The 230,940-nt window shown below is 47.3% G+C and overlaps 3 protein-coding genes across 7 annotated transcripts; all 3 read left to right on the forward strand.

Annotated features, from left to right (window-relative positions):
* The first annotated feature begins 33,031 nt into the window (after positions 1-33,031).
* Positions 33,032-83,920, forward strand: ZNF592 (zinc finger protein 592). Of its 5 annotated transcripts, none has more exons than XM_027520656.1 (11): positions 33,032-33,136; positions 46,354-46,462; positions 51,087-51,170; positions 60,198-62,460; positions 70,699-70,877; positions 77,557-77,733; positions 78,019-78,178; positions 78,289-78,576; positions 78,789-78,901; positions 79,527-79,662; positions 80,863-83,920. In XM_027520656.1, the coding sequence occupies exons 4-11, from the start codon at positions 60,217-60,219 to the stop codon at positions 81,361-81,363; spliced, it is 3,798 nt and encodes a 1,265-aa protein (XP_027376457.1). In that variant the 5' UTR covers positions 33,032-33,136; positions 46,354-46,462; positions 51,087-51,170; positions 60,198-60,216; the 3' UTR covers positions 81,364-83,920. The 5 variants fall into 5 exon arrangements, with proteins under 5 accessions (XP_027376457.1, XP_027376460.1, XP_027376456.1 ...); XM_027520659.1 differs by having other exon boundaries at positions 33,048-33,136; positions 46,354-46,517; positions 60,192-62,460; XM_027520655.1 differs by having other exon boundaries at positions 33,048-33,136; positions 46,354-46,517.
* Positions 83,921-93,799: 9,879 nt separating this feature from the next.
* Positions 93,800-151,368, forward strand: ALPK3 (alpha kinase 3). Its single transcript, XM_027521899.1, has 14 exons — positions 93,800-94,261; positions 99,092-99,130; positions 102,888-103,009; positions 114,395-114,512; positions 115,006-116,245; positions 134,060-136,142; positions 136,816-136,963; positions 137,336-137,463; positions 137,598-137,633; positions 140,674-140,954; positions 141,506-141,594; positions 142,238-142,461; positions 144,967-145,015; positions 145,615-151,368. Exons 1-14 carry the CDS (start codon positions 93,984-93,986, stop codon positions 145,958-145,960), a joined length of 5,181 nt encoding a protein of 1,726 aa, XP_027377700.1. The 5' UTR covers positions 93,800-93,983; the 3' UTR covers positions 145,961-151,368.
* Positions 151,369-158,961: 7,593 nt separating this feature from the next.
* On the forward strand, positions 158,962-221,929 carry SLC28A1 (solute carrier family 28 member 1). The gene is made up of 18 exons (XM_027521680.1): positions 158,962-160,357; positions 161,196-161,307; positions 162,701-162,789; positions 165,597-165,691; positions 170,894-171,077; positions 178,674-178,815; positions 179,436-179,549; positions 180,610-180,687; positions 196,308-196,388; positions 198,730-198,810; positions 202,714-202,839; positions 214,067-214,197; positions 215,629-215,797; positions 215,915-216,112; positions 219,573-219,654; positions 220,655-220,753; positions 220,892-221,003; positions 221,289-221,929. The coding sequence occupies exons 2-18, from the start codon at positions 161,212-161,214 to the stop codon at positions 221,359-221,361; spliced, it is 1,950 nt and encodes a 649-aa protein (XP_027377481.1). The 5' UTR covers positions 158,962-160,357; positions 161,196-161,211; the 3' UTR covers positions 221,362-221,929.
* The last annotated feature ends 9,011 nt before the right edge of the window (positions 221,930-230,940 follow it).

A 230,940-nucleotide genomic window follows, 5' to 3' on the forward strand; every position in this document is an offset into this window, starting at 1 on the left:
TCTTGCCTGGAGAATCCCAGGGACAGGGGAGCCTGGTGGGCTGCCATCTATGGGGTCGCACAGAGTCGGACACGACTGAAGTGACTTAGCAGTTACTAGCATGTGAGATGAGTGCCATTGTGCGGTAGTTTGAGCATTCTTTGGCATTGGAATGAAAACTGACCTTTTCCAGTTCTGTGGCCACTGCTGAGTTTTCCAAATTTGCTGGCATATTGAGTGCAGCGTTTTCACAGCATTATCTTTCAAGATTTGAAATAGTTCAACTGGAATTCCATCACCTCCACTAGCTTTGTTCATAGTGATGCTTTCTAAGGCCCACTTGACTTCACATTCCAGGATGTCTGTCTCTTGGTGAGTGATCACACTATCCTGATTATCTTGGTTGTGAAGCTCTTTTTTGTACAGTTCTTGTGTGTATTCTTGCCACCTCTTAATATCTTATGCTTCTGTTAGGTCCATACCATTTCTGTCCTTTATCAAGCCCATCTTTGCATGAAATATTCCCTTGGTATCTCTGATTTTCTTGAAGAGATCTCTAGTCTTTCCCATTCTGTTGTTTTCCTCTATTTCTTTCCATTGATTGCTGAGGAAGGCTTTCTTTTTCTCCTTTGCTTTTCACTTCTCGTCTTTTCACAGCTATTTGTAAGGCCTCCTCAGACAGCCATTTTTTTTTTTTTTTTTTTTTGCACTTCTTTTCCATGGGGATGATCTTGATCCCTGTCTCCTGTACAGTGTCACGAACCTCCATCCATAGTTCATCAGGCACTCTATCTATCAGATCTAGTCCCTTAAATCTATTTCTCACTTCCACTGTATAATCATAAGGGATTTGATTTAGGTCATACCTGAATGGTCTAGTGGTTTTTCCTACTTTCTTCATTTTAAGTCTGAATTCGGCAATAAAGAGTTCATGATCTGAGCCACAGTCAGCTCTCTGTCTTGTTTTTGCTGACCATATAGAACTTCTCCATCTTTGGCTGCAAAGAATATAATCAATCTGATTTTGGTGTTGACCATCTGGTGATGTCCATTTGTAGAGTCTTCTCTTGTGTTGTTGGAAGAGAGTGTTTGCTATGACCAGTGCGTTCTCTTGGCAAAACTCTATTAGCCTTTGCCCTGCTTCATTCCATACTCCATGGCCAAATTTGCCTGTTACTCCAGGTGTTTCTTGACTTCCTACTTTTGCATTCCAGTCCCCTATAATGAAAAGGACATCTTTTTTGTGTTAGTTCTAAAAGGTCTTGTAGGTCTTCATAGAACCATTCAACTTCAGCTTCTTCAGCATTACTGGTTTGGACATAGGCTTGGATTACCATGATATTGAAGGGTTTGCCTTGGAAACAAACAGAGATCATTCTGTCGTTTTTGAGATTGCATCCAAGTACTGCATTTCGGACTCTTTTGTTGACCATGATGCCTACTCCATTTCTTCTGAGGGATTCCTGCCCGCAGTAGTAGATATAATGGTCATCTGAGTTAAATTCACCCATTCCAGTCCATTTTAGTTCGCTGATTCCTAGAATGTCGACGTGCACTCTTGCCATCTCCTGTTTGACCACTTCCAATTTGCCTTGATTCATGGACCTGACATTCAGGTTCCTATGCAATATTGCTCTTTACAGCATCGACCTTGCGTCTATCACCAGTCACATCCACAACTAATATTGTTTTTGCTTTGGCTCCATCCCTTCGTTCTTTCTGGAGTTATTTCTCCACTGATCTCCAGTAGCATATTGGGCACCTACCGATCTGGGGAGTTCCTCTTTCAGTATCCTATCATTTTGCCTTTTCATACTGTTCATGGGGTTCTCAAGGCAAGAATACTGAAGTGGTTTGCCATTCCCTTCTCCAGTGGACCACATTCTGTCAGACCTCTCCACCATGACCTGCCTGTCTTAGGTGGCCCCACACGGCATGGCTTAGTTTCTTTGAGTTAGACAAGGCTGTGGTCCGTGTGATCAGATTGGCTAGTTTTCTGTGATTATGGTTTCAGTGTCTGCCCTCTGATGCTCTCTCGCAGCACCTACCGTCTTACTTGGGTTTCTCTTACCTTGGACATGGGGTATCTTTTCACGGCTGCTCCAGCAAAGCGCAGCTACTGTTCCTTACCTTGGACGAGGGGTATCTCCTCATGGCCGCCCCTCCTGACCTTGAATGTGGAGTAGCTCCTCACTGAATTGTATACTTCAAATTGGTGAGCTGTATGGTATGTGAATTATATCACAATAAAGCTGTTACAAAAAAGAAAAAAGAACCATTGACTTCTTGTTTGTTGTTAAATTTCCAGTGGCGAATGCACAAGCTGACAAACATTGGGCACCCAACAAATATTTGTTGAATTTAAAATATGTGTGTGTGTTGGGTATCTCCAGCTATTGTACATAGATAAACCACACCTATTGAGTCAAAATATGAACCCCTGATTTCTCAAAATTAGGAAGGCCTGTGGAGGAAAATAGACATAAGCTCCATGAAGGCAAGGACATTTTCTTGTCCATTCATCTCTCCCCAGCCTTCTTAACAGTACCTAACTTTCTCCATATGTGTTTGTTTTTTTTTTTAATTTATTTACTTAATGTATTTTTGGTTGCACTGTGTCTTCGTCACTGGGCACAGGCTTTGTGTAGTTGCAGCCAGCAGGGGCTACTCTAGTTTCGGAGCATGGGCTCGAGGGTACGAGGGCTCAGTAGTTGTAATATAGGGGATTATTTGTCCCATGGCATGTGGAATTTAATTCCCTGACCGGGGATCACACCTGGGCCCCCTGCATGGGGAGCATGGAGTCTTGACCATTGGACCACTGGGGAAGTACCCTACTTTATAAACTTTAAATGTCAGACTAATTATGGTTTTCTCAGACATCATGTTGCATCTCAATAGTCATTTCACTCTTTAGGTTGTGTTTGCTCTATAGTTTGTCTCAGCTAATGTTCAGTTGGTAGGATGCAGTTACTCTAATGTATTGTTTCATGATAAGTGTTTATGTGTTAAATTTGAAATTTCACTGTATTACATTTTATTTTCAACTAACAAAAACGGCTCATTAATTCAAATCAGTTAGTTGAAAGTTAATTAAATCAGGATGCTGAATATGTTCAAACTCAGAAAAAAAATTGTAAATGAAACATTGCCCAGGAATCCAGTGCAAATATATATACTGGGTGAATCTGACTGCACTGGGACTGGGTAACCCACAAGTGTAATGAATTATGATGAGCAGCTGAAAAAGAACGGTGCTAATAGACATATGATAAGCCTCTAAGAAGTATGTTTTATTAAACTGGCAGTAGAAAACAAACGTACAGTTACAAGCGGGGAAAGAAAGCAAGAGGGATAAGTTGGGAGATGCAGATTGCCATGTATACACCACTATATATAAAATAGATAACTAATAAGGACCTACTGTATAGCACAGGGAACTCTGCTTAATACTCTAATGACTTATATGGGAAAAGAATCTAAAAAAGAGTAGATACAGGTATGTTGTATATGTATAATGGGTTCACTTTGCTGTACACCTAAAACAAACACAATATTGTAAATTAACTATACTCTAATTTTTACATTTTTTAATACTCTTATGAAAATGTTTAAAAAATAAATTAGATAAGCTGGTTGTCTATTTGCCCCTGATTCCCAGTGCATCACGTGTGTTTCATTCCATAGCTTATGAGATTTGGTCAACAGTGTCAACTAAATCTGTGAGATTTTAGTCCCTTTTTTTATAATGGCCAATCTGATAACCAAAAAACCTTTTTCTAGAGGAAGAAAAACCCACAAAATAATACTAATATAACTTTGATAAAATTTCTCGCTAAAGATCAAAACTATAAAGCTATACTTTGAAGCTATGCTTTTTATAGCCAAAACAGTGACAAGTCACATTTTTGCCAAAAAGCTTTTAAAGTCAGTCACAATGTTAATGATTAATAGCTCAGTAAGAAAACTAAATAAGATTTTGGCAAAATTCCTTTATCAAAAGATATTGTTGAAAGAAACAGATACTGTTGGACATTGCATAATATCCATGGCATATAAAGTAGACAAACACATTGTCTGGAGTTGCCTAGGGCTGCTAGAGAAAGCCATCCTACTGTGGTAGGTCCTGGAAACCTAGCACACCCTTTTCCCCTCATTTTCATTGATCTGATGAATTAGTTATCTATTTCTGTATAACAAATCACCCCCAAACCTAGCAACTTAAAACAAGAAACATTATCTCTTGTTTCTGTGGGTCAGAAATTTGGGACCGCCCTCACCTACCAGAGGTTTAGGTTCAAAGTCCCTCCGAAAGTTACAGTCAAACTATCCAGAGGGGCTGCCGTCTCGTCTGAAGGCTTAACTGAGGGAGGGTCTGCTCCATGCTCACTCATGTAATTGTTGGTAGGTCTTGGTTATTCCTGGGCCATTGGATTGAAGCCTCAGTTCCTACTTGGCTGTTTCCCATAGGTCTCCTTCAGTTGCTTGCCATGTGGACCTCTCTTTAGGGCAGCTTACAACATGCCAGCTACCTTCTACCAGAGTGAATGATCCAAGAGAGAAAAGAATGAATCTAGGATAACCAACTTATCCTGATTTTCTTGGGTTTTGCACTGAAATTCATTTATTTGGCTGCACTGGGTCTTAGTTGTGGCATGTGAGATCTAGCTCCCTGACTGAGGATAGAACCAGGGCCCCCTACAATGGGAGCTTGGAGTCATAGCCCCTGAACCACCAGAGAAGTCCCCTACGTTCTTAATATCTCTCTTTGACCACTTTCTTCATTCCCACTGTCACTACCTTGATTCATGGTACTTTCACTTATCCTGATTATTGCAGTGAAGCCCTAATCTGTCTTCCGACCTACAGTCTTGCTCCAGGTCTTGCCTTACTCCAATCTACCCTCCATACTGCAGCCAGAGTGATTTATCCAAGCCATTAATTTGGTGATGTTACTTTCTTACATAAAATCTTTCAGTAGATCCTCCTGACTCACAGGATATGTCAAATTCCTTAGCATGCTACAAAAGACACTTTGTAATCTGGCCCCTTTCTCCCTCTCCCTTCCCTGAATGCCACATGCTCTCACTTTTGTGTAAGTTGCCTCCTCTGCCTGAAAAGAGATGCCTCCTCCATCTCACCCCAGCATTTTTTTTTTAAGTTTTTTTGTGTGTGTGTGGCTGTGCTGGGTCTCCTCTAGTTGCGCTGATTCGTGGTTACTCTCTAGTTGCCATAAGAGGGCTTCTTATTGCGGTGCCTTCTCTTGTTGAGGAGCATGGGCTCAAGAGCCAGAGCTCAGTGGTTGTGGCGCACGGATTTAGTTGCTCTGGGGACATGTGGGATCTTCCCAGAACAGGGATCAAACCCTGCACTAGGCAAGCAGATTCTTTAACCACTAGACCACCAGGAAAGCCCACCCAGCACTTTTTATTCCTCCTTGCCTTTCAGATTCAAGTCATTCACCACCTTCTCTGGGAAGCCTTCACTGCACTTCTGTTTGCATTCTTACCATCATTTGTGTATTGTGTAGTTGCACATTGTGTATCTGTTGCTCTCACCAGACTCTGAGTTTCCTGGGGGCAAGAGCTTTAAAGCTTATCTTTTTACTCCCAACTTCTTAGGTGAAACAAACACATAAGAAAGATTGTCAAATGAATGAATGGAGGCCCAGCCCTTCCAGAGACAGATGGATCAAGGATGACTTTAAGGATAGGATTACCCTCACTCAGATTCACAGTGTGTGCTCAAGGCTGAAAGTGGATTTATTGAAATAAAAAGCAGAAGATATAGGGAACTTCCCTGGTGGTCCAGTGGTTAAGACTCCATGCTTCTGTTTATGTGTGGCTGAATCCCTTCTCTGTGTACCTGAAACTATCACAACATTGTTTGTTAATCAGCTATATCCCAATACAAAATAAAAAGTTAAAAAAATAAAATTAAAAATGCTAAAAAAAATTGCCAAATACTCTTGTACTTCCACTTCAGGGGGCACAGATTCCATCCCTGATCAGGGAGCTAGATCCCACATGTCACATGGCATGGCCAAAAAAAACCCAGAAGATATAGCCCTCGTTCTTGAAGGGTTTTCAGTATCATTTGCAGCAGCAGAAGAAAAACGTATCTATTATGAAAGGAAACAAGCTAGATATAACTGCTAGCCTATACATGCTATTGAAACTCATAGAAGAAAGACTCTTTCAGGCATGGCCTTACTCAAAGGAAATTCTTGAGGGAAGCTGGACCACAGCTAGGTCAGCTTTGTATTGTAATAAAGGAAGCATAATGTCCAGCACAGGTTAGAAATGGGGTTAGGTGTGGGGAGATGGCTAACTCCTGGTTTTCATTCCTTGGGAGCTTACAGTTTTGAATAAAAGGGAGGCTCAGTAAGAAATAATTGGGATGAAAAGAATCCGTCAGGAAGGAAGAGGACCTGGAGAGATTAATGTAAACTGGGTGGATCTGGAAAGGCTTAATGAGGCTTCCCTGCAGTGTTAGGATAGAAACAGTACCTCTTATGAAAATAATTCAGATATTTAGGACAGGTGATACCACACTACATAAGATGTAAAGCCTCAGAAATGAACTTTTCCAAATACGGGTCTCTGACTTGCTATTTTCTCTGCTCACCGGACTGCCAATCTTTCCAAACACCTAAGTCTTCTGGACCCCATCAATCACAATGGCATGTCTGGTATTTTTCTTTACATATATTCTGCTGGCCTGCCTGAAGGAAACATAGAGTATAAGTCAGGCCCATTTAACTTTTTCTTTGCTTGGTTTTGGGGGGTTTTGTTTGTTTATTTGGCTGCATTGGATCTTAGTTGCGGCATGCAGGATCATTCGAACTCTTAGTTTCGGCAAGTGGTGTTTAGTTCCCTGACCAGAGCTCCAACCCAGGCCCCCTCCGTTGGAAGCACAGAGCCACTGGACCACCAGGAAAGTCCAAGATCCACTCGACTTTGAATCACAAATTAATCCACTCACTGGCTGTGTGATCTTGGGCCAATTAATTATTTTTATCCTCACTTTTCTGGCATGTAAAATGGGGAATAAAAATAATTTCATCATTCGAAGATTACACAAGACCGTACATGTTGCTAATGCTGTTTGCACAATGCATGACAAATGCTAAGTGGCAATAAATGCTAATAATTATTAAAAACAGGAAGTGGATTCAGCTGATATCCAAATGCTCAGGCCTAAGAAAGCCTGTCATTATATAATTGAACCTCGGTAAGTCACTTCTATACAAATCAAGGGTGTTTACCAGGAGAAGCAAAGGTGACGCCATTTTGGAAAACTCTATTCAAGAAAAAAAAAAAAAGCTATGATCTCACCCAGTTTTCCTTGACCATCCCCCAGTGAAGGAAGTGGTGGGTAGAAAGAGAAGGTCTCCCTGTGACCCTGACAGGAAAGGAAGTGGCCCCGGGCATATTGGGTAGGCTAGAGCCCAGGTCACACTGGGTGTCTAGCTCTTCCCCAGTGCCGCCTCCCAAAAGAATCTATCTGGTTTTGCTGAGGGGGGACCCATCCACCCCACCTCCCCAAGATCAGGTCAGAGGCTAAAGAAATGGGACTTTCTGCCTACCAACCCAGTGGCTACAGACATCAGAAACTTTGGTTTCAAATTGTCTGCTGGGATTCCCCTGGTGGTCCAGTGTCTAAGACTCCCTGCTTCCAATGCAAGAGCCCTGGGGTTCAATCCCTGGTCAGGCAGCTAAATCCCACATGCTGCATTTAAGACCCAGTGCAGCCAAAGAAACAATTAATAATAATAAAGTAATTGTAACTATTTAAAAAAAAAATAGTAATGAAGTAGCTCTGTATAACATGAGGCATCAGGAAGAAGTATCACTCCCCCAAATCAAAGGTGTCTTCTGTGTAGAGAGTATTACTAAGGTCACTCAAGTCTCCCTGGGTGAGTTTCAGAGAGCTCTCTTTAAAAAGTCCTGGACAGCTGCAGGGGCAGCTGGGAGAAGGAAGCTCGGCTTTCCGGACTGGTATGTGTGTGCAAGTGGTGGGGGGTGGGGGGCATCAATTTCCTGTTTGGCCATTGTGCTGTGGCTAAAAGGAGAAGGGGCCTTGCTGTTTGCTTTTTAGTTCTTAGGAGAAAGGCATGGGTTTTTTGTTTGTTTGGTTTTAATTTTTCATTATATATATAAATGTGCTTCCCAGGTGGTGCTAGTGGTAAAGAACCCCTGGGCCAACGAAATAGACATAAGAGATTTGGGTTCCATCCCTGAGTTGGGAAGATACCCTGGAGGAGGGCATGGCAACCTGCCCCAGTATCTTGCCTGACAAATACCACAGACAGAGGAGCTTGGCGGGCTGCAGTTCATTGAGTCACAGAGTCAGACATGACCGAAGTAACTTGGCACACATATATGTACATATACATATACACACACATTTAAAATATTTATTCATTTGGCTGCAAACAGTCTTAGTTGTGGCATGGAGGACCTTCAGTCTTTAGTTGCGACATGTGAACTCTTGGTTGCAGCATGTGGGATCCAGTTCCCTGACCAGGGATCAAAGCCAGGTCCCCTGCGTTGGCAGCATGGAGTCTCAGCCACTGGACCACCAAAGAAGTCCTGCCATGTTGTGAACGTGGAGGTCTTGTGTGTGAAGCGAGGAGAATAAGGGGGGCAGCCAACCGTAGCCCCTCCCCCTAACTGGGGCTTCCACCCACTCAGTTGTCACTGGTGAATTATCTCTAGAGCTTTTGCATCTTGTGGCTAATGACAGGGGTTAGCTCCTCTTGGTAGCTTAGGGATCCTGTGGGAATCTGTTGAGGCAATAAATCACTACTGGAAATGTGGTTTGTGTAAATTTGGATTTGAATATAATGTTCGCTTAATGTAACCACATGCAAAGAAATGATCATTAGCAATCATTCCTACATGCACTCAAGCATTAAAAAACATTAACCTAAAGGCTACTTTGAGTGCTGAAACTCAGTATGCTTTGGCCACTGCCTCCCTGATCTCTGATTCCTTGCCATCCTTCACCCTACAATCCAGGCCTATGAGAACACTTGCTGCCCCAGGATGTCATAGAGCACAGAAGTGAGTTCTGGACCAAACTGCTGTACCTTTTATAAACTACACGACTATAGACAAGTTATTTTAACTTCTTTGTGCCTCAGTTTCCTTATCTGTAAACAGGGATTGTGGTATTAAGGGTTTTTTTTGTTTTTTTTTTTTATGAAGATAAAGATTTCACATGCATCGGGGCAACTAAGCCTATGAGGTTGCAATGATTGAGCCCATGCACCTAGAGCCCGTGCTCTGCAACAGGGGAAGCCGCTGCAGTGAGAAGACGTCTCGACACAACCAGAGAGAGTCCAAGCTCAACAACAAAGACCCAGCACAACCCCAAAACAAGGTCAAGTGAGCTAAGAACGTAAATCACTAGAACAGTGAAAGTGTTGGTCTCTCAACGTGTCTGACTCTGCGACCTGATGGACTGTAGCCCGCAAGGCTCCTCTGTCCAGGCAAGAATACTGGAATGTGTTGCCATGCCCCTTTCCAGGCGATCTTCCCAACCCAGGGATCAAACTCAGGTCTCTGGCATTGCAGAAAGATTCTTTACCATCTGAGCCACCAGGGAAGCCCCAGAATAGTACCTGACACTTAGTAAATAATATTTATTGGGGTTTCCCTGGTGGTTCAGTAGTTGGTAGTCCACCTTGCAATGCAGGGGACACCAGTTCAATCTCTGGTCTGAATGGATTTCCCCAGGTGCCTGTGTGCCGCATCTACTAAGCCTGCAGTCTGCAACAGGAAAAAGTCACTGTAACAAGAAGCCTGTTCGTCGAAACTAGGAAAAGCCCACATGCAGCAACAAAGACCCGGTGCAGCCAAATAAATAAATTGTTGTTCAGTCACTCAATGAGTCCGCTCTTCATTGGAAGGGCTGATGCTGAAGCTGAAACTCCAGTACTTTGGCCACCTAATGCGTAGAATTGACTCATTTGAAAAGACCCTGATGCTGGGAAAGATTGAAAGCGGAAGGAGAAGGGGACGACAGAGGATGGGATGGTTGGATGGCATCACTGACTCAATGGACATGAGTTTGAGTAAGCTCCAGGAGTTGGTGATGAACAGGGAGGCCTGGCATGCTGCAGTCCATGGGGTCGCAAAGAGTCAGACACCACTGAGCGACTGAACTGAACTGAACTAAAGTCACCTTCAGCATCGGTCCTTCCAATGAATATTCAGGGTTGATTTCCTTTAAGATTGACTGGTTTGATAATAAATAATTATCATTGTTAGGATGTACTTCCACGTGGAGGCCTGAAAAGCTCCTCCTTCTTCCAGACCTTGTTTAAGTGTCATCTGCTCTGTGAAGCCTGCTTAGACCTCCCCGGGGCAGAATTAACATGCCTTCATTAGTTCCACTGCCGTATTTTATATGTCCTTTTATCTGTCCTTTGGTACACTGAACTTCAATCATGCCCAGTTATCTGAATCAAACGTATGGTTTCAAGGCCTGATATAATCCAGAAAAAGAATAGTCACTGTGGGAGAAATTCTTGCTTTTTTAAAGAAGAGATTGTTAACCCACGTGAGTCTGTAACTAGGAAAGTTGAACTGAACGGGTGGAGGAATACTTTTGGGGTAGAGTACTTCCTGGGCTGGGCCTGCCCTATTCCAGATTTGTCAACATCCTTCCTTCCAACTCCTTCCAGCTGCTAACTAGACTGCCCAGAGAAAAATGCACCATACCAGCCTTACCTCTCACCCTGGAGGCCCCAGCTGTGCCCAGCTTCTTTCAGTTCCACAAAAGGATGCCAGGCCTCCCCTACCTCTGCTGTTTCTGCCTCGAGCATTTTCGAGCCCTCTCTTCTCCCTTTTCCTAGCTGTTCTTTAGGCAATCTTTGTCCCCTCCTCCACCCCAAAGGCTTTCTCTTATCTCTCCAAGATGGCTCAAATTATTCTACCAAGTAAAGATCCCTTGGAGTCAGAAATGGCAACCCACTCCAGCATTCATGCCTGCAGAATCCCATGGACAGAGGAGCCTGGTGGGCTACAGTCCATAGGGGTGCAAAAGAGACACAACTGAGCCATTGAGAGAGAGAGGAAAGCAGCCACTCAGACCTTCATATTTCCCCTATCACAACATTTACTACATTTTATTAATATGTTAATTGTTTGCCTGGCTTTTCTGTACAGTTGTAGGTTTCACAAGCTAGGAAATATGCCTGTAAAAGTAGCCCTGGGCACAACCGACCCATAGTTGATGTTTAGTAACTGTTGTTAAGAGTAAAAAGAAAGAAACGAACAAGTGAACAGAAGGAATGAACATCTGGCAGCTGGCGCCTGCATGCATTCCCTGCCTCGTTAGCTTCCCAAGGGATTCTGTGCAGCTTGGGGCTAAGCAAACAACAAACAAACACTAAAGCCATCTCTCGGGGATAGAAAGAGAGCTGTATGTGTGTAAGTCACTCTGTCGTGTCCAACTCTTGGCAACCCCATGAACTGTAGCCTGCCAGGCTCCCCGTCCATGGAATTCTCCAGGCCAGAATACTGGAGTGGGTAGCCATTCCCTTCTCCAGGGGATCTTTCCAACTCAAGGGTGGAACCCAGGTCTCCCGCTTTGCAGGCGGATTCTTTATTGTCTGAGCCACCGGGGAAGCCACCAGGAAAGCTGAACCTAAAACATTTAAAATTTCAAACTGGAGAGTCTCAGAATATGAATTTTCACCCACTTCCTTCGTAATTCAGACCTACCTAATTTAACATGTTTTCAAGGAAAGAAAGAAAAGAAAGGAAGAAAAGAAAAATATATAGACAAAATACTTCAATGTCATAATGCTGAGTATGATTTTCTCTAAGCCAGGGCTAAGGATACAAGGTCCACGGAGCACCTGAAACGGGGTCAGTCTAAACTGAGATACACTGCAAGTAAAAAATACGTGCTAGATCTGGAAGACTCAGGATGAAAAAAAGAAATGTAAGCTATTGGTTCTCTTCGTTATAAGTTGAAATGATAACACTTTTAATATATTGAATTAAATAAAATGCATTAATTTTAATTTCACTTATTTCTTTTTACTTTTTAAGATGGCTCAGTCGTGCCCAACTTTTTGAAACCCTTTGGACTGTAGTCCACCAGGCTCCTTTGTCCAATGGATTTTTCAGGCAAGAATACTGGAGTGGGTTGCCATGCTCTTCTCCAGACCCAGGGATCGAACCCGCATGTCCTGTATCTCCTGCATTGCAGGCGGATTCTTTATCAGCTGAGCCATCGGGGAAGACCCAAGATGGCTACCAGATAATTTAAAATTGCATTTGTGTGCATGGAGAGGTTAATTCTCAAACTAGGTCAGGTGGCTACCTGTTTTCTGCTCAGATCTGCTTTTCCAGTCCTTTCCTGGTCTATGAAATGCCCTTGAACCCTGGCATTTTCTCTCCACTGCCTTTGGTGTGACCTGTGGGGCCGCGACTTTGGTGTGGCAACAGGTTCTGTGCCCTGTGTCCTGACCTTGGGGCCTATGCGCCCAGTTTGCACACCAAAGCCCTCACCCTGGCTGGAGCCTGTGACCTGACCGGGCAACTACGTAGTTACCTCTGGCGTAAGGCTTGGTTTTAGTTTAATTTGTTTTTGTTGCATGTGGGAGTTTGGCAAAAAGAAATGAAATCTGTTTTTTCTTTTTCTTTTTGTTTATTTATATGGCTTTGCTGGGTCTTAGTTGTGGCATGCAGGATCACTGGTTTTTTTGTTTTTGTTTAGTTGTGGCATTTGAGATCTAGTTCCCAGACCAGGAATCAAACCCTCATCCCCTGCATTGGAAGGGAGAGTCTTAGCCACTGCCTGGGGAAGTACTGAGATCTATTCTTTCTTTAGGAAGATATTTTGACGTCATCTCTCAGAAAACACCGATAGATGAGAAAATACACCATAAAATGCCTCACGTTGGTCATTGTCAGAAACAACTTGTCAATATGTGCAAACTGTTTTCCCCTCTACTCCCTTAAATTAAGCAACCATTTGGGTGGAGGGCTCGATGGATCAACTGGCCACTCAATTGTCCCAAGTCTTCAGTGTAACTTTTTTGACCACACCAAGAAATCCTCTTACTACAGAGCGGTCAGCTCAATTCTCTGACCTGAATTTTCTTCTATGTAAAGTGAGACTATCTCAATCATGCCAACTTTATTTCTTTGTATTGTTTTTTGTCCTTCAAACTTTTTATTTTATACTAGGGTATGGCCGATTAACAGTGTTGTGATAGTTTCAGGCGAACAGTGAAGGGACTCAGCCACACACATACATGTATCCATTCTCCCCCAAACTCCTCTCCCATTCAGGCTGCCACATAACATTGAGCAGAGTTCCCTGTGCTGTGCAATAGGAACTTGTTGGTTATCCATTTTAAATATCGCAGTGTGTAGATGTCGATCCCCAGCTCCCTAACTATGCCTTCCCCCAGCAACCATAAGTTCATTTTCTAAGTCTGTCTTTTTTTGTTTTGTAAGTTCGTTTTTAGTATTTCTTTTTGATTCCACATATAAGGGATGTCACAGGATATTTCTTCTTCTCTGTATGACTTACTCCATTCCGTATGACACTGTCTAGGTCCATCCATGTTCCTGCAAATTCAGTCATGCCAACTTTAAAAGTCCATAGGCTTACCTATGTGAGTTGGAAGGAGAGTTATTCTAAAGAAACACAAACCATCCTCCTCCCCAGAAGTGCCAACTTTTCTGCTTGTCTGTAGTATGCTGTGCTGTGCTGTGCTTAGTTGCGTCTGACTCTTTTCGACCCCATGAACTGCAGGTTCCCAGGCTCGTCTGTCCATGGGATTCTCCAGGCAAGAATACTGGAGTGGGTTGCCATGCCTTCCACCAGGGAATCTCCCCAACCCAGGGATCCGACCCAGGTCTCCTGCATTGCGGGCAGATTCTTTACCAGCTGAGCTACCAGGGAAGCTCTGTCTGTAGTATAGGGGTAGGCAAGTGTTGGTGCTTTATTATTATTTTTAAATATGCTTATTTGGCTGCATCAAGTCTTCACTGTGGCAAGTGGGATTTTTGTTGCAGCCTGTGGGATCTCTCTGTTCTTTGTGTGTGTGTGTGTGTGGTTGCAGCATATGGGATCTAGTTCCTTGACCAGGGATTGAACTCCGGCCCCCTGCATTAGGAGTGTGGAGTCTTAGCCACTGGACAGTGCTTTAGAGCCATGTTACCCTGACTCTGCCTCTTATTAGCAGTGATTTGCGGCAAGTGATTTCACTCCTCTAAGCCTCAGTTTCCTCCTCGATAAATTGGGGATAACATAGTCTAATGGAAAACACCTGGCTCAGAGGAGTTGTTTTTGACCACATTATGCTTGGTGGCTCAGACGATCAAGAATCTGCCTGCAGGCCAGGGTTTGATCCTTGGCTGGAGAGAAGGGGATGGCAACCCACTCCAGTATTCTTGCATGGAGAATCCCATGGATAGAAGAGCCCAGTGGGCTTCTGTCCTTGGAGTTGCAAAGAATTGGACATGACTGAACAGCTAATATTTTCACATTATCCTTTATCATAACCCTGCTGACCTTGGGGAGCCTTATTCCTGCCAGCATGTATGACTGTTGCCTTTGCCTTATCAAGAAATAATAATAATTAGAGACTTCCCTGGTGGTCCAGTGGTTAGGACCCCACACTTCCACTGCAGGGGGCCAGAGTTCAATCCCTTGTCGGGGAACTGAGATTCTCATAAGCCAAGTGCTGTGGCCGGTAAATCATGAATAAATTAATTAAATAATTATATATAAATAGCTTTCCCAACCTTTAGAAAGAAAAATACACGTCACTGATTTAGTTACCTTCTTATTAAGTTAAGACTTAGACTGGTTAATGTCTTACTTTGCCCTTTCATTTCACAGTCAGAGGTCTCGGCTTGCGTGTGTTCTACTGCATTGTAGTTCTTTCTCTCCTTTCTTTCTTTTCTTTTTCTTTTTACAAATATAGTTCTATTTTTTAAGTCTTTATTAAATGTTACAACACTGCTTCTGTTTTATGTTTTGATTTTTTGGCCACAAGACATGTGGGATGTTAGTTCCCCGACTACGGATTCAACCCGCACCCTCTGCATTGGAAAGCAAAGTCTTAAGCACTGAACCACCAGGGAAGTCCCTCTCCTCTCTGCTCTGACACTATAGTGACCCTCAAGACGCTGCTTCAGTCATGACCAGTCAACTGGCAAATCTCCCACCGCCCCCATTCTGCCCAACTTCACCACCGTGACACTTGGCACTTACCACTGCTTCTTTGTGGCTCAGATGGTAAAGAATCCGCCTGCAAAACAGGAGACTGGGGTTCAATCCCTGGGTCAGGAAGAGCCTCTGAAGGGAATAGCCACCCACTCCAATATTCTTGCCTGGAGAATCCCATTGGCTATCGTCCACGGGGTTGCAAAGAGTTGGACACGACTGAGCAACTAGCCGCCGCCACTGCCACCACTTCTTTGGGTGCTTCCCTCCTCCTGCGGTTCCCAGCACCACGAGAAGTTACCCACCCAGACAGGTCAGGATCCTGACACATTTCCCAGCACCTGGCAGTCTTGTCTCTTTCCTCTAGTTTCTGACCATCCCATCTTTAAATGGCATGTCACAATTTTTTCTCTCTCCTCAGACCTCCCACCAGTCACCACTGCCCCTCACCTCTCCCCCATGGGTGACATTCCTTCTCGCTTGCCTGTGGTTACTTCAAAGCCAGCACCTGCAGCCACACCACACTCCCCCAGCTCACAAGCGGAAGCGGCTTCCTATTGAAAGCAGGGCCCTCCACCTTTACCCCTCCTGCCATCTGGGTAACCTTAGAGGGAAAGAACAAGATCATCAGTGATATGCCCTCAGCCTCTCCCACTCCATTACATCCTCCCTGTCAGCATAAAAAAAAAAGAAAGAAAGAAAGAAAGAAAAATCTTCCTTGCCCTCACTTCCCCCTCTAACCTTCTCTCTCCTCCTTTATTGTAACCAAAGTTCTTAAAATCAAGCCCGTGCTGTCTGCTTCCTCTTCTTGTTCTCCACTCTGGTTTCGGCCTTAGGGCTCTGCTCAAGACTTCCTGCATGCCATGAATTCTAAGTGCTTTATACAGCTGTGGGATTCCCATCTTAATCACGAGGCTGGTGGCAGCCCTGCCTCTGTAACACCTGTAAGGTGTGGATAACTTCAGTAAATTAGCCAAGGTTCCAAACATCTGGCAGGGGTTTGCAATCAGACCGCTGGGCTCAGAGTCTACGCTCTTGACGGCCGTGCTGTATCGTACCCCTGACACCCCAACTGGACAGTGTCTGTTCTCAGTACTCAGCCTGGTGCCTTGCATGTAGGAGATGGATAAACATGTCTGAATGAGTGAACACATCCTGTCCCCACGGTTCAGGTTCTTACTCTCTCACTCTTAGAATAACCAACCCACAAACAAAGGGTACTTAAAAAGTGAATGGGTTTGGGTTTATGTCTATTTTTCTGAAAGAGACACCGTTCTCATGTTTTACATGAGCATCTAGGTTCCCCCAGAAGTTAATAACCTCTTGATTCATTCATTTTTCTTTTTTAAAAATAATTTTATTTATCTATTTATTGGGGGCCGTGCTGGGTCTTTGTTGCTGCATGGGCTCTTCTCTAGGATAGCCGGGCTACTTTCTAGTTGTGGTGCATGGTCTTCTCATTGCTGTGGCTTCTCTTGGGGAGCACAGGCTCTAGGGCTTGTGGGCTTCAGTAGTTGTGGCTCCCGGGCTCCAGAGCACAGGTTCAGTAGTTGTGGCGCATGGGTTTAGTTGTTCCGAGGCATGTGGGATCTTTCCAGATCAGGGATCGAACCCATGTCTCCTGCATTGGCAAGTGGATTGTTTACCACTGAGCCACCAGGGAAGCCCAATTCGTTCATTTTTCTGTCTTCAGTTTCATTTTCTCCAACCTCCTCCCTCTTATATCCTGTATATCATCACTAGATGACTGGATTATCAGTGTTAGATTCTCTGTTGCTGGTTTAAAAACAAAAAACAAATAACCTCCCTCCACCTGAAAATTCTTGAATGTCTTCCCGGGTGGCTGCCCCTAAGATAATCAAACACTCTGGCCCAACGGCCAAGACTTTGGGTAATCAAACCCCAACACATTTTAGCAGTGCTATCTCCCACTTTTACACAAATCCTCTGTTCCAAACTGAAGTCTTCTTGTAACTTCAAAATTTCTGTTCTAACCCAGCTTTCAGCAATTCATTCAACAATAATGTATTGTGTTCCTGCTCTAAACCAGGCACTATGCCTGGAAAGAGGATATAAAGATGAATACAACACAGTCCTTGGACTTTCCTGGCAGGCCAGTGGTTAAGAATCTGCCTTCCACTGCAGAGGACATGGGTTTGATCCCTGGTCAGGGAACTAAGATCCTGCATTCTGCGGGGCAACAAGAGAAGACCACTGGCCACAATGAAGACCTAGCATAGCCAAAATTTAAAAATAATAATAAAAAAAATAAAGAATAATTTAAAAACAAACACAGCTTTACCCTTAAGAAATTATCAATCTAATCTGGGTGAGAGATGTGACAACAAAATTCCCCCAAATATTCATGGGAATTATTCCTTCTTGGAGGTGGGATGGAGCTGATAGTAAGGAAGAATTTCTAAGTTAAACATATCTGTATGATGTGTTTCTTTAAAAATAAGCATGCATTAATTTTGTAAGCAAGAAAAAGGTAATATTCAGTGAAGATTATAGTTAATTTGGTTTTGAGCATCTAAGTTTCAAAGGAGAATAAACATAACTGCAAAAGAATTAGTAAAATTAAAGAGGAAAGAACAGTCAACCAAATAGAAAAAGGGGCAAAATATTTGAAGAGAATTTCTCAGAAGATGAAACATTTATGGTCCAAAAAATGTGAATATATGAATATACAAATATATGTTCAACCTTATTAATCAGCAAGAAGTACAAATTGAGACCACAGTGAGATTCTATTTGATATCTATCTGAGATACGAAAATTAAGAAATCTGACAAAACCAAGTGTTGAGGATTTGGAACAATAAGATCACCTATACAATGTTGTTGAAACTGTAAATTGGTAAAAACCACTTTGATTAGCAGTTTGGGATTATCTTGTAAAGCTGAAAGTTCACTTAACTTTTGACCCAACAATTTTACTCCTGTATAAATTTGTGCGACTTCCCTGGTGGTCCAGTGGTTAAGAATCTGCCTTAATGGACGTGACGTGGGTTTGATTCCTGGTTAGGGAGCTAAGATTCTACATGCCATGGAGCATTTAAGCCCTCACCACAAATACTGAGCCTGCGCACCACAACTAGAGAGTCCATGCACCAAAAGGAAAGCTCCCACGTGACTCAATGAAGATCCTGCATGCCCCAGCTAAGGCCCAACACAGCCAAGTAAGTAAATAGGCAAGAGAAATTCTTGCACTTGTGCATCAGTGGGTTTTATATGAATATTCTTAGTAGCACATTGGCAATAGCAAAAACTTGCAACAATCTGAATGCTCCTTATCAGTAAAGTGGCTGTGTTAGTTGGAGGTCCCCCAAAGCAGAGACTGGGATGAGGACTTGGGTGCAGGTTATTTATTTGGGAAGTGATCTCTGGCAGAGGAGTGAAAAAGAGGGAGAGAGCTGAGGCAAAGCAGCAGGAAAAGCCAATGTGAGGCATGTGATTCCATAGAGACCACTGAGAAATATGCAAAATGCCTCCCAGAATTGTCCATCTTAAGGAAAGGAGCCTGGGCATTTATCCCTTGGCTCACATCCCCCATTAGTTGAGGGCTAAGGCTCTTTACTTTCAGTCTCTGCTGGGAGAGGACTGGGAAGGCTCTTAGGGCTTTTGAGAAGGCGGTAGAGCAGAAATTGGAGAGGCCCCAGGCCTGGCACTTGTGGTGGGCATTGTCAGTAAGTGGGAGGTCCCATGAAACTGGCTACCACATACTTAGCTAAAACCAGATGTGGGCCAAAGGGAAGAACACAGAGCACCAAGAGTGTTTGCTGCCAGCAGCAAAGCAGTATTAGCATATTCACACATCGAAATAGTCTACAGCAGCCACAAAAACTCAGCTACATGCAACAGAGCTGAGATGGATCTTAGCAATAAAACAAGAAGAGTAAAAAAGAAGTCCCAGGACACGCTGCTATATATACAATAGATAAATGAGAAGGATTTACCATATAGCACAGGGAACTATATTCATTATCTTGTAATAACCTATAATGGAATGAGTCTGAAGTTGTATACCTGAAACTAACACAATGTTGTTAATCAACTATAGTTGAATTAAAAAAAAAGAAATCCCAGGATATTAAGTAAGGAATTATATCATTTAAATAAGCAACTATAGTTAATAATACATGTTTTAGGAATATGTGCACATGTTCATACACAAAATTATATACTTATGTCTGTATGTAAATACATTTTCATTGTTGTTCAGTTGCTAAGTCATGTCTGACTCTTTGTGTCTCCATGCATTGCAGCACACCAAGATCCCCTGTCCTTCACTATCTCATGGAGTTTACTCAAATTCATGTACATTGAGTTGGTGATGCTATCTAACCATCTTATCCTCTGCCATCCCCTTCCCCTTTTGTCTTCAATCTTTCCCGGCATCAGGGTCTTTTATACAAATTTTTGAAAATTAAAATATTTTTTCTTCTGTTTGTTTGAATTCCAACAAAAGAAAAAAATGCAAAAGATTACTAAAAGAACATATAAAGAAATCCTGAAAATTAATGAGAAAAGGACAATGTACATTCCCACCAACAGTAGAGGAGGGTTCCCTTAAAAAGCAAGACTTTTAACTTTAAATTTTTATAAAGCTGGGACAATTTTTAAAGATAATTTTTTGGGAATTGTCTAGTGGTCCAGTAGTTAGGCCTCCACAGCTTTCACTGCTGAGGGTATGGGTTCAGTCCCTGCTCAGGGAACTAAGGTCCTGCAAGTTGTGTGGTACAGTAAAAAAAAAAAAAAAATCTATATATATATATATAGATATATATAGGACTTCTCAGATGACACTTGTGGTAAAGAACCCACCTGCCAATGCAGGAGAAATAAGACAGGTGGGTTTGATCCCTGGGTTGGAAATATCCCCTAGAGAAGGGTATGGCAACCCACTCCAGTACTCTTGCCTGAAGAATCCTATGGACAGAGGAGCCTGGCAGGCTATGGTCCATGGGGTCTCAAAAGAGTTGGACATGACCGAAGTGACTTGGTACATGAGCCAGCATTGATGTATATACATATATATATATAATGAAATATTTATTTTTTATATTAATTATTTTTAAGAACAAGAATATGATAAATACAAGATTGAGCAATGTGGTGGAGATCATTCTATAATGTATGGAAATATCAAATCACCATACCAGACACCAGGAAACTAACATAATGTTGTAGGTCAATTATACTTCAAGAAGCCTCCCCCAAAACAAGCAAACAAACTCCAAGCAAAAGAGATTAGATTTGTGCTTGCCAGAGGAGGTGGTACTTGGAGGGGGATGGGGAGGGGGAATGGGATGAAGGTGGTCAAAGTTACCAGCTTTCAACATCCAGTAGCAGGGATGCAATGTACAACATGAGTCATAGAATTTAGCATATAACATACTGAGGTATGTTATATATGAAAGTTAAGGGAGAAATCTTAAGAGTTTTCAGCACAAGGAAAACAATTTTTTTCCTTTTTCTTTTGTAAGGTATCTGTAAGAGATGATGGGTGTTTACAAATCTATTGTGGTTATCATTTCATAATGTATGGAATTCAAATCATTATGCTGTCCACCTAAATGTACAGAAACTTACAGGGATTTGATTACAGAAATTTCCAGAGGACTGGGGGAAACAGACTCTTGGAGGGCACAAACAAAACTTTGTGCATACCAGAACCCAGGGGAAAGGAGCAGTGACCCCCAAAGGGGACAGAGCCAGACCTGCCTGTGAGTGTTTGAGGGTCTCCTGTAGAGGGGTGGTTCGGCAGTGACCCGCTGACTGGGACAGGGGCACTGGCAGCAGCAGTCCTGGGAGATGTGCATTGGCATAAGTTCTCTTGGAGGTCACCATTAGCCCTACCATAGAGGTTGTAGACTCCAGGACTGCGTTGCTTCAGGCCAAACACCTAACAAGGAGGGAACACATTCCCACCCATCAGCAGAAAATTGGTTTAAAGATTTACTGAGCATGGCTCTGCCCACCAGAGCAAGACCCAGTTTTCCCCACATTCAGTCCCTCCCATCAGGAAGTTTGCTCAAGCCTATTATCCTCATCCATCAGAGGGCAGACAGAAGAAGCAAGAACTACAAATCCACAGACTCCAAAATGAAAACCACAATCACAGAAAGCTAACCAAAATGATCACATGGATCATAGCCTTGTGTAACTCAGTGAAGCTATAAGCCATGCTGTGAAGGGCCACCCAAGATGGATAGGTTATGGTGGAGAGTTCTGACAAAATGTGGTTCACTGGAGAAGGGGTTGGCAAACCACTCTAGTATTCTTGCCTTGAGAATCCCATGAACAGTATGAGAAAGCAAAAAGATATGACACTGGAAGATGAGACCTCCAGGTCAGTAGATGTTCAATATGCTACTTGGGAAGAGAAGAGAAATAGCTACAGAGAGAATGAAAAGGCTGGGTCAAAGCAGAAATGATGTTCAATTGTGGATGTGTCTGGTGGTAAACAGAGAAGGCAATGGCAACCCACACCAGTACTCTTGCCTGGCAAATCCCATGGACGGAGGAGCCTGGTAGGCTGCAGTCCATGGGGTCGTGAACAGTCAGACACGACTGCGCGACTTCACTTTCACTTTTCACTTTCATATATTGGAGAAGGAAATAGCAACCCACTCCAGTGTTCTTGCCTGGAGGATCCCAGCGACAGGGGAGCCTGGTGGGCTACCGTCTCTGGGGTCGCACAGTCAGACATGACTGAAGCGACTTAGCAGCAGCAGCAGCAGCAGCTGGTGGTGAAAGTCTGATGCTGTGAAGAACAATATTGCATAGGAACCTGGAATGTTAGGTCCATGAATCAAGGTAAATTGGATGTGTCAAGCAGGAGATGGCAAGAGTTAACATCAACATTTTAGGAATCAGTGAACTAAAATGGATGGGAATGGGCAAATTTAATTCAGATGACCATTATATCTACTACTGTGGGGAAGAATACCTTAGAGAAATGGAGTAGCCCTCATAGTCAACAAGAGTCCAAAATGCAGTACTGGGTGCAATCTCAAAAATGACAAAATGATCTCAGTTTGTTTCCAGGGTAAACCATTCAACATCACAATAATCCAAGTCTATAACCCAACCACTGATGCTGAAGAAGTTGAAGCTGAACAGTTCTATGAAGACCTACAAGACCTTCTAGAACTAAAACCAGAAAAACATACTCTTTTCATCATAGGGGAGTGGAATGCAAAAGTAGGAAGTCAAAGAGATACCTGGAATAACAGGCAAGTTTGGCTTTCGAGTACAAAATGAAGCAGGGCAAAAGCTAACAGAGTTTTGCCAAGAGAACACGTTGGTCATAACAAACACCCTCTTCCAACAACCTGGGAGACAACTCTACACCTAAACTTACACAGTGCTGCATATCAGTTATATCTCAATAAAACTGAAAGAAAAAGAAAGGTTAAGCGCTGGATTTGGGGGGAGGGTATATGTAAGTTGTCAATTGTAGTTTTTAAGTGGGATAAGTAGCAAAAGATGGTCACACATGAGCAAAAGAATATAGGGTCCCTGACCCATGGATCATATTTAACCTCATCATGTACACCTGAGATCCAAGAACTAGGATTGTATGGTATGAGGTCCTAATGTACTGATAACACAAAGGTGGGAACTTGAAGACACTCCCTCACACCAGGGAAGGTCAGGGAAGCTTGACCAAAAGGTAGGAATTAATGGGCTTAGAAGAATAAGTAGGAGAAGATTGCCAACCTTGGGAGGAGGCAGGGAGTTTGGGTGAATGTTCCAAATGGAAAGAGCAGCAGGGACAATGGTACAGAAATGAGAGAAAGTGCAGCTTGGTCAATAGACTACAGACAATTAGGGAAAAGGAGAATGAAAGAGGTATATGCAAGTGATAGATTCAGAAGATAAGGTCCATTAGACGGAGGTTAGGCATTATACAACGTGATAAGCAAATAAGAGCATTGACGGGTACTTTTTTTAAGGCAAGGCACTGACAAGAACAGGGCTTCCCAGGTGACTCAGTGGTAAAAACTGCCTGCCAACACAGGAGATGAGGGTTCAATCTCCCAGTCAAGAAGGTTCCTTGGAGAAGGAAATGGCAACCGGCTCCCGTATTGTTGCCTGAAAAAAACCTATGAACAGAGGAGCCTGACTGGTTACAGTCCATGGGGTTGCAAGGATCGGACACGACTGAATGACTGAGTAGAGCACACTGATAAGATCAGAAAGATCCTCACAGCAGAGTGCAGAACTGGATGGAGTTTGCTGGAGGCTGGAAGGTCAATTAGGATAGTCTCATCATAGTACAGATCGAAGTCCTGATTTACTCAGGAGCTCTGGAGTTTTCGGGCATGTACAGACTTGTTTTGTGTGTATGTGTGTGTCGGGGGGTGGGGGTGGGGGCTTCCTTGGTGGTTCAGAAGATAAAGAATCTGCCTGCAATGCGGAAGACCTGGGTTCGATCCTTGGGCTCAGAAGATCCCCTGGAGGAGGGCATGGCAACCCACTCCAGTATTCTTGACAGGAGAATCCCATGGATAGAAGAGCCTGGTGCTATGGTCCATAGTGTTGCAAACAGGCAGACAGGACTGAATCGACTTGGTACACGTGCACACATGGGCTTTTTAAAAGAGGTAAAATGGACAGGATCTTATTTCCCTGCTCTCCTGCATTTTTTTTTTTTTATGGCACCTATCACCCCGACTTATATTTACTTATCTGTTGTCTCTCCCTGCCACCAGGATGTAAACTCCAGGAGAGCAAGGATGTTAAGTTAATTTTGTTTATTCTCAATCCTCAGGGCCTAACAGTTCCTGGCACATACTAAGTACGAAACAATTATTTGTTGAAGGCATGAAGTTTCACTGGGAAGGAGAAATACAAGGTAATAGCCAACAGGTGGAGAATTTCTGATGCGCCACTCTGATTTAGTTCTGTATCTCCTATTAATGGGGTTGGGAAGAGCCCCTGGAGGAGGGTATGGCAATCCACTCCAGTATTCTTGCCTGGAGAATCCCATGGACAGAGGAGAATGGTGGGTTATGGTCCATGGGGTTACAAAGAGCTGGACACCACTGAAGTTACTGGGCATGCACATACTCCTATTAATAAGACTCCAGAGCTCAGGCTCTAGCTCAGTATTTGACCAAACAATAAACTGTTCCTGCCTCTGGCTCTCATCCTTGTCTCAGCCTGAGGTAACAATTTTTCCTGCCCTCTCTATCCATCCTGCTGTTCTCTAACTACCTCTGCTGCTGCTGCTAAGTCGCTTCAGTCATGCCCGACCCTGTGCGACCCCATAGACGGCAGCCCACCAGGCTCTGCCGTCCCTGGGATTCTCCAGGCAAGAACACTGGAGTGGGTTGCCATTTCCTTCTCCAATGCATGAAAGTGAAAAGTGAAAGTGAAGTCGCTCAGTCGTGTCTGACTCTTAGCAACCCCATGGACTGCAGCCTACTAGGCTCCTCCACCCATGGGATTTTCCAGGCAAGAGTTCTGGAGTGGGGTGCCATTGCCTTCTCCGATAACTACCTCTACAATCCCTGATTTTCCAGGTTTCCCTTAAGGTCCTTGGCCATATGTTTAACCAGCCTCACCTTGTTATATGATCACCTATCTGCTAGATAAGCTGCCTCCAAATCCACCCCTCTCGGTCCTTCTCCAGAGGCTGACCTTGAAGGACAATGTCATCTGGGCTCATTTGTCCTTAGACTTCCTCTTGGGTTCAGCCAATGGGAGGTGCCACAGAAGTGAGAGAGAGATGGAGAGAAAGAACCGTGTTCCTAGAAGTTCCCATTGGCCCTCCATCTCAGCTGTGGCTCTCACTGAGCACTGGTTCCATCTCTTTGCCTGTTCAGGCCTATGGTTGATAATGGCTTCTCGGCAGATAACTGCCCTGGAGTACTTCATTATCCTTGGTTGGTTTCCCTCAACCCTGCCCACATCTTTGTACACTGTACCTTCATTAACTGTCTTCAGTTACACTCACTGAGCAGGCCATCTGTTTCCTGCTGATCTTGGCTGATACAAAAGTAAAACTGGAGAGTTATATCTTTTTAAAAGAAATGAATATGATTCAAAAAGTTCACCCTTTCATTATTTTTATACTTTCTTGGCTGCACCAGGATCCAACCAGAGATTGAACTAGGGCTCCAGCAGTGAAAGCCCAGAGTCTTAACCACTGAACCACTGGGGAATTTCCAAAAGTTCACCCTTTTCAAGTATCTAATTGGTAGTTCTCAGTGTAGTTGAACAAATTGTATCTTTTTCTCATTTAATACTTTTTGTTACCCCACTGGGTGCTTACTCAGTGGTAAGTTATACAATATTGCAAGCCATAAATTACTTAATCATTCACATGTTTCAAACTTTCACTATCACAAATAAGGTTACAGTAAATATTATGTACGTGGCTGTTCACTTTTGGAGAGGATTCTTTTTTTTTTTTTTTAAGGTGGACCACTTTTAAAATCTTTATTGAATTTGTTACAATATTGTTTGTTTTATGTTTTGGTTTTTTGGCCACCAGGCAGGTATGTGGGATCTTAACTCCCTGACAAGGGATTGAACCCATACCCCCTGCATTGGAAGGCGGAGTCTTACCCTCCAGACTGCCAGGGACGTCCCTGGGGAGGATTCTTTCTTTTAGTGAAAACTTTTATATTTAGAATTAGCCCGCTGGACTTAGTTTGCTGCTGCTGCTGCTAAGTCGCTTCAGTTGTGTCCGACTCTGTGCGACCCCATGGACAGCAGCCCATCAGGCTCCTCTGCCCCTGGGATTCTCCAGGCAGGAATACTGGAGTGGGTTGCCATTTCCTTCTCCAATGCATGCATGCATGCTAAGTCACTTCAGCCATGTCCGACTCTGTGCGACCCTATGGACAGCAGCCCACCAGGCTCTTCTGTCCCTGGGATTCTCCAGGCAGGAATACTGGAGTGGGTTGCCATTTCCTTCTCCATTTAGAATCCCAAACTGTTGGCAACATCCAAAGTATCATAGTAAGGAGCCAGGCAAACATATGCCTTCTCTTCATCACACCTGATCAAGGTGTTGATCTTGGCTACATCAATGTCATAGCATTTCTTCACAGCCTGTTCGATTTGATGCTTGACATCCACAATAAACACAAATGCGTTGTCTTCTATCTTCTTCATGGCTAACTTGGTGGTGAGGGGGAACTTGATAATGGCACAGTGGTCAAGCTTGCTTTCCCTAGGTGCACTCTTCTGAGGATATCTGTCTGCACTGCCCCCTGAGCTGCAGTGTTTTAGGCTGTGGCAAGGTGGGTGACATCCAAATTTTTTGTGTGTGTGTGTGGTCGTGGATGCCTTTCAACACTGCTTTCTTGGTCTTGGCTTTGGCTTTGGGAGGGGCAAGGATTTCCTTCTTTGCCTTCAGTGCCATCTTAGTGAAAAAGAGGGAAGAATTTTTCTTAAGGAAAAGTTTCTAGGAGTGGTACTGATGAGTCAAAAGAGAGTCACATCTCTATTAAGGCTCTTCAGAAGTATTGTCAAATTGTTTTTTAAGAGGATTATACAAATTCCCATTGCTACAGCTTTCTCTGAATGGGCCAATTGCATCTTCTTATTAGCAATGGAAAATACATAAGGTGTGTGTGTATACACGCACGCATGCTAAGTCATTTCAGTCGTGTCCAACTCTTTGGGACCCCCTGGACTATAACCCGCCAGGGTTATCCTATGACTGTCCATGGGATGCTCCAGGCAAGAATGCTGGAGTGGGTTGCCATGCCCTTCTCCAGGGGATCTTCCAGACCCAGGGATCGAAACTGTCTTCTGCATTTCAGGAAGATTCTTTACACCTGAGTCAGTGAGGAAGCCCTATATATATACTAGTGTAGTAGGTGTATTACTATGTGGATTTCTGTAATAGCCATACCAATCCTAAGATAGTTAAAGCTATTTTTTAGCTAAATGGGAATGGAGGGACAGTGATTTTGAGGGGACTGAGAGAGAAGGTAAAGGGATTTGCCCCTTAATATTCTTCTGTCTTTACCTTGCCTCTTCATCCTGTTTATATAACAGTTTCTTCTTCAGTGAGCTGTGCTTCTTCAGGGCCTAGTATAGTGCCTGGCACTGTCCTGAGTATCAATAAACATTTATAAAATGTACACATGATGGAAGGAGACGGTTAAGATATACGCGCCCAGAGTTGGCTATACTAGTAAAATGAGCATTCGGTAGTTTTAATGAACTAGCTGGAATCAACACTTTCCATTCCCTCCAAATAAATGTATTGACTACTTTCCATGCCTGCTGAATGCTTTGGATTAGTGAGTCTACATCTGGAATGTATATATATATGTATATACATCTTCCTACCCGTTTTGTTAGATACCTAACAAGAGTCTGTTGTAATTGGTCCCAAAACTGCTTATGACAGCTATTTGCCAGAGTATAATTGATTTAATTAAAATTACATAAACTGATAAGACATAAGCCTGAAAGAGAAGGAGCTGTTTCTATGAAATGTCAGTTGAATGCTTTGGAAATATTAGCTAAAGACCACATGAAAATTACTGGCAAACCATACGTGGGAAGCAGAAATATAAAGGATTTTTTTTTTTTTTTTTAAAGAAGGAGCCTCTATTTATATTGCTTTGGAGGAAATTTTAAGTCCTCAGTCAGTTTTATTTTTTAAATTATTCTATTTTATTTCAGCTGTGCTGAACAGCATTCTGGATCTTAGTTCCCCAACCAGGGAATGAACCCATGCTCCCTGCAGTGGTAGCGTGTAGTCCTAACCAGTGGACGCCAGGGAGGTCCCTCTCAGTCTACTTAAAAAAAAAACAAATTGGAAAGTATAGAAAATACATCATGGATATGAATTACATAAGAAAGACAACTTAAGAATTCTAACTGCCACCGTTGCTCAAATAAAAGGTTTGCCCTCACACTGAAAGATTGGCAAGTGGGTGTTCCTTACAGGTTTGAAGTGAAAATGAAATGTTAAGGTTTGTATTTGCCACTTCAATATACTTTCCCTATTAACTGACCAACTATTGGGCCAGATTGATTTGTTTGGGCAGGGACAAATACGTATGCCCTATTCGTTTAAATTTTTTTTTTCCCCATAGGAGGTCAGATAAGGGAGAATTTGTGCTGGTTATTCCAGAAGGAGTGATCTACCTAACTGCTGAATTTGGATCTACCTGCCCTTAGAGATGGGTTGGGAAGATCCCCTGGAGTAGGAAATGGCAACCTGCTCCAGTATTCTTGCCTGGGAAATCCCATGGACAGCACCTACTGGGCTACAGTTCATGGGGTTGCAGAGAGTTGGACATGACTGAGCGCAGGCGCACACGCACACACACAGGGACTTGGAGGGCAATCCTTCCTAATCATACGTGGCTAAAGCTGATAGGCCTCTGCAAAGTGGAGGTTGGAATTTGGGGGAGACTATTTTAATTCAAAGAATAGTAAAAAGCTTTTGGTCATTAACCAGGTCATTGACCAGGACATTTTTCAGCTCAGCTTTGTTGGTAATAAAGTTGATATTTTCATCTTTTCTCAGGTTCCAGTCTTCTCAGGGCTGATACTTCCTGTCACCGTAGCACTCCAACAGTGTTGAGTAAGACGGCTTCTACGTTTTGTCACAACTGAGATATATCATTTTCCCTTTTATTTTAGTTTGTGATTGTGTTCATTCAAATAAACAGTTGTCTCCAGTAATCCGCTGTCAGTAGCCCAGTCTTGTTTAAATTTCAGTCTGTATCTGAAGCTAGACAATGAGAAAGCATTTATGGTTTCTGAGAAATACTGGTATCAGGAAATATTTACTGAGAAGGGAAAAGAAACCCAAACATGGCTCCTGCCAATCCTTCTAGCCCCTCCTCCACCACATCCTGCGAGAGTGTTGCCTGTCCTGCTGATTTCTGGATGGGTAAACATGGCAAACTTCAGGTCACCTCCTGTATGGATATTTAAGTGAAAACTGCAAACATAGTAGGGAATAATAGTTTAGCCTTTTCTTAATATCCTTCAAGGCATTTTGGAGCCCTATAATGGGTCTGAAGATCAATGATCAGTATTTAAAAAGAAATAAAAATATAAAATTGAAAATATCAGAAAGAATTGCATAAAATAATGGTAATATTTCATGGAATGTTTTGTTTCAGAGGTGTGTGTGTGTGTGTGTCTGTGTGCATGGGCATATATATACTGGGTTGAGATGTAGAATATATTTCTTATGGAGGGCCACAGTCAAAAAAGAGTGCAAAGGATATTATTCAGCCATAAAAAAGAAAATCACACCATTTCTGAAAACATGGATGGATCTTGAGGACATTACACTAAGTGAAATAAATCAGAGAAACACAAACACTGTGTGATTTCACTTTTATATGGGATCTAAAAAAAAAGAGCCAATCATAGAAAGCTGAAAAAAAAATAAACTTTTCCTAAGTATTGGTTTTAAAGTGCACATTTCTTCTTTCTTTCATTTTTACTCTTTGCTAATTTGCTCTCTGAAACTGCTGCCTTCTGAATAAATTGCAGTAATGAATAACCAGAGAAGCAAGGGCCTCACTCAGAGAAGCAAGTTCTCACTCTGTGAACAGCTGGAATGCAAAAACTGTTGTCCCTACCTCTTCATTCTGAGTCAATCTGACACCCAAACAGCATTAGGGTAGAAGGGCTTTTCAGTGGAAAAGACCCTGATGCTGGGAAAGATTTAAAGCCAAAGGAGAAGGGGGTGGGACAGGATGAGAAGTTTCAGATAGCACCATTGACTCAATGAACATGGATTTGAGCAAACTCTGGGCTACAATAGAGGACACAGGAGCGTGGCATGCTGCAGGCAATGGGGTAAAGAGTCAGACATGACTTAGCAGCTGAACTAGAAGAAGGGCTAAGATCTAGAATCTCATTAAGGAAGAGGATACAGGAACATTTACTTTAAAATTTATCACCTGCACAGTTCAAGCCTCAGGATTCTTCTTCCAGCCATCAAATCACAGAGGGTTCAGCTTGGTATGCAGGATCAAAGCCCTACCTTTCCAGAATGACTCACCTATATTTCTCCCAAGTGAATCTGTGCTCCAAGCAAACTGACCTCTTGGTGTTTGCTGAACTTCTTATTTTGTATCACTGATTGTACTGTTCCTTCTGCAAAGGTCAGCCTCCTCAACTAGCCCCTCTTTGTTGCCAAAGTCCCATCTATCCCTCAAAGATCATTTCCAACTTCCTTTCCTGATTCCTAATACCGTTCTTTTTAATTCCATAAATATCTGTAAGAAATACCTTTTTATAAAAATGCACTTGAAAATATAATTTTTCCTGATTTCAAGTAAATATTAATGTACTAGTGTAAAAAGAAAATACAGAAGTCACAGAAGAAAATAAAACTCCCATTAAAAAATCTACATATGATACACATTTATGTATATTTATATATTAGAAGCTGGTATCATATCACTTTATAATGTGCTTTTTAATTATATGTTGATGCCATGACATTAATCTTTTTCTTCAACACGCTTTCTTTTTCTGGCTGTACCACAAGGCATGTGGGATCAGGAACGGAACCCCATTGGAAGGTAGAGTTTTAACCACTGGGCAGCAGGGGAATTCTGTTCAACTGGATTAAAAAAATTTTTTTTTTTTTGTATTAGAGTATAGTTGATTTACAATATTGCATTCAACATGATTTCAATGGTTATTACAAATCAACTATAATTTAACAATCATGGAACACTGGGCATTTTACTTGTTTTCAAGGTGCTGTATTTTGGGGGAATATAAATGGAATGGTATCCAGGGTATAGAGGTTTCCTTGGTTGCTCAGTTGTAAAGAATCCATCTGACAATGCAGGAGACACAGGTTTGATCCCTGGTCCCAGAAGATCTCCTGGAGAAGGAAATGGCAACCCACTCTAGTATTCTTGCCTGGAAAATCCCATGGACAGAGGAGCATGTGGGTTACAGTCCACGGGGTCGCAAGAGTCAGACATGACTTAGCAATTGAACGACAACAATAATGCAGGATATAGAGACAAATTTCCTTAAAAAGCACAGTGGATTATGTTTTGGGAAATAGGTAACTGGGGCCAGTGATAATTTGGAGAAATTGAAGTCCCCCCATGAATCTTTGGAAGTACTGACACATAAGCTGTGTTTCCCACTTTATGTCAAATTGGGTTTGAGCCAATTGCACTTAAACTTTAAAGGGCAGTGACCCCTGAAGGATTATGGTTGACTCAGGGGGTCATCCAGGCAGCTGACCCATGGAAACATGCAGGGCTGAGCATGCATGCCTCCTCACCTCAAAATATTTCTGTCTTTGTGTACTGTCTAGATCTAGTAGGAAGAGATGTGCCTCTTCTCGGATTTCTTCCTCCCTCTTCCCCAGCCCTATTTCCTTTTTCTTTTCTGAGATCACCCACTATTAATTATCCTATCTTTTATCTTTTAGTCTCCCCTCTCAGATCCTTTGAGAGTTCTTCCTCAAATTGAAAAAAAGAAAAAAAAAATCACCTCTTCTTTACCTTAAACATTTTTTTCTCCAGCTTTATTTAGGTATAGTTAACAAATACACATATTCAAAGTATGCAATATGATGATTTATATACATATGTGTACACGGAAATGATTACGACAATCAAGTTATTTAACCTATCGATCATCTCAGGTATTTACCTTTCATACACTTGCGTGTGGGGAGAACACAAGATGATTAGGAAATTTCCAGTGTTAACCACAGTTACTACCCCTGGAGCCATAGGCCCAGTCCCTTCCCCCAGCCCTCCCCCTTCCTCCCCTCCCTCCCCTCCCTCCTCCTGCCAAATTTCTGGATTCATCACCCTTTACTGCCTTCATTGCTCCACCACCACAAACTGCCTACCTAGTGCTCAACTCAGTGAAGAGCCTGGCCCAGAGCAGGCCTTGGCTGAGCTAGTTCCACCCCTCGAGTAAATTGGCGTCTCTTTCCCGGTTCTTCTGAGGGCATTTCTCCATTAGCAGTGGGTGCTCAGTGCCAGACACCGACTCCGTGCTCTCCCCTCCCCACCTGGCTGCCACCTTTAACGCCGCCCGTTCCCCGGTCCTCCGGGTTCTTGGAAGGTCCTTCCTGGCCCTCTGCCCGCCTGTTCCGAGTTCTCACCTCGCACAGTCAGAGCTTCCCCAGTAACTCGGAGGATCTCTCAGTCTACCCCTGGGAGGCAGCCGTCGCCAGGCCGCCAACTCCGTTCGCCGCGGGTCTCACGGTCATGTCACAGCGCCCCTGCACCTCCAGGCCCGCGTGCAAGTTCCCAGATGCAGCGATGACCGAGCATTTAGGGCGCACCTACTAAGCGCAGGCCCACGCCGCCTCTGCTCCCTTTCAGGTAACAGCCTCCTAGGCCCCACTACGAGCCGGATTTTGAAGGAAGAGGACGCCGTCCCGGCTCCAGAGGCGCTCCAGTCCGCAGGGGCGAGGCACCTCGTAGGCAGATCGTGACCCTCTAGTGGGGGACCTCGGCCCCAACCTCAGGCCCCCCGCCCGGGAGGCGCGTCAGAGAACCAGAGGCCCAGGTCGCAGGGGGCGGCCGCCGGACCGGAACCGCGCCGGGTGCTCGGCTGGGGCAGGCGAGGCCGAGGGTCCGGCCTTGCCCGACGCCGTCCCCGCCCCGCCCCGCCCGCCGCCACTGCCGTCGCCGCCGTTGGGTCGGTGCGGAGCAGCCTGCCTGGGGCGGGAGGCAAGAGGCGAGAGGCCAGGCCCCAAGCCGGGGCTGCCCCTCAGCCGCACGGCCCTGGGCGGGTGCCCAGGTCCAAGTCGCCTTCCGCCCGGCCGGCCACCCTCCCCCTCCCCGCCCGCGGCCCCAGCCAGGTCCCGCCGCCAGGCAGGCTCCCGCCCCCGCTCCGCCCCCGGAGCCGCAGCCCCGCCCGCCACCGCCGTCGCCATGTTGTGGCTCCCACAGCCGGCGCTGGGGACGCGCGCGGCCGAGCCCGGGGCCTGCAGCCGCCGCCGCCGCCAGGTAAGCGCCCCCCGCGGGCCGGGCCGGGCGGGGCTTGTGGGCCGGGGCCGCCGCCGAGGCCGCCCCAGCCCGAGCCCGGGCAGAGCAGAGCCGGGGCCGAGCCCGCGCCCGCGCCGCGGCCCGGCCCTGCAGCCGGGCGGACCCTGCTCGCCGCCTGAGGCGGCAGCTACTTCCCCCGACCGCCGCCTGGCGGGCCCCGGCCGCCACCCCACCCCGCCCCCGGCGGACGGGCCGCCTGCCCCTTCCGCCGTCCCGACCCGCCGCTACCTCGCCGGGCGGGCACGCTTGCTGTCTGTCCTCCCCGCGCGAGACGGGCGGTCGCCCTTGGCGTCGGCCCGCGGCCCCCCGCCCGGGCACGGATAACGGTGCCACTTTGCCCGGCTGGGGCGCCCTGTCAGCCGGACCATCCCGGCCGCCCGAGGAGCTGGCGCCGTCACGGGGCAGACACTTGGGGGATCGTCCTTTTTTGGCGCCCCTCAGTCCCTGCCCCCACCTCCGCCCAAGTTCTTGTCCCTGGGGGAGGTTTCTTCGGGAGCAGACGGGTATGCCTGCTCCAGAGTTGGGGGGCCCAGGGAGGGTGACCAGGCCTGTTGATCAGGGTGGAGATTGTCTCTCTGCAGGGACTCTTCCTGCCAACCTGGGGGGGAAGAGGCTCAATGTGACCCGAGGGCGGACGGGGAGCGTCTGCTGGACAGATGGCCTCCTGGCCTTGGATCAGCGCTTGTGAGGGGGAGGGGTCCGGACGACCTTAGGTATGCCTGCTTCCGAGAACCCTAGGATTATTGGAGCTGCTCAGGGATTTTGAACTTTTCTTTTTTGAGTAGGCCAGAGGTGGCATTAAAAATCCTGCACTGGAATAAATCCTAGGGCCCACCCAGACCAGCATGGCTGGCACCCAGGACTAGCCTAGGATAGGACTGCCAGTTAGAGAATGGGACTTGGTGGGGAGTGGGGAAAGGTTGTATTTGGCTCAGGGCTGGCCCACTTGCCTTCAACTCTGTGTTCTGCAGGGTCTGTTGGGTGCCTCTGTTGGTGTGTACAGTGTGGCTGAGGTTACAGAAAGTGGACAGACAGATGTCTGGCCTGGAAGGTGCATGGTGGGTTTTCAGGGGTCTGTTGCCTCACCCCAAGTACATTATGCAGTGAAAGAGAAGAGGAAGCAAGGTGCTAGCACACAGATTTTGACCGCTTTCCAGTTGTTTCACTGGTCATGGCTTCGATTCATTCAGTAAAATTTTACTGAGCACTTATTATGTGCCAGCCACTGCACTAGGTGCTGGGAGTATAGGGGTAAACCAGAAAGACATGTTTTGCCTTGAGTTCATAGACTCAATAATAAACAAATAATCTTGAAACATCACTCAGCAACAGGTATTTGTCAACAAATACCTGCTGGGCATTGTTTTAGATGATGTGAAGAAAACAAAGCAAAAATAACTGCCTTTGTGGAGCTTTAATGGGGGGGCGTTGCACAGACAATAAAATAAAATATAAAATAAAAATATATGCTGTTAATAAGTGCTAATGAGAAAAAGAAAACAGGTTATTGGGTTATTGGGTAGAGACTGAATTTATATTTGAGTGGTCTGGAAAGGGCTCCTGAGAAGTTGTCTTTTGAATAAAACGTTGAAGGAAGTGGTGAACTAATCATTTCAAACTGTCATGAGTACAAGGGGAGAAAGGTGAAGAGCGTGGTGAGAGATAATGGGCCTTGATTTGGGTTGGGGGCTCAGGGAAAGCGTCCCTTGAGGAAGTGACATTTAGGCCGAGACCTGAAGGAGGGGTGAGAGTTAACCATGTGTGGAGCAGCACAGAGCTTGGTAAGTTGGAGGAAGTGAAAGAGGCCTGTGACTGGAGAGGAGATAAGTTTCTAGAGAGGTGTGTCAGTTCACTGGGGGCCTCCGGGACAGAATGCCTTTCCCTCCAGAGTTTGGATTTACCCCCAGTGTAATTAGGAGCTTTTGCAGGGTTTTAAGTGAGTGACATGATGATATTTACATTTTAAAAGGACTCTGGTATGGACAAATAAGCAGGTAAGGTAAGGCAAGGCTTAATGTATGGAGTGGCCTCACTACTTGGTCTGCTTTGAAAAGCCTCAAGCAGTCTGGGGGAGGAGGATCTTTTCTCTCAGAGAGACTATTTTGCCCAGCTTTTAGGAAGGGAAAGAAAAATGAATTAACATTTATGGAGTGCCTGTTAGGTGGCAAAATCAATTTTAGAGACTTTTACAAACATTATCATATTTAACTTAGTCTTCTCTGCACTCTAAGAGGAGTAGTCCTGCCGCCTTTACATTTACAAGCTCAGAGGAGTTAGATGACTTATCCAAAGCTACATTTGTAACATAATCTGTATTCAAACCCAGGTCTTCCTGATTCCGGAGCCCTCTGGCTCTGGAGCCAGACTACTGAGTTTGTGTCTTGCTTCTGCCACTTACTAACTGAATGATTTTGAGTTATTTAACCCTTCTGGTGCCTCAGTTTCCTATCTGGAAAAGCCTCAAGCTTTTCTTAGCTTCAATGCAGGTAAAAGTCCCTACTTCCTAGGGTTTTTGTACTGATTAAATTAACTTTTAGTACAACATGTTAGTTTCTTTTATTAAAATTTTAAAACATCCACACTGCCTCCCAGCCCTGTTGTCATTTTGGATGAGATTAACTGTAGGGACAATTCAGTTCTTGAATATTGTGAGACTCTGTTTTCCTTTAAATAACTTAATGCCAATGTTCCATGTGCTCAGTCCTTCAACACTGATTTCTTGTTTCAGTCTTGACACTGTACTGGGACTTCTAGATACAATGTGAGTTCCTTCCCTCAAGCTCAGTGTATCTAGGGGAGGTCAGATAATTAAAATGAGCTACAATGTACTTAACAAATTCTCAAAACCCCCTGTATTTAGAGAGCTACAGTTAAGAGGGTAAGAACTAAATGCCTGGGGAAATAGGGAAGGCTTTGGGGCCAGGGTGACTTCTGAACTGGGCTTTGGAGGAAGAACAGTGTTACCACCATGTAAGACTGGGCAAAGGACATTCTATGTAGAGGGAGTTATACGTGAAAGCACAGAGCTGTGAGAGGCTTGGTTTGTCCAGGGATGAGGCTGGTAAGCTGAGCTGGGCTTGTGAAAGGCAGGTCAGGTTTGGATTTAATTCCGTAAGGCACAGGGACCTATCAGAGACTACTGGATACATCAGATCCATACCGTGATGGGTGCTGCTGATAGAGAGGATACAGTTGTCATCCTGGGAGGTGACTTTATTTTGGTGGGATCTCAGGGCTTCAGTGTATGAAGTTTCAGAAACCTGAAACTCAGGTGGTTTTGTTTGTTTGTTTTTAATATAATTTTTATTTAGTTATTGGCTGTGTTGCATCTTTGTTGCTGCTCAGGCTTTTATCTCGTGGCGAGTGGGGGCTAACTCTCTAGTTGTGGTGTGCGGGCTTCTCATGGCAGTGGCTTCTCTTGTTGCTGAGCTTGGGCTCTAGGGTGTGCGGGCTTCAGTAATTGCAGCACATGGGCTCAGTAAATGTGGCTCCTGGCCTTGAGAGCACAGGTTCAATAGTTGTGGCACACGGACTTTAGTTACACCGCATCCACAGCATGTGGGCTCTTACGGGACCAGGGATCAAACCTGTTGTCTCCTGCATTGGCAGGTGGGTTCTTCACTACTGAGCCACCAGGGAAGCCTTGAAATTCAGTTGTGTAGGCCACGTGGAGCTGGTTCAGATCCAGGGAGAGTGACTAACCAAACTTGGAAGAGACTGATGCAAAAAATCAGGGTATTAACTAGCCTTGAGAACTGAAACTGCAGAATGACAGATATCTCTGTCCTCTGGTCATGGCCCTCCCCACCCCCAGCCCCTAACTTCTGGGCAGGACTCGGACATACTAGCAAACTCTTGCTCCTCAATTCCCACTTGTTTTTCTCAGGCTCCATGAATACTAACCCTTTTTTGTTAACATAACCTTGCCCTAAAGCTCTATACAGTGTAGTTAACAATGTTTATTAATTGATGGAATGAATAATTCTGTATCATTTGAATGGGATCCTGTGTTTGTGAAACTTAAGGAAAAGGAGGAATAACTTTTTTAGAAATAAAGTATTGCAAAAGGGGCTCCCTAGGATTGGGTTACTGGGGAAGGTATGCAGATACCAAATGGTGTGGGTAATTTTGTGGCCAAGGGGTGGCTATGGACAGGTACATTGGAAGTTGCTCCGAGAACAGAGGTCTGTGAACTCTTGAAAGAGGTGGGGTGGGGGTGGGTTGGGGTTGCACCTGAAGAAGAGTTTGGTTTAGGATTTTTATCTTGCCTACACATGGGGGACAGAAGAGGAGGTACTAATTCTTGCCCTCTACTCAGCCTGGTCGTGGCGAACTTTCCTATTGCATGGGAACCTTCATGCGGTTTGAGCTTCGTCTTAACACTTCTGCTTCTGCAGAACTGGAAAGAGTGGTGAACCCCCTAGAGCTCTGAATCTGTATTTTTCTACACTGGAAACCAAAATCCAAATAGACCAACCTAGATTATGGATTAATTATTTTTCTTTTAAAACTCTAAAGGACATTATTCATGTGGAAAATTTAGGCAATACAGATGGGTATACAAATGAAATAAAAATGATAAACTCTATAACCTAGATCTACTGTTAGCATTTTAATATTTAGTGTTTTTATTAGATCTTTTTCCCCAGCTCTATCTTTCTAGGCAAGTTGGTTTTAACTTTTTTCTTTTCCTACAAAAATAGGAGCATCGCGAATAGAAGAGCGTTCCAAGTGTCGATGTCTGTGAGGTGGAGTAGTGGTGTATGCCCGCAGTCTGTGTGTGTCTCCGTCTGTGGGCATCTGGTCCAGTGTGCCCACAGTCTGTGTGTGTCTCTGTCTGTGGGCATCTGGTCGTGTGCTCACAGTCTGTGTGTGTCTCCGTCTGTGGGCATCTGGTCGTGTGCCCGCAGTCTGTGTGTGTCTCCGTCTGTGGGCATCTGGTCGTGTGCTCACAGTCTGTGTGTGTCTCCGTCTGTGGGCATCTGGTCGTGTGCCCACAGTCTGTGTGTGTCTCTGTCTGTGGGCATCTGGTCCAATGTGCCTGCAGTCTGTGTGTGTCTCCGTCTGTGGGCATCTGGTCCAGTGTGCCCGCAGTCTGTGTGTGTCTCTGTCTGTGGGCATCTGGTCCAGTGTGCCCGCAGTCTGTGTATGTTTCCGTCTGTGGGCATCTGGTCATGTGCCCACAGTCTGAGTGTGTCTCCGTCTGTGGGCATCTGGTCGTGTGCCCACAGTCTGTGTGTGTCTCTGTGGGCATCTGGTCCAGTGTGCCCGCAGTCTGTGTGTGTTTCCGTCTGTGGGCATCTGGTCCAGTATTCTCCCGCTTCATGCTTTAGAAGTGGAGGAGGGGGTGTCCATTAGTTTTTTTTTTAATTCTGAGAAGTGTTTTTAGGGATAAAAGTGCTACTTCAGCCAACCATTCATTTTTATTTGACAGTGGGAAGTGTTTATGTGTGTGTTGAAATGACACATCTGATCCTTTTTATGACTAAAAGAAAAGTTAATGAGCACCTTCTGAGTTTGGTGTCACCTCAGAGTCATTCCTCAAATGCATCAGTGCTTAGAGAACAGCTGTCCTCTGTTGGCTGGGTGACTCTGGGAAAGTCACATTTACCCAGATTCTCCATTTCAGATTCTGAAGGTGCTGTATCAAGAGGTACAGTGTCTGTCCCCTTTCCTGTCATTGACATGCTCCAGGAGATGTGCTGGAGCTCTGCATACATGCTCTATTTACATGATCGATTGTAGAAAGACTGCTGCCATGTTGAGTGAAAAAAGGGGTATGTCTGCTGAACAGATGACCTTCTGGCCTCGAGTCAGTATGTATGTGGGACAGGGGGGGTCTGTATGACTTTGTTATGTCCATTCGTGAGCTCCAGAAATATTGGAGACCCATGAAATTTTTTCCAGTATTGCAGGGGTAGCATTAATGGTCTTCTGCAAAAATGAAATCCGCAGGCTTATCCAGAAAGGCAAGAGTAACACCCTAGGTTTAACTCAGAATGGGTTCACTTCTCTGCAGAACAGAGCTTACTCTAAGATTTTACCACTGAGTGGTGGGATTGGAGTGGTTTTTACTCTTTTCTTTATATTTTTGCCTATCATTTGAATTTTCTATGAGCTTGTATGTCATCTTTACAAAAAGAAAACAACCAGTAAATCTGTTTTTAATTTTAGAGACAGACATTGAATGCCCTAAAGCAAAAACGCTTAACTGCTCAGAACTGCGTTCCTCTAGAAGAGGTGTGGGAGAAGGCAATGGAGCCCCACTCCAGTACTCTTGCCTGGAAAATCCCATGGACGGAGGAGCCTGGTGGGCTGCAGTCCATGGGGTCGCTAAGAGTCGGACAGGACTGAGCGACTTCATTTTCACTTTTCACTTTCGTGCATTGGAGGAGGAAATGGCAACCCACTCCAGTGTTCTTGCCTGGAGAATCCCAGGGACGGCGGGGCCTGGTGGGCTGCCGTCTATGGGGTCGCACAGAGTTGGACACGACTGAAGTGACTTAGCAGCAGCAGCAGCAGCAGAAGAGGTATGGTGTTGAACCAGGCCACCCCTCGCTGCCTTTGTTAGATGTGCAGTAAAGATACATTCTCCCCAGTAGTGAATTAGGCTAGGACCTCTGATGGTAATGGTTCCTTAATTCAGGGAGCCAGGGCTGCACGCATCTGGGTGGAGCTGACAAGTAGAATGAATTTTTTGGAGGAGAAAGGAGTCCAGGGTGGGTAATGAGCAGCTGTTCAGATTCTTCTGGGGCTTGGCCCAGCTGAGGCTCGTGTCTGTGGACAGGGGCTGCTCTCTGCCTTTGCCTTTGTTAGACAGACTCCAGACCTGAACTGAACTGGCTGAGGTTGTAAAAACTACTTCACTGCCCAAGACTTCATTAAAGCTATAAATCTTCAGGCCCTTAAAAATATTAGGTGTATGATTAATACTACTGTTGTCCTTGGTTAGAATGCTTGCTTGTATTTAAAATCCTTTGGAGCCTTTTTGCCACTGGGCCATCATTGATCAGTTATCTACAGTTGCTTTTGTAAGGCCCACCCTGGGCCCAGCCCAGAGAGAACTGGATGCTCCGTGGAGCATGAAAGTATCATGTGAGATGAACTTCGCCCTCAAGGAGTTTCCCCACTGAAAGCAATTAGAGAACAATTTGCTTCCAGGCCAGACGTGTCTTAAGAGGGATTTTGTTTCTGAGGATGGTGGTTACTTTCATACCAGTCACCCCAGAGATGTCTGGGGTTACCTCTGGGGAACATTCCCTGGTACCCAAAATGGATTCAATGGCTGTTTGGGAGGAGGGAGGCGGTGGCAGTGATGTAATCTCATTTTTCATTACCCCACTTGTCTCCCTTTGACATTGCTTTTCTAAGCACCTATACCCTTAGAAGGCAGCCACCTACCCATATCCCCAGTGAGCCCCAGTGCTTAACGTTCCACCATTCCCCTGAGTCTGAAGACGTTTGCATTTCCCCTTAGAGTCCCCTTTTAAAATATTTACACCCTGTGAGAGAGGTCAGTCTCTTGGCAGTTCATCACTAAACAGTAGCTTTAATTACCAGGAGTTAATTAAGTCAATGGGGAGAGAGACTGGGACCCAGGCAGGGACTTGGGGGCAAGAGTGTCCAAAGGGACATGTTCCGCACGACAGGAGAGGCATGTGGGCAGCACAAGAAACTTCCATGAACATTAGTTGCTGTGGGCATGTGCTGCTAATGCTGGGCCACCCTAGTGGTCCTGCTGCCCTGGGCGTAGGGTGTAGCACGGCCTTGCACTGGTACAGGGGACTTTGAGGTGGAGGTGGAATTTGGGCTCAGTCTTAAAGGACTTCGCTGATGGATGGCTCAGCAGGTTAAGGATCCGCCTGCAGTGCAGGAAATGCAGGAGACACAGGAGACACTGGTTCCATCCCTGGGTTGAGACGATCCCCTGGAGAAGAAAATGGCAACCCACTCCAGTATTCTTGCCTGGGAAATCCCATGGACAGAGGAGCCTGGCGGGCTACAGTCCAGTGGGTCACAAAGAGTCGGGCATGACTTGAGTGACTAAGCAGCAAGCAGCTTAAAGGATTAGAAGGTTTTCCTTCATTTAAAAAATATGTTATGGTTACCAGAGGGTTACGGGGGAGGGATAATTTGGGAAATTGGGATTGATGTATACACATTACCATATATAAAATAGGGTTTCCTCGGTTGCTCGCTGGTAAGGAATTTGCCTGCCAATGCAGGTTGCTCCCCTCCCCCATGTCCCCGCCAGCCTTCCATCTGAAAGTGAACATCAGTCCTTGCAGTGGCCCTCCAGTACCTGCTTCCCATCTCCGTCTCTTGTCACAGCCTCCACTCTGGTTCAGGTTCTTTGCTTGCACCAAACACTTCGCTGCTTCAGGGCTTTCTACTTGCTCTTTGCTCTGCTTAAAACCTCTTCGCTGTATTCACGTGGCTTGCTCTCTCACTTGCTTCAGAATTGAGAATATAGTCATTCCAGTTTCTGACTTCAGTTGAACTCCTGTTGAGAAAGGCTGTATGACTACCTGACATATGAATTTGCTTGTTTCTAGTGGAATGTCATCACTGCATGGGGAGGGACTTTGTTCTGTGGTGTCCACAGTGGCTAGAATAAGGCCTGGCATGTAGTGGGTGCTCAGCTAGCGTTATTGAGTGAATGAATGAGCACAGATGCATGCGTCTAGTGTGTGTGTGTTGTGGAAGTCAAGTGGGAAAGGGCAGTGGGACTAGAGGCTAGGAGGAGGGGGGAAATTCCCCGGTGGGCCAATGGTTAGGACTCTGCTTTCACTGCTGAGGGCCAAGGTTCAGTATCTGGTTGGGGAATTAAGATCCCACAAGCTGTGTAGCAAGGCCAAAAATATCCAAATAACAAACAAACAACATAATAGAAGCTGGGGTGGGGGAATGGGTGTGGGTGGTGTGGACAGTGAGGACGCTTTTGGCAGGAATGGAAGTTGGAGACATGGTCTGTTCCAGTCTCTGCAATCTGGTCTCTTACCAGTGCTGTTGAAGGTGAAGGCAGTGATTTGGTGCTTTGAGGCAGGTGAAGAAGCAGCTCTTGAAATGCAAAGTCAGGAGACTTGGTCAATGCCTAGGTTAGGTTACGGAGGTTCTCAAAAGCCTGGCATTGGGGTTGCAGCTGATGTGATGGGCCACGGGAAACTATTGTAGATTTTTGAGCAGAGTGGATGACTGATAAAAGTGGTGTTTGGGGGAAGATTGGTCTTAAAGAGACACATAGGAGGACTGTGGGGAGAGACCAGAGGTGGCGAGGAGAGAGGTCAGCAAGGACCAGGACGGAGGTGGGAAGCAGCACCGAGGATCTCAGTGAGACCTAGTAACGGCGGGCTTCTCCCCAGCTGCTGTGAGGCCTTGACAAAAGCTTCTGCGCTCCCAGCCTGGTAGAGCTTATTGTTCGTGTTTCAGATGAGTTTTGGAAGCAGGTGGGGATAAGTGGGCGCAGGGAAAGAGATGGGTCCCCCTCAGGTGTGTTCGTCTGATGGCTCATTCTGTGGGGAGCAGGCGGTTGTAGCCTGCACTGGGCCTGCATATTGCCAACTCACCCTGGGTGGGAGCCTGCCTGTCCTCTCTGGTCTGCTGGAGACTTCCTGATGGGAAAAGGGCTGGGAGTGTACTCAGGTTTTCTTCTGAACCTGCACAGATACCAGGGCAGTATCTGAAATCCATCTGTCCGATTAACTTCTTTCAACTGTATTTTCTGTCTCCATAGTTTCATCTGTTCCTCAGAACAAGTTGTCATTGACTCACAGACCCATTTGGACTGGGTTAATTGACTGAAAATCCTTATTTCTAAATAGTCTCTGTTTCATGAGGTTTATTAGCCTGTTTTTAAAAAGCCTTTGGCCAAGATGAGATGAGTGGAGAAGTGATTTTGGCATAATCAGCTCCTTGATGATCTTTTGGTACAAATCATGTTTTGAGATTGGTGTTTCTAAGGTATTAATTCCTAGAATCAATATTTGGGTGTCTGTTCTGTGCCAGGCACTATAGGTACTGGGATGATAACACGGAAGAAAATAAACAAAAGTCTTACTTTCATGGAGCTCGTGATCTTGTGTGTGAAGGCTTACAGGTAATAAGGAAAAAAAGTTTGAGAGCTTGTGAAAAGTATTATGGAGAAAAACAAAGCAGGGACGGAGGACAGAGAGGTTTGGTGGGGAGGCCTCAGGTTTTCTGCTTGAAGTAGGGACATCTCTGTGATAAAGGACATTTGAGCAGAGCTCTGAAGGAGCGAGATAGGGAGCTGTGAGGGAGGAGCAGTTAGTGGAGAGGAAAAACTGGAGAGAGGGGGGGGAAGGTGCAGGAGAGGGGGCCAGGGTGGCCCCACTGGGCTTGTAGATCCTTGTGGGGGCCTGCGCCTTAGCTCTGGGTGAGATGGGAGGCCCGGGTTGGCCGTGCAGAGCCGTGCTAGACTCTGCCGTCCTTTCTGAAAGGTTCACTGCAGCTGCTGGGGATTGATGCCGTGGGGCGTCTGCAGGGGCTCTCAGCTTAGAGAGGGAACCAAAGTTTAAATCATCCAGGAGCCTTTGCCAGGCCAGCTGCTGGGGCCATCCCGGACCACAGGGTCGGCTGGAGCACGGGTGTGATTTCCAGGACTCACTCGGTGCCAGCGCTGTGGTTCTCTGGTCAGCCTCGGATTACTGGGATGCTCTTCTCTCACTTGGAGTCAGTCTCCAGGTGGACCAGAAGTCTGCATTATTAACAAGATTTCAGGGTGATTTTTGAGGCCAGAGGTCCCCGGACTATACTTTGGTCTAAAGACCATGGTTCACAACCCCAGACATATCAGTCCTTTGCATTGTTTTCTAAAAAATGCTTGGCCCAACTCTTAAAGAGTCTGATTTAGTTGGTCTGTGGTGGGGTTAGGTATTAATAGTGCTTCCTGGGTGTTTCTCATGTGCTTCCAGGACCAGATTCACTGGTCTAAGGGTTAATAAGCTTAATGCTGGGTGTTTGATGGAAAGATTTGCATGGTAACTGAGTTGGAGACTTCAGGCCCTCTGGGAAGCTTAGGCAGGGCCAGTGGCTTTGCTAGGAATAAGAGGAATCTTCCACGGTAATAAAACTCTTTTTCAGTTAATGTCTTTTATCTCATTTGATTACCTCACCTCTCTGGGCCTTCATTTTCTTGCTTGTAGAGTTAGCAGCTTAAATTTAATGGCTTCCTAGAATCTCCTGGGCTCTGACAGTTCTTAATCTTTCTGGTGTTGGAAGAACTTCTAATCTAGAACAGTATTCTAGATTTCTAACCTCAGTCTCACAACACCCGAAGGTGTGTCATAATTATGGCAACGACTGCAGTGAGTATCTCAATACCAGTTGAAGGAAAACATGTGCCGTATACAGTAGCACCCTGGGAAGACAAGGAGGTTGGGTACCTGCAGCGTAAAGTCAGGCCTCTTGGTTCACAGTCCCTGGGGGGAAGGGCACTCTGGTCCTTGGAGGCACCTAGGAGCCTGAGCTTGAGTCTTGATTTCCGCCACTTAGCTGGCGAGTTAGTTCCCTGTGATGTGGCAGTAGTGTTTTATAAGTGGTGAAGCTCCTATCAATCCACGTGTGTAGAATGTAGGGGCCCGAGAGAGCCAGCCAGGCTGGGCCAGTGGTGCCTGGCGCTCAAGCTTGCTACTGCTCTGTGCAGCTGGGCTGTGTTACTGGCCGCAGAGATGGTCTGAACAACCCGGGGGCTCCAGTGTCGGCAGGACTGAGGGCACCCCGGGATAAGGAATCAGTCACGCTCGTTGGCGCACCTTGGAACTACCTCATTTTGGGTATCAGATCTAAGACATCACTTACCCCATCCCCTGGCCTTGGACTGTATCCTCATGTGGGAGCATGTTTTCTGATTGTTTATGTTTTGAAAACATAAGGTCCAAATAAGAAAAGGAAAAACAAGTTTTCTGTGTTTCCCTTCTATAGAATTGGGATAATGGGTTTCCTTCCATTCCCTTATAAATTTTTCTACTAACATTGTCTACATCTCTATTTAGAATCCAATCAAATGCTAGTCTATCAAAGACAAAAATGAAGCCAAATGAGGGAATGTGGACTTAGAGTGAGAGTGAGCAGAATTAGAAATGAGACTTTTTGTTCTGTCGCTTGTGTGCGTGCACCTGAGGGTTTCTCCACATGGGCCTGTTACAGTGGAATCTTTGGGGGGCTGTGGCCATTTCCAGGGTTCCCGAGTTGGTTCCATTCAGGTATAGTTGAGGACCGCTTGTTAAAACAAAGAAGAAGGGTCTGGCCGCTTCCCCACCTCTTCCCTCTTGCCTCACCCCCTGCTTGGTGCTTGTCCCTTCCCTGTCTCTCCCGTACCTGTGACTCTTCCCAGCCTGCCTGCCCCCAGGCGCCTCGAATGCTTCTTGGCCCTCTGCTTCTGTGCCCTCCTGAGCCCTGGAGGGCGAGCTGTGATGAGGGGTAAGCAGCCTTCATGTGTCCTGTCTCTGTCTCCTGTGCGTGTCTCCAGTAAGCCTGGTGTTTAGGGATCCAGTTGTCTGCAGGGGCACTCTGAAAAATTATGAGGTGAAGCTTGCTGGCCACTGAGGTTGGTGGCAAAATACCTAACAAACACGTGCATTTGATGTGTGTAAGGCAGGGTAAGAGATTACCTCATTTAACTCCTGTAATCCTGTTTTACATACGGGAAAACTGAGACACAGAGGTGAGAAAACCTGCCCAAGGCAGTAAGCAGCAGAACTGGATTTGAACCCAGGTGGTCTGGATTCTGAACCACCACACTGTGATAAGCAAAAAGGAGAGGATCTGGGACTGTTGTTGCTGTTGTTTAGTTGCTCGATCATGTCTGATTCTGAGAGTCCTGTGGACTGTTGCCCTGAAGGCTCCTCTGTCCATGGTATTTCCTAGGCAAAAATACTGGAGTGGGTTGTCTTCTCCAGGGGAGTCATCCCACTCCAGGGGTTGAACCTGCATCTCCTTTGTCTCCTGCATTGGCAGGTGGATTCTTTATCACTGAGCTACCTGTGAAACCCTTCTGGGACTGGGGAAGGTTTTATCTTGGATTACATTTGAAGCCTGCTTTGAATTACATTTGGAGATTTTTCTCAGGGTCTGACCTACACTTTATTATTATTATTAACTTACTTTAATGTTTGCCCTTCAGCTCTATTAAAAGACATTTTCTTTTTCTTCTTTCCTAGGTGGTATTTGGAAACTAGACCATGTGCCTAGGTAGAAGCTGTTCCTTTCTCCATAGCTCTGCACCCCCAGCGACACCTGCCACGCCCTTGTGTTGAGAGCCTCACTGAGGTATGATGTCTGGGTTCACCTGAGCAGGCCTTGAAGAGCTGAAAGTCTGGACACGGTGATTTTTTTTTTTTTTTAATGTTCCTTGGTAGCTGTTATTATTTTTAAAAATTGTGGTAAAATATACATAAGAAAATTGACCATTTTAACCACTTTTAAAGGGGATCCTAGAATTTTTTGAGTGTTTTCATTATTATTTTTATTGAAATATAGTTGACTTAAACCATTTTAACCATTTAAAAATGTACGTTCAGTGGCATTAAGGACATCTACATAACCATCATCACCATCCACCTCTAGAACCTATCCATCATCCCAAACTGTAGCTCTGTACCATTAGATAATGATCCCTGATACTTTCTCCCCTTATCCCCTGATAACCACTGTTCTACTTTTTCTTCTATGAATCTGGCTAATCTAGGTGCTTCCTATTAAGTGGAATCATGCCGTGTTTGTCCTTTTGTATCTGGCTAATTTCATTTAGCGTATTGTCTTTAAGGTTCATCCATGTTTTAGCCTGATCAGAATTCCAATCCTTTTTATGACTGAATAATACTCCCTTTTATATTTATATCACATTTTGTTTACCCATTCATCCACTGATGGATCCTTGGGTTGTTTTGTTCTTTCCCACCTTTTGGACATTGTGAATCATGCTCAAATACTTCTTTGAGGTCCCTTTCAGCTCTTTTGGCTGTGTGCCTAGAAGTAGAAGTGTTAGGTCCACTGTGTTTGTATAATTGTAGCCACTATGGAAAACAGTGCATTCCCACCAGCAATTCAGAAGGACCCTAATTCTCCACCACATTCTCAGCAACGCTTGCGGTTTTCTGTTTTTGTTTTGTTTGTTTTTTGATAACAGCCATCCTAATGGGTATGACCTTTGAGGTTGGCTAGTTGCACCTGTAGAGTTCACTCTCCAAGAGTCTGGTCCCTAGTATGCTGAAATGTGCATACACGGAGAAAATAACATAATAACCCCCCATGCATTCCTCACAGCAGATCTAACAGTTATCAGTTCATGGCCGATCTTGCCTCATTATCTGTGTCCCCTCCCTCTTCCTCCTGCCCTGTGTTTGTTTTGAGGCAAATCCCAAATATCACATCATTTTATTTGTGAACATTTTACAGATAATATCTTTAAAAAATAAGCACTTTTAATATTCCATTTTGTCTGATGGTGGAAGGGCACATAGAGATGTCCTCTTGAGCACGTTATTCCCTGTCATTCCCATGGCTCACCAGAGACATATGTAGTGGGCACACGTGTGGACACCTGGATGTCAGGTCCATTGCCACGCCAAGCTGTTGCTGAAAAGCTGCCTTGTCTGGGGCCCTGTGTTCCTGCAGGAGATTAGCTGCCTGGGATCTGAGCAGCCATGTGGAAGAGCCCACCCAGATCTCTTTTAGGAGAAGGAGAGAAGAGAGCAGAGGAAGGGGGTAATGAAGAAAGTGTGAGGGAGAGAGGAGGGGAAGAGAGAAGGGGATGGAGGGATGGAGAGGGGCGTGGAGGAGGGAGAGAGGAGGGGAAGAGAGGAGGGAACAGAGGGATGGAGAGGGCATGGAGGAGGGAGAGAGGAGGGGATGGAGGGATGGAGAGGGCATGGAGGAGGGAGAGAGGAGGGGATGGAGGGATGGAGAGGGGCGTGGAGTAGGGAGAGAGGAGGGGAAGAGAGGAGGGGACAGAGGGATGGAGGGGGTAGAGAGGAGGGAAAGAGAGGAGGGGACGGAGGGGTGGAGGAGGGAGAGAGGAGGGGAAGAGAGGAGGGAATGGAAGGGGGTGTGGAGGAGGGAGAGAGGAGGGGAAGAGAGGAGGGGACGGAGGGATGGAGGGGGCGAGGAGGAGGGAGAGAGGAGGGATGGAGAGGGCATGGAGGAGGGAGTCGGGGATGAGAGGGAGGGGAAGGAGAAGAGTATATGTTTATGTGTGGAGCTGTGAGGAGAAGAAATGGGGAGTGAGAACAGAGCAGCTGGGAGAGGCGGCCTTGACCAGGCCTTTGACTCTCTGACTCCCGAACTCTGTAGTGAGCTAGGGAGCTGCAGAGACACCCCAAGACTAACAGCACATTTGCCCCTCACCCCAACCCTTAAATTTCCAGAACTCTGGTTTACTTGTGGTAGATGAGATTGGTGACACACGCAAAGCCACCGTAGGTACCAGAGGGGACCTTTTGATCTGGGAGTGAATGCTTGGTTCCCAGTAGGTCTGAGGCTTCTTGCCCAAGTTTGGGGGGCTCTGCTACCAAGAGATGATGCTTTTACAAAGTTCAGTGGGTGGGGACTCCTCAGGATGGTGTGTGGACAGCAGGAGCCCTGTCTTCCCTTTAAAGTACTCAGCCCCTGGGTCCCATTCCCTTTTAACCAAGTGGCTTCTCGCAGTACTTGCTCCTGCTGGGATCTGTCTCAGTAATGGAAGGAAGGGGGTACTGGTCACAACGGATCTGTTTTCATCTTGGTCCTTCTGCTTCAATTTTGTTGCCTACACCTAGTTTCCATTGCATCATTGCTGGCAGCTGTATAGTCCTTTATAACCTTGCTTCCTTTCAGTTCTATCCTCCTTCCTTTCTGTCTTTTCTAAGAATCTAACAGCTTTATGGAGGTGTAATTCACATGACATACAATTCCCCCATGTAAAGTGCATGAATTCAGTGATTTTTGGTATAGTCACTGAGTTGTATCCTCTTTTCTTAAGATTCCAGACCACCCCATGTCCTCATCATCTCAGAGCTAGTCTTCCCCCTCCGCTGGCATCACACTGATCCCATCCTCAAGACAGATGACCTTATTGTGGGGACAGTGGCCAGTAGGCACTTTCCACCAATAAAATATTTAACTTAAACAGTCCCACAGAGGCCTCAAATTCATAGACAAGTGCTGCTTCAGACCCTTCCCCCTGGCAAGGCCCCATCACCACTCAGTCTCTCTACTTATAATAGATTTTTAAAAGCTAAACACAAATAACACAGCAAATTTACCAGCTGCTTGACTTGTAATAAATCTGCTTAGGAATCTGTACTATCCTTGAACAATCTTAGTTCTGGACAGATAAGACTGTCGCATCGTTCCCGCTTTCTAACCAGGGTTACCGTCTAGCAAACGAAGTGGAGCCTATAAATGGACAACAAATAGATGGGCAATTATATAATGTGTCAGATGGTTTAAGAGCCATGAAGAAAAAGCAGACTGAAGGGACAGAAATTGATGGTGAGGTTGCGGATTGGTAGCTTATGCATAGTGGTCACAGAAGGCTCCTCACAAAGTGCTGTTTGAATAAAGACCTGAAGGGAGTGAAGAGTGAGCCCACAGAAATCTGAGGGGAAGAACATCCCAAGCAGAGGAATAGTAAATGCAGAGACTCAGAGCAGGAGTTTGCCCTGCATGGTTGAAGAACTGTTAGATTATCCTGGGCATGTAGGCTAGGGTAAAGACTGGACTTTACTCTGCATGAAATGGGACAATCTGGAAGGGTTTTGAGGAGAGGAGGAACATGATCTAGTGGGTGTTTTAAAAGCAGCACTCTGGCTGCTGTGTTGAAAATGAGTAGTAGAGGCAAGGGGGCTTCCCTGGTGGCTCTGTGGTAAAGAATCCACCTGCCAATGCAAGAGACATGGGTTTGATCCCTGGGCTGGGAAGATCCCCTGGAGAAGGGCATGGCAACCCACTCCAGCATTCTTGCCTGGAGAATCCCATGGATAGAGGAGCCTGGCAGGCTGCAGTCCATGGGGTTGCAAAGAGTTGGACATGACTTATGGCTAAACAACAACAGTAGAGTCAAAGAGACCAGGCAAGCAGGCTTTTGTGGGAATCCAGGAAAGAGGAGAAGATGATTGGAGGTGCTGAGAAATGGTTGGATTTTTGAAGGTAGAGTTGATGGGATTTGCTTATGGATTTAGATGAAGGTTATGAGGGGAAAGAGAGGATTTGAGGATGCAGAGGTTTGGCCTAAGCATCTGGAAGGCTTGAGTTGGCATTTACTGAGTGAGAAAGAAGGTAGGAGGAAATCAAGAGTTAGATTTTGGCCACATTAGGTTGGAGATGCCTCTCCAGGTAGAAAGCTAAGTCTTGAATCGAGGGATACCGATTAATTAATGATGTAGTGAATGCCTACTGAGGGGCTTATGAAGAAGCAGAAGAGAGAACATGTTACTGAAGTAACTGAAATAAAGGTAGGCAGTTATCCCATAAGTGAAACAAACAGGAGCACGAGGGAGGGTGGGGTGACTTCTGACAGGGACAGTCAGAGAGCGTCCTCCTCCCTTGCCTAGGAGGCCCGTGTCCCCTTGATGAGCATTTGGGGGGGGCGCCCACAGGTGTGTGGCTGTGCGGTGTTTTCAGTGGGTTGTAGCGGGGACAGCGATCAGCAACAGGGTCTGGGCCTTCCCTTTGTGTCCTCGGTGCCCACAGAAGTCTTGGCATTGGATCATTATGAGATGGGTGAACCTGTTCTTTCTGAGCCTCAGTTCTTCATGAATAAAATGAATAGGTCGTACTAGTCCAGAGCCCTGGAATCAACTGGGAAGCTTTAAAAACCAATGCAGAGATCTGTCCCAGGCCCATTGAATCAGAGTTGCTACAGTGGAACCTGGGATTCTGTTGTAAAGTCACTCCTTGTGTTATTCTTTTGCAGCAGGTCCATCAGCGGTCTGCAGACAGGTATTCTGAAGTCCCTGGACCAGGTCATTCCTGAGGTCCACTTCAGCTCCAACATCCTGTGAGTCTTGTCAGAATGCTTGCACTGCAGTTCTCTTCCTGGGAAATGTAATTTTTGGTTGGAAGGGCCTAGAGAGGGAGAAAGTAGGGACACCTTGGGCAGGGCAGGCAGGGACAGGTGTGTCGGCCAGGGTTTGAAGGGCCTCAGGAAAAGGTTCTGGGAGGGGTGGGGGCAGTGACAGCCCACATGCCATTGGGTGTCAGGTGTGGTAGGTGTGTTCGAGGCAAAGGCCACGATCCCAACCCCCCTGGGCAGCAACCACAGAGCAAGAGAAAGGCAGACTCTTTGGAGAAGGCGTCCAGGAGGAGGGCGCCTGGAGCATGATCTCTGGGGGCAGGGGGCAGGTTTATACTGGGGGCCAGTGAGGAGGACAGCTTGAGCTCTGACCTACAGGCACAAGAAAGTTGGGGAGAACCACTAGTAACTGAAAGGTACCCTGGGCAGCGGCTGGAGAGGTGGACACAGAGCAGATGGGAATGGATTCTGCCTGCTGGGGAAGAGTTTGAGCTCTGTTCTGAAGGTGATGGGATTTTGAGACGGGATCAGATAAGCATTTTATAGCAATCATTCTGGCAAAGACCAGACAAAGAGACAAATGGAACTTTTTCTTGTTTTTGTGTGGGTCCTTTGGGGCACAGTTTTCTTGTATACAGCTGAGACTCTCTCTGGCTGTTTTTTGCTAATGATTAGAATACCAGGGGGAGAAGGCAATGACACCCCACTCTAGTACTCTTGCCTGGAAAATCCCATGGATGGAGGAGCCTGGTAGGCTGCTGTCCATGGGGTCGCTAAGAGTCGGAAACGACTGAGCGACTTCACTTTCACTTTTCACTTTTCACTTTCATGCATTGGAGAAGGAAATGGCAACCCACTCCAGTGTTCTTGCCTTGAGAATCCCAGGGATGGGGGAGCCTGGTGGGCTGCCATCTGTGGAGTCGCACAGAGTCAGACACGACTGAAGCAACTTAGCAGCAGCAGTAGCAGTAGAATACCAGGTGCCTCATGAAATGAAGCGCTGGCCACTGACCAACTCAGAATGGCCATGACTTGGGGTCAGTTAGATCTGTAAGGAGGCCTCAGGTGTGTATTGAGGAGGGCAGTAGTATATATGTGGTAGACAGTCTGCTTGTCTTCTTTAGGATTCAAGTTTTACATAGAAATCCGATAGTTTTAATTTGTAGCCTAGCCTGTTCAGTTTCTCAGAGGTCCTTCAAGTTAGCTTAATTTTACATATTAAGCCAAGACTTGCCCAAGATCCTCACACAGTTAATTGGTGAAGGATAGTTCTTCCTGTTTCCTTTGATTCAGCTAAAGTTTCACTGAGCTACCATCTCTAGCCCCATAGTAGCAATGTCTTTTTCTGACGTTTCTGAACGTCCGGACTGACATTCCTGCAGGTCATGGGAGTAGCAGCTTGCTCACTCATTCTCTCTTTTGTCCAGCTTCCATCTTGGTTCAGAAGTTCTCCCACCTGGGAACCAACCCAAGTGCTTTCTTAGTATCTGCTAAGTAATCTTTCTCTTTCTCTCTCTGTGCTTTCATACAGATTGAGTAATTTTTTGCTTTCTTATCCCCTGGGATGCTCCTTCCAAAATAAAAAGCTGAGGGTAACTTCTATTTATTCACTTTTAAACCTTTAACTGTTAATAACAATAATTGAACATGGATGATGTCAGTATTTACACCACATTTGATCATGTGGGGCAGCAGCGTAAAGAGGTCACCTGCAGGTTGTAAAACACACATATCTTCTTCCTTCCCTGTAGTCTTCATCCAGCAAGCAGTGGCAGATGCAGAGAAACTTGTCTTTGTGGTCTCACGGCCCAGTGTTTCCTGAATCATGTGGTCTTTCATTTCCATTGTTCTATAAATCTTCGATGTTATTTGTTGCCTTGTCTCATTAGACAGATTGTACTGAATAGAGACAGACTTTTCTTAGATTTGGAGGGCATCTCCCCCACTTAATGTCCTGTTTTTGAACTCTCATTAATCTGTTGTTTCTGAACTTAACGCTGTTAAGAAAAACAGGCCACCAAGTTTTCAGTTTCTCAGAGCCATTAAAATTTTTTTTTCTAAATTTCAGTAAATGTGGATGTTACCACGTTTGTGTATTTTTCCTTTAACAATTTCAGTATATTTTCTGACTAATGGATTACGTTGTTGTGGACCTATATGTTCATTTACTTCAGACTGCAAAAATGCAGCCTTCTACTCTCCAGTGTTTGAGGTTTGGTGAATAAACCTATACTTCAGTTATGCTCCGCCTTGCCCCTAAACCATCATCTCTAGAATAAAATAGAGCTCTGATTTTTAGGCTCTTATTAGAAAGCTTTTCCATCTACTCAATCTCATTTTTTGAGACATTTTCCAATTCTGGTACATCTTTCTTAAGATAGGGAGCCAAAACTGCACAGCACATCTTGCTGTGGACACGGAGTGGTTCTGAATAAGGGTGGGATCACGAGTTTTATTTTGTTTCCACTGTCCTTTCTGATACTGCCCAGTATTTTCTGGGCTTTCTGTGATGAGACATGCAACACAATGTCTTAAGGGAACAGTCTAAGTTGATGCTTCTTTATTGAACAGTTTAGCTCAGAACCCATTATTCTAAAAGTGTAATTGGAATTGCTTTTCCCTAAGTGTTCCTTCACGTTTGCCTTCACTAAGGCTTCTTTGCCATAATTTTGCCTATTCATACAGCCTCCTGAGAACTTGTCTTTTAATTTTGCATTTTGATTTCTGGAACAGCTTTTAGGCCATTTGCAATCTTGAAGGTTGCATTTTATTGTTTCAATAAATATTTATTGAGTGCCTAATGGAAAATGCAGTGGTGAACAAGACAGATAAACCTCTTCCCTTGTGAATCTAACAGCCTAGTGTATTTTCTGCTAGATTATTGGTTCCGAAAGCATTTTAAATATGATACCTCGTTTTCAAGTTAATTTTTTCATGAACTCTTATTCAGTAGTGGGGTTTCTTTTGTGTTTGTTTTTTTATATTTTTTTCTAGCTAATTTTTGGCTGTGCTGGGTCTTTGTTGCTGTGCAGGTGTTCTCTTGTTGTGGTGAGCAGGGGGTGCTCTCTGGTTGCAGTGGCTCCTCTTGTTCCAGAGCACAGGCTCTGGGTGCATGGCCTTCTGTAGTTGCTGCACATGGGCTCAGTGGTTGTGGCTCCTGGACCCTGGAGCTCAGGCTCAGCAGTGGTGGTGTACAGACTCAGTTGCCCTGCACCTTGTGGACTCTTCTGGACCAGGGATCAAGCCTGATTCTTATCTACTGCACCACCAGGGAAGTCCCAGTAGTGGTGTTTCTAACGGCTGGTCACTGGAAGCACGTTTGTGGATATGAAGTTGGGTGCCCTATGGGTTGGAAACTACCATTCTAGGCAGTTTATGAAAGCTTATCAAAGTTTATGAAAGTTTATCAAGTTCCAGTCCAGAACTGGTCAGTAGTTTTAAAAAAATGCTGTTGTTCATGATTTCCCATAAACAACAATCAGATAAAGACAGACATACACACAGCAATGTGGAATTCAGTTTGTTGGTTTCTCTGGTGGAATTTTGGCATTAGAAATTCTGCCTACTAGTTCTGCCATAATTATATTGCTTTTATCCTTCCAAAGAATTCTACTAGGTTAATCAGGCCTGATGAGGGCCCTTTCAAAATCACGGTGTTCCCTCCCTCTCATCTAGTTGATGTTAACTTAAAAGTTTGGCAGAATGTCCTGGGCAGCAGGTAGACCCTGTAATAAAAGCTGGGACTTTTATATTCACTTTATTAATTTTTTTAGTTTCCAGATCTTCCCTGAATTGAAAGTTATTCTGAGAGGATACAGTGTCAGTCTGCCAGTTCTGAAGTTGTTCTTCACCCTCAAGGGACTTGTATGCATCATAGCACATTTCCACCATCTCATCTCAAAGGGAGATTGGCTCTCAGCCTAGGCCCCGGAGCCCCAGGAACCTGCCTTGCCTGCTGATTGGCCGCTCTAGATCACTGGGTTAGGTCACCAGGTCTGCATCTGGCTTGTTCAGATGCTTTAGGGTGAGCTCTACTGAATGCTCTGCAGGGTGGGCCATGGATCCTAGACTGGTATTTGTGGCCCTGGGGCAGGAGCCTTCACCCTGTGTCCTGAGACCTGCCCCCAGGTAAGGCAAGGCAGGCAGGCAGCCTTTTGTGGTCTGCTCTTTCCAACTTTGGCTGCTTGCAACAGTTTGCAGACATTGGTGTGTGCTGAAGCTTATTATTTTGACTACACCTTTAATCTTAATTAAATTAGCAAAAAGCAAAGGAGAAAAGGAAAGATATAAGCATCTGAATGCAGAGTTCCAAAGACTAGCAAGAAGAGATAAGAAAGCCTTCCTCAGCGACCAATGCAAAGAAATAGAGGAAAACAACAGAATGGGAAAGACTAGAGATCTCTTCAAGAAAATTAGAGATACCAAGGGAACATTTCATGCAAAGATGGGCTCAATAAAAGACAGAAATGGTATGGACCTAACAGAAGCAGTAGATATTAAGAAGAGGTGGCAGGAATATACAGAAGAACTGTACAAAAAAGATCTTCACGACCAAGATAATCACGATGGTGTGATCACTGACCTAGAGCCAGACATCCTGGAATGTGAAATCAAGTGGGCCTTAGAAAGCATCACTACGAACAAAGCTAGTGGAGGTGATGGAATTCCAGTGGAGCTTTTTCAAATCCTGAAAGATGATGCTGTGAAAGTGCTACACTCAATATGCCAGCAAATTTGGAAAACTCAGCAGTGGCCACAGGACTGGAAAAGGTCAGTTTTCATTCCAATCCCAAAGAAACGCAATGCCAAAGAATGCTCAAACTACCACACAATTGCCCTCATCTCACACGCTAGTAAAATAATGCTCAAAATTCTCCAAGCCAGGCTTCAGCAATATGTGAACCGTGAACTTCCAGATTTTCAAGCTGGGTTTAGAAAAGGTAGAGGAACCAGAGATCAAATTGCCAACATCCACTGGATCATCGAAAAAGCAAGAGAGTTCCAGAAAAACATCTACTTCTGCTTTATTGACTATGCCAAAGCCTTTGACTGTGTGGATCACAATAAACTGTGGAAAATTCTTCAAGAGATGGGCATACCAGACCACCTGACCTGCCTCTTGAAAAACCTGTATGCAGGTCAGGAAGCAACAGTTAGAACTGGACATGGAACAACAGACTGGTTCCAAATAGGAAAAGGAGTACGTCAAGGCTGTATATTGTCATCCTGCTTACTTAACTTCTATGCAGAGTACATCATGAGAAACGCTGGGCTGGAAGAAGCACAAGCTGGAATCAAGATTGCCGGGAGAAATATCAATAACCTCAGATATGCAGATGACACCACCCTTATGGCAGAAAGTGAAGAGGAACTAAAAAGCCTCTTGATGAAAGTGAAAGTGGAGAGTGAAAAAGTTGGCTTACAGCTCAACATTCAGAAAACTAAGATCATGGTATCTGGTCCCATCACTTCATGGAAAATAGATGGGCAAATAGTGGAAACAGTGTCAGACTTTATTTTTTTGGGCTCCAAAATCACTGTAGATGGTGACTGCAGCCATGAAATTAAAAGATGCTTACTCCTTGGAAGGAAAGTCATGACCAACCTAGATAGCATATTCAAAAGCAGAGACATTACTTTGCCAACAAAGGTCTGTCTAGTCAAGGATATGGTTTTTCCAGTGGTCATGTATGGATGTGAGAGTTGGACTGTGAAGAAAGCTGAGCGCCGAAGAATTGATGCTTTTGAACTGTGGTGTTGGAGAAGACTCTTGAGAATCCCTTGGACTGCAAGGAGATCCAACCAGTCCATTCTGAAGGAGATCAACCCTGGGATTTCTTTGGAAGGAATGATGCTAAAGCTGAAACTCCAGTACTTTGGCCACCTCATGCGAAGAGTTGACTCATTGGGAAAGACTCTGATGCTGGGAGGGATTGGGGGCAGGAGGAGAAGGGGACGACGGAGGATGAGATGGCTGGATGGCATCACTGACTCGATGGACGTGAGTCTGAGTGGACTCCGGGAGTTGGTGATGGACAGGCCTGGCGTGCTGCAATTCATGGGGTCACAAAGAGTCAGACATGACTGAGCGACTAAACTGAACTGAAGCTTATTATTTTGACTACACCTTTAATCTTAATTAAGTTACTTCACCAATTTTCTAGCTGGCAGTCCCTTGCTGAGTCATGCTAGATATACTTTAAGAGTTTTATAGTAATGATTTTTGGAGCTCTCTGTAAGAAATTCCTCAAATTTTTTGGCCTGCCTAATTTCTTCTTCTTTTCATAATGTTAAAAATATAATGTAATAAAATTACTTAAGTAATAAAATTTGAAATAAATAGTTTGAGGAAATAATTTTAAAGTGTAGATAAAAAGGAAAGAAAATTTCATCTGTTCAGATATTTTTAACATTTTAGACTATTCCTCTCCCCTTTTTCATAAAAGGTATGTTAAATTTTTGGGGTTTGTTTTAAATAGAGATCCGCCATACCATTTATTAGCTCTGGTTTTGCTAGCAATAGATAGCTTTTGCTTTGACCTCTGACCATTCTCAGCCCATTCCTGAGGTTTCTCTGTGTGGAGAACAGGACTTCACGTAGGATCTCTGTGATTCAGAGGTAAAGGTGGCGGGCTCCTCACTGACCCTTGAAGCACCCCGCCAGCTGCCACCACTCCTCTCCCACATGCTTTTCCCAGCCCCTTAAAAGACCAGTCTATTCAACCCTGCTCCCTCAACCATGTTTTCCTAGACAGAAGAGGAGCCCTGGGGAGTGGAAGGTAAAGCAGATACCACACAGGTATCTCCTTACATTTGGGACTGGCCTGCGTAGTAGCTTACTTGGTACCGGGACCTGGTGCTCCCACCATACCCAGTGTCTTCCCCTCACTTATGGGCTCCAACACTTCTGTCCCACGAGATAATCACTTGTTATCCAGAAACTTTTACATCTCTTCAGTGATTCTGCCAGCTCATATTCTGTTAAGATAATTGGGGTTTCACTTTGTTAGTATCTACCATAATTAGACATCTTCCCAATTGGGGAGGAGTCTGTTTCGTGTTCTGTGAGAACTCTTTAAGAAGGCAGGTGTGTTTTGTTGGGGCTTGGCGGGGTGGGACAAGAAATCAAGCCTGCAAGCCTGTTGATCCCATGGGGTGGCAATAGATACACCTATGCTGACTGGTCCCCTGTGATTCTAAGTGTTCCTCTTTTTTTCCCTATGTTTTCCCTTTTTTAAATTATAAAAGGAGTCTACTAGCACACACAAAATAACCCACCAGTAATCCCACAAGCCTGCATAAATCACTTTTTTCTTTCAATCTTGGCCCAAATGCATGCTAAGTTTTACATTGTTATAGTTTGACATAGTTTTTGTATTTATCTTTTCTTAAACTTAACACTGTAAGTGATTTTCCATGTTGCTACCTAGGTTTCATAATTGGAGTTTTTAACGATTACATAATAGTCTATTAACCATTCCTTGTCCATGGACATTTAGATTTCTTTGTATGTCTGCATGTGTTTCCTTTTGGTGTTGTTTTAATAATACCATACACTTTTGCATATAACTTGCGGGTGAATTTTTGTTCTTAGAACCAATTTCTGGCATTAGGGTTCCTGGGCCCAGGGATTCACCCCTTATCTGGTTCTGTGTAGCCACTGTTCTGCTTTATGAAAGAGCTGTGTCGGTCAGCATTCACAAAGGCTTTCAGTACCAGCGTGGTGTAAGAGACACTTAAGCATGTCAGGCTCTGGGATGCTACAGCAGATGCAGGATTTATGGGCTGAACCAGGGAGATGGTTGGGTTTCTCTTCCTCTTCTCAGCAGGTTTGAACCAGCCAGCCCCACATCTCAACTAAAAGTGAGTGCGTTAGTAATTTCTTAATGGAAGGCCTCAGGTTTCCTCCTTTGCAATAGTTTTGTAGCTTTGCTTCTCCAAAGCATGAAGAAATCAGGTAGATTTTCTTTTCTTTGTGTATTAAAGTAAACTTGAGGGCTTAACTGTTCCCTGGTCAGCTTGGTGACTGTGTGCTTCTTTGAGAGTCACCCAGTCCCTCAGGTTTAGTGATCCACTCACCAACCAGTAATGAATTTGGGGTGAAAATTAAGGAATCAAGCAGACACTGACTAGAGAAAAAAAAAACTTGGGGATGATATAATAGGCTAGAGTTTATCTATGAGATAGCTTAAATCCTGGCAATAGTAAACCATTTTTAATTTGATTGAATTCATGCAGCAAAAAACCAAGTTATACAAAGTTGATGATCAATTACTAAGAGTAAATTAGCAGAAATTATAGCCAAGTCTGGGCTTCCCTGGTGGCTCAGGTGGTAAAGTGTCTGTCTGCAATGCAGGAGACCTGGGTTCGATCCCTGGGTTGGGAAGATCCCCTGGAGAAGGAAATGGCAGCCCACTCCAGTATTCTTGCCTGGAAAATCCCATGGACGGCGGAGCCTGGTAGGCTGCTATCCATGGGGTCACAAAGAGTCGGACATGACTGAGCCACTTCACTTTCACTTTTCACTTTCATGCATTGGAGAAGGAAATGGCAACCCACTCCAGTGTTCTTGCCTGGAGAATCCCAGGGACGGCGGAGCCTGGTAGGCTGCTGTCTATGGGGTCTCACAGAGTCGGACACGACTGACGTGACTTAGCAGCATGATTGTGGAGTGATGACATTCCCTGAGAAATTGAGGGAGTATCATGTGACTGTACCCTATTTTCAGTTATGTAGCCAGCCAGGAATTTCCCTGTTTGATACTTAGAGCCCACCAGGCAGGCATGTCACAATGTACTAACTTTTCTCTCCACTCCTCCCTCCAGCATCCCCAGCATTTTGGAAACCTATTGAGGTAGAACTCAGGGGTGTGGCTTCCCACAGAGTGGGGGATTTGTGTGTGGGCGTGCTGGCTGCACGCGTGTTAGTGAGTGGGTTATGCAATGAAGATGATGTTGGATCGAGCCTTGGTGGGATCTGGCCATCACTAATTCTGTTCTGTTTCTGTTCTAGCCCTTGCCTGCATCCAGCCATGGGGGATATGAAGACTCCAGACTTTGACGACCTTCTGGCTGCCTTTGACATCCCAGACCCCACCAGCCTTGATGCCAAGGAGGCCATCCAGACCCCCAGTGAGGAGAATGAAAGCCCCCTCAAACCCCCAGGCTTGTGTGTGGATGAGAACGTGTCCTTGTCTCACTCAGGCTCAGCCTCGGATGTGCCAGCTGTGAGTGTCATCGTCAAGAACACCAGCCGCCAGGAGTCATTTGAGGCGGAGAAAGACCACATCGCCCCCAGCCTCCTGCACAATGGGTTCCGGGGCTCTGACCTGCCTGCAGACCCCCACAGTCTAGGCCACAACTGTGGGAAGTTTGACTCCACGTTCATGAATGGAGACAGTACCAGGGGTTTCCCCGGCAAGCTGGAGGCCTCCAAGTCAGAGCCGTTACCAACTTTTAACCAGTTCAGTCCGATCTCCAGCCCAGAGCCTGAGGACGCCATCAAAGACAATGGGTTTGGGATGAAGCCCAAGCACTCTGACAGTTACTTCCCGCCCCCTCCTGGGTGTGGGTCTGTGGGGGGCCCTGTCCTGGAGGCTCTCACGAAGTTTCCGGTCCCGGAGCTGCATATGTTTGATCACTTTTGTAAGAAAGAACCCAAGCCTGAGCCCCTGCCCCTTGGCAGTCCGCAGGAGCACGAGCGAGGTGGGCAGAAGGCATTGGAGGTGCACAAGGAACTGGATGCCAGTCGATTCTTTGGGGATGCCCTGGACTTCAGTAGCCATCCCGGCAACAGTATTGGAGAGCCCAAGGGGCTGGCCTCAGAGCTCGGCACCGGCTCGGCATTCCCCCCCAGGCAGCGCCTCAAGCCAGCTCATTCCAAGCTGTCCTCCTGTGTTGCGGCCTTGGTGGCCCTGCAGGCTAAACGAGTGGCCAATGTCGCCAAGGAGGATCAGACCAGCCACACGAAGGATCCCTCAGGGCCTGCGAAGGAGGGCTCCAAAGGCAGCCCCAAGATGCCCAAGTCACCAAAGAGTCCCCGGAGCCCCCTGGAGGCCACCCGAAAGAGCATCAAGCCCTCTGACAGCCCTCGGAGCATCTGCAGTGACAGCAGCAGCAAGGGCTCCCCCTCCGTGGCTGCCAGCTCCCCACCAGCAATCCCCAAAGTCAGGATCAAAACCATCAAGACGTCTTCAGGGGAAATCAAGCGAACTGTCACGAGGATCCTGCCAGACCCCGACGACCCCAGTAAGTCCCCCTCTGGCTCACCGTTAGGAAGCGCCACCGCCGAGGCCCCGAGTGAGGCACCCGAGGACGAGGCCACCACCCTGTCTGGGGTGGAGCACTTTGCTGAGGTGGGGGCACAGCCTGGGAGCCCCCAGAGTGACCGGAAAGGGGAGGAGTGCACAGCGAAAGCCAGTGAGCCTTCGCCTTCCTGCTTCAGCTCCGGGGCCCGGGGCCAAAAGGGGGCCGCCTCGGGCACGCTGGAGGGCAGAAAGCCGCAGCAGAGCCCGGCGCCGCCAGCCTCCGCCCCCGCCCCTGCCAACCTCCTGCCCAAGGCCGTGCACCTGGCCAACCTGAACCTGGTCCCCCACAGCGTGGCCGCATCAGTGACGGCCAAGTCCTCCGTGCAGAGGCGGAGTCAGCCTCAGCCCACGCAGATGTCAGTGCCCCTGGTCCACCAGGTGAAGAAGGCTGCCCCGCTGGTCCTGGAGGTCTTCAACAAGGTCCTCCACAGCTCCAACCCCGTGCCCCTCTACGCGCCCAACCTCAGCCCGCCAGCGGACAGCAGGATCCACGTGCCGGCCAGTGGCTACTGCTGCCTGGAGTGCGGGGATGCGTTCGCCTTAGAGAAGAGCCTGAGCCAGCACTACGGCCGGCGGAGCGTCCACATCGAGGTGCTGTGCACGCTGTGCTCCCAGACCTTGCTCTTCTTCAACAAGTGCAGCCTGCTCCGGCACGCCCGCGACCACAAGAGCAAGGGGCTCGTCATGCAGTGCTCTCAGCTGCTTGTGAAGCCCATCTCTGCGGACCAGATGTTCGTGTCCACCCCTGCGAACTCCACGGCGCCAGCCGCCGCGGCGCCCCCCTCCCCCTCCCAGCCCGGCCAGGCTTCCAGCAATGCCAGCACCCCACTCCCCGCCTTGCCGCTCTACCCGGACCCCGTGAGGCTCATCCGGCACAGTATCAAGTGCCTGGAGTGTCACAAGCAGATGCGAGACTACATGGCAATGGCCGCACACTTCCAGAGAACGACTGAGGAGACCGAGGGGCTGGTGAGCAGGGCCGCCTCCCATCTCTGGGGCAGTTGTCAGGCCCCGGGTTCACACAGACCCATACCTGGGCTCACTGATCTAGGGCAGTGGGGGCGTTGGAAGAGCCCTGGGAGAGGAACCTGCCTTGCTGGCTAGCCACCCACCTGGATGTGTAGTGCTTGGGATTTCCTGAGAAAGCGTCCTGCCCGCAGCTGAGGGGGGGCCCTGATGGTCTGCGGTGTGTATCTGTGGACACTCCGCTCCCCTCCAGTGGCTGAGGGCCTGTTGCCCGGCCAGGGCTAGGTCTCTGCTGGATGCCCCGGACTCTGGCCGCGGTCAGTGTAGTCCTTGCACGTGCCCGAGAACTCGGGGGCAGGGGTTTGTGTGTCACTGCCCGTGCCTCAGGCTGTATGTCTGAGAACCGTATCTTCACCAGGTTGTTGTGCCCACAGTGGACATGGCTGCTTTCTTTCTGAAGAATCCCTTTGGGGAAGCCGTAGCAGGGCCAGTAGGAGGATGTTGTGGAAGAAAGGAGAGTAGACTGTAGAAGGAAGGAGTAGTAGGCCTACTTGAGTAGGCCCCAGGCAAAGGCTTTGGGGCCTCCTCTTGTCTCTGTTCTTATCTCTCGGTCCGATTCCTGGTTATGCTTGATGAGATCATGATGAGTGTGTGTTTATGCTTGATGTGTGTGTGCACGTGATGAGATCCTAATGAGTGAGAGTGTGTGTGTGTCTTAAGGCACTCCATGCTGAAAGCACCCTTTGGCACCCTGTGTGTCAGTGGTGTCCATGTCAGCAAGGTCGTCTGCAGAAGCAGGCCTCCTGACGGCCTCATCTCCCTTCTCCAGGTGGCTCTCTTCGTAGCTTAGCCATGCCCACCCGCTCACCAAGCCTCCTTAAGCCAGGGCCACAGTGGCCCATGCACCTGTTGGTGTCTTGATGAGCTCTGCATTTGTCTTCCGAGTGGCACCTGTGTGCACGGAGGCTCTGTGTTGAGAGCAGGGATGCCAGTGGGAGGAAGACCACAGCTCCTTCAGGAGCTCAGGATGGCTCAGCAAGGGCAGGGCTCCCCACCCAGACTGCTGGAGTGTGGAGCAGGCTAAGACTGGGGCTAAGACACGCTTGTGAACAGTTGTGTAGAGTTCCTTCGAGGGACTGACTCATCGTGGTTCCAGGCGTAGGGAAGGTGCCTGTGCTGTGGACATGACATTTGAGTTGGCTCTGCAAGGGTGAGTTTGGAGGAAGGGGAGAGACAGGTATGGAAAGTGTAGAGTGGCCGGAGGAACAGGGAGTGGTTAGGAATGAGGGGGTCCAGCCTTGGGGGTCCAGGGCTAGAGGCCGGAGGTGGAGTTCAGTGGGCAGCCCCCAGGAGGAGCCCGCGTGGTGCACAAGTCTGTTGCCGCTCATCTTCACCTTCTCAGTTTCGGTTTGCATTTCTTCCTGGTGAGTTAGGTGGGGTGTGGGCCCCCCGGTCCATTTCCTCTGGGGCTGCATCAGCATGGTTGCCTTGGACAGGAGTGGGTCTTCTGGGTCCTGTGGTCAGAACTTTGCCAGTGGATGTCTGATGCCTGGGCCCATGGTTGCTTTCCCCCCACACTGTTACTCACCTGCCCTTTAAAATCTGAGCCGGCTGACGTCCAGGTGTAGGATCCCAGGCTGGCACCCTTCTCGTCCTGCATCTTCTCTGTGTCATTCCCTTCCAGTGGGAGCTGCGTAAGAGGGGTCCCCGAGCCCCAGGCTGGGCTCCACTCTAGGGGAGGGACTGCAGGGAAACGTGCTCGGGGCCTTTGACTTCTTCCCCGGAGTCTGAACCCCTCCCTCTTCAGTGGCTGGAGGGGTCCTCCCTTACATTCCAGGCCTCTTTGTTGGGCAGGTGTCATACAGGTTCTTATTTTTAAGCTTTTGTTTAACTATAACGTTATTATAACAGCTAACCAAATTAGTAACAATTCCTTAATATTGTCTTAATACAAGTCTGTAGACAAGTTTTCCCTTTGGGTCAAAATTGTCTTTTTATAGCTGAGCTTATTGTGAATCACGAGCCAAATGTGGACCACGTGTTGTGTTTGTTTGTCCCAGCTTTTAAATATTTCTCAATCTAGAGCAGTACCTCTTCCTGCTCCACCCAAAAATCACCCAGTGATTTTTCACATCATCACTGTATTGAAGAAACTGGGTCATGTGTCCTAAGAATTTTCCAGGACTGTTCTGGGTTTGACTGATTGCTTCCTGAGGCTTTTTCAGGATAATTTTGAGTTCGGCTGATTGCTTCCCCAGACAATAAAATTTGTTGTTCTATACCCAATATTTTATCTATAGACTAGACGTTAGCAGTGACGACTTGATTAGATTTAGGTTCAGTGTTGAGGAGTGGGAGTACTGTGTTCTTCATAATTCCTTACTTCAGGGAGGCCCAGAGTTCTTGATTGTCTCAGTTTTAATGATGCTAAACTTCATCATTGAGTTTAGGCTAGTGATGTTCTGATCCTTTTCTTAGAAAATTCCCTGTCTTTTTACCATTAATAATTGCTGCTTGAGTCAGTGATTTTATTAGGAGTTGTGCGAGGGTGTGGTAAATTTTATTATTCTCATTTATCAGCTGGAATTCTGTGTAAAATATCTTCCCCGCTTCCTTTGAGGGCTTTTAGGTTACCCTGAAATGTAGTTTATGTTGAAAAATTGGATAAGTTTGTTTCCCTCAGTTAATAGTTTTCACAGTAGTGAATGGATGCCCCGGCAATCCTAAATGGTGTTTTAAGAGTCCCTCCTCTAATAGTTTTAAAAGTTGTGATAAAATACACATAACATAAAGTTTTAAATGTACAGTTTAGTGGAGTTAAGAAGGTTCACATTGTTGTGCCATCAATTTCCAAAACTCTTCATCTTGCAAAACTGAAACTCTAAACCCATTAAATACAAGTCCCTATTCTCCCCACTCCTTCCCCGTCGTAACCACATGCTACCTTCTGTTTCTATGAATTTGACTAGAATAATCAAATTTCTAGAAAATGGAATCATACAGTGTTTGTCTTTTTCTGAAGGACTCATTTCATTTAGTATATCTTTAAGATTCATCCATGTTCCAGGGTTTGATAAATTTCCTTTATTTTTTGAGACTGAATAATATCCTGTTGTTGTATGCCCCACCTTTTGTTTCTCCACTCACTCATTGGTGGACACTGTGTTGCCTCTAGTTGTATTATGAATAATGCTGCTGTGAACACGCTATGTGCATGTGTGCTAAGTGGATTCAGTCGTGTCCGACTCTACGACGCTAGGGACTGTAGCCGGCCAGGCTCCTCTGCCCATGGGATTCTGCAGGCAAGAATACTGGAGTGGGCTGCCATGCCCTCCTCCAGGGGAGCTTCCCGACCCAGGGAATGAACCTGCATCTTTCACGTCTCCTGCATTGGCAGGCGGGTTCTTCACCGCTAGTGCACCTGGGAAGACCAAGCATGGTATCCAAATAGCTTTTCAGTTCTTTGTGTGTGATCAAGTATTTCATTTTATGGAATTATAGTTGCTGTACAAAAAAGTTAGAGTCCATTTATAGTTACTGTAAAATATCATCTTTATTCCCTGTTCTGTACCATATCAGTTCCTTTGGGTATATATCCAGAAGTAGAATTGCTGGATCATATGGTAATTCTATTTAAAATTTTTCAGGGAACCCCCATACTGTTTTTTCCTACAGGGACTGTACTATTTTACATTCCCACCAATAGTGCATCTTTTTTTTTTTTTTTTAATCATAGCCACCCTAATCGGTATGAGGTGACCTCCTCTATTATTTAGTGTTAGTGTTATAATAAGCTCATTGGTTTCTATATATTTATTTTTATATTTATTTATATATTTATATGTTCAATCATTCTTGTTTTTTCTTTTCCATTATGGTTTATTACAGGACATTGAATATAACTCCCTGTGGTATACAGTAGGACCTTGCTGTTTATCCTTTCTCTGTATATAATAGTTTGTATCTGCTAATCTCAAGCTCCCAATACATCCCTCCCTCACCCCTTCTCCCCTTTGGCAACCACAAACCTATTCTCTGTGTCTGTGAGTCTGTTTCGTAAATAAAGTTCAGTTGTATCATATTTTAGATTCCACATATAAGTAATACCATACGGTGTTTGTCTCTTTCTGACTTGCTTCATTTAGTATGATAATCTCTAGGCCCATCCATATTGCTGCAAATGGCATTGTTTCATTTTCTATGGCTAAGTAGTATTTCTGTGTGTGTGTGTGTGTGTGTGTGTGTGTGTGTGTGTACACACATACATACCACATCTTCTTTACCCTATTCATCTGTCTGGGGACACTTAGGTTGCTTCCATGTCTTTGCTATTGTAAATAGTGCTGCTATGAACATTGGGGTGCATGTATGTTTTTTAATTATAAGTTTTTTGCTGATACATGCCCAGGAGTGGTAATTGCTGGATCACATGGTTACTGTATTTTTAACATTTTGAGGAAGCTCCATACTGTTTTTCATAGTGGCTGTACCAGTTTACATTCCCACCAACAGTATAGGAGAGTGCCTTTTTTCCCACATCCTCTCCAACATTTGTTATTTGTAGACTTTTTAATGATGGCCATTCTGGCTGGTGTGTGATGGTACCTTGTAGTTACGATTTGCATTTTTCTAATTATTAGTGTTAGTTGAGCATCTTGTGCTTGTTGGCCACCTGTATGTCTTCTTTGGAGAAATGTCTATTTAGATCTTCTGCCTGTTTTTTGATTGGGTCTTTTGTTGTTGTTGTTGTTATTGAGTTGTATGAGCTGTTTATATATCTTAAAAATTAAGCCCTTGTTAGTTGCACTGTTTGTTTGCAAATATTTTCTCCAAGTCCATAAGTTGTCTTTGTTTTGTTTATGGTTTCTATTGCTGTGCAAAAGCTTGTGAGTTTGATTAGGTCCCATTTGTTTAGTTTTGCTTTATTTCTGTTGCCATAGGAGACTGACTTAAAACATCGCTGTACTTTATATCAGAGAATGTTTTGCCTGTGTTCTCTTCTAGGAGTTATTGTCTCATATTTAAGACCTTAAGCCCTTTTGAGTTCATTTTTGTGTGTAGTGTGAGGATGTGTCCTAACTTCATTGATTTACACGCACCTGGCCGACTTGCTGAAGAGACTGGCTTTTCCCCATTGTATGGTCTTGCCTCATTTGTCAAAGATTAATTGACTGTCGATGTGTGGATTTATTTCCAGGCTCTCTGTTCTGTTTCCTTGATCCATGTGTCTGTTTCTCCACCAGTGCTACACTGTTCTGATTGCTCTAGCTTAGAAGTATTGTCTAAAGTCTGGAGGGTTAAACCGCCTGCTTTGTTCCTATTCCTCAGGGTTGCTTTGGCAATTCTTTTATGGTGCCATATAAATTTTAGGATTATTTGCTTCAGTTGTATGAAAAATGTCCTGATAAGGATTGCATCAAATCTGTAGATTGCTTTGGGTAGTATGACCATTTTAACAATATTAATTCTTCCAATCCAAGAGCATGGCATGTCTTTCTGTTTCTTTGAATCTTCACTTTTCTTTATCAATATTTACAGTTCTGAGCATGTAAGTCTCCTTCATCATCTTGGTCAGGCTTACTCCTAAGTTTTGTTTTGTTTTTGATGTGATTTTGGAAGGGATTTTTGTCTGAGTATTGCTTCCTCCACTTTCATGTCATTTCTGTCTGCATGAAACGCCTTTTTTTCCATTCCCCTACTTTCAATCTTGGTGTGCCCTTCGCTCTGAAGTGGGTCTCTTGTAGACAGCATGTTGTAGGCTCTTGTTTTGTTTTTAATCCACTCTCACATATTTTGATTGGAGCATTTAGTCCATTGACATTTAAGGCAATTATTGATTGATATGTATTACTACTGTACACCATAAAGTGTGTGTATTACCACTTTAAACCTTTGTTTTCCAGTTGATTTTGTTTCTTGTTTGTTCCTTTCTTTTGTTTTCCTTTTGTGGTTTGATGGTTTTCGTCCGTATTGTGCGTGTGTGTCCTTTTGTTTTTTGTCAGTCTGTTGTATGGCTTTGATTTGTGACTCACTGTTCTCAATGCTCAATTACCCCATTTTGGTCAGTGGGGGTCCCGGCAGGCTGGCTCCTGTGTTCCTGTGTTCCTTCACTTGAACTCATTAAACCTGCAGACGCTTCCCTGCTTTGAGCCCCAGCAAGATTTGGGCGCATTTCTTGTGCTAAACCTAGAATCATTCAATTTTTAAAGAGGCCATGATGGTTGTTTTTTTTTTTAAGTGAGAAATGATATTTAGAGGCTACATTCTGGGCACCAGATGTGCTTATTTTGCTGAATATGTTTCTAGGCCTTTTCAGTGGCCAGAGCTAAGAAATACAAAGTTTTAAAATAAGGAAAGAGAGATCTTGAGTTTATACTGCTACTGAAATGTAAGATTATACTTAAAAAAAAAATTTTTTTTTGAATCTTATTATTTTTGGTTGTGCTGGGTCTTTGTTGCTGCACGGGCTTTTGTCTAGTTGCAGGGAGTGGGGCTTCTCACTGCAGTGGCTTCTCTTGTCGTGGAGCACAGGCCGAGGGCTCCAGTAGTTGTGGTTCCCAGGCTCTAGAGCACAGGCTCAGAAGTTACTGTGCATAGGTTTGGTTGCTCTGTGGCATGTGGGATCTTCCCAGATCAGGGATCAAACCTGTCTCTCCTGCATTGGCAGACAGATTCTTTACTACTAAGCTACCAGGGGAGGCCAAGATTATACTTTTTATGTAACTGATTTTATACTGAAAACCTTGGTTCCTAAAATTTTCCTACTGTACACACACATGTACATACATATCCGCACAGATTTCAAAATGTCAAGACCAATATTCTAACCTTAGGAAACCACATAAAGTTGAGGGTATATTTGCAGTTCTTCATATCCTTAGAATATATCATATTAAGGATGTGTAAGTCAAAATACTGTGCTGTAAAAGTCACAGAGAATACTTTTTTTTTTTTACCAACTCAGTGGCCTGTCTCGTTTCATCTGTGTTCTTATCCTCTCTCCCTCAGTGGATTATTTTTAAACAAATCCTAGCATTATAGTATCTATTGCAGTATACATATCAAAAATATGAAGTTTTTTCCTTAAAAAAAAAACCCATAGATATAATATCATCACACCTCAAAATTAATAATAATTCCTTATTATCAAATCTTAATATCAAGTGTCAAATGTCTCAGTATTGTCATCATTAAGTTAGGGTTAAAATATCCAGTTGTCTCATTTCTTTTTACACTTGGCTTGCTCAGATCAGGATCCAAATCAGGGCTATCCATTGCAGTTGTTGAAAATTTCTTTTAAGTCTCTTTTAATCTGTAAATTCCTCTTCCCTCAATCTTTTTGTTTTTTTGCCTTGGCATTTCTTTTGTTGAAAAAGCTGGATTGTTTGTGCTGTAAGGGCCCTACATCCTGGATATCACTGCTTAAAACAGATGTTTTCCTGGCCTCCCTAACAGCTTATAAGTCTGAGCACTCCTGAGCCCAGGTCAGTGGCTCCCGTGTTACTATGAGGGGCCTCTCCCCACATAGGCCCCTGCTCAGTCTCTCGCTCTCCCCTCTGGGCTTCTGGACTCTCCCTGTTTGAGAGCTTCTGTGAGTCGGCCTGGAGGACTTGTCAGCCTCTGGTTCTCTCCTGGGTCTGAGAACAAGGAAGCCACTACCTGTTCTGTGCTTCTCTGTGGATGGATGTGGGCAGTTGTGGCTCCAGGCACTGCTCGCCCGACCCCAGAGTGGGCAGACAGGCTGAGCATATGGAAACTTGGTCTGCATGGAGGCCTCTGAGTGTTAACCAGGGGGGCTCAGATCTGCTCTGGGAGTCTCTGAGCCAACTTACTGAAGGTGTTGAGTTGGAACCTGCTGAGCCAGGACAGAGGCCCTGGTAGGCCTGGCAGTGTAGCAAGATTTTAGAATGCAAGAAGTGCCTTGGGCCTCCGGAAAGGAAAAGCTGGTCCTCTGCTGAGCCAGGAGAGAGCAGGATCACAGCCAGACGTGTAGGACTGATTTTGGGGGAAATAGGGTCAGGTCTGCGTTTGATTAATAAGGTGAGAGGCAAAGCTGGCAAGGGCATCAGTGTCATCACTGTGTGAGGCTGGGGTGTCACCAGTGTCCTAGGAGAGTTGGGAGAGAGAACGGTTGGGGGTGGTGGCCCTTCTTATCAGCGTCCTAGGAAAGCCAGGCAGCCTGGTTGAGAGCTCCTGGCCTGTGGCTCCTGCCTGAACTACTCTCTCCATGTTCTTTCCTAGACCTGCCAGGTGTGCCAGATGCTGCTGCCCAACCAGTGCAGCTTCTGCGCCCACCAGCGGATCCACGCCCACAAGTCCCCCTACTGTTGTCCGGAGTGCGGGGCCCTCTGCCGCTCTGCCTACTTCCAGACCCACGTAAAGGAGAACTGCCTGCACTATGCCCGCAAGGTGGGCTACAGGTGGGTGTTGTCCTGGGCTTGCCCAGTGGCTGCTGCTTTTTCTGGACCATAACTCATTTCAGACTGGAGTTTTGGGAATTTCCTAGTGGTCTAGTGGTTAGGATTGGGTACTTCCGTTGCTGTGGCCCGAGTTCAATCCCCGGCCGGAGAACTGAGATCCCATAAGCCACATATTTTGGCATAGCCAAACTATAAGAGGAATTTTGAGTTTTGGTCTTATGAGCCCTGGGCTCCAGCTTAATAAGACAAAAATGTTGATTGGTATGTGGACAGACATTTTTACTTTGTAGGGAACCAGAAGAGCAAGGAAAAGAACAAGGAGTTAAAAAGTTAAACATTGGGGGGGAAAAAAAAAGCTTTGGGACCTCCCTGGCCATTCAGTGGTTAAGACTCTGAGCTTCTACTTCAGGGGACACAGGTTTGATCCCTGGTTGGGGAACTAAGATCCCACATGCTGTGAGTGGCGCAGTGTGGCCAAAAGATGAAAAAAAGAGAAAAGCTTTAAAGAGGAAGGTATTGGGGATATTAGGCTATACCTAACATTCACTTTTGGAGAAGGAAATGGCAACTCACTCCAGTGTTCTTGCCTAGAGAATCCCAGGGACAGGGGAGCCTGGTGGGCTGCCGTCTATGGGGTCACACAGAGTCGGACACAACTGAAGCGACTTAGCAGCAGCAGCAACATTCACTTTGTCAGTTTGATTTTTAAAGGTATATAAATTTGCTCAGAAAGTTATTATGCTTGGCATATTAATTTTAAGATACTATTTCAATAAGAAATTTGCAAATTTTGGTATTTTCAAATATTCTCAATTCTGAACAAATGGCAAGCTGTCAGAGTCAAAGGACTTGTATCTTTGTGTTGATTAGTTTTTGTCAGTTTGTGAGAAGTAAGACCTGAGAATGGAAAAAATGATCAGCTTCATGGTAAAACCAAGAGAAAGCTATTTTAAACTGATCTATTTCTATGGTGTTAAACGAATATAAGCAAGAAGTCATTTTCAGAAAAAAGATCAAAATGAGAGTGAATACTCCTTCTAAAACTCATTGATCTGTAATTTTACATTGACCCAATCAGGTCTCTTTACTGGTTTACTTGCTTGGGAGTTTCTACATTTTATGTTTTTTGATCATTTTTGCTTCAGAAATTTAATTTTGCCCAAATTTATTAAAGTTTTCTTCTCTTTGGTGTTAAATTTTGATTTAGTTCATTTAATGGGCTTCCCAGATGGCCCAATGGTAAAGAATACGCCTGCCAATGCAGATGACACAAGAGACATGGGTTCAATCCCTGGGTCAGGAGTATCCCCTGAAGAAGGGAATGGCAACCCACTCCAGTATCCTTGCCTGGGGAAACCCATTTTCCCTTGCCTGGGAAACCGCCAGAGGAGACTGGTGGCCTATAGTGCATGGGGTTGCAAAGAGTTGGACATGACTGAGCAACTGAGCACAGTTCATTTAATAAACTTTTTCTGAGTTCTTACTATTGTCTTTAGCCTTGTGCCAAACACTCAAGACACAAAGATGGTTAAAATCCATCTGCGCTCAAGGTGGCTTTAATCTGATGGCTTACAAACATGCATGCAGGTACTTATGATTCAGAGTGGTTAAGTCCTATATTTGAGGAATGGTCAGGAAAGCTTCATAGAGAAGATAGGAGGAGATTTTTAGGTAGAAGAAAGGAGGCGAGCCTATCTGGCAAGAGCAAAGGCAAGGGTGCCAGCACACACAGAAAACTCTTAGGAAGGATAAACATGGTGTAGGTCATGATGAACTGGAGGAAGGGTGAGCACTGAGACAAGGGGGTTGGTAGGGGCCGGGCCACGCAAGACCTTGTGTTCTTTGGCAGGCATCTGGACTGTTTTCCTGGGGATAGTGAGGAGCGATGGAAAGATTTGCAGCAGGGGAGTGATCCAGCCAGATCTGTGTTTTAGAAATATCATGCTGGAAAGCTGATATGTGTATTAGAGGTGAGAGACTAGAGACTGGTCGTGTGACAATTCCGATGAGACACTGAGGGATCCAGCTAAGGCATGGCTGTGAGGATAGAAGGAAAACCTGAGAGAGATAAAGTAGAAGCATTAAGGCTTGAGGATGGCTTATATACCAGGGTGAGGGATGGGGAGTGGTTAGTGATCACTTCCAGGTTTCTCTCCTGGGATGCTGCTGCTTCTGCTGCTCAGTCGCTTCAGTCGTGTCCGACTCTGTGCGACCCCATAGACGGCAGCCCACCAGGCTCCCCTGTCCCTGGGATTCTCCAGGCAAGAACACTGGAGTGGGTTGCCATTTCCTTCTCCAATGGATGAAAGTGAAAAGTGAAAGTGAAGTTGCTTAGTCCTGTCTGACTCTTATCGACCCCATGGACTGCAGCCTTCCAGGCTCCTCCGTCCATGGGATTTTCCAGGCAAGAGTACTGGAGTGGGGTGCCATTGCTTTCTCCGTCTCTTGGGATAACCACTTTCAAATATAGACTAATTTCTTTTATGTGTTAGGGAGAATGGAGATGCTAACATAGATGGGAAGAAAACAACCCAGAGATGGGGTTATACAGAGCCCTTGCCACCACGTTAGAAAGAGCATTGCTTGGCAGCATTCTCGGCTGTTTTGCAGTATTCATAACACTTGAAAATACCTTTCTAATTTTGACTTAAATGTATGCTGCTTATTTCAAGATCAAATTGAATCCAATAGCAATCAATACTTTAATTTTTGTACTTGAATTTTAAAAAAATATATTGATTTATTTGGCTGCATTTTGGGTTTAGTTGCCCCATAGCATGTGGGATCTTACCCACTCGGGGATCAAACCCGTGTCCCCCTACATTGGAAGGCAGATTCTTAACCACTGTACCACCAAGAAAGTCCCTGTATTTGAATCTTGAATCCAAGAAGTTTTCAGTAACGCAGATGGATTAATAGTATTTTTTGTACTTTAAATACTTTACCTTCTTCTGTAAGAGTAAAAAGCAATGTAATGTCTTAAAAGTAGTTTATCAAGCCTTTTTATAAGAAAGGTCAGACGAAATGATGCAGCTAGGATTACTGAAGATACTAACATTAATGTTTTCAGTGACCTGTGGTTGAACGCAGAAGATATGCACACTGACATAGTATTCGTTGTACTTAAGATCTTCAGCTATTAGTGTATTTTTTGCGACAGCTTTTATTCAGATGTAATTCATGTACCATCCTATTCACCCATTTAAAGTGTCCTATTCAGTGGTTTTTATTATATTCACAAAGTTTTACAATCAGTTACAATGATCAATTTTAGAGTATTTTCATCACCCATAAGAAAGAAACTCTATATTTGTAGTCCTTCCATTCCAAGCAAACAACAACTTTCTGTCTCATAGATGTGCGTCCTTTGGATGTTTCATTTCGATGGAATCATATAATATATAGTCTTAGCATAATAGTTTCAAGATCCATCCATATTATAACAAATAATAATTATTCACTCCTTTTTTGGGTTTTATGAATAATGCTGCTAATGAACATTCATGTACAAGTTATTATGTAACAGTGTTTTCAGTCCTTTTGGATATATACCTGGGAGTAAAATAGCTGAGTCAAATTGAGGAACTGCCACATTGTCTTTCAAAGTAGCTATACCACATTTATATTCCCAGCAGGGGTGGATGAAAGTTTTGACCTCTTTACATCACTGCCAATATTTGTTACTGTCTGACTCTTGATTATAGTTATTGTGGGTGTAAAGTGGTATCTCATTATGGTTTTGATTTGTATTTCCCTGGAAGATAATGATGTCAAGCGTATCTTCATAAATTTATTGACCATTTGTATATTTTATTTGGAGAAATCTCTATGCAGATCCTTTGCCTATTTAAAAATTGTGTTGTCTTTTTGTTGAACTGTAAGGGTTCTTTATATATTCAGGTTACAAATCTCTTGTCAGATACATGATTTGCAAGTATTTTCTCCCATTCTCTGGATATTAATAATTTTTAGTAAAGCTAAGAGTACCTATGTTCCATTTCAATGAGCTCTACTACAGAGTTTTATATTAATAATATTTTTATTTATTTTAAAATTGTATTTTTTGGCTGTGCTGGATCTTTGTTGCTTTGCATAGGCTTTCTCTACCTTCGATGGCTTCTCTTGTTGTAGAGCACAGGCTCTAGGTGCATGGGCTTCAGTAGTTGTGGTGCACGGGCTTAGTTGCTCTGTGGCAGGTGGAATCTTCTCGGACCCAGAAGTGGAACTCATGTCACCTACACTGGCAGACAGATTCTTACCCACTGGGCCACTAGGGAAGTCCCAACACTGTAATATTTTTAGGATTTTGTAAATTATTCTGCTCTTTGTTGATAATTTGGAGAGTGACCAATGATGTCATAAGGAAGCAAGTTTAGACTATTTAATAATATGTTATTTACTTATTTGTGATTATTAACAAAGCTAAATATTTTATTGCTCTTTATCTTTTCTAAGTGAAAGTCGCTCAGTCATGTCCAACTCTTTGCAACCCAATGGACTGTACAGTCCATGGAATTCTCCAGGCCAGAATACTGGAGTACGTACGCTTTCCCTTCTCCAGGCGATCTTTCCAACCCAGGGATTAAACCCAGGTCTCTTGCATTGCAGGCAGATTCTTTACCAGCTGAGCCACTAGGGAAGCCATATCTTTTCTAAAGCTTTATGTATGTGACAGCATATGGTTCTATAATTGTCTGTTTTCTCTTAAAAAAACAGTTGGTAAAAAAAAAAAAAGTTGGTAAAGAGTTGTGTCTTGGGGTTAGATTTCTTTTCTACACAGCTTTTTTTTTTTTTTTTTAATTTTTAAACTTTACATAATTGTATTAGTTTTGCCAATTATCAAAATGAATCCGCCACAGGTATTCTACACAGCTTTTCATTAGTTTCCAAGCCCTGTTTGATTCAGTCCTTCACTGAGACCACTTGGCTGTGTTTTTTTACCCCTTTATGTTCTTACTTTCCATGAGGTTTCTTTCAAGAATGTCTGCTGGGTAATAGAATGGATTTTCACTTGTACTTACATTGCTCCTGTAGGAGTTTGGTCAAACTGCACAAATAAAACCACTTAGATTCTTTACACATATCAGGTGTATTTGGCTACTTTGAATGAATTTGGCAATGTGTGGATTTTTTTCTCCCCTCGTAATTACTTGTGGTATAGATATGCTTCTGTGTGCTAGGAGCTGGTCACTATTTTGTTTGGCAGGAGAGAAAAGAAAATATAATTTAAGTGTAAGTAGTTTGTATGGAAGCTCTAACACATACATATTGAGTAATGAATGCTTGTTGGCCTTAGTTGCGAACAGGCTTTGGGTTCTGTGCACTTTTCCTCATTGCTGATTAAGTTTGTGAAAGGTGATTTTGTCTCCCCCTCTCCCCCTGCCCTGCCCTAAACAGACACAAAAGAATGGAAAACAAAAAGGATTGGTCAGGATTCTGTGATGAGTCATGCGGATTGCAAAAATGGGCTAATATATTGAAATGAATGCTAATATTTGGAGTCAAAGAATTCTTAAGTGAAGAAATGTCCTTTCTTTCAGTAAAGTGACACCCTCTCTTCTAGATTACTGGGATGCCAAGGTTACAGGAGCAAGCAGTATTGCAACAAATGTAGAATAATAGTTACCTCCAGAGCTGGGAGCAGGGAGGGTGTTCTCTCATGTAGGGAGACCTGTCTGTGTTTTCAGGCGAGAAGAAAGACTGAACACATGAGAGAGTCTAGGAACCCGAATAGATGCAGGTTAGCTTAGAGCAACGTCATTTTCTGATGTTGAAGAAAGGAGACATAGTATTTATAGAGAGAGATTTTGAAGTTGAAAGAAGAGTTCTACATGATCTCAATTTCAGAGAAATGATTTAAGACAATTCCTACATTATAAAAATGATATAGTCACTAAACAAAACTCAGAAAGTACAAATCAGTAGGGGAAAAGAGAAATAAAAATGTTATCCATAGTCCCACCAAGGAGAACTTAGAACACTGATGAGCTGCCGAGTCCAGAACGGTATCAGGCGCATGTGCCTATTGAGAGCTTGAAGTATAGCCAGGGCAACTGGCCATTTTATTTTATTGATTGAAATTTAAATAGTCACATGGACAGTGCTGTATGAAACACTTCTGTCATCACAGCAAGTTCCACAGTGCTGCTCTAGGGCACTTCCTGGGCTTTGAGGGCTGTTTGTTTAATGTGGTTGTCACGGCGAGTGTAGCACCTCCTCGGTGTACATTTTATTAAGTGACCATCCCTGCCTATTCCGCGCCCATGTGTGGGGAGGCACAGGCTTTCTGCAGTCTCCTTCTAAAACTTGCCCTGGACTCCTGCAGTTGGATCACACTTAAATGGGTGCTATTAATGTCATTTTTGAACCATACTCCCCTTTCTCCACTCCCACCAGCTCCTCTTGGTTAGGCTCAATCAAGTTTTTGGCTTGCAGAAGAAGATTCTCTGGCCCGTGAGGGGAGGGCTTTCTTTCCCCTTCTTGACCAGGAGGGTCTTGGGCTTGGGAGGCCCTGGGTAACTGCATTGTGCCTGGCGGTAGCAAGCACACCTTCAAGGCCAAATGCATAAGGGAGGGGTGGTCCCTGAGATGGCTCTCTTCCTGTCCTCCATCCCTCCTCTTCTAACACCACTTCTTGGTCTGACGTACCTGTTCCCCCGGCCCCACCTCTGTCATCCAGGTGCATCCACTGTGGGGTTGTCCATTTGACCTTGGCCTTGCTGAAAAGCCACATCCAGGAGCGGCACTGCCAGGTTTTCCACAAATGTGCGTTCTGCCCCATGGCCTTCAAGACTGCCAGTAGCACCGCGGACCACAGCGCCACCCAGCATCCCACCCAGCCCCACAGACCCTCCCAGTGAGTGTGGCTGCAGGGCCTGCAGGCCTGTGGGAGTGGAGCAGATTGGCCTGGGGCCCTGTGGGAGGTGTTGGATGGACTGGGAAGCCTGGGCTAGTGGCGGAGAGTGGCTAGAAGCCGGGAGTGCTTTGGAGATGTCTGAGACTGGGGAGTGTCCACGTTGGCTCAGAGTATTGCTTTCCCCAACCTGAGTCTGCTTTGGAGAGATCACATGTGGGGTGGAGGGGCCTGTGGTTCTGTCGGCTGGGCCTTGGTCACCTCACACCCTGGGGCTTGTCATGGCAGGCTCATTTATAAGTGCTCCTGCGAAATGGTCTTCAACAAGAAGAGGCACATCCAGCAGCACTTTTACCAGAACGCCAGCACGGCACAGGTGGGCGTCTTCAAGTGCCCCGAGTGCCCGCTCCTGTTCCTGCAGAAGCCGGAGCTGATGCAGCATGTCAAGGTGGGGCGCCTTGGGGAAGGACCTGGGGAGACCGGCACATCCTCAGACTGGGTGCCTGGCCCTGCATCCCTCGTCCCCAACCAGTCAGTAATTGCTCCCTCTGTCCCCAGAGCACCCATGGTGTGCCCCGCAACGTGGACGAGCTGTCTAGCCTCCAGTCCTCAGCAGACTCATCTTCAAGCCGCCCTGGCCCTCGAGTGCCTGCTGAGCCGCCAGCCCTCAGTGTGACTGCTCGGGGCAGTGCCCTGCCCTCCAGCCGCTGGGGCAGGCCTGAGGCCCACCGCAGGGCTGAGGCCAGGCCCCGGCTGAGGAACACCGGCTGGACCTGCCAGGAGTGCCAGGAGTGGGTTCCAGATCGGGAGAGCTACGTGTCCCACATGAAAAAGAGTCACGGTCGGGTAAGTGTGGCACGTCCAGGCCCGTCTGTCCTGCAAGGTCAGAGCCCCTGCCATGGTATGACCCCCTTTGGTTCCTGGTGCCATGGGCATGGTGGGCGGCGCAGATCCTGAGTTCTCTGGGCATCCTCCTTTCTGTCTGCCTCCTCTGAGAAGAGAGATGCACCCAGAACTGTCTTAGGGTTCTGATGCCTTGCATCCTGTCGTCCCCATAGACGTTGAAGCGGTACCCGTGTCGGCAGTGTGAACAGTCCTTTCACACCCCCAACAGCCTGCGCAAACACATCCGCAACAACCATGACACAGTGAAGAAAGTCTACACTTGTGGGTGAGTCCCTGGAGGTGGGAGCCAAGAGGCCGAAATTCATCCAGACCGCCGTGGTACCCCTGGGGCTTTTCTCAGCTATGAGATCAGGGGAGGCAAGAGACAAGCAAGTTTCTGCTGGGAAGTGCTGTGGCTAGGTCAGAAAGAGGGCGTTCCAGAGCCTGGTGGCTCTGGAGGGCCCCCCTTCCCAACTCCCTAAGCCCAGGCCGCCCTGCCCCGTGGTAGTGGAGGGCCCTGAGGTTGAGAGGAGTGGGTGCGATGTGAGCAGGTGCCCTGTCAGCCATGAGACTTCAGTACCATCTCTCCGAGCTTTCGGACAGAACAGGCTGCTCTGTCAGGCTGACTGCTGGGCCTGCACTTGGGTCTCTGGACACTGACACCAGAGAGAGGAGAGTCAGGTCACAGCTTAGGGCCAGTACAGATACTCTGACTTCCTGTCATCTTCCGCCGTGGCTGGCTTGTACTGGCTGGATTTCCCAGTGCCACCCTGCCAGCCCAAGGACCATCCTGCCTACCCCCAGACTGTCTCCCCTGGAGCCAGAGGCAGCTTCACCTTAGCCTGCCTGCCTGGCCCCTTGGACCCTGGGGCCAACCATCTTACACGGCCGCTCTGGCTGTGCTTCTGCAGGTATTGCACAGAGGACAGCCCCAGCTTTCCTCGGCCCTCCCTCCTGGAGAGCCACATCAGCCTTATGCACGGTATCAGAAATCCTGATTTGAGCCAGACATCCAAAGCCAGACCTTCGGGTGGACATTCCCCTCAGGTGAGTGTGGGGCCCCTGCCCACCAGAGCAGCTTGCTCGGTGAGGCTGGAGCTGGAGGGGTGCTGGGCAGGTTACTGGAGCCCACATATCCTTGTGGCTGGGGAGCAGCCAGCAGTGACAGCAACCTCCATGCTGGTCACTCTCTAGCCTCGTGTGACCTGCCTGAGGACCGCACACAAAGAAAGGAGCAGAGATCCATGAGGCAAGCCAGTGGCCTTTTCTTGTTGCCGTTTCCCTGTCACTTCGACCCCTCCCTTGGTGTGTCCTGTGCCCTGTGAACACTGGATTGCTTCCCACGTACCTCCTGCCTCTGCCTCTCTGTGGTCCTAGGAGGTGGGGTGGGTAGGCCTGCCCACTGGGAGAGGATGCGGTGCTTCACTGAGTCACACCCCCATCCCCACCCCACCCCCGTTTCAGAAGAGCCAGACCCAGACTCCCACTGCCCCGGGCCCTCTGACCTCACCCCTGTTTCATGCCCTGTACCCATTTCTGGTCAGCTTCTGGGGCAGCCTCGTGTCCCTCTTCCCAGTGGGCTCCCCCTACTCCATAGTGGAGGTGGCTCCTCATAGGGGCAGGCATGTCTGGGAAACCCAGAGAGCTGCCTGGCTTTTGGGGGGCTCTTTACTGGCTATTCAGAGAAGGGCCCTGGTCTGCAAAGGCCCTTTCACACACAGCAGGTAGGGTGTCAATTGACGTTTTGGCAACAACTGTCTATGATTAAGATGCACACCTTCTCTTCTCTGCAAATGCGTACACCCTTTGATTTAGCAGTTCCACTTCTGAGATTTATCTGTCAGATAGCTTTGGCCCAGGGGGTAAAGAAATCTGTCATATATGTTGTTAAGTGAGAAAAAGCAGGGTGAAAAAAAGTGTGATGCAATGCTGTCATCTTGTAAAAGGTGGTGGTTGTATTTCTGTGCATGCCTGGAACATCTTTTGGCGATACCTCAGAACCCCAGTGTTGTCTGGGGAGCCAGGGAGGGGGGACTTCATCTCTTCTGTACCCTTCCCACTTCTTTGGAATCTTGTGGTACATGGAAGTGTCCATTATAACAAGCAAAAGAAGCAAACCAAACCTAGACCAGAACCTAGGGCTGGCTGAGCCCAGCCTGGGTGATGATTCTGCAAGTCCTCGGGCTGTGTTGCCCACGCCGGGGACTCGTGTCCTGGACTCCCAGGCTCACATCGTTTCTCCTTCAGGTGAACCATCTGAAAAGACCAGTCAGTGGAGTGGGGGCCGCTCCTGACACCAGCAATGGCACGCCAGTCTCTTCCACCAAAAGGCACAAGTCGCTTTTCCAGTGTGCGAAATGTAGCTTTGCCACGGACTCGGGGCTGGAGTTCCAGCGCCACATACCTCAGCACCAGAAGGACAGCTCCACAGCCCAGTGTCTCCTCTGTGGCCTGTGCTACACCTCTGCCGGCTCCCTCAGCCGCCACCTCTTCATCGTCCACAAGGTGAGAGACCAGGAGGAGGAAGAGGCAGAGGCGGCAGAGCCAGAGGAGGGCTCTGGGGAGGAGGTGCCCATGGAGACCAGGGAGAACGGACTGGAAGAAAGTGCCGAGGAGCCTCTGGTGGGCGACTCCGAGACGGGGAGATCTCTGGGCCTGGCCCAGGATGAGGATGGGGCCCAAGATGCTCCTAGTCGACCACAGACCTCTCAGGACCGGGACAGCCACACACCGTCCCCGCAGGTGTGACCAGAGGCCCTGCAGTGCATGGTCGGGGTGGCGCCGTGGCATCCTCCGCCTGCTGTGTGGACAGTGGGAAAGAACAGGCCCCACCCAGCGTGAGTGTGTCCGGCTGTGTCCTGGAGCAGTGTCTGCCCTGAGCTGTGGGGAGCTGGGTGGCCCCCAACCCTGGGAGATACGGGGTCACCCAGGACCCTCACAGCTCCGAATCTGCTTCTGTTATTTATGGCTTTGTGCTGCTTCTCGGTACCCCAACTCTCGTCTGTGTCCTTCCAACCCCGCTGCTGTCACCTCTGCTCAAGGCCCTTCAGCAGCCGCACTGTTCTGGGAGGTCCCCTTTCTCTGCCTTCAGCCTGGGCCTCCCTGCAGCAGCTCGCTTCACAATTCCAGAGCCTGAGACGGGGGTGCTGGCATGGCCCCCCTCGGAGAGAGCTCGCCCAGCCTGGCTTGCAGAGGGCTCTCGGTAACCATGCCCTTCCTCTCTGTCTTCTCTGATTCCTTCCCCGCAAACAGTCCTGAGGATTCATTGTCGCACGGGCTCATCCTGTCTGTGTGGGCGGGAAAAGCTTCTGTTTGGAAGCCAGGCACAGAGAGGCAGGACCCCCCGCTGCCCCACTGCCCCCTTGAAGGAGCTGTGCGTCCTTGTTCTGCTGCTGTTCTGCCTTTCCTGATGAGCGCGGGGTTTGAGGCACACAGACATGGGGATATTTGTACTCTTGCTCCTGTGCCATTAGAGAGGCCGCTGCCCTGGCAGCCAGCCCCTCCTCCTCTCGGCTACACTCATGTTGCTCAGACTATATTTCAAATAAAAGAAAACCTTCTTACCATGCAGGTAGGCTCTTGTATTCCTGTTCAGGTGAGCCTGGCCCTACCCTCCTCCTCCTCAGACTTCCCTCGCTGGCCCATCTCTGAGAAAGAATGGTGTTTCCTGATGTCCAAGAAGGAAGGTCCTCTTTAGATTCTGCAGCTGTGGTTAGGAAACCAGGAGCTCAGGGCTTCTGAAGGGGTGAAGGGAGGGTTGTAATGCCGGTCAGGAGTCACCTCCAAGTCCCCCCTGCAACACTGAGCTAGTGGCATTGGCTTTTAGGGCCTACTGACATTTTGCTGGGCACCTCCATCTTTCCTACAAATGGTTCTCTTCTGCTAAGAGAACCTTTTACTGGTGGGAGAAGGGAAGGGATAGAAGGGAGGAATTTTTATTTTTTCTACACTGTTCAAGAGGCTGTGGTATTGTCACTGTTGCAGGGAACTCAGGTGTGGCAGAAAGGGGACTGGACATGGGAGGCCGGGCTGTCTTTTCATTGATGGCAGGGCTAGGACCTGGCCAGCACAAGGAGCTGGCCATGTGGAGGTGCCCTCTGACCTCTGCTCCGAGTGGCTGCTGCAGCCCTGCCTGGGTCAGATTTGGGGCTGGGCCTGGCAAGCTCTAGTGTAGCACCGGGAGGTGGGTGCTAATGGCATTCTTAGTGGCAATCTTTCAAGGAGGGCATCGAATATCAATTATAAATTATTAAGTCAGATAAATATGCCTGACCTTTTCACAATTGGGAAAAAAAAAATTTCTTCCTCTAGCAAATGCCAAATTTCTAGTGGAAATGTTAAAGGCGCTGGGAAAGGTTAATGCTTTTTCAGTTTCGGAGAAACAGTATTTTTCAGTGTTTCCCAGGCCTGCCAAGGCCACCACGTCCCTGCTTCCCGAGCAGGCAGTGAGGTCCAAGCAGGCCTGATTCCAGTTGTGTGCAGGGCCAGAGCCGGCCCCCACTCAGGTGTCAGCCCCTCCTGATTCCAGTCTCAGGGTGCCCGTCCTGCACCCGGGGCTGTTCACAGGAACACATTACAGAAGAGGTTGATAGAAGTGTTGGAAATGGATGGCTGAGTCGCTTCCCACTAAGAGACTGTGCTAGCTGGAGCCTGGGTAGAGGAGGCGGTGAAATCACAGGTTTGACTTGTCCTGACCTCAGCTCTGTTTCCTTCCTGGGGGTGGCGTGGAGTGGAAAGAATGTGGAGCCACTCACCAAGAAACCTGGGTCACAGTCTGGCTTCTACCCTCAACCAGCTCTTGACAAACCCCTTAACTTCACCAGACCCTTCCCTCAAGATAGGCCTGGTATTTCCCACCCGACTCGGTTCACAGGCTGCTGTGAGTTGATAAGCCAGGAAGCGTTTTCTAGTTTATGAAACACTGTCAATGTCTGGGATTCTTGACCTGACATTAGGCTTGGAGGGGGGAGTGCACCTTGCCCGCTGTTCAGACTTAGATGCTGATGGTCAGTTCTCCACTGTTCAGTAATAGCGGTAATTAACAGCACTGTAATCCCTGCTCGTGGGCCCAGCATCTTGCTAAAAACACTCGCCAGTGGTTCTCCCTTTGTCCTCAGCATTATCTCACAGTGATCCTCTCCATTTTACAGAGAAGGAAACCGAGGCTCAGAGAGCTTAAATACTTGCTGGACGACCTTGTAAGTCAAGCCCATCTAGTTCTAAAGTCCACTGTGTCAACTGCTGTGTTGCCTTAGTGACTTGGCTAATCTGGCTGGCGGCCAGCTTATCACCGGTTTGCAGCCGTCCAGACACCTGCTTTCCTACCTCCCCTGCAGGTGGGATGCCCACTGAGCACCAGGTTCTCTTTGGAGTCAGTCTGTGCCTCTTCACCCCAAGGAAGGCACATTTGCTTGGGGCATTCCATAGCACATGCAGTATCCCTATGACCTCATTCTCATTGGGATTTACCTTGCCATTTTGTCGGGGAGCTATTCCAGAAAAGGTGGCTTAACCCTCACAGGGATCGTGGTTCCCTCAGGGTCCAATATCTTTTGATATTTTTTTCAAAGCTGTCTTTAAAGAGTTCTGTTGCTATCATTTGTTATCATCAGAAAATGCTTGCTGTAGCAAGCACTTAGCTGCTGGAGTGAATGCTGCCCAAGTTAAACAGATAAGATTCTCACCTGTGTAGAAACTACAATTTAATACACTCTGAGGCCTGACCAATGACTGGTATTTATTTTCCAACTGCTTTATCAGTGAAATGATATGTCAAATTATTATAATCTGATTGGTATAGAGAGAGTTCTTCTCGTAACTTATGTAAACAGTCTGGCTTTTGAAAACAGCTGTGGTGAAGCAAGTTCAACCCACTTTGCCTTCCGCGAGGCTGAACACCCAACCCTACCCCTGCCTACCCTGGTCATCACTGTATATTCAGCTCTGGGTACATTTCCTTTTACTTGCTTTTCATTTTTTGAAGAAAATTAACACACGTACATGGTAAGAAATCCAAACAATACAAAAGAGAATACAATGAAAAGTAAGCTGCTCATTGGAGGTCAGCCTTTGGTTCCACAGCCCCCTCTCCAGAATTAATCACTGTTTCTATATCTTATGTATCTTTCTGAGTAATTCTATGCATTTACAAGCTTTTCAAAATATGTGTATTTATATATATATATATTTTAATACAAATGATAGCATTCTCTACACAAGTGTTCTGAAGCTTGCTTTTTTTTCATTTGTATCATGGAAATTGTTCCAGATTCATCCAGTGGGGTCAGTCTAATTCTTTGAAAGCTCCTAGGACGGTTCCCTGTATACAATATTGGTTTCAAAGAGTGTCTGAGTGACTTAATGCATGCCTATGTGGAAGAATCTGATTCATTTGGTAGCTGTCAATTCACAGTTCTCTCAGGGCCTGATATGAGACAGAATCTTCTAGATTCTGGAACATTTCTCCCTGTCTTTTCCACAGGATCCAGGTCCAAAGCCTGACCTTTTCCACTAACAACTGCCACAGCAGTCTTAGAGACTGGGAGCCTTCGGTCCCTCTGAAGGAAAGAGCAGACTTAAGATTCAAGTCCCAGTGTAGGTGGTTTTTTTTTTTTTTTTTTTTTTTTGAGATCTCTATTTCAAATGCCATTTTCTCAGGGGACTTCCCTAGTGGTCCAGTGGTTAGGGCTCTGTTGCTTCCACTGCAGGGGGCATGGGTCCAATCCCTGGTTGGGGAACTAAGACCCCACAAACCCTGCGGCATGGCCAAAATAAAATAAAATAAGGCTTTTTCTTATTGGGAAATGATATAGCATTACTAGAGAAAATAAAAACCATGCATATTTATAATCTGTCCTTGCAGTTGTTTTCTTTTTTGCATATCATTTTCCAATCCTTGTGCATTTCATAGCTGAGTTTATGATATAATTATGGTAATAACAGTGGTTAACATCAAACTACATGACAGACGTCACTCTCACATTCATTCTCCTATTTAGCCTATTTAACAGTCTTGTGATATAAATACTGTTATTCCTTTTGGAGGGGAGTGGTTGACCCTGAGGTCATGGAATTAGTAAGGGGCAGAGCTGAGATTCACTAGGCGTGATTTTGTACCCTACTTTTTTCTACTTAATGTTGTGTCTGGACATTTTCCATGTTTCTACATAGCCTTGAGAATAAACTCACTGGCAATGTGATAGAATGAAGAAATCCAATAACTAGAAGTCAAGAGACCTAGGTTCCAATCTGAATTCTATAGCTTATTTGATCTCTCTTTTCTTGCCCTCAGTTCGGGCATCTGTCAAATTGGTAGATGGGGAGTTTTAAATTCCTGGGGATCTAGAATTGAACCTGGTTAGATTTTATCTCCTTGATCCTGTATGTGCTGTGCTTAGTTGCTCAGTTGTGTCCAACTCTTTGTGACCCCATGGACTGTAGCCTGCTAGGCTCCTCTGTCCGTGGGATTTCCCAGGCAAGAATACTGGAGTGGGTTGCCATTTCTCACTCCAGGGAATCTTCCTGACCCAGGAATTGAACCTGCATCTTCTATGTCTCCTGCATTGGCTGGTGAGTTCTTTACCATTTGAGCCACCAGGGAAGTCCCTAAGAAGCCCAAGAAGATTTTATCTTCTTGATCCTGTAAGTATTTATATAGAGGGGACTTAACTAACTTAACTCTTGTTGAATTTCTTCTTTTGTTTAATTGTTTTATTTATTTATTTATTTTTGGCCTGCTGCTGCTAAGTCGCTTCAGTCGTGTCTGACTCTGTGCCACCCCATAGACGGCAGCCCATTAGGCTCCCCCGTCCCTGGGATTCTCCAGGCAAGAACACTGGAGTGGGTTGCCATTTCCTTCTCCAATGCATGAAAGTGAAAAGTGAAAGTGAAGTTCCTCAGTCGTGTCCGACTCTTAGTGACCTCATGGACTGTGGCCCACCAGGCTCCTCCATCCATGGGATTTTCCAGGCAAGAGTGCTGGAGTGGGGTCCCATCGCCTTCTCCGACTTTGGGCCTAGATATACCTAGATATATACAAAAATGAAAGACCCCTCCCACTGATCCCCACAAGGTAATATTACTTTTATTTGCACTTATTTATATTTCAATTTGCATCAGATTTCTGCTTTTTCAGTTAGAATTCTACTTTCTTTGAGGAAATGTTTCTTTTGGTTTTTGTCAAGCCTTTCCAAGTCTGAGCTGCTTACTTGGTAATTCTAAAGCATCTTCAGATCCTTCTGTTACCCAGGTAGCTATTCCTTAGAGACCTAGGGCCAGATGAATTCTCGAGCTAGTTCATCGTGTCATGTGTTGGCCTTTTAGCATGCTCTTATTTTTTAAAATAATATTTACTACCCTTTGCAAATTCGAAATAGTTTTTAGTGCTTCAATACTGAAAACTCAATAAGTTTGTAGGTGATGGATCGTATGGTAAATGTGGCAAAACAATACGATGAACCCGTTTAAGTCAGTTCTAACTGGGAAAAGCCTCCACCATAGCGAGTGCTCCTGTGACAGTGGGCCAGCTGCACCATCTCGTTTCGTGGGTGGGCATGTGTTATTTATAGACAGATACAGATTAAACGGCTCAATTGTAAAGGATCTGCCTGCCAATGCAGGAGACATAAGGGATGCAGGTTCCGTCCCTGGGTCGGGAAGATCCCCTGGAGGAGGAAATGGCAACCCTTTTCAGAATTCTTGCCTGGGAAATCCCATGGACGAGCCTGGCAGGCTGCAGTCCATGGGGTCACAGAGTCGGGCATGATGACTGAGCAACTGAGCTCACAGATATAGACTAAAATCTATTAGATTTTACTTCTAAAACTGAATCCTATAGTCTTTGCCTCTATTTTCTGTGAAAATGGAGAAAGTTGATTATGTCTTTGATGTTTCAAGTGAGTAATTAAGCTGCTCTTTGATATTTTAAACTGGGAAGCTCCACTCTTTCTAGACTTCCCCTTTCAGTTATAGCCTAGGGTACACTATGTACAATTCTATCTTCCTCTGGGGTTTCCTCTTCCTTTGACCAAGTTGCCTGAAATTTTGCCCCAAGACTTATTGTGTATGTAGACAGGGCTGCCTGGAAAATCCCATGTATGGAGAAGCCTGGAAGGCTGCAGTCCATGGGGTCGCTGAGGGTCGGACACGACTGAGCGACTTCACTTTCACGCATTGGAGAAGGAAATGGCAACCCACTCTAGTGTTCTTGCCTGGAGAATCCCAGGGACGGGGGAGCCTGGTGGACTGCTGTCTATGGGGTCGCACAGAGTCGGACACAACTGAAATGACTCAGCAGCAGCAGCAGACAGGGCTGCATATTTTTGGTATCTGAGGAGGAAGGTGAGTTCTGCTTCCTAAGAAGCTCTTTACCTAAGAAGGAGGTGTCCCATTTCTATCCTGGAGGTCTGGGTCTGAGGAGGGTTTTGAATATGATTTTTAAATGGGGAAAAGAAGATGAGGTGAGGGGGATGGGGAGGTGATGGGGAGGAAAGGCACAGACAGTTGTGAAGGAGGAGGCAGGAGAGTTTGAACAGGCAGAGAGTTTAGAACCTGGAACAGCACTTGACTTTTAGGGCAGGTGATGCTGGTAGAGGTGGGGTTAGAGAGTAGGAGTGGCTGATTAGGAGGATATGGGGCAGGTGCTAACAAGCTCAAAAATGGAGGCAGTGGCTTAGTTGGTCAATGACGTACCTTGGGTTGAACAGAAATTGCAGCAGCTGTTGCCAGGAGGTATTAACATGTTTTAAAGAATGAGAAGAAGTAGCTGTAGTGGAAAAGGAGGGCTGACTGAGATATAGAAGGTCCCTTAGGGAAAAAAGACTTGAAAGGAAGGAAAAGGACCAGTTCACTCTGCAAGAAGACCTGAAGAGGCCTGGGCTCAGATGGTGTCTTTCCAAGTTTGTGGAGCTTGTGTCCTGGGCCTGACCAACCAATTGCTGCCCCCTGACCACAGAGGCACCCTGTCATGTAATGGTAACTGTATTCTGGAAAGGACCTACATCTGAGGCAGAAACTCCTGGCCCCTCTAATCGGATGTTGAATCAGAATAAGTGGATTGGGAAGGGCACTTGGCCAACACAGCTCTGCACTTGAATCCCAAATTCCCTTTCCAATCAAACCAGAATTAGGAGTGGTTTCTTCTTGCCAGTGATCCTTTAATTGGTGTCCACTTACCCCAGCACAGCTGTGGTCACATCTCCATCCCTGGAGTGCCAGATTGGCCAGCTCATCCCAGAGCAGCAGGGCTAGAGTCTCCACCCTCAGAATTAGGGACTCAGCTGCCTTGATCATGGGCCTACGGAGCTCTTGGAAGGAGGTCAGATAAGCAGTCCAGAGCACCACAGATTGGCTGGCAGGAAGGGCAGCTTGATTGCAGCAGAAGCCAGAAGTTTCCCAGAAGAAGGCAGGGTCAGCAGAAATCTAGGGCTTTTGTTGAGCTCAGGGCCGAGACCTTTAAAATGAGGGGAATCAAGAGAATGAAAAATAGGAAACTGGAGGTGGTGGGGGTGGGTTCGGATAGACATATGTTTGATTAACTTACAATGATACTAATGATTCACACTGAGATGGGTTGCAGGTCTAGGGAGCTTTGAAAATGCCTGGGAAGTTTGCTACAGGTCTGGGAAGCTAATGATACTTCATAAGGTAGGTGTCCCTTGGACTGCAAGGAGATCAAAGCAGTCAATCCTAAAGGAAATCAACCCTGAATATTCACTGGAAGGACTCATACTGAAGCTCCAATACTTTGGCCACCTGATGCGAAGAACCAACTCATTGGAAGAGACCCTGAAGCTGGGAAAGATTGATGGCAGAAGAAGGGGATGACAGAGAATGAGATGGTTGGATGGCATCACTGACTCAATGGACATGAGGTTGAGCAAACTGAGGGAGATAGTGAAGGACAGGGAAGCCTGGCTGCAGTCCTTGGGGCTGCAAAGAGTCAGACACCACTTAGTGCCTGAACAACTACAAGGATAATAATTAACAGTAGCCCAAGATTTTCCTACCACAGGCACCCAGTTTACTTGGGGGCCCCAGGAAGTTCAAAACAATTGGGAGAGTGGATCCTGGCACCAGTACCAGCTCCTACCACGCTTCATCAGTGCTCGTATTTAATAGCAAACACTGACTGCCTTGTATCATGGTTATTTCCAAACACAGAGCCACAGCATGTGCTCTTCTGTGCAATCCTCTGTCAGAGGATTGATGGCGATTCTGTTTTAATTTTCTGTCTTTCTTTCAGGCTTGAGAAATTCTCAAGGATAAAGACTATAACACTCTCAATACCTGCCATAATGCCTGGTGTGTTGTAGTCAGCTGTGACTTAATAAATCCTTATTGGATCAACAGCTATGACCTTCAGGATCATAAAGGATCATGACCTCACTCCTCTTAACAAAGGAGAGAGATAAAGTTCAGAAATGGTGAGCCACCTGCCCAAGGACACACAACACTCAGTGGAAAGGCCGAACTGTAACCTGTGGCTTTGGACTTTTGGCCTAGTTCTTATTAAACACCAATTTATATATCCTCTTTCTCCTGCTAGACTATAAATCCAGGAAAGAGAGTGTGCCTTTTCCATCTCTCCATCCTTGAATGCCTTGACCCTCCTTACTCAGCTGTGCCCTGATCATCATTAAATTGGCAGATAGCAAGAAGCTGAGAAGAACAGATTGTACACTGGATGACAGGAGCAGAATTCAAAAAGATTCAGGTAAGAAGGAAAGGGAATGTGAGATTAGGAAAACGAGATTTAACAACAACAAAAAAAGTGGAAGTTTACACTTAGGATAAAAAAAGACTTTACAAGTAGGTAAAGTAGGAGTGGACTTAGATGAACAAAGGTTTGTGTTGAAAATTTACAGGCTTTGAAATAATTTGGAATAATTTGACTGCCAAAAAGTTGTTGCTAATTGTGTGACGCCCACACCCAGAAAGGTGCTAATTCATTTGTGGGCTGCTCTGGTTTGACCTCTGTGGGTGTGTGTGTGTGTAACATTTTCAAAAGGAAATGGATAAACTGGAGAGTCACTGGGGTAACTAGTGGCACCATATTCCATTGTCAGAAGAGAATCGGCCTGAAAGGTAAGTCCAGGTTCCTCACTGGACTAGGCAAGGCCTTCACAATGAGGGTTCCTGCCTAAATCACTTCTCTATTTTTTCAGTTTTTTAAAACGTGTATTTATTTTTTTGCCATACCGTAAGGCATACAGAACTTCCCTGCCCAGGGACTGAACCCATGACCCCTGCACTGGAATCATAAATTTGTAACCACTGTAACCCCTGGACCACCAGGGATATCCTCACTTCTCTATTTGCCCAAATCATTAACACTTGAGTGACGTGAATACTGAGCTGTTTCATACCTCCTTATCTTAGTGCATACTAGTCTCTCCATCTAGAATATTCTACCCTACCCTCCACCCACAACAGTCTATTTGTGAACGCCTATGCCATTTCCAAAATCTTTCTTCAGCTTTACTTTCTTCTTTGAAAACTATCCTAACCAAATCCCCAGGCAGAGCCAACTACTCTTTCTTCTATACTTTATGCTCCCCTATACATAGCTTTATAATTGCACATTTCACCTTGCAGTGTATTTTGCTTCTATTCCTCTCACCCTGTTAGACCATAAGAGTCTTGAAGGCACAGGTCCTATGACCCTTGACTCTAGCACATGTGCTCCAGCCTGATACATGGGTGCATGCTTAGTCACTTCAGTTGTGCCTGACTCTTTGCGACCCCATGGACTGTAGCCCTCCAGGCTCCTCTAGCCATAGGGTTCTCCAGGCAAGAATACTGGAGTGGGTTGTCATGTGCTTCTCCAGGGGATCTTTCCGACCAAGGGATTGAACCTGAGTCTCCTGGGTCTCCTGCATTGGCAGACAGGTTCTTTACCACTAGTGCCACCTGGGAAGCCCCATTGGTACTCTAAACTTAAACAAATGAACCAAAACTCCAAGTAGACTTTCGAATATGTGAAGGACTGTCCTGTAGACAACTGAAGAGATTTTAATATGCCCGCCTCCAGGAAACCAGAAAATCATATGTGTGGGTGTGTGTGGGCAAATTTGGCAAGTTCAGGCTCATTTGAAGAAGAGTCTTCAGTATTGGCTGAGACTCTTAGACTTCACTAATAGAAGTCTAACTTGAATCAGCTTGAGCAAAGTGAGATAATTTTTGGATACAGTTTCCAGGAAATGGTTGAACTGCCAACCTGCAGGAAGGCCACAGATAAAGTTGGGTCTCAGGAACACTTGTAACAAGGCACCTGGAAGCCAGCAGGACTCTGTGCCCCCTGCCTTTGCTTCTCTCTGTGTCAGCTTCCTTCTTCCTCACTGCAGATTGGCTTCTCCACACAGCAAGAAACATCACTACTAAAAGCTGGGACCTTGCAGCTTACAGCTAACCACCACAGAGGTCCAGGTTTTCTTTCCCAATTCCAGTTGAAAACATTTTGGTAAAGAACCTTGGTTGGCATAGCTTGGGTCTGATGCTTACTTCTGTGGTCAAGGAGATACGTGCGTGCTCAGTCTCTACGCCCATTGTTGTTCAGTCCTAAGTCATGTCTGACTCTTTGAGACCCCATGGATTGCAGCACGCTTGACTTCCCTGTCCACTCCTAGAGTTTGGTCAAATTCATCCACTGAGTCAGTGATGCCATCCAACCATCTCAACCTCTGTTACCCCCTTCTCCTCTTGCCCTCAATCGTTCCCAGCATCAGGGCCCCTGGGTACCATGAGTAGACTGGCTTGAGTCTGAGGGAGGTTTCAGGGAGTTGGGGAGGGAGCATGTAGGATCAAAACAGTTGCCACTAGAAGCACATAGTGAAAGAAGAGCCATTTCCAAAAGGAGTAAGGATGTGAGTGCAGCTTATAGAACAGAGGGTTCTACTCCTTTGTTCCAATTTTCTAGGCTATCACCATCCAGCTCAGATACTTTCTGGATGCTTTCAAAGGGGTAGGAGAAGAAAGGATGGGTAAACAGGGTTTCCTGGTGGTTCAGATGGTAAAGAATTTGCCTGCAATGCGGGAGACCCAGGTCTGATCCCTGGGGTGGGAAGAGCCCTTGAGGGAGGGGTATTCTCCATGTCAGTATTCTTGCCTGGAGAATTCCTTGGACCCAGGAGCCTGGTGGGCTACAGTTCAGTAGCCCATGGGGTCAGAGAGTCAGACACGACTGAGTGACTTAACACACACACACACAGACTGTGGTCACTTCCACTTTTACAACCAGAATTAGACAGTACTTAGGATTTTGATCTAAGAAAGTGTCGAATGATTATATCGTGTTTCTGGGTATTAGGACTCAGCCCACTTCCCCCTGGGGTGCTGGGAAATGGAGGCTGAACAGGGTGGAGAAGGAGGTTCAATAATTCTAGAGATGTTTACTACTACTAAGTCACTTCAGTCGTGTCTCTGTGTGACCCCATAGACGGCAGCCCATTAGGCTCCCCCATCCCTGGGATTCTCCAGGCAAGAACACTGTAGTGGGTTGCCATTTCCTTCTTCAATGCATGAAAGTGAAAAGTGAAAGTGAAGTCGCTCAGTCGTGTCCGACTCTTAGCGACCCCATGGACTGCAGCCTACCAGGCTCCTCCATCCATGGGATTTTCCAGGCAAGGGTACTGGAGTGGGGTGCCATCGCCTTCTCCCTAGAGATGTTTACTGAACCCCTAATCTACCCTAGATAATGGAGAGGAACATTCTGAGGAGTTCTGGCCTCCTCGGAACTGAGGTTACTTATGTAGGTACGTGGGTGTGGGTCTAAGTGTTGGGCCAACAGCCACTGGCAAGGCCAGGGTCAGTCAGGGCTGCCGCCAGGAAGAGGGACAGATCTGGGCTCCCGCTGGATTCAGTCCAGGTTTTGAGCCTCCCTCCCCTCCCCCTCACTGCCTCTTCCAGCCCCAACCCCGGCCATCTTTGGTCTTTCGGGGCTTTGCCCCCTTCACCCCACGCAGCTCTTCTGGTCCTTCCGCACCTTCCACTAGGCAAAGGCCGCAAAGCCCGACCTTCCACATCTGCAAAACAGGGAGAGTGGGGAAGGAAGGCTGGCGGGAAGCCTGGGTCCCAGAGACCCGGTGAGGAAGGTGAGGGGCATACGCTCAGTCCCATTCTAGAACCGCACCCCGACCCTTTCCGCTCTTTCTCCCTGAAGCCTCTCTGACCCCTGACCCCGACGCCCGGGGTGGCTGCGGGCGCCAAGAGGGCGCTCCACACACGTCGGGCGGTCGGCTGAGGGAAGGAGCCGACGCCCTGGAGTGGGCCCCTCAGGCAGGGCCTGGCGGGGCCCCTCGCGGCCCGGCGCCCTCCGGCGCCTCGGAGGCCGAGGTGGCCGGCCCGGGCCGGGGGAGGGACAGCAGCAGGTGATGACGGCCGGGCCCGGGGCTATAAATAGGGGCGCGCGTCAGCCGCGGGCGAGAGAGGCGGCCGGCGGCGCGGGCCTGACGGGCAGGGGCCGGGAGCGCGGGCAGGGGCAGGAGGCGGGCAGGGCCGGCAGCAGCATGGGGTCGCGGAGGGCCCCCGGCCGCGGTTGGGGCTCGGGCGGACGGTCTGAGGCGGGGGGCGACGGCGAGGACGACGGGCCCGTGTGGATCCCCAGCCCCGCCAGCCGCAGCTACCTGCTCAGCGTGCGGCCTGAGACCAGGTGAGTCGCGCCCTGGGGGCCGGGCCGGCGGGCGAGCAGAGGCCGCCAGCGAGGCCTCAGGAGGGGCCCCGCCCGGCCTGTGGAGATATGGTGCCGCCGGACCGGCCCTGAGGGCCCTTCAGGGTCTCCCTGGCCTCTGCCGGCTCCGTGGGCCTCAGGCCTCAGGCCATGAGAGGCCCTGGGGACGATGAAGGCCTACTTCGGGGTGATTTCCCAGGGTCCCGAGTGGCTCCTTATCTCCCCACCTCACTCCCGCCCCTCCTTATCCTCGCCCCACGCTCAGCTACTCCCTGGCCTCGGATTCCAGATAAGGAAAGCCAGACAGGCTGACATTCCTGCTGGCTGGCGGGGAGGGGGTGGTGGGGATGCCAGAGGCACTGCCCTGAGGGGGTCTGCTTAGTTCAGGAGTCACTGGGAAGAAATAAACTGTGCAAAGAAGGTGCTTCCTCTGGGCCCTGGTCTTTCCTGGGATCTTGGTGGGGGCTGGTGAGGTGAAGGGGTGGCCTGAAATGCTGGTCAGTCTGCCTGAGGATTCAGAGCTCCAGGCTCTGAGGCAGCCAGTCGCCCTGCCCAGTTTGGGGTGATGGGTGCCATCCCCAGGGTGCCAAGGGAAGGAGCCCGAATGATCCTCTTCCAAGAGTTGAAGAGGTATGGTTGCTTTGGTTTAGGAGCTAGGGTACCCACAGGTGGAAAGACTCACAAGAGGATAGATTGGCATTTTGCCCCTCAAGGGCTTCCCTTGTGGCTCAGACAGTAAAGCATCTGCCTGCAATGCTGGAGACAGGGGTTCTATCCCTGGGTTGGGAAGATCTCCTGGAGTAGGAAACAGCAATCTACTCCAAGATTCTTGCCTGGAAAATCCCATGGAAAGAGGAGCCTGGCGGGCTACATAGGGTCGCAAAGAGTCGGACACGACTGAGCTAGTCTCTTGGCCCTCAAAGGCACACAGACACACAGAGACATGTGCATTACCATGAAGATGAACACTTCCTGTCTCCTCTAAACTAAGGGCAGCTTAGTTTCCCTCCAACTCTGGAGTCTATTCCAAAGGGAATTGTGATGGATGGCTAGTGGGTGAGTGGTTGTGTTCCTGCCCCAGAACTTGGCTAATCATAGGTTATATACAGAAAACAGCCCCTCCTCTGAGAAGCTGCCTGGGGACCTCTTGTCCTCCATTCTTAAAATGGCACAAAAACAGACATCAAGGACATTCAGGAAAAGTCCCAGGCACTTCCTCGTGGATTGGCTGAGTTCTGTTGACCTTGGAGTTGGAAAAGTTCAAATGTAACCAGAACCGGTTTCTGCATAAAACTCGTCAAATGGTGTCACATGTCTGGGGCAGGGCGGAGGGCTGTTAGTGACTGAGTCAGACTCGCCAAGGCCCCTGGCTGCCAAGAAAGCATGCCCCTTCCTCTAACCACTGGATCTATGGAAAAACTGGAATGGAATGTGTGTATTTATCCAGTCCGTGGTGAAGCTGACTGGCCTGTGGGAGCCTCAACAATTGTCTCACTCTTGTAACTGAGATTGTGTCTGGCCTTTGTCAGCACCAGTGGTACAGCAGAAGAGGGATGCAGGGCCCTTCTCGGAGACAACATTGGGGTGGCTTGCAAACCAGACATAACTTGGAGGTCAGGGGAATGGGGCTGTTAGGAAAAAGGGTGAGCAGTTGTATGGTAGATACAATTACATATCTGATGAGCAGTGTGTCAGCCTGAGAACTGCAGGTGGGTTAGAAGTGTCTGGTTTAGGTCCCTTTGGGCCTGAGCGAGAATGGTCTTAAATGGAGATTCTTTTCATCAAGTGCTTGGAGAGGCAGGGCTGGGACATTGGGAGGGAGGGTTTTCTAGCCCAAGACCGTGGCCTGTGGGCTTGCCCCTTCCAGGTAGCCACAGACCAGCCAGGTCCTGAGGTACCAGGAAGGCCAGGTTTCTCTCACCTCTGGAAAAGCCTCTGGCCAAGGAGGGGAGACTATAACAGTGAATGGGGCTGTTGGGGACTTGAGGTGGGGCAGGGGCCAGTTCATAGTTCTCTGTCAAGACCTGACTCTTGTGTTAGAGCAGGCAACCGTACAGCCTTTTGTCTCTCAGAGCAACCTGAATGCTTGTGGGGATGGGAAGAGGGGCCAAGAGATGAAGAAAGAGGGTCCCTTGAGGGCTTTGTCAGCTAACCCTGGCTCCTGAGCCCTGACTCTTCCAGAATTCTGACTGAGAGGCAAATTCTAGCCCACCCACTCCTGACTTCAACCTTTCCTGGGTCTACTTCCATACATATCTATCATGGAGCTTGTGAGTCATCATTCTGTGAGCCTTGGGAGAGTGGACTGCCCCTGTGAGCTGATGGACAGCTGAGCTGGGAGCCAGGTATCAGAAGCTTTGGCCCAAGTCTAGAACTTGTCTTCCTATGCATTCCTTTCTTTTCTCCAACCCTGGGGGGATTTCCAATCCATAGTTAGCCCAGGAGTGAGAGGTCCAACATGCACGTAACCCGCCCAAACTGTTGCCCCAACTTCCTACAGATCCAACCTCACTTTTATGGGAAGATGGAGCCTGGATGAGCTAGAGAAGGTTAAGGAACCACAGTCAGGTGTTCGCAGTTATAACTGGATTTTGAGGGACATCGAGACGTTCCAGAAATCTCTGCTTCCTCATTTCTTGGATGTTCTGGCCCAAGTGGGCCCAGAGGAGCAGTAGAGCCGGTGATATTTGCTGTAGTTTTGTGGCATCTCTTGTTCAGCTTGGGTAAAGCAAATTGTCTAGGTCTTTCAGGAAAACTGAGGCATCAGACCAGGACTTTCTGGGGGCCTTTTGTGTCCCAGAATATATGAAAGCCAGGAGGAATGGGAGGCCCCAGCTTCTAGGAACAGTCCTGGTTCCCCCCACCCTCCTGCCCTGCCACCACCCCCCAACACCCCCCCCCCCCCACCTCCCAGGCCTACATTTCTCCTTTATGAAGAGACTTTTCCTTCGTGGGCCCTGAATTTCTATTCTATAAAATGAAAGTATCACTAAGAATGTTTTTAGGCCTATTTATCCCATCACTGAGCTTCCCTAGTGGCTCAGTGGTAAAGAATCCACCTGCCAATGCAAGAGATGCAGGAGATGCAGGTTCCATCCCTGGATTGGGAAGATCCCCTGGAGTAAGAAATAGCAACCTACTCCAGTATTGTTGCCTGGGAAATCCTATGGATAGAAGTATCTGGTAGGCTACAGTCCATGAGGTTGCAAAAGTCAGACATGACATCCCAACATTTGATGCCTCTGATTCAGACCCTCTCACAGTCAGTAATTGGGGAGTTCCTAGGTGAGAGCCCTGAGCCAACCTCTGGCCCAGCCAGCAGGTCACAGGCACCTTTTGAAGACAAGATGCCTTCACTGCCTGGGACTCCTCCTGACATGGCTGATTATCTAAGGGTGAGGCCCGGAGAAATCAGGATGAGGCTGGGGAGCTCTAGCCCTGGAGAGAGCCAGGGAGGGGTGACTGTCACAGCTCAGTCCCTTGCCCACTTGCAGGTGGAAGCTGTCATTTCCTGTGAATTAGAGAGCTGATTCTCCCCGTCCCCTTCCCAGGGAAGAAATCCAGACCCAGCAAAGGAAAAATCTCTCCATTCTAAGGAGAAAGGCAAAGGAAGTCCATCATAAGGAAAGGATGGAGTTGGCCAGTGCCTTGAAACCATGGGAGGTCTGCCCTCACGGCCTCTGGAGGATTTTTAAAGCTCTGAATAAAGGCAGCTGCAATCTGGAGCAGCAGCTTCTCTGGGGGTAGGGCTCTTTGGGTCTGAAGGATGTACTTCCCCAGTGGTATCCATAAATCCAGGCACACAGAAGTGGAAGCCATGTTTGGGGGCATAAGGTGAATTTGTTTTTGTTTTTTGTTATACAGATACAGGCTGTCAGTGGTTAGAGATGCAGACTGACAGTTCTATTGAGCAGATTGGGCTGTTGATAATGAAGGGAGAGCTGTTCTCACTGTGGGGCCAGCTGAAGGGAGTAAGTGTAGTTGGGAGGGGTGGGGACCTGAGATCTCCCAGAGAACTGTGTCCCTAGACCCCTCTGGAGATACTTGTGTTGGAAGGAATGGAGGCAGAGGTGAAAGTTGACTCATACCCACTGGATCTCCGAGGGGCAGCTCTGTGTGATCCTCACCCTGCAGTGGCCTACCCAGCCCCCAGCTGGTTTCAGCTCTCAGCTGTCCTGGGGCAGGAGGGGTGATCAGCGTCATGGGCCTTGTGCTGGTCTGACCCAACTGGGTGCCTCCTGGCTCCTGCTGAATTAACCGCTTTGTTTTCCTTCTCTTCTTGACTCTCCCAGCTGGTTTGCCTTGCGTGGCCTCTTTAACCGTACTTTAACATATTAATGGGTGTTCTCCAAGCCACCTGTCTCCTTCCCAGCCTCTGAGGGGATTTCCAGGAACTGGGGGCTCTTCTCCCCTAAAAGGCCAAGGGTTGAAGCAGGAGCTGCCCCGCCCCGCCTCCCCCCCCACCCGCTGGTGTGCTGCAGAGGTGGGGAGATGTGCCAGGCAGCTATGAGTGACTCAAGGACCCAGGACACACCTTTCTTAAAGCTCAGCCCCGAGGGGCCTCCCTCCTGCCTAACCATTTCCCTGGACCCTGCTACACTTAACAAGTTCTTGGTTTCAGATACATGGGTGTCCGGTGGTGAGGCCACTTGCTAACTGGAGCTGGCCAAGTAAGACAGCTGGTCCCTTTTAATAGAAAGGCCCTTGGGCCCCAGATGGTGGCCGATTAATACTTTGCCTACTGTTGTTGATTTCACCTCCTCCTCTCTTTGCTTTTTTGGCCTAATGATTCCGTTTGCTGTTTTTGCTTAGCTTATCAAGCAACCGGTTATCTCACCCCAGCTCTGGAAGGTAAACGCACCATTGCATTACATTTCTCTGACTGCTTTTTTTTTCCCTTGGGTCTGGGCACTGAGGGGTCTCTGGGTGACTGCTTGTGCACTAATAACCAAGCTGCATGGGGTGAGGGGAGCGGAGAGGGTGGTTGGGGAAGGTGTGAGCGGGCACTCAGTGAGCATGGATCTCACGGGGGCCAGAGTTGATGCTTGCATGGACCATTTGAAGGGGGTGCCGGGACCCAGAGATAGGCAGGGGTTCCCAAGATGCCTGCAACTCTATCTCTGTGCCCCTGGGATAGGCATGGGACCAGAGCAGAGAGCCTCCAGTCACGTGACCCGTTTCTCCCTCAGCCTAGGTTTTCATGGTTTTTGTAACCACATATCTAGGTTTGACAGCTTATTGTCTGTCTTCTAACCATGGCTACTTCCTTAAAAAAAATTTTTTTTCCTCAGTCCCTTAAGTTCTCCTTCTGTTTTCTCCTTCTCTGAATTTCCCTCTCCTTTGACTTCTCTCCACCCCTGCAGACTGTGAACTCTGTGAGGTCAGGGCTATCATGTGAATGTCTTTCTGTGTTAACTTGTTCTCTGAATCCGCTTCAGAGACAGAGCAGGGCTCCAGCAGGCCCGCAGTCAGAGTTTGCCTGTTGAACGACTGTCCTCTTACCTCCTTAACTGGAGACAGCTCTCCACCCCTGGCTGAACTGACAATTGTGATCAAAATGGGAACGTTTCCTGGCTACTTTTCACTGCTTGGGCCTCCTCCCAGACTCTGGTAGATCTAGGGAAGAGTTGGCCATAGTTTTCACACAGAGAAAGATTTCTGCATAGCTAACAGGTTTCTGAAAAGCTAATAACGTCTACAGGGATGGTCAGTAGCTACTATGTACGTTTCCTGTGACAGGAGTAGATACTGAAGGGGCAGAAGACAGGGTATCCAGCTCATTCAAAGCGGAGTGTGTTAAGTGTTAAAAGAGAGTTTGGAAGTTTATTTAAAGCAAGGTAAATACCAAACCTATGGGCAGGATTAGGTTCCTTTGAAGATGTTGAAAACCAGTGATGATTATGGAGTTCTATAGAGACACATGATTAGGCTGTGATATTCTTATGAATTCATGGAGTTGGAAGGACTTGGAGTTGTCAGGGTAGGACTAGACCACTTCCAGGTGCGTGGACTTCCTGGCTTCCCAGGAGACTGGAAGCAGCAGACTTGGAGTCCATCTCACGTCTGAGTGGTTTAGAAAATAGGAACAGAAAGCTGGTGACAGGTTATTAGAATGTGATAGTATATGCAATGACTCTGTCCCAACCAAACGCACCCTGGATCCACTTTCCTAGAGGGTGTTTTCCTAGCTATACTCTTCAGCAGTTACTTAGGATTTTCCATTATAAGAATGTTATAATACAGTTAGGACTTAGTCTGGGAATTTGAAAAGATAAGTATTCTTTCTTATAAAACAAAAATAATGAAATAACTACCTTGTTGTTAAATATCTAGCATGAGCACTTGTCTCTGCAAATTTTCTTGAAGCCTGATTTCCCTGTTTTCTTCAGTTACCCAGTTGCTTATTTTCTTAGACCTGTCCAAGCAGCTTCATCCCTAAGAGCCTAGGCTGAGTACAAGAGCCAGGTTCACATTCATGAGTAGGTTAGGATTCAAATTAGGTTGGAGAAGGCAATGGCACCCACTCCAGCACTCTTGCCTGGAAAATCCCATGGACAGAGAAGCCTGGTGGGCTACAGTCCATGGGGTCGCGAAGAGTCAGACACGCCTGAGCAACTTCACTTTCACTTTTCACTTTCCTGCATTGGAGAAGGAAATGGCAATCCACTCCAGTGTTCTTGCCTGGAGAATCCCAGGGACAGGGGAGCCTGGTGGGCTGCCATCTATGGGGTCGCACAGAGTCAGACACGACTGAAGCGACTTAGCAGTAGCAGCAGGGAGGACATAATTAGGGATGTTTTGAATTAGTCGCAAAATCATAGAAGTACAATGACTTTTGGCAGGGCAGTTTCCTCTAGAAACTGCTGGTTGGGAGTTGGTATTCCCTGAAGTCAGGAATTGCTGGTAGTATGAGAGCAGTGAGAAATGTTTTCAGATGTTGTAACTCCCAAGTGTCAGAGCGTTGACAGTCTAGATCCTGAAGGACCCTCTATTTTCGACTGGATTAAAAGAAAAAGGAAAGGACAGTAGTTTCTTCCAACAGTAAGCTACAAGAAGACAGTTCTTACAACTGTCTAATAAGTTACTTAGGTTCCAGGTGGGAGCATGGCAGGGAGTGTTATGGCAGCCTTCACCACAGTCCCCAGTTGGGATTCTCTTTCTGGGTGGTCTTTCTGGGCGAGGACTCCTGTCAGCTTCCCAGAGGCCCAAGCATCTGTGATCCTGTGCAGAGACGGTTGGACCCCTCTCAGTCCAGAAGTCTTACTTGATTCCAGGCCTTCCTCCTGGGATGCAAGCTTTCTCCTCAAACTCAAGTCCAGAATGACATCCACAGAGATGGTCAACTGAATGGGGATGCCCTCCCAACAAAGCAGGGCTGTAGCTCCTGTCTGCTTGTGTTCCCACAGACTCTTACCTGCCCCTGTGGAGAGGTCGCAGGCAGACACACGCTGCCCATGGGCAACTGCCCCTTCTTCCGAGGCACAGAGCAAAGCAGCACTGATCTGTCTGCCCCCCAACAGTTTTTCCTGCTCCTCCTCACATCATCCCTCACAGTCCTCCCTGCTGCTCAGCAGAGGGTGTGTGGGTTGGGGGCGGGAAGGGGAGGGCTGGGCACGGCTTGTGCACCGCACAACCTGGCTATGTGGTTACACGTCACGCCTAGGGATGCATTGTGTCTCTGCTGGCCCATGAAGGGTTTGGCATGGTGGTTTGCTGCGTGTGGGCAGGTAGGAGAGGACTGTCAATGCTGAGCAGTGCTGGTGAGTCTGTGATCAACTCAGTGAGCCCACAAATGCCTCTGAGTTCTGGGAGATGGACTTTCACGAGGGAACCAAAAGCCCTGACTCTCGCACGGGTGGATCTATTTGTGATTGGCAGTCCTGCTGGTAGGTCCTGGAGCTGCCAATATTCACTTGAGCATGTGGTACCCACTGGGGAGCAAGGGAGCCATGGCTGGCTTTCCACTGGAGGTCCATGGCCCTGTGTAGGGTCAGGATTCATTTGAATCTTTCTTTTCTAATACTCCTAGGAACTAGAGGCTGCCATTGGGTCTAGACCCCTGGCATTGGCCAGCTTGTTCTTGGTCTGCTATGGGTCTATCCTCACAAAGAAAGGGGCTTTTCTTCTGACCCCTGAGTTCCTGGGACCTGTTACCCTTGGGCTTTCCCTCCATGGCATGAATGGAGGCTCTGCTGTGCTGGGACCTCCATCTCTGAAGCTGGGCCTGTCCATGTGTATGTCTCCCCCATGCACGAGCTTACCTGAAGATGAAAGGTGGAGTGTGAAGCAAGGCCCCCCAATAAGGATGGAATGGGAATGCCAGGACTAGTGGTCTGGCATGCGCAGGAGCCTGGTCCCTGGTCAGAAGGGACCCATTTTAACGGGTCTGGGTCAGGATTCCATTCAGCCCCTGGTCACATCCCTGCCCCCATCCTGGCCATGAGACCTAGCTCTCTTGAAGAAAGACTTTCCCAGGTGCTGGAGCCATGGCTACAGGATGCTGGATGGACATGGTAAGATAGAAGCCACCTTGGACCACTCCAGGCCGTGGCATCGTGCAGTGGAGATAGGAGAAATGCTGCTCTGAACAGTTCTTTGCCTTTCCTAGGAGCACCTTCTGCTCCATCATTGCTCAGCTAACAGAGGAGACCCAGCCGCTATTTGAGACCACACTCAAGTCCCGGGCTGTGTCCGAGGACAGCGACGTCAGATTCACCTGCATCGTCACAGGTAATGAGGCCATCTGTATGATCTGTGCCAGAGCTGCTACACAGGTCAGGGTCCAACGGGTCTGTGGGCACAGGCATGGAGAGGGGTTGGCTGTGCAAGTTGACATTGGTCTTCTTAGCTATCTCTCCAGTTTAACTTCTCTATGTGGGTGGGGGTCCCTTTCTCCTCCCACTCTAAAGCCACACATACACCCTGCTGTTCTTCAAAACCTGTCTTCCATATAGGTTCCTCACACTCAGACATGCATATGCGACTGATGAATCTTATTCCAAGGAAAGAAGCTCTCTAGCTGAAAGAGGTTTTCAAGGCCATCTTCTCAAATATTCCCATTTTACAGCTGAGTAGTTTGAGACTTCGGAGTCTCAAGCCTAATAGACAGTAATATATAGTGATTCTGAATGCAGACCCTGAATGCAGACCTGAATGCAGACTCCAGCCTGGCTGGAGTCAGGCTGCCTGGCTTAGGATGCTGGCTTGTCCCCTTTCCAGTTATATGATATTGAGTACTTCATCTGCAAAGTGGAGACTGTAATGGTAAGAATGCAAAGCATTTGGAATAATACCTGGCATACAGTAAGTACCATATAAGTGTTAGCAATTAGCTATCATTATGTGCATTTCACCAAATTCCATGGTGGAATTTGAAGCAACAGGTTGGCAGAATAGGAAGAGAGAGATACTCCTTGGAAGGGGAGGGTAAAGGGGCGAGGGCTGGGAAGCTGGCTCTGGGCACTGCCCCTCCCCCACACCTCCCAGCACTGGCTCCCATGGCACTAACGCCACCAGGGCTGTAGGACTCACCTACGGGCCCTACCTCTCCCAGCTCTGCAGCCATCAGGTCAAGGTTCTCTCTGAGAGCGCCTCCCCCCCCTTTTTTTTCCAGTAAATCAAAAGCATTGATGCCCTTGATGACATGCCAGCAGTGACATGCCCTGATTCTAGGGAGCATGTCTGCCCCAGCCAGCTGAACAGCTTCTCTAGGATTGGGTTCCCTGGGCAGTTTTCACCTTGCCCAGAACTTTCTGAGCTCCCAACTGAGAACACTTCCCAGGGACACAGAGGTGCGCTTGCATCCCTCACCTTTGTACAGCACAACACATTTTGCAAAATTTATCTGGTTCCATTGTTGTTGAATTCTCACAAAACCCAGTGAAGTCGGTGCTATTATTAGTCAGATTTTACAGAGAAGGATACTAGAATAGGTTAGGTGACTTGCCAAAGCCCACGAAGTTGGCAAAGAGGAGATGCTTGTTTATGCCTGCATCTGCTGCATTACTCTGGCAGTAGCCATTTTCTAGGAAAACTCAGCTCTTTCACGACACCATGCTGTTGCATCTGTTATTTTCTCCATATAGAACGTCCTTAATCCTTTTAAATGAAACTTAATTTTTATTTCATCAAATTAATATATTACAAATAGTTTAAAATTTCAAATTGAACTAAAAATGCAGTTATCAAAATACAGCCATTCACCCCTCTCATCAATTTGCCTTACCCAGAAGCAACTGTATTCAGCCTTTAGCACTTTCTTATGGTGTGTACACATTTCTGTAATGCTGGTGTAGTATGTGAATACTGCTAACTTTTGAGTCTTCCAGTTTAGATGCTACCCAGTATTCCTGTTATAGTAGAGAGGAAATTAGCTCTTTTTACAGTTATTTTCTCTGCTTCATCTCACTTACCTTCTAAAAATAGTTATAATTTTGTTTAATCAATATTTACTGTTTACTTTATTATGCCTCTGCAATATTAGTCATAACTGAACATTGTAGTATACTATGATTATATTTCTTTCTTCTGTTTTTTATAAGGTTAATCCTTTCTTAATTTTTCTTTTAATTAGCTATTTGGTGTCTATGACTAATTTTTCTTATACTTTCTAAAAGCCTTTTAAAACAACTTTCCACAAGATTGATACCATCAGTCCTCTGTCAGCTTCTTTCCTTAGAGACATCCCTATTCTAGTTGAACTGGTGGCCTTTAGGCCTAATACACAGCTGTTATACTGGGTGTATATGTCATGTTTTATATGTCATATCTCATGTCTTCCTTTTTCTTGGTTTACTCTCTGGCTTTATTGAGCTACATCTAGTGGCTTCTTCAGGTCCCAAAGATGGTACAACAGTGGGAGGCATTATGATGACAAGCTCTCAGCCTCTCTCTCCTTTGGGTCATCCTGTTCCAGTGTGACTTGGTTGCTCTGTGTGTCTGGTACACAGATGTTATCGTAGGATCTCCCTTCATCATCATCCTGCAGGCTCCCTTTACCTCTCCTTTAATGGACTTCCTGTTTATCTGTATTCTACATTTGTCTCTTTCTTGACTTACATTCTTATTTTGGTAGCTTCGTAGGAGGAGTATATGGTAGATAAATGTTAGACAATTTATGTCTGAAAATGTCTTTATTTTATTTATTTGCTTTACTCTTGATGGAAAGTTTGGCTAGGTATAGAATTCTAAGTTGAAAATAATTTTCCTTCAGAATTTTGAAAACTTTGCTGTAGGTTGCTTTCTTGCTTCCAGTGTTACTGTTTAGAGCAAGAGGGCATTTTGATTCCTGATTCCATATAGGAGGCTGGTTTTCCTCTCTGGAATCTTTTAAGAGTGTTTTGATATTTCATAATGGTGTATCTTGATACGAGTGTCTTCATCCAGGGGCATGCTTGGATGCTTTCAGTATGGAAACTTGACAGCCTTTAGTTCTGAGAAATTTGAGATTATTTTGATCTTGATTTCTTCCTCCTGCTTTCTCTGTCCTTTCTTTCTGGAACACCTGTGCATATCTCCTCCCCAGACTCATTTTCTTACCCTTTCGTCGCTTTCACCTATTTGTCTTTTTTGTTCCTCCTGAGAGATTTCCTCAGTATTATCTTTCAACTGTTTTGTTGGGTTCTTAATTTCTAAGAGTTTTTAAAAAATTGTTTTCTAAAGCATCCTGTTCTTCTCATGAATGTAATATTTTCTCTAAACTCTCTGAGACTAGTAATGGTAGTTTTCTAAAAGTTTCCTGTGTAGTTTGTTTCTTCCAGTTTGCTTTTTTTCTATTTAATTGTTTTGGTTCTTCATCTCCTATTTATAGGGTTTCCTCAGATATCTAGGAATCTTTGGTTGTCAGATAATAATTACAAATAGGAGACTAAAAAGCTGATTGGAAGTTCTGGGCAAGTAGGAGGAGCCTGAAACCTTGAGTCTTCACTCTAGGGTGACCTGGCCACCACTAGAGTTGGGAACTGACAAAATGAGTTTCTTTAGTTACTTTCTCTTGGACTAGCTATATTCCATAATGAGTACTCTTCTTGTGTCTTGCTGAGTTTTCTGGAAGCTCTGCAGATTAGAGGGTTGGCTGGGCTTCCAGGATAGAGTATTTATTTCATAGATACGTCTTTGCATAGAAAATTCATGCCCTCAACAGTGCTGGCTTACTCTCAGGGCAAAGTTTTACTTTCCCAGATACTAAACCTTATCTTTGGACATGTTGGGGAAGGAGCAGTTGGTTACCCAGTGGTATGGAGTGGGTGAGGAGATCCAGAGACCTAATTGTTTTCCACACCCTTTTTAACTTCTCCTTATTTCCCTTTATACCCAGTCCCAGAGGTATCTGGTGGCCAGTTCCTGTGCCCTTTGGGGATTTTCTGGTGTTCAAAGGATAGTTCTCGGTTTCTCATCTTAGGGTTAAGCTGCCTTGAGTCTGTTAAGTCAGTTTCTACTTGTGCATCTGCTTTCCAGCTTTCAAAATATTGTTGTTCCTGTTGTTTTCATTTCTATTATCCGGTTTATTTTGGTGGAGATTATATATATGTATATATGTATATGTATGTGTGTGTGTATATATATATATATATATGCTTTCCTGGTGGCTCAAATGGTAAAGAGTCTGCCTTCAATGCAGGAGACATGGGTTCAAGTCCCTGGGTTGGGAGGATCCCCTGGAGAAGGGAATGACAACCCACCCAGGATTTTTGCCTGGAGAATTCCATGGACAGAGGAACCTGTTAGGACTACAATCCATGGGGTTGCAAAGAGTCAGACATGGCTGAGCAACTAACACACATACACACATATATTTTTAATAAAAAACTAATGTGGTTTAGTGGGTTTGGGTGAGAGAGTGAAAGTAGATGGTATGCTGATGCTGCTTTTTACCTAGAAGCCTGGCAAATTTCTTCTCATCTTTCAAGGCCCAGCTCAACCAACTTATCCTCTAGGAAGTCATCTCCAGAATTTCCACAGAGAGCTCTTGCTGTGCCTTTCACAGTGCAGCTTCTTGGTTCCTACTTCTCTCTCCCCATAAGACCATGAGACAGAGCATACCCCTGACACCTCATGCAGCAGGCACGAAGAAGGTGCTCAATACATGTTTGCGAGTATGACTGCGGTGACCCTGACTCTGCTGACGACACCTTCCACATTGCCTGTTCACTGCAGCTGCAGCCTCAGTGCCTTGACAACAGCAGCTGCTGCAGGAGCCTCCCTCCTCTCCTGCTTCCATTCTGTCCTTTGTAGCCATGGACTCTGAGAGCAACGTGCTGAAGCTGACCCGTGTCTGACTTACAGAGTCTTAGGGTATTTTACTGAATATCCCCAGTGTCATCATGGAAGTAAGCTTTTCCATGCCTCAAGCCCAACTCAAAGGAACAAGCTTTTCTCCCCTCAGTTGCCATAATGCCCTTGTCTCATGATGACCCACCAGGGCGATGGGCTTCTGCTCAGGAGCACCTGGCATGATGGGATTTACAGCTGTACCAAGTAAGGCTGTGAGGTTTCCAGGCACTCGCTGTCTCTACCATCCATACCTTAGTCCACTGTTGTACCTAGTTCCTCCTTCCCACTCCTCACCCCCACCTGTGTCAGAGATCTTAGGTTACCTGAATTTCATGTAGCAGATTAGCAACGAAGACTCTGTGATTACCATAGTGCACTATAAATAAGCCTTTCCCAATTATATTAACAGGGAGAAAAGGTAGACTGTAAGAAAGGGGCCAGGGAAAGGGAAAGGGCTATATAGAAAGATCAGAGAACAAAGAAGACAAGAGCTAGAAAGTGGGTCTCCCCTCCACCCTGCCCCACCCCCATCTGGAGTGGAGAATGGTGGGTGGCTGTAAACCTGACTGGCCTTTGCATGAGACTGGCGTGGTGATCCTGGCTTGTTCCATGGAGATAGAGTGACCACATTTGACTCTCTTCCTCCCACCCTGCTGGTAGCGTTCCCTAGATGAGTTTGTGATGAGTCAGGCTAAGCAGGGCCCTGCCAGGAGGAGGTGATGCTTTTGTGGTGGGTGAAACCGTGGTTCAGGTGAGGAAGAATAGTCTGTGGCAGAACCCCTGCTGGCTGACTCTACAGAAAGTCCTTTGGGACTTTAAGAAGTGGCATATGACCCTGGAGTTCTTCCCTCTCAGAGTGGGCATATGGGGGATAGTGGGCCTTTGTGGAGCCTTCTGGCTCCTGTCTCCCTCAGGGACCCCCTGGCCAGGGCTACTGTCCTTCTCGAGGTGCCCACCTCTGTCTAGCTTGGTGATCCCCTTCCCCTACTCTCCTTACCTCTGTTGTCAATTCTCTGTTAGCTTGTGCGTGTGTGTGGCCAGCTGGACAGAGGGAGTTAGCCTTTAGACTTAGACAGAAGCAAGTTCCTGAAGATATTCTTTTTAGAGAAATAAATCTAAGATGATGACTGCTGGGGGCAGAAACTTACATATTATCTCCAGAATTCCTGGTGAGAAGAACAGAGGAATAAGGGAAAGGAAGCCAGGGACTTTCTCATGTGCCAGCCATGTGACCCTGTGTAAGTTACTTCATTTCTCTGAGTCTCATGTTCCTTTTGTGTAAGACAGATTCAGAGACCCGCCTTGCCTATTTTGTAGAAGAGGGGGATTTGGATTTTGGTTCTTCCATGTACCAGCTGGACACCTTTGGACAGAAGCCTTAGTTTCCTCTCCTTTAAGTCGAGGGTGTATAACAGCACCTTTATCATAGGACTCATGAGAGGAGCAGATGAGGTAATACAGGAAAAATGTCCAGCTCAGTATCTGGCTTATAGTAAGTCTTCAATAAATGTTCACAGTTGTCTTCACAGGGTTATTATGAGGACCAAATAAAATTCTATCTTTGAAAGCTCTTTGAAAACTCTAAATATATACATTCATCAGTATTATTCTCCTGAATCTGAGCTTTTCCAAACTGGGAGTGGTTAGGATGAAGCTGTAAGTCTCTGAGCTAGATTTCTTCTAGACTGAGGCATGCTGGCTGTGGAGCAGAGGTGTCAGGGTAGGAAGGGGAAGAGGGAAGGCCACAGGTCAGTACCACTGTGGGGTTTCCTGGCCAGGCCTGTGTGTGTGTGTGTATGTGTGCCGGCCTGTGGGCATACACATGGGCATGTGTGTGTGCAGCTGGGAGTAATGGACCTCCCTTGCTTTTGTGTGTTTCAAAATACAGTTCATATTACCCAGGGGACAAAGAAATGTTTTCTGCTCAACTTAAGTTGTTACCAGAACTCATTGTTGCCAGAGAGCCCAAGCTTTCAGGTTGGCCCCCACCTAGTGAAGAGACACCAAAAGGTGGCGTGGGGGCTGGAGTCCCCCAGCTTTGTGGCTGTGGGGCCCCCTCAGCATCCCCTTCTTGCCCTGTCCCTGCCCTCTCGCTGCAGCCTGACTGGACTCAGATGCCCTGGAGGCTGAGGCCCAACTGGGCAGATCATGGGGCAAGGAGGCTCTGAGCTGGGCTCCTGCAGGGATGAGCTCACTGCTCGAGATGGTGAGGACATGCACGGTGATGTAACCAGGGACTTTAGCTCACAATGGAAACATGGGGCTCGCTTTACAGTCAGGGCTGCCCAGAGTCTGTTTTGGCTGACGCAGCCACAGCCTCGCCTCCTTTGCTCCCTGTTCTTGTCACGGTTCCCCAGTGTGCCCTCTGCTTTCCACCCCACACTCTGGTGTCATGGTTCTTCGTCAGCATGCCCTCCCTGCCAACCTCTTGTTTGTTCACTCACTTTTCCCCTTACTCACTCATCCAGCAGATTTTTATTAAGTAGCTACTATGTGCCAGGCACTGTCTTAGGTGGTAGAGATACAGAAGTGAAGGAGAGATGATGACGCACATGGGGTATAAGTAGAGGAGAGGAAACAGAGAAGGGAACGGTTCCAGTATCAGGATTTGTGCTGTGGAAGGGAAGTGAAGACACTGAACCCACATTTTCTGAAATTCCACCCCCCTCACAGCCATTTCAAATGCCTCGCATGCCATAAAGCCTTCCCTGAATCCTAGCCGCAGGTGCCTGTTCCCTTCTCTGTACCCTGAGCCCTTAGTGCATTGCTTCATTCATTCACCTATAAATACTTAATGAGTGTTGACCCGATACCAGACACTATTCTAGGAACTGGGGACATAGCAGCGAATAACACAGACAAGTCATGGAGCTGTTCTTTCCCCAGGGAGTTGGAGTAGATGGGTAGAAACTCATCAGGGTATAATCAGTCAGGTAGCAATGCATTGTTCAGTTGCTCAGTCGTGTCTGACTCTTTGTGACCCTTTGGACAGCAGCATGCCAGGCTTCCCTGTTCTTCACCATCTCCCAGAGTTTGCTCAGACTCTTAAGAGTCTTCTCCAGTGCCACAATTCAAAAGCATCAGTTCTTTGGCGCTCAGCCTCCTTTATAGTTCAGCTCTCACACCATACATGACTACTGGAAAAACCATAGCGTTGACTATACGGACCTTTGTTGGCAAAGTGATGTCTCTGCTTTTTAATCTGCTGTTTATGTTTGTCATAGCTTTTCTTCCAAGGAGCAAGCATCTTCAATTTTGTGGCTGCAGTCACCATCTGCAGTGATTTTGGAGCCCAAGAAAATAAAATCTGTCACTGTTTCCACCTTTCTTCTATCTATTTGCCATGAAGTGATGGGACCGGATGCCATGATCTTAGTTTTTTGAATGTTGAGTTTTAAGCCAACTTTTTCACTCTCCTCTTTCTCCCTCATCAAGAGGCTCTTTAGATCCTCTTTGCTTTCTGTCATTAGAGTGGTGTCATCTGCATATCTGAGGTTGTTCATATTTCTCCCTGCAAGTCCAGGTTGTGATTCATTCAGCCCAGCATTTCACATGACACAGTCTGCATGTAAGTTAAATAAGCAGGGTGGCAATATATAGCCTTGACATCCTTCTTTTCCAACTTTGAACCAGTCCATTGTTCCATGTCCGGTTCTAACTGTTGCTTCATGTCCTGCATACAGATTTCTCAGGAGACAAATAAGGTGGTTTTATAGTCCCATCTCTCTAAGAATTTTCCACTGTTGTGATCTACACAGCAGGCTTTAGTGTAGTCAGTGAAGCAGACATAGGGTTTTTTTGGAATTCCCTTGCTTTTTCTATGATTCAGTGGATGTTGGCAATTTGATCTCTGGTTCCTCTGCCTTTTCTAAATCCAGCTTGAACATCTGGAAGTTCTCGGTTCACATGCTGTTGAAGTCTAGTTTGAAGTATTTTGAGCATTACCTTGCTAGCATGTGAAATGAGTGCAATTGTGCGGTAGTTTGAACATTCTTTGGCATTGCCTTTCTTTGGGATTGGAATGAAAACTGACCTTTTCCAGTCCCGTGGCCACTATTCTATGAAGAATATAAAGAAAAAGAAAGAGTAAGAGAGATAAGAATCACCAGGGAGAGCGAGTGGTTATTGCATACAGGTGGTAGGGAAGGTCTCTCCATGGAGATAAAGTGCGGACAGAGGCCAGAGGAATCAATATGTGACGCTCATGTGATGCTTGGGGCCAGCCAGCAGGGGCGTATGACTGGGGTACTGCAAGCAAGGTAGAGAGTGGGAGGAGGTGAGGCCAGTGGGCTGATGTGGCCTAGATCATGAGGGCTTTCATGAGATGGGAGCTAGTGGAGTGTTTTGAGCAGAGAAGTGCTATCACCTGACCTTATTTACTTCCTCTGGCTGCTGTGCTGAGAATGGGCTGAAGAAAGGCCAGGCTGGAACTAGTGAGATAAGCAAGGAGGTTGTTGAGAAATTGAGGTGTGAGATGATGCTGATGGAGCAGTTTGGTGGCAAGGAGTGGCAGGAAGTGATCAGATTTTGAATATATTCTGGAGGGAGGGCATGTGGAATCATCTGATGGAGTGGATGTGAGGAAAATAAAAGAATAAAATATTACCTCTAGGTTTTTGGCTTGAGCCAAATTAGAAGGATAAAGTTGCCATTTACTGAGGTAAGTAGGACTCGGCTTGGTGAGGGGAATAAGGAGCTTGGCTTGGGTAAGTCTGATACCCATGAGACCTCCAAGTGGAGATGTCAGGTTTGCAGTCAGAAATAAGAACCAGGAGTTCAGGGGAGGTCTGGGCTAGAGATACAAATTTGGGAGTTAGGAAGATATAGCTATTTAAAGGCTGCAGGACAGGATTAGATCCCCTAGGTTATATATAGAGAGAATGGAAAATGGTTCTGAGGCCTGAGCCCTGGCCCATCTAACACTTCTAGGTCTAGGTGGTGGGGAGAGGGCAGATGAAGAGATTAGAAAAAGTGGCCAGTAGAGTAGCACAGACACTCAGAAGGAGGGGCATCCAGGAGCAAGCAAAGAAAAGGTTTCAGGAAGGGAAGGTCAATGCTGAGAGATTTGGTGATATGTGAGTCACGGGTGACCTTGATAGGAGCAATTCCTGTGCAGCGGTAGTTTCAAAAGCCTGATCGGAGGAAACAGGGTAAAGACAATGAGTACAGAAAGCTCTTTCAAATAATTTCTCTGTAAAGAAGAAAAGAGAGAAATGGGGGCAGGAGCCAGGGAAGGATGTGAGGTCAAAGAAAAGAAGGAAGACAGTATAGAGGCTTGTATGCTGATGGGAATGATCTAAGAGAGGAAAAGCCTGAAAATTCAGGAAAGGAGGAACAAGCTGGAGAGATGTCCTCGATGAGGCAGGAAGAGATGGGATCCAGTGAGGGTGTCTTAGACAGGCACTTGGGCAGTTTATCGAGACAGCAGGGAAGGCAGAGCACATGAGTGCCAGTTGCAGGTGCATCCCTGCCTTGTGTGGAGACCTATCTTTTCTATTGTACAGTAGGTTCCCTGAGAGCAGAGCTGTCAAGCTTCTGTATCTTCATAACCCTTGCTTGGCAGTCAGCACACACCTAATATATACATATATTTAAGGGACAAAGACCCTGATGCTGGAAAAGATTAAGGGCAGGAGGAGAAGGGGATGACAGAGGATGAGATGGTTGGATGCCATTACTGACTCAATGGACATGGGTTTGAGCAAGCTCGGGGAGATAATGAAGGACAGGAAAGCCTGGTGTGCTGCAATCCATGGGATTGCAAAGAGTTGGACATAACTTAGTGACTGAACAGCAACAATGTTAGGAGTCTCTAATTTCTAATAACCATTGCAAATTAATTGAAGTCAGCTTAAGAAATGAAACAGAACTCCTTGGTAAGGCTTAGATGGACTTCTTATGGAATTCACAAGAGTGTGGCTGTGGCCAGGTAAAGAATGGAACCAGTATTTGGAAGGATATCAGGACTACCCTCTCTGTCTCCTTTTTTTCATTCTATCCTGAACACCAACTTCACTTCCATCTCACTGTAGCTTTGTCTGCTTCTCAGTCCATGTAGCAGAATATGGTTGCACCTCTTCCAAGTTATTTCCAGACCCAAGGATAGACTGTCTCTATGTTCCAATTCCCAAATACTAGGTCAAAGGATTGAATTAGATTAAGTGGTTATGTGTCCATTACTGGACCAATCAGCTAGGTGGCCAGGGAGGCAGGGACACGTGGCCCTCACAGCTAGAAGCTCTCTTTGTGAGTAGGGCTGAAAGTTGAGAAAGGATGGGCTGGAAAAATACCTCAGTCAGTTTCACAGCAGTGAATGGGGGAGAAGGTAGGTGTGGATGGGTGGATAGATGGATGACAAATGGATGGGTGGATGGATGGATAGATGCTTTAGCTGTGTCATCAAATGATACTAATAGCTCAGGAACCTGGAATGAAAGAAGGGTGCTTGGCATTGGTGCTGATGTTGGGTGTTGGCGAGAGACCTCTGAGAGTAGAGCTATTATTACAGATGAGGATGTACAACAGGCCACTGAAGAGAGGACGCTATTACTACCAGCTAAAGCTTTCTGGAAACTCCTTGCTTCCCTTCTAATCAGCAGCCAGGAAATTTCTCCTCTATGTTTGCCTTCCAGTTGCTGAAGGGAAACAGTTTTTGGCCTTGATAGGGCCTAGCTTCTAAATATAAGCTGAGCCATAGGGTAGCCCTCTTCCTCCTGCCAACCCGGGGCACGTGGACCAGTCCAGTCTCTTCAGGTGGTCTGGGGAAGCCACGGGATCCTCTTCTCTCTGCCCACTATTTTGGAACTGGTTTCTCTGCAACCCAATCTGCTGCTTCCTTCTTAGGGTACCCAGAGCCAGAGGTGACCTGGTACAAGGATGACACAGAGCTGGACCGCTACTGTGGCTTGCCCAAATACGAGATCATGCATCAGGGCAACCGTCACACCCTGCAGCTCTACAGGTGAGGAGGCGGGGCCCGTTATGCTCTGTCTGCCCTCCTGCAGGTCCTGTGACCCAAGTCTGGGGTGGGGGCAGGGTTCTGCTGCAGAGTTGAACCACCTGGTGAAGCGTGTCTGGCTGCCAGTGTCTGGGATCTCCTAAGGCCAGGATGGGAGTATTTCTGACAGCCAGAGAGCTGAGCACAGCCAGAGGAGGTCCTGACCCATAGAAACATTTTCCATGAGGTCAGCTGCCAAAAAAAGCTCCCAAGTCATCCTTACCCCACACGGGCTGTGTGGGTCACCTGCTCATGAAGGGAGCCTCCTGGGCCCCAGGTCTAATCCCTCCTAGAACAGCGTGGCCTTGGGCAGCTCCTACCGTCTTGCCAGCCTCAGTATCCTCAGCTGTGGTGAGGAGTGGGGGGTGGGGTGCACTTGAGGCAGGGCTGGCAGGGGCAGGACTCTGGCTATGGGGATGGGGGGCTTTCACCTTCCACTTCATGCTCCTGCCTCTAGGTGTCGAGAGGAAGATGCTGCCATCTATCAGGCCTCTGCCCGGAACGCCAAGGGCATTGTGTCCTGCTCAGGGGTCTTGGAGGTGGGCACCATGACTGAATACAAGATCCACCAGCGCTGGTTTGCCAAGCTGAAGCGCAAGGCTGCAGCAAAGATGCGGGAAATCGAGCAGAGCTGGAAGCACGGGAAGGAGGCTGTGGGCGAGGCTGATGCCCTGCGCAAACTCAGCCCTGACCGCTTCCAGCGAAAGCGGCGGCTGAGCGGGGCCGAGGTGCCTGTCCCCTCGGCCCCTGCCCGGGAAGTCGAAGATGGACCCCTAGTGGCTTGGCAGGAGGGAGACACCGAGCCTGGTCAGCACCCAGGTTTGGGCCTAATCAACAGTCTTGCTTCTGGAGAGGTGACCACCAATGGGGAGGCTGCCCCTGAGAACGGGGAGGATGGAGAGCGTGGCCTGTTGACCTACATCTGTGAGGCCATGGAGCTGGGGCCTCAGAGAGCTCCCAAAAAGGAGTCTGGGGCCAAGAAGAAGAAGAAAGACATGGAACCTAAGCAAGGAGTGCGGAAACCAGAGATGGAGAAGGCAGCTCAAAGCCATCGTGCCTCGGAAAACCGTTTCCCCAGTTCAGACAAGCCTGACTCCCGTGGGACACAGGGGCCCTTGGACGTGGAGCAGTTTCAGACCCGGCCCAGAGGCAGGGCTGCCCGGGGGCCTGGATCCCCTGGAGCAGATGGCACCAGGAAGCCAGCCTCTGGTGCAGGTACTCCAGACCAGGCCCAGAAGACTCAGGCCCCGGCCCCTGTCCCAGGCCCAGAGCCGGAAGTGTATTTCTCCTTGAAGGACATGTACCTGGAGAGCACCCGAGCGGACCAGCCCCAGATGGAAGCAGAGGCCCAGACCCCTCGGGGCAGAACACCTGGACAGAGGCCCTCACGTCGGGAATCCAGCGAAGCTGGAGGTGAGAGGGGGCCTGCTGCCCCCGGCCAGCCTGTGCCTTCAGCCCCCCAGCCAACCAGGCCCTTCAACAGGAAGAGGTTTGCCCCTCCGAAGCTCAAAGGAGAGCCCACTGCCAGCAGCAAGCCTGATTCCTCCCTGAGTCAAGATTCGGAACCCGGGGCTCAGAGCTCGGGGAAGACTCCATGCCAGACTTCTGCCCAAGTGCCCACCCCCCCCGCGCGTCGGAGACACAGCACCCGGGACAGCCCCCTGCAGGGACAAGCAGGCCCCAGCGCTCCAGGCAAGGTACATGTGGGTGTTGGGACCTGGAGGCCGCTTGGGGCACTGACCTCATGGAAACTGTTGCTGTAACAGCTTGGCAGCCAGTGAGCAGTGGGATATTTATAGAAGGGGGTGGGGTGGGGTGCTAGCCAGGAACAGGGACCACAGGCCTGGCCCCTGCCCCAGGCGGTCCCCAGCTACCAGGCATGTGGGCAGCACAGTCTGACTGTGACCATCTCCTCCGATAGCAGGAATGTTCACTGCCAAGCGATGATGTCCCAGAGCGAGGTGGAGGAGGAGGATGTTCTTTGGGGAGGAAAAGAAGGGGGAGACCGAGGAGTGGTCTGTGGTGGGCAGTGGATCTTACCTGGATGCTTATTAGAAGACTTAAAACATATCCAACATCCAGAAAATTCTGGCTTAATCTGGGTTTTTATCTGAGATTTTGGAGTCAGGTGTTACCTGTGTGCAAATCTGACTATCCTCAACGTTGTGTGATCTTCAGCAAGTCATAAAACTGTAATAAAAATAACGCCTACTTCATGGGGCTGTTGTGAGAATCAGAGTGCTTGGCACAGGGCTTGGTGCATATTAAGAACAAGACAAATGGCAATAGGTTTAAGACATTCCAGTGGTGGGAGGTAGAGGCAAACTGTCTTACCTGAGAACAGGAGTGCTGGTGTTTTCCTGGGGATTCTGGTAGCCAGTTGAGGAAAGAGGTCTTGTGTGGAGATGGGGAAGGGACATGCACTCTACAAAGAAGGAGGCTGGTGGGTGACAGCTTAAGGAGTTTGATAAGGGAGGGGAGGGTGAAGAGGGAGGGGAGGAGCAAAACTGAGGGGATTAACAGAAAAGAAACTGTTTGTCCCATTTGGTCAATGTTTCATGTTTCAGAGGCACTATTTCCCAGGAGTTTGTAGAGAGAAAGGAATGTTTTATAGAGGGGCAGAAAGAAGACAGTATTTCTTATGAGTGGCAGAAAGCAAAAGTGTTTCAAGACTGGAGATGAGGGACTTTCTCCCTCACCTAGTGGCTAAGACTTCCACTGTGGTCTAGTGGCTAAGACTTCCACTGCAGGGGTGCAGGTTTGGTCCCCAGTCAGGTTGGTTAGGGAACTAAGATCCCACATGCCATGTGGCCTAAAAAAGAAGAAAGAGAATTTCCTAAACTGAATAAAAATGAAAACACAACATATCAACTTGAAAAAAAAGATTGGAGGTGGGTTGTGTAAAATAGATGGAGTACACTTACACTAAGAAATTGTTGGTTGGTTGTCTGAAATTAAATGTAACTGGGTGTCCTATATTTCTCTTTGCTAAATCTGGCAACCCTAAGTAGAGACAGCATTTTGGGGGAGCTAAGATGAAATTGTTTCTTGGGTCACAGGAATGCAGGAGCATGGGTCTGGGGAAATGGGGAGCAGCTGAAAGCAGCATTTCACAGGGGTCGAGGCAGAAGATGGAAGGGTGAAGGGACAGACGTGAGGTACATGCTGCTGCAGGACCTCCAAGGGTGCAGTGGGGAAGGTAAGGAGAACTGGGAGGAGCTGCCTCTCCCATTGAAAGGACTTTCAAAGAGGTAGGAGGGAGCGCCAGTTTCTAGGGTGATGAGAGGAGATGTTTTTATTTCAGTGGGTGCTGAGATTAGTCTGTGGGGACAGTAGTTCAGAGGTCTTTGGAGTGGAGTGAACCTCAAACCAGACTCTGGAATCTGTTCATGACTCTCAGCCCCTCATGCCTGGTCTCATGAGATCTCAGCAGCTGGAGTGGTGAGCTCCTAGTGGCCAGATGGGGCCACTCCATGTGCCTGACAGCCCAGAGGCTGGACTGCAGGCCATACTGTAGGGATGGCCCTCATGGGCCCCTAGGGAGCACATTTGGGACGAGATCAGGCTGGTGGCCAAGTCTGTGAGTGAGTCTGGCTTCTCCACCCACAGCGGTGGGGAGTACCACAGCCAGACGGCTGCATCCTCCTGGCAAGGCCTTCTCCGAGGTGGGATGAATGGGCTAGGGCAGCGCAGGGCAGGAGAGGCTGTCTGCAGAGGTTCTGCTGTGGCCACAAAGAGCTTGTGTGGCTTTTATTTTATTTTAATACTTTAAAAAATTGTGGAATGTATCATCATACATGTGAAAAATGCATATAATGGCCATATGTATTCTGAAGATGTTGCTTTTTAGTAGCTGAATTTGATTGGTTTCTCATATTCTCATTCTACCAAATCACTTTAGTTTTTGATAATGAAAGGAAAACATGGCCATAGTAAAATATGTGGGGGAAATTCTAAAAGGAAAAAGTGAAAACTCATCTATAAGTCTGCCATCCAGATATCTTGCTGTATCTACCAATCTTTTTGCATATGTGTTTTATTATTTTTTTAATTTAATTTACATTATTTTGATTAGTTTTATATTCTGCTTCTTTTACTTCTCATTATTTTATGAGCATTTTCTAATGGTTCCTTAAAGTTATCTGGAAAAGTTCACTTTTTGTGGTTATGTAAGATGCCACAATATACATATTTTAACCATTTCTTCAATAGTGTTTATGATTTTCTTCCTTATTCCAAGGTTAGTTAAGCATATATCTATATTTTTATAATTTTTATTGTTTGAATTCCTTTATTTGACTTATACATCAGTCTGGAATTGATTCAGGTATATAGCATAATATCAGTTTCTAGCTCAACAATAAGTAATTTCCCCTCATATCTACCTTAAATAGTCAACCTTTTCTATTAGTTTGTGATTCTTTCTTTATAAACTACCCTTATACCCACTAAAGTCTATTTTAGTTCCCATATATACATCTATCATAATCCATTAATCTATTTGTTGATTCTTACAACAGAATGATCTCATTTAATTATTGTAGCTTTAATTTCTGACAGAGCAACCCTCTTATACTTCTTTTAAACATTTTTGAAGTTATTCTCTCTTATTTATTCCTCTAGGAAAACTTAGAATCGTTGTTTGAATTTTTCCAAACTCCCAGATATCATTGTTTTTTTTTTACCTTGTATCTTTATATTCACCATTAAAAAAAACCCACGCATTTTCAAAACAGTGATGAATTATTTTTAACAAGATCAAAAATATATTAAATCCTTTTATGGAAGACTAGTCAGATTTGAATTTTAAATGGTCTTTTAGTAAAATTTGCTAGGCATATATTTTTAAAGAGCTTGATTGAGGTATGATTTTATACCAGTAACAGTCATCTATTTAAAGTGTACAGGTCAGGGCCGCCCCTGATGGTCCAGTGGTTTGGACCTCCCCTTCCAGTGCAGAGGGTACAGGTTCATTTCCTGGTCAGGGAGTTAAGATCCCACATTCCTCTCGGCCAAAAGACCAAAACACAGAACAGAAACAATAAAGTGTACAGGTCAGTGCACACAATTCAGAGTTGTGCAGTCACTCACATAATCCAGTTTTAAAACATTTCATCACCCTAAAAAGATTCTTGTTCCTTTTTGCAGTTAATCCTTGTTCCCACCCTGAGGTCCAGGCAACCACTAATTTGCTTTCTGTCTCTCTACCATTGGTATTCTGATTGAGATTGCATTAAATATAAAAATGAATTTGGAAAAATCAATATCTTAATATTTAGCTTTCTCATCTGGGAGCATAGTATTTCTTTCTGTCATTCAAGCCTTCTTTTTTAATTAAAAAAAATTTTTTTGGTGACCCTTCACAGCTTGTGGGATATTAGTTCCCCTTTTAAAAGTGCCCTAACCTGAGATCTTTTCTGAGCCTGGCTCAGAACTCTGGAGCTGAGGTATAGGAGTGTGGGGATATAGTCTGAGGGGATCCTCTGAGGGGATGGTATTGACATGAGGAGGCTCTGCTGAACGCCTCAAGACCTCACAGTACCTTACGCCCCGCACATCCTGAGGATGATCGTCTCAGTACATGGAAACTCCGCTCCCACCATCAGGGCGCTTTGGTTTTCAGAGCCTACATGAATATACGTATTTTCTGAGAACTGTTGAAGGAAGGAGGGATTGGGGAGAGACATGATCGTTGCTTAAGGAATTATCAAATAACTCAAGGGGATTAGACTTGCTCCAAACCATAAGCTCAAAGAGTTTGTGGTGAGTGTTACTACTATAGGTTTCCAGGGGTGAAGTGTGGGGCGGTATGTAGTCACGAGGGAAGGCATCTGGAAAGGGGCCAGACTGGTTGGCAGCATGTATAGGATTCATCACTAGAAATATCATAGTAGAAAAATACCCAATACAATTTTTTAATATAAAATAATGCCCATAATATCCTCAGATAAAAATAAAGTAATGGGTGAAAGAGAGGAAGGAACACATTCTGGGAAGGACACATAGCCTGAAACAAAGGGAAGGTGGTAGGCTAGGCCAGGAACTCACACCTGCTTGTCCTAATCTTAATGCCTTGGTGCATTTAAAGCCTCGCCACACTTTTTCTTTTCTGTGTCTTGTGTTCTGCTTTAGTTTGTTTAGCATTAACTGTAACATCCTTCAGGCTTGGACGTGAGACAGAAAGGGGAGAGAACTAGCACTTGCTGAATATTAGCTTCCAGTAATGCTGGGTTAGATAATTTAGACCAACTCTCCTACTGAGGGCAACTAGTAAAGTAGAGCAAAATATAAAAATGTCTGCTTGAAGGCACTGGAGAGCTAACAAAGTGAAGAATCGCTTTGCAGGATCTGGGATAAGATGGGAATCCATAATGGTGAGCCCCAGCACTTGGTGTAGCTTTTGTCTTGGGGTTGTTTGTCACTCCAGGAGAGACGAATGAGACATTCAGCAGTGTTGCAGACAGCCTCAAGGAACTTGGGAGACCACAATTGGAGCCCATGGTCTCAAGAGTGGTAGCCCTGGTAAACCCTCTGGTCTTTGAGCGGGGAACCCTGAAGGTTTGTACCATAGGATTAAGGGAACCAGAAGCAAATTACCCTCACAGGGACTGAGGCTTAACTCTGAGTTACCTGGGTGACCAAGAAATATCTCGGTCCCTGAAGTTAGGTTAAGGCGATTCAAGATACTTTGCCCCCCAGTGCCTGGGTGTGCATGCAGCACCTGGGAGAAACAAACAGAAATCACCTGGAGGATGATAGCATTATCTTAAGCCTCAAACCATTTCTGAAAAATGTTTCAAATGTAATATTCGGCACCTAAATGATAGACAGGCACACAAAGAGAAGAAAAAAAAACCATGAACATGGGGACTTCCCTGGCCAGTCCAATGGTTAGGACTTGGCACTTTCACTGCCATGGCCCCAGGGGACTAATCCCTGGTCAGGAAACTAAGATCCTGCAAGTTCAGTGGCACAGCCAAAACAAAACCCAGATATAAAGCTTACTGGATCACCAGAGCCGAGGGGCAGATAGATGTTCTGATGGGAACAGCCTTAAGGTGACACAGAAGGAAGCTGGACAGGGCTGGCCAGAGGCCTTGAAGTTGCCTCCTGTGACACTTGAAGGTGTGAGGGGGCAGGAACTCAGCCTGGCTCAGCATTCTCTGGGGTGTGAGCCGCTCATAGTAGGATGCTTATTTACTGGGACGTTAAAGGCCTGCTACCTAGTTTATGTTACCAATTGCCTGTGGTGCCACTGAAATGATAGAAATCTGAAACAATCTCGATATGAATCATATACTTTTGCTTTTTTCCTGATAATGTGCCAACAAGATACAGTTATCATTTTCCTGAAGAAAATGGCTTGATTTTCCCCTGATTCTTGTTAGGGAGGGCTGGGATGGAAACTTCTACATTCCATTTGCCTGGGAGCAGCCAGACCTAGGTTCCCTCCTAGCTCAGGATCCAACACGGACAGGTCTAGAGAAAAGACTCTTCTCATAGAATCACTGAGAGCCAGGCCAGGGGAGGACCCAGCAGTCACCAGGTCCAGTGGCCTTTCATGGAACTCTATTTTTGAATGAACTGCTCTGAAGGGGCCTGGAGTCACCTGCCTGGACTCTTGATGTATATAAAAGTACTTTATTTTTTGGTTTAAGTAAGGTTAAGCAATGTGCCCAGGACCACATGACAAGGGATAGCAATACTGAATCCAGAACTCAGGGTGCCTGACTCTCAGTTGTGGAGTCCCTGTTCTGCTTCATAATGTCACTGCCTCTCACCTGCCTCCCAGCGGAGGAAAAAGAGCAGCATGAAGAGGCCAGAACCTCTGTGAAAACACAGAATGACAATAAGGAAGGTACAAGGAACTCCTCCTGTGTCACGTTTGGAGATGAGGTGGTTCCCTCACACTGTCCCCAACACACCAGGTACCACATTCTCTCTGAAAACTTCCTGGAGCATTTGCTTACCTAATAGGACTGTGAAGGGTAAAACCCACCATTCAGTTTATCAGTCTGACCTTATAAGTCTTATCTTCCTGGAAGATTTCCTTTTTTAGCCACTCTTTCCTGGCTAGATATTACTCATCTTTAGATCTCTGTTCTCATTTCATTTCCTGATTTCCTAATTTGATTGATATTTCCCTGTTATAATTCATAATTAACCCTTTATTTTCCTTCCTATGCAATTAGCAATTACATAAAAACTATTCAAATTATTTCTTCAATATCCATCTCTCCCATCAACAGTAAGTGCCATGAGGCCAGAACTGTGTCCATCATTGCAAGGTCAAGCACAGAGGTTGGCAAACTATAGCTTGGGGGCCAGATCTGGCTTGCCGCCTGTTTTTGTATGAACCAAGAGCTGAGAATACTTTTTACACTTTTAAATAGTTGGGGAAAATATCAAAAGAAGTATATTTTGTGATGTGAAAATTATATGAACTTCAAATTTCAACGTTCATAAATAAAGCTTTATTGGAACACACACACACACAAAGAGCAAATAAACAAACGAAAAAACAACATAAAAAAGAACCAGCAAAAACAGCCACACAATGTATTCCAACTTTTGGAATGATCAGACATGAACTAAAAAACTAAAAACTGTACATCCTATATTTTAAAAGATAAAAAGTTAAGACTGAAAATTTCAGCAGAGAACTAGAAACTATAAAAAGTAGAAAAGACTTTAAAATGATGCAAACTAGAATTCCAGAACTAGAAAATACAATAACTAATGTTAAGTTAGCTATTGTGGTTATGGTAGTTCCAGTTCTGGACGAGACGGAGTGAACACCATCCACCCTGTATCCCCCACTGATTGCAACTAAAAACTTGGGCAAGTCACCTGGTGCAGCTATTTGATGACTTTGATAAACAAATAGTAGCAGACAGACTGAGGAATAAGACCAGGAATACTGGTCAGCACTACTGATCAGTACTACTGATTTGGCAATGTTGTTGTTCAGTCGCCAAGCCCTGTCCAACTTTTTGTGAAGTCCAGCTTCATAGACTGCACACACCACACTTCTCTGTCCTTCACTAGCTCTTGGAGTTTGCTCAAATTCATGTCCACTGAGTCAGTGATACTATCTAATCATCTCATCCTCTGCCTCCATCTTCTCCTTTTGCCTTCACTCTTTCCCAGCATCAGGGGTTTTTTTCCAGTTAGTCAACCTCTTCAGATCAGGTGGCCAAAGTATTGGAGCTTCAGCATCAATCCTTCCAATGAATATGCAGTGTTGATCTCCTTTAGCATGGACTGGCTGGATCTCCTTGCAGTCCAAGGGACTCTCAAGAGTCTTCTCCAACACCACAGTTTGAAAGCATCAGTTCTCTGGTGCTCAGCCTTCTTTATGGTCCAGCTCTCACACCCATACATGACTGCTGGAAAAACCATAGCTTTGACTGTGTAGACATTTGTTGGCAAAGTGATTTCTCTGCTTTTTAATACTGTTTCTAGGTTTATCATAGCTTTTCTCCCAAGAAGCAAGCGTTTTTTAATTTCATGGCTGTAGTCATTGTCTACAGTAATTTTGAAGCCCAAGAAGATAAAATCTGTCAAATCTCCTACTATTCCCTGGCCTGGTCTATGCAGTCAGAAACTCAGAAGGAAGCACCAGTATAGAGAGAGATTCAGGAAAAGCCCTTCAAGACAGGCCTGAGAAATAAGAGAGGTAAGAGAATGGTGGAGAATGTTTCTCTCTGTTTGTGGTCCCAAGAGGGTGGGATCAATTTCTGTTGTTTTTTTTTTCTCTTCTGGATGTCTTCCTTGATCCAGGACAGGGACTCATGTGTGAAAGTATGTGACAGAGAAGGCTAAGTGAAGCCTAACTATCTGGACAGAGGAATGGAAAAGGTAATCCTAAGGACTCAGGAAGTAAAGGGTAGATCATGGGGAGGAAGTTTTGGGAAAGTGACTTCATAAGCTGTTTATAAATTCCTGGGCTTATTTCCAAGCTATTCATGCATGGATCTGATTCTGAACATTGTATACTGAAGAACTAAGAGGGACTTTCCTCAAGGTTCAGTGGTTAAGACTTTGTACTTCCAATGGAGGTAACATGGGTTCAATCCCTGTTCGGGGAACTAAGATCCCACTTGCCTCTGGAAGCAACCAAAAAAACCCACTAAGAGACCATCATCCAAGTCCCAGACTGGCCACTGGGTGGCACACACACAGATCTGAATAACACTGTAAAGACTTTGAAAATGGAACTGAATTGAAACTACGATCACAGAAGGTTGAATGGAACTTGGAGCCTGACTACAACCAAGTAGATTGTCTGCTGAGACAAAAGTATTAACATCCTCTACAGGATTTATTCAAGAAACCAGAATCTCATAATATTCTAAATGTCCAGGATATAATGAATATTACTTGGCATATGAGAAAATAAGGAAGATCTCAACATGCATGGGAAAAGGCAATTAAAGGATGACAATGTCAAGATGGCAGATATGTTGGAATTCTCTGACTTTAAAGCAATAACAAAAAGTAAGGGTGAGCACTCTGGAAATAAATTGAAAGATAGAAAGTCTTGGCAAAGAAATACAAGATGTAAAGAACTAAATATTAATTTTAGAACTGAAAAAATAAAATAATTGAAATAAAATGACTTGCTGGTTAGGCACAACAGAAAAATGAGGACGATAGAAAATAATGTACTTTGAAAATAGTTGAAATTATTCAACTTGAGTGAGAGAGAGAAAAAGACATGAATAGAACCTCAGGCATCTGTGGTACAATAGCAAAATGTCTAAAATTCATGTCCTTGGATACCCAGAAAGAGAGAAGAGAGTGTGGTGCAGAAAAAATATATGAAGAAATAATGGCTGAAAACTTCCCAAATTTGGCAAAAAAAAACAAAACCCCACAAACTTACAGATCAAGAAGTTCAGCAAACCCCAAATAAGAAACACCCACATAATTCCATGCCAAGGAACAGCATAGTCAAATTGCTGAGAACTAAGGACAAAAAAACAATAAAATCTTAAATGTAGAAAAAAATGATGCACTGTTTCTAGGGGAGCAGTAACTCAAATGACTGCAATTTCTCATCAGAAACAGTGGAGGTTAAAAAGGAAGTGAAATAATATTTTTTTTTAATTTTTTAAAATTTAAATTTATTTACTTTAATTGGAGGCTAATTACTTTACAATATTGTATTGGTTCTGCCACACATCAACATGAATCCGCCACGGGTGTACACGTGTTCCCCATCCTGAACCCCCCTCCCCGTACCATCCCTCCGGGTCATCCCAGTGCACCAGCCCCAAGGATCCTGTATCAAACCTGGACTGGCGATTCGTTTCTTATATGATATCATACATGTTTTCATGCCATTCCCCCAAATCATCCCACCCTCTCCCTCTCCCACAGAGTCCAGAAGACTGTTCTATACATCTGTGTCTCTTTTGGAAAGTTTCTTCTGGAGACCCCATATTGTTGGATACTGTTTTGTTGTTGTTGTTGTTTTAGAAATAATATTTTTTAACTGCTGAAAGAAAAGACTTTTCAATCGATAATTCTATATTCAGCAAACATATCTTTAAGCATTGAAGGTGAAAGAAAGACATTCCAAGATAAAGGGAAACTAAGGGACTATGTCACTAGCAGACCTGTTTTTAAAGAATTGCTAAAGTAAAATTTTCAGACAAAAGACACATATACCGGAAGGAAACTTTTAAATATCTGGGTAAATGTAATTATTTTTCTCCTCTTGAATTCTCTAAAATATGTTTGAAGGCAAAAAAAATATAACGATGGTTTTTAATGTATGTGAATGTAATATTAATATATAAAGAGGGAGAGGATAAAGGGACCTATGTGGTGGTAAGATTGCTTCATTTCACTTGCCATGGTAAAATGTTTACTTGGAGGAGACTGTGGGAAGTTAAGTGTATGTATTGTAAGCCCTAGAGCAATAATTAAAATACTATACAAAGAAATATAGTACATATCACAACATGTAAATTTAAGTGGAATACTAAGAATTGTCAAATAATCTACAAGAAGCCTGGATGGGGAAACAGGAAGAAATAACTGAAGTAACAAATAATAAAATAATCGATATTTAAGTCCAAACATCTAAATAATTATATTAAACTTAAGTGATCTAAATACATGAAGTGAAAGACATAAATTTTGAGACTGGATCAAAAACACATTCCCAACTCTGTTTTTTACAAGAAATTGACTTCAATTCCAATGATAAAAATAACAGGGCTTCCCTGGTGCCTCAGTGGTGAAGAATCTGTCATGCCAGTGCAGGGGATGGGTTCAGTCCCTGATCCAGGAAGATCCCACGTGCTGTGGAGCAACTAAGCCTGTGCACCGCAACTATTGTGCCTCTGCTCTAGAGCCCAGAAACCACAACTACTGAGCCCATGCGCTGCAATGACTAGAGCCTGTGCTCCGCAACAAGAGAAGACACCACGATGAGAAGCCTGCACACTGCAACTAGAGAGTAGCCTAGGGCAGCAACGAAGACCCAGCATAGCCTAAATAAATAAATAAATAATTTTTAAAAAGTAGAGTAATTGAAAATATATGTAATGCCAACACTAAGCAATGGAAATTTAGACTGTTTATGGCTCAGATGGTAAAGAATCTGCCTAAAATGTGGGAGACCCAGCGTGGATCCCTGGGTTGGGAAGATCTTCTGGAAAAGGGCGTGGCTACCCACTTCAGTATTCTTGCCCGGAGAATTCCATGAACAGAGGAGCCCGGTGGGGTACAGTCCATGGGATGGCAAAGAGTCAGACACGACTGAGCAGCTAGCTAACACATTGACTTTCACATATTAATATCAGACAAAGCATGTGTGTGCCTGCTTGCCTGGAATTCTCCAGGCAAAAATACTAGAGTGGGTTGCCATGCCCTCCTCTAGGGGATCTTCCCAACCCGGGATTGAACCTGCATCTTTTGCCTCTCTTGCATTGGCAGGCAGCTGCTTCTTTACCGCTGTACCACTGGAAAGCCCCCAGACAAAGCCAACTTCAGAGCAAAGAAAATTACCAGGAAAAAATAATGAATTATGTAATGATAAAAGAGTCAATTCAAGAAAATGAAAATGAGTTTGCCCCTAACAACAGAGCTTCAAAATACATGAAGAAAAGCTGGCAGAACTAAAGGGAGAAACAGACAAATTGACAATTAATAGTTGGAGACTATATTTAAAAACTCCTCTCAATAACGAATTGAACTAGCAAACAGTAAGAATAGAAAAGAACCAGGGAACTTCCCTGGTGGTACAGTGGTTAAGAATCTACCTGCGAGTGCAGGGGACACAGGTTCAATCCCTGGTCCGGGAAGATTTCATATGCCACGGAGCAACTAAGCCCGTCTACCACAACTACTGAAGCCCATGTGCCTAGAGCCTGTACTTCACAAGAGAAGACACCACAGTGAGAAGCCCATGCACCTCAATGAAAAGTAGCCCCCACTCTCCTAAACTAGAGAAAACCCAGGAGCAACAATGAAGACCCAGCACAGCATACGTAATTTTCTTTTTTAAAGAGTAGAGTTGAATAGCCTTATCAACCAATTGGATCTAGTAGCCATACAGAATACTCTGTGTAGCAACAGCAGAATACTTACTAGTTTCAGGTACATTAAGACCTTCACTATAATAGATCATATGATGGGTCATGAACGTTAACAAACGTAAAGTGATTGAAATCATACAAAGCATGTTCTCTGACAAAAATGAAATAAAAGTAGAAATCAGTGATGGAAAGATAATAGGAAAGTCTCCAAACACTTTAAATATCACACTTTTATGGGTCAAATAGGAAGGCCTTTAAATCAATTGGGAAATATTTTGAACTGAATAAAAGTGAAAATACAACATCTCAAAATTTTGCTGCAGCTAAATCAGTGTACTGAGGAACATTTATAGCATTAAATATTTATTTTAGAAACATGAAAGGTCTGAGGTCAAAACTCTGAGCTCTTGTATTGAGTAACTAGAAAAGAAAGAACAAAATTAACCCAAAGCAATCAGAAGGGAGGAAACAGTAATGAAAAGAGCAAAAAACAATGAAATTGAAAACTAAAACTATGGAAAAATAAACCAGAATCTTATTTGAGAATATCGATAATATTGATAAACCTCTAACAAGTCTCACAAGGGGAAAAAAAAAAAAAGACAAATTACCTGTATTCAGAATGAAAGAGGAGCTTGATTGTGGTGATCATTTCACAGTATATAGGTTAAGTCTTCCCCCTGAAATCTTTAGGGCTGCATGGTTTCACTGGAAATTATATCAAAGATTTAAAGATGACGAAGCCTCGATATGAGCCCTGGGTCTGGGTTTCATCAAGAAATAGATTCCAGGTCCTTGACACTGCCCAGCTCCATCCCTGTTAAGCCCTTGGCTTTGAATTCTGCTTCCCAAAACCAGCGCTCCAGGGCCATGCCCTCTCAGAAGGTGACAAGCCATAGTATTTGTCATTCAGTGGTTCATTTCTGTGAACCTCCTATATGCCTTGGCCTATGAACATTGCACAGGTAAATCAAACTGGTTCCTTAATCTCTGAGAATTTACAGGGAAGACAGAGAGACAAGATAGCAAATTAAAACTGCTAATGTTCTTCATGATGAAAAAGCTTCCAGAGAGCCAGCTAGTTTCACCCCAGCTCACACAAGTTTTATTTTTAAGAAGTACGTGACATTCCTCCTCAGATCTCTACCCAGTTCCAGATGCAGACACACACACACACACCACAGTGTTTAGAGACATCAACCTTTATAGTTATCGTGCACCAAGTCTAACCCTGGACCTGAGCTGGGCCCTCTTCGGAAGGGAAGAGTTCAAAGATTAGCAGATGAAACGTGTGCACGAAACAAATAACTGCCACAGAGAATGAGGGTACAATGATAGAATTAGGTACATTTGCCATGGGTACATAGGACAGGAAGCCACTTAAATTTTTAGGGATGGAGAAGGGAGCGCAAGGGCTTCCCTGGTAGCTCAGCTGGTAAAGAATCCACCTACAATGCAGGAGACCCTGGTTTGATTCCTGGGTCAGGAAGGTCCCTGGAGAAGGGATAGGCTACCCTCTCCAGTATTCTTGGGTTTCCCTGGTAGCTCAGATGGTAAAGAATCTGCCTGCACTGTGGGAGACCTGGGTTCAGTCCCTGGGTTGGAAGATCCCCTGGAGGAGGGCATGGCAACCCACTCCAGTGTTCTTGCCTGGGGAATCCCCATGGACAGAGAAGCCTGGTGGGCTACAGTCCATGAGGTCACAAAGAGTCAGACACAACCAAGCGACTAAGCACAGCACAGCACAAGGGAACTCAGAAGTCTTCAGAGAAGAGAAGAAGCTTGAGGGAAGTCTTCAGGGAAAAGGAGTCCTACCGGTGAGCAATGTCCAGCAGAGAAGAAACAAAGTGATTATAAAACAGCACAGTAGTCAGTATGGTATCAGTGCTATAGGATGGAGGAACCCAAGAGATGAGCCTGGAGAGACAGACCTGGCTCTCCTGCTGAAAGGCCTCACTGATCACACTAAGGCCTGTTTACTTATTCATTTTCATTCTTCATTAGCTTTTGTGGAATATGTGTCATAGGCACATGGTATAAAATTTGTAAAGTATGAGAAGTATTTAGAGAATATTAAACCTTCACCCTTTCTCTACTGCCCCCACTACATTCCTCTTCTTGAAGTCAGTTGCTGTAACTGGTATGCTGAGCATCCTTCTAGATCTGTTTTCTGTGCATTTACAAGTATATGTGTCTGTATTTCCCACACACGGGTGGTGTATGATATTTTCTGTCCCAATACCTTGCTTTTTTATTTGGATATTTATTTTACTTATTTGGGATGTGGATGTACCAGAATTCATTGAGTTAATCCCATATGGAAGTAAGTTAGATCATTTCTTGCTGTTTTTGTAGTTGTTCAGTCACTGTCACATCTGACTCTTTTTGACCCCATGGACTGCAGCACGTCAGGCTTCCCTGTCCTTCACAATCGCCCGGAGCTTGCTGAAGCTCATGTCCATTGAATCAGTGATGCCATCCAACCATCTCATCCTCTCTTGTCGCCTTCTCTTCCCTCAATCTTTCCCAGCGTCATATCTAGTCTTTTGCTATTGTAAACTATACTGCAACAAATATCCCTGTATGTATGTCCATTTGAACATGGAAGTATTTCTACAAACTCCTAGGAATGGGATTTTGGGGTCAAAGAGTGTGAGTATTTTCAGTTTAAGTAGGTAAAGCCAGATTGCTATCTGTGGAGGCTGTGCTGATGCCTGTTTCCTCACACCCTGGTGGGCAGAGAGTATCCTTCAACTTCTTGCTGTATTAGGTTGGGGCTTTTAGGCTTTAACCTGTAAATGATGATAAGTCACTGGGAGGCTTTTAAGCAGGGGAGTGTCACAATCAGATTTATATTTCGGAAAGATCAGTTGGGCTGCAAATTTGTAGAGGCAAAGACTAGAGTCAGAGACACCAATTAAGAGGCTTAGGCAAGACAGAATTGTTGGCAGCTTAGATTAGGCTCTTGGCTGTGGAGACAGAAGGGAATGGATATTGAGATAGTGAAGCTGTAGGTTCTATAGGACTGATCAGTTTAGGGGTGAGGGGGAGTGAAGATAGCTTTAATCAGCAGTTCCATTCATGGGACTTCCCTGGCGGTCCAGGAGTTAAGACACTGCTTCCACTGCAACGGGTGCAGGTTCGATTCCTAGTCCAGAAACTAAGATCTCACATGCTGCAAGGCAAGGCCAAAAAAATTAAAAAGTTCTGTTCACATGAGCCATGTGTGCAACATCAGCATTTTCTTTGTAAATTTAAAGCTCTCATGTCCATATTAATATTTCCTAATCCTAGAATATCAGAAGTAAAAAGATACTAACATTCTTCAGTTGGACTTAATATTTGATGGCTCCTAATATTCTCCAAACTCTGTTTTTTTTTGTATTCATACTGTTCATTCAGCATCCCATGTGGAAGTGAAAGTGTTAGTCGATCACTTGAAAGTGTCCATCTCTTTGTGACTTCATGGATTGTAGCCTGCTAGGCTCCCCTGTCCATGGGGTTTCCCAGGCAAGAATACTGGAGTGGGTTGCAATTCCCTTCTCCAGGGGATCTTCCCAACCTAAGAATCGAACCCAGGTCTTCTGCATTGCAGACAGATTCTTTACTGTCTGAGCCACCAGGGACAGCATTCCATATGCAGTAAAGTAGCTTTAAATTCTAGACTTGAATATAGTTTATTTATAAAGTCTTTCATTATGTATTCCCTTTGCTCTTGTTTTTAATTGGAGGAATATAACTGCTTTACAATGTTGTGTTAATTTCTGCTATACAACATCGTGAGTCAGCTATAGTTATACATATGTCTCCTCCCTCTTGAGCCTCCCTCCCAACCTCCCCCCATCCCATCCTTCTAGGTCATCACGGAGCACCAAACTGAGCTCCCTGTGCTATATAGCAGGTTCCCTCTAGCTATGGTTTTGTGTGTGGTTCTTCTGATACTTAGAAATATTTGTATGTAATAATGTATAATTTAAATTCTATATAATATGTCTATAATTTTATGTTTAATTAATGTCTTTTACTTTCTAATGAGTGGTGTTTCCACTTCCTCCCTATCTTTTTTCCTTTTCCTTTTCTCTCTCCTATTAGCCCAAAGTTGTATTTCTAAGTGGCTATCTTTATATATATAAGTATCCTATATTTCTATTACCTGGGTTTTCAGCTTTGAATCATGCCTCTGATTCCTAGCTTGTATAAGTGATACAATTAAGGCACCCACACTACTCATCTTCTTGCTCCTTCCCCTTCTATGCTAGTTGTATCATTTCTGCATCGTCAGGGCATAAGCATTGACATTCTGATCTGCCACTCTAAACTTTTTTGTTTTAGTCTTGATTAACCAGAGGGTTAACTGCATATTCACTGTTCACCATCAGTTGTTTTGCTGTGGTTTCCCAATCATTTTTTGGTTGACCAAAGTTTCTTCTCCAGTAATTTCCTCCAGGGCCCTGGGAACACTTATCCTTAAGCCCTTGCATATTCAGAAACAATTTTCTTAGCAATTTTCAGGAGGTTTCTTCAGGACTGTGTTTTTTGTTGATATTTTTTGAGATCTGCCTCCGGTAGGCTGTTCCACTTTTCTTTCCCTGACTCCGTTGGACATCTCCCTTATATGTCTTCTGCTGGATTTCCACCCGGTCTTCCACAATCCTACAGTCTTACAGCCTCCTAGAGTTTCATCTGTCTGCTTTTGGCAGTCCTTACCTCCACATACTTTTTTGAGACTATAGGTTTTATCAACCTCAAGTTCCACTAACAATGGAATTTGCTTTATTTTTTCTTGTTTACTTAGTTGGTTTTGAGCATATCCAAGAGGGAAGAGGCAAATTACCGTTTAGGCCACTGTGTTTAAATAGGAGGTCCTTTAATTATATTTAAATGTGTGACATAATAGTATAAAAGCAAAGAACTTGTGATTTGAAGTTAGACACTCCTGGCTTCTAAACCCTACTGTTTACTGTCTGATAATGGACAAACTACATTTCTTCTTTGACTATCAGTGTTCTTATCTCTAAAATAGAGATAATTCTTATAACTATTTCATATTGTTGTGAGGAGTGAGGTAATACCTATATAATAAATGGGGGCCTAGCATAATGTTTTGCAAATAGTGGGTGTTCAGAAGGGTAACATTGTAACATTTCATGGATCTCCTGGCATACCTGTCATTCACAACGACTTTAATCTTCTATGACTGCTGCTGCCACCGCTAAGTCTCTTCAGTTGTGTCCGACTGTGTGTGACCCCACAGACGGCAGCCCACCAGGCTCCCCTGTCCCTGGGATTCTCCAGGCAAGAACACTGGAGTGGGCTGCCATTTCCTTCTCCAATGCATGCAAGTGAAAAGTGAAAGGGAAGTTGCTCAGTTGTGTCTGACTCTTTGCGACCCCATGGACTGGAGCCCACCAGGCTCCTCCGTCCATGGGATTTTCCAGGCAAGAGTACTGGAGTGAGGTGCCAACGCCTTCTCTGACTAGCATTATGTAATTACCACTCACTCAGCATTAATGGTGATGTTGCCCCCGAAGCTGTCAAGGAGACCCTCCAGTACTCTCCCACCTCACCCATCATTCTATCCAGAGCAGCAGTGCCACAGGAGAGGGAAAGGTTAATTGCTCAGAAGCCCTGAGAGAACACATCCCTCCAAATGGTGGGGGTGAGGGGAGGGGTAGTACTTGAGCAGAGTCCATCAGGAAAGGCAGGATTTCTTCAGGGAGAGGTGGGAAGGCCCAGAGCTAGACCTGGATTCTGGATATTACTGTATCTGGATTCTGGGTTCAGGGGTTTGGTGGGTGGGCATGGGATTTTGTCACCCCTAACAAGCCTGAGAAACCAAGTGGCCGGATTCCCATCACGGCAGCTGTGGTTAAGGCCCGAGGAGACTGGGACATCAGATTGGAAAGAGAGCCTAAGGCACCTGTAGTTAAGTTCTTGCTTTTGTCCGTGTGTTCCCAGGTCCAGGAGTCCCAGGCAACCATAGCTCCTGCACCGGCCGGCAGCAGCTCTGATCCAGCCTCTGCTGGTCACAGCACCTCTAGAAGTCAGGGCATCATTGAGCCCATGGATGCAGAAACCCAGGAGGACAGGAGAATGTCTGTTGACCAGAAAACAGGAGGTGAAAAGAATACAGAGGTGGACAGGAAGATGCAAGTGGACGGGAGGACACAGGGAGACCAAACAGAAGCCTCCCAGTGGACTCAGGCAGATAGGATGACACAAGTGGATGTTGTGATGCAAGGAAGTAGGAGATCAGAGTCGGACAGGAATTCCCAGGAGGACGTGATGGCACAAGGAAGGGTGGGGACGCAGGCAGAAGAGAGGACCCAGGAAGATGGATGGGTACAGCAAGATAAGGGGACACAGTCAGAGGGGAGCACTCCCTCAACCACGAAAGGTCATTCAGAGAAGGCGTCCATGACCAGTCTCAGCCCACACTCCAGAGCCCCCAAACGCCCACCTTCGGAGGATCCTAGGTCTCCTCAGGTTATTGAAGGCTTTGGACAGAGCCAGGACGAGTTCTCTGTCCCAGACAAACCAGGTTGTGTGCTCACATCTGACAAGACACCAGGACCAGCCTCTGGGAACCAGGAGGAAGCTGTGCTGGGTCCCCTGGTGGGGGGCCTCGCTCCCAGGGCACAACTGCCTCCTGAGGTCCGTTCGGAGCCGGTGGGAGGAGAGCGCTCTGGAGGGCTGGAGTGGTCCACTCCGGGGAGGGACAAGCCAAGGGAGGGCCTGTTCCAGGGTCCGAGGGAGGAAGAGCTGGGAAGAGTGCCACCTGCAGCTCTGGGTGGCCGTCCTCCAGGGGGCTTAGGCCCTGAGGGGCGCCCCCTGCCCTCTCCTCCTGAGGCTGGCCTGACTCGTCATTCCCAGGAGGGGCTACCCAGCACCCCAGCTTCTCAGCCCAGGAGTGCAGCTGCCTTCCCGCCCTCTGAAGACAAGACCTTGCTGAGCTCTGCTCCCTCACTGCACCTGGGGCCAGGGACAGCCAGCCCGAGTCACCCTCCAGAAACTGTGGCAGCAAACAGCGAAGGGCCCTGCGCCAAGGTGCCAGATGCGGACGGGAGGACTTCGGGTCCCCGGACCTGTGACCCCGGCCTCATAGACTCCCTGAAGAACTACTTGCTTCTGCTGCTAAAGCTGTCCAGCTCAGAAGCAAGTGGAGGGGGCCCGGAGTCTCAGGGGGAAGCTGCCGCTGGGCTTCCGGCGCCCCTGCCCACCCTGGCCCCCACCATAGAAGTCGCTGGACTGAGTCCGCGAACCTCACGGCGCATCCTGGAGCGCGTGGAGAACAACCACTTGGTGCAGAGCGCACAGACCCTCCTGCTGAGCCCCGGCACCTCCCGCCGTCTCACTGGCCTCCTGGACCGCGAGGTGGAGGCTGGCCGGCAGGCCTTGGCTGCTGCCCGGCGCCCAGGCCCCAGCCCCCTCTCGGTCCCCGCTATCGTGGTTGGTGAGGCGGAGGGCCCTGGGCTGGCCTCAGGAGGATCCAGTGAGGGTGAGGGACAGCTTCCCCTTGAGGGGCCTGGCCTCCTGGAGGTCTCTCGGGAAAGCAGCATGGGTGGGCTGCTTAGGGAGGAGGGTGGTGGGCAGGCAGCCCCTGGGCAGGGCCTGCTGTCAACCGAGAGCAGAGCCCAGGAGCCCTCCCCAGAGGAGGAGGCCCCGGGGGAGGCGCTCCCCGCGGCGACGCCCGAGGAGCTGGCTCTTGGGGCCCGGAGGAAGAGATTTCTCCCAAAGGTAAAAGCTGCGGGAGATGGAGAGGGCACCAAGCCTGAAGAAAGAGAGAGCCCCTCAGTCTCCCCCAGGGGGCCCAGGAAGGCCCTTGCACCTCGGTCCCCAGGGACTCCTGGGCGCGAGAGACGCTCCCCGACTCAAGGCAGAAAGGCAGGCATGCTGGAGGTGCCGCGGGCAGAGGAGGAGTTGGCAGCAGGAGACCCAGCCCCCAGCCCCAAAGCTGGCAGTCTAGATGCTGAGCTGGCCCTGGAGGAAGGCAATCAGGATGCTCTGGCCAAGTCCAGGAAGGCCAAAGACCTGCTGAAAGGTGAGTACTAGATATGGCCTCCCAGGAGAGGATGCTGCTGGGTCACCTGCCTGCTGGAGACCTGGTGCACCTCTGTAAAGGTATTCCCATGTAATAATCCCACAGGCTGTAGAATCAGAAAGGCTTAGTTTTTGCCCTGGCTCTGTGGCTTGGAGCTGATAATAGGACCAACTTCATAACATTATGAGGTTAAATGGGATAGAATAAATCAAGGGCTCGGCCTGGGGCCTGGCTTCAATAGCATCCTAGCTCTAGCATCATCATCTTCGTTGTCACCACCATCATCCCCTCTTTGCAGACTCGTCCCACGAGTACAGAGTGGTACAGACAGGACTCAAATGCAGGGTCCTAGGGTTAGGAGCCCAGGCTACAAGCTGAATGTCCTCTCTTGACTGCTGTCTTTGGCCTCAGCTGTGAGGCTCTGCCTGGCCTGGAGTGGGGGCGCACGGCCGGGTTTTTTCTAGCAAAGCTGTGTGCTCTGAAGTCAGAGCAAAGGCCTCAGAGACACAGGTGTGGCGGGGGTGGGTGAAGTGATGGGTGTGTGAGGAGACTTGAATCCTGTTTTCTCTCAGCCTGTGCACCAATGACATCCAGGGAAGCGGGGGCAAGGCCAGAGAGGGCGTAGGACGGCAGGGAGAGGGCTTACTCCTTTCCACTGTGCCCTTGCTCCCAGCCCCACAGGTGATTCGGAAGATTCGGGTGGAGCAGTTTCCTGACGCCTCGGGCAGCCTGAAGCTCTGGTGCCAGTTCTTCAACATTCTCAGTGACTCGGTCCTGACGTGGGCCAAGGATCAGCGCCCAGTGGGCGAGGTGGGCAGGAGGTAAGCCAGCTGGGTGTCACCCCCACCTGGCCCCCTAAGACATGGCAGCAGTGATCACGTCGGGGCATTGTCCCAACTTTGGATCCACCTTCAGTTAATCCTCATAGTAACCCTGTAAGGGAGACTCTAGTACTCCCACCGTAAAAAGGAGAACATTGAGGCTCAGAGATACTAAGTCATTTGCCCAGAGTCCCACAGCCAGAGTCAGGATCGAAAACCTGGCCTGTGTGATGCAGGCCTGGCTCTGCCCAGAGCTCCTGGAGCCTGTGCCCACAGAAGCCTCTGACAGTGGGGTCTGAGGACCCTCAGGACACAGTCTGGCCTGGGCTGTGCCATGGTGATGGCCTCAGGGGGAGGGTCTCCTCTCTGCAGTGCCGGGGATGAGGGGCCCGCGGCCCTGGCCATCGTGCAGGCGTCCCCCGTGGACTGTGGCGTGTATCGATGCACCATCCACAACGAGCACGGCTCAGCCTCCACCGACTTCTGCCTCAGCCCCGAGGGTGAGTGTGACCCTGCCCCCTCCGCCTGGTCTCTGTTCCATGGAGGACGGGGATAGTTACCTTTGCAGAGGTAGAGCTCTCTGTGGGCATGCCCACCTGAGGACAGTGACTTCCTCTGCTTTTTCTCCACACAGTGCTGTCAGGATTCATCTCCAGAGAAGAAGGTCAAGGTATGGTGCCCCTCACGGGGAGGAATGGATGGGCCTGTGTCCCTAGGCCTGCCTCTGCAGGGGTTCTTTAAAGACTTGGTGGTGGTGGTTTAATTGCTCAGTCGTGTCCGACTCTTGGGACCCCATGGACTGTAGCCTCCCAGGCTCCTCTGTTCATGGGATTCTCGAGGCAGGAATACTGGAGTGGGTTGCCTTTTCTTTCTCCAGGGAGTCTTCCCAACCCAGGAATCCAACCCAGGTCTCCTGCATTGCAGGCAGATTCTTTACCAACTGAGCTACAAGAGAAGCTTGGAATCTGATCCAAATGCCACATTCATCTCCACATACAGCTACCCTTTCCTCCTAGTTTAGCATGTGGCTTGTGGAGGAGGTGGAGGGGGACAGCTGTTTCAGAAGTTGAGGGGGGAGGAAGGGCTAGAGGGCCATCCCACAAGGAGTTCACTCAGCCTGTGCCCTCTCCCCTCATCAGAGCCCTTGATCGAGAGCAGGACTGGCTACCAGGGTACTTCTCCCTGCCGGTTTCCTCCCTGGAGTTTCTCATAGGAGTCTGTGAATTCCTGCATGAGACCCACATGGGGAGCCTGCTAAAAATGCAGTTACCTGAGCCCTGCTGCAGACACTCTTAATCACAGTCTGGGGAAGGACCTAACATGATTGCATGTCAGTAGACACCCTGGTGATTGTCATACACCCTGAAGTTTGACAAACAATTTGAAGGCACAAATATTAGAGGAAGAGTTTGGGTTGCTCCTGCAAAAGACACATTAAGGATTTAGGACTTTGAAGGCAGCTGGTGATGGAAAGATTTCTAGAGCTTCATGAATTCCTTCATTCATTCACTCCTTTACTCATTCATTCAATTAGTACTTTTTGTTCAGTTATCAAATCAGTTAATATCAGTTCAGTTAATATCAAATATAACCTTATGCCTAAAAACAAATAATACTTTGTTCTCATAAAATCAGATTTTCCTGTCTTGTAAGTGTTGGTTTATTTGAATTAGGAACCATTCAGTGCTTTTGGCTAACATATCTTCTTTTTTTTCCTATTTAATATTTATTTATTTATTTGGCTGTACCAGGTCTTAGTTGTGGCTTGTGGGGTCTAGTTCCCTGACCAGGGATCGAACCTGGGCCCCCTGCACTGGGAGCATGGAGTCTTAGCCACTGGACTGCCAGGGAAGTCCCTGACATATCTCTTAAATCTGTCAAGTGTATAATAGTTGCTCATCCCTCACTTGTTTTCACTCCTTACCATTTACTTCGTGAAGTCACTTGATGTGTAGAATGTCTTCCATTTTGGATTTTGTTGATTGTATCACCATTTAACATGTTGCTTCATTGATGGACTTCCTCTAAACTGGTTATTAGGTTGAGGTGCTCAGGTGCAAATTTGGGGGAACATTTCACAGGTGAGCTGTGTGTTTCCTTTTGCCTCCAATCTTCAGGCACATGATATCTGTTTGTTTTAGTAAAACTAAGAATGATCACTGAGTTTATTCACATGTTTTCTGCCTGATCTATCCCCTTTAAAGTTAAAAAAAATAAACAGGAATTCTCTGGCAATCCAGTAGTTAGGACTTGACTCTTTCACTGCCAGGCCTGGCTTCAATCACTGTTAGGGGAACGAGGATTCCCACTTACTGCAAGGCACAGTTTAAAAAAAAAATTAAAACTGTATCTGATACAACTCCTGTCATTATCGAGGAGTTTTAGCAGTCACTGATTATTACCTCAATCCTTTATCTCCTTAAGGTTTAGAACATGGAGTATTTTAATTCTGTCATTTCTTCTTTATTCACTAGCTAACATTTTTCAGTAAAGAGGAAATGTTTATTTGGTAATCCTGATACATATAGGTCCAACAAAAAAATGAATGGAAATTACTTTCTTTTCCCTCTTGCTAAGCTTTCAGAAAAATGAATTAGAGCTGTAACATCTTCCACAGGTCACCAATAAGGGTTTTTTGTTTTTTTCCAGGAGGAAGGTTTTTTGTTTTTTATAATTATGAAAGTATGGATTTTAACACATTTGAATGTTCAGTACTTTGCAGTTATTCTTTTTGTTAGTAAAATTGTCTCTCTCTCTCTTTTTTTTTTTTTTTTGGCCAATGGAAGCCCCTTCAGGTTGGCTCATGTGTTCTTGTGACAAGCAACCAGTTGTTTTCGATACTTCACTTACTTTCTGATCCATAGATGTTTCTGGTCAATCCAAGACACTTCCTGCCATTTGTTCAGGGAATTCTGGTTCCTTTTAGTAGAAAATAGGCTTCCCTCATAGCTCAGTTGGTAAAGAATCTGCCTGTAATACAGGAGACCCTGGTTTGATTCCTAGGTTGGGAAGATTCCCTTGAGAAGGGAAAGGCTACCTACTTCAGTACTCTGGCTTGGAGAATTCCATATAGTCCATGGGGTTGCAGAGTCCGACACAGCTGAGTGACTTTCACTTTCACTTTAGTGGAAAATGGTATTTAGTGATCACAATTTGAGCACTAGGAGTACTCATTGCTATTGGATTGGTCTCAAACTTTTTTTTCAGTCAAACTTGTTAATTGAGATGGAATCACTTATTCACTTGATCAAAACACCAAATTCTAAAACAGACTAATCCTGATAGTCTGTATTGATAGCTGCTTCCTCAGAAAACCCCTGCCTTCCACAGACACAGGCTGAGCCCTTATTTTCTCACACACAAGCACTGTTGAATGACCGAGGGTTGCATAACTACAGGGTCTGCCCTCAGGAGCTCACAGTCTACCACGGACCCCACAGTGCACCCCCAAAGAGCAGTAATGGACAGAGTGAGTGTATCAATTCCAGGCTTTTCCTGCCCTGTGGACTCTGCATCAGTCAGGGGGAGCTTCTATAATGTGTATTTATGTATTTGTTTGGCTGCTCCCTGCAGCATGTGAGATCTTAGTTCCCTGACCAGGGATTGAACCCACGTCCCCTGCTTTGGAAGCGCAATCTTAACCCCTGGACAGCCAGGGATGTCCTGAGGGGGAGTTTCTAGTTTTTTCACACTTTTCCTGTTCCCTCCAGTTGGAGAAGAGATTGAGATGACCCCCATGGTGTTCGCTAAGGGTCTGGCTGACTCTGGCTGCTGGGGGGACAAGCTCTTTGGGCGCTTGGTGAGTGAGGAACTTCGAGGGGGTGGACACGGTTGCAGCCTGAGGAAGGCCTCCCAGGCCAAGGTCATCTACGGGCTGGAACCCATCTTCGAGTCAGGCCGTACGTGCGTCATCAAGGTGTCCAGCCTGCTTGTGTTCGGGCCCAGCAGCGAGACTTCTCTCCTGGGCAGAAACTATGACGTCACCATCCAGGTACTGTCCCATGCCCCTGCCCCCGCTTCCACCCTCTCATCCCTCCCCTTCCCAGCCTGGTCCTGTTGGGAAGCCCCATATGGAGGTGGATGCCATCTCAGTCTCTGCTTTACCTTGAGGAGAGCCTGAGATGTAGTCCAGGCTACATCGTTGGGACCATAGTCTTCAAACTATTTTTCACCAGAAACCTTTTTCACTTCCCTCAACTGTATCTTGCACAGAGAAGCCTTGTTTGTGAGGGGACAGGGGGTGACTGTGGGTGGGGCGGGTGCCCCACTTTCTGCAGCGTGGCCCCTGGGGCACAGCTACCTATCACGAGGGCTCTAGCAAACAGTTTGTAAACCACTTTGAAAACATGTCCAAAGCCTCTTGTTTTACAAATGAGAAAAATGAGGTGCAGATGAGGGAGGAGGGTAGGAGTGAACCCCACCTTCCCCAGGGCTGGGATCCTCCCTGCAGCCTCTAGCAGACAGCCTCCCACTTAGAGCAAGGCGTGACTAAGAGCAGGTATGCTTCTGTGCTGACCAGAGTTGGTTCTCTTCAACCCACAGGGGTGCAAGATCCAGAACATGAGCCGGGAGTACTGCAAAATCTTTGCGGCTGAAGCCCGGGCTGCTCCTGGCTTTGGAGAGGTGCCTGAGTAAGTGCACAGGGAGGGGGCCATGCAGTCTGACTTGAGCTCCTGCACAGAGACATGATTCACAGCCTGCTGGGTACCCCCTGAGTAATGGTCATGTGCAAATGGGCCCCCAGCTAGCCCCATGCTCAGCTCAATGGTTCCTCAATAGAATCTAGAAACAAAGACGTCAAGATTCATGGCCCACTTTAGAAAAGCTTCTGTTCTGGTCTCCAGTCTCCTCTCACCCACCTGAATTCCCTACCCCTTCTCCCAGTTTTTGCTGATTGTGGGGTTTAGGCATGGCAGGTTCTGGGCCTCTCTGAAGGTGACAGGGAGGCTAAACCATCCAGGGTCTAGTGGGCGTGGACAGTCTGGCTGAATCCTCTCAGAGGTATTCCTTTCTGTTTGTCACTTACGGGTCCCAGCCCCTCACTCAGGCACAGAGGCCTCCTGGGGCCAGAGCAGGGTTCAGCTCTCATCCCACTGACCTCAGAAGATGGACAGGACCCTGAAGGCATTGGGAAACTCCTGTCCTTGCTGCCCTTCAGGCTCAGAGCTGAGTTCCCTTTTTGGAAGGGTTTTCCTTTTGTGTGGAGTTGAGGTGGAGGGAGGCGCTCTCGGGGCACGGTCAGTCCTGCTCACCGCGGGGTGGCACTGTGCTTAGGATCATCCCACTGTATCTGATCTACCGGCCTGCCAACAACATCCCCTATGCCACCCTGGAGGAGGACCTGGGCCAGCCCCTAGAGTCCTACTGCTCCCGGGACTGGGGCTGTGCTGCGGCTCCTGCAGCGCCTAGCAGCTCTGAGGCCGTGTGGAAATGCCAGACCTTCCAGCACTGGCTCTATCTGTGGACGAACGGCAGCTTCCTTGTCACAGACTTGGCAGGTATGAGGGTGTGAGGTGGGTGTGTGCCTGTGCAGGAGAGCATGCGGAGGGCAGGGCACTGGTGTGCAGCACACTTCCGCATGTGTTCTTCTCTGCTTTCACAGTAACCTTTTAAAGTGCACTGGACAGAAACCACTTTCTGTGCAACCCTAGTACATACCAGACCCTCATGGAGCCTAGTCTCTTACTGAAATTGTGTTTAAAGGCGTATACTCCAGGCTCCACTTAAAAAATATATTATTTCAAAGACTATTTCATGGGATCTAATTCAAGCTGCATGACCACATTTTCAAAATCACCCTTCTTCCCTGTAGCTCTGCTCTGAACCTTCTTCCTCTCCAGCTTCCTAAACTCTCTTCTACCCTTGCACACAGAGCTTTATTGTCTCCTCCTTCTCTGTTCCCCCCTCAGTCTTTGGTGAGTGTGAAAGTGAAAGTCGCTCAGTCGTGTCTTACTCTTTGCAACCCCATGGACTATACAGCCCATGGAATTCTCTAGGCCAGAATACTGGCTTTCCCTTCTCCAGGGGATCTTCCCAACCCAGGGATCAAACCCAGGTCTCCCGCATTGCAGGCGGATTCTTTACCAACTGAGCAGTCTTTGGTAGTTTATTATTAATATTATGTAAGCAAACTTAGTCTCTCATACTTCTCTTTAGTCTGTTTCTATTTTTCCCATTATTCAGATTCTTCCCCAAAAAGGGAGGCCAGTAAGCGTGAATTCTCCTTCCTTCTTTGACGTCTCCTCTCCAGGCCTACACTCTTTAACCAGACCTGGCAAGAGAAAGGAAAAGATACAGTTCTGTCTACACACATTGGGGGATGCTGGGGATGTCACACATTATTGCATTTTATCCCTGATGTAAATAAGTGAGAAAACCAGGGCCAGAGATAGAAAACTGACTGTAAGTGTGCTTAGCGTTGGGGGTAAGCTGTACAATAAATATTTATATATAACTATAGATGTTGAAGGGCGAGCTAGTAACACATTAAACTGTTATTCACTCCATTTGTTAACTTATAAATTTTTCCTTCCCTTCTTCTTTCCTTCTTTTTTTCCATCTAACATTACTAAGTACTGAGAAGATAAAAATGTGAATTAGGAATACCCATTGTCCTCAAGAATTTATGATGAATATACCAATTTCTACAATGGGATAATAACATAATATAGTAGAAGGACTTGGAAATGAAAGAAAGTCAAGCCTTAAAAAAAGAAAAGAAAAAAAAAATTCAACCCCAGGCCTCTTCATTTTCTAGCTGGGTCTCTGTTTTACAGAGAAGAAAAGAAGCTCAGACAGATTACGTCTTTCATCCCTCTGAGCTTCCATTTCCTTTCCCTCTCTAAGAATAATAGTATCTTTCCTGCCTCTCTCTCAAACTTATTATGAAGATTCCATGAGACTGTATTTGGGAACGCCCTCTGCAAACCAGAGTTCTGTGCAAGTGAGGGATCATGAGTATTATCATGCACAATGGAATGTGAAAAATGCTGAAAGAGAAAAGACAAAGAAATGAATATTTATTGCATTACTGCTGTGCTTCAGACACTAAGTTAGGGTCTGACACATACCGTGATCGTCTTAATTCCCCTACAAGATGGGCAGCATGATCACTGGGTTTACTGTCAAGGATTAGAGATAGGAAGTGACTGGCCAAGCACACACGGCTCCAAAGCGACAGAGCCAAAATGGAAGTCCAGATCTGCCTGGTTTCAAGCCCACATCTGTGCTGCTCTGTCATCTACTGGCACTCAGGCCTGTTAGTGAGAGCTTGGCTCCTGGAGGAAGGCAGCTGGACAGAGTGCAAACAGGGAAAGGCGGTCACAGGCCTGATGCGTGATGTTAAGGTGCTGGGGTAGCCTGGCCAGGTGGGATGTGTTTCCTCCATCACTGTTTGCCCGACTCTGTCCTTCAAGGCTCTCTTAACCTTGGAGCCCGTCTGGCTGCTTGGAGTGCTTGCTTGCTGCCTTGATGAGTATGTGGAAGCTGGTCTTATCCATGCTACACTTCTGCCAGCCCAGCTCTGTTACACCTTTCCATTTCCACCTAGCTCTCTCTGTCCAGATGGGCTAATCTGTTAAGGAGGAGGCGAAAGTTTTAGCTAAAAGCCAGAGACTTGCCCAGTTTAGGATGACCTACTCTCACCCAGTAGAGACAGAATAGCTTAGTTGGAAGACTTGTGGGTCTAGGAATGATACTTTAATTCACAGTGGTCATTGTACACAGACCGTGCCCAGTTAGTAAATGAATGAATGTCTGACTCTGCTGAAGTTACTTAATTTCCTTACCTGTGAAAATGGAACTATTATTACTACTCATAATACAAATATACACACACTGCCCCTGAGACAGGCCAGGTGATGCCCAGTGAGAGGGAACCTGAAGATGTGCCTAGAGCTTGGCTTGTTCCCATCTAAAATGATACACATCTTGGAGACCTGGGGGTCCTAGAACTGCCCCAGGCTACCACCAATTCCCAATACTCTCTGTCTTTCTCTTTTCAGGGGTTAACTGGAAAATGACTGATGTGCAGATTGCTACCAAACTGCGAGGGTGAGTGCTTCTTGGTGACAGAATGCCCTCTGAGAGGCTGCTTGGGGTGTAAAATGTCAAAGTTCTTCTGGTTCTCCATCCCCAAGGTGCTGGACCTTGTGACTCAGTAGCCCTAGTTGTGCCCAAGGCCATGTCCTAATGTCTCAGGGACCTCTGCTCCCCATCTGCTACGGCCCTGACCCCAGATCTTGACCAGCAGCTCTTGCCACCCACACAGGAGCACCTGGCGTTCTGGGGTTGCAGTGAACCCGCTCCTCTGCTTTCTCACAGAGAAACCTTGTGGAGGTTCATCGGGGGGCAGATAAACAGGGCCTGTGAGTGGAGTGGGGACCTGGAGTCTGCAGTAATTTATGTTGATAAAGCAGAGCCTTCTCATACCAAGCGACATCCCACGTGATGAATTCCGTGGGCCAGGGCTGAATGAGGCCTCAGATTAAAAGTGAGGTTTTGGGTGCTGCCAGTTGAGGTGGACTCCTCAGCACCCCGAGGTAAGGTAAGAGGTACCTTGGGCATGACACCATGCCATGGGCACCCCACGGTCTGCCCTGAGGACTGTCTCTCTGGGTAGGACCCCACTCAGCTCTTGTGTCCTGCCGCAGGTACCAAGGCCTCAAGGAGAGCTGTTTCCCCGCCCTGCTGGACCAGTTCGCCTCCTCCCACCAGTGCAACACCTTCTGTGAGATGCTGGGGCTAAAACCCCTCAAGGGCCCAGAGGCCACCCACCCCCAAGCCAAGGCCAAAGGCTCCAAGAGTCCATCTGCCGGCAGGAAGGGCCCCCAGCTGAGTCCTCAGCCCCAGAAGAAAGGCCCCCCGAGTCCCCAGGGCACCCGGAAGAGTGCCTCGGGTTCCAAAGCCACCCCTCAGGCCTCAGAGGTGGTTGCCACCCAGTTATTGGGACAGTCTCCCATCCAAGAGGGAGCCTCCAAGGCCCAGGGCATGCGGTAGCCCCCACAGGAGGCTGGGGGCCTCCATCCAGCAGCAGACCAACAAGGAAGCAGCTCAAACCGCCAGAGATGTTCCCAGTACAGAACCAACTGGAGCAGGTGTGCCCCAGGAGGCTCCACCCAGGGCCTTTCCAAGCAGCCGCTCCTCACTCAGCTCCTCATCAGACACTGGGCGTGTGGCACCCAGTCCCGTGGCCTCTCCTGGTGCCATTGTCACCAGGGCTCCCAGGCCCCACCTCCAAGTGCCTGGCAGCCTGGCCATCCTTGAAGTTTACACTGGCCACTGCTGGGGCTGCCCTGAGTCCTCTGCATGATCTGCAGCCGATGTCCTGCCCAGACCCTGCTGCTAACGTCATGCTCTGGGGCATGTGGGACAGCATCTCCCTTCTCCCTTCACTTGGCTCTGATCTCTCCCTGCCCTCAGGGCTCCAGACTTCCTCTGCTCTGTTTGGCCTGGTGACTCTCAGGGTCTTTTCCTTCAGCCATTTTGCCTCATTTATCCCAGCTTATCTTGCCACTAACCTGTCCCTGAGCCCAAATGGGTCTCAGGGCCCTTCCAGGGCCTGTCCCCTCCTTGTGCAGTGGTCTTTGGTGATGCGTGTTCATGCTCAGCCTTTCCCTGCTGCTCAGGCACTCACTCCCCTGCCTCCCCTGCCCCCTTGCTCCCCATCCCCCATCCCTGGCTTTGAGCCCGATTGCAGCCTGTGCCTGCCTTTCACTGACTGTCCCCCTACCCAAGGGCTTCCTAGCTGACCCCCACCCTACCCACCACACCTCGAGAAGGAGCACATCCTCTGGCCTCACAGCCGCCACCCCCAGTACACCTGTCCCCTCCTCCCAGGCCCTCTGCTGTGAGGTGAGGGTTGCATCAGCAGCTGTGGCCAGAGGGAAGGCGTCGATTTTGTGAGACCTCGTACTCCTTACTGAAAGGAGAGGGAGTCACAGTGAATTCCACACTGCCCTCTTGACCGGGGACAGAGGGCTGGACTCTTCTCCAGAGGGAGTACACGTGGGAGTTCTGGGAAGAATGCAGCCCATCCCCATGTGGGGTGGACAAGTGTCTCTGTCTGGGGATTAGGACCCCTGCCTCCAACCTTCAGCTCTCAATCCTGGGCCTCCAGCTCTGGGCCTCAGTACGGAGGAGTTGTCCTCAGCCCAGCACCCTGGGTCCTTCCTGAGAGCCCTTCTTGAGGCCTGGGAGGGGGGAGTCTAGAGCTAGCCCAGTCCCCTTGGAATGCAATAAAGGCAGCCACTGTGCATCCAGCTCACCTCCTCTAGTGTGGTTGTAGGTGTACGGGGTCAGGGTCCCCTCTTCCCCAGGCAGGGTTTTCTGAGGACATCCTCCAGTCCCTGGACCCACTGGAAAGATAGATCCATGATTTGGCTCCTGGATTGACAGTCTCAGCCTTCCATGGCGACAGCCAAACAGTCTGTGCTTGTACCACTGGGAAGATGACTTGGGTCCCTGAGCATGAGGGTGCTTAGGCCTTTGGAACTGCTCCTTCATTTGGAAGAAGAATGCAAAGAAAGGAACCCAGGAAAGAAGAGTAGAGCTGGAGAGACGCCCAGTGTCTCCGACTTCCTCCACTGCAGCAAGACCAGCCGAAGGGATGACCAGTGCCGCGGTCCTCTCAGTTACTCACGGACTGTCTGCGGTTCCCAGCTGCAGAGGTTTCTCAGCCCCGGCCCCACCCGACTGCCCAGGCCTTTCTTTGCCCCATATGTCCCCCCTCCGCTAGACATTTCTGACTTCTCTACCTCCTCTTGTGCTCAGGTGACTCTCCATACTTTCTCCTCTTGCCCCAGTGCGCCCTCTCTCTCCCAGCCTGCATATCCAGACTGCCTTGGTGAACTGAGAGCTGAATGTTGTTGATTTGTTTGTTCACCCACCTGTTCATTCAGACATACTGAGCAGACTTCCTTTATGCCAGACCCTGAGCTGACCACTGGTGGGAGGCAGAGATGTATGAGGTGGTCTCAAAAGAGACACTGGCCATTATGTTTCTCAGGTTTTAAGTAACAGAAATGGACTTGGACCAATCTAAGCAAGGAGCAGGGACTCATGGGAAGGGTGTGGGGTAGTTCACAGGACCTAGAAAGGCAGGAGCCATAGTGGCTCTGGAGCTTGCCTCCCAGGAGCTGCTGCCGTTGGCTCTAATGGGTCTCCTTCCACTCAAGATTCAAATTCCTGTCCTGGAATTCAGGGCAATGTGGAGTAGGGGAGAGGCAGTTTTCCAAAGAATGGGGATTCTCACCAGAAGAATGGTGGAGGGTAAGACAGGCTTGGTAGGCAATCACTGGAGAAACCCTGACACATAAAAACACACCCTTCTTCCCATATGACATGTTATGACTCTCACATGTGACCAAAAGCAAATTACTTTCTGCTTGGGGAGATCATTCAAGGTCAAAGCCAATGACCAAGTCCAGGGGTAGTGACCAGGGCTGCCATTCTCTGAAGTCCAGTGTCACAAATTGTACTCTTCCCTCTTTTATCATAATCTCATCTTGAAATTCTGTGACCTGTGGAAGGAATATAACCCAGCAAGAAGGGAGGTGTGAGTAAAGGCTACAGCACACTTCATAACTGGCCATGAGAACTAGTATTTATGACTAGGGATTTTTTTGCCTGTTGGAGTGATCTTCAGTCCCAAAGTCCAGTTCCTTAGTGGTCCTGCCTGTGTGGCAAACATTAGCCACTGGATATGGAGAACCAGGAAGCACTTTAGAAAATGCCCCATGTCCATCTGTACCCTGCCCCCTTTTAAATAGCCAAGATCTTATTTTCCCTCGATAGGGTTAATCATCCTAGCTACTCCTACACGTAGTCTTTATGTATACTCCTATTCTAGATACACTCCTATCTTAGCTATGTGTCGCTCAGAGGTACAAAAAACCTGAGACAGCCAGATGCCTAGGCCTTTAATTTAATTCACTTGAATCATTACTATGAATTTTTGAAGATGTTTCCTTGGGGACTAAAACCTCTACACCAGTCAAATCCTAAACCTCAGGTATGAGAAGAGCTTTGAGATGTAGTAATAACGCCCCTCTTCACGCTTCAACCTGTGGGAGAAAGCACCGTGAACTGGTTGTGGGTTTGGAGCTTATGCTCCATCTTGCAGGCCTTACCCAGTTTCGCAAGGTATTGTTTTCAGCTGGTGCCACACCTGAGTTTTCAGCAAACTATTTCACTGTATTTTCAAGCTAACCGCTTGTAGACTTCTGGGATCCTGACAAGATGAGCAGATGCCATAGGCATCAACCCATCACTTTGCTATGAAGTGCCTTCCCTGGTTGAAGATTTAGAACATTTGATAATCCTGTGGATTTTGATGGGAGAGGTGTCACAGGTCAGGAGAGCAAACCAAATCCACAAGGGCCCATAATGGTCAAGACGGGTTCCCACCTCATTAAAGCCATAGTGTAGGTGTAGACTGAGATGAATTCAGCCATAGGTCAGGAAGGAGGCATCGTGGGAGAGAGTGAGTGAGCCACACGCCCCGCCCCCCTCCCACACACACCTGCTTGCCTGTGCCTTGAGAACCCTATCCTGGCGTGTCTACCTAGTGATAGTGGCCACACCTGTCTGTGGCTGGGTAGGTCTGACAGCCCCTTTTCCTGAAGGCCAGCATGGCCACCTAGTATGCTGTAGCCAAGCCCCAGACTGCCCCAGAGCCCAGTGACAAGTCAAGAGGGCAGCACTCTGCTCTGCCGAGGCTCCATGTAGCTCCTCAGTATGCCACAGATAAATCCCTCAAGCACCCTGGGTCTGCCACAGGCGGCCTGGTGGCAGAATCATTTGTGCTAACGGCTTGTCCCGCTCAAGAGCCTTCACTCACTCTGGGCCCAGCCCAAAGCTGGCAGTCTTCTGGGTCAGTAAGTGGGTTGGAGCAAGAAGATGCTCCCACCTGACATTTTTGCCTGAAATTGGGCCTTAGTGGTAAGGAATTCACAATGTAGGGGTTTCTTCTACATTAACAAACTATTGTGACCTCAACAGATCACTTGATTCCCAGGAACTTTATCAGGGGAAAAGTTCACATTTCCACATGCTTTATCTCCCACCTCTGACTCATACATATGTCTTAACAAAGCATCTAGGGAAACTGCTGATCTCCAGGCCCTATCAACATGATGGAACATTGAAGTGCTGAGGTCAAGGTCCCCATGAGGCAGGTTGTGGCATGGAGCTGTACAGCTAAGATATTACATATCTTTAATCAGGACAGCAATGGAGTCCTGCGGCCCTGCCACCTGAAGACGGATTGCTTCTGATGTTCTTTGCTCATCAAAATGGAGGGGAAAAAATGATTTCGCTAGATCAAAGGGCTCATACCAAATGTCAAGAGGTGGGTGAATTTCCTTTAGCAAGACGACCATTTCTGGGAGAGCACCTGTCATCGGAGTCACCACGTTTTAAAGTTTACAACAAGCCAAAGACCTCCTGGTGTTTTGCACTGGCCAAGCTGCGCTGTGGTAGGAGTCATTATGACTTCGCCCGCCAATCTGATAGTAACACTGATATCTATAGTTCCTGTACAAAAATGGTATCACTTTCACCATTTCGGTAGTGAGGGGGTATTCCGATGGCTTGTGCTCATCCTATCCTACCGTAGTCACTCTCGTCCCAGTCGTCAGGGCCATTGTGGGGGTTATACCTGTTTCAGAGTATATCCATTTCAACTGTACGCTCAAAATAACCCTTCATTGGCTTTGAGTTTCCACTGAGTCTACTATGGCACAAAATTTAGTCTATTGAATATCTCCTTGGATGGCCAGACCACATGCTTTTCTGTTGTCCCCAGACATTGGACTTAGCTTGAAGCCAGTGTCCTACAGAACCCCCTCCCCAGGTCTGAGTATTTTCTTTTCCTTTCCATTCCCAAATAATTGAACATAGATCCCTTTGGGGGAAGACTGCAAGGAAGGTTCACAATATGCAAAATAAGGCTTTTATTCAAAGACATTTGACATTTGGAAATTAAGTGGGAGATTTTGACTCTACCTTGGCAGTTTGAGACAGGCCTCTTTGCCCGACCAGAAGTCTTTAGTTATGGTCATGACTGGGTGATATCTTAGGCACTGTCTGGTCTTTTTCATTCCTGGGACCCCATGATCGATTAACCATAGCTAGGGGTCTGGTTTCTATGCCCATGTCTATCATGCTGACTCCTCTACTGTGTTCCTTCTATTTATCTATCTCTGCTGCTGAGATCAGGGAGTTCATTTTCACAGGACCTCTTCCAACCAGCATTCCAGGCCCAGAGAGGAATGCCAGCAGAGCCTCCCTCGCCAATTTCTCAAGACAGAGTGAGACCATCTTGTGGGTCCTGTCAGAGAACAGTGAGAGCATAGTTGGGCTGGATGCTTGCCAGGGACCCAATAAAGCCCTCTTGTTTCCTGAAATCTGTGAGTTCCTGCCTTTCTTGGCTTTTTGATCTTCTGTTACAATTTAGCATGGGTCAGCATATCCACCCCACATGGTAAGAACTGTGGCTGTTTGAACTCCAGAATCTCTGGTGAGTGAGAACACATCAGTAAACAAAACTTGAATCAACAAACTATGTTATACTATCTTGGTCAAACAGCCTTAAAGTTTCCATAAATTTCCCCTCTATTTTTTGACAAGGTATATTAGCTAACTCACAGGGCTTTCCTGGTGACTCAGTGGTAAAGAACCTGCCTGCAATGCAGGAGACGTGTGTTCAATCCCTGGATCTGGAAGATTACCTGGAGGAGGGCATGGCAACCCATTCCAGTATTCTTGCCAGGAGCATCCCATGGACAGAGGAGCCTAGTGGGCTACAGTCGAAAAGAGTATGACACAATTGAAGCAACTCAGGATGCACATTAGCCAGCTCATACAGTTTCTTCTGAGAGTAACTCTTCTGTTTCCTGATCTGATTCTGTCTCTCGTCCCTTGGATTATGTTGAAAGTGGATTCTGGTTACTGGCAGATCAACAGTGTTGCATGGGGCAGAGTCTGGGTCCCAATTTTGTACCTTGATGTTGTCAGTACCCATGAGCTATTCACACTCAGAGAGGCTATCTCATTCTTTAAATTTATTTTTGGCTAGGCTGAGTCGTCATTGCTTTGTGTGATCTTTCTCTAGTTGCAGTGAGCAGGGACTACTCTTCGTTACAGTGCACAGACTTCTCATTGCAGTGGTTTTCCTTGTTGCAGAGCACGGGCTCTAGGGGCTCAGTAACTGTGGCTTCTGGGCTCTAGAGCACAGGTTCAGTAGTTGTGGCACACTGGCTTAGTTGCCCAACAGCATATGGGATCTTCTTGGACCAGGGATCAAACCGGTTTCCTTTGCTTTGCAAGGCAGATTCTTAATCGGTAGATCATGAGGGAAGCCCCAAAGTGGAAGGTTTTTAAAGGCAGGAAGTAGGTGGGACAATAAAGTCAGAGGGAAAAAAGGATTATTTCAGGCAAGGTCACCTTCCTTTGGGAGGAAAGGGGATTATGTCATGCAGGTGACCTCACTGTGCTGACCAGGTAATTCCAGATTGATTGGTTAAAGATTGAGTTCCTGGGAATGACTGACTCTATAGTAGAGTCTTGGTTTGCTGTCCTAGGGATAATTGACTCCATTTGGGGTCTGATATGTCTTTTTTTTTAAAGAGACATCCCCTACTGAGGGCTTCCCATGTGGCTCAGTGGTAAAGAATCCACCTGCCAATGCAGGACACCTGGGTTTAATCTCTGGGTTGGGAAGATCCCCTGGAGAAGGCAATGGCAACCCACTCCAGTATTCTTGCCTGGGAAATCCCATGGACAGAGGAGTCTGGTGGGCTACAGTCCATGGGGTCTCAAAGAGTTGGACACGACTTAGTGACTAAACAACAATAACTCCTACTGACATTAGAGGTCCTGGAACCCCTGAGGAACTGTCCTCTGACCTCAGAATTAGTGTGGTTCAGAGATGGCTCTTTCCTATTATTTCCAAAGGGCAGCTCAAGATAGCTGCTACCACCTACTCGGCCTCGGGGATATACCCCACATGAAGATGAAAGACAGTTACCCTGGGACTTGCAGCACATGCCTACATGGTAGAGTAACAACAGGACATGATTATACAGATACCTGGGCTGTGCTGAGGTCTAGTCGGCTGCTCTGGCTGCTGGCCTTTTAATTATTTGAGTGGTACACCCAGACCCCATATGGGACACATCCCTTTGGTTTCAACCAGCTGACATTTCTAACCAAATTAAACACCTTTATTTCACTAAACCGCTTTGGTTCCACCAAACCCCCTTGAGAATTCTCACTACAGCCAAGTGGTAGACAAACCCAGGGTCCTCTCTGACACCCCTGATCACCTATGGGAAACAACTCTGCTTGGTCATGGGTTGAGCTAATCCACAGTAGCCTGCGGTGAGGGGTGCCAATAAAACCAGCCAGTAGTGGGTGCCGCTGGCACCCTGTGCAGATCCCCTTGCTGTGGGAATCACCTCCTGCTACAATTCCATGAGTCAAATGGAAGCCACCCAACCTGGGATGTGACACCCCCTCCCAAACCCTTTCCCAGTTCTTAGCCTCTGACTGATGGGTCTGGTCCTGCCTCAAAGTGGACTAACCTGGGGACGTCCCAGAGTTTCACGGCAAGATCAGACTCTAGCCAAGACCACACCCTCCTTTCTTACCCCTGTCTTATTTTACATCCTGTACTCTGCCCCCGCCCCCTTCACCTTGCCCCCGCACCGCCCCCTCATACACAGACACACAAGTAAATCACTAGAACAAGAATCCCCATCTCAGGCTAAGGAATCTGCTTAAGACACATCAGGTGTCCTGCAGTGTAGACTGTCACTGGCAGAGAAATTTTCATTAGGGCTTTTCTTTTTTTTTTTCTTCGTTTTTCTGTTTTTTTTGTTGTTGTTGTTGTTTTTATTTTAGGGCTTTTGTTTTCTAATAGAAAAAAAAAAAGGATATTCCTGGAGCAGTTGGTGTCAAGTGATTCAGGTTATGTGGCTGAGTGCCCAGGAAACCAGCCCCTGCAGAATGTGTGCTGGGTCTCTCTAATACTTCAGGAAGTTGTTTAGAGACACAGTATTCCTGACTTTGGGCCTCCCTGGTGGCTCAGTGGTAAAGAATCTGCTTGCCAAGCAGGAGACCCGGGTTCAATCCCTGGGTCAGGACCATCCCCTGGAAAAAGAAATGGCAACTCACTCCAGTATTCTTGCCTGGGAAATCCCATGGACAGAGGCGCCTGGTGGGCTGTGAAGAGTTGGACACAACTGAGCAACTGAACAACAAGCAACAATCCCTGACTTTATGGAGTCCGATCAGAGAATACAACTCACAGTCATTTGATCAAAGTGTGAGCCCAGAGTCCATCCTGCTTATTGAGTTGCAGGTGAGGTAGAAACACATGGTGGATGCCTCAAACAACAGGTCAGATCTCCCTGATCCAGACTCGTGGCAGAGTGGCTTGTGGTTCTACCCCAGGCTGCTCAACTTCTCAATAGTTGCTCCGTTTATGGTGCTGGCTCCTCCATCATACCCTCCATAGAGGACAGATGGGAGGAAATGATGACCAGTACCTACCTCATGGGTTATCTTGGGGGTTAACTGAGACAGAGAAGTGAAAGCTCTTAGCACCACCTGGCACAGGACAACCTCAGATGGTATCATTGTTGTCATCATCTCCTGGAATTTTGGGATCCATCTCAGGGCCCACTCACATGCTGCTGTTCTTCTCCAAGCTGGGAGACCCTAGTATTTCTTCCTTCCTTCAGGGTGGGGTGGCTAACAACATCCCTACCCCTACCCCTGAAAACTGTCTTTCCAACTCTCATCCTGTGTCCTGTGGGAAATAGCCAGCACTGCCTCCCGACCCTCAACTGGTCAGTGCTTAGCTCCTGGGGTGGGTCAGGTTTTCCACAAACCCCTGTAGTCACAGACCTGAAGGGCATTGGACAAAATCTTTGGGAGAATGACTCTTGCTTTTAAGGCACAGTGCAACGGAAAGGGTTTCAAACTGAATTGTGATGTAGACTTGGCAAGTCCACACAGGAAGAACAGTCAGTGCTTGTCAGAGGAAAGTCAGTGGAGGCTGTGCCTATGGCAGAATTGATATTATTGCTGGAATTCCACGCGGGTGGAGAGAAGCAAGATACGGGACCTGGAGAGTTTCAGTGTCTGGATGTGACACTCAGAGATGCCCATTTTTTTTCTTAACAACTGTAGTTAATTGAGATGCCCCATCTGTCAGCATCTTCCCCATGACTCTGCTGGCCTGCAGTAGATTAATTTTATGAGATCTTCCCAGGAGGCCTACAGTCCTCTTCACAGAAACTTTTGTACAAATAGCTGGCTTTGCTGTAAAGCCCCGTGGGTGCCGCATCAAGGTACTCCCCTGACAGAGGGACAAGATGGAACAATCACGGGATGATCTTTGCCTGTACGATTGACCAGCTTATCAACTGTCACTCAGTGTCATGCTCTGGACCAACAAGGCTATGGAGGTCCAAATTAGTGCCCCCCCTCCCTCCATGGCTGGCAGAAAATGATGTGCCTCCCAAAAGAGGATGTAAGCTCTGGTATAAAACCAAAGCCAGGGGTAGCATCCCCAGGTCCAACAGGATAACCTGAATTAACACCCACCTTGGTGGAACACTTTAACCCAGTTCACACTGAAAAAGGGGACATCTCAACCTCGCATATGAAAAGCTAATATGAGATGGAAAGGCAAGAGGGATAGAAGATAAAACAATAGCAACAGGGTCTTCCCTGGTGGTTCAGTGGATAAGAATCCACCTGCTAATGCAGGGGACACAGGTTCAGTCCCAGGTCCAGGAAGATCCCACATGCCATGGGGCAACTAAGCCCATGTGCCACAGCTACTGAGCCTGGCTCCACAGCAAGAGAAACCACCGCAACGAGAAACTGCACACTGCAACAAAGAGTGCCCCCACTCTCCACAACTAGAGAGAAGCCCACGTAGCAATAAAGACCCAGCGCAGCCAAAAATGAATACATAATTTTTAAAAGATCACTATATATACAAACAACAGCAACAAGGGAAATATGCATCACAAAGTAGCAGTCAGTTAAACACTGGGTTGGCCAAGAAATTCACGCTGACTTTTCTATAAGATCTTATGGAAAGATCAAGCAAGGTGTGCTTACTTTACTGGCCCTCTACTGTTGCCAAGAGAGATGGGCCCCGGACCCATTCTTTCACCTTGTAGTGGATAATGGCCGTTTCTGCCCATCTGTTCCCAATGACTCGAAGGGGTCAAGGGGTGGACTGTGTCAGGGGATGCTGGCATAGTCATGGCAAGTAAGTTGGGGGCAGGGGACTTTGGCCTTTCCGGTGTTTGGAGTATTTCCTTACCCTGTGAACACCCAGACTTGCTGTAGATGTGCTGAAAGGGCACTCCGCCCTCAGTCGTGGGAGGGTCCCCTTCTAGGAAAAGTGGATAAGAGTTACAAGTAGAGGGTATCAACATCTAAGATATTTCTTCAGTTTTGGTATTTTGCTCTGTGTCATCAGAATTCATACATACTTTCTAATTTAGAATATTCCTACTAGGACTATAGGAACCCCAGTTTTCAATGCCCCAAATGAGAAAAGAAACATCACATTCAATGTCCCTTTTGATAACTTCCCAGAGAGAGAGAGAGAGAGAGAGAGAGAGGCAGGTTTAGGAAAGAGGTATGACATGATTCTGCTTATGAACTTAGCTAAGGAAAAGCCTCTGGTTTTTAGCTACCATTTGGACACATGAATCGATGTGATGAAAGAGACTTCATTGGCCAAGACCTAAGAAGTGTGGGCAAAACTGGAAGAAGAACATAAGGGGGTTGTTGTACCCCTTCCGAAGACGTCTGCATACAGTTCTGAATGTCTCACCCCTTATAAAAATATCCTCTGCATTATATCAGAGCCTGGAGAGCAGAAGGGATTCTCCACTACTTTGACCAAAAAACCCTCTGAAATAGGCGTGGCCCCAGAGAACTGAAGCTAGAAACAGGGAAGGGCTTGCCTCTGATGAAGAGGACAGGGATGGGAGAGACAGCGTAGCCTCATCATTATAAATCTTTCCAAGTGCTTCTGTTTTGTTTTGGTTGGAATAAAGAGCCTCTTGATGAAAATGAAAGAGGAAAGTGAAAAAGTTGGCTTACAACTGAACATTCAGAAAACTAAGATCATGGCATCTGGTCCCACCACTTCATGGCAAATAGATGGGGAAATAATGGAAACAGTGAGAGACTTTATTCTGGGGGACTCCAAAATCACTGTAGACGGTGACTGCAGCCATGAAATTAAAAGACACTTGCTCCTTGGAAGAAAAGCTATGACCAACCTAGACAGCATATTAAAAAGCAGAGACATTATTACTTTGCCAACAAAGGTCCATCTAGTTAAAGCTATGGTTTTTCCAGTAGTCATGTATGGATGTGAGAGTTGGACTATAAAGAAAGCTGAGCACCAAAGAATTGATGTTTTTGAACTGTGATGTTGGAGAAGACTCTTGAGAGTCCCTTGGACTGCAAGGAGATCAAACCAATCAATGCTAAGGAAATCAGTCCTGAATATTCATTGGAAGGATTGAAACTGAAGCTCCATTACTTTGGCCACCTGATGTGAAGAACTGACTCATTGGAAAAGACCCTGATGCTGGGAAAGATTGAAGGCGGGAGGAGAAGGGGACAACAGAGGATAAGATGGTTGGATGGCATCACCGACTCGATGGACATGAATTTGAGTAAGCTCCGGGAGTTGGTGATGGACAGGGAGGCCTGGCGTGCTGCAGTCTGTGGGGTTGCAGAGAGTCAGACACGACTGAGCGACTAACTGAACTGAACTGATATACACACACACGCACACACACATACACACACACACATATATGCGTGCATGTGTGCTCAGTCACTTTAGTTGTGTCCAATTCTTTGTGACCCTCTGGACTGTAGCCCACCAGGTTCCTCTGTCCATGGGATTTTCCAGGCAAGAATAATGGAGTGGGCTGCCATGCCCTCCTCCAGGGGATCTTCCTGTCCCAGGGATCAAACTGCATCTCTTTTGCCTCCTGCATTGGCAGGTGGGTTCTTTATTGCTAAAAATACATATTCTTTGCCACCCCCTGCCCTGGACACAGCACTCCAGCCCTGCTCAGTCGCTGACCTCACTCTACCTCCCCAGTGAGATCATCTCCTCAGGAAGCAGGCCACAGAAGGTCAAGTGACACGCAGAGGTCACACAGCTGGATGGGTGCAGCCAGGACCCAAAAGGTCGTCCAGCTCTTGTTCTTTCCCTGGGGACTCATTTTGACCCACCCAGCCTCCCAGCTGCCCCGCCTGGGGCTCTCAGCCAAGTTCTACGTGGAAAGAGAATTGGGCTTCAGGGAGGCCAGGATCACTGTGCTGCCCCTTCTTCGGGGTAGAAGCAGGAGAGCAATACAGGGTCTCCTGGCCTGGAGGAGGAGAGCAGTGTATCCAGACAGCTCTGAGATGGGACCTGTGGCAGTGATGACACCTGCCAGCTCAATGGTGCCAGCCTGTCTGCCAAACAGCTCACCTGCATCAACTCATGTAATCCCTGTCAATATTTTTTTGTGAGAAAGGCATTCTTACCCACTCCCACTGTTTTACAAAAGAGGAAACAAGCTAACTTGCAGAGCCAGGACTGAATCTAGCTTTTTGGGCTCTAAGCTCCCGGTTCGTTAAATATAGGAGCCAGTTGCCAGTTCCTTCCTCAGGGGATCTTCCTGACCCAGGGATCGAACCAGGGTCTCCTGCAGGAGGTCCAGGGAAGCCCCATTTCAAGAGGCACAGCCTATTAAGTCCTTGTTGGAGAAATCAGGCCACACAGAGATGTCAAGGTTCCAGGACACAGTGTAGGGAATGTTTCGAAACAATTTTGGTTACTCCTAGATGTGTCATGTCTCCTGGCTTCTACTCTGGGCACCAAGAGAAACCAAGCAAGGAAGAGAGAGGAGAAGATGAAGGAGGATGCGGGGAGGGGAGAGGCGAGGGGAGGGACAGAGAGGTTAGAAGGGGCAGAGGCAGAGACACAGGTTCAGTCCAGTTTGCCCTGTGCTGGGGCTTGATGAGCCCCCGCCACCCCACAGGGCAGCTGCAAGCCCATCCCTGTGGAGGCTGCCCCGGGTGCCAAGTCTTCTTCAGGCTTGGATACTTACATACTTCGGGATAAACCAGAAGTATGCCACAAGCATTTAGTTCATGATCAAGGCAGCACATGAGCCCCCAACAGAGTGAGCAGCGCGCAGTGTGGATCTCCACCCAAAAGAACAAACTGCAAAAAAAGCTGGTAGAGTACGAGCCTCTTTTGTAAAATGAGTAACATAAAAGAGTATCCACTTGAGAAAAAAATCTGGAGAAAAACTCCATAAGCTCAGTGGTGGTCATCTCTGGAAGGCTCAGATTAGAGGGACCTTTAACTTTCTGCATTCTGTGTTTCTATAATGTTTAAATGTTCAGTGATGCATGTGTAACTTTGGTAATCAAAGTGACCAAAAAAAGGTTGTTAAGAGAAGAGGTACCCCTGCCCTTCATCCATCATGGTCCCCAGATTTCCAAAACAACTAGCCTGTGCTGGTAATTTGCTCTCTGTGTTATCAGGAACTGTTTATGCATCACAAAGGATTCTGTCACGTGTGTGTGTGATTAATTATTAAAGAGGTGTTGTCAGTCCTGTTTAATATTTAGTTCTAGGATTGAAACATTAAAGGGTTTGTCCATTGACTGCATGCTGTTGCTTAGGTATCAGTTAAAAAGCAGTGAAACAAAAAGGCAAACTGTGTGATTTTGTTTTGTTTTCGAGACCTCTTAGACCTGAAACACTTTTACTGTTTGTGGTACTACACTGCTTTCCTTATCTTCAAGCTCAGGAAAATAGGTTGCTGTTATAATTACTGATGCAGCGAGAAAAGGGAGACTGGGAAAAATACAGAATGAAAGATAAAATACATGATCCAGAAAACTGAGAAGCCCTGATGACAGGTGGAAAAGGAGGCCCCAGGAGGGGACATGGGAGAGTGATAGTAATAAAGGTGGGCTTCCTGGAAGAGGTGGGCCTGTTTGGGAGAAGTAAAGAGTGGAGAGGAGGGCGTCATAGATGAGGAAGGCAGATTTAGTCATTAGGCTCCAAGGGCCAGGTCCAGAATGGGGCCCACTTGCCCCATTTCCTCTTCCCTGAGAGAGGGTCGAGTCCCTGCCCCGGCCGTGGCCCAGGACTCCGGAGTTGGTGCTGGACCGAGCCAGGTGGGAGGCCCAGCCTCCTTCAACTCTGGACTCTGCCCAGGGATTTCCAGTGAAATGAGAAGACCGGCCAAAGCCCAAGCAGGTTGGATCCAGCCCATCCCCGTGGAAACACGCACTTCCGTCTGTCCCCCAGAGAGACTTGTTGACCACAAATATGTGAGTAGGGAGCAGAGCTTGCCCTGCTCTGTGCAGCTGTGTGTCTGTGTTTGCGTGTGTGCATGGGTGGCTGGGCTTTCCCAGGCTCTGCCTGTGTGTGTACTTCCCTACATGTCCCTGGGGCTCCTGTGCGCACCTGTGTGTGGCCCTGTGTGCTTGCCGCCGGGTATGTGAGATTAGTCAGGCTGGTGTTTGGACAGGGTAGGGTACGACCCAAAAGGAAGAAAAAGAGAGGGGGCAGGAGTGGAGAGAGATACGGTGTTAGTTAAGGCTCTTATTTATAGATGAGTTTAGGCCTACAAACTGAACTTCAGCATCCCCTAAAAAAAAGGAAAGAAAGATAAAAGGATTATATTGGCTCTTGTAATTGAAAAGTCCAGGGGGGAGCACTGATTTCAGATACAGTTGGATTCAGAGACTAGAATGATGTCTTCAGGATATTTCTGTCTTTCAGAGATGCGAGCACATGATACAATGAAAATATCACATAATAGCAATGAAAATATCACTTGATAGCAATGGTTTTAACCTGTTGTAGGGAGTGATGAAAGCTAGGGCCCGTCTTCAGAAAAATTGCCTCTGTATCAGACACATACACACGCTATACAGAATTCCTCCCTTTCCTTCTCTGTGAAGTGGGTGGAACTTGCCCAGTTTCTGCCTGACTTCCCAGACTTACAAGGAGTTGCCCCTCACAGGTTCAGGAGAGCAGGAAGGGGCCCTTCCTCTGTCCCTGGGAACCTTGACATAATGAGGGCTGAGCTCTGGGATGGGACAGGCTGTGCCAGGTCCTGCCTGGCCTCTCCTTTCAGCTCTGGGCCCTGACTTTGTCTTTCAGCTGCAAGGTCTGGCACATGGAGGACAACACACCAAGAGGAAGAGAGTCCATCTCTCTCACCTCAGTGGCCATAGGTTTGGACAACAGAGGGGCTGACCTGTTGGAAAGTCTGGTCTGTCCCCTCCCCCATCCTGGTTTGCTCCCCACCCCCACTTGGTGCGAGGGTCCTTTGTTCATCATCTTCCTCCCACCCCTATCTCCTCCTCAGCTCTTTGCTTCAACACTTGGGAACTGCCCCTCCCCAACCCCCCCCCAGGGTTTTGACCTCCCCTCCCCACCCTCTGCGCAGAGCAGTCTCCATCATCTCTCAGGAAACATCCCTGCACACCCACCATGAGCCAGTGCCGCCTGTCCTTGTCGGAAAGGTCAGGGAATGGCTCCACCAGGAAGTGACATTTGAGCTGTGATCTAAAACATGAAGAGAAGCCTCACGAAGAGGGCATGGGGGAATCTCTGGGGAAGCCCCAGCCTCTGAGAAGCCAGCAATCTTGTTCTGGCTCTGGAATGGCCAGGTTGAGGTCCACCGCCTAGTACTTTGGAGCCTAGCGTGACACCCTCTTCCTTCCCAACCTCCTGTTGAAAGTGAAAATGTTAATCACTCACTCTTGTTTGACTCTGTGACCCCATGGACTGTAGCCAGCCAGGTTCTTCTGTCCATAGAATCCGCCAGGCAAGAATAGTGGAGTGGGTAGCCATTCCCTTCTCCAGGGGATCTTCCCGACCCAGGGATCGAACCCTGGTCTCTTGCATTGCAGGGAAATTCTTTATCACCTGAGCCTACCTTCTGTTACCAAGTCCAAGCTTGCTCTGCTTGCCGCACATAGGCCAATGAATCCGAGAGACAAAGGGTTGAGGCACGGGAAAGACTTTATTCAGGGAGCTGAGAAAATGGTGGGCTAGCACCTCAAAATAACCATCTTCTCGGGGTCTGGATGCCAGGTTCTTTTATAGGTCAGAGATGTGAGGAGGTGAGGAAGCCAAGAAAAAAGCCATTAATCTTGCAAACATTTCCTAGAATGGCAAGCCTCAGGCAGGGGTGTGTTAATTTCTTCCTTCCTGCCATCTCCAGGTGAACAGGGTCCTGAACAAAGGCACTTCTGTTTACCAGTCAAGCAGAGGGGCAGGGTCCCCTGAGGCGGGCCATTGTATATGATTATAATAAAAAAAGCAATGGAAAGCGAGTCAAAGAAATAATTCCATCATAGGGTCAGAACTGGCTTCTTCTCTCCCCCCATTCCCCACCCTCCAACACAGACCATGAGCTCCCTGAGGGCAGAATGAGCCTTGCACAGAGCACGGGACTCAGTAGGTACTCGGGGCACACTCTTTGGAATTTACTTACGTTCCCTCTGGTTGTTCCCTGTGCCTGGCCCCCACCCCAGCACACTCCTGAGGTGCCCGTGGGCACGCTGGTGGCAGCCTGGGTCTCTCCGCACTCCAGGCTTTCCGCTATAGTTCTCCCTTGAGGCGGGAGGCACACTCTGCTCCTTCTCTGGTGGCTTTAGGAGGAAGGCCGAGACCCTGCCGGCAACTCAAGCCCTTCGGAAGTTGGGGACAGCTGGAGCAAGGCTGGCCCGGAGCCCTTCTCGGGATGGTAGGTGGTCTCCGGGCGGGACATGGGCTGGCTGCTTGGGGAGGAGGCCCCTGTGGGGAGCAGAGGTGGGGAATCTGGCCCCCTGATGGGGAGGGGGGCTCCCTGAACCTTTGTTGAAGGAAGGAGTAAAAGTGTTTTAGAAACAAGTGAGTTCTGCTGGCCTCTGCCTCAGAGGTGAGCCAGGCCAGAGTTTCCCAACCTGCTTTGAAGCAGGTTCCCATTGGGAACCTCAGTTTATACTGGGGGGCTGCTCTGGTTGAAGTTGGATGGGGGCCCTGAACCAACCTGGCCCCCTGTCAACTCCCCAGCTGCCTTCTACCCCATCCGACTCAGGGGCACCTCAGGGAATCCTGAGGCCTAGTTTGAAACCCCCTAGAATGGCCCAGGCCCCTTGTTTCACATGGGGAGGCTGAAGCCTAGGGAGGGAGAGGAACAGGCCCAGGTCACACAGGCAGTAAATGGAGCCTAGGGCTCGGCCTGCTGACACCCAGGCCTACTGCAAGGTCCTCACTGGCCAGATCCTGAGCTGATGAGAACATGATGCCAAAGACACGGCCTCTGTGCACTGGTTCCACATCGAATCTCAGAGACAGCGTTTTGAGTGAAGCAGAAAAGAGTAGCTTGGTTGCTTTGCCAGCCAACGGGGGACACAGCAGGCTCGTGCCCTCAAAACTATGTCCCCACCCAGGTAGATTTGGTGAGGAGTTTTATAGCAATGGTCCAAGGGTTGGATGCTGACAAGATTAGGGTGGGTGCGGGGCTGAGACTCCTTTAATGGAGTCTCAGGTGACCTCTTGATGAACTTCTGTGGTTTCTTTAATCTGGCATCAGGTCGTCTTTTCTGGAATGAAGAATGCTGACATTTTTCATTTGTTGGGTTTTAGTTAGGTAAAAAGCTCAAAAATATCCTTACATGTGTTCCTTGAGGCTGAACCAGGACCTAACCCAAGGCTGCATTATTGTTTCTTGCCTGCTCCTCCCTTGTCTCTGCCTCCACTTCCTTCCCTGAGTAGCAACTGCTTGAATCTGCCTTTTGGGACTCAAGGAAGGTCATGGATGCTGGAAGGTTTCTGAACCCAGGAGTCCCATAGAGCCCTGCAGTTTTCAAGCATGGAACTGGGGCAGAGTCTGTCTGTCTGCCTTGGGGTGAGACTGAAGAAAAATGCCTCACTTAGGAGGTGGGGAGATAGTGAAGGACAGGGAAGCCTGGTGTGTTGCAGTCCACGGGGTTGCAAAGAGGTGAACATGACTAAGTAACTGAATAGCAATAGGAGGTGAGAGGTGGGGACAGAGAGAGGAGAGTTTCCTTTAAAAAGTGGTGACTGAATGAGTGTGAGTGAGCATCTCCTATATGCTCAAGCTGGGGGACCTCAGAGGCTATTCAGGTCCCCAGGGACCTATTCAGTCTTTCCTTTGGGGACAGTAAAGTGACCAAGTGACCAGAGAAGAACTGGCATTTGCTCCAGGTGCAGAAGGCAGTGGGGGTGCCAAATGGCTTCGAGTGGGCTGTTGATACCTCCCTTTTTCTGGGAGGAGCTGTTACTCAGAGGATAAGTTTCCACAGGCACAGTAAGTGCCAGAGCTGGGTGCCTCTGAAGGCTCCTCCTTGCTCCTCAGACAGGTGGAAATGGGACAGGGCAGGCGAGGCAGCCATCGTGGTTGGTGCGTTTCTATACATGGGTGAGGTTCTTCCTTATTGTCTCAGTTCATTCTTTCCCAAGCCCTGGAGCCTGGAGCATCGCTGTGGTAGTTAGTGGTGCTGCTCCAGGCCGAGGAACAGCTGGTACGGACAGACAGAGGCCAGAAGCAGGGAAGGGCTGAGTCATGACCGACTCTTTGCAACCCCACGGACTGCAGCATGCCAGGCTTCCCTGTCCTTCACCATCTCCCAGAGTTTGTTCAAACTCATGTCCATTGCGTCGGTGATGCCATCCAGCCATCTCATCCTGTCGTCCCCTTCTCCTCCTGCCTTCAATCTTTCCCAGCATAAGGGTCTTTTCCAATGAGTCACTCTTCGAATCAGGTGGCCAAAGTAATGGAGCTTCAGCTTCAGCATCAGTCCTTCCAATGAATATTGAGGATTGATTTCCTTTAGGATTGACTGGTTTGATCTCCTTGCAGTCTAAGTGACTCTCAAGAGTTTTTTCCAGCACCACAATTCGAAAGCATCAATTCTGCAGTGCTCAACCTTCATTATGGTCCAATTCTCACATCCATACATGACTACTGGAAAAAACCATAGCTTTGGCTATATGGACCTTTCTCGACAAAGTGATGTTTCTGCTTTTTAATACACTATCTAGGTTTGTCATCGGAGAAGGCAATGGCACCCCACTCCAGTACTTTTGCCTGGAAAATCCCATGGACAGAGGAGCCTGATAGGCTGCAGTCCTTGGTGTTGCTGGCTAAGAGTCGGGGACGACTGAGCGACTTCACTTTCACTTTTCACTTTCATGCATTGGAGGAGGAAATGGCAACCCACTCCAGTGTTCTTGCCTGGAGAATCCCAGGGACGGGGGAGCCTGGTGGGCTGCCGTCTATGGAGTCGCACAGAGTCGGACATGACTGAAGTGACTTGGCAGCAGGTTTGTCATAGCTTTTCTTCCAAGGAGCAAACGTCTTTCAATTTCATGGCTGCAGTGAAGTCATTCTAAGTTCCCTTTGGGCTGGGGTTGACCTTTGGCCCTGTGGGATGTCAAAGCCAGTGTTGCCATTTTACTGGGGATGAAGCTGAGTGGCTTCTGCCTGGAAGTGTTGAGGATTCTGGTAGGGGAGCCTCTCTTAGACCCTTTTGGTCTTCTCCGCAGGAGAAGGAGGCTGCAACCAGCCCTGAGAGTGAGACACTTCTGCAGGGAACATGCACAGCTGTTCCGATGGATCTGCATAGGCCTGCTCTGTACTGGTGAGCTCTGGGCCCAGCCCCTTCCAAGGAGACAGTCACTGCTGCCTAGCCCCCTGCCCCCACCACCCAGGTTTCAGCCACCTCCAACCCAGCTATCCATGTCTCAGGGCAGGGTCATTCACCTACCCAACAACTTGACAAAGGTTTTGAGCACCGACTCAGGGCCAGCTTTTGTTCCAGAAGCTGGGATATAGGAATTAAGCCAGACCAAATCTTATTCTCAAGGTAACTCTCTGATCAGTTAGGGAGTGGGGAACATATATTTTCACATAATTCAGAGGGCCATCTGGGAGCACCAGGGAAGGATCGTGGGGGTGGTTGGGGGGTCTTCCAGGAGGAGGTAACATTCTGGTCTCACAGAGTGAACAGCAATTAGCCAGGTAAAACAGGAAGGAAGAGGAGTGAGGAGATAGAGGGACACATGAGCAAAGGTGGAAACCTGCAGCATGTGGGCAGGCAGCTGATAAAGAGTCTAGTGGCTGGAGGATAAAGTTCTAGACCAGGAGTGTCAGAGGAGGAGGCTGGAGCGATGAGAAGGGGCCAGGTACTGGGAAGGGGGGTTGGAGAGACTTGGATTTTACTCCCAAGGCCAGAGGGAGCCATCGAAGGATTTAAACAGGGAAGTGGCAAGCTTGGATTCACATTGTGGAAACCCAGAGGAGGCAGGCAAGAAAGAAGGGGAAAGGAGACAACTGAGAGCCACTATACACATGGGAGAAGATGAAGGGGTGGAGGATGGAGGGGGTGGATCTGAGAAATCCTCAGGAAGCCACACCAGTCAGACCTGGGATCTGATCTCCGTGCGGGACGAAGGGGGTCCTGGAATCCAGGAGTTCTGCTTGGGCCACGGGGTGGGCGATGCTGCTCACCAGAGCCAGGGACCACAGGGGGAGGAGGGGGTCTCTGCTGGAAGGGCAATGGCAAGTTGTTTTGGACAATGTGTGGAAGGAACTGCTGCCAGGCCCTCCAGGAGGAGAAGAGGCTCCCCAGCGGTGCTTGGAGAATGAATTGAGAGGTGGCTCACAGATGGAAACGTGGAGACTGGTCACACAGAAGGAGGTAGAGAGGACGAGGGGCCCTGAGACAGCCTGAGAAGGCGTGCAGGTGGGGGCAGCAAGCACGGGACCAGGAGCAGAGGGTTGCTAGAGGGAGGGAAAGATGGCCAGCACCTCTGCAGTGAGGAGACCAGTAGGATAAGGACGGAGCAGTGCCTGTGGACTTTAGGGACAAGGAGATCATGGTGACTTAGGGCGGAGGCGCAGTAGCTGGATTGGAGAACAGGAGGAGAGGTAATGTAGACAGTAAGTCTACACAGCTCTTCTGAGAAATTTTTTTATGAGAACTGGGTGGGAATACGCATTTATTTATTTATTCATTTTTGGCTGTGATAGATTTTCATTGCTGCGCATAGGCTTTTTCTAGTTGCAGTGAGTGGGGGCTACTCTTCATTGCTGTGCGGGAGCTTCTCATTGTGGTGCCTTCTCTTCTTGTGAAGCACAGGCTTGAGGTGTGTGGGCTTCAGTAGTTGTGGCCCAAGGGCTCATTAGTTCTGGCTCAGCTGCCCTAGAGCGAAGGTTCTGTAGTTTCCATGCACAGGATTAGTTGCTCCGCGGCATGTGGAATATTCCCAGATCATTGGCAGGCAGATTCTTGTCCACTGTGCCACCAGGGAAATCCTGGACAGGAATATTAACCGAAGGGTTGGCGGTTTCAAGGAAGAGGGTGTGTTTGTTTGACCGGCTTTCTGAACTGAGGCAGGGAGTTTGGGGGAAGAAGGGCAGAAGCGAGGTGGCAGAGGTGACCAGTGGAGCAAGGTTCCCTGGGCACAGGGAAGCAGGTTTCGGGGCCCAGGCAAGGGCACGTCTTCATGGCTGCAGGCTTGCCTCAGCGTGGAAGATGGAAAATAAAAGGGGGAGGTGGTGTGGTTGCCCAGACCTTTGTGGGGGCTCCATAGGGGAGAAGACAGGGAGACATGACAGCAGTGGCCCCAGTCTTTGTAATTAAGTCAAAGTGGGGCCCCTGCTGAGATGGGGCTGGTTCGTGGCCCTGGCAGCTTCCTCCTATGGGTGTCGGATGCGGTGAAGGCTTCCTGTGGCAGAAGCTGAGCAGGGCTTTCTGGTTGCCCTTGTGTCCACCTTCACTCAGACTCGGATTTGCTTCTCGAAGAAATGGCTGAATTCCATCTAACAGGTTGTGGAAATGACCCTCCCCGTCCTACTTCCCCTTCTGTCTTGGCTGTCAGGAAGGAGCTCCCTTCCTTTCTCCGTGTTTGGGTGATTTTGGTTTCCTCCAGCTCTCTGCTGTCTTTATTGTATCATGTCTTCTATGATAAGGCTCATCACGGACTTTCTGAAGCAGGCGCGGTACAAGCTCATGTTCTCAGCACTTGCTTTGGTTCCAAGCAGTGGCCTCCTCGCCTCAGGTGGGCTTTCTCCACAGATGCCAAGATAACACTGGCGGCTGACTGACATGGAGGGCTTCGGTGTCCCGGGTCTCAGAAGAGTGTGCCTGTTGCCCGTATTTCTGTAGGTCTATGATGGGCATACCTCAGGTCATGTGCTCCTCCCTGGGTCCTCCTCCCATCAAGAAGGTCAGGCTCTGTGGGACCACATGGGCTAAGAGTGTGTAGGGGCACCCAAAAGGAACAAAGTCCTATCACCAGAGATTACAGGGATCTTAGAAGGATGAAAATACTTCTTAAGACACTTTTCTGCCCTGTCCTGCCTGGAGGACCTGTCTACACAGCCCCATCTCCTACATGCTGTGCCAGTCCCTGCTGGCCACAGACAGACCTGGATTGGTATCCCAGCCTGATTTCCTCCATGCGTGAATCAGTTTGCTTCTCATCTCTGGACAGGGACCACATAGTACCGACCCGGGGCTTGGTTGTGAGGAGTAATCCTGGCAGTGGCATAGAGTGCCTAGCTTGGCGCCTCTCTCCCACCAGCTCCCCCTCCTCTGACCTCCCACAACCCTGCGCCTGCCTCCCTCCCCTGCCCTGCAGAGCCTCACCTGTGTGCTTCTAACTGACACCCATACAGGTGTCCCTGTCTTTCTGTGTGAGAGAAAGGTAACTTCATTTTCCATAACTCAACTTGTTTTCTATTTCAATTTCCTTGTTCCAAGTGAGGGGAGGAACTGAATTATCTGTCAGTTTGAAACATCCTTTATCCCTTTCCGCAGGAGTCCCCATTGGGTACTTGGGTGTGTGCTGAGTTGCTCAGTTGTGTCCAACTCTTTGCAACTCCATGGACCGCAGCCTGCCAGGCTCCTCTGTCCATGGGATTCTCCAGGCAAGAATGCTGGAGTGGGTTGCCATTTCCTCCTCCAGGGGATCTTCCTGACCCAGGGATCGAACCCATGTCTCCTGCGTCTCCTGCATTGGCAGGCAGATTCTTTACCACTGGGCCATCTGGGGGTGCTTATCTACTATCAATTTTCAAGTATCCACTAGCCTGTCCATTTCCCCAACTGGTCCTCCGTTCTCTGCCGCTGCAGGTAGCCATGGAGACCCTCCCAGGAAGTGGGCCTTCCTCTCTGAGCCTCTCATAGAGATGACTTCTGTGCCCGCTTCCATGCCTGCTGAGGTGTGCATACCCTCAGAAGCCTTCTCTGGCTCTGCTCATCCACACCCCCATGGCATTCTTCTCTGTGAAATGTTGCTGCCTCCCTGGGGCAGGGCTCTTTTACTCGCAATGCCACACACACACCCAGGCCTTTGCTACCTCCCTAGGCTCAGAGCCCATTTCTCTGGGACCCAGAGATATCCTCTAACAAGTCTGGCAACAGAGTATGTAGGGATGACACTCAAAATTTTTTATCTGCTGGAAAGCCTATTAGTCTTTTCCGTTCTTCAAGGGCCCTGATTCTGTTTTTTTAATCACTAGGTCTTTATTTTATTTTTATTAATTAATTTTTTTTCATATTTAAGTTAACTTTATTATTTTCTTATTAATTAATTTTGATTACAATATAGATGCTTCACAATGTTGCTACGCTTCTTGTGCATGAGTGCTATGTTGCTTCAGTTGTGTCCGATTCTTTGTGATGCTACGGACTGTGTAGCCTGCCAGGCTCCTCTGTCCATGGGGTTCCCCAGGCAAGAATACTGGAGTGGGTTGCCATGCCCTTTGACCCAGGGATCAAACCCACATCTCCTACAGCTCCTGCATTGCAAGCAGATTACTTACTGCTGAGCCACCGGGGAAGCCCCGCTATGCTTCTACTGCATAGCAAAATGCATCATCCAAAACTGTACCTATATTCCCTCCCCTTTGAATTTCCCTCCCATTCAGGTCACCAGTGCATTCAGTAGCGTTTCCTGTGCCGTACAGTATGTTCCCACTGGTTGTCTATTTTATACACATTATCAGTACTGCATATGTGTCAACCCCAGTCTCCCAATTCCATCCCACCTCTTTCCCCTCAAGGGCCCTGGCTCTTGAAATCCATAAGCCAGGGGAAGATATTTCTCCTCTGCTCTCCACTATCATATTCCTTTCTTGAAGTAGAGCACAGATGGGCCTAGCTGCTCAAATGGGGAGAAGGGCAAAGGGGGAAAAGGAAATTCCAGGAAGAAAAATGATCATTGATTAATATTTAGAACGGGATCCTGGCACATAGAATTCAGTGCCTTTCTGGAGTAGCTGACTTAGCTGTCTCTGTCCTCCTCGGAACCTACCAAGGCTCTAGAATATGGTAGGCGTTCCACTGATTCTCGGAGATTCATGCTGTCTTTCATGTGTGTGTGAGCACGCATGCTGTCGCCCACTCGTGGCCAACTCTTTGTGACCCTAGCCCACCAGGATCCTCTGTCCATGTGATTATCCCAGCAAGAATACTGGAGTGGGTTGCCATTTCCTACTCCAGGGGATCTTCCTGACCCAGGGATCAAACCCAAGTCTACTGCATCTCCTGCACTGGCAGGTAGAATTCTTTACCACAGAGCCACCTGGGAAGCCTCATGCTATCTTACCTTCTCCTTAAACACCTCCCTCACATTTGGTCAGCACTTTAGAGTCTGCAAAGCCTTTTCACACACATTCTAAGCCAAAACAATTGTGCTCATTACCAGAGAAGGAACTAAGGCTCTGGGAGCTCTGGCTGGAGTAGGTGGAGCTGGGGCTAGGGCAGCAGGGTCCCGTAGAGGCCAGTGTCATTATCCACAATCCCTTCTCTGTTTCATCCTCCACCTACTCCCAGCATACACTGCCTTCCTGCTGGCTGCCTGCATCCTGAATTTCCAGAGGGCCCTGGCACTGTTCGTCCTCACCTGTGTGGTCCTCGTGTTCCTGGCCCACAGCCTGCTCAAGAGGCTGCTGGGGCCAAAGCTGCTGAGGTGTGTCAAACCTCTAGGGCATCCCTGCCTGAAACTCTGGTTTAAGAGGTAAGTGAGTCCCCGGTGGGTATGGGGGTGGGCGGGCACATGGGCGGAGGGCCTCTGAGTCAGCTCCTGTGTCACGGCCAGGGCTGGGTGAAGAGGACTTCGGTCTTTGTCCCAACTGAGGCTCCTGGGTTGTGGGGAGCCCACACACTTGCTTTTGCTTGCCTCTTGGGAGCCCTGGGGCAGGTCTTGCTGGGTAGCTTCAGAGGCAGCTTTGTGGTGTCTTTGTGGTATTTTGCCACTTCCCATCTGATTCTCTGCTCCAGTTACAGTAGGTGGCTCTCACACCTGAGGACAGGAATCAACAGTTTCCTAAATTCAGAGATCCCAGCCCATTCAAGCTGGGAGGGCCCATATCAGTGCTATGATCAGATCACCCGGAGCCTTAGTGAGACATCCAGCTGCTGGAGACCACCCCTGGCGTCTGATTCAGCAATCTGAATTGGAGTCCAGAAGTCCATATATTTTTTTCAACTTTTTATATTATATTGGAGTATAGTTGATTAACAATGTTGTGATAGTTTCGAGTGTGCAGCAAAGTGATTCAGTTTTATATAAGTGAAAGTGAAAGTGGTAGTCACTCAGTGGTGTCTGACTCTTGGCAACTCCATGGACTGTAGCCCGCCAGGCAAGAATACTGGAGTGGGCTGCCATTTCCTTCTCCAGGGGATCTTCCCAACCTAGGGATCGAACCCAGGTCTCCTGTATTGCAGGCAAATGCTTTACCATTTCAATATGTATCTGTTCTTTTTCAAATTCTTGTCCTACTAGTTAATATTTTTAGTTAGCCACAAGTGGATTCTGATGCAGCCAGCCACTTTCCTGAGCAACAGTTTGAGATCCTTTTGTTCTTTGTTTTGTTTTAAGTATTTATTTATGTAGGCCGTGCCCGGTCTTAGTTATGACATGTGGGCCCTAGTTCCTTGATCAGGAACTGAACCTGGGGCCCTTGCATTGGGAGAAAGGAGTTTTAGTCACTGGACCACGAGGGCAAGCCCTTGGGTTACCGAAAGGTGTGGGGTCTGGCTGCTCGCTGCCCCAAAGCCGGTAAACAGGCCAGGTTGGTGGAAAGGAAAGTTTGCTTTATTTCAAATGCCAGCAACTTGAGGGCAGGACAAGGTGTTCAGGGACATCTGTCCAAAGGCCGACTTCCCCCCGTGACAAGCAGTGGGTGAGAGCTTTTATAGGCCGAGGGAGGGGGCTACATGCTGAAACAGCACAGTCATCTTGGACAGTCATCTTCAAATTGGTCATTGGTGGTCTGACCAGCGTCATCTTGTTTTAGGTATAGTTAATATTCAGTTCCAGGGTCGGTTTGCTTCCATCTGAGGCCAGTTCTCGGAACTGTGGCAGCTTGTCGTAGTCTCGTCATCATGTAGTTAACTTCTTCCACCTGATGGGGGCGTAGTTTCAGTATCTGTAAGATACAGTTCACAGGAGATGGTTCAGAGTACTATCTGAAGAATAGCTCCTTGAGAAGGAGCTAAAGGTCCTTGACTCTGCTTAATGACTACATTATTGTTATTTGGTCTCCTTTGACTGTTTTCCTTTGTTTCTGCATTTCTCATTTCTCTGATTATTCTTTGACTAAAGTTTTACATAGACAAAAGGCAGGCAAAGGACCTGGGGGTCGGGGATTAAGGGCCATAGGGTCCCACTCTGTCTCACCAGGATCCCCTGGTTTTTAAACTGGGTTCCTTAGAGCTCTGGAAACTGGAGGTGCCAGAGGGCAGGTGAGGGAGATTGGAGAGGGGAACATCAGACACCCCTCCTCCCAATTTCCATTTCCACCAGGCAACTATTTTATAAACAGGCTTGCATAAAACATTTTAGCTGGGGAAAAAAATGTTTCTATGGTTTAAAAGAGGTACTCTTTTTGTTGATGAAGAAAACTGATGCCCAAAGATACCCAGTGACTAAGCCAGGCAGGTGCGAAGCACAAGGGTGTTTCCCAAAGTAAGATCTACATGCCACAGCAAAATGCTTTAAGCAGCCTGTACACAAATGTTTCATTTTCTTTATAAATAGATTTGTTTTTACATTTGCCTTCTGTTTATTAAACAGATTTATAAGAGGATTTATTTTTATAGTCATCTTCTGTTTATGACAAATCACTGATACTGGTTTTCCACTTGAGGTATTGTTATCAAGTTTCCTTTTAAAAAAAAACATGCAGATAAGGGAGTTCCCTGGTGGTTAGGATCTGACGCTTTTTTTGTAATGGCTGTGGGCTCAATCTCTGGTCAGGGAACTAAGATCCTACAAGCCATACAGCATAGCCAAAAAAAAAAAAAAAGCAATCACAAGATACCATTTCCCATCTATTAGGATGGCTATAATGAAATAAGACAGATTATAGCAAGTGATGGCAAAGATGTGGAGAAATTTGAAACCCTCATATACTCCTGATAGAAATATAATATGATATGATGCAACTGCAATAGAAAACAATTAGTCAGTTCCTCAAAATATTATCCATAGAGTTGCCATACCCAGCAATTCTACTTCTAGGTTATATCTGAGAGAAATTAAAACATATACCCAGACTTCCCTGGTGGTACAGTGGATAAGAAATTCAAAATTTGATGAAAATTATAAACCCAAGCATCAAGAAACTCTACAAACCAACAGCACAAGAAACAAGAAAACCACACTAAAGCACATCATAATCAAATTGCTTAAAAACATCAATAAAGAGAAAAATCTTAAAAACAGCTAGAGGAAAAAAAACATATGTTCAGAGGAACAAGATATGGATGATGCCAGATTTCTTCTCAAAAACAATACAAATGAGAAAACAGTGAAACTGTAAAAAACAGAAATGAAAACAAAAGTATGTCAATCAGAATTCTTCACCAGTGAAATATCCTTCAAGAAACGAGAAGTAGGACTTTGACAGATATACAAAAGCTGAAATAATCAGACATTAAAAACCAGAGATGCACTACAAGAAATGTTAAAGGACAGTCTTCAAATAGAAGGAAAATGATGCCAGATGAAAAGTTAGATCTAGACGAGGGAATCAAGAGTGTTGGAAGGGTAACTATGTAGGTGGATAAAATGACTTATTTTTCTTACTATTTAAATCTCTCTAAAATCAACTTATAAAGCAAGAATAGAACAATGTATGGTGGAGTTTATATTATATGTAGAAGTAAACAACTGTCGGAGAAGGCAATGGCACCCCACTCCAGTACTCTTGCCTGGAAAATCCCATGGACGGAGGGGCCTGGTGGGCTGCAGTCCATGGGGTCGCTAGGAGTTGGACACGACTGAGTGACTTCACTTTATTTTTTCACTTTCATGCATTGGAGAAGGAAATGGCAACCCACTCCAGTGTTCTTGCCTGGAGAATCCCAGGGACGGGGGAGCCTGGTGGGCTGCCATCTGTGGGGTCGCATGGAGTCGAACACGACTGAAGCGACTTAGCAGCAGCAGCAGCAAACAACCGTAGCACAAAGGCTAGGAGAAAAGAAATGAAATTAGACTTCTGTAAGATTTTTATACTGCATTTAAAGTGATACAATAACACTTCAAAGTAGATTGTGATAAACTAAAGATATATACTATAAATGCTAAAGCTCCCACTAAAATAACACAACAAAGAATTATAGCTAACAGGTAAAAAAAGAGATAAAGAATAATTTTTAAACAGTTAATCTGAAAGAAGATAGAGCAATAGGAAAAGAGGAACAAAGAACAAAGATGGGACAAATAGAAAGTAAATAGCAAGATGGTAGATCTAACCCTTTCCCATACCAATACTCACATTAAAGGTGCAGACCAATAACCCTCACGAGCAAAGATGTAAAAATTATTTTAAAAATTTTAGAAAACCAAATACAATAATACACAAAAGGATAATATGTCACTAACAAGAAGGATTTATCCCAAAGGGATAATATGTCATTAACAAGAAGGATTTATCCCAGGAGTCCAAAGTTGGGTTCAATGTCATTGTATTAACAGACTATAAGAAGAAAAACAATATGATGATGCCTATAGATAAGAGAAAGCATTTGACAAAATTCAATATCCATTTCTGAAAAACAATTCTGAGCCAACTAGGAATAGAAGGGAACTTCCTCAATCTGATAAAGACCACCTACCAAAAATCTATGGTTAATCTCATACTTAATTGTGAAAGACTGAGTACTTATCCACTGAAATCAAGAACAATATAGGAATGTTCACTCTCACCATCTTTTCTTTCTTTCTTTTTTTTTTAAATTTAGCTGTGCTGGGTCTTAGTTTTGGCACATGGAATCTTTAGTTGCAGTATGAGAGATTTAGTTCCCCAACCAGGGATTGAATCCTGGGCCCCTGCAGTGGGAGCATGAAGTCTTAGCCACTGGATCACCAGGGAAACCCCTATTCTCACTAATTTTTTTGAACATTGTACTGGAGTTTCTAGCTTGTGCAATTGGGTAAGAAAAAGAAATAAAAGGCATGGAGATTAGAAAGGAAGTAAAGAAGGTTTTTTTCACAGACAAGATTATCTACACAGAAAATCCTATGTGCTTATGTGCTAAGTCACTTCAGTTGTGTCTCACTCTTTGCGAGCCCATGGACTGTAGCCCACAAGGCTCCTCTGTCCATGAGATTCTCCAGGCAAGAATCCTGGAGTGGGTTGCCATGCCCTCCTCCAGGGGATCTTTGCAACCCAGGGACTGAACCCTCATCTCTTTTCTGGTATTGGCAGGCAGGTTCTTTACCACTAGCACCACCTGGGAAGCTTGAAAATTCTATGTTATCTACAAAAAGCTAGTATAACCATTAAGTGAGTTTAGCAGGATTGAAGGGTACAAGCTTAACATGCAAAATGCAATCGTATTTCCATATACTAACAATAAACAATCATAAATTAAAATCATTAATATCATTTAGAATAGCATAAAACATATGAAATACTTAAGGATAAATCTGACAAAAGACCTCCAAATCTGTACATGGAAAACTAGGAAACAGTGCTGAGAGATATATGTAATAAAAAAACTTAAATAAACGGAGCAACGTATCAAGTTCATGGATTAAGTGAATCAATATTATTAATATATCAAGTCTCCTCAAGTTAATCTATAGATTCTAATAGTATCTCAATCAAAATTCTAGCAGACTTTTGGGGTAGAAATAATAAGATGATTCTAGAATTCATATGCAAATGCCAAGAGCCTAGAATAGCCTAGACAATTTTGAAAAAGATGAACAAAGCTGATGCATTTCACTAACTGTCCTTAAGACTTATTATAAAGATCCAGTAATTAAGACAATGTGTCGTTGCCATCAAGACAGACAAATAGATCAATGAACAGAACAAAGTACAGAAAAAGACCTACATGTATAAAACCAGTTGATTTTTTGACAAGAGTGCTAAGGCAATTCAGTGAAGAAATAATAATCAGCTCAACAAATTCTGCCAGAACAATGGGATATCCATATGTAGAAGAAAGAAGAGAAGAAGGAAGAGGAGGAGGAGAGAGAAACAAAAGGAACTCAATCCATGCCTCACATTATATTAAAAAATTAACTGAAAATAGATGATAAACCTAAATGTAAAGCCTGAAACTATATAACTACTGTAAGAAAACATAGCAGAAAAGTCTTTGTGGCCTTCAGACTTAGAGAATGAACTTAGGATTGCCAGGGGGAAGAGATAGTTAGGGAGTTTGGGATGGACATGTATACATTGCTATATTTAAAATGGATAAAAATAAAAATAAAAAAAATAAAATGGATAACCACCAATACAATATTGTAAAGTAATTAGCCTCCAATTAAAGTAAATAAATTTATATTAAAAAAATAAAATGGATAACCAACAAATAACTACTGTATAGCACAGAGAATTCTGCTAATGTTACGTGTCAGCCTGGGTGGGAGGAGAGTCTGGGGGAGAATGGATGCGTGTATGTATATGTATACATTGCTGAGTCGCTCCGCTATGCACCTGAAACTGTCATAACATTGTTAACCAGCTATATTCCTACATAAAGTAAAAAGTTTTTTTTAAAAAAATGTTAAAAATAAGAAACATACAATTAAAACCTACAGCTGTAAGAATAAAAGAAAAAACCTCCCCCCCCCAAATAAACCTCCAAACATGCATTTAAGTTTTTATAACACCAGTTAACCTCAAGGATAGCAGTAAGTAAAGAGGCATACAGGTGGCTCAGAGACAAGGCAGAAATTACGCCAATGGAACTGGCATAATAGGAGTTTGGAAAACACACCAGAAATAAACAGTGAACTCTGGGGTTAGCTCGTCTGAGTTCAGGTCCTGGATCCTTCTCTTACCGGTTGGTGACTATGCATAGAACTAGTTAAGAGAACAGACTTGCTGCTGGAGTGCCTGGCTTGAATCTCAGCTTTGCTGCTTTCTAGACAGGTGGCCATGGGCGATTTAATTTTTACATCTCTAGGATGAGGACACAGAGAAGGCAATGGCACCCCACTCCAAGTACTCTTGCCTGGAAAATACCATGGGCTGAGGAGCCTGGTAGGCTGCAGTCCGTGGGATCACAAAGAGTCAGATACAACTGAGCGACTTCCTTTTCACTTTTCACTTTCATGCATTGGAGAAGGAAATGGCAACCCACTCCAGTGTTCTTGCCTGGAGAATCCCAGGGACAGGGAAGCCTGATGGGCTGCCGTCTATGGGGTCACACAGAGTCGAACACTACTGAAGTGACTTAGCAGCAGCAGCAGGATGAGGATAAGAGTGTCTTTCAGCACTCAGCATGGTTCCTGGCACATAGTAGGAGCTCAGTGAACTTCAGGTGTGATTAGTGGTACCCAGGGAGTTGAAGACTGGGTCAGGGTTAGACCCTGAACCTGGGCTCTTAAATTGTTAGGCTGCCTCCTGGACATTCAGGGCTTCCCTGGTGGCTCAGATGGTAAAGAATCCACCTGTAATGTGGGAGACCCAGGTTCTATCACTGGGTTGGGAAGATTCCCTGGAGAAGGGAATAGGTACCCAGTCCAATATTCTTGCCTGGAGAATCCCATGGACAGAGGAGCCTGGTGGGCTATAGTTCATAGGATTGCAAAGAGTTGGACATGACTGAGCTACTAATACAGGAAGACAGACATAACTGCTGGACAAGCAGATCCCAGCCCCAGGGAGGGAGACATGGCTGTAAAAGTCACTTTCGGTCATTGGTCTCAGGTACTCGGCTCTATCTCTGATTGACACCACCACTTCTGGGCTTTAGGGGAGCAGAGCCCATGGCCCATGGTGCTGAGTTCCAGCCCACACAGACCCCACCTCACCCTGCAAAGCCAGAGGCTGGCTGGGCTGAGCATCACTGCAGCTATGAAGAATTCCTGCTGTGTGCTTGGCACCATGCTAAACTGGGTACCCACATCCTCTGATTTACTTCTCTCAGCAATCTTGAGAATTGCGGGTGGGAGGGGGTCTTTGGCTTCATTTACCCAATGAGGAAACGAGACTCAGAGAGGCTAGGTGGTCTGCCCGAGGTCACACAGCCCTCTCTCCCTTCTCCTCCACCAGCCCTGAGTACCCTTTCCTGGGGCCCTGGGTGCTATTGTGTGGGAGTGGGGAGATGCTGACAGTAATGACTCTCCGCCCCTCCCCTGCAGGGGTCTAGCCCTTGCTGCTTTCCTGGGCCTGGTTTTGTGGCTGGCTCTGGATACCTCTCAGCGGCCTGAGCAGCTGGTGTCCTTTGGCGGAATCTGCGTGTTCGTTGGCTTCCTCTTTGCTGTCTCGAAGCATCACCGCGCAGTGAGTGCTTAGTTGTCAGGCCAAGAGGAGGCTGCAGCCCCTTCTCTCTCCAGCGTCAGGTCCCCTCCCTGTTTCACAGTGGTTAACACCTCCCCCCAGACTCCAGAGCCACACCTGGGCAAAGGGATCACTGCTAAGAAGTCATTCAATGCCGAGAGGTTATCCAGCCGTTAGGTGTCCAGCTCCCTTCTGCTGGGGAGGAGGAAGTGCTTGGAGGGAGTGGGGTCAGAGTGGCTGGGAGCCCTGACTATGTGGGAGAGATGGGGAAGGCCCAGATCGACAAAGGTTATGCTGAGGCCAGGCTCTGAGGCCAGGGTTCCGCCCACCCAGCCGATGCCCTGGGACCAAGTGCCATGGCTCCCGGCTGGTCCTCGGTTAGATCTGGCCCTGCCCCTGCACTGCACAGGCCCATTGCTGCCTTGTGGCCTGTTCTGCACTCCATGGGGGATGTAACCATCAGCAACAGGCCCATAGCTCCGGCTGGGTCCAGGCCTCATCCTACAGGCTGACCGAAGCTCCCAGAGCCCCTCAGCAGTGCTGTGCCCTCTGCCCTCACCCACGTGCTCCCTGTAGACCTCCCCAGATACCGAGCTCACCTGGACCTTTCTCTCGGGTGGCAGGTGTCCTGGCGGGCTGTGTTCTGGGGTCTTGGACTGCAATTTGTACTCGGACTTGTCGTCATCAGAACAGAACCAGGGTTTATTGCATTTCAGTGGCTGGGCGACCAGATCCAGGTGTGTACATGGGGTGTAGCTGCCCGGGCGTCTTGGGGTGCCAGAGATGGAAGATAAGCCTCTGCACTGGAGGGAGGTGGCCTGGACTGTGACCAGGTGGTGGGTGTGTGTGGGGCCCCAGACCCCTGGGCAGTGGGAGGCTGGGCAGCACAGCCACTGCTTCCCTCAGGCCTGGTCCCACCTGCCCAAACAAGCAGTCCTTTCGGAGGGTGGCCTGATGTGGAAGAGAATCTCAAAACAGGAAGGTTCCTAGTATACCTGGGCCCAAGGCTTGTTGCCCTCAGTCCTCATCAGGGAAGGAACTTAACAATAGTTAAAAGTGCTTTAAAAATTGAAAGTGATTTAGTTCATATATGTGTTGTTGTTCAGTCACTCAGTCATGTTCAACTCTTTGCAACCCATGGACTGCAGAACACCAGACTTCCTTGTCCTTCACTATATCCCAGAGTTTGCTCAAACTCAAATCCATTGAGTCCGTGATGCCTTCCAACCATCTCATCCTCTGGCGCCCCCTTCTCTTCCTTTCCTCATCTTTCCCAGCATTGGGGTCTTTTCCAACGAGTCAGCTCTTTGCATCAGGTGGCCAAAATACTGGTGTGTATGTGTGTTTAAAAATAATATTCAGTTTGTTGAAGTTACACTTTTTAAATTTCATTTATTTGATGAAATCACATAACAAAATTTATCATTTTAACCTTGTTTTTTTCATTTTAACCATTTTTGAGTATCATTAAGTTCCTTCTCATCATTGGGCAGTCATGATTTACTTCTTAAAATATAAGTTATGGAGGACGCAAGGTTGATCCTATACTCATCCTTCTCTCACTATCTCGAATTTCCATGCACTCTCTATAGGGAGGGCTTCGGGTGGGGCAGGGAGGACCCACACATCCAGGCTCTGCCCATGCCCTCCTTCTCTTCTCCTGGGCTGCTGGGAAGGCATGAGGAGCAGGTGAGGCCTCTCCAGGTCGCCCCAACCTGGTTCCCTTGCTGCTGCTTCCTCCTCCCACCCTTCTTGGCCTCACTCCCGGGTTTGGTTTTGTTTGTTTTCTCCTTTCAGATCTTCCTGAGCTACACTGAGTCCGGCTCCAGCTTCGTGTTTGGGGAGGCTCTGGTCAAGGATGTCTTTGCCTTTCAGGTCAGCTTGACTCTTGGCTCACAAAGCATTTAGCAGCCATTGCCGGATGCCTCCAGCTAGTGGGGCGTCCAAGCCCGGCCCAGTGGAAGGGGAGGGCTCCTGCTGGTGGAGCCCAGCTACTGGAAGCTAATGAGGCTTAAACCTTGGGGTCCTGGGAGGCGCCTGGCAATGTGCTCACATGGGAGTATGTTTTCAGTATATTTTTGGAAAACTTGCAAAAGTAAGATATATCTGTATTATTTTCCTAAAAAGTGAATCCCCCAATAGTAGAATTGCTGGGAGGCTGATGATGAGAAAAGTAGGTGGAGACATGTAGATGGCATCTGCTGTGACCTTAGCCCCTGACGTACTACAGGGACGTATGATCCTCTCGAGTGCTCCTCCTTCAAGGCCCCTCCCTTCAAGCCACCTCTGCCAGGAAACCTGCCCTGATTAGTTGCAAACTCTAAGTCCTTCCTCTGGATTCCCCTAGACCTACAGTCCCTCCCTCCCTCCTTTCAGTAAATGTGTATTATGTGCCTTCTGCAGTGCAAAATATGTTTTTAAAAAAATTTTACTAGGGTATAGTTGCTTTACAGTATTATGTTAGTTTCCACTGTATAGCAAAGTGCATCAGCTATATGTATACACATATCCCCTCTTTTGTGTATTTCCTTCCCATTTAGGTCACAACAGAGCGCTAAGTAGAGTTCCCTGTGTTATACAGTATGTTCTCATTAGTTATCTATTTCATCCATAGTAGGGTATACGCGGCAATCCCAATCTCCCCAATCACCCCACCCCTCCTTTGCCTCCTTGGTATCCATACATTTGTTTGTTCTCTATGTCTCCATCTCTCTTTCTACCTTGCAAATAGTTTCATCTGTACCATTTTTCTAGATTCCATATATATGCATTAATATGTGATATTTGTTTTTCTCTTTCTGACTTACTACAGTGCAAAATATTATAGAGGAAATTGAAATAAAGACTCAAAGACTATTGTGTAATTGTAGAGCCCCAACCTTAATTTTTTTTAATTTAGTTTTGGTCATGCTGGGTCTTTTTTGCTGTGTGAGGCTTCAGTAGCTGCAGCATGTGGGTTCAGTAGTTGTGGCTCCCAGGCTCTAGAACTCAGGTTCAGTGGCCCTAGCACACCAACTTAGTTGTTCCATGGCATGTGGAATCTTCCCAAACCCCATGTTCCCTGCACTGGCAGGCGGGTTCTTACCCACTGGACCACCAGGATGTTCCCAGCCCTAATTTAAAACAGGGAAGCCTGTGCTGAGCATTCGATGGTGGGACTGCGTCACTGTTTCTGGGTGGAACTGTGGTTATATTTCTTCTTTGTCCAGTTGACTGCCCAGGCACCTATGTGTCTCTAGTAAGATCTCAAGTGTAGCTTCTCCACCTGCCTCACACCCAAATTGTCTCAGGACCCTGAGGCTGCTCCAGGTTTGAGTTTCACTTCCAAATGCCAGGTGGAGAGAGAGAGAGAGCCCTGGGCCCCGCTTCCCCACTAGCTGGCCCCAGTTTCTGCCCTGTTTGCATAGCAGCACAGATGGGAATTGGTGCCGCCCACTCCAGCATGTCCTGGACCACTGTCACCGTGGGGCTACCATGCAGGATCAGTTCCAGGGATTTTTGCTTTTTGCCATCACTCAGCCGTTGTTCCCAGAGCCTCCCCAATCCTGCTGGGGGTGTTGGGTCTCAGAAGCTTCCAGCCCAAGTCACGGACTTGGCATCGCATTCTGAGCTGGTGTCAAGCCAGTTTGTGAGTCCAGACACCTGCAGCCCTCCCCCAGCCCTGACTCAGGGTGAGGTCCTCTGGGAGCTTCGGTGTCTGTTGGCCCCAGCAGCTCTCTGGGAAACGTCCACTCCATCCAAGGGTTCTAGTAATGTCAGCCTTGGGAGGAAAGCAAGAGGGACCAGGTTCCCGTCCTCTCAGGACAGATTTGTCCATCGCGTTTTTCTGAGATCACTACTTCTGTGCAGGGAGATGATCAAGGGGGCAGCCTCTGTCAGCCCCTCCAAAGGTCCCCTAACACCACCCTCCTAGGGCTGAGGCTGGGAGGGACAGCTCCCTTCACATCTGCATCTCCAAGTAGGGGTCACTCAAGGTTTCAGGGAGGAGCAGTGAAGTCCTGCTCCGGGGTGACTTGTCATGTCCACCGGACAGAGAATGGCAGCTGGTGGCTTCTCACACTTTACAAGGCAAAATACAACACTGCAATTCGATCTCCCCAGGCAGTCAGGTTCAAGTGTAACTGGCACAAAGGAAAGTGCCTGGGCAGTCCATTTAGGGAGAGAGTTTTAAAAATAAGGACAGTGAAAATGCCTCCTGAAGGAGGTGGTATTTGAATTGGAGCCTCAGGGCAGGAAAAATTTTGGACACACAGAGATAAGCGGGAAGAAGCAATGCCTGGGCAACGGCGTGGAGGTGAGAAAGTGCTGGGCCATGTAACGTAACAGGACATAATTCAGTTCAGTGGGTGTGTAAGCTATTTGAAGGAAAGGATGGATTAGGGGATAAACTGCAAGTGTGGTGGGGCCGTGTCTTTTTAAATTTTTATCTATTTGTCTATTGGTGGTGGGTCTTCACTGCCACAAGCAGGCTTTCTCTGCCGGAGAGTGAGAGCGTCTCTTTTGTTGCAGTGCACAAGCTTCTCTGTGGCTTCTCTGGTTGCAGAGCATGGGCTCTAGGCACACGGGCTTCAGCAGTTGCAGCATGTGGGCTCTGTAGTTGCGATGCACAGGATTAGTTGCTCTGCTGCGTGTAGAACCTTCCCAGGCTGGGGATCGAACCTGTGTCCCATGCATTGGCAGGCAGATTCTCATCCATTTTGCCACCAGGGAAGTCCTTTAAGAATCTCAAATGCCAGGCTGAGGCACCTGGATTTTGTCCCCCAGGAGATGAGGAGTTATTGAAGATTTTTGAGCATGGAAGGACTTGACTAGAGCTTTGGGATGGTTGTGATTTCAATAGTAGAGAGGAAGGGTTGTAGCTGGGATGCTTGGAACAGGGGACCAGCGAGGAGGCTGCCTCACAACCAAGTGACGACTCAGGGACCACCAGACTGCCACCGTCCAGAAGAGAGGTCACCGTGGGGAACAGAGGCGGGCGGGCCGGGGGGAGGATACAGCTGAGAGACCAGCTGTATGCAGCTCATCACTTAAGCTCCACATGCTGCAGCTGTGTTTGCTCTTGCATGCTTAGTCACTCAGTCATAGCCAACTCTTTGTAACCCCATGGACTGTAGCCCAGGAGGCTCCTCTGTCCATGGGGTTTTTCAGGCAAGAATACTGGAGTGGGTTGCCATTTCCTTCTCCAGGGGATCTTCCTGTCTCTTGCGTCTCCTGCATTGTCGCTCAGATTCTTCACCAGTAGTGCCGCCTGTGCTCTCCATTTAGCTATTTGAGGACAAAGCCTGCTTCTTACCCTTGTTGTTCTGTCACTAAGTCTTGTCTGACTCTCTGCAACCCCATGGAGTGCAGCACACTAGGCTTCCCTGTCCTTCACTATCTCCTGGAGTTTGCTCAGACTCAAGTCCATTGAGTTTGGGGATGCCATCCAACCGTCTCATCCTCTGTTGCCCCCTTCTCCTGCCCTCCATCTTCCCCAGCATCAGGGTCTTCATCAATGAGTCAGTTCTTTGCCTTCAGCTGGCTGAAGTAGTGGAGCTTCAGCTTCAGCATCAGTCCCTCCAATGAACACTCAGGGTTGATTTCCGTTAAGACTGACTGGTTTGATCTCTGTGCTGTTCAAGAGACTCTCAAGAGTCTTTCTCCAGCGCCACAATTCAAAAGCATCAGTTCTTTGACTCTCAGCCTGGTTCTTATGCTAGTGTTGGTTAACTGACCTCAAGCCCTGAAAAAACCCTGCCCAGTGCCTGGGACACTGCTTTTTGCTGAATGATGAGATGAATAAATGGTGATTCTTCTGTGCACGTGGGAAGTCTCTCTGCCTGCTAGGAATGACTGGCTCTGTGAGCCCTTGGCGAAGAGCTGGGCTCCCACACAGCCAGTCTTCCTCTGGCTGGGCCACCATTCCCATGATTGTGTGTTCCTGAGCAGCATGTCCTTTGGCCCAAGACCAGGGCTGAGCTCTTCTTTCCTCAAACCTCCCCAGCAGAGGCCAGAGCTTCCCAAATCCCTGGAACCAATAACTACACACAGGCTTTGCAGCAAGCTCCAGGGCCCCTAGAAATCCGAGATGTACCACTCTGACCTGAGATTCTGGTGGAACAGAGCAGAAAAGCTTAGGGAAAGGAAGTCATAAGAACAGCTACTAGTTATGGAGTGAGGACTACGTGTCAGGCACTCACTTCAAAACAGCTGGAGGAGAATCCCTTAGATTGCAAGGAGATCAAACCAGTCAACCCTAAAGGAAATCAACCCTGAATATTCTTTGGAAGTAATACTTTGGCCACTTGATGTGAAGAGCCGACTCATTGGAAAAGACCCTGATGCTGGGAAAGATTGAGGGCAGGAGGAGAAGGGGGCAACAGTGGATGAGATGGTTGGATGGCATCATCAACTCAATGGACATGAGTCTGAGCAAACTCCAAGAGATAGTGACAGACAGGGAAGCCCAGCATGCTGCAGTCCATGGGGTCGAAAAGAGTTGGACCTGACTTAGTGACTGAACAGCAACTTTGGCGGAAATAATATCATTATCCCTTTTTTACAGATGATGATACTGAGGTTCAGAGAGGTTTTTGCTTGTGCAAGTTCATAAAGCTAGTGAGTATTGGAATCAAGATTGGAACAGGTGTGATGCTCTTGCTTATTAGCTCCTGTGCTTTAATATCAGGGCCCTTTCCTTGGTAGACAGTGGAAATGAAGGGGCCCCACACCTTGGGTCTTTGTTTGGTTTAGAAGAAAACAGTATTTCTCAGGCCTATTTTGTTGCCAGTGGCAGAACTCACTTGAAATTTGCTTTAAATGGAGGAGAAAGGGAAGACTGTTTCTTGGCTCACTAACTGGAGCAAGATAGAGCTGGTGCCAGCTGAAACCGGGGCCCCGGAGTGGCCAGGCTCACAGCCCTCAGCTTCCAATCTCTGCTCATCCCGGAGTGTCAGCTTCACTCTTTCATACCAGATCTCTTCCTGGCTCCCAGCAACACCAGGTACTCATGCTTACAGCATGTCACCCAGAACTAGGCCAGTTCTTCTCTGCCTGCTCTAGTTAAAAAATTCCAGGGTAGGTTTCAGATTGATCTGCCCTGGGTCATGTGACTGTTTTGGGCCCAATCACTAAGGCCAGGGCATGGGAAACTGGAATTGGAAGGGCAGGAATCTCCTGTTCCCACCCAAAGCTGGGGAATCTGGTGCTCTGACTGAGGGAAAGCCACCCTCCGAAACTCATAATTTGAAGGATTATTGCCTAGGACAAGCAGGGACTTATTAACTTCCTCCTTATAGAAACAAGGCAGATAGCTTCCTGTAGGACCTGCAGCAGTTCCATTTACAGGGTGCCCTTATATTCCAAGTTCGTGTCTCTTCTCTAGGATAGAAGGGTGTGGATGGCAGATACCATACCTGCCTGGGAGGAACAGCAAAGACATGGACCCTTTGATCTCTAGTCTCTCCCAGCTGTAAGGTGGGGCCACATTTGGGAGTCTAGGCCATACTTCCTGAGTGGGATGCTCAGCTCCTGACTGTATCAGTTGTAAATAACAGAAATACAACTCAAATCGACTGATTAAACAAAGCAAAAACAAACAACAAAAAAGCAAGGTTAATTCTGATAATTGAGAAGTCCAGAGACTTCATGTCCCGTTGTATCCAAGTATTCAACATCACCTGGGATTTGCCTTGCTTATATCCTGGTTCTGTGTTCGTCTTTTCTTTTTTTTTAAATAGAAAATCTCTCTCTCTCTCTTTTTTAATTATTCATTTATTTTTGAAACTGCGCTGGGTCTTTGTTGCTGTGCATGGGCTTTGTCTAGTTGCAGAGAGCAGGGACTACTCTTTGTTGAGGTTCACCGAATTAGAGAGGCACAGGCTATAGGCTCTCAGGCTTCAGTAGTTGCAACTCCTGCTCTGGAGCACAGGCTCAATAGTTGTGGGGCTTCCCTCATAGCTCAGTGGGTAAAGAGTCTGCCTGCAATGCAGGAGAGCTGGGTTCAATTCCTGGGTCGGGAAGATCCCCTGGAGAAGGAAATGGCAACCCACTCCAGTATTCTTGCCTGGAAAATTCCATGGACTGTGGAGCCTGGCAGGCTACAGTCCATGGGGTTGCAAGAAGTCAGACAAAGCAGAGCGAGTAAGCACAGCACAGCACAGGCTTAGTTGCTCTTGGGCATGTGGAATCTTTCTGTACTAGAAATCGAATCCATGTCCCCTGACTTGCAGGTGGGTTCTTAACCACTTGACTGCCAGAGAAGTCCCCAGGTTCTATGTTCTTAGCACTGGCTTTAGTTTTAGTCTTGGAGAAGCACTCTTGAGATTGCAGCAAAGAGATACCAGGCTTATATCCAACCAGCTTAGCAACCTTAGCAGAGAGAGAGAGAGCTTGTTTTCCATTAGCCCAGCAGGAAATCTAAGAGTGGGATCTTTTTAGGCTGGCTTGCAGGTGTATGCCATCCTTGAACTGTAGCCAGGGAAGATACCTGTCTGATGTGACAAACCTGGAAATGGGGCTGACAGTGGAGTCAGAGTGGTTTCCCAAAGGAAGGTAACTTTGTTGCCAAAAGAAGTGAGGGGGGAGGCCTTGGGTTATCAGAGCAGCAGCTGTCCTCCAGAGCCCCCACCCTAGTTCTCTTCCATTTAGCACTGAAGGTGTCATCTTTCCAGCCTGCTGCTGCATCCACCCCCTCCCCAGGGTTCAGTTCAGTTCAGCTCAGTCACTCAGTCGTGTCCGACTCTTTGCGACCCCACGAATCGCAGCACGCCAGGCCTCCCTGTCCATCACCAACTCCCAGAGTTTACCCATACTCATGTCCATCATGTTGGTGATGCCATCCAGCCATCTCATCCTCTGTCGTCCCCTTCTCCTCCTGCCCCCAATCCCTCCCAGCATCAGGGTCTTTTCCAGTGAGTCAAGTCCTTACATCAGGTGGCCAAAGTATTGGAGTTTCAGCTTCAGCATCAGACCTTCCAATGAATAAACAGGACTGATCTCCTTTAGGATGGACTGGTTGGATGTCCTTGGGACTCTCAAGAGTCTTCTCCAACACCACAGTTCAAAAACGTCAGTTCTTTGATGCTCATTTTTCTTCACAGTCCAACTCTCACATCCATACATGACCACAGGAAAAACCATAGCCTTGACTAGACGGACTTTGGTTGGCAAAGTAATGTCTCTGGTTTTAAATATGCTGTAAAAGTTGGTCATAACTTTCCTTCCAAAGAGCAAGAGTCTTTTAATTTCATGGCTGCAGTCACCATCTGCAGCGATTTTGGAGCCCAAAAAAATAAAGTTTGACACAGTTTCTACTGTTCCCCATCTATTTCCCATGAAGTGATGGGACCAGATGCCATGATCTTAGTTTTCTGAATGTTGAGCTGTAAGCCAACTTTTTCACTCTCCTCTTTCACTTTCATCAAGAGGCTTTTTAGTTCCTCTTCACTTTCTGCCATAAGGGTGGTATCATCTGCATGTCTGAGGTTATTGATATTTCTTCTAGCAATCTTGAATACAGCTTGTGCTTCTTCCAGCCCAGTGTTTCTCATGATGTACTCTGCATAGAAGTTAAATAAGCAGGGTGACAATATACAGCCTTGACGTACTCCTTTTCCTATTTGGAACCAGTCTGTTGTTCCATGTCCAGTTCTAACTGTTGATTCCTGACCTGCATGTAGGTTTCTCAAGAGGCAGGTCAGGTGGTCTGGTATTCCCATCTCTTTCAGAATTTTCCACAGTTTATTGTGATCCACACAGCCAAAGGCTTTGGCACAGTCAATAAAGCAGAAATAGATGTTTTTCTGGAACTCGCTTGCTTTTTCCATGATCCAGCGGATGTTGGCAATTTGATCTCTGGTTCCTCTGCCTTTTCTAAAACCAGCTTGAACATCAGGAAGTTCACGGTTCACGTATTGGTGAAGCCTGGCTTGGAGAATTTTGAGCATTACTTTACTAGCATGTGAGATGAGTGCAATTGTGTGGTAGTTTGAGCATTCTTTGGTATTGCCTTTCTTTGGGATTGGAATGAAGACTGACCTTTTCCAGTCCTGTGGCCACTGCTGAGTTTTCCAAATTTGCTGGCATATTGAGTGCAGCACTTTCACAGCATCATCTTTCGGGATTTGAAATAGCTCCACTGGAATTCCATCACCTCCACTAGCTTTGTTCGTAGTGATGCTTTCTAAGGCCCACTTGATTTCACATTCCAGGATGTCTGGCTCTAGGTCAGTGATCACACCATCGTGATTATCTGGGTCGTGAAGATCTTTTTTGTACAGTTCTGTGTATTCTTGCCACCTCTTCTTAATATCTTCTGCTTGTCTTTACTCCTTTTCTGGGGCTTCCCTTGTGGCTCAGATGGTAAAGAATTCACCTGCAATGCAGGAAACTTGGGTTTGATCCCTGGGTTGGGAAGATCCCCTGGAGAAGGGAATGGCAACCCACTCCAGTAGTCTTGCCTGGAGAATCTCATGGACAGAGAAGCCTAACAGGTTACAGTTCATGGGATCGCAAAGAGCCAGACAGGCCTGAGTGACTAACACTTTGACTGTTACTTTCCTCCCTTTCTAGAAGAATTTGCACATACCTGCTACTTGCATCTCTCCCTGAATTACACTTTAGAATCAGGGGTTCATAGACCACTGGGCTAAGAGGGAGTGATGTGGACTTCAGGCCTCCCCTTTATATCACAGATGGTCAGACCACACTACAGAGAGGAGCAGTGACCTGGGCACAACTACCTCGTGGGTTAAGAGGGAGACCTGGCTAGAACCAGGTGGTGGATTTCTAATTAAGTGCTGTTTTCTTCCTCACACTAAGTAAAAGTCAGTGACATCAGGTCTCCCTTTTAAATACAAAAAGCATCCTTAACAACAATAGTGATAAAGATAAAAACCTATTCACAGTTGCTAAAGGCTTTGAGATGGGATGTTCAGTCAAGAGAGAGAAAACAAATAGGTGGGTTTATCATTAACGAGGCTCAGCACTCGCTCGTCAAACACTAACTGTTCCCTGGCCCCCAGGGTGCCCTGTCCTCCGCCCAAACTCCTGGCCAGTGTATTAGCCAGTGGCCTCCTTAGTGAAGGCAGGCCAGAATGAGGGACGAATTCAGACAGATGCTTCATGGCCACAGGACTCCCTTTCTCAACCAGATTTCCTAATCACAGAATCTCACTCACACCCTGTACTCCTGCATCCCTCTCTCTCTCTCTCTCTCACACACACATACAAACACCCACACACACACTTGCTGAGTATGGGGCTTGTTCTCCAGCTGGGAGGTGGCTTTGTTAGTGCTGAGTCGAGTGGAAGACTCAAGAGCTTTCTTTCCATTCTTCCCATGAATAATGTGGCCCTAGTCCAGGGCTATTGGCCCATGTCAGCGTGGGGAAGTCTCCAAGCTAACTCAGATTTTCAGACTCCAAGCTGCTTCCTGCTGGGCTGGGGTTCAGCTTGTCACTTCTCCAGGAAGCCGGGTCTGCCCAGGACTCCTTCAACCCTCCATCTTCCCTGGCCCAGTTGACGTGGCAGCCACCTCCTGGCAGTAGCATCTTGATTAGTCATTCCTCCTTGGCTCCATCTCCCTTCTAGTAACTTTCCACACACATGATCACCTCTCCCCGCCAGACTCCCTCACCCTTCCTGGGCCTGGCCGGTCAGGAGCACTCGCTCACTCCGTCCTTTACTGTCGCTCCAGCCTCTGGAACATGTGCACACTCATTAAGCTCAGCGGTGCTGCTGAAATGTTCTCCCCAAGGAACCCCTGGGGAGAAAGAAAACATTTTCATCTCCCCAGGGTTTTGGGGTGTCTGCCTGATGCAGCCTCTGCAGTCCTCAGTAGTCATCAATGCCAAATCTGACCCAAAAAGTCAAGTAAGATAAGACCTGGGCTACCCTGGTGGCTCAAACGATAAAGAATCTGCCTACAATGCAAGAGTTCTGGGTTTGATCCCTGGAGAAGGAGATGGCAGCCCACTCCAGTATTCTTGCCTGGAGAATCCTATGGAGAGAGGAGCCTCACGGGCTATGGTCCATAGGGTCTCAAAGAGTCGGACACGACTAAGCCACACACATACACACACACACACATGAACTGAAAAGTGCCGATGGACTGAGTCATTAAGGGTCCACTGGTAACCATAGTGAGCACGATTTCCAGAGGAGGGAATGGAAAGGAAGTGTGGTGGTGGTGGTGTCTGCGTGAGCAGGAAATCAGGAGGCCTGCCCTGATTTTCTGGCCTTGGAGCAGGTCCCTTGTGCCTTTCTGTAATGTTGGTGGTGAGGTGGACATACCAGCAGTCTCCCCAGAGGAATTTTCAAGCTTTGGGCTTTTGTGGTTTGTCATGGCCTGGGGCTGGTGACTGGGCTCTGTCCATAGGCTTAGGCTTTGGGGGCTGGGTGTGGGGGGCTGTGGGGACAGCCTTGGGAAGTCAGAAGCCTTGGCTCAGCTCCCTTTAGGGAGAGAAAGCAGCAGGGCCAGGTCCCCAGTGGCATTAGTCCTGCCTTCAGAGCCTGTTTCCAGGGAAGGAGGTGGCGTCTGCTCAGAGGGTCTGGTCTAGACTCTAGAGCAGTGGTTCTTAGACTGTGGCGTCCAGACCAGCAACATCTGGAAAGGCCAGACTCTCAAGGCTACCCCAGACTGACTGACTGAAAGTCTGGGGCTGAGGCTCAAAAATAAGCATTTCTGACAAATTCTCAGCTGATGATGCTAGTCCAGGTACCACACCTTGGGAACCACTGGCTTGGAGGTGCTGTAACTTCCTTCTCCCTTGAGTAAGGGTGAGAGCTGGTACTAGTGGGCCCACGAAGCAGTGACCAGAACTGACTCGAGGCCACTACAACTTGGGCTCTCCCTTGGAGAGAATGCCACTCCTTAAGACACAGAAATGAGGCTCCAGGACTGGCCCCGGGGAATAGCTCCTTAGGATCCTGGAAGGTCCTTTGTAATCTGTTTAGTGGCCAGGAGGTACCTGTCTCTCTGCAGCTCTGTAACCTTGGATAGGTAACCAATACCTCACAGCCTCACTGTCTCCACTGTGAAGTGAATTTATGTCGAACTTAGTTGTTTTGGGGCTTCCCTGGTGGCTCAGATGGTTCAGAATCTGCCTCTTATGCAAGAGACACAGGTTCGATCCCTGGGTTGGGAAGATCCCCCGGAGAAGGGAATGGCAACCCACTCCAGTATTCTTGGCTGGAGAATCCCATGGACAGAGGAGCCTGACAGGCGATGGTCCATGGGATCACAAGGACTCAGACACAACCCAGAGACTAAGCTTTCACTTTTCAGTTGCTTTGAGGATCTTCAAGTCGCCACAGCTTGGGGACATGGCTCATGGCAGGACTGCACAGTTCACGAGTAGCAGGGCTTAAAGGCACTTTCCTCCTCCTTCAAATGGCAACCCTGCCCAGCTGCCTGCCCTGTCTTCAGCGATCTCACATACTACCGGGCCCAGGTCTATTTTCTGGACTAGGCGATCATATTGGACTCAGGGACCTTATTTAGTAATTAACTAATTAGCTCACTTTTGGTTGTACTGGGTGTTTGTTGCTGCATGCTGTCTTTCTCTAGTTGCAGGAAGCAGGGGCTATCTCTAGTTGCAGTGCTTAGGCTTCTCACTGCAGTGGCTTCTCTTGTTGGGGAGCACGTGTTGGGGAGCACGGGTTCTAGAGCATGGGTTCAGTAGTTGTGACTCACGGGCTTAGTTGCCCTGTGGCATGAGGGATCTTAGTTCTCTGGCCAGGGATTGAACTTGTATTCCACTGCACTGGAAGGCAGATTCTTAACCACTAGACTACAAGGGAAGTCCCCAGGGACCTTATTTAGTATCGAATGTCCCACCTTGGAAATCATCTCTCTCCTTCACACATCGTCCCTCCCCAGCCAGTCACAGCTGCCTTTCCACCAAAGAGCCCCATCTCAGAGATAGAAAATGTCTCTAGGTCGATGCCTGGAGAAATCCCAGTTCTGCAGTCGGGTCCCACTGTCCCCGGGGGCCTCTTCCTGGCCTGGGCCATCCACACAAACCTGCCAGGCTGCCTAGCGGTCCCTCGCATGATGGATTGCAGAGGTGGCCCTAGACAGTACGTGATCCTCCCTGCGTTTCACTCCAGGGGAGAGGAGAACGCCGTCACCGCCCTTGGTGTTAGGGGCGTGTCCAGCAGCAGGCGGCCAGGGGAGTCACGGGGCAGGAAGAGGGTTTCGCCACCCAGTGCCTGCGTCTCCTGTCAGGTGACATCTCCCGGGCAGCGAGCTGGTGACAGAGACGTGAGGGGGGCAGGTCCAGATAAAACCCGTGGCATTCATTTGGGAAGGGAGAGGGAAAACTGCCTTGGCCAGGCTTGTCTCTCTTCTCCAGGAGACCTGCTGGGGCAGAGGCTCTGCTCTCATCAGAGACCGTGCTGTAGTCCCAGTTCATTTTGAACTGGAGCTTGAACTTGATTGCTCAACATTCTCCCTTCTGAAAAATGAAAATAATTCTTCCTCCACTCCTCACCCCTCCCTACAGCCCTCTGTGGAAAAAAAAAAAAAAAAAAAGGTTATTTATTTGGCCGTCCGGAGTTGCGACGCATGGAATCTTCTCTCTTCACTGCAGCATGCTGCATGCATGATCTTCAGTTGTGGCATGTGAACCCTTGGTTGCAGCATGTGGGATCTAGTTCCCTGACCAGGGATTCACCCCACACCTCCTGCGCTGAGGGTGCAGAGGCTTAGCCACTGGACCGCCAGGGAAGTCTGCTCAGCCCCTCTTCCTTCCCTCATAGTTAAGCTTCTCAAAAGAGTTGCTTGTCCCGTGGTCTCTACCTCCTCGTGGTCTCTACCTCCTCATGTCCTCCTCCCTCCTGGGCTCACTGATACCCAGCTTCTGTGCCCATCCCCCTGACACTGCTCTCACCTAAGTCACCAGGGACCCCGGCATCGCCAGGTGCCAAGCGTCCCTCCCAGTCCTTACCTTTTCCAGAGTTCTCAGATGCATGCATCTGGCACTGCTGATGGACTGTCTCTTCTAGAAAGGCTGCCCTCAATTCCCATCGCACCCTGTCTGGGAAGTCCTCGGACCTCTCTGTTTCTTCTCTGTCTCCACCATGCACCCCTCCTTTTCCCCTCACCCTCCAGGGATGCTGACCCCAGGCCCCTGTCCTCAGTCACTATTCTTGTCATCCAGGGAAGTTTCCTCAGTGAACTCCATCTGCCCCGTGGCCTCAACATGCACTCAGCCAAGGCCTGGCCTGGACCCTCCTCTGAGCTCCTGGCCCTTGCACCCCTCCTTCTATTTGCATATTCCCCAGGGATCTGGAACCCAGTGAGTGCAAATGGACCTCCCCCAAAGCCCTCCTCTGCCTGTGCTGCCCTCCCTTGAGAAGGGTCTGCCTCTTACCAGAAATTATAGGAGCAGGTGAGAAACTGGAAATGGAGAAAGAAGAAAACAACATGTCCACAGTCCTAGCACATGGGAGCAACTACTCTGACTATTTGGGTGTGTGCCTCCCAGCCTTTCTATGCTTTTATTTTTTTAAATTATTTTAAAATATTTGTTTATTTATTGTTTTTGGCTGTGCTGGGTCTTAGTTGCAGCACGTGGGATCTTTCATCTTGGCACCCCCACTCGTCACTGCAGCACTAGGGCTTCTCTCTAGTTGTAGCTTGGGTTCCAGAGTGCATGGGCTCAGAAGTTGCAACTTGCTAGCTTAGTTGCCCCGAGGTAGGTGGGATCTTAGTTCCCCAGCCAGGGATAGAACCCCCCTCCTCTGCATTGGAAGGTGGATTCTTCACCACTGGACCATCAGTACTTTTAATTTTCCACTTTACCTTTTAGCTTACCACATTATTGGCTTTCCCTGGTGGCTCAGACGGTAAAGAATCTGCATGCAATGCGGGAGACACAGGTTTGATCCCTGGGTTGGGAAGATCCCTTGGAGAAGGAAATGGCAACCCACTCCAGTATTCTTGCCTGAAGAATTCCATGGACAGATGAACCTAGTGGGCTACTAGTTCTGTATAACTTATTATAAGCTGTTTGGAACAAATAGCACATTACAACTGTACAAACGGGGATTTGGTAAAAAGTAAGTCTCCCTCCCAGGTGTCCCCAGTGACCCAGTAGTAAAGGATCCACCTGTCAATGCAGGATAGTCAGGAGGTTTGATCCCTGGGTTGGGAAGATCCCCTGGAGGAGGTAATGGCAACTCACTCCAGTATTCTTGACTGGGAAATCCCATGGACAGAGGAGCCCAGCTGGCTACAGTCCATGGGGTCACAAAGAGTCAGACACGACTGAAGTGACTGAGCATGCACAGAAGTATCCCTCCCACCCTGATCCCCAAGTCACCCACTTCCATCCCCAAGGTAGCTGCCATTCCTGATCATTTGCATGTTCATCTAATGATATCTGTGCTTACAAGAGCACCCGCCACGCCACCCCCACTTTCTTACTCATAAAGTAGCATACCATGCTTCCTGTTTTACACCTCCCCTTTTTTCCTTTCACAGCCTATCTTGAAAATCATCCCACGCTGCTCAGATTGGGCTTCCTCCCTCTCAATTCCTGACTGGAGTGCATGGCCACACCATAGGTCATCACACTTCTCTTCACTGAAGGATGTTTGCATTGTTGCCAGTCCTTGCTGTTGTCAGTCAGTCTGCAGTGAGGAAGCACTGGGGTGGGGAACACATGGCTCTGGGGAGGAGGGGATGGATGTGAGGAAGCTTTGAAGGGAGAATTGTGGAGGCTTGGAGTCAGTGAAGAGCAGTGGCAAGCCTGGAAATAGGAAATGGGGTGACAGGAGGAAATGCGGGTGTCTGGTCCACAATAAGAGTCATCTGGAGCTCGCCGGCACCAGGCAGAAGCAGAACACTAGAGAGAGGAGGGCCTCTGGAGCCCGAAGCACAGGAAGAGGTTAAGGCCAGCGTCACGGGCCAGGGATTGAACCCCGGGTGGAGGACAGATTCTATGCAAAGTGCTGGGCCCTGAGCCGGCTCCTTAAATCCTTACAACAACCTGCGAGGTCGTCACTTCTCCCCATCATTTTACAGATGAAGAAGCAGGTGATAAAAAGTGGTGGGCTCGGAACTTCCCAGTGGTCCAGTGGCTAAGAGTCCCTACTCCCAATGCAGGGGGGCCTGGGTTCCCTCCCTGGTCAGGGCACTAGATCCCATGTGCCACAGCTGAAGACCCTGCATGCCACAACTAAGACTCAGCACAGTCAAATAAATAAATCTATATATATATCTGTATATATATCTTAAAAAGTGGCAAACTCAAGTCCTCCCCCTCCACCACAGGGACAGCTGCATAGATGGCTAATGTTCAGAGAGGAGCAGAGAGGACAGCTGCCTCCAGAGTGGTCCCATATGGAATTCCATGCACTGAATTCAGAGCTGCACCCCTGACCCTGTCAGTTCTCTGAGTGGCAGGCTCTTGGAGGAAGCAGGCTGACTGGGGTCTCTGACTGGGGTCCTGTGTGGTATCCTGCCGCCTGTCTGCTTTAACCCGGAGATCTGTGCTCTTTCCTGGCAGGTTTTGCCCATCATTGTTTTCTTCAGCTGTGCCATGTCAGTTCTCTACTACGTGGGCCTCATGCAGTGGGTGATCATGAAGGTGAGTTCCTAAGGTCCTGGTCCAGGCCCACACTCTCCCAGAATGCCTTGCTTTCCCAAGCCCAAACTCTCCCCAGACCCCCTGCTCTGAGAGACTGGACCTCCCGGCATCCCCTGCTCCTAGGGTCAACACCCTCTCAGAGTTTGCTGCTGCTGCTGCTGCTGCTAAGTCGCTTCAGTCGTGTCCAACTCTGTGCGACCCCAGAGACAGCAGCCCACAAGGCTCCCCCGTCCCTGGGATTCTCCAGGCAAGAACACTGGAGTGGGTTGCTATTTCCTTCTCCAATACATGAAAGTGGAAAGTGAAAGTGAAGTCACGAAGTCGTGTCTGACTCTTCGAAACACCATGGACTGCAGTCTACCAGGCTCCTCCGTCCATGGGATTTTCTAGGCAAGAGTACTGGAGTGGGGTGCCATCGCCTTCTCTCAGAGTCTACTACTAACCAAATGCCTTATCACAGGGTCTGTTGTCATGTTATTAAGGAGACTTGGTGCCACAATCCAATGGGGTCTTTGGAGGGGCTAGTTTATAGAGTTGAGGCTGCATTAGAAGTGTTAGGGGAGCCTGGCAGGCTACAGTCTATAGGGTCGTAAGGAGTTAGACATGACTGGAATGACTTAGCATGCCCACATGTGGGGGAAAAAATAATTTATACCAAAAAGATCTTGAGAGCAGTGGGCCACATGGGCCAGACTCAGCTGATATAAATGTCAGATCCTGTGCATATGTTCATAAAATCTGCCACACGAAACCAGGATGCAGGAGACAGCATTGGACGGCATTGGACCTGGCAAGAGATGCTGAGGGTTTTAGCTGATTGAGCTCAGAATAAACCAGTACATTAGGCAGCTGCCAGAACTGGAGCCTGGGATTATGTTATGAGTGCATGGCAAGCATGAGGGTGGCTAAATTGTTTCAATCGTGTCCAACTCTTTGCGACCCTTTGGATCATAGCCCACCAGTCTCCTCTATTTATGGGATTATCCAAGCAAGAGTACTGGAGTGGGTTGCTGTGCCCTCCTCCAGAAAATCTTCCTGACCCAGGGATTGAACCTGCATTTCTTACATCTCCTACATTGTCAGGCAGGTTCTTTACCACTAGCCCACCTGGAAAGCCCATGAGGGTGGCATTTACCCCCAAATCTGGAGAATGTTCAACCAAGGGGCTATGACAAACTCAGTGTGAGAGAGAGCCTGAGATCACACCTTCCATAGAATGGCTGAAGGAAGGGGGATGAAGGGTCAGAAAGAGAAGGCCAGGGTGAAGGAGGTTAGGGATAGGATTCTAAACACTTACAGATGAAAGATTAGGGAAAAATCACCCTGAGAGGTACTTGCAGTGAAGAGAAATTCCAGGGAAGCAGACTTGATGTTGATTGAAAGAAAGGACTTTTTTTTTTTCTTTTGGCATATCACACAGCATGCAGGATATCAGTTCCCCAACCAGGGATTGAACCTGGGCCCTCAGCAGTGAGAACAGAGTCCTAACCACTGGACTCTATGGCCCTACATTTGACCAGGGAATTCCCAAGAAAGAACTTTTTAATACAGTGTTTCCCAAAGCCTTTCTACAAAAACTCTAGTTTCACAGCAGATTAGTAAATGCTACTAGGTAAAGGGATCCCATAGTCAAATAATTTATTTTTAAAAACATTTTTGGCCACACTGCAGGGCATGTGGGCTCTTAGTTCCCTGACCAGGAATCAAACCCATATCCCCTGCAGTGGAAGTGCAGAGCTTTAACCACTGGACCACAAGGGAAGTCCCATGGTCAAATAATTTTGTCAAGCTTATCTGGACTCTGGACTAAATTTAAACAAGTTTCATGCAGGAGTTCTCAGAGCCTTTGCTAAGCTAACAAGTGTTGGCCATCTCCAAGGCATGTGTGTGTACAGCAGTTCTCAAATATATTTGACCAGTGTGTGTGTTTAGTCACTGAGTTATGTCTGACTCTTGGTGACCCCATGGACTGTAGCCCTCCAGGATCCTCCATTCATGGGATTCTCCAGGCAAGAATACTGGCGTGGACTGCCATTCCCTTCTGCAGGGGGTCTTCCTGACCCAGGGATGGAACCTGGATCCCCTGCATTGCGGGTAGATTCTTTATTGTATGAACCACCAGGGAAGCCCTATATTTGACCAGGGAATCCTTTTTTCACGGACGGTAAGCCCTCATCAATGGATGTATGGAAGGAGAAGATGAATGGATCTTTGGGGAAATGCAGATGAGGAGGTCCTAACGGGGTTGGAAGGGAGGCTTTTATGGCACTTCCACCCCGACTGTCTCTGCCTCTGAGGCTTGCTGATGCCAATCCACAAAAAGCACCCTGCTTCCTTCCAGATCTCCTGGCTGATGCAGATCACCATGGGCACCACGGCCACAGAGACCCTGAGTGTGGCTGGGAACATCTTTGTGAGCCAGGTGGGTACTGCAGCCTCCTGTCCCCAAGGAGGGCGGGGACCCTGCATCCCCAGAGCCCTGCTTCCATCAGAAGAGCCGATCAAACCTCCTGCCAGGGTCACCAGGGTCCTGGAGACGCTCCTTTGGGAAATACACTCTGTGCCTGGGTCAAGCCAATGAGGATGATGTCTGCCTGGTACCTCCCACCACCTTTTATCCTAGGTGAAGGTTGTCTTCAGCTTAGAGGCTCACGAATCCTACAGATGGAGCCCAAAGTTCTCCTTTTATACATGCGGAAGCTGGGGTCCAGGGGTGGGGATGCCTTGCCAAGATCCCACAATATAAGCCAGGACTTAGAATCCACGTCTTCTTCTTCCTGGTTGGGGTTCCTTCCACATCAGTTTGTCCTTTTTCCCCCTGTCTCTTTCTGAAAGAATATTTTCCAATATAACTTTGACTCTGAAGGGACTATCAGTCCTGAGTCCCTTTCAGAAGGCCTGGCCTTCCTAGGGGTGTGACATGGTGACCATTGTAGAATCCTGGCCTACCTGCCCAACGTGTAAGTCACCAAAAAGACATACTTGCCAAAGTATGGCAACTATGGGCAGTTTAGGAAACTTCGGAGAATATCTACAATTTTTTTTTTTTTTGCTTCGATCCAAGTGTATTGATTTCAAGGGTTTTTTGTGTTTTTTTCTTTAAAAGGCAGATGTGCTCTTGGATAAATTGTCCAATGTCCCTTAGATGTTCAAAATGAGGCAAAGAGGAAAAGGTACTTCAGTATTTTATATGAGATTTTATTTTATATGAGATGTTGCAAATGTAATCAGTGGTTTTTGTTGAGAAATACAAATTTTAGATTGTAAAGAGTTCCGAAGGTGAATTAACTTGGGTGGGGGTAGGGAGCCTTCAAGAATTAGCAGCATCATTTCAGGCTCAGTGTTGGTGGGCCTGGGCCCTCTTCTCTGTCTGCTCATGTCCCTAGAGGATTCCCGCCTCTCCACCCATGGCTTAAATACTTCTTCTCCCTTAACTCCAGTCTGGTATACATCCCACTGCTCCCTTCACCTTCCACTTGGATATCCTTAGATAATTCACTAGAGCTTAGTTGCTAAGTCATGTACGAATCTGTGCCACACTATGGACTGTAGCCCACCAGGCTCCTCTGTCCACTGGATTCTCCAGGCAAGAATACTGGAGTGGGTTGCCATTTCCTTCTACAAGGGATCTTCCTGACCCAGGGATTGAACCTGTGTCTCCTGCATTACAGGTGGATTCTTTACCAATGAGCCACCTGGGAAGCCCAGATAATTCACTAGATTAAGGCTAAACAAGTGGAACCCTTGAGTTCCTCTCTCAACGTGTGTGTGTGTGTGATTAAGGCTAAACAAGCGGAACCCTTGAGTTCCTCTCTCAACGTGTGTGTGTGTGTGTGTGTGTGTGTGTGTGTGATTAAGGCTAAACAAGCGGAACCCTTGAGTTCCTCTCTCAACGTGTGTGTGTGTGTGTGTGACTGATTAAGGCTAAACAAGCGGAAACCTTGAGTTCCTCTCTCAACGTGTGTGTGTGTGTGTGTGTGTGTGTGTGATTAAGGCTAAACAAGCGGAACCCTTGAGTTCCTCTCTCAACGTGTGTGTGTGTGTGTGTGTGTGTGTGTGTGTGTGTGTGTGATTAAGGCTAAACAAGCGGAACCCTTGAGTTCCTCTCTCAACGTGTGTGTGTGTGTGTGTGACTGATTAAGGCTAAACAAGCGGAAACCTTGAGTTCCTCTCTCAACGTGTGTGTGTGTGTGTGTGTGTGTGTGTGTGTGTGATTAAGGCTAAACAAGCGGAACCCTTGAGTTCCTCTCTCAACGTGTGTGTGTGTGTGTGAGTGATTAAGGCTAAACAAGCGGAACCCTTGAGTTCCTCTCTCAACGTGTGTGTGTGTGTGTGTGTGTGATTAAGGCTAAACAAGCGGAACCCTTGAGTTCCTCTCAACGTGTGTGTGTGTGTGTGTGTGAGTGATTAAGGCTAAACAAGCGGAACCCTTGAGTTCCTCTCTCAACGTGTGTGTGTGTGAGTGATTAAGGCTAAACAAGCGGAACCCTTGAGTTCCTCTCTCAACGTGTGTGTGTGTGTGTGTGTGTGTGATTAAGGCTAAACAAGCGGAACCCTTGAGTTCCTCTCTCAACGTGTGTGTGTGTGTGTGTGACTGATTAAGGCTAAACAAGCGGAACCCTTGAGTTCCTCTCTCAACGTGTGTGTGTGTGTGTGTGTGTGTGATTAAGGCTAAACAAGCGGAACCCTTGAGTTCCTCTCTCAACGTGTGTGTGTGTGTGTGACTGATTAAGGCTAAACAAGCGGAACCCTTGAGTTCCTCTCTCAACGTGTGTGTGTGTGTGTGTGTGTGTGTGTGTGATTAAGGCTAAACAAGCGGAACCCTTGAGTTCCTCTCTCAACGTGTGTGTGTGTGTGTGAGTGATTAAGGCTAAACAAGCGGAACCCTTGAGTTCCTCTCTCAACGTGTGTGTGTGTGAGTGATTAAGGCTAAACAAGCGGAACCCTTGAGTTCCTCTCTCAACGTGTGTGTGTGTGTGTGTGTGTGTGTGTGATTAAGGCTAAACAAGCGGAACCCTTGAGTTCCTCTCTCAACGTGTGTGTGTGTGTGTGTGAGTGATTAAGGCTAAACAAGCGGAACCCTTGAGTTCCTCTCTCAACGTGTGTGTGTGTGTGTGTGTGAGATTAAGGCTAAACAAGCGGTGTGTGTGTGTGTGTGTGTGTGTGAGATTAAGGCTAAACAAGCGGAATCCTTGAGTTCCTCTCTCAACGTGTGTGTGTGTGTGTGTGTGAGTGATTAAGGCTAAACAAGCGGAACCCTTGAGTTCCTTTCTCAACGTGTGTGTGTGTGTGTGTGTCTTTCAACCAAAAATCTGGGCGCCATCCTTCCTCCTTCTGCTTCTCTTGCTCCCAGCTGCTCCCAGTCCATCAGCAAGTCCTGCCAGCTCTGCCCCACACCACATCCCAGACCTGCCCCGCTGCCCTTCTCCTCTGCTATGAGTCACCCTTGTCTCTCACCTGGATACTGCAGTCGCCTCCTCGCTGCTCTTCCTGCCATGACCACTGCCCCTACTGTCCATCCTTCACACACACATTTGAGTGGCCCTTTAAAAACACAAGTCAGAACTTCCCTGGTGGTCCAGTGGTTAAGACTCTGCACTTCCAGTGCAGGGGGTGCAGGTTTGATCCCTGGTCAGGGAACTAAGATTCCACATGCTGTGGGATGTAGCAAAAAGAAAAAAAAAAAAAAACAACTCACAAGTCAGATCATGCCACTCCTTACTGAGGTCCACTGCTTACCCTGGCTTGTCCACCTGCCCTCCTCCTCCCCTCATCTCTCTCCCTCTTCCATAGCACAGTCTGGAACACAGTGTGTGCTGGAATTATTTATTGAATGAGTAAATGAATGGCTCTGAGCTTCCCCATGTGCTCTTTCTTTCTGGCAACCCCCTCATCTTTATTGGAAGTTCAGGCTTGGAGTTAAATCTGCTTCTGGTCTTTTGCATGAACAGAGGCAATTCTTTGAACCTCTCTGATCTTCTGCTCTCCTGGAACATGGGGATGACCACTTCCTTCCCAGAAGGGTGGAAGTGATGAGTGTCAGGTGCTTAGCTGAGTGCCTGTACGTGGGAGGCACTGGACGCAGGGGAGCATTATCAGGTCAGAAGGAAGGTCTGGGGGTCCTTTGACAGAGCTTGGCTTTTGCCAAGGTTCTGAGAACTTCAGCCAAGTACAGATGCTGGTCCTTACCCCTCCCTGCTGTCTCTTCCCCTGGGGTCCCCCAGTCATCACTGTGACCCACTCACTCCCAGGGGTGAGGACATCTCTACTGCCCCCCGTGCTAGCCTGGCCAGCTCTGCTTGTCTGACGTCTTTCCCTTTTGCAGACCGAGGCTCCTCTACTCATCCGACCCTACTTGGCAGACATGACACTCTCTGAAATCCACGTTGTCATGACCGGAGGCTACGCCACCATTGCCGGCAGCCTGCTGGGTGCTTATATCTCCTTTGGGGTACGTACAGCCCCCTTCTGCTTGCTGAAAACCAAGAACCTGAAACCTACCTTTGTGGGAGCCCCACACAGCTCCTGGCCAGATCGTTCTGGGGTCTTCTCTCATGGGCTGCATCCTGAACCAGGGCTCCTGTGATGGTGGGGGTAGAGGCTTCACCTGAGTAAGGCGGGCCAGGTGGGCTGGGCCATTTGGGCTCCTCACGTGGCCAAAGCATCCCAGTGTTCTGTTTACTGAGCACCAACTGCATGCTAGGCAAAGTGCGAGGTGTTTAGTATCCCGATTTTACAGATGAGGAAATTGAGACTCGGAGAATAAGTGAGGTGTCCAAGGCCAGAATTTGAGCCCAGATCTGTCTGACTCCAAAACACAGACACACTGTCCTCCACCTAGGCCATCCCTGGAGATTTGTCCTACTTTTCTTCCACCCCTGCCTCCTCTCCACCACATTCTCTCTTGGCACATGTCCTTCCTCTACTCCTAAATTATTACTTGTGCAGCTTTCTGAGCATAATGCATTTCTAGGTCAAATTCCAATGGTATGAATCTGGCCTTTAAACCCATCCCAACACTACTGCATGGCAACCTGAGATGAATCTTGTGTGTCCCAACAAAGTGCCTGGTAATAATGTGTCATGTGTGCGTGCGCGTGCTGAGCCACTTCAGTTGCGTCTGGCTCTTTGTGACTGTAGCCCACCAGGCTCCTCTGTCCATGGGATTTCCCAGGCAAGAATACTGGAGTGGGTTGCCATTTCCTTCTCAAGGATTGTATTTGGATAAAACACTATACTTGTCTTTGCTTTTACATGCAAGTCTTTAAAAATCTCATTTTCCCCCTTAACTATCAAAGAAATTCTTGCTTCTTAAAGAAGTGAATAAAGTAAAAAAACAAACTCCCTTACTGCCACTTCCCATGGATAATTCCCTTTACTGGATCAGAACAGCAGTGCTCAGTGTTGTCCATGGGCTAGCAGCACCAGATTCACTTGGGAACTTGTCAGAAACACAAGTTCTTAGGTCCCTCCCCAGACCTGCTGAATCAGAAACACTGTGGATCGGGCCGAGTATCCTGTGTTGGAACAAGCCTTCCAGGTGATTCTGATACTCGCTCAGTTTGAGAACCATGAGTTAAAATATGTCATTCCAGCTTGTGCTGTTTAGTTGCTCAATTATGTCTGACTCTGCAACTCCATGGACTGTAGCCCACCAGGCTCCTCTGTCCAGGGGATTTTCCAGGCAAGATTACTGGAGTGGGTTGCCATTTCATTCTCCAGGGGCTCTTTCTGACCCAGGGATCAAACCCACATCTCCTGCATTGGCAGGCAAATTCTTTACAGCTGAGCCACAGAGAAAGTCCTTCATTCCAGATATTTCTGTGTAAATAGTCATTTAAGAATATATACCTGAATACACATATGCTTTCTTTCTTTAAAAAAAAAAAAAAACTAAAGATGAGTAATTCTATTCACACTTTCTTACAACTTGCCTTTTTCTTATAAAATTCTGAGCATGACATGAAATCCAGAAGTGTAAAGGAAAAAGTTGACAGAGCTAACTAATAAAAATGAGAAACCTCTGAATGGTGAAAGTCACAATTTTTTAAAATGTTAATGATTGATCAGGAAAAAAAGTTCATAAATTATAAACAGATATTCAAGCATACTGAGAGTTGAAATTAAAACAGTAATAACTTACATTTCTTCTAAAGATATGCAAAAATTTACATGCCTCTAAACAGCAAGGTTGTGGGGTATTCATATATTCTTTAAAAAAATTATTTATTTATTTATTTGGCTGCGTTGAGGCTTAGTTGCAGCACTCTGATGTTCACTGCATCAAGCAGATCTTTCTTCGCAGCTCACAGACTTTCTAGTTGTGAAGCATGGACTTAGTTGCTCCATGGCATGTGGGATCTCAGTTCCCCAACCAGGGTTGGAACCCAAATCCCCTGCTTTGGAGGTGAACTCTTAACCACTGGACCATCAAGGAAGTGCCTCATATACTCTTTGAAAATGAAAGTGTTAGTCACTCAGTCAGGTCCAACTCTTTTTGAGCCCATGGACTGTAGCCCACCAGGTTACTCTGTCCATGGAATTCTCCAGGCAAGAATACTGGAGTGGGTAGCCATTCCCTTCTCCAAGGGATCTTCCTGACCCGGGGATCAAACCTGGGTCTCCTGCATTGCAGGAAGATTCTTTACCATCTGAGTCACCAGGGAAGCCCAAATCTTAGGCGTGATGAAATCCACAGCCAACTTAGTTTTCCTCCAGAACAACCTGTGGCGATTTCTTGTTTATCACTGCTGCTGCCATCATGCTGACCTCAGGGAGTGCCAGGCCCCCTTCTATGCTCTGGTCCAAATGTGGCCGTACTCAGCCATCCCCTCAAATAAAACATTCCCTGGCAGAGTCCTGCAAAGCTCCCCCTCAGCCACCAAGGCCTTCAGGTACTCGCCGGGCTGCGAGGGGTGGATGTAGTGTAGAGAACAACTGTTCCTGGCGTCCCCATTTGAGGCAGTGGACTCTACAGCGACCTCAGATGGGGCTGTGCTGACCCCCTGCGCTCTCAGATGTTTTCACTTTGGCTCACATTAAATGAACTCTCTTGGTAAGGCTAACACTTGAAGCTCATCATAGCTTCTACCAGCTGTTGCAGAGGCCACAAAGCTACAGTAATCAAAACAGTGTGGTACTGGTATCTGGGTAGACATGTGAAAGTGAAAGTTGCTCAGTCCCGACGAGCTCTTTGCGACCCCGTGGACTGTATAATCCATGAAATTCTCCAGGCCAGAATACTGGAGTGGGTAACCTTTCCCTCCCTTCTCCAGGAGATCTTCCCAACCCAGGGATCAAACCTAGGTCTCCCGCATTGCGGGCTGCTGCTTTACCAGCTGAGCCACAAGGGAAGCCCAAGAATACTGGAGTGGGTAGCCTATCCCTTCTCCAGGGGATCTACCTGCCCCAGGAAATGAACTGGGGTCTCCTGTACTGCAGGCGGATTCTTTACCATCTGAGCTATGCTGCTGCTGCTGCTGCTGCTAAGTCACTTCAGTCGTGTCCGACTCTGTGCGACCCCATAGACGGCAGCCCAGCAGGCTCCCCTATCCCTGGGATTCTCCAGGCAAGAACACTGGAGTGGATTGCCATTTCCTTCTCCAATGCATGAAAGTGAAAAGTGAAAGTGAAGTCGCTCAGTCGTGTCCGACTCCTAGCAACCCCATGGACTGCAGCCTACAGGCTCCTCCATCCATGGGATTTTCCAGGCAAGAGTACTGGAGTGGGTGCCATTGCCTTTTCCCATCTGAGCTATGAGGGAAGCCCATATGAGGGAAGCGCATATGAGGGATAGACACGTAGACCAATCAAATAGAATTGAGAGTCCGCTCTGGGCCCGCAAGAATGCGGGTTGGAATCTCCTCAGCGGAGTCCGGAGCTCTCTGCCCAAGGACGGGAGGGAGCTGGTGGAGCTGCCACCGCCTCAACCCCAGGCCTCCCGCGCCGAGGCTGCTCCCGCCTGCTGATAGAGAGGCTCGGGGAAGGGTGGGCGCCGAGCTCCGGCGGCCCCTGCAGGCCCGGCGGCGGGCGAGGCTGAGCGCAGGGCTCCTCTACCCAGACTAGCAGCCCTCGGAGTCCTCCGGCACCGAGCGGCTCCTGCGGCTAGGAAAGGAAGGAGTGAGGGTTTGGAAGCAGCCAGGGTTGTGCTGGGGTCCCGAGGCTAGAATCGCTCCCTTCTAAGCCTCTGGTAGGGAGACCGAGGTGTGGGCAGGGGGGTCGGGAGGCGGAGGACTGAGCAAGGAGGCTTCTGGAGCCTCTTCCAGAGGGAAACCCATATACTCTTTCAGTTCAGTTCAGTTCAGTCGCTCAGTCGTGTCCAACTCTTTGCGACCCCATGAATTGCAGCACCCCAGGCCTCCCTGTCCATCACCGACTCCCGGAGTTCACTCAAACTCATGTCCATCAAGTCAGTGATGCCATCCAGCCATCTCATCCTCTGTTGTCCCCTTCTCCTCCTGCCCCCAATCCCCCAGCATCAGAGTCTTTTCCAATGAGTCAACTCTTCGCATGAGGTGGCCAAAGTATTGGAGTTTCAGCTTTAGCATCATTCCTTCCAAAGAACACCCAGAACTGATCTCCTTCAGAATGGACTGGTTGAATCTCCTTGCAGTCTAAGGGACTCTCAAGAGTCTTCTCCAACACCACAGTTCAAAAAACATTCTTTGACGCTCAGCTTTCTTCACAGTCCAACTCTCACATCCATACATGACTACTGGAAAAACTGTAGCCTTGACTAGATGGACCTTTGTTGGCAAAGTAATAATGTCTCTGCTTTTTAATATGCTGTCTAGGTTGGTCCAGAGAAGGCAATGGCAGCCCACTCCAGTACTCTTGCCTGGAAAATCCCATGGATGGAGGAGCCTGGTAGGCTGCAGTCCGTGGGGTTGCTAAGAGTCGGACACGACTGAGCGACTTCACTTTCACTTTTCACTTTCATGCATTGGAGAAGGAAATGGCAACCCGCTCCAGTGTTCTTGCCTGGAGAATCCCAGGGATAGGGGAGCCTGGTGGGCTGCCGTCTAGGGGTCACACAGAGTCGGACACGACTGAAGTGACTTAGCATAGCATAGCATAGCATAGCATAGCATAGCATAGCATAGCATAGCATAGCATAGGTTGGTCATAACTTTCCTTCCAAGGAGTAAACGTCTTTTAATTTCATGGCTGCAGTCACCATCTGCAGTGATTTTGGAGCCCAAAAAAATAACGTCTGACACTGTTTCCACTGTTTCCCCATCTATTTCCCATGAAGTGATGGGATGGGAGTATAATTTGCTCTAACCTTTTTGGAGAACACTTATCCGTCAGTTTAAAAATACTCCTTCCTGTTGATCCAGTTGGCAATATCATGATACAGAAATATTTTCACAAGTGGTCAAAGGATGCAAAATCCCAGCATCATTTGTAATAGCAAAAACCATCAATGTGTTACAGGATGGGAATGAGCTGGGTAAGTTCATCCATGCAGTGCACTGTTGCTCAGTCCCTAGGGTGAGGTTGAGCTTCCATGTTGCTGATTTGGAGAAGAGCAGTCTGCCTTGTGTTGGGCAAGAAGTAACAGTCAGAACTGGACATGGAAAAGGGACTGGTTCAAAATCAGGAAAGGAGGCTGTATATTTTATATTGTCAACCGTGTTGGAGAAGACAGACTCTTGAGAGTCCCTTGGACTGCAAGGAGATCCAACCAGTCCATTCTAAAGGAGATCAGTCCTGGGTGTTCATTGGTAGGACTGATGTTGAAGCTGAAACTCCAATACTTTGGCCACTTGATTCGAAGAGTGACTCATTGGAAAAGACCCTGATGCTGCGAAAGATTGAAGGCAGAAAGAGAAGGGGACGACAGAGGATGAGATGGTTGGATGGCATCACTGACTCGATGGACATGAGTTTGAACAAACTCCGGGAGATAGTGAAGGACAGGGAAGCTTGGTGTGCTGCAGTTCATGGGGTCACAAAGAGTAGGACACGACTGAGTGACTGAACAACAACAACAACAACAGCTTACCTTTCCCAGCACCCAGGCTCTCCTGATGCTGTGCCTGAGTGGGTCAGGGGTGACAGAATGACCTGCACTGTCCCCTTCTCTGGTCCCAGATTCCACTTGTCTTTCTTTCCTGTGTCCTTCGGGATGGGGAAACCCGCTCCTTGGTGCTCCCTTCCCTCAGAACACCTAGGCCACACTGGGAGGCTCAGCTCCACATACTCACAGAGCTGTCTGGGCAGGATAGCTGCTGCCACGTGATTTTCAAGAAGGCCCCTTGCACTCTGGGGCTTTGTCTTCTCCCGGCAAATCCCATGTAGAATGTTAGCATTTGGTTTACAGCTTGTCTCACCTGGGCCTAGGAAAGGCCCATGAGAGCTGGTGCATGCCCGCTCCTCCCCTAAAACTCACCATCAATTGATTTTGGAAGGAATTTGATATTTCAGAAATGAAAACTAAAGACTTTGGTCCCGAAACTCTTCACAGTGGCTATTGAGGGAAGGGCTGCCCTATTATCTTTAGGACTTAAAGACTTTCTAATTTTTTTTAGAATAATCTATTTATTTCTGGCTGTGCAGGGTCTTTGTTGCTGGGCACTGGCTTTCTCTAGTTGTGGCTAGCGGGGGCTGGGGCTGCTCTTCATTTCGGTGTGGGGGCTTCTCATTGCAGCGGCTTCTCTTGCTGTGGAGCACGGGCTCTAAGGTGCTTGGGCTTCAGTAGTTGTGGCACATGGGCTCAGTTGCCGCATGGCATGTGGAATTTTCCTGAACCAGGAATCAAACTTGGGTCCCCTGCATTGGTAGGGGAGACTCTAAACCACTGAACCCCCAGGGCAGTTCAAACCTTAGAGCCTTTAAATGCCTTAACTTTGTCCTGGGTCCCACAGGCAGTTGAAAGAATGGTGTTCTTTTCTACCACACGAGCATGAGTGTTGCTGCTATTACTTAAGACTGAAGTACTGGAAAAACTCTTATCCCTTTCCGACAATCGTCTTACAACTCAGCCTCTTTTTCTTTCCCTTGCTTGGGCCAGAGTCCAGGTCCAGCCTCAGGCAGGCAGGCCTCCCTAATGAAGAGGCCTGGGGCCCCACTCCCCTTTAGCTCCAGAGAAGGTGCAGAGGCCACCCGGATCAGGCAGTGGCTGCGGATCTCTATCCACAGCCTCTGGTCTGGAAGCCCCAGACTAGTTGGCCTGCTGAAAGGCCACATCCCTTTCTTCCTCCCCTCTGACCTCTGGATCTGCCTCCAGTCTGGCCACAGAAAGCTCTCTTCTGCCCCCACCTGGCTCTTGGCTGCCACTGCAGCAACCCGGGAGTTGGGGTGGGGGAGGGGGGTGGGGGAGGGGGGTGGGGGTGCGGAGGGTTGGGAGTCGCTTCCTCCCGAAGCCCTGCCATCCCACCCTCCCCAGTCTCTCCTATTACTCTCCCATCCAGGCAGTTCCTCATGGAGTCTTTGGCCCTGCCCTTAGCCCCTGAATTCCAGAGAGATCTCGCCTCTCTCTCTTCCTTTCTCTTTGATGCTCAACTTCTGGCTACCTCTTCCTGCACCTTCTATTGCTAAAAGCTGGATATTTCTAGACCTGCACTGTCAGACATAGTCAGTAGCCACTAACTACACATGGCTGTTGAACCTTGAACTGTGGCCAGTCTGAAATGAGGTCTGCTGTGAGACTTGGTGTGAAGAAATCAATTAGTATGTTTTATTGATAAGTTCTAGGGCTTCCCTAGTGGCTCAGAAGGTAAAGAATCTGCCTGCAATGCAGGAGACCTGGGTTTGATCCCTGGGCTGGGAAGATCCCCTGGAGAAGGCAATGGCAGCCCACTCCAGTATTCTTGCCTGGAGAATCTCATGGATAGAGGAGCCTGGTGGGCTATAGTCCATGGGGTTGCAAAGAGTTGGACACAACTGAAGGACTAATACTCCACTTTACTTCATTGGTAAGTCTCTTTTTCTTTTTTATTTTTATACCTTTTTTTTTTACTTCATTGGTAAGTTTTACATTGACTACATGGGTAAATGATAATATATTAGATATATTGGGTTAAGTTAAATACATCATCAAAATTAATTTCATCTATTTCTTTTTACCTTTAAAAAAGATTTATTTATTTTTATGTATTTATTTTTGACTGTGCTGGATCTTTGTTGTGAGCAAGGGCTTTCTCTAGTTGTGGCGAGCAGGGGCTACTCTTTGTTGCAGTGTGGAGGCTTCTCTTGTTTCAGATCATGGGCTCTAGAGCACAGACTCAATAGCTGTGGTACTCTGGCTTAGTTGTCCTGAATCATGTGGGATCTTCCATGACTGGGGATCGAACCCTGGCATTGACAGGTGGATTCTTAACCACTAGACCACTTGCTAGAAAACTTAAATCACAGATGTGGTTTCCATTATATTTCTATCAAATGACACTGGTCTAGATTTGGTCTGAAGTCCCAAGGGACCTCAATGACTCCTTTCATTGTGACCCTTTTTAGCATGTTTGCCCAAAAAAACTCTAAAGCAGCTGCGAGCTCTCTCTCTAGCCCCAGAAACTGGTCTCCTTACCTACTCCTCTGGTTCAGGACCACTGTGAGAGGAGATCCAGATATGTACCTCAGGCTGTGAACACATTATGGGTTGAGGGGGTGGCCACTGATGTTCCTCGATCAATTGTACAAGAGTAAGAGCTCCTGGGACAGAGTCTGGGGCTTCTGAACGGGGCCAAGTAAGAGTTAGCCACATCCTGAGTCTTCCCCATGTGTAAAATGGGCAGAATTCCTGCCCACCTCATGGCAGTCTAAGAATCAAATGCAATAATAGCCAGAAAACACCCGCACAGTGTTGAAGAAGTGATCGTCCTTTCTCTGACATGTTAGGGTCAGAAGTCAGTCCTTCTGAAACTGGTCTCTTTTATGCTCTGGGCATGCTCTGTCGATCAGTTGTGTCCGACTCTTTATGATCCCATGGACTGTAGCCGGCCAGGTTCCTCTATCCATGAGATTTTCCTGGCAAGAATACTGGAATGGATTGCCACGCCCCCTCCAGGGGATCTTCCCAACCCAGGGATTGAACCTGCGTCTCTTGCACCACCTCCTGCGTTGCAGACGGATTCTCTACTGCTGAGCCACAGGGGAAGCCCTTATGCTCTGTAGTGTCTGGATTTACTTCCTTTCTCAGTAAAGATCTTTTTGAAAATTCAGATGGAGGGTTCCTACCCTCTCTCCCTCTTCACATAGGAGAGCTTTGGGTAGAGAAGGGCAGGCCTTGGAGAGGAGTGGGCCATAGGATGCTGGGGCACAGAAGGCATTCCTGAGCCAGGGTCTGGAAGCAGGGCTGGGGTATGTCATGGCCCTGAGAAGTAGCTGACAGGGAGGAGTGTATGGGCTGGCCCAGTGCCCCAGAGAGCCCTGCTGGTGCAGGACTTAGCCCTTTCCAAGATGAGCAGGAAATGACGGCCTAAGGCATTTGAGGCAGTGGCCACAACCGACCCACTCACAGGGCAGCGTACAGGAGTGTGACACCTGCGGGGTGTGCTCCCTGCTGAGACTCGAACTGACAAACCAGAGGCAGCCTCCAAGCTGGAGGAAAGGGGAGGGTCCTGGCGGCTAGAGGTAAAATCCCAAGATTCCAGTGGTGGCATTGTGCCCGCTAGAGCTGGACAGCCCAGGAGGAGGAGGCCAGCCAAGTCCCAAAGGTCAGCCTGTAAAGTCCAGAGAGGACACCTGCCTGAGGCTGTCTATTCCCACAGCATCAGCACGGTGGCACATCCAGTGCCCATGATGGGTGTTTGGGGGGTGGGTGCTGGAGCCAGTACACTACCTTGCCACCGAAAGGAAACAAGGGGCTTTAGAAGAAGGAGGATATTACAGGGGTTTCAGAGCCTCGGTGGGTCTCCCAGGGCTGGTTCCCTGTCAGCAGTTCCTGGTACTTCCATGGGCTTCTTCTTTTTAAAAACTATTTATTTGTTTAATTTACTTATTTGGCTGAGCCGGTTCTTAGTTTCGGCACACGGGCTCTTTGATCTTCACTGTGGCACGCAGGATCTTCATTTAGTTGTGGCATTCGAACTCTGAGTTGCAGCATGTGGGATCCAGATCCCTGACCAGGGATCGAACCTGAGCCCCCTGCATTGGGAAGCCATTGGACCTTAGCCAGTGGACCACCAGGAAGGTCCCCCATGGCCCTCTTTGGCCTTCTGCTTTTGTTAACCTAAGCACGTAGCTTAAACTTACCTCCTGTCTTTTTGTTCCTCTTTATTTGAAATTTAAGAACTGCAGTTGATTTATTATCAACTTTAAGGAGAAGTCTATTTTATTTTTCTGTCTATAAAAGCAAGATATATCATTGTGGACATTTAGGAAATATGCAAAAAAGCTGAAAAACAAGAAAATTGTTCTGGCCCTACTAGCCAGGGACAGATAATTGGTTGGCATTTTGGTGTATTTCTTTCCGATCTTCTTTTTATGCAGAGTTGTGGAGTTTGTTTTCGCCCCCATCATTGTGGTTACGCTCTATATGCAAGTTTGTGGGCGTTTCTCCATGTTATTGTGAAGCCTTGGTAACCATTGTTTTTGATGGCAGCTTGACAATGCTTAGCTATTCCCCCATTGTTACATGTTTGTGTGCTCTGTGCTCAGTCCTGTCCTACTTTTCATGACCCCGTGGACTATAGCCCTCCAGGGTCCTTTGTCCATGAGATTTCTCAGGCAAGAATACTGGAATGGGTTATCATTTCCTGGGTTGAAGATCCAGGGGATCTTCCCAACCCAGGGATGGAGCCTCCTGTGTCTCTTTCATTGGCAGGTGAATTCTTTACCACCGGGCCCCCTGGGAATCCCTTATTGTGTGTTTGGTTGGTTCTAACTTTCCCACTTGGTAAATAACACAGTGGTGAAAAAGTGTCACATCTCTGTGAAGAGAAGAAGAAAGCAAAGGGTTTGAGACCACAGTAAGGATACAATTCAGGAAGGAACACTCCCAAGGGCTCTGGTTGCTCCATCATCTTGCTGCAAAACGCTTCTATAGCCTGGCTCCAGGAGACAAGAACTGGGGCCAAAAGGGTGGCTATTGTAGGAGGAGATTTCCTTAGAAACAGTTCTCTGACCACAGGAGTGGAGATAATGAGTTGTTTTGAAGTGATGAGTTACCCGTCACAGTAAGTGACAGGAGGAGTCCTGTAGAGGGAAGACATCCCTTTACTCTGAGGTCACATTAGGTCACATCTTGGGTAAATTCCAACTCTTGGGCTCTGTGAGCTTTGTCTGAAATCATCACAAGCTCCTCAGCCAGTGATGAAGCAGCCCTCAGATCAGTGGTCAAAGAGAGACAGCCTAGAAGGGAAGGAAGAACCTTGAACTTGGAGCCAAAAGACACAATAGGTCTGATTCCTTCTCTTCCTGTATTATGGGAAAGCCATATTTAACCCTTTGGGGGCCTCAGTTTTCCTGTCTCTGAAGTGGGATAACAATACTCGCCCTGCCTAACTTCCCGAAGTTCTAACTTCCTGAAGTCCTGCCTGTAAGGCTCTGTGCGTGCAGACTGTGACCCTCTACACATGAAATGAATTAATACTATCAGCATCAATGGCAGCAGGACAGCGATGGTGATGCACCAGTGGGGTGCACCCGTGCTCCCCTGCTTCCCTGGGGCTGCTCTTCCCGGGCTGCATGTTTCCTCTGACATCTCTCTATAACCCTGTCCGTACTCCCTCTTGCAGATCGATGCTGCCTCCCTAATTGCGGCCTCTGTGATGGCTGCTCCTTGTGCTTTAGCCCTCTCCAAGCTGGTCTACCCAGAGGTGGAGGAGTCCAAGTTCAGAAGTGAGGAAGGCGTGAAACTGACCTACGGGTGAGCACAACAAGAGGGCCTGCACAGAAGGAAGCCAGGGCTGGGCAGGGACAGGAGCAGTCAGGGCCGCAGCAGGTCCTGTGTGCTCTGCCGCCCACTATCTTTCACCAAGCCCAGCCCATCTCCCCTCTCAGCCACTGCCCTACCTGTGGCTTACCTTCAGAAAATGCAGGATCCAGGTCTCGAATCTTATCTTCCAGTCAGTCTCTGACCAGCGGGATGTGCCTGGTGTGTGTGTGTGTGTGTGTGTGTGTGTGTGTGTGTGTGTGTGTGTGTGTGTGTGTGTGCGCGCGCGCGCGCGTGCTGAGAAGGGCATGAAAACCACGCCACCTCTCTACATGACCCCAGCATCAATCATTGACATAGTGAGCGCTGTCCTTGACTTCACTCACCTCCTAATATCTCTTCATCACTGTCTTAGCAACCTTTGTGTAACATTTAATTCTAAAAAAATATTGAAAGATAACACTTTGGACAAATGTACTTGTGGATACAATGGGCGGCCCCAACCTCATAACTGCCTGAAGGTCTGGGGCAGCATTGCCCTAGAGGAATATAACATGAGTCACATGTATAATTAACATTTCCTAGTGATCATCTTTAAAAAGTAAAGTGGTGATTTTTTAATAAGATGATTTTAGTAAGATGTTTTGACTCAATATATCCAAAATATTGTCATTTTAATGTGTATTTGATATAAAAATTATTACTATTTCAGGGACTTCCCTGGTGATCCAGTGGTTAAGACTCCATGCTCCCAATGCAGGGGGTATGGCTTTGATCCCTGGTCAGGGAACTAGGGTCTTCCCAGGTGGCTTAGTGGTAAAGAATCTGCCTGCCAATGCAGAAGACATGGGTTCTATCCCTAGGTTGGGAAGATCCCCTTGAGAAGGAAATAGCAACCCACTCTAGTATTCTTGACTGGAGACTTCCCTGGACAGAGGAGCTTGATGGGCTATGGTACATGGCGTCACAAAGAGTTGGACATGACTGAGTGACTGAGCATGCATGCATGGAGGGAACTAGGCCCCTCATGACGCAACTAAAGATCCCAAATGCTGCAACAAAGATCCTGTGTGTCGCAACTAAGACTCGGTATAGCCAAATATATTAAAAATTTTTTTTTAATTTTAGAGGTATTTCATATTTTCTGGTACTAAATCTCTGAAACGTGGTGTGTATATTCGTCACACATCTCTATTCAGATCTGCCTCCTTCCAAGTGCTTGTTAAGTTGCATGCAGCTCGTGGTTTGTCTTAGATGATGTCTGTACTAGGAGTCTGGGTCTTAGCCTAGTGCTTGGACCAGCATCTTTCTGGTCTCAAGGACCCCTGGCTCTGACATGCTCTGTTCAAGTTTGAGCCTGTAGGACAGGGAGCCCTGAACTTGTGGAGACAGGCCAATAATGACATCTCTTTGTCCCATTGACAGAGATGCTCAAAACCTCTTAGAAGCAGCTAGCAGTGGAGCTGCCTTGTCTGTGAAGGTCGTGACCAACATCGCGGCCAACCTGATTGCCTTTCTGGCTGTGCTGGACTTCATCAATGCTGCCCTCTCCTGGCTGGGAAACATGGTGGACATCCAGGGGCTCAGCTTCCAGGTACAGTCCCTCTCGACCTGTGGAGGGGGTGGTCCTGGCCAGTGGTGACTGTGGGTGGACACACACAGAGCCCAGGTCAACCCCAGTCCCAGCGGCTCCTCTTGCCTTGCGCCTCAGCTCATCTGCTCCTACATCCTGCGGCCAGTGGCCTTCCTGATGGGCGTGGCCTGGGAGGACTGCTCGGTGGTGGCGGAGCTGCTGGGGATGAAGCTGTTTCTGAACGAGTTCGTGGCCTATCAGGGGCTCTCCGAGTACAAGCAGCGCCGCCTTGCGGGCACTGAGGAGTGGGTCGGCTCCAAAAAGCAGTGGATCTCCGTGAGTGTCCCCCTCCCCTTGCTGGGGCAGGGCATGATGCAACTGTCCCCCTGCAGGCTGGCTGAAGACACACGGAGGTGGTCCTCAACCTCCCACATCCCGTTGCCCTGGGCAACAAGACAGCTTTAGGCTTCACTGCCATCTTTCTCAGGGTCTCTCTCTCTTGGCTTCCCTTGTGGCTCAGTTGGTAAAGAATCCACCTGCAGTGCAGAAGACCTGGGTTCTATCCCTGGGTTGGGAAGCTCCCCTGGAGAAGGAAAAGGCTACCCATTCTAGTATTCTGGCCTGGAGAATTCCATGGACTGTATAGTCCACGAGGTTGCAAAGACTCGGACATGAGTGAGCGACTTTCACTTCACTTCACTTCTCTATCTTTTGAAGATATCTGAACTCCAGCTGTAGATGGTCTACCATCCCCTGGCCTTGGGCCAGCTGCTGCACCTTGCCTCTTCTGTTGGAAAACCAGTGTCATACCTGCCACCCCTGCCCCAAAGGAATGGGTGTGAGACTCTAGTGAGGAGCTAAGAGAGTAAAACAGAAAGACCTCACCCCATTAATCTCCAATATACGGGATTCAGCTCAGGGGTTGGTTTGTTCAGTTAAGACTTAAAAAAAAAACCCCAAAACTATAAAAGCTTTCTAAAATGAAACTCTCTAAAAGAATAACAACCAATGTAACATGATTAAGAATAAAAAAATTACCCATCATATCGTCATCCCCAAATGACAGCTATTATAATATATAATCAATTATATCTAATTATATGATAATAAATATAAACATAACAATATAATATTTAATTCCACTGTTTGGCTCTTATACCCAATGCTGAAACGAGTAGCTTTTGCACTGAACTTTTCCCTCTTCTCTGATGATTTCCGTGGGAGCATTTCCACATGTGGGATGACTGAATCGTATGGCATGAATCCTGTGTGGGTGCTGCCAGTAACTTTTGCAAAGGTTTATAGCAACTGAAACCACCCCAGCTGTGCCTGTGAGCATTGATTTCACCACACACTGAACAGGGCAGAGCAGCCTCTTAAAAAAAGAAGTCTTGCTACTTTAATGGGCAAATAATAGCTCATTGTTTTAACGTGTGTTTCCTGGGTTACTAGGATCTTTTAACATAAAATATTTTTTCTTGTCTTTGAAATTATTTTTTTAATGATAAAGAAATGCACTCTTTAGCTTTTCTTTTTTTTTTTAAAGAAGGTTTATATGGAGTAAAAAGCTCGGGTTTCCCCTCACTCCTAATTTTCGGCTCCAGCATCACTGTCTTCTCTAGACACAGTGGTGGTATGTACCTCTGGGCTTCCCTGGTGGTTCAGTGGTAAAGAATCCACCTGCAATGCAGGAGACACAGGTTTGATCCCTGGATTGGAAAGATCCCCTGGAGGAGGAAATGGCAACCCACTTCAGTATTCTTGCCTGGGAAATCCCATGGACAGAGAAGCCTGACAGGCTATAGTCCGTGGTGTCTCAGAGTCAGACATGACTAAAGCGACTGAGCACACACCTACAATGTGCCTTCAGGATCTTTTTCAGTGAGCTTCATTCCTTCAGCAAGTGTTTGTTGAGACCTCTGAGGAACCAGGCCCTCTGCCAGGTACCTGGGATAAAAAGGGTAATTAGACAGACATGGTACCTGGTGACATGGAACTTATATCTAGTGAAAGACACAAGAAAACAAAGGAATAAAAAATTTTAAACCACAATCTTCAGTAAGTTCTATGATGGAAACAATAAAAGGAGTCAGGGAGGGCGTCTATCCTTGACTAGATAGGACTGACTGGACAGGGAAGGCCTCCCTAGGGACTTCCCTGGTGGTTCAGTGGTTAAGACTCTTCGCTTCCACTGAAGGGGGCTCAGGTTCTATCCACGGACAGGGAACTAAGATTCCAAGTGCCACACATTGTGGCCAAAAAAAGGCCCCCCTGAGATGGGTACTTAGACCAAGACTTGGAAGGAGGAGCAGAGGCCAGAAGAAAAGGGGAAAGCATTCCAGGCAAAGAAAGAGGTACATGCAAAGGCTCTGGGGTTGCCCAAAGCACTGGCTTGGAGAAGTGAGAGACGTCTACTTAGAACAAGTGGTAATTGTGACAGAGTGACCCAGGCCAAAGAGCAGTTGAAAGTTACTGAAGATTTGACTTCTGACATTTTAGCATTACTTGGGCTGCTGTTTGCAGGGTGATTGTAGGTGAGTAAGCAGAATGCAAGTACCTTAATATTTTTAAATCAATTTATAAAAACTCTGTATGTTATAAAGATATTAATTCTTTTCCATTTTCTATTTAAAAAAAATTTCTTTTTGGCCACGCCACGCATCATGTAGGATCTTAGCCCCCCAATCAGGAATCAGACTTGGACTGCTTGCATTGGAAGCATGGAGTCTTAACCACTGGACCACCAGGGAAGTCCCACAGTTTCTACATATATTTTTCCTGGTCTTTTTATTTTCCTTTCCCTTCATTCCGTATTCAGGAATTTTTTAAAATACAAATTTATACCAAATCTTTGCATTTCTTATATTATTTCTAAATTTAAGAGACTTACCTCCATTCCAGAAACCTGGTAAGGGTTAAATTCCTAAAACAGTATGATAAAGTAGTTGAAATGGTGTGCTCTTGGGAGTCAGACAAAACTGAGTTCAAATTGTGACACAACTGCCTTTTTGCTGTATGAACTTCAGTCACTTCTAGGAGCCTCAGTTTGCTCCTCTCCAGGATGAGAGCAAGAAGGCTATTCTGTAACAATAATATTATTATCCTATATTTTCTAATATTTAATGTTTAAAATGTTAATATTTATCTGCTTTAATGATCTAGAATTAAATTTTTTATATGGTGTGAGGTATGGGTCTAAGCCTATCTTTTTTTTCCCCCCAAATTGTTCCATTTTGGCCCTTAGTACTTCTAGGAAATTACACAACTGTTCAGAGCAAAAGGGAAAGAGAGTTATATTGCTTAAATACCTACTCTAGGGACTTCCCTGGTGATGCAGCAGTTAAGACTCCGTATTTCCAATGCAGGGGCACGGGTTCAATCCCCGGTTGGGGAACTAAGATCACACAAGCTGTGTGGCCTGGCCAAAAAGTTAAAAATTAAATAAAATCTGAAATTAATATAGAAAAAGAAATAAATACCTACTCTATGCCTATTTCTTCCTATACATGATATGATCTCTATGACAGTCCTCCCAGTCAGATAGTGTTATTCCCACATTCCTGATGGAGAAGCTAAAATTTAGGTTCCACCCTGGGTCAGGAAGATCCCCTGTAGGAGGGCATGGCAACCCACTCAAATATTCTTGCCTGGAAGATTCCATGAACAGAGGAGCCTGGGGGGCCACAGTCCATAGGTCACAAAGAGTCAGATATGACTGAATCGACTTAGCGTGCCTGGGGTGGTTTGAGCACATCCCTGTGGGAAGCCCATCACCTCTCATCTTCTGCTTTCTCAGGTCAGAGCAGAAATCCTCACAACGTTTGCCCTCTGTGGATTCGCCAACTTCAGCTCCATTGGGATCATGCTGGGAGGCCTGAGTGAGTCCTAGAGGGGCCTCCCTGGCCTCCTATAAAGGGCGGGGGTTGAGGGGGGTTGGTCTCCAGTTCTGGCTCTCAGATACCTACAACTTCCTAGGGATCTGCACGCCTCAGTTCTCCTCTTGGTCTAAGGCAGAGTCTGAACAAGGAGGTCATGGAACTTCCTGCCAGCCCTGGAATTTCATGACTTCTCTGCTGCTTAGCTGGCCCAGGAGGTCAGCACCTTGGCCTCGTAGGGCAAGCCTGGCTCAGGGCCCTAGGGAGGGTCGGAAGGTACGGTGTTGGCTGACCAGCTGAAGCTTTGACCTGCCAGTTCCCATACCCACAGTGGACAGACAGGCCCAGTGGGGCCTAGGAAGGCTCTATAGAACTATCAGCTTTTTACAAAACACCTTTCCACCCTTCACAGTCCCCTGCCTGGTGGTGCAACCATCCCGTTTTATTGAAAAGGATACAGTCATGCAAAAGTGAAATGTGACCCCAGTCACTCAGCTATTAAGTGGCTGTTAAGTGTGTTCGTCGTGCAGTCGTGTCCGACTCTTTGCAACCCCATGGACTGCAACCCATCAGGCTCCTCTGTCCATGGAGTTCTCCTGGCAAGAATACTGGAGTCGGTTGCCATTCCCTTCTCCAGGGGATCTTCCCGACCCAGGAATACAGCCTGGGTCTCCTGCATTGCAGGCAGGAGATTTCTTTACCATCTGAGCCACCAGGGCAGCCTAATAAGTGACTAAACCTGTATTTAATCCCGGGTCTGCCTGATTCCAAACTCAATGATCTTTCCCTACACCTGCCGCTGATGGCATGTGGGGAGGTGTGGAATGCTATTTAGTCAGGCCAAGGAGGACTCTCAGACTCAACAAGCATCAGAAGGACAGCGCCTGTTCCTCTGGCCCCCCAGAAGAGGAAGGGGGTTGGTCAGCAGACGCAGCCAGAAGTGCAGAGAGGAGGCAGAGGGGCCTGCAGAGTCCTGGCCCTGAGCCCTCCTATCCTCCTGCAGCCTCCATGGCTCCCCAGCGGAAGAGCGACTTCTCCCAGATCGTGCTCCGGGCGCTCTGCACGGGGGCCTGTGTGTCTCTGGTGAACGCCTGTGTGGCCGGTGAGTGCAGGCCTGGTGGGCTCAGGACTCAGTCCAGGGCCAGGCACTGGGGCCCCGGGCTCTCTGACAGTCCTTGGGTGGCATTGCGGGGGATAGTAAGGGGCTGGACCCTGCCCACTAGCTGCTTGCTCTGCACAGGGATCCTCTACATGCCCAGGGGCCCTGCGGTGGACTGTGTGTCCCTTCTGAACACCACCCTCAACAGCAGCAGCTTTGAGGTGTACCAGTGCTGCCACCAGGCCTTCCAGAGGTGAGTGCCTGGGCCGGGGGCTAGGGGCCGGGGTCCGGGGTGCTGATAGTGATGGGGCACAGAGGCCCGAGTACCTGGGTGGGGGAGGCCTTTGGTACCAGAGCAAGGGGGTAGAAACGTTATGGCTGTGGCTGATGTAACCAAGGGAAGAGGAAGCGGGGCTTGAGGACCAAACTTAGAAGTTTGGACCAGAGACATGGAGCAACTTCCTTGAAGTTGCTCAGCCTTTAGTGGTCAGCAGAGCCCAGGCCTGGAGTGCAGACTACAGATTCTGCTTCTTTTCAGCACCGGCCCGGAGTTCAGCCTAGAGGCCCTGGACAACTGCTGTCGGTTCTATAATCACACCATCTGTGCGTAGCGGGGACAGAACGTCTCTGTGTCTTCCAGGCGTTATTCTCTCCCAAGAAGCAGAGCCACCACCCTTCTCTCTCCAGGGTCCCCTATCCTGGGGGAAGCCACAGGGCTTAGATCACCCCAGGCACAAATCGGGAAAGGCGATCAGGGAGTGGGTGGATTGATGGGTGCCCCCACCCTTCACCCCCTTTCTGCTCTCGCATTTCCTCCCTCCTCAAATGTGAACGCTCAGGGTCGCCTCTGCCTCCTCTCTCTTCTCTGTCCCCCCTGCCCTGGGTCTCCCCTGTTTGTGCTCCCCTTCTGCTCCGGGGCCCTCGGCCCTGGCATTTCAGCCGCCTCCTTCCCTTCCCTTCTCTCTGGACATGGGAATCTCGTTGTGGCTTCACCCCTGCCACATGGCTTCTCCTGGAGATGCTTTCCTCCACTTTCATAGACTCCTCTACTGCCCTCCCACACAGCACTTTCCAGACTGGTGGCCTGTGTAGCACTGTCCCTCAAGATATGCAGAGGTTTCCATGATCCATTAGGTTTGGGAAATACTGGGCTAAATAAAGTTAGGGTTTTTTTTGTTTGTTTGTTTGTTTTGTTTGTTTTTCTCACTGTGGACTCATCAGAGCTTGATGTGGATGTGATAGGAGATGTTTTCCAAATTTGGCTGTAAGAATCTTTTCTATGGGAGTATCTTTTTAGTTGAGGATCCCATGGGAAAAAGTCTGGGAAATACTGGTTGATGCTCAGACTGCTTTACTCTACATAACTGTAGCCTTTGTAGATGTTTACCTGGCGCTACATGTCAGTGTGCGGTTCTCAGTGCTTCATACTTTGTAGCTCAATCCTTACCACAACTCTGTGAGGCAGGTACTGTTGTCATCCCTAGCTGAGGACCAGAGTTCAGAGATGTTAAGTAACTTGCCTGAAGTGGCACAGCTGGGAAGAGGAAGAGGCAGGACTTGATCCCCAGCCATCCAGTTCCACCAGCTGTGGTGTCTGGTCTCTCCGCTAGGCTGCTAAGAGCTTGGTCATGTGACTCTCCCTACACCCTCTGCTTGCCTCTTCTCCCCAGCCCCGTCCCTCTGCTCCAGCAGGTCAGGCATCTGATGTGTCTTCTGTGCCTCTGAGCTTTTGTTTCCGGAGTTCCTGTCACCCAGCATGTCCTGCCCTATGCTCCTTGCACTCTGTCCTCATTTCCCTAGCAGCTTTGGCTTCTGGGGCCTGCAGGGTGCCTGTCCCCCTCACTGGCCATGGGGCACGTGTCCCCTCACCCACCTCTGTTGGATAAGTCTCCCCAGCTGGGGCCTGAGGCAGAGGCCCTGCTGGTCAGCAGTTACCCTGCTCTGTCAAGGATCTGGGCTCTACTTGGCACTGGTCTTGCTCTTTGTGACCCCCATGGGCCCTGGGTCCCTTCAGCAGGGCCCATGTCCTTGCCCTTAACTCTGCACAACAGAGTCAGTGGCCTGACTCCTATGCCCCAGGGCATAGCTCTTCCTTGCTCCCTGCAGCCCCGACTCCCCTTGAGCTGTCACAGGAGGCCTGGACATCATAGCTGTCTCTTGTAGTATTTGGGCGCCATCCCCTCCCCAGCCTCCTTTCCTGGACCACCCGTGCACACAGCACCTGGCCAGTCACATTTCCGGGAGGACTGTTGGCCCCTCAGAGACAGGACTCGGATGTTTCTGGGTCCTCATGGTGCTCAACGCAATGCTGGACCTGTGAAAAGTGGGAGTTTCCCAGGTGGCACTGGTGGTAAAGAACCCGCCTACCAATGCAGGAGACTTAAAGATATGCAAGTTCGATCCCTGGGTCAGGAAAATCTCCCTGGAGGAGGGCATAGCAACCCACTCCAGTATTCTTGCCTGGAGAATCCCATGGACAGAGGAGCCTGGTGGGCTACAGTCCATGGGGTTGCCAAGAGTTGGACACGATTGAACCAGCTTGGCACGTATTGAGCACATATTGTGAAAGGTGTTAAATGAGTCTTTATGGAATGGAATTCACCCTCTATCAGAGGTACCAGCATGCATCCCATGCTATACCTGTATGGACTGCTTCCAGCTCAAGAGCTGTTCTGATCCAGGGGACTCCTTGGTCATCCAAGCGGTGGTATCTCACCTTCTCCTCCACCCACCATGCTCCTTCTTCCTCTTCTTGTACCTGCAGAAGCTGGGAGTCCCTTGAGGCTCCCAAAAATAATACCGCAAAAATACACTGCTTAGAGAGGCACCTGTGCTGGTACCAGCTCCCTGAGCCTCAGTTCAGTTCAGTTCAGTCTCTCCATCATGTCTGACTTTGTGACCCCGTGGACTGCAGCACGCCAGGCCTCCCTGTCCATCACCAACTCCCAGAGCTTACTCAAACTCATGTCCATTGAGTTGGTGATGCCATCCAGCTATCTCATCCTCTGTCGTCCCCTTCTCCTCCTGCCTTCGATCTTTCCCAGCATCAAGGTCTTTTCAGATGAGTCAGTTCTTTGCATCAGGTTGCCAGAGTATTGGAGTTTTAGCATTAGCATCAGTCCTTCCAGTGAATATTCAGGACTGATTTCCTTTAGGATGGACTGGTTGGATCTCCTTGCAGTCCAAGGGTATCTCAAGAGTCTTCTCCAACACCACAGTTCAAAAGCATCAATTCTTCGGCACTCAGCTTTCTTTATAGTCCAACTCTCAAATCCATACATGACTACTGGAAAAACCATAGCCTTGACTAGACAGACCTTTGTTGGCAAAGTAACGTCTCTGCTTTTTAGTGCCTGTGCCTAACTGCACCCTAAGCAGCAGCTTCTGGGTCAGGATTGGCTTGGATGCCTCCACTTAACACCACCCACAGTCATGACAGGCATTGCTAATCAATCACAGCATTCTTTGCACTGAATCCAAAAAGGGCTTCAGAATCCAGACCAGCTCAGTACTGGATGAGCCCACCACCAAGTGATTCAAGGTGCCTTTACCAGACCCTAAAGACCAAAACTGATTTTGTGTTACTGGCCTGGAGAAGTCTCAGGTTTTGTGAAACACTAGAAATCAACAAGGACAAGGTGGCCAAGTGGTTAAGGCCGAGGAGTTAAGCTGCTAGTCCATTGTGCTCTACACGCATGAGTTCAAATACCACCTTCGTCAGATGTGTGCTTTGGGGCTTCCCTGGTGACTCGGATGGTAAAGAATCTGCCTGCAATTCAGGAGACCTGGGTTCAATCCCTGGGTCAGGAAGATCCCCTGGAAGAGGGAATAGAACCCACTCCAGTATTCTTGCCTTGGATATCTCACAGACAGAGGCTACAGTCCATGGGGTTGAAAAGAGTTGGAGATGGCTGAGTAACTAACACTTTCACTAGAAAATCAAAGGGAGTTGAAGCATAGAGAGATCCTTGCAAAGAATGAATCCTGTGAAAGTACTTTGTCCACTCCAGGATTGTATCAGTTCAGTTCAGTCGCTCAGTCGTGTCCGACTCTTTGCGACCCCATGAATCGCAGCACGCCAGGCCTCCCTGTCCATCACCAACTCCTGGAGTTCACCCAGACTCACGTCCATCGAGTCAGTGATGCCATCCAGCCATGTCATCCTCTGTCGTCCCCTTCTCCTCCTGCCCCCAATCCCTCCCAGCATCAGAGTCTTTTCCAATGAGTCAACTCTTTGCATGAGGTGGCCAAAGTACTGGAGTTTCAGCTTTAGCATCATTCCTTCCAAAGAAATCCCAGGGCTGATCTCCTTCAGAATGGACTGATTGGATCTCCTTGCAGTCCAAGGGACTCTTCTCCAACACCACAGTTCAAAAGCATCAATTCTTCGGTGCTCAGCCTTCTTCACAGTCCAACTCTCACATCCATACATGACCACAGGAAAAACCATAGCCTTGACTAGATGGACCTTTGTTGGCAAAGTGATGTCTCTGCTTTTGAATATGCTATCTAGGTTGGTCATAACTTTCCTTCCAAGGAGTAAGCGTCTTTTAATTTCATGGCTGCAGTCACCATCTTCAGTGATTTTGGAACCCAAAAAATAAAGTCTGACACTGTTTCCACTGTTTACCCATCTATTTCCCATGAAGTGATGGGACCAGATGCCATGATCTTTGTTTTCTGAATGTTGAGCTTTAAGCCAACTTTTTCACTCTCCACTTTTACTTTCATCAAGAGGCTTTTTAGTTCCTCTTTACTTTCTGCCATAAGGGTGGTATCACCAGGATTGTATATTGCTTGTTTATTCGATCAAGGAATGTGTATGAGTACCTGAGATCATACTCAGCTTGATTGGGTTGCCATAACAAAGTACTGCAGACGGCACAGCTTAAACAACAGAAATTCATTTTGTCACAGTTTTGGAGGCGAGAAGCCCAAGGTTAGGGTGCCTGCGTGGTTGGCTTCTTTTCCTGATTTATAGACACCACCCTCTAGCCGTGTCCTCGTACAGCAAAGAGAGACAGCAGCTCCCCGGTGTCTTAATAAAGGCCCTAATCTTGCCCATCGTGAGAGCACAGCTCTCATGACTTCATCTAACCTGGCTTACTTGCAAAGGTTCCCATCTCCAAATACTGTCACACTGGGGGTTAGGGCTCCAGCATAGGAATCTAGAGGCACACAGTTCAGTCTGTAACACCTACTATGTGCTGGACTGTGAGCTAGGTAGGGGGACAGCAGTGAACCAGACTGTAATGAGCTACAGAGCTGGAAACTTCCTGCAAGAAGAGGATCCACTGGGAAGGGAAGCAGAGACTGGGCGGAGATGGCTTCTGGGGAGGAGTCCTTGAGAGGAGGGAAGGGGAAAGTGACTCCAGTGGGGCTGGTGGGGTGGGTACCCGTACGTGGCCTGGCCAATGGCATTTTTAAAGATTCTTAGTATATTTTAAAGTGAAAATAATGCCAGAATAGGATTATACAAATTCCCACTTAAATTTTTATATATTTTAACACAATGCACTGTAGTATCAGGTTATCTACAAGATAACTACAGCATTCTTTTTTTTTCCCAACTAAAGCCCAAGTCAATAATTTAAACAACCATTTCTATTTATACCAAATATTTGAAAGCACTGAATCCTAGTCACTAGACCACCAGGGGTGTATCAAATATTTGAACGTGCTTGTGTATTTTTACATAAATTAGGTTTCTTGAAATATGCAGATTCTGTGTTCTTCTATACTTGGTGTGATATCAATCCACATACAATAAATATTTATATATTTTTAAAAATTTATTTTATTGCAGTATAATTCATTTGCAACGTGTTAGTTTCCCATGTTTTGGAGAAGGCAATGGCACCCCTCTCCAGTACTCTTGCCTGGAAAATCCCATGCACGGAGGAGCCTGGTAGACTGCAGTCCATGGGGTCGCTAGGAGTCGGACACGACTGTATAACTTTCAAGTAGACAACCTGAGCGACTTCACTTTCACTTTTCACTTTCATGCATTGGAGAAGGAAATGGCAAGCCACTCCAGTGTTCTTGCCTGGAGAATCCCAGGGATGGGGAAGCCTGGTGGGCTGCCATCTATGGGGTCGCACAGAGTCGGACACGACTGAGGTGACTTAGCAGCAGCAGTTTCCCATGTTTAGCAAAGTGATTCAGTTTATATATATATATGTGTGTGTATATATATATATGTATATATATAGTTTGCATCTGCTAATCCCAGACTCCCAATCCATCCCTTCCCTATTACACTTCCCCCTTGGCAACCACCAGTGCTCTCTGTGTCTGTGAGTCTGTTTCTGTTTCATAGATAATTTCATTTGTGTCATATTTGAGATTCCATACATAAGTGATGTCATGTGGTATTTGTCTTTCTCTCTCTGACTTACTTTGCTGAGTATGATAATCTCTAGGTCCATCCACATTGCTGCAAATGGCATTATTTGTTTTTTATGGCTGAGCAGTATTCTATTTTATATATATATATATATATATGCACCACATTTTCTTTATCCACTAAACTGTTGATGTAAATTTAGGTTGTTTCCATGTCTTGGCTATTGTCAATAGTGCTGCTATTACATAGGTGGTTCAGACAGTAAAGAATCCATCTGCAATGCAGGAGATACAGGTTCAATCCCTAGGTTGGGAAGATCCCCTGGAAAAGGGAATGGCTACCCACTCCAGTATTCTTGCCTGGAGAATTCCGTGGACAGAGGAACCTGGTGGGCTACAGTCCATGGGGCTGCAGAGTCAGGCACGACTGAGCGACTAATGCTTGCATGAGCATGGCAGGTACATGTATCTTTTCGATTATAGTTTTGTCTGGGTATACACCCAGGAGTAGAATTGCAGGGTCATATGGTAGCTCTATTTTTAGCGTTTTGTTTTTTTGTTTTACTTCTTTTGAGAGACCGCCACAGTGTTTTCCACAGCAGTTGCACCAATTTATATCCCCACCAACAATGTAAGAGGGCTCCCTTTTCTCCAGACCCTCTCCAGAATTTGCCGTCTGTAGGCTTTTTAATGATGGCCATTCTGACTGGTGCGTGGTGGTACTTCATTGTAGTTTTGATTTGCGTTTCTCTTAACAGTTAGTGATAGTGGGCGTCTTTTCACTTGCCTGTGGGCCATCTGTATTTATCATTTTAAGTGCAGCTCTGGTGGGGTGGCCTGGTCAGGGAAACTCCTCTTAGTCACATGACTGTGAATGGCTGCATTTGGAGAGCGCAGTAAGAGTGACATCGGAAGCCCTTTCAGGATCCGAGGCTCCCGCCCTCCTCCTGCTGCTCCCTGCATGTGCCTGACCACGAGCGAAGAATTGAAAGGGCTTTGCTCATGGAAAGGTCTGGATGCCCAGGGCACGGTGAGAGCAGGCCTTTCCCAGGCGTGGCTGGCTGTGGCTGCCCGTGGAGCCGACTGCAGATAGGAGTTGACCACAGCCAGGCTCGGAGCAGTAGAGTGCTGCCCGTGGGGGCACCACAGAGGGACTGTCTTGCTTTTGGAGGGGGCACTGACAACAGCATGCCCTGTAGGGAGGGTCACTGCCACGAGCTTGGGGGGTGGGGCCCAGACAGCTGCCCGTTGTGGGGGTGTGCAGGCCTCACATCTGGGATCAAGGGGCAAGTGCAGGGTGGGTAAAGAGCAGGGGGCAGCCTGGAACACCCGAGGCTGTGTGAGGCCACACTCAGTGGGGTCCAGTCTGTGCTGGAGACCATTTTCTGCCCCCCTCCCCATTTCGTCCTGGACCAGTCCTTGTATAAAGGACAATATAAGTGAATTACTGGGAAAATAATAATAATAAAGGCATCTTTATTATTTGATTCAATGAACATAAGATTACTCTGTCAACTTGCTATGCAGTTTCTGAACATCACTTTCAACATCTATATGTATGTTACTGCAGACTGCAAAGCATATGAGGACCGCAACAGTCCGTGCTGTGAATAACTCCGTCCTATGGCATTTTCTGTTCTTAATGAAAACTCTTCAGAGCTCTGTCTCCTCAGATGATTTGTCCTGCATTTCAGACTCACTAAGGGGAACTGGGGAAAGGCCACGGGACTCTGGTTGGAATCCATGAAATCTGCCTTTCCTATGATAGCGTGCATGTAAAATTGTAAGGACAATAGAATCATTCCAAACGACGTATGCAACCACTCAAGCAGTAAAGCGTTGCTTCCCACCTCTTAAGGGTGGACTGTGCTTAGAGGTGTTCTTCCAAAGGGTACAGTATGGAAGCAGGGGAACAGGAAAGAAACTTGGCCACAGAGAAGCCTGGTAAACACTTCCTTAGCCAGGTCGTCACAGTTAACCTCTTCAGTGGTTCAGTTCAGTTGAGAACACGTACCTTTGATACGTTGTGTCGAGAAGGGCAATTCACCTCTGTGGTACTCCTCCCCAAAGCTCATAACCTCAGTCGCTAGGTGGTGTCCAGTGCTTTGTGACCCCATGAACTGCAGCACGCCAGGCTTCCCTGTCCTTCACTATCATCCTGAGTTTGCCCAAATTCATGTCCATGGAGTCGGTGATGCCATCCAACCATCTCATCCTCTGTCACCCCCTTCTTTTTGTGTGTGTGTGTCACCCCTTCTTTTGCTTTCAATCTTTCCCAGCATCAGGGTCTTTTCCAATGAGTCAGTCTTTGCATCAGGTGGCCAAATATTAGAGCTTTAGCTTTACCATCATTCCTTCCAATGAATATTCAGGGTTGATTTCCTTTAGGATTGACTGGTTTGATCTTGCTGTCCAAGGGACTCTCAAGAGACTTCTCTAGCACCACAATTTGAAAGCATCAATTCTTCAGCACTCAGCCTTCTTTATGGTCAAGCTTTCATGGTCCAATCCCAGTCTAACCATGAGAAAAACATCAGACAAACTCAAATTGAGACACAGTCTACAGAATATTGATCCTCAATCATCCTCAAGATGGGGGTCAATTAGAAGCAGGGAAGCTCTGAGAAACTGTCACAACCCCAAGAAGCCAAAGCAGACAAGATGACTCAATGTGTATCACAGTGGATTGAATTTTGTCTCCCCCCAAAAGCTATGTTCAAATGCCAGCCCTCACTACCTGTGAATCTGACCTTCGTTGGAAGTAGGATTTTACAGATGTAATTAGGTTAAGGACCTCAAGATGAGATTATCCTGGATTTACAGTGAGCCCTAAATTCAATGACTGGGTGTCTTTATAAGAGAAAGGACAGGGGAGTTTGTAGCACACAGGCCCAGAGATGTACAAAGAAGGTAGTAGAAAGATGGCCACAGAGATCAGCATCGAGCTCCAAGATATAGCCCACCCCAAGCCAAGGAGCACCTGGGGCCCCTGGAAGCTGGAAGAGGCAGGAAGGGTTCTCCCCTAGAGGCTTCGGGGGAGGGTACCCTGCACACTTAGGACTGCTAGCCTCTGGAACTCCAGAGACTACATTTCTGTTGTTTTCAGCCACTAAATTTGTGGTGATTTGTTCCAGAAACCCTAAGAAACTGATCCAGTATCTTGCATGGGATACTGGGATGGAAAAATTCTATTAGGGAAAAACTCATGAAATCCAAATAAAGTGTGGAGTATAAGTTAAAAACATATTAATATTTATCTATCAGTTGTGATAATAGATCATAGTAACTGGGAGAGGAAACTGGGCGGGGGGATCTATAGGATTCATGGGAACTCTATACAGCCTTTCTGTAAATCTAAAACTATTTTAAAATTAAAAAATTTTTAAACTGCATGGGATGGGCTTCCCTGGTGGCTCAGTGGTAAAGAATCCACCTACCAGTGCAAGGAACACGAGTTCGATCCCTGGTCTGGGAAGACCCCACATGCCACAGAGCAACTAAGCCCATGTGCCACAAATACCAAGCCAGAACTCTAGAGCCTGGAAGTCGCAGCTACTGAAGCCCCCTCATCCTAGACCCCGTGCTCTGCAATAAGAGCAGCCCCCACAATGAGAAACCCTCACAACTAGAGAGTAGCCCCCTCTTGCTGCAGCTAGAGAAAAGGCCACGGAGCAATGAATACCCAGCACAGCCAAATAAATAATTGCATGGGAAAAACCCTGCTTGGACACAGTTTTTGTAACTTGTAATTCAGCCCAGGGGTAGCTCTGTCCTAGACAATGCTTGTTCCAGCCGGCAGAGCATCAAGGTCTGTGAGTCAATCAATGAGCCCCATTTACTCTTTT

Source organism: Bos indicus x Bos taurus, chromosome 21 (genome assembly GCF_003369695.1).
Source record: "Bos indicus x Bos taurus breed Angus x Brahman F1 hybrid chromosome 21, Bos_hybrid_MaternalHap_v2.0, whole genome shotgun sequence".
NCBI lineage: Eukaryota > Metazoa > Chordata > Mammalia > Artiodactyla > Bovidae > Bos > Bos indicus x Bos taurus.

Coding starts and splice junctions, on each gene's coding strand:
- ZNF592 (XM_027520656.1), top strand. CDS start 60,217: ATGGGGGATATGAAGACTCCAGACTTTGACGACCTTCTGGCTGCCTTT. Junction 62,461..70,698: donor CTGAGGAGACCGAGGGGCTG/GTGAGCAGGGCC, acceptor GTTCTTTCCTAG/ACCTGCCAGGTGTGCCAGAT. Junction 77,734..78,018: donor CAGCCCCACAGACCCTCCCA/GTGAGTGTGGCT, acceptor TTGTCATGGCAG/GCTCATTTATAAGTGCTCCT.
- ALPK3 (XM_027521899.1), top strand. CDS start 93,984: ATGACGGCCGGGCCCGGGGCTATAAATAGGGGCGCGCGTCAGCCGCGG. Junction 114,513..115,005: donor CACACCCTGCAGCTCTACAG/GTGAGGAGGCGG, acceptor TCCTGCCTCTAG/GTGTCGAGAGGAAGATGCTG. Junction 141,595..142,237: donor GGCTTTGGAGAGGTGCCTGA/GTAAGTGCACAG, acceptor CACTGTGCTTAG/GATCATCCCACTGTATCTGA.
- SLC28A1 (XM_027521680.1), top strand. CDS start 161,212: ATGGAGGACAACACACCAAGAGGAAGAGAGTCCATCTCTCTCACCTCA. Junction 202,840..214,066: donor GTGCTTATATCTCCTTTGGG/GTACGTACAGCC, acceptor TCCCTCTTGCAG/ATCGATGCTGCCTCCCTAAT. Junction 220,754..220,891: donor GGTGAACGCCTGTGTGGCCG/GTGAGTGCAGGC, acceptor TGCTCTGCACAG/GGATCCTCTACATGCCCAGG.